This window comes from Solea solea, chromosome 12 (assembly GCF_958295425.1).
Source record: "Solea solea chromosome 12, fSolSol10.1, whole genome shotgun sequence".
NCBI lineage: Eukaryota > Metazoa > Chordata > Actinopteri > Pleuronectiformes > Soleidae > Solea > Solea solea.
In genome coordinates this window covers 14846681-15132518 of record NC_081145.1, presented here as the reverse complement: position 1 = coordinate 15132518, position 285838 = coordinate 14846681, and the positions used below count along the sequence as shown (strand labels likewise).

At 40.9% G+C, this 285838-nt stretch overlaps 17 protein-coding genes and 1 long non-coding RNA gene across 35 annotated transcripts; 9 read left to right on the top strand and 9 right to left on the bottom strand.

Moving 5' to 3' along the window:
* Positions 1-11131: 11131 nt before the first annotated feature.
* On the bottom strand, positions 11132-38658 carry fbln1 (fibulin 1). 2 transcript variants are annotated; one of them, XM_058645525.1, is made up of 17 exons: positions 38391-38658; positions 34363-34471; positions 32356-32485; positions 30827-30986; positions 30291-30353; positions 30114-30200; positions 29874-30011; positions 29276-29413; positions 29027-29170; positions 28795-28920; positions 28131-28256; positions 26749-26868; positions 26434-26565; positions 26224-26347; positions 21167-21312; positions 20027-20167; positions 11132-11719 (listed from the first exon to the last, which is right to left on the bottom strand). In XM_058645525.1, exons 1-17 carry the CDS (start codon positions 38443-38445, stop codon positions 11580-11582), a joined length of 2079 nt encoding a protein of 692 aa, XP_058501508.1. In that variant the 5' UTR covers positions 38446-38658; the 3' UTR covers positions 11132-11579. The 2 variants fall into 2 exon arrangements, with proteins under 2 accessions (XP_058501508.1, XP_058501509.1); XM_058645526.1 differs by lacking the exons at positions 11132-11719; positions 20027-20167; positions 21167-21312 and adding an exon at positions 22704-25441.
* A 2414-nt stretch (positions 38659-41072) lies between these two features.
* On the bottom strand, positions 41073-51799 carry LOC131469459 (transcription intermediary factor 1-alpha-like). Its single transcript, XM_058644404.1, has 18 exons — positions 51310-51799; positions 50305-50426; positions 49962-50109; positions 48085-48217; positions 47715-47831; positions 47406-47520; positions 47048-47194; positions 46745-46859; positions 45855-46231; positions 44658-44792; positions 44490-44574; positions 44355-44403; positions 44117-44249; positions 43360-43664; positions 43107-43242; positions 42488-42562; positions 42024-42179; positions 41073-41945 (listed from the first exon to the last, which is right to left on the bottom strand). The coding sequence occupies exons 1-18, from the start codon at positions 51581-51583 to the stop codon at positions 41721-41723; spliced, it is 2847 nt and encodes a 948-aa protein (XP_058500387.1). The 5' UTR covers positions 51584-51799; the 3' UTR covers positions 41073-41720.
* A 7935-nt stretch (positions 51800-59734) lies between these two features.
* Positions 59735-63470, top strand: LOC131470466 (aldo-keto reductase family 1 member D1-like). Its single transcript, XM_058646307.1, has 9 exons — positions 59735-59901; positions 60122-60289; positions 60403-60519; positions 60792-60869; positions 61015-61137; positions 61561-61670; positions 62048-62213; positions 62314-62396; positions 62488-63470. The coding sequence occupies exons 1-9, from the start codon at positions 59809-59811 to the stop codon at positions 62528-62530; spliced, it is 981 nt and encodes a 326-aa protein (XP_058502290.1). The 5' UTR covers positions 59735-59808; the 3' UTR covers positions 62531-63470.
* Positions 63471-64906: 1436 nt separating this feature from the next.
* slc6a13 (solute carrier family 6 member 13) lies at positions 64907-75874 on the top strand. The gene is made up of 15 exons (XM_058646306.1): positions 64907-65290; positions 68123-68323; positions 68932-69066; positions 69694-69834; positions 70138-70219; positions 70477-70609; positions 70803-70937; positions 71304-71407; positions 71544-71668; positions 72081-72193; positions 72327-72464; positions 72845-72947; positions 73251-73351; positions 73536-73706; positions 74262-75874. Exons 1-15 carry the CDS (start codon positions 65284-65286, stop codon positions 74424-74426), a joined length of 1854 nt encoding a protein of 617 aa, XP_058502289.1. The 5' UTR covers positions 64907-65283; the 3' UTR covers positions 74427-75874.
* Positions 75875-76187: 313 nt separating this feature from the next.
* Positions 76188-105725, top strand: mon2 (MON2 homolog, regulator of endosome-to-Golgi trafficking). Of its 4 annotated transcripts, none has more exons than XM_058646303.1 (35): positions 76188-76670; positions 82224-82287; positions 83345-83472; positions 86270-86401; positions 86622-86751; positions 86948-87045; positions 87379-87504; positions 87649-87843; positions 88232-88356; positions 88951-89090; positions 89516-89669; positions 90430-90620; positions 90898-90979; positions 91369-91550; positions 92338-92450; positions 92652-92756; positions 93050-93130; positions 93242-93315; positions 93417-93507; positions 94119-94220; positions 96187-96297; positions 96769-96944; positions 97081-97243; positions 97503-97796; positions 98232-98430; positions 99052-99695; positions 100329-100472; positions 101478-101495; positions 101989-102117; positions 102872-103062; positions 103157-103217; positions 103311-103434; positions 103943-104150; positions 104556-104638; positions 105025-105725. In XM_058646303.1, exons 1-35 carry the CDS (start codon positions 76563-76565, stop codon positions 105186-105188), a joined length of 5130 nt encoding a protein of 1709 aa, XP_058502286.1. In that variant the 5' UTR covers positions 76188-76562; the 3' UTR covers positions 105189-105725. The 4 variants fall into 4 exon arrangements, with proteins under 4 accessions (XP_058502286.1, XP_058502285.1, XP_058502288.1 ...); XM_058646302.1 differs by having other exon boundaries at positions 93239-93315; XM_058646305.1 differs by lacking the exon at positions 101478-101495.
* A 939-nt stretch (positions 105726-106664) lies between these two features.
* Positions 106665-109744, top strand: LOC131470669 (uncharacterized). The gene is made up of 2 exons (XR_009241911.1): positions 106665-106766; positions 106931-109744. It is a non-coding gene; the product is annotated as an uncharacterized LOC131470669 (long non-coding RNA).
* Positions 109745-111032: 1288 nt separating this feature from the next.
* ppm1h (protein phosphatase, Mg2+/Mn2+ dependent, 1H) lies at positions 111033-137165 on the bottom strand. Its single transcript, XM_058646058.1, has 10 exons — positions 136705-137165; positions 129949-130114; positions 127600-127956; positions 122476-122588; positions 122291-122375; positions 121988-122106; positions 117296-117359; positions 115390-115497; positions 113492-113643; positions 111033-112435 (listed from the first exon to the last, which is right to left on the bottom strand). The coding sequence occupies exons 1-10, from the start codon at positions 136935-136937 to the stop codon at positions 112288-112290; spliced, it is 1545 nt and encodes a 514-aa protein (XP_058502041.1). The 5' UTR covers positions 136938-137165; the 3' UTR covers positions 111033-112287.
* A 2429-nt stretch (positions 137166-139594) lies between these two features.
* ch25hl1.2 (cholesterol 25-hydroxylase like 1, tandem duplicate 2) lies at positions 139595-141891 on the top strand. The gene has a single exon (XM_058646109.1). The coding sequence runs from the start codon at positions 140706-140708 to the stop codon at positions 141537-141539; it is 834 nt and encodes a 277-aa protein (XP_058502092.1). The 5' UTR covers positions 139595-140705; the 3' UTR covers positions 141540-141891.
* A 410-nt stretch (positions 141892-142301) lies between these two features.
* LOC131470095 (tetraspanin-3-like) lies at positions 142302-146804 on the top strand. The gene is made up of 7 exons (XM_058645637.1): positions 142302-142497; positions 144416-144607; positions 144848-144922; positions 145015-145116; positions 145211-145363; positions 145451-145534; positions 146121-146804. The coding sequence occupies exons 1-7, from the start codon at positions 142420-142422 to the stop codon at positions 146211-146213; spliced, it is 777 nt and encodes a 258-aa protein (XP_058501620.1). The 5' UTR covers positions 142302-142419; the 3' UTR covers positions 146214-146804.
* A 247-nt stretch (positions 146805-147051) lies between these two features.
* On the bottom strand, positions 147052-152497 carry pstpip1a (proline-serine-threonine phosphatase interacting protein 1a). 2 transcript variants are annotated; one of them, XM_058644596.1, is made up of 15 exons: positions 152372-152497; positions 151279-151379; positions 151113-151187; positions 150948-150982; positions 150758-150864; positions 150561-150623; positions 149928-150032; positions 149658-149703; positions 149209-149288; positions 148772-148870; positions 148583-148679; positions 148320-148404; positions 148140-148219; positions 147506-147603; positions 147052-147389 (listed from the first exon to the last, which is right to left on the bottom strand). In XM_058644596.1, exons 1-15 carry the CDS (start codon positions 152399-152401, stop codon positions 147258-147260), a joined length of 1233 nt encoding a protein of 410 aa, XP_058500579.1. In that variant the 5' UTR covers positions 152402-152497; the 3' UTR covers positions 147052-147257. The 2 variants fall into 2 exon arrangements, with proteins under 2 accessions (XP_058500579.1, XP_058500580.1); XM_058644597.1 differs by having other exon boundaries at positions 148140-148216.
* rcn2 (reticulocalbin 2) lies at positions 151938-155507 on the bottom strand. Its single transcript, XM_058644598.1, has 8 exons — positions 155351-155507; positions 154395-154508; positions 154194-154296; positions 153908-154104; positions 153719-153832; positions 153541-153634; positions 153318-153457; positions 151938-153177 (listed from the first exon to the last, which is right to left on the bottom strand). Exons 2-8 carry the CDS (start codon positions 154506-154508, stop codon positions 153034-153036), a joined length of 906 nt encoding a protein of 301 aa, XP_058500581.1. The 5' UTR covers positions 155351-155507; the 3' UTR covers positions 151938-153033.
* scaper (S-phase cyclin A-associated protein in the ER) lies at positions 155180-210122 on the top strand. 5 transcript variants are annotated; one of them, XM_058644592.1, is made up of 32 exons: positions 155180-155397; positions 156400-156579; positions 161233-161350; positions 163127-163203; positions 164343-164540; positions 167102-167202; positions 167980-168096; positions 168959-169086; positions 169202-169485; positions 169969-170298; positions 171530-171697; positions 171796-171862; positions 171970-172087; positions 172423-172534; positions 172978-173118; positions 173235-173390; positions 173485-173627; positions 173741-173822; positions 173917-174069; positions 175048-175155; positions 178348-178484; positions 181756-181821; positions 182016-182130; positions 189479-189594; positions 195420-195543; positions 196918-197144; positions 198774-198929; positions 201073-201307; positions 202690-202839; positions 208136-208327; positions 209036-209084; positions 209327-210122. In XM_058644592.1, exons 2-32 carry the CDS (start codon positions 156418-156420, stop codon positions 209419-209421), a joined length of 4425 nt encoding a protein of 1474 aa, XP_058500575.1. In that variant the 5' UTR covers positions 155180-155397; positions 156400-156417; the 3' UTR covers positions 209422-210122. The 5 variants fall into 5 exon arrangements, with proteins under 5 accessions (XP_058500575.1, XP_058500573.1, XP_058500577.1 ...); XM_058644590.1 differs by lacking the exon at positions 155180-155397 and having other exon boundaries at positions 155677-156579; XM_058644593.1 differs by lacking the exons at positions 155180-155397; positions 156400-156579 and adding an exon at positions 158645-158963.
* A 1358-nt stretch (positions 210123-211480) lies between these two features.
* Positions 211481-215616, bottom strand: isl2a (ISL LIM homeobox 2a). Its single transcript, XM_058644599.1, has 6 exons — positions 215423-215616; positions 214725-214914; positions 214154-214416; positions 213529-213815; positions 212782-212949; positions 211481-212310 (listed from the first exon to the last, which is right to left on the bottom strand). Exons 1-6 carry the CDS (start codon positions 215478-215480, stop codon positions 212194-212196), a joined length of 1083 nt encoding a protein of 360 aa, XP_058500582.1. The 5' UTR covers positions 215481-215616; the 3' UTR covers positions 211481-212193.
* Positions 215617-217094: 1478 nt separating this feature from the next.
* etfa (electron transfer flavoprotein subunit alpha) lies at positions 217095-224242 on the top strand. Its single transcript, XM_058645148.1, has 12 exons — positions 217095-217226; positions 218852-219001; positions 219185-219266; positions 219557-219639; positions 219805-219904; positions 219991-220101; positions 220228-220329; positions 220746-220814; positions 220895-220977; positions 221930-221995; positions 222660-222740; positions 223820-224242. The coding sequence occupies exons 1-12, from the start codon at positions 217188-217190 to the stop codon at positions 223853-223855; spliced, it is 1002 nt and encodes a 333-aa protein (XP_058501131.1). The 5' UTR covers positions 217095-217187; the 3' UTR covers positions 223856-224242.
* Positions 224243-224257: 15 nt separating this feature from the next.
* Positions 224258-261842, bottom strand: tmem266 (transmembrane protein 266). The gene is made up of 11 exons (XM_058645144.1): positions 259130-261842; positions 257728-257836; positions 251840-252028; positions 241460-241614; positions 229709-229782; positions 228801-228857; positions 228495-228633; positions 227752-227867; positions 227076-227268; positions 226005-226067; positions 224258-225927 (listed from the first exon to the last, which is right to left on the bottom strand). The coding sequence occupies exons 2-11, from the start codon at positions 257739-257741 to the stop codon at positions 225284-225286; spliced, it is 1644 nt and encodes a 547-aa protein (XP_058501127.1). The 5' UTR covers positions 257742-257836; positions 259130-261842; the 3' UTR covers positions 224258-225283.
* LOC131469806 (pro-neuregulin-4, membrane-bound isoform-like) lies at positions 261368-262428 on the top strand. The gene is made up of 5 exons (XM_058645149.1): positions 261368-261456; positions 261623-261698; positions 261797-261890; positions 262010-262162; positions 262311-262428. The coding sequence occupies exons 2-5, from the start codon at positions 261689-261691 to the stop codon at positions 262381-262383; spliced, it is 330 nt and encodes a 109-aa protein (XP_058501132.1). The 5' UTR covers positions 261368-261456; positions 261623-261688; the 3' UTR covers positions 262384-262428.
* Positions 262429-262860: 432 nt separating this feature from the next.
* lactb (lactamase, beta) lies at positions 262861-267052 on the bottom strand. 2 transcript variants are annotated; one of them, XM_058645145.1, is made up of 6 exons: positions 266607-267052; positions 266102-266168; positions 265436-265626; positions 265016-265334; positions 264748-264913; positions 262861-264633 (listed from the first exon to the last, which is right to left on the bottom strand). In XM_058645145.1, exons 1-6 carry the CDS (start codon positions 266937-266939, stop codon positions 264108-264110), a joined length of 1602 nt encoding a protein of 533 aa, XP_058501128.1. In that variant the 5' UTR covers positions 266940-267052; the 3' UTR covers positions 262861-264107. The 2 variants fall into 2 exon arrangements, with proteins under 2 accessions (XP_058501128.1, XP_058501129.1); XM_058645146.1 differs by having other exon boundaries at positions 266619-267052.
* A 947-nt stretch (positions 267053-267999) lies between these two features.
* On the bottom strand, positions 268000-278903 carry tpm1 (tropomyosin 1 (alpha)). Of its 8 annotated transcripts, none has more exons than XM_058644763.1 (10): positions 278661-278902; positions 278142-278267; positions 277819-277944; positions 274054-274187; positions 273663-273780; positions 273358-273428; positions 272509-272584; positions 272252-272314; positions 272082-272151; positions 268000-268712 (listed from the first exon to the last, which is right to left on the bottom strand). In XM_058644763.1, the coding sequence occupies exons 1-10, from the start codon at positions 278772-278774 to the stop codon at positions 268630-268632; spliced, it is 981 nt and encodes a 326-aa protein (XP_058500746.1). In that variant the 5' UTR covers positions 278775-278902; the 3' UTR covers positions 268000-268629. The 8 variants fall into 8 exon arrangements, with proteins under 8 accessions (XP_058500746.1, XP_058500743.1, XP_058500740.1 ...); XM_058644759.1 differs by lacking the exons at positions 268000-268712; positions 277819-277944 and adding exons at positions 270399-270615; positions 271511-271589 and having other exon boundaries at positions 278661-278901; XM_058644756.1 differs by lacking the exons at positions 268000-268712; positions 278142-278267 and adding exons at positions 270399-270615; positions 271511-271589 and having other exon boundaries at positions 278661-278892.
* Positions 278904-285838: the final 6935 nt, after the last annotated feature.

Here is a 285838-nt window from a genome sequence, read left to right as displayed (position 1 = left end):
AAAGAAATTCCCAGACTTGAGTCATCTCGTTTTATAAAAGTCGTTTTATAAAGTCCTAAATGAGAAGTCGTTTGTTATCTCTTTTTTTAAGCTATATTAAAGTTAGTAGCAAGCCTCGCAATGGAAGAATTTTGGGAGACATTTCCCTCATGTCACATTCAGAGGTGACATTTCCGTGTGAATGTACTCTGTTAACCTGGAGAAAGCACAGATTCAAAATAGTTAAAGCTCACTGGGTGTAATGGTCAGCAATGGTCAGTAATGGCCAGTGGTTTGGCGAGATCTGTTCCTCGCTACACAGCTCTTCCTGTCCACACACATACTGTATAATAAAGACTTCCTCAATAGATTGGAAACCACTCCACTCTCACTCTTGTGTCTCTCATTCTCTCTCTACCCCCTCTCATTCCTACTTTCTTTCAGTCTCAGTCTTATTCTATTTCTCTATCTCACTCTTTCCTTCTACATACTGACCTTCCAAGGCTGGCCTGGGTCTTTATATTTAAGGCTTTGAGGCTACATCTGAAACAAAAGCAAAATTATGGGTCTGGTTTGGCTTGAGGAGAGCGCAGTGACCCCGGCATGTGGTTTTCTTAGGCCAGACCAGAGAGAGGTGAGGTGGGGAGAAGAATTTGTGTGAATCTAGCTGTGTATTTGAAGAAAACCCTAACCACAGCAAATTTGAATGTGTCATTAGCAGGAGGGGGTGATCTAAACTTGGGCTGGCCAGTGATGGAGTAAAATCCACACACTGCTGAAGACACCACGTGTTATTTCTTTTTTGGGAGAATTTGGGGCAGACGCTGGGGTCATATCCTTGAGAGTAAGCACACTACTTATCACCTCATAAATCTTCTCACCTCCTCATCACTTCTTCAAATCATAAAGCTGTTGTGTCTCGAAACGTCCCTGAATTATATTATTTGTTTCTCAGGGTATTCATCGTGAAGTAGACAGGTATTATTCAATTACATTTACAGTGTTGCGTCAATGAAAACACGTTTTGAAACTGGGGTTATTGTTGATGTTGCATTCAAATTACATCGCTTATAGGCATGGCGTGTTTTTAAGACAAAACAAGCAACTCCCTGGGTCAGGGAGGAACGGTGCTCCTAAGTGTAGTTCCATTGTTGCTACATGTAAAGGAGGTGAAAAAAAGGAAACAGATATAAAAAGAGAGTGGTGTTTTTGAGACCTTACGCAGATGGCTGAAGTAAAATAATCAGCGAATAAAGCTCACAGTTTCTTCCTGTGTCTCTGAGAGTTTCCTACAGTGGCCCTGCATCGTACTGTGTGGTCTTGAACCCTATTTAGACCTAGTGGGTGACCACTGTACAATTAGGTATGCCGTGTTTCACAGCAGCAGCAGAAAGTGGAATTCCTGTCAATGAAGCAGACCTTCTCATGTTTACTGCTCACATAATCTTCCTACCATTCATGGCACTGCACCCAACCTGGCTTACTGTGAGGTTGATTGTTTTAGGCAATATGAATAACACAATTATAAAACCCCAGAAGACACTCCGTGTTTATGTAACTGCAGGTCCTCCAAGGAAAGGACTTAATACATGTAATAATGAAAGTGGATACCCCAGAGATATATGTGTCTTGGCTTGGACATATTTGACGCAGCTTATTTCAGGATGACACTGCTGATATTTTACTGTTATTCTCTCATAGAAAGTAAAATAGTTGTAGAGTAAGCCTCCCATGCATAAATAAACTACACAGCTACTAACACACACATCAACAAGAAGCAGCTCGTTGAACGTGCTTACTAAGAGTCCATCCTGATTGGCTGTTTCTAATGTGCATTCATTAAGACTGACAAAGGACAGTGATGTTCCATGTCAAGGAATCTTTATCCCTTTTCACTACCTTTTCCTTTTTAACACATAGTGTAGATAAAATCAAGAGCTACCTTTTAATAGTGTGATCACACTCCTTCCTTATCAGTAAAAACTGCTTTTAAGTCTCAAATGTATTGACTTTTAATGTACTGAGTTTATATTTTGCCAAGGGATGAAACTGTGAGGCAACACTGTTCAGCAAAATCTCAAATTAATCCGTTTTGCACTTAAGTGGGGAAGTGAATTGCCAGTATGTTTATAGATTTGTGTGCCAGATGACAGCTGCAGACATCCCCAAAGACAAACCAGACAATCTTGTTTTTAAGATGCGGGTGTGGGCAACAATGGAGAGACATCACATTATGGTTTTGTTCCCTCGAGCCAAATGGTGCCATGCTTCATTCATAATGGTGGAAAGGAGACTTGAAGCATCTAAGTGCAATGGGAGATTTTACGCCCATGATGGTCTTGGGGAAAAAACAGCGAAAAGCCACAGGTCTGGCAATGATATGTTAAAATAATCATGTGAACTACTCTTGCTTCATCACTCTGTAGCCCACTTGCACATCCTTGAGATTAAGCCGTAGCAGCCGCCATGGCCGCTTAGCAAAGGCCAACCAAATGTGACGGTTTCTTAGAATCCACAGTGCAAACTGGGCTTTCTCACTCACATCTACAATTACCATATACCACACACACAGCTCATGTCTAAACACAGCCGGCATCTATATACTAGACAAACCATTGACTGATTGGCGATGAGCTTTTATTTCAAATGAAGAACTTTCTTAAATCTTCATACTTTTGCTCAAGTTTTCGATCAAAAGTGGCGACCTTGACAGACAGATGAGATCACAATGTATATACATATATATATATGATGTATTTCATACCTTATTCTTTTCTTGGATCATACACTCTACAATTCTTTACCATAAAACATCAAGAAATCTCTGAGTCTGAATTGTTCTCATGACTTTAAAAGCTGATGCTCTCAACAGCTTCCTGGCAGGTCCATCTGTTGGACCATGCTGATCCAAAGGGTGACTGGTGGTCAGTGTCAGTTCCGCCCTCTTCGCACACTTGGTGCCACAGTGAGTGGGCACTGGCCAGAACATGCTCTGGGTAAATGGCTGTGTGTGGTCCATGGAGCTCCCACGACAGTCCAGTGTTGTCCAAAAGAAAGCCCACGCCAAATCCACAATGTACGTAAAAACGTAATAACATTTCCTAAAATTCTGGAAATCCTACTTTGAGTAATATACAAAAGGACATCTACCCTCCTGGAATTTGCTGTAAATATTTTCATTGGTTTGTACATCTGTCAGGGTCCCTGTCAAAGTAATGTTGCTCTAGCTGTATAAAGGACACTTTTTCATGCCACCCAAATAGAATAATAAACTATTACAATAATTGATGTCTTTGACAACAGAATCCTATTCTAATCTAACACAGAAAAAGAGTGAGTTGCATTTTTTATGATTATTAAATCCGTAACTGGAATGATATTACAGAACAATAGAGTAGACCATTATGATGACATTTTCTGGGATGGAATTCTTTGTCCCCACAGTCATGTCTCAAAGGAGATTGTGAAGGCTGCTTCTTCATCTTGTGCGTTCCCCAGCACACAGCGGGTCTGCTCTCAATTGTGGCCGGAGAACATCGGCAAGACTCATTCTATTCTTCGTTTCATCCCACAGACACACCAGAAAATGGCTTCAGTAGTTTCTGCAAGCTACATTTTCCAGAGGGAACCAGCCACAAGCCCAAAAAGGAAAAGCAAAATGTCATCACCTAGGAATCCAAAAAATACCAAAAAGTCTGTGTTTTATTTCAAAAAATCATCTGTGAGCACAAACAAATATGGAACACAAACATGCCCTTTAATTGAAAAGGCAGATGGTCTTGTCGCAGGCGGCACAACAGTGAGCAGAGACTGTGGAATAGCATCTGCGGTGGCCATGACCCTCCATTTCTGTCACTCTGACAGGGAGACAGGCTCTGGGGTTGGAACCCACAAAATTCAAAAAGAAATCACCATTGTTGCCTCTGTGAGACACGCTGACAGACCAATTCACAGGAACAAGTTGTATTGGGTTTCTGGGGGAATTTTGTTTATCCGCTTCATCATCATTGTTATGTTTGTCTTCTGTTGTTTCCTTGATAGCTTTGGGATGTAAGCCACTACCACCCCGACCTGAAACCCCAAATGTGCAATAATAATGGTGGAACAGTTGGACATTTACAATAAAACAGCACAGCAGAGGCTCTGCAAGTAATTTCTCAGTAATTAATGTGTAAAAGCTAATTTCTTGGTAGTCACTGTAATCTGAGGAATTCCACTGGGTAAAACATTGTAAACGATTCAAAAGACATGTATAAAAATGTTTCATGTTGGCTTGGATTAGATTGAAGAATCCTTGCAAACTTAAACGCTTCCCCTCCCAGACTGCTCATAGTAACTGGATCCTCTGTTTAATAGTCGGCTGTAGCAGGGACTGACTGAGTGGTTTCCATTCCGTTGGGCTGTAACCGATTGTCCCAGTGACCACAACAAAGGATAAAAAAGGAAGGAGGGTGAGGGGATAGAGAGTATCCCCCGGCTCAGTATGGACTGAAGAACTCTAAGATCAATGACTCAATGGCTTCCAGAATCTCCCTAGGCTTAACTACATTTTAACCCTAACCTTATCTGTAGCATCTGCTTCGTCCTGACCACATAACAAGTTGAGGCTGTGTGATACAGAGTTCGTGTAACATATCATCATACACACAGGATATGTTATCTAATAACTCGGTCTGGCTTCTCTGAACTTAACACTGACAAAGACAGAATCAAGGAGGCTTGATCTTTTTAATTAATTCAGACAGGAGAGGAAACGGAGAACATCGTCACAGCCGTCGGCCAACAATGTCGGCCATATGTCCATTAAGTAGGCTTTTGTGTGTGTGTGTGCATTTTTTAAGGGTGACTGTTCAATCAATAGAAGTATGGCGCACAGAGTCACCACCGCTGTGATAAAGTGGTGTTGCACTTGAGGTGTCCATACTGCTGAGGGTAACCATTAACCAAACCCACTTTGTGTGTTTGACCTAGCACTAATACAAAGAGCATTTTGATGGATTTTCGCAAACCTCTGAAGTCACAGCGGGAGGAAACACTCTGCTGAAAAACTAAACGTGACAACACATCCATTCACGCAGAGAAGTGTCATATTAGTGTGCCTAGATTCAAAGGTTTTTCACCCATCATGATCGTAAATGCAGTCCCTGGAAATAGTCCCTGGCTTAAAATTAAGCAATGGACAGGCACACACATTACTGTCATAAAATTAAAAAGTTGTCTTTTGACAATTTAAGTCCTTTTCCCCGATGATGCTGCTGAACAATTGGATACTTAATTCTCTGAATCTCAGTTCTCAAAATTTAAGGGTATGCAGAGACAGTGGTTTAGGAACAATGACATACAGATGTGCAGTGGAAGATCAAACCCATAAACAGTGTTTCTATCTAGTAGACTTTTTTTTTTTCTCTCATTGAGCTCAGGCTAAAACAATTACAGATTTGACTTTGTCTTCGTTGCAATTTGTTTCTCAGTTGTAGTAGAACTGGTTTAGAGTGAGTATTCTAGCAGGCTCCACACATTTGCTACTTGTGATAAGATTGTGCCAATTCCGATAAGTTCATAGATTTGTTTGGTAGCAAATTGCAGTGAATGTAAACTCTAAGCTTTAAACTGTGGTACCTAACCTTTGAACATAAAGAAACAAAACCTTTTTTTTTTTTTTTCAAACCAATGTCAAATTGTTTCACACAAAGCTGATAAAACTACAGACTACTCTGTTTCTCTGTGTTTCTCAGTATAGTGTCACAGGGCAACAATTACGGGCTGCCGCACAGGTGAATTATTTTATGCAAAGAGAGATAGAGGCAAAAGCAACATTGTGCTGGTAAAGCAAGACGGCTACAAACAGGTTGGAGTATGATTGAAAACAAAGTTGTTTCAGAAGTGAATTCTACTGCTAAAAAAACTTATGCTGCTGCGTTTCTGTTCAAGGGCCCACACGGCAGATTTGAGGCTGGACACTCTAAACTGACCGTGGGTGTGAGTGTGAGGGGTTGTTTGTTTAAGTGTGTGGGCCCTGTGATGGACCGGTGACCTGTCCAGGTTATACCCCGCCTTTTGCCCTGTGTCAGATGGGATTGGCTCCAGTGGCCCCCACGACCCTCATGTGGAGGATAAAGCAGTAGACAATGAATGAATGAATTACATGTTAGCTTTTTGTTAAATCTCAGATCTACCCAAACCTGCTTGCCAAAACTGTCCCCCAGTGGAAGAAGGTCCTTCAGTGAAAAAAGTCTAGCATGCCTTTTGTCGGCATGACTTTAGTAAGTTGCCTTTGCCATGCCTTTCGACCCTGTGTCGGCTGGGATTGGCTCCAGCGGCCCTGTGGCCCTCATGTGGGAATGAAGTGGTAGACAATGAATAAATGTTTCCTTTCACAAAGACCAAAAAAGAGGCAGAACACCAACAACAACAAAACTGTTACACACTGGAGTTTGAAGCTAAATGAAAGGTCACACATTCTGTTATTCGAAACCCAAAACATACATTACGTAATTGTCTCCTTCGTAACAACATGCCAGAATCTACTGACAAATCCCTTTGTTTACATGGCAAATCTCTTTTCTCCTGATCTGGTCACTGTCTGGTCACTGCTCGGAGACCCGCAGGCATCTAACATGGTGAAAGGTGTCCGCTGAGGGGGTGACAGTTGGGTGTGTGTACTCAGCTGCAGACAAAACATCACTTAAGGAAACACGGGACACTTCCAGCTCATTTTCATGTACAACGCAAGCTCAAGCATTTCAGGTCTGAAGGCCTTGTGTCAGTGAAGCATTTGGCAGACGAAGCATGAGCTCATGGACGCCATCAGAGAGTATAGCTGTAGTCTGTGGGGACTGAGGCTCGCAACAGGAAAAGTGCAAAGGAAAGTGCAGACAGCTACTTCATGACTTAGATAGGATATGTGACAAAATCCCCTTAAAAAACGTCATGTTGTATAACGTTTGATGGGTAAACTGAACATTAACAAAACTCAGGGAAGTCAAGGGCAAGTCAGGGTTGTAGATTCCACTCTCCCAAAATATAAAAGCTTCACATTTTATGCCCTGCATTTAAGATGATCTGTTATGTTTTTCTTTTTCTACGGATTTTTTAATGCTGTTTCCCGTTATTAGATGTGTAAATCTCCACGCTAGCGTGTCAAGGAATACAGATAGTTTCACCCATAAACAATGTGTTTTTTATGCTTGTGAAAAGAACACATTGTTTTAAATGTCGTAACAGGCAATAAAAGTTGACCAACTATATAAAAAAAAAAGATGCTATGTTAAAATCAGCCATTTTATCCCATAAGAAAAGATGACTACATTCTCAGGTCACCAAACATTTTTGGTGGCCATCACAACATGGTTATATGTGGTCGGATTTGTTTCCCTTTCCTCCCTATGATATGCATCCACTTAAGCGCTATGGACGTCACAGTGTGTTCAGAGCTGCTTGTAACAACAAAGAAACTGCATGCTGAATTTTCATGAGTACACCCTTGGACTATATTCCCAAATGTGATTGATCCACTGTATACTCTGGCAAAAGACTGAGTCCAGAAGTGGTTGTTAATGTTTAAAATCTGTAAGTTATGGAGGGGCACACTTGTGTGCTTTGTGATTTTCTTTTGGTCAAGGTGGAGGCCCTGTATAATTGGTGCACTGTCTATCACCCTAAACCTGGAAAGATTTCATTGATTTAAGGCGAGGCAATAATAGGGATTTAATGTGAAGCCGATCGCTTACAGGTGAAAAGTGAACAATTTACATTAAGACTTTCACATTATTTTGTCAATCCAACACGTTTTTAGGCTTAAGTCTCATATTGTACAATTTCAAATGATAGGCATACGTTTCAGTTTTAAACTTAATTGCAAATTCTGTTCCAATGGACAGAAGTCTAGATTCATGAGGGGTTTCTTACAGAAAAGTGTATAAAAAAAGTTCATGGTTGGCTGGTTGTTCCAGTTTAATGTTAAGTGGCAGCAGTTGTATGAATACAAGTTGAATACAATACTGAAACTCTCTGCCTGTGCTGCATGCATTGTATGTGTCTGCCATCTATTGGACTTGTAAGAAACACCACTTGCCCTTAAAGGCACAATAAGAGAGCACTTTTTCACACAGGTGAATTTCTTTTCTTTTTTTTTCTTTTTTTTTAAAACATGCTCCTCATTTTTTGCCGTTTATTCAAAAATTGTATATTGCAAATAATGAATGAACCAAATGGGCATCCAGTTTTTTATCATCTCATATGTTAGGATATAAAGATTTTCAGTTACCTTTGTGAAACTCAAATGTACTGCAAAGATGAGAATCCCAGCAAGTTCTTTCACTACTAGTTGGTAATGCCCATCTAAAATGAAAAAGTTTGTGTTTATGGTAATAAGGCGCAGTGGTTTGTGAAATAGAGGAAAAAAAATGAATACCCCCAAATTTATTAAAAGAACTCACTTATATCCTATAACATGTGTTGCGGTGGGAGCCGGCGCATGGTGCCAGGAAAAAGAGGGAGTGGGTGAGTGCAGGAGTCGGCCGAGCACGTGCCTCCTGAGGTCCTCTGGTCTCTGTCTGGGACTAGCCTGCCTCACCAACCCCTGGGCTAGACTCTCATCAGCCCCATACCCTGTCTACTCTGAGGCAGACACCACCATGACCACTTGTATTGAGAGGCCTGACCGCCATTGTGCCACAGTAGAGTACACAAACAAACACTGCAGACACACACAGGTCTGATCCCCTGCCATTACGGCGACTCATCGAGCCCACTCGGCTTAGTCATACCATATACTGCAGTCTTCCTGTGCAAGCAGCTCCCTCATGGCTTTGGATGGAGAATCTGGCAGAAGACATTTGCTCATTTGTCCCCACACATGTATGTGGTTTGGTAACACTGTGAGGGACTGCTGCCCCAGCCATTCTTACAGTCCAGATTCCAGTCCAGCGTAATGTCCTCCCACACAGTCTGGCTATAAGGCTTTTTGTTGCTCATATTTCAGCTGTTTATGTTCTAACAATGTCTTTCCCGTGGATTTTGTTTTGCCGTATATGAACCGACCAAATATGTAGGCATTGTTTCATCTTGCAAAGTACTCAAACACAGTTTTACAGCATTTTTCCAACAGCAATCAAAACTGACACTGTCTGTATTTCGACAAACACTCCTGAAATAGCACACACACACACACACACACACACTGCATTTCTTATCCTCGTTTCATGTCGACCACAAAGCTGACCTGCTGGCCTCCATTTCCTTTGAAGAGGATATCTCCATTCAGTTGAGCCTTAAAATCCATCAAGCTCGCTGACTTGAGGACCTTGTGCATGCATCTCTTCCTCTATTGTCTTTGAAGCATTGGGAGACTTTGGCTGGGTCCACAGTGATGATTACAGTCTCATTGCAGGGCTGCTACTGACATGTGCTCAGCTCTCCTTCTGTCTGATGTTTCCCATGTTTGATGGAGAGAGTAGTTCTGGTTCACTGATAAGTGTAATTAGGAATGTGGTCTGCTGCCACCTTGTACACCTACCCCCCCACCCCCATAACATGTGCACGCACGTACACACACACACACACACACATACCACCACACACACCACATCATTCTGCCTAAAAGATTTACCACCAACTTCCAGCCAGACAAAGAAGACCACAAATAAAACATATCATGAGTATCATGAGGAAGTCCCAACTCTGAGGACAACCCATAATAGTGACTTAACTTCACTATACCATTTCCGTTGAGCAACAATAATTGTTCCCTGTGCTGATATGGAACTTTGAGCTTCTTGGACCAGTTGAACAAAGTAAACTAGCAAAGAAAGGTGGTTTATTGGCATGTATCTGTTTGTTAGCTGATATTTACATGATGACATTGCCGTTTTGGCTATGTTATTGCAGACAATGTTTTGATAACTAAAGTACATCGAGATACATGTCTGACTTAATGATCAGATGAAAACCTAACTCACATATTTACCTGTTCAGGACAATTTCAGTGTAAACTGTAGTGGTCAGTACACTGAGAGTAGTGTCACAGCTTAGAGGGCTGTAATTTGTCACAGCTATTGTATGTGAGGGCCTGCATTATTTTTTGAGAATTCATATATAACTAACCCATTTACAAAAAAATACATAGTTTTCATATTGTAGAGTATCAAATAACAGATAACCATGATAGTGTATGCATCAAATGTGTATATATTCCATATTGTTTTCCATTCCTGGTCCTCGGGGACTCCTTTCCTGCATGTTTTAGATGTTGCCCTGCTCCAACACACCTGATTCAAATCAGCTCGTCATCAACCTCTGCAAAAGGCTGGTAACGAGCCATTCATTTGAATCAGGTGTGCTGGAGCATGAGAAACCAAGTACATCTAGAGATCATTTTCAAATTGAACGACACCAGTAAGGTCCAACTCTGACCTTAAACTACAATTCAAACTTTAGCTTTCGACTTAACCATTTCATCAGAAATTAGGTTCTGCCTCATTAGGACCAGGTTTTGGTCTCCATGCCAGAAAAGGTTCTTACAAATACAAGTACACATGCGGGGATGCACACGCACACACACACACACACACATTCTCTAACCTATAAGGTGAGAAGACATGCTGTCACCGCTGATAACAACAGTGTTATATCCCTTTCAAGTAGATAAGGTTTAAGAACTGTTGCCATCCAACTATGGGTCTGCCAAAGCTCAAGAAGAACAAAAACTTGATTTGTGGTGTGTGGACACCCCTAATTGTTGGTTGGGGTGAGGTTGGTATAAGGAGAGTCAGTCCACATCCATAAAGGACCTTTCCATGTCAGAGTGCTGATTCTTGTCTGTGTGAAACTGATATTTGCTCCTTTTGACAGTGTTCAACAACCTTAATGGCAGGTATATGACTGCTAACCTTAATAAGATATTAATAAGACCTTAATAAAAAAACTAATTCTAACCTTAACCAAGTATTTTTTTAACACATAAACCTAAATCAGACAGTTCCACAACCTGTAAAGTATTATTTTTATCAAGTTGATGAATGTCTGATTTACCCATTCACTCATGCTTATATTGGTCATAATGTTGTTCAACTGTGAAATATGAACGTAACAACACTTGAGGTTAAAAAACTAAATCTGACTGGTTTTACAGTGTAGAAATAAAAAATACAAATTCTGTAAATAAAATAGGTTTATTCCATTAAAAATACCTCATCCAATGCATATAGAGTAAGAAAGGAGACGTGTTACATAAAAAAAGGCTTATACTGTAATGTCATGAAAGGAATATTGTTGAACTTCAATATTGTGGCCTCTCAAAATGCACGCACTTTCAATTTAAAACACTTCTGATTATCGTATTTCTTACGACGTAAAAACATTGAGTTTCTCCATATTTAGCTCCATTTTGCCAGTACATACACTTCAGGCTGAGCTTGTCATTAAAACAAAAAAAAGTGGTGCAGCTAGAAGCCGTTCGTCTCTGAAAATGTCAAATATAATCCAACGTAACATTAAAACCTCAACACTGATCTGTGTATTGATTTAAAAAAAACAAAAACGTTTTTACAGTGTTGACAATGGATGTCTTAATACTTGTGGTGGGATCTGGCAGCCACCGCTCAGAACCAGAACTCAGCGACAAAGACGTAGACATTGATGATGTTCTGGCTGGAGTCGCCCTGGTTTGTCAGGTTTTGCATAGAGAGCTTGAGTACTGTTGTCAGCGGACCAATCAGAGGCTTCACCTGGCGAACGACACCTGGAAGAGACAAGAAAGAACACCAGGATTAACAAAACAGCAAAGAAACTGCAGTATCATTGACTATATAGTATGTATAATTATTAGTATATAATATAGTATTCTAATGTCATGACAATGTTCCGGTCATTATGCATTTGGTTTATATCCATATTGCAGTATAAGCTAAAGATTTGCACTCAAACAGTATTAAATCTAACAAACAAGACAGGGCTTGTTCATTTTGACTTGACTCTTTGAATGTCTTGATATCTGTAGTGCTAGGTTCATCCAAAACATTTTCTTCTCACTTTACCCTCGTGGTATCAAGTCATGGAGATAGTTTTGGTTTTATGTGCTGAGGTTTTGACTTAGAAATTTAGCTTCAACCCCAAAACAATTGAGGCCAGTGGAATTTTGTTTGTGGTGCTCGGCACACTGAAAAATTACATTTGTCGTTCAGCATATGACGCAAAGTATCTATTCAAAAGTAATGTGGTTTATCGCAGGCTGTCTAAACCAGTCTTCTTCTTCTGTCGTCTTTTTCACGTTTGACAGTTCTGTCAAATTTGTGCAAAGTTCACTTTTATTCAGTACAGCTGTCTTTCTTCAGGACAAAACAGCACCAGTGAATACTAATGCAACCGAGAACACAACACAATTCCCCGTGGGCTTTGAGGAAAAGGATCCCCGGGTGAATCATGGTATCAGCTGATTTTAAGGCCTACATTTGGTAAAGTAAAAGCGTGACCCTGCTGAACAAAGGTCAAACAAATGTCAGGAGTGGATTGTCCTTTCCAGTGTGAATTCAGTTTGTCCTACCCCACCGTCCACCCTCTCTGTGGACAAAAGACACCATCTATCGACGCAAAATAAACGGGAAATTAAAAACACTTGAAACATAGCATTACTGAAGGCCCAAGGAATCCACTGGGAGCTCCTTTTAAGCGAACATGCGATTACAGGGGGGAAATGCCAGTGTTTATACAGGCTGTCAGCAGGCCTTTTCTCTGCAGAGGGCTGGTGACATTTCAGCTCTGGCCTGTTTGAACAGACATCACCAGATGCAGCCATGCAGCACAATCACCGCAATGTCCTCCTATAAAATCTTCCCCCATCCTCTTTGGCTGAACCCCTCTTGTGTTTCACTTACTCATTTCTGAGTCAGTAAAGCCCTAATGTTTGTTGCAGTGACTCAAGTTAATTTGACATATCAACATGTGTCACTGCCTCATCAGTCTGAATAATGAGGCTCCTCGCTGTGATACTTGTGATAAAATAATACAACCCATTTGGTCATTGTTAACCACAGGGAAAATAATGATCCATTAACCATCATCCACCACATCCATTGTATGGGACACTGGCATTGTACAATGGCAGACTACCCCTCCCACTCATTCTGCTCCTTCTCTTCTTCCCATTTCTTCACTTCCTGAGGGGGGCCTGGTGTTTGTGGCACCATCACTATGGCCCACAAGGGTAAATGAGTCCCATGTGTTTGATGGAGCGAAGCAGTCACAGTCACGCGATACAGCCACGGAGGCATTCCTCCAGGAATCCATCTTTAAGTCTGGGAGGGGCAAGCTATAGGAGCTTGAAATGCTGTCTCCCTCACTATGTCACTTTCCATTGCTCTCCCGTTCTTCTCCGAGTCAAATCTGTGGGCACACATCAGATTCCAGAAGATTCTGCCGATAAGCACTTGGAGGAGTATGGAATGGGTCCCACTTCTACCAGAGTTGCCCCCTTGTTGTGATGTTTTGGGACTCAGTTGCATAGTGACACTCGATGGAAGAGAGTGGGACTGAGATTTTATTGTTTCCAAGCCAGCCCCATCAGAAAGCACTAACCTCTGCTTAAACCTAACAATAGCCACAAGATTAAGTAAATAACTGACATGGAAAATAAAAAAAAAAGAGTGGATTTTGTGCAATACGCACTCAAATTAAGTTCAGGGGGTTTGTGATTTGTGTGTATACTCAAGTCAAATAAAATCAGTTCAAAAGCTTCTGTGCTGGGCAGAATGAAGATGAGTAAGATATCATTATGACGACCGCAAATACAGATGGATTTTCATCCACATTAAGATCTCTAACAAAAATGCAGCATACAGCAGTAGTGTACTAAACCTAAGGAGGACTAAGCATTTTATAATCAAGATCAACTGAGGGAATGTTTTCCATTTCACGACCGCATCACATAAATAAATAGCGAAAAATACGGCTACCCATTGCATCGAAACTGAAAATATATTAAGGACATATAAATATTACAATATGTGGAATGTGTCTGAGGCTAGTTAGTGTTTTGTAAATTTGTCTGTGGTCTAATTAGCACATGTGGAGGGCATGGATGTGTTCTTACTAATAGGATTTCTGATGTAATATCCAAGAGCTGAATCAATAACAAATCAATAAACTTCCTATATAAGCTCACAGACCTGGAACAATAAAAAAAATTAAAAAACGAGTAAAGAACGAGTTTTCCTCACCTTCCTCTTTTAAAAATCAGCCCATAAAATGTATCACGGTATCGGAAATGATTTGTGGCTTTTGTTTTACGCAACTTCTAAGCTTTGTTTTACTTACCTTTCTTTGCACAGTCTTGAGGGCAAAAAGGAGTAATTATGTTATTACAATGTGGGCTTGTGCGCCCATGCAGCTTGATACTAAAGTCAGTATACGTGACCTCTTGGAGGCCCCCGATGAAATCCTGACATGATGACTCTGTGTTTCCGTTAGCTCTCCATCAAAAGCACAGTGGCATCCTCAATAAGCGGGAAGCATCAACTAACAGCTGGGCCTCAACATGCTCACAGTGAACCTGAGGTGAAACCACAACCGCACATACTCATCTTTAACATTTCATCTGGCCTGTAAGGCAAAAAGCCAACAGCCACATAACAGGTTGACTTGTATTGGTTACCATACCACCTGAGATTCAAATAAATAAACACACACCCCTACAGCTGGCAATTCGCCCTATGACTGAGTTGCAAGGTCATGTCATCTGAGGCCTGTGGTACCCGAGCAGGGGTTGTAGTGTTCTAAAGGTTTGTGGTGTCTCTTTCCATCTCACTGAGGTATCTGCCGCAGGGTGCAAAGGTGAGCCCACTGGCTTAAACAGCCACCATTAAACAAGCAGCTGTACAATCTGTCCTTTATCCAAGACATTTTCCTTTACCATAAAGTAGCCCCTTTAGTAGACTATAGCCATAAATAAAAGCACACTAGTGGCAGAGACACTGCCACAAAACAAAGTCAAGCAAATGCCAAGAGGCATTTGTCATCATTCATGGCCATGAGGGCTGCAATATTGAAGGGTTACATGTAAACAGTACAATTTCTGGGTTTTCTGGTTTCTACAACTCAGCGAGGAAGTGTATGACAAAATCCAAAATGAACGGGTTTAACACCAGAGACAAATGAAAAGTATGCATTGGCCACACCACAGTATTGTATAATGACATGCTGGTTGTGGCGCTATGCATGCTCACTGCAGGGAAACCACTGGAGAGCATCCAGGTGGTGTACAAAGCTCCAGCATGCCAAGAGTGTACTAGAGGGCATTCGACATCATCATTATGACTCGAAATGTGATGTGTTTTCTATCTGACCAGGATCACTGATGTACAGCTGAGAACTAAAGTCATTCACATAAACAGGGTTCTTTTTTACCTGCTTTTACCTGTTTGTTTTTTTTGTTTGTTTTTTTAATAAATAAAAATTAAACACTGCAAGAAATGCCAAACAATGGATAAATTGCTTCTGTTTGCTACCCAGCTGTAGTAAGAGTGCACAGGTCCCTCAAGAAAGAACCAATCTTGTGTTTATGTCCAGGCCATTAGCCAGTGGTACACGGATGGCCAGTCAGGTCAGGTTGTGCAAACACACAACTGACCACTCCAAAGAGGGGCTGGATCCATGTGCTACCATGCTCTGAAAGGCCAGCCGGTGTGGCTTGATTTTTCAAGGTCAATTAACAGTGAGTCATAGTGAGAGATCTCTCAAATGGCTCATGGGTCATTGTTGGAAAGTGACACTCACTGGGTACTGACATCATCATTGAAAAGTAGCCGTAAGGAATAGGTTGGTTCTTTTCTTGGACTTTCTGTTTTAGCCGTTGTGGGCCAAAGCAGCTGAGATGACATAACATGTACCATTATCTTTACCACAACCTTTGCACTATATTACAAGTGACATTTCAAAGCAAAGAACCAGAACTGAGGAGCAGAAAATAGACTTGTCACTGTCGACTGAATGGGAAGGACATCAGATGAAAACCTGCTTTAATTGCATTTTAAATTACAGTTTTATGTCATATTCTCCAAATGGCAGCATCTTGATAAACATTTAAGCACTTTTTTTTAATTGGTTTTGACGCATCACTTGAGCATGGAAACAGCATTACTTTTTGGAACTAAGTATTGTGTAGTATAATGCAGCACAGTGTGACAGCTCACCAGATAAGGGGAGATGAGTGCATGTGATAAATTACGAGGACAGTTTTATGACAAGTCATTTTATGTGTACACACCAGTGTCTCTTTTACTCTGTACGGAGTACACTGCAGCAGCAGCAGCATCATCCTCATGTGCGATGGTGGAGGACAACGTTGGGTGTTTGACTGTGGTGTTGTTGGGTGGGGAAGATCCTGTTTTGATTAACTGTAGTAATCTTTAGTGGGACAGACACGGATTACTTGTGGGCTTGGTGCTCTCTGGTGCGCCTGCTGCTGTCGTGTTATGATTCACACAAACGACAGCCACTCAAACTTGAAGAGCTGGTCGTCTGCTTATCTCCACGGCTGTCCCCGTCTCCTCACCAGCATGGCCACAAGCCAGAGCCACAAACTCTGTCGGCTCTGAAGCAGTCATGTCTCACACAGTAGGCTTAAATTCCACCAGCCACTGTGGACGGCTCCACTGACGACCATGACTACCTGCATAGAGACAAACTGTTTACTTCTTCCTCTATTCATTTCGCTGGCTGTCTCACTGGCTGCCGGCCCCATGTCAATTTCAGCACATGAGATATTTATTCTCAGCATAGGATATTAAACGCCAAGGTGTATTTCCACCTGCATTCAAAAATGAATGGAATTCAGCTGTATAATGTGTGCCATCTGTTGCTGTTATTCCATCCTTTCACACAACAAACTGGACGACTGTTTTATTCCAAAGCTGGCTACTTACTGTATTGTACAGTCCATCTACAGTATACACCTTAATGCCCATGAATTAATGGCAGCCAACACTCTCACTTCACACATCAGGAAAAAGAAATGAGAAATGTCGCCTGAGGGCCATTCTGTGTGAGATGTCCGCATGTTCGCCCCATGTGTGCGGGGGGGTTTTCTCCTGTTCTCTACCGCAGTCCAAAAACATTCAGAGGTTACTGGACGCTCTAAATTGACTATAGATGTGAATGCGAGTTGAAGACAGATCGGACGAGCTTAGATGAATCATGAATTCTGCTCAGGTCACCAGCAGAATCAACCATCAAACTAACCAGGTTGTTGGTGGTTGTGCAAATAGTTGGGGGAAACAATCCCTCTCAAGCAAAATATATAAAATGAGTTCTTTCTTTTGGTCTTTTGACCACACATTTAGGATGGTACATTTGCAGCATGAAGCAGCAGGTGAGAAATCTGCAGAAATTACAGTAGGGTATGTGATTTGATCACGTCGACTTAGATCACAATTTTGCAGGAAATCACCCAGTCTCAACCCATGCTACCAGCAGAAGCACCAAATTCTACCAAGCACACTTACTACCAAAATCCGTTCAAACAATTTGTCATTGGTCAAAAATGGATGACAGTTCAGAGGATGGGAATTGCTTCCCTTCATTTTCTGAGTCACAAATGTTACAACTACGTACATCACTTTAGTGGCTCTGCTGTGTTTCTACATACCTGAGGGGATTTTATATGGTTTGCCACTGAGCTACTGTGGTCGTCATGGGGATTTGTTTTTCTGTTTGATTGTTTTTGGACTATTTTTTCCAAGTGTTGGTGGTCTGTTGTGTTTGCACAGATGCATAGGGCTGTCAGGGTTGTCATCCAGATGTGACAGTGCTCAGAAAGCCATGATGGATGACCAGGAAGTAGGAAAGAGTGGTGCGGCTTTTATTCGGTCTGTGTCTGTGCACTTGTCTATGCATCCAAGTGGTTTTTAAAATAGTGAGCAAGTGAGCTGAACGGAAAAGAGCAACAGCCAATCAAACCTTACAAGAATCACTTTTTCAAGTTTCGGGATTCTGAGGATTCCTAACTGCCTCTTTCGTCCCTTTCAAAAACACAGCGAGTAGCCAAAAACAATGGCCAAAGTAAGTTTGAGTTCACACGCTTGTTCATTAGTGGAGCCTCAATGTCTGCTACTCTTCACATCCCACCAAGCTGTAATACCACTGTTGGAGACACTGGAGATACTGGAAACTAAGCTTCCTTAAGTGACACGTCAGCAAGCCTCATACAATGGTTACGCAACAGCAGCATCTGTGGGCCAAAGCACCAGCAGCACAACCCACGAAATAAAACCAAGAGGACCTTCATAGCACGATGGACGCCACACTTCACAGCGAACAGTCAGTGACCAATGGCTCCAGTGCAGAGCGCCACAGTTTGGATATGTGATGGGCAACTGGTGCTAACATGCAAGAGCTGCATCCAATAAGCATCCAATGGGTTTGGGAGAGAAGTGGCTCCTCACAAACAGGCCTTTCATGTGGTCGTCTCTTTAAGTGCTCTAATGCTAGGCGAGACACTGAGGCCTAGCGTGGGGAAATGGAACAATACATTTAACCACATGAAGCAAAGCACCCAGGATTACTTCTGCACATAGTTCTCTCTCTCTCTCTCTCCCTCTCTCCCTCTCTCTCTCCTCTTTCATTGAATCAGTGTCTTATTTTGTCTTTCTTTTGCTGCATTCTCTCCCCCTTCCTTGCACACACATACTTTGCCCGGTGAATGAGCGCTGCTATAAACAGGGAATTTCTCTTAAATCCTTCTTACACACACACACAAAGATAGACACACACACACAGCAGACTTTATACTTATTATAAAATAAGGTTTATCACTCAAAATTACACTATTGCACATTCCAACAAAAACATACCATTATAAGTCTGCACGGTATAATTATAACTGCTCTCCCAGGGAATTATGTGAATTTTTGCTGGTAATAAACATTCTTCTCCCGTGTCTTTATGTGAATTTGATAAACACATCTTTTCGGGGGCACAAATGTATGAGAGGCGAGTACAGACTGCACAACCCATGCAGTCTGAACCAGCGACAGTCACACCTTCCTCCCCCTTCTCTGTCTTCCAGTCTCTAAAGACAGATCTACATACTGACAGGTCATCCCTCCATCTATCAGCAAGAAGGGGAGGACACTGTCCACGCAATGCCACCAGGCCTGCATGTACGCACACAACCAAAACAAAATCACCTAGACAAGCCTCAGGCTCACAACATTCCCTCATTCTCCCTGGGCCAAGGGAGAATGTCTGGGTCACCACCAGACTAAAGGATGGGAATGGCTTCCACCCAAACATGTGTTGTTGTTACACACCACTGGCGATGATATCTGCAGCTCTGACTTGAACAAGTTCAGGGCTCGTCTCGTCTCGTACGCCGGCGGTCAACGAACAGGTAGTTACGAAGAACTGCTTGTCAACTGCAATCCCTCATGCATGCGTGCATGTAAATACACACGTATGGATTCATACACTTGATTTCTGTACATCCAGACCGCCATAACTCATTGTGGAAAGTAATGATCTGCTTGGAATAGGCATAGTGGATAAGTGAATTAAATGGTACTTTGTTTGACCACAGGACTGTGAAAACCTGTGCCAAATATTTGGTGAGACAGAAACAAGCCTTCGTCTGTCTCAAAGAGCCACTCTGAGGACAACTCTCCGAAGACACAGACACCAAGAGCCCCCATAAAGATGATGACAGCTACATGATGCCACCACACTGTCGAAGACCAGAATGGGCTGTGTCAGATCTACTTATGTCAGGAGGTCCAGGCATTCTTTATGGAAGTTTTTTGTGCTTTTTGTCCCTTCTCAGTGTGCACATATGAGTTTGATTTGTGAAAAAAAAAAACATAAGTATATTTCAAAATGAGAAATGAGGTCAGAAAAACCACCAACTTTGTCAAAAAGAAATGCAATTTCCAGTCACTGGCTGTCGGGTGGTACAGGGTGGAAGTTAAAGCTTCTATGGTCAAATTGTACTTTGCACTACGTTGGTTCATTCTGACTTGACAGAGCACAGGTTAAAAACAATATAAATATATTGTCCACTTACCCATATAATATCCATTCTCTATCCGCTTGATGACGTCAAAGGCATTGTGTGCGTTGCCTTCCAGGATGTTAAACTTGACATCGTAATTGCCTAAGTGATAGGGTCCATAAGCTGGCACGGTGGTTTTCAGGAAAACAATCTCTGTTGGAAGATAACAATTAGACACAAAGAGCCTTTGGAGCCTAAAGCCTTATAATCACACTGGAATTGTGTCGTCAAACCTGTGCCAATCCTTGTTTTAATTACTGGGTAAAAGACAATAAAATGAGAGCTGAAAATGTCTGTGTTTATTGTACACTGAGAGGGTCACAGGAAGGTTGAGGGGTTGTTCAGCTGAAGGCCCTCATGTCCTTTACACCCAACCTGGAACTTATGCGAAATGACAAGATCTTAACTCCCTATGACACTGAGCATGAGTGTGTCAGAAACATGCGCGGTGTGCCAGCCAATACTTGTCAGCTGTCACTGTCTGCGAGTGATTATTGTGGTAACTCCTACAGTATCCGATCAGCGTGGCACTTCTCTGTCTCTGGTGTGGGCCAGCCAAGCACAGGCTGCATGGAGAACATCACTGAATAGCTCATTTGGGGGACAGAAGGATTATGGAAATATGGATGGAAATTGATTTGATAGGAGCTTAGAGATTAAACAAGATACACAGTAAAACTGTGGGTTATCGTGCAAATGAGTTGCCTCCAAAAAATAATAATTAAGTAATAAAGACTGACACATGGGCTTTTGTGGGTTACAGAGCACATATTGATACAGTTTAAATGTGTTGTGAGTTTTGCCAAATAGTTAGTTGAGAGGACCGGTGCCTTTCTCATACCTGGAAATATAGTTTACAGGTTTTTCCTTGATATAAGGAATGGAGGGATGGTGGAAACAACCTGGACTGACCTGTGAAACTGTGAAATCCCATGTTTAGTAATGAGCTTCAGAGGAGATGGTTGGTGTGTTATGATCCCTTGGAGCATGTCCGGGTTAAATGTTTAACCCGGGTTCCAGTCTTCAAGCTCCCCAACTACTCTACAAATAGTGGTGTCAATATTCTCTCATATTGTTTTAGTTTTTAAAAAAATAAAATAAATGAGTATTATTCCCATAATGTGTTGTGTAACATTTAACATGTATACCTACCTTCTGGCTTTGTGAACTCTCTGTAGGTGGGCAGTGAGATGAAGGTGTGGGACACTGAGTGTTTGGGGTCCAGAACGCAAGCAATGTCACTGGGCTGACAGGACTTTATACAGCGAACAGTGTCAGTGCGTTGAAGCCTCGCCGCACTGAAGTAGAGAACAGATATACACATCCAGAACAGAAAGACAACACAAGTACACACATGGCCTCTGACCTAAAGGTAATGTATAAATAAAGACTTCAGAGTTGAGTCTAGTTTGGTTTCTAAAGCTCCCAATAACAGGGCATCCATTGGAGCAGCCCACGGCGTAATCAAGAACTAAGTGGGACAACTCCAGAAGCCACAACACAAACAATATGTGAACAAGACAGAAAGGATACTGGATATGGTGGTCAACATCAAAAACAATCATAGTGTATGTGATTTGCAAGAAAAATAATCCAACAAATACTGGCCATAACTCATGCCAAAGCCAAACTTCGTAACTTGTGGATACTCAAGCTGCCATTGATGCTTTTCTGATGCACTACTTCAAGCTGTGTGGGAATGAATTACTGCCCTCACAAAGAATGATCCACAACCTGCTCAGGAAAAATATTTGGATTTGCTGAGCATCCCCGGGCTTCACATCAGATAATCTCTTGAGCAGGATTTATGGGGCAAGGGAGTGTTCTAAAAGACTCCTAAATTGTGGGCAACATGACTAGACAACTCCCCAGCCTCTCCCAGGGCCAGCTCTTATCCTATTATTTAGGGCTTTGTTTATTTCACTGACTAATCAGTGACAGGTTGGAGGGAATAAAGGGCCTCTGCTGGCTCCTAAAGCTAACGCCACCTGAAGTATCACTATTCACTACCTGTCTGCTACATAAGACTTTAAGAGAGGTTTGTAATGCATTAACAAGCGCATAAATCAAGAGTTTGTCTTTGGAATTATAAGAAAATTAGGCTAGCGAGGAGACTTTTGAAACAAAAAAAAAAAAGCCCTGACTTTGACATTTAAGATGTTAAATCCAAGCTTAAAACAGCCAGGTTGCCATGTATAGGTCTAGTTAATGTGCACGGCAGCCATGTAGCCACATTGTGAGTCATGGGCCGTGGATCTCTGGCACTCCTCTGGGGACCTATAGGATGTAGCTCAAAGACGAGGCCCGGCTTGGGTTGCAGGGCTTCTTTCATGAAGACCGAGAAGAGAAGCCCCTGACAAAAAGTCAAGCCACCACTGGGTAGGGGCTTGTAATTAGCAATTAGCGGGTGGGTCCAAGTTTTGCTTTAGTGCAGGCCAAACCCACAAAATGTTCTCCTAGTTTATAATACCGCGGCCTGAGCTGCAGAAAGACCGAGCAGGACTCTGGAGGATGAGGTGAAAGCTCTGTTGAGGAAGAGAGTAAATTTACAAGAAGATAATGACCCAGAGTGAACTGCCCCCCCCCCCCCCCCACCATTACACACAGATGGGCACTTCAAAGTAGAAAGCAGCAGCAAGTGGAGCTAATCAAAGCCCCATGTGTACTAACACATTCATATATCTATTAAAAAAAAAAAAGCCTTCATGTTTATTTGTGCATGTATGTACTTGTGCATGCAAACAAGCGCGTGTGTGTGTTTGTGTGTGTGTGCGGGAGCGCACGTGCCCACACGCACATGCATGTCTTCTTCATCTCCCCATGCCTCACGTGGCCCAGTCTAGGAGAAAAACCCCAATACTTTTAGACCAGAAAGAAAAACAGACTTTCTGGATGAAAGTCCTCTGGTCAAGCGTAGGGCCTTTTATTTTTTTTGGTAATTATTATTTATAGTCAGCACATTGATAACGCCCCAACAAAAACACTGCAGGGCATCATTCATTTTGCGCGCGGTGATGTTGCTGAACCACAAATTGTTCAGACCACGGCCAGAGCCCAGAGCCCCATAACTCAATGTCAAAGGGGAGGAAAAACCTCCTGCGCGCCACTATGTTCTTATTTTAAGGATATCCCCACTAGAGACCAAGTGCATCCTTACTGGCCTGACAGCTCAGGACAGGAGGAACCTAGGACATCTGAATTTACAGTTATTATAAGCCGCAGCCCTCAGGCAGCAGCCTCGCAGCATGTCAAACTATTTATACTCTCTCCTGATGGCGCGCGTTTCCCACTCCTCTGCCACTGCATCCCATCGTGTGTCACTTACTCAGCCTTCATTTGGATTATCTGTCTGCACTGGGGTTTTCGCCCACAGCATACAGTGGAAATCTGTGTGTTCTACATTAGCCCCAAAATGTAACAAGAGCAACAGAGATGTACATAAGATATCTGACAAAGAAAGATGTATTTGCGGTGCAAGGTAACTGACATTTGGAAAGTGGCATTGTTGCCTTAATAGGGCCAATCTGCCTTTTGACTGGAAATTGGATGTGTGGAATTACTGTATGGACTTGTTAAATAGTTATTACTTGAGGTGCATGCACATATAATACATACGGAGTTTGACTTATTGATGGAAAAGCTTGGATAGCCTCTATTTAAAGATAAATACTGATACAGGAGTGTTTCTTTGGGAACCTAACAGAAGAAAGGAACACAGATTTTTTTGTCACCTGTTGACAGGCCTTTTTGCAATCAGACTAAAGAATGAACCTTTCACTTTAAATACATGTAATACTAGACATCCACATGCCTCATTGGCTTTCCTCTTTACTGACACTGTTGGAATAATATGAAACTATGTGAGGAAGTAACTCCATCACTGCTGTGGCCTCACATTCCAGCTGATTTCGTTCGCTGCATTTTGATTAAAGCCCACAATGTATGACTATCAAGAAGTGGATTTGAGTTGAACATGTGTTATTTCAATTTCAATTTTAATAGAAAACTGTTCATCCAACACATAAACCATAAAATACTGCGTCAACGTCATATTCTGTCATGCAACCCTCATCAAATTTCACTTAGTTGTATGCAGACTTGGGTCGTTACCATTTTGAAAGTTACCCTGACCTAGAACGCCACCTAGCGGATATGACGATGCCTTACCCTCAAAGAATATACATTCAGTTTGGGCTTCATTCACTTAAGTCTAGTGTTCAATCTTAAATTCTGTAAAATAGTACAGTGCTAAAGAACGGTGTTCCTTTGTGATTTTCTGTGTTCATATTTTCATTATTTCTGGCCTTTAAATCCAGGCTGGATGATTGATCAGATCATTGTTTACATGTAGTTAGAAAAAAAGAAACAATGCCAAGCCATAAAATAGTCCTACAAACAAACAAATAATTAAACATTTATAAAACTGAGAGGCAACGTGTTAATAAGAGAGCCTTAGAAGTGCTGGTAGGATGGATTTTGTTAACTTGGGACAGAGCCATACAAGCTGTTTGTAGTCTTCACACTAGCCAGCTGTTAGCTTCACATACAAACCGGACATGCAGCGCTCAGTTATAAAATCAAACGTATAAATGTTGGATAATTGTATACATTTAAAATGTGACAAAAGAATGCACAGGGGTCGGCACATGACAGGAACGACGACAGGGTTCTGACTGCTGTAGTCATCACAGATTACACTTGATCTACGCGTATTTACAAACCTTTTTAAGGTAAGACTTAAATAGCAGGAATCCATGAATGAGAGTTGGTTACAGAGGCTAATTACTGATCACTGAATGAAAACCCAAATGTTTAGCTAACACTGTATATTTCTATGCAGCATGTCCTGCGATCACTTGCGCTACGTATATGTTACGATACAGTCTAGACCGCATCACTATGCTTTGCCACTAATGTACCGTATGTTCATGACTCATGCAATTTGTCTTGAGGATGAATGTGTTTTCTCCCGAGACATTTCATCTCAAAATGACACATCATTTTCCAAGTGTAGCAACTGGTGCAACGCTACATAAAAGCTGTGTCTATTCGAGAAGGGGATTGTAAACTACTCTGGGCTCCTCCTGGGTAACAAACACCAGCACTTTAGCCAGGTATGTACTGGTTGTGCCATAGCGGTGAAGCCTTAGCTCCAGAGACAGATCAAAGTCCTGTGGCTTGTAGAGGAGCTTTGCCACAGACATTACGCCGCCAGTGGGCATCTGCTCCGTCTTGAAGAAACCGTCGTCGTTGCCAGCAGTGATAGCGATCTGGATGTCATCACCAGGCACGGTGTGGGAGGGGCCCATGCGGAAGATGTTGGTGAAGACGGGAATGTTGGTGGGGAAGGTGAGGTAGTAGTAGGTTATTCTCAGGGGCATGGCCAGGCACTCGACAGACTCATTGCAAAGCAAGCGTTCACATCGACTGCAAAAGAAAAATTGAGGGGTGGGGGAGGCAGATCAGGACAAGACAGAACAACACAGGCACAGAGAGAAAGAGACAGAGAGACCGAGTGTAAGTTTAATTTGCCGTGCATGGCATGCAGTGGAGGGAACATCAGTCGCAGCAGCCTAGTGCTAAACAGGCCAGTCGTGGTGCCTTTCCGTGGGATCATGCAATAATTTGTGTCACTGGTGTCTCCAATCAAAAGGTGAATCTGTGCCAACTCTGAGGCTAACAAATATTCAAATGCATCATTCTAAAAAAACAGAACATGCTACAGCCAATACTTTTCTGGGGTGGACTAGACATGCAGAGCCTTATCCACAAATATGGATAAAGGTTGGTCTTTAAAGCCTGATATTATTCATTTATTGTACCTACACTCAGACCTACTACACTGATGGCCATTTAGACTTTGGCTGTGAGGAGCACATACTTTTCTCTGAGGGTTCATGAATGTGAGGTCTGCTGTTGACGTTTACATTATTATTATTTCCTGCCTATTATTACTTAATTCCCAGTAAAGACGTTGAGTATTATGTCCTACATTTTAATGTATTCTTTACTTTTTATGGGTTTTAGGGCACATAAACTACCATTTTTAGGGCAATATTATTTATGTCCTGCAAATTAAATGTCCGTTGGTAGCTGTTTTTTGTGCTGTGTATTGTTCAGAAAGTGTTGCAGCACTTTTCTCCAAAAAACAAGTGACCTGTGGGGGGGAAAATAAGGTATATTTGATTGGATTTCAACCAGCGACTCACGTTTCTCCAACGCGTCTGTAGTTGTTCGGACACTCAAAGGACAGGCATCGGAATCCTCCTTGTATGTTAAAACAGCTCTCGTTCTCCGAGCATGTGTGTGTTCCCGTCACGCACTCATCAATATCTGAAAGGAAAAAAGAAGAAACACAAAATCTGTATTTGAATTGTTCAAGTTAAGTTTAAGAGTAGAACCATTAGAAGACAACTTACCCTGGCAAGTGCGCCCGTTGGTTGCTAAGGTATAGCCAACAATAGGACAAGAACAGTGGAAGCTCCCAGGTGTGTTGTGACAGCGATAGGAGCAAATATGACCTCCAGTGGGCAGGGCGCACTCGTCTATGTCTACAAAGGTCACGCGAAAGGTCAATGGGCAATATGACCTATAATAAGCTACAGTACATATTACATTCCATGTGGTCACAGTGTACATATACACACACAGTAGAAGCTGGGTCAAAACTTGATCAGCCGGAAATGTAAGGATATCATTTATCTACCAGTGTCTGTGAAAACGGCTCAGTTTACCTTCACAAGTTATGCCGTCGATGTCGCTGAGCTGGTATCCACGGCGACAGTAACACTGGTAGGAGCCGTACACGTTGGCACACTCTTGACTGCATGGGTTAGTCTCACATTCGTTCAGATCTAGGGAGAGAAGAGTGTCACAGAACATGAAGACACTCCCCCGCCCATATTAATGAAAACATGTACAGTTGTAGATGTGTAAGCATGTGATGGTCTTTAACTGAAGGGATGATGATGATGATGATGATGATAATAATAATAAGGTTAACAAACCAATGGTAACAAATGTGTTACTATTGGTGCCATTAGAGAAACTCTGGTGACATCTGGTCATGCCCCGCCTTGCCTCCTCCTTCGTCTCCTCCCTTCTCTCCTGCTTTCACCTCCAGCATGCAATCAGTGCACCTGCAGCGGGAGCACACCTGCTCCCAATTCACTCATCAACTCAGCCTACATATCTCCTGGTCCTGCAGTCACTCATTGCCACGTCGTAACAGATGACTCAGTGGTAACGCCGCGGCTTTCCTGAAAAACCTTGTTTACTTAGGGCTTGCTCTCTGCTTGTTGTTTTGGCCTTTTTTGCTAATTCCTCCTGTGCTCTCCTGTGCGGTGTGCTCTCTCCCATGTGCATGTTGCTTTCTGACTCTGATCCTCACTGCTGTTTGGAGCAGATTGTCACTTCCACTCTTATAAAATCTTGAATAAATGGATATAATCTTCTGGTTTGATGCCTGAGGACAAACCCCAAGTGAGAATATAATGAATAGCCACCAGGAGGCGACTCCACTGGTTGTCCACTGGACTCTAATTCTTACTTAAGTCATTTAACATGTCCTTGATAACTTGAAGGTATCAATTGCTAGTTTCAGGTCCTCTTCAATAAACATGATGTAAATGTTGGTCTTATTGAGAGGTAAATACAAGATACAGCAGGACACATAGGAGTGGACACCAGAGTGATTGACTGTGAAAGCTGGCTATCAGATGGCAGCGCTGTACCATTATGGCAGACTCCTGATATAAACTAAAAGAATCATCTACTCAACATCATGCAGTAGATGAAGGTGATTATAATTTACCTTTTTCTCCCAAAACCAGAGACTAGAATTATAGTATAATTATTATACCACCATGTGTGATCTATATTTCTATATGGGCTACACCACCTTTATTTGCTGCAACTGATATACACTGTGTCCATTAACACATCTAAATTAGCTGTATTTCTGAAGTAAAACCTTGTTGATACAGCAGAAAGATGTGCCCAAAACAAAAGTAAAAAGCATTTGTTTTGTTATGTATTGATATGCAAGTACACATACTGTATAGTATATGCATATTATGTAAACATCTGCAGTCATCCTAATTTGGTTATGACTTACCATCACAATTCCTGCCATCACTGGCAAGCTTGAACCCTATCGTGCAGCTGCACTTGTAGGATCCAGGAGTGTTCTCACACTTATGAGCACACAAGCGACCGGGGTAGTGTCGGCATTCATTACTATCTGAAACGCAGAGTGAAAAACATGCCACACGGGCTTATGATTAAATAATCCGTTCACAAAACAGACATTTTTAGAAGAAGAGCACAGCATGAGGATGTCAATATAGCATCGCTGTAGGCCACAGTGAACCTCTGCATAATACCTTTTCCTGTAGTTGAGCCAAAGAGGAGCAAAAACCTTAAAATAATGAGCAATTTACTTTGTCGGATGACACATACCAAACTTAGGAAGCTTTTTGACATTGTATTTGGTGTTCTAGTCAATATTTTATTGAACACACCTTCAGCAACTGCTGCCCTAACCCTAACCCAGCACCACATGGGAGTTTCCAACAACACAACCTGTTTTACCATTACATGAAATGGGGCACATACAACATTGCCCCATTTGACCTGCATACTTTGAAACACCTCTAGTAAACAATTTCTGAAATAATTGTTCACGACTGATCCTGTCAAAGGTCTTGAATGCATCAATAACACACATGAACACAGTAGAATTGTGTCTACCATATAGAGCAGAGCTACTAGCTTCTTACCTTCACAAGTCCGGCTGATGCTGTTGAACATGTAGCCGGTCTGACACTCGCAGCGGTAGGTGCCGACCAGGTTGATACATCCATGACCTGCACAAACCTGCTCAGTGCTCTTACACTCATCAATATCTGTGGACAGGAATGCACAGTAAGCAACAGAGGAGACAGTGGTATGCTCCTCGGGTGGGTCATCATGATGCTCTGTACCCAGGAAAGGCAAGTGGTGCGCCCGTACCAACACAGCGTGTGCCCTCCTCGTTCAGGTGGTATCCTCGACCACAGTTGACGGAGTTCCTCTGACAGGTGAAGGAGCCCTCCGTGTTGATACAGATTTGCCCTCTGTGGCATGGGCCGGTGTGGCTCACACATTCATTGATGTCTGAAAACAGAAACGTGGATGAATATTGTTTAATTTTGAAAAGAGAATTTTCTATTCCATTATGATTTACTAAATTTCAAATCTAACCAAATTGCAGAGTTTTACCAATGCAGTTGCCCAGGGCGTCCTGGATGTAACCCGTCCCACACTTGACCGTGGTAACACAACGGAATGAGCCCTGGGTGTTCTGGCACTCAAACTTTGGGCCACAGTTATGGATACCAGTCTCACACTCGTCAATATCTAGATGAAGATATCACAGCAGTCAGGCCATTGAGGTGTGAACAACCTGCCAACACAGCTCAATACAGATCTTTATCAGTGTCATAGTGTCTCTCCAAAACATTGTTGTGATATTATTCATATTCATGCTGCTACTTCTGGACTTCACCACCTAGGCCCACATATATCTTGGTTTGCTGGCCTTAAGGAGACAGTTTTATAGGTATACTTTTATTTACATGGCCATACTGTGCAAACTTCCTTCATAAACAAAAAAAAAACTCTGATAAGTTTTCCTCCCTAGAAGAAGTCAACCCTTTGATGCAAAGGTCAGCAGTGTTATTGAAGCATGCAGATGCTCTTCCTGAATGATTTATGCTCTCTAATGCTAAATCACTACCTGTTCGCCCTTTTTGATCTCAAGGGACTTCTCTGTTTAATACTATTTAAATATGTTGAAAGGTAAATAAATTCAACAAACCCTTGCAGTTGTTGCTGTCAGTGAGCTCATAGCCAGTCCCACAGCTGACCTCTCTCTGGCAACGAAACGAGCCCTCTGTGTTGATGCAGCGCTCTCCTGCGCGACAGTTGCTTGATCCCAACAGACATTCGTTGATATCTGACAAAAAAAAGGAGAGGAGATATAATGATACTGATATTGATCTTGACATTCACATATTAATCTTGAAAGAGGATGATGGGGGGGGGGTGGAAGTCTAACCGTCACAACTCTTTCCATCTGGTTTGAGTTTGTAGCCTTTCAAACAGGCACAGGTGTCATTGCCAACGCATAAATGAGCACATTTGCCTGGAGGAGCAACACAAACAAGCAAATAATTGATTACTGCATTTATATCGGTTACAGTAAAAGCTTATTAGTTGGATTATTATACTTTACCTTTGCACTGGTCAGTTAACACTGAATTATCTCCCTTGTCATTGGTTGTAGTCTTGTTCTGAACTGTGTGAGAGAAAATTGAACCACACTCATATGCACACATATAAACATCTTGAGTATTAAAATGCAAATGTATTTAAAAAAAATAAAGTGTTGTGTTGACAATAATGACAGTTTTCAAAATCAAAATTGTACCTTCTTTTTTTTACCTTTTTGAAATTAATTTCTTACGATGATTATTATTGTTTATGACAAGACTCTTATTTACAAATTGGATCACCACCACAATTCCACCCTAAAATGACAAATGAGTTTGGAAACAGGTCCTGTTCTCTCCAATGAAAGCTAAAGGTAATGATCGTTTACATCCACCAGGGGGAAGCAACGACTTTAGTTTGACAGCACCAACACTGATCTGTTTTCTCAACCTCATTTCTTTCCATTGTTTTTTGGAGAAATTGGAGCAGGTTTTCTCTGACAGTATTTTGTTTTTCCAACACAGCAGATGAGAAAAAAAATGTTTGCTTTTCACCCACATTGAGCTTGTGCTGTGGGTGCTGTCTGGTTATCTTGGACTCCATCTACACAGCAGGCCCGGGAAACTAAGCCGCACTGGTAGCCCACAGCGACGGTGTGATCACAAGGTAGGCCTCGCTCCTGGATCGCCTTCCCCAGGAGACAACAGTCACAACACATCTGCAGAAAAACGACATCCGACATCATGGAAGCATACGTCAGCACAGAGGAGAAAACAAACACGTGGTTCCAAAACTGGTAGGATGCTGTAGGCAGACATTTGGACTGACAGATGAGGATGAGGTGATACAGACAGACAGACAGACATACACTCAAGCTCTCTGTTAACCACATGGACATAACAAAGAAGATGAAGTGACAAGACACAGCAACTGACAGGCTTCAGACAGATGGACAAATGGTCAAGAACGACAGTGAGTTAGTAGCAACCGAACAGTAATGAGATGCTCATCATCCCCTGTGGCTGTAGCACGCTCAGTCAATCATTACAGCAGCTCAGTGCCTTGACTTGACTGAAACTTTTGCTTTATTCACCTTCTCTGGGCATTTTAATAGGCCACCAGCTACATTTTACAGATCAAGTGAAGACAAGCCACTGACAATTATCTTGTCCTGTCAAGAAAATGCACCAACTTGCATCCTCTCCCTTCCACATTTTGTCAAGCGCCTATCTTCGAGACGTGTCGATGTGCGATGTGTTGTGAAAATAAAAGGAGCACAAAAGTTTTACTGAGAGGGAATAAAAGGGCAAAAATAGGACTTGGTTGAGCCTGAGGAGGATTTGAGACTCAAAACGTATGATGTGTCTGACAGAAAAATACCCTGCGTGACAGAGGAGATGACGGTGCTCACGGCAATGTTACACACTTATATCGAACACATGCACCAACACTTGAGTGTGGCGGTTGCTGGTCTTTGAAACAGGGGAAGCTCAATTCAGGCCCAGTTATTTATACATAAATTCTGCAAACGAACAACTAGAACGCAATAATTGTGTACAGCTGAATATATGAGTATATGTTCAAACAAAAATGGGCTACATCACCGAGCAAATAACACACAACGACCAGCTATTTGTCTACAGACTTCCCTCACAAAATCCACAACAGCACTGAGGCAGGAAAGGCTCTGCTGTCATCTAAGTGTCTGCAACGCTGTCAATCACAAGAACTGGTTCCGCCTTTCAGACAGTTCCTCCAATCATCATGCAGAAGCCCAGCGTCCATGCCCGCCCACTGCTCCATTGACTCTAAAGTGAAGCTGAGCTTCCGTGGAAGTGACATTTTGGCCCCCTTTGTCCAATCACCGTTGGGCTCACCACAGTGAAAAAAACCTACTCTGTGTCGTCCGATAGAGAACAGTTGAAGCTGAGCCTCAAATGCTTTTACATAAAAATCACGAAAGACAATCTGTCATCCGTGATAAACCGCTCATTCTGAACGAACTAGCGACACGTTCTAATCGCGTGCTAAGTACTGAAATGTAAATACAACACAGAACACAGAACAACAACTAGTGAACTACAGACCTTTGTAGTCTTGATCTCGCAGGTGTTGGCGAACAAAGAATCACAGGCTCCTTGACCTTTGGCCAAGTTGATGCCAGTGGTGCACATGTTATCCTCCAGCACTGTCACGCAGCACTGCTCCTGCACTACCCTGTCAGCAAGGAGAAGAAAACAAACACAAGACACAGGAGGACGATTAGTATGTGGAAGTAACCAAAATGCAGCGATACAATTGTGGCAATGGAATGAATGAGGATTTGATGAAAACAGCCCCTTATTTTCTTCCTTTAATAAAAAACAAAACTGCATTTATCATTTCAGGAGAGTGGCCACAAGGGAGCGCGTAACGAAATGGAGGAAATAAAAATGCTGATTAATCAGTACAAGAAGAATGAAAATCAGCATAAAGATTGGACAATTGATGGATTGTCAATTCATTAGATAAACTTAACTTGACATTTTCTTTGAAACTCTTTTGTAATTTTGAATATTTACAACCCTGTAGCATTTTTTTATCACTTAGTGTCATAGTTGTTAGTTAGTTTTTTAAGACACATGTCTTTACATCACCTTGATATTTATTATAACTTGAGATTTTACAACTTTAAAACCGTAAGTTCCTCCCATCTCGAAGTGAAATACAACTCGGAGTGCAGACCATTAAAATCAGCATGAGGTGAACTTGCTGGGGGATCTCGAAACATGTCACAGTAACAGCCTCTGCATGGATGTTTATTTTGCTGACATCACTGTCATGTAAACTAGATTGTGCAAAGCTTCACGAGGCCTTCGTTCTGTTGTTTCAGACCTGAGTGAGATCAACACTTTCCTTCCAAGGTTAACATGTGTCCTCCGCTGTGTCTCTCCATTTGAAGACATTGCTCCCTCATAATAATAATAATACCACTAAACCAAATCACTCCCTAAACACAACCCTGCTGTGTCATGTGAGAATGAAGAAATAAGTGATAACATGTTACAGATGGGACATTAAAACATTTCTATTAGCAAGAAGTGAGTGGAAAAAAGAAGAGATCAAATATTATATGTAATATACTGTATTTCTAAAGCAATCAGTGAAACACTGCCATATCCAGAAGAGACACAGCCCTCTACATTAAAGGAGTATTGTCAAAATAGATTATCGGTATTGAGATGACATCATTTGCTATCTGTCATCAGTTAAGAGTGTTTTTTTATTGTCTCTGTCTTACTGCAGTTTTACAAGACAGTAAGGATAAGATGTCCCCACTCCCAAATCTCCCCTCTTATTTCCCAAAAACCTCTTTATCAATCTCTTTCCACATAAACCGCTGTGGATCTCAATTTCACATCAATGCGCACACCTCCTCCACAGGACCTTTTAAGGGCACAGTCATACTTTGTGTTTTTCTTTTCTCTTCTCTCTCTTTTCTTACGTTTTTGTTTTTTTTCCCCCCCCTTTGGTGTCTGAAGTAGTCATTCAGATTTCCTGTTATTGCATTTCTTCATCCTCCCTCCATGTTGCGTTTCACCTCTGAGGTATTTCCTGGGTTTTGAAACAACCCCTCCACTGACCCGCCGCTTTCCACCCCCCCCTCCATTACACCCTGCTCCCCCACAAACCTCTGCTCCCCTCACACTATAATTTAGACAAATTTGGGATCAGTGTGGGTGGCTCTGGTAAATGTGTTTGCCATCAGTGTTCATGGTGGCAGATCTCTCTGAACCTGTGGCAGCGCAACATCTAATGTTACTGGCAGACCTGTTATTATGCCATCACTATTAGTGTTTGCCGCTCTCGCGTGAAGTGAATAATGTGCCTGGAGATTCATGAGCGTCAGGTAAAACAATCTCACATTAAGAGCCAGACATTTCCCCCTCCATACAATCTAAATACCACAGGAGCCCCTGTGATACTGACAGGAAATGTAATAAAGGGATGCAGCAGTTAATGAGGTTCAGGCAGGTTTTGATTACAGCCCTCAGCTTTATAACGTGTGGATGTGTGATCGCGAGTAGCAAAAGTAGCACAAAGCACCTGCTTACCTGCATGTGGTTGACTCAGAGATAAGAGGGAGGGATGCGCAGTCTTCGTTGTCAAAGCCTCGCTTCTGTCCATCCTTGCAACAGTCCTCTATGGAGATCTGCTCTGTTCCTACACACAACAGAAGCAACGCAGAGTTCAGGTTCTTCACTGCACATGGGTTTGCTAAAAATCGGTACATTTGTGCACAATCTCATTCACTGCCAGGAGATTTTTATATCTCAGATTGTCTCATTTGCCACAATGAGTGGTCGCCCATTGCATATTGATTGCTGGGCACAGATTACAGACACTTAACACAACTGCGCGCACACACAAGGTGATGCATACTAGATTTGAGACCGATACCGATATCGCAAACTTCCGATGCCGATATTAGTCCGATACAATCATTTTAGACCATTTATGAATGATGTAGCTGTTATTAACACATTCGTGCACCTTCATTTCAAAGGCATAATTATCCAACTGTGTAACAAATATTGGTCTCCCAAAAATTACTCTACGCAAAGGTGTTTTACTGATATTTATTTACATTTTTACAGTCTGTGCATGGTGAAGCATGTGACATATAGGATTTTTTTTTAGATGGAGCTTACATTTTTTTTCCGTCTGAAATCCTATCCAGTGATCATTGCCTTACGTGTCAGTTCTTTAAGTTGTACATTTTATTTTTCGGGCAAATCTGCGGGTTCTTCCCACAATCCAAAGACGTGCATATCGGTGTTTGTTAGTGGTTGCTTTTCTAGGATAGAGTCTAAGGATAAATGTTGGATGGATGGATGGATGGATGGATTTGATTCTGGCAAAGATTAAACATGCTCTTTAAACTCGAACTTTCTTTGTACAAAATCAAAAATGTGTTTGGCAATTTAAAATGTTAAAAGCCACTTTTTTGCCAATGACAATGAATAATGGACGTGTTGTTGCAGACACGAGAAAGTATTTTTGGGTTTGTTTTATTTACTGGAGCAAAACCAACTCTGCGGTGATCGTGTTGTTTATTCGTGTGCATTAGGGAGCATGGAATTCTTTGACTCTGTAAACAATCAGCCGACGCAATCAAATCAAATACATTTATTTGACTGTGGTTTTTGTGATGTGCCAAACATGAAATAGCTTTGGCAGATCAGACGCCTGGACTAGTTTTTGCCTTTGGCTCAATCCGGGACTGGTGCGCCAAATGGTTATTAACAATTATTCCCAGTCAGGGGGGAAAAAAAGAGAAAACAAACTCACCGTGAAATAAATTCTGTTCATCCACCGTAATAGAATATGAAATGTAGCTGGTTGGTGACGTAATGTTTTGAATTATTAGGAACAGAGGTTGTGAAATGCACTGAACAAATCCATCTGTTTGAGACGCAACTTCTGCCGTGACATGTCTGGCATGACTAAGCAACTTCACAAACTTGGTTAGAAAAGTTAGGGAGGACAAGTGTCTGGAATAGCTGATTTCTCTCAAAGGGACCAGAGGAATTTTATTACAAGCATTAAATCAAAACTGAGGCACAAGTAGGAACAGTAACGCAGATAAACTCTCTAGAAAGTCTCTATAAAGGCAGTCGTGAATACAGTATGATCAAAATAGAAAAAATAGACAAATATTGAGAAACACTAAGTGTCACTACTACACAAAGGATGATGAACCTGGCAGAATGGAGAGAATATGGACCAAGGATTTATTACTAGGCAGCCACATTAGCTGACTCACTACCGACTACTGGAAGTCTGGCACATCCCAGAATCTCCGGGGCCAATAAACCTCGTAGCAGCTGGATGAAATGAGATGGCATTTGAAATGCTTTTCACATGGGCCTACCAAGTAGGTTCTCACTGATACTCTGATGTCTCTGTCTGGGAGAGATCAAGACCTCTATTCTCAACATGACTCTGTGATGATCCATTAAGACTATAATAATAAAAAACAATGCTTTGTTTTCAGAAGCTGATTATTTAATATTTAACTCACACTCCTCCTCCATTTAAAGGTGTTAATGACCAACTTTTGATTAGTAATTCCCCACACTCTACATATAATGGGGAAGCTGTGTGTGTGTGTGTGTGTGTGTTCTTTCAGATTACCAGCACTTGGCTTTCTCTTGCCAAAACAGCCAATTTGTATTGAAACTGGAAAGCCTTCCAAGGAGCAACTTTCCAAATTCTACAAAATAACTCATTCCCATATCTTTCTAGGTCGAGGCACGGTAAGAACAGTTTAACTGACGTACAGGGTTTGTCACATGATGACTACAGTACTGTAGAAATGTGCTCTGGACATTTCTCCACACAAGGTCTCCGCTGATAACAAACTCTGACCCACTAAACATCACATAGTCATTCCAACGCCACCACTGTCTGCTGCTTTGCAAACCCAAATTCGAAATCCAGAAGTGCCTCAGAATTTTGTGGTGTTCTTTTTATCAAAGGAAGAAGGAAAACCCAGACGCAGCCACCCTTTAGTCTAGATGCAGTTTTTGCCACAGCGCTGGGTCTCTGCTGATTCCCGTCTTGGATGGCAGTGCTGGTTGTGAGGGCCACTCTGCCTCGTCAGAGCTGTGCATGGCAGACGCCTCATGTAAACAAGGTTTAATGAGCCCCTGGTGGAGCTCCACAGCAGAAGGGAGCATTGGCTGCACTTTGGAGTTTTCCCATTCAGTTTAAATGATATAAACAGCTGTGTTTTACTATCTATCTATCTATCTATCTAGCTTGAACATCAAAATACAAGTTTCATATTCCTTCCTTCTTGTTGCTTGACAGCTGACTCAATTTTACCTCAAGGTGACCTGTGAAGCAACACCCCCCTACATGGAAGGCAGCTTAGGAAAAGTGGCCCTGCTGACTGTGAACATTGCCCCATGTGTGACTGGGGGTGGGGGGGCGGACCATTTTGGTGTTTGGATGTGCTTCATCCAACGCTTTAGTGACCCTGCTGTGGCACTTGCGTATAAATCATTCCCGTCTGCCTCGACCACCGTGTCCTGGTGAGAAGACCGGTCGTTCTGATAGAGCATCACATTACCAAGGTACTTGGCCTTTGGCCTGCAGAGCAGGAAGTACAGAACCCAGGACGGTGGGAACGCTTTACAACTGATGTGTGAAGCTGTGTTTTAACACTACATTGTGTCACTGTGTAAGGCAAATTTAATCTAGGCTATCACATAATTCAAATTCAGTCCCGATTTCTTGTCATTTTGCTATGCACACAACAGTAGTGCAGACAGGAGACAGATTTTTCTTTATATATATACTTTATTAATCCCCTAGGGGTAATTCTCATCTACTAGGAACCTTCCTAGAAGTAGCAGTGGCAGTGCCCGGGGAGCAATACCCCAGCCTTTTGACCTGGTGGGGACTCGAACTGGCAACCCTTGGCCATGGGGCTTCCTTAATAGATAAATATTACGACACAAAACACTAACAACGTAGAAACACACATCCCTTGTAATAACAACACAGATATTCACATGTGTATAAAGTGGCAGTTGCATGTTGAAAGTGCAAAGTGTGTGTGTACAAAATCCTATTTTGTATTTAAATACAAGTGCAAACAGAAAAAAAAAAAAACAGATTCAACCTTGGTTACAACAATTTCTGATTTGTTTCTTCACATGATAAACACATTACTGGCCTGTCGCTGACTACTGTGTCAGTTGTGTGAGTTGTTGAGGTAAAAACAACGGAAACAGACACTGAGTTCGAAATTATGGGAAAGTTCAGTCCAGACCTGCAACACTTTGAAGCAGCCAGCTTTCAAGTGTGCTCTCATCACATGTCCCAACTAGTCCTGTGCCAACTTCATCACCTCCCTCTGACTCACTCTTTGTCTGATATCACTTTGATACTTACTGTGTTTGAAAAAAAACAAAAAAAACAACAAAAAAAACAACTTAAGACCAATTCATGTGGTAAAAATGAATGCATGGCCATATTATGAGCACCACGTGACTGTGTTTATCGACTCGGCCAAACACTAATTAAAAGTGATCACGTAGTAGTTACAGTGTCTTTCAGAAAGGTAACTTACCTTGGCCAAGGAGAAGTCCGAACATAGAGCAGAGCAGCACAACGCGCGGATCCATTGAAAGAAGAGAGGGATTCAAACCAAAAGTAATGCTGATTTAAAGTGCGCCTCCAAAAGCTCTCAGCCTCCCGATCCTGCTGCTTTGTTTTCCCTGCAGGTTGTGTGTATGGTTAGCTGTGATACCTTGAGGGAGGAAAAAAAAACCTCAGGCACAGAGAGAGTGGACGTGATAGAGTTGGTGAGTCGCGTTTGCAGCGTGACTGGAGGAACGAGCGTCTAATTATGGCACGCTAAAGTAAAGGGGGCGGGGCTGCAGGCACCACAGACGCCGACTTTTATTTCTAATCAATCCAGGAATATTTTCCTTTTCCTGGAGCAACTCCAGAACAATTCACTCTGATCGCATTTATAGGATAAAACTATTTAAAAAATAAATAAATAAAATGTTTATACATGCATTATATGCAGGTTAGTTACACTGTAATAATTCACTATAATCTCACAAAAAAAGATAAAGATATTGATATGATTGATAGTTATTGGAAAGTACTAAACCTGAGGGAGCAAGTGTCTTCAGGCTACTGTGCTGCAAAGTATGCATGTGCACACATGGAAGATTTTTCTTCCCATCATTAGAAAAAGTCGACCTTTTTCTGTGTGTGATTAATGATTGTACTGATTGCTCACATCTGGAGCCGGTTTTCAGGTATTTAAAAAAATATGTTGTGGCTATGCCCAGACTGTGAGCTTTGAAACCAATTGGGGCACCTAAAATAATAAATACTTTCACTGCAGTGTCAACAACGACGATTCGTCACTACTACATTTGGGTTTGTTGCTCTGTAAACGTGATTCATTGCAACCTGCCTTCTGTCCCTCACGGTTTAATCCCCACTGGAGTCTGCACAGCAGTAGACCTACAGTATAACTGTCAAGATCATTTTACTCTGTTGTTACTTAACTTTTCACAATTAAAACACAATTTTTTTTAAACTATCACACACTTTATAAGGAGCTGGATATAAACAGGCCACAAACACACATGCTTACACACTTCCACAAGAATTGGCAAGGGGCAGAGAAGTAATTGCTAGACTGTATTATAAACATTTTGTACCAACCAAAGCCCTCTGCAAATTCAATCAGTCTACCGATTCTGGGCATGGTGACAGAGAGAGGTTAAATGATCTTCTAATCAGAGCCACATGTCTCCACCACCAGTCTAGCCATTCGAGAAACATCACCAAAGACTTGATATTGGGACACCGCAGGCATACAGGGGAGCCCACAAGTCTATGGCAGTTATAAATGGGTAACTGCGCTGCAAAAGTCTTGTGTGTGTGTGTGTGTATGTGCGATGAGTTGTGTCTCCATATCCTTCAGACCACCACATCTTTCCTGTAACAGAACCCTAGCAAAACAGTAAATATATCACTTACACAAGGACAATATTGTTTTGCAAGATTCAGCCCATTCGCCAAAAAAATGACGTGAGCCACAGAAAGAATCCATGAAGGAATGGTGTTTGTGTGACCTCCGCGAAATCACTTGTCTTCCTTTATTTCACAATATGAGAGTAGAACCACCTTTTAATACTTGTCTCATAGGCTACAGTCTACCAACACATCCCCTTGATCTCTCCATGGTGTAAAAAAATAAGCTTACAGGGATAATGCATCCATAGTTGGGTCATCCATCACAGTCAACAAGTCTGCTTTCACTTTGCCACTTGGTAAAGCAGGAGATACAGTACTGTATGTGCCACAATGGTATACAATATATACAATAACCTTGATGGTTAATACGCGTAGATGTGAGGTTTATATATGTAACCTATAGCAGATCTTCTACAAATGAATCAATACCATTACAAATGTGTATGATGCACAATTAGAAGAGTAGTAACTGTAGACTTTTGCCAAAGATGTGGTAATTACCCCCCTCCAATGTAACAACTACCAACCAACTGTTGAGCAGCTGTTAATCTTATCTTTGTCAAAGTGAAATGCAGATAAAGCCCACGCCCCACTACAAGTCATATCAGGAATTAAGAATGCCCAAAGTGAGAGTTTGGCCGTTACCAGGCCCCGAACCACATGCCAGTCTCCCAGACCCAGCCATGCCTCACTTCACCCCTTCACCCCTTCACCCTCTGCCTCCAATCAACATGAAGGCTTAGACAAGAAGCAGCAGCATGAGCTGCCCCCCTCGCTCGGAACAGTAGGAAATTGGACTGACCAAGGTCGCATTCAGACAGTGCTAATCTTGTTGTGGGGGATGTGGTACACTTCCTTTGAAGCTCAACAAAGCTTGTCTTGCCACATCTGCGTCAATCAACAGAGAGCTTCTAACACAGCCGGGCAGTCTGAGGGCCCCAAACGTCTCATACACTTTAATAAATACAACCACAACACGTGTTAAAGGAGCAACTAACTGTCCCCAAGAGAGTTGTTAAAAGGTTTATAATACTTTACAGTTTCCAAGGGGGATATTGAGACTCCATTACCTTGTAGTCTTCAGGTAATGAACTTGTACAAAGTTAGTAAACACCTGTATATGGACATGGCTTGTAAAAAAAAAAAAAGTTTTTAAATAAAAGTATTCTTGGAAGTATATTTGCCCATATTGAACCATAGTTTGCCAGAATAAAATATAAAAAAATCTGTTGCATTTGACCTGTTTTAATATAAATTCATACACAGATAACATACTGTATATAGAGGACCTAAAGACATTTCACATTTATAACATTAGATGTGCAGTTCTGCTCCACGTTAAGAAAAGAGATATATTGCATGACGTGTGTGACATTTGAAATGGTCTGTGGTTTCATAAAAACTGTTTCGGCATGTTCCCTTTATGTTGCCATTTGACTTGCCTCTGGGGTAAGCGGGGGCGGGTTATAACCCATTTTAGTCCCCATTAAATACACCGCAAACAATAAGGCTTGTAATTATCACCCTTTTCTAATCACTGCTTTATTCACACATGGTGCACACAACAGGAAAACCTACCAGACGGGACCAAAGCAGCGGTCGGTTCACTGTAATAAGACATAAGGTAAGAATGAATGAATGATTTTCATGTACAAAAACTAGACTGGATTCAGTTGTATCCAGGAAGTACCTCATGTGCGTCCAACTATAAATCCTGTTTTGATTAAATGGTCTTTCCTGTGTTATACCAGAAGTTTTTGGTGACCTGGTTCCAATTTTGTCATCATGTAACGACTTCAAATATGTGTCATAAATGTCTGTAATAAAAGTTCCACACACCGCATAATAGCTGGTGCTGGTAGTTTTCGTATTAAAAGCATTAGGAGCATTTGTGCTTTTATACTACTGCCTCGTCTCCATTGAAACCGTTTGGCGTATCCTGGGAGTATGAACATGTGCGCTGGGACATTTTGTCAGGAGATGAAACTTGAGAGTCTGAGTGGTCAGCAGGTTTTATCTCCAGTTTTATTTCTGGGAAGCTTTGGTCAGAAAAGAGCATCATCAGGCGCTCCTCAAAGAACTCCATAAGCTTCCGGCCTGCCGTGGTGTCCTCTGTGTTTGCCTGACATGAAAAGAGAAGAAAGAGTTGTCACCAAGAGTCAGGATTTGTATAATAGTGAATAAAATGCCAACGCTGTACCTCGTTGAGGACTCCACCATTCCTGAAGATGAGCCTGATGTCGGATACAAACTCTGCAGTGCTTTGGTAGTACAGACTGTGTTTAGCATCCAGTCGTCTCCTCACAGTTAAAAGACTCATCTGCCCATTTATAGTCGGACTGTTATTAGCACATGCCTACAGTATTTAGAAAGGGAGAGATAATAAAAGACTACAACTTCATGGGCAGATGGTGAAGTTAAATCTCATATTTCTAAGCTATGATGTGAGGTATTGGACTGAAATTTAAGTTTATAATAAATAGACTCTTCAAAGACCATAAGCTCTGTGTATCCACAGTTCATGATTTACGTTGACGCTCCTGCTTCATAAATGTGTCTTATAGTGGTGAATATAGCATATTACATAAATGAATCAGAACAACAATGTGACACTAATGTGGTAAACTTTGAAGTCTCTGACGTCAGACCTGCTTCCAGACTCACCGAGGGGGGTCCAGTCTCTCGCAGGTTTGAACTCTGGTGATTGCAAAGTAAGTGCAGCAACAGCCTCTCACACTTCTGCAGAGGTAGAAAAAGACACCAGATGTAAGTAAGTAAGTAAGTAAGTAAAGCTTTATTTGTATAGCACCTTTTAAAACAGCAATTTACAAAGTGCTTTCACATATGTAATAAAAAATACACAGAAAGGGAAGAAAGCATAAACAGATAAAAAGACAAAAAGAGATAAAAAGAAAAAAAAAAGACGGCATCACATAAAAGCAAGTCTATAAAAATGAGTTTTAAGAAGAGATTTAAAAGATGACACTGAGTTCGCAAGCCTTATCTCCACGGGCAGGCCGTTCCAATGTCGAGTAAGCGCAGTCTAATTACTATAAAACACATCAAAACTGTACAACCTCGACCTTTCAAAGACACTGTTTAACACACATTCAGTAACCTTGCTTAATTTATTAACAAACATTTCTGTGAATATGAATAATAAAAAAAAGAGGCTGCAAACAAAATACTCCTAAACTTGACAGATGACTTGTCACTGGAGCACACTATGCGTAGTAAAACTTTATTTTAACCAGACTCCAGTAACATCTTAAAAGATACTGACTCGTCTGTCCTCAGTAGGGAATTCTCCTTCCGAGTCAAATTCCTGTTTTACTGTTTTCGTCTCGGGTCTGCTGTCACAATCGTACTCCATCTCGGGCGTCGACGGATCGCGGCAGAAAGAGCAAAACCACTTCCCACTGAAAGCAGACGGTCATGGAAAGGGGATGAACATTAACAAGTGATTATTGCGCTGCTGTGGGAAGAAAACCTCACGTGAACTTGTCAAAAAATGCATTCAGTGTGGCCAAAGTTACCTGGGAGATTTGAGGAGAGACGGAACATGGCACACGGGGTGAAACACTCTGAGACACCTTCCGCAGCACACCAGGTCGCCTCCACTCTGACACACAGCACACAAGACTTCATTAGAGTCTTCTGCTTGTGCTTTCTTTAGGTCTACTTGCTGTTCTCTCGCCCTCCTCTGGTCCCATGGTCCGCTTGGAGGCTTTGACAGGCTTTGGAGTTTGTCGTCTGAACTCTGAGGAGGACCTTGTGCACTGACTTGTGGGTGTTGTTCACCAGTGCTGTCGGGAAGACTGGCTCTTTGTTTGTTTTGCACCTGGAGCCACAAAAAACAAAGTTAATCTATGACAACATATTTTGCATTGAGCTCAATCCTTGTACCTTAAAGGTCAAGAGTACATTCTGGGAAATTCTGGTTTTATATCAACACGATTTCAGTTTTAATGATTTCGATCATCTTTGATGTGGTTAAAGAAAACCGAGGGGACAAGAAACATGAGCAGTCCTAAGACCATAGGGGTTTTAAATGAACCACAAGGAAAACATTAAAACTGTTATTACAGTTGTGCCCATATGCAGATGTTATGGAAAACAGTGGATTATTATTAACGATATTATTAACTATAAATCCTATGTGGCAACGATTTTGCCTTGTTTACAAACTGTTTCTCCACCAATCTCCATTTCCTAATATCGCCACTACTTTGAAGTGTGTTTTGTTATGATAACCGACTTTCTAAAAACACAAACAACAAATGAACTCCACACATAGTTACTGTCATCTTCTGGCTCATCTTTGATGACAATGGCAGGCCCTGGCGACGACCTTCGTCTCTTCTTGACAGCTGAGCCCGTCACTCCACTCGCCTGTTGTGTTTCTGGAGGTTTCCAAGAAACAGTCCTTGGAAACAACACGAGAGCCAATTACAAAAAAGCAAAACACACACGCGAGACCAAGGACAAGGGGACTGAGGTTGTAAGATAGTACTTTTGAGATTGTCCTTACCATGACTTCTCCACTTGAAAGTACTCTGGCGAAGTCTGTCGCCCTCGCACTTGAAAGAAATGTAAAGTCTGTTTGCTGCTGCATGTCACTAGTATATACAAATGTTTAATACAGTTAAAAATTACACAGCCATACCATTTCTGTGTGTCAAGGAAGGCGGGAGGCTCTGGGGACAGTTTGGCTGCAGCATATCGCTCTTGTTCAGATACGTGGGCTCAATCTAAACACATAACATAATAATAATGAACTTCACAGTAACACAAAAACATCAGGTGTTGTATGTCAATAGGGGGAGTAACTCACCGTCTGTCCTGACTGAGATGAACTCACGCCGCCAATGACGGGCAATGGTGTGACTTGTGAATACAACGGTGAAGAGGAAGCTACATCCACAGGGTTATCTTGGTACCTGGAGCTGCTAACCACGGTCCTCAGAGGCTACAGAGGAATGAGGGGGGGAAACGGAGAGAAGTGCGTCAGTCATTGTGAACTTCCATGTTAATTACAAGTTACATGTTTATCTGAAACCAGGGCGGTGTTCTTAAATCCGCCTAAGACGTTATTCGGGTATTCAGTCATGTGTGTCTGCTCATGAGTTTGTCTTTTTACTCAAATAGTACAGGACAGATTTGGTGAAATCTTCTACAAAGGTCTGTATGGCCCAAGGAGGAAATTATAGGGTTTTAACAGTGATCCACACAAAGACCTGGATTAAGGATATTTTCAAATAAATAGTTACCCAAGCAAGATAGGAAATGTATACTGTGGGAATCTGAGCAGCCTTGGCAGAGGTTTGTTCTCTTTGAGTGCCTCCTTTAGTTTTATTATATTGTTCGCTCTTTCTCTAATATGCTGCAGATACTCTGTGACTTGCCTTACTATGTTGGCTTTTACGTTCATTAACATTACAACAACAAAACGGGGTTATTTTTAATAAATAAAACAAGACCGCAGATGTCCTTCATAGAAAGTCATAGACTTCTGAATGCTACATCAATTTCAAACTGATCAAATGTAAAACCAACAGCTCACCACAACACAATGTCGAACCCAGTTAAGAACGCTGACAAAAAAAATCAATCGGGTATATTTATTTACCGCAGAGCACAGTTGAGAGCTCATCATGCAGCTGTAACAGCTTGTTCACATCACTACGTCACAACTTATGTGTGCACTTTGCAAGCCAGTATTGTCCTGTGACTGACTTTGAAACCAAAACACACTGCAAACTAGACTAAACAACACGGATGAGATATTATCAACGCTTTCACACAGAAACGTGGGCTTGTCCTCCATTGTTTTTTTGCTGTTTTATTCGATGTCTCATGCCGTCTCATGCCGGACTAAAATTCATCATGACAAGAAAAGACATAGATTGCCCAGGATGTGAAGGCTGTCGGCTCTATTTAGGACAACGCCATCTGCTGTCAGTGCTGGTTAAGAGGGGTTGTCCATCAAACAGTCACAAACACACATGCGCTCATAGGAAGGCGCACTAACCCGGGGTGTAAACCCAGGACTCGGTGCAGAGCTTGTTGGACTGGTGTGGTTGGGGGGAGGCGCCGTAAACCTACGGCCTGGTTGAGGCGGCCCAATGTGGGAGGGAGAGCCTCCCTGCAGAGGCCCTGGTACTGTACGTTGAAGTCGAACACTCTGGTACCACGACCACGGTGAAGGAGGAGCCTGTGGCTGCCAGAGGGCCTGTGGGTTCAGCTTGTCCACCTGTAACTGGAGCTGAGCTAGAGTATTAACTGGAGCTCCGAGAGCAAAGCTGCGGGGTGAGCCTGAGGGCGCGTGCCCATGGTGGGACAGCTGATGAGGGATACCCTGAAAACCAACCAGCTGGTGGCCTGGTATGCTCTCTATCACTAAAGAGCCTGAGGGGACAGACAGAGAGAGACTGGATAAGCATAACAATAATACAGACAAAACTCAGCCAGAGAACTCAAGGAAAAGAAAAGGTTTGGGCAAGTAATACAAAAAAGTTTGGTCAGTATTAATGCAGAAAATCCATGCCATACTGCATGCAACTTTTTTTTGGTTTTAATCTATTTATTTATCAATTATTTCGTCAAGTGAGCCACAATGTGTTCATCAATATTTTTAATTTATGGTGACCTCTATGCACTGCATGTGTAACATTCAGTAGTCCCTGTTACACTATAGCTGTTGAATGTAAAATGGAATACTCAATAGGCAGATGCTCATGAGGACAGAGGAATACACCAAGGTAAAAATCTGGTTCAGGTTTAAAGGTTTACAAACAACTACGAATGAAAATATTTCACAATAATAATAAGAAATCCACTTTATTTGACATTTATAGCTCTCATATTGTACATAGTGTGATATTAGTGTACATATGTCATATGTAGTAACATTTTTCTTACCCAGATCAATATTTGAGGCCCAATACAAGGATCGACACTGGAAGTGAACAGTGCTCTGTGGTATAAATGAGGTACTGCATTTTGCCCGAAGGAGGTTTTCAATCTGAAACAGAATCTGCAACAGAAGGGATGTTATTAATAATTTTTTTTGAAGGCTGTTGACTGTTACAAAGGCATATGTTCCAATTTCTTTGCGTGCAAGACACAGGCTCCAAACAAGCTCTCACTGTGTTGTTTTCACTTTGGGCAAACAACACCATGACATGATAATGTGCAGTACATTAATATTCAGGCAGGTCTTACCAGCCGCTTAGTGTACAAAAAGCCCGTGCCCCCGTTCTTGGCTGTGGCCCATTTGGTAAATTTGATGACATGATCCAGGTGTCTGGACAGATAGCCAACGTCTTCTTGTTGTTTTCGCAAAACACTCTCGTGATCCTTTGTTACAGCCTGGGAGAAACATGAATAAATGAATATCTGCAGGCTAATGTTCAGACAGCTTGAGGGAATGTGCTCTGGGCCTCGGGGTAAGACAGCCGCGACTGAGTTTGCAAGGAAGTAATGTTCTGGAATCAACACCATAGCAAACTACAACTCCATTTTTAAATCTTAAAACTAACTCTGTACATTGGCATGTAGTTGCTTTATTTTTTTAACATACCTCGAGCTGATTAATTAGCATATTGCCCTTCTTGTTTATCTCGACAATCAAACTGCAGATGGACTTTTGTATTTCATCGTGAACAGATGTACGGTTCTGATCAACCCGAAGAAGCCTGCAAGACATGAACATCACCACTGTCAATAGATCCAGATGTTACACGTCACATGCAGAACTGTATTTCAAAACACATTTTGCATTATTTATTATGTTTTTTAACAATATTTTTCCCAGTTCCCAGTTCATTTCCCACTTCTTGCTTATGAAACACTAAAGACAAAATCCTGCAGTATGAGTGGACATACGTACCCATTGTTTATGGAGTTTGACACGTCTTCAATTAGTTTCTTTTTCTCCTGCAGCTGAAGGGTCGCTCTCTCCATGTGCTGTCTGTGGTTTTTATAAGCGTCTTCGAGAAACTGGTAACTGATCCAAAAGAACATTGTGTCACTGATTACCTGATATCAGTGCTCTGCTCTGCTATACATGCAGTATACACTATAAGTACAAATATTCCTGGGTTATTGGTGGAAAATTCAAGTAGTTACAAATATGTTAACCGCATCCAGCTGTGTAATACCGTGTAACAGTGTATTGTCAAACCTAACTTGGAATGTATACACACAGGTGTATGCAATAACATGGCGATATCACATTGTAGTGTAGTTTGTGTCTGTACTTGTGGTCCTTGTGCTTCACCAGTTGGCAGTCACGGCAGGTTAGCTGATCACAGGTCTCGCAGAACAGCTTCAGCGGCTCTTGTTTGTGGATGTCACAGAACACGGGCCTCTGAGTCGACATGACGTGGACCTCTGGAAAACAACAGCAGGCTCATAATAAGGAGATACATACGACGGAGTACTAGGGCCACATTGAGAAAAATTTGACAGACTTTATTGCTTCTGTGGAGGGGGAAATAGGTGGAACTGGTCGACTGCAGGGTTATCGGTGGACGCATCAGCGGGCCATTCAGAGGGGTTTCGTGGTTTCTCTAGTTTATCATATGAATCCATATGCCATAAGGCATTGGGGCCTCAGGCACACTCGCCGGACCTCGATTCCCTCTGGATCTAAAATCGTAATTGTCAGTCGGATTGTTTCTTGAGAAACCACAAAACCCCTCCGAATGGCCCGCTGATGCATCCACCGATAACAGTCGACCAGTTCCAGCTATTTCCCCCTCCAGAAAAGCAGTGATTTCCTCCAAGTCCGCCTGGTTCATTCTGCGGGGAAAATTGCATATGCTTTTTAAAGTCCTCATACTTATGACAATGTGATGCTGATGTGCCAAAAGATTAAGTATCTCCTTGTTTGTGGAACCTATTCTAAAGTACTATTCCACAAAACGCTCCACAGGCCTCATTTTAACAACTCTCCTCTTCTAAAACAGACTGGAATATTTCGACTTTATTCTCGTAAATTTATGACTTTAATCTCGTAAATTTACGACTTTAATCTCGTAAATGTATGACTTTTTTTCTCATAAATTTATGACTTTAATCTCGTAAATTTACGACTTTGATCTTGTCAATTTACAACTTTATTCTCGTAAATTAAGACTTTATTCTTAAAGTCTGTGATTGTGGCCCCATTACTCCATCGTAGATACACAACAGTAATGCTGCGTATTCAATCCACTATCTTTGTCTTAAATTGCAGTTTAAAAAGAATAGGTAAGGTCAGTCAGTCAGTCAGTCATCATCTACCGCTTTATCCTCTACCAGAGGGTCGCGGGGGGTGCTGTGCCAATCTCAGCTACATCGGGCGATAGGCGGGGTACACCCTGGACAGTTCGCCAGTCCATCGCAGGGCCACACACAGATAGAGACAAACAACCATTCACTCTCACACTCACTCCTATGGTCAATTTAGAGTGTTCAATTTACCTATCCCCACATTGCATGTTTTTGGACTGTGGGAGGAAGCCGGAGAACCCGGAGAGAACCCACGCACACACGGGGAGAACATGCAAACTCCATGCAGAAAGACACTTGTTCCAACCGGGCTCGAGCCCGGGTCTTCTCGCTGCAAGGCGAGAGTGCTAACCACTACACCACCGTGTGGCCCACTTTAAGGTTGTAATTATGTTTATTTAACTATTAATAATTGAAGAGTAGTAGTCCTTGTACGGATCAAAACCTGGTCCTAATGAGACAGATCCTCATTTCTGGGGAATTGGTTGAGTTTAGGGCTAAGACTTGAATTGCAATTAGGTTAAGGTTAGGGTTAAGCATTAAATGGTTATGGTTAAAGTTAGGGATAATTCTTTGTTTATACTACCCAAATGAATTAACCTCTGTGTCCTAAGATGGATAGCTGCACACACCTGTGTGTGTGTGAGAGAGAGAGATGCCAAATTATTTCATTTATGACAAATTGTTTGAATGATCATGTGACATGGACTGCCCAAGAAGAAAAGGGCATTAAATCCTGATGTATTCACCTCATAAATCAGTTACATTGGCTTACAACAACAATAACAACAAACTGACATCTGCAGAACAGTTCTAATAACATATTTTGCGATTGCCATGGAAGTATCTCACAGGCAAATACCTTGTGATACTTCTGTCTTGTGTCTGATGTTGTGGTCTTTGGTGAATTTGACCCTCTGGTGGGCCTCCACACATGTGGCACAGAGGTACTCGACACAGTCCACACAAAACCCAGCAGACTCCGTGTTGTCTTCACAGGTCATGCAGAGCTACAGACAAACAAATACGAGCATCGTGAATCTGCAGAGTGGAAAAATCTGACAATGTCTGCCATGTGTGATATGAACAGGCAGGACACAAGTCTGCTGTCAAACATGCTAATGATCATCTTATGGACATCGTCCTAAAAGAAGCAACAACAGGAACTAGGCTGCCCACACGCGGTAATGCATTTTGTCACTAACTTGGAGCGTCCTCTCCGCTGCTGTGCTGCTGGGAGCCTCAGCCGAGTCCTTCACAAAGACGTTTTCCACCACATCCGTCTCCATACACTCCTGCCTGCACACCGGACAGCGGATCACATTCACTGCAATCAAACGCACACGGTGATCAAAACAAGTTTAATCGGATATTTGAGGAAAAAAACAACTTACAACCAAAAGACAATCCATGCACACGAGGAAAATCTACGTCTCCCAAACTTGTCCGAAGCTGAGATTTGTTCTTCAGCAACAATGTAGCACGCCTTTAAAGTAAAGGGATACTATTTTTGCCCCAATTTGAAATAAATGAATAATAAATAAATATGTGTAATAATTAGGATGGTTTATTGGCAGAAATTACATATACTGCGGTATGATCACTATATGATAAAAGCGTCACTACTTCTTACACATGCTGTAAAATGTGTAACAAAGTAAAATCCTATTATATAATAACTTTTTACATACAGTGTACAGATTTAAAGTCGGAGATTTAGAGCCAAACAACAAAGAAAAAAAATCTTTCCAGAAGAGAGTCGTAATAATATGAGAATAAAGTCGCAATATTGTTTTTACGATTTTGTGTCATTATTTAATTTAATTTTAAAATGTAATTACTCCGCGTTTCTCATCTTGACGCAGGTTGCAGCTGATCGTCTTTGCATGATTAATAATGACTTTTCTCATAGTATTACAACTTTATTGTCGGAATATTACGATTTTTTTTATTTTCAGTTTGGCTCTAATACTCCATTGTTATCGTCCTTTTTTTACCAGAACAAAAATATATGTTTATATAAATTTGGAAAATATATATGTTTTTTATATCCCAGTCTGAGAAAAACTTACAATCCTGCCCAGGTCCACCAATGGGCCGCGGACCACACTTTGAGCAACCCTCATCAACGCTTACGGACCAATAAATTCCGTCTATTACTCTGCCGCCATTCAAAGTCCCCACACACATTTGTAAACAGATGTACTCACGTGGTTTGGTGTCGGAGTTTTGCAGCGCTGTGATGGCCAAGACTCTGGAGGGAGAAGGTAAACATCTGTGACAGAAAGAGTGCAGACACGGCAGGAGTCTGGGTTCACGGCTGTGGAACTTCAGGTGGCAAACTGGGCAAGAGTCCATGTCAACGTGTTCGCTGGCGCTTCCTGACTTCTCCTGCACGCGCATGATTTCAGAAGCACCCGCGGACTCCTGTTGGTCCGCTCTTCCATCCATTTGCTGCACTTGTTCCTGACCAAAGATCCTCATCAGTGAACGCACACGGGTGACTTCACTGTCCACGAAGAGAACATCCTTCTTCCTCTTTTTCTTTAGCGTCTTATCAAGGTCTGTAAACGCTTCTTTGCACCGACTAAAAAAAAGTGGCGCTGGGGATAAAATACACAATACGCCCGCGTGAGGGTGTCGCACGCCCACCGTGTGCCGCAGATACTGCAACTGTCTGCACAGTGCACACACCGCACGCACGAGAGGGGTGGGGTCAAATCAGTGCGCGTGCTGATGAGATAGTGACGATCAGGACAAACTCCACAGGTCAGGGGCTCATGTTGTCACTTGTATCTGTAACAAATGTGTGACAAGCTGCCTGGCTAGATAAAATGTATGTCAAATGTAAAACATACATTTGTGGTTCTCATGTTATATTTAAAAGTCTTCTTGCAAACAAGTGTGCATTTCACATGTGTTCATGGCCAGAAAATGCAACCAATGTTTATTTTATTTTGTTGTGTAGGATAAAATGGTGGTTCCTGTGTTACATTTGGGTGCATTTCACCTGAACGATGGGTATTTCATACATGCCACTTTCATTGAGGTAATAAAATACAATAAAAACAGGGACTGCACATCTACACAAATGTTCGTAAGAAGAACGATGCTAGTTGCTTGGTTACTCAGAACATAATCTACTGTCCTCAGATAACGTTCTAACTGTCATCATTAATCATTAATAAACTTCAATCAAAATCGAAGTGAATGTAAACCTGTACCACACATTTTCTGACTTTGTTCACATCACAAAACAAAATCTGACAAGACTTCAGCAGATTCGTCATTGTTCATGTATACATGTGTACATATATATATATATATATTATATATATATATAAGACTGGGAGGAAGGACTACCGTGGCTCTTGATGGGAGGTAGTGCAGGAAAGCACCGGTTTTAGCCCGAATGAACTTGTTTTTGGCCATAGAGTTCACAGGCCACTTGCAGAGCGTTGTGTGTTTTGTCCAGGAGATCAGGTTCTGGCTCTGTTGCCCTTGGTTGGTTCACCACTTCAAGCACGATTTTCTGGTCCTTTTACGGTGCTGCGTCAGGGGTCTGACCAATATTATCTACTGTCCACGCCAAGTGGTAAAAAGTCAACTCAGTTGTGTCATGTCAATCTGCTCAAGCCATATTATGCTCTGGATTTTAAATCTTCCTCAGCAGTGGCAGCGGTGGTGAGTCAACTCTCTACAGGAGAGGATGATGGTGTTGGACCACCTGATGAAAGCGCGTTGGGTGGTAGACTTAAAAACACGGAAACACTGAATAATTTAGCGTCATTACTTGGTCATCTATCTGCTGAAAGAAGTGCTGAGTTGTCTGCTCTCATTCATAGTTATCCATCTTTATTTGGCAATATACCTAGTCAAACTCATGTTATAGAGCGTGATATAGATGTGGGTGATGGGCAGGCCATTCGCCAGCGTTTCTATCGCGTTTCTGAGGGCAAACGTAAATTAATGGACGTTGAAATCAAGTACATGCTTGACAATGGAATTGCAGAACCCTCATTCTCGAGTTGGGCATCACCCTGTTTGCTGGTCGAAAAACTGATTATCGGAAGGTAAATTCAGTAACTAAACTTGATGCTTACCCCCTGCCTCGAATGGAGGATTGTATTGATCAAGTTGGGTCTTCTATGTTTGTCAGTAAATTTGACCCCTTAAAAGGATACTGGATACTGGATCAACCCATTACTTTGCATGTGGATGCAAGTGTTGCTCCAGACAGATGTGTGTGGTGTAGATCATCCTGTGAGTTTTTACTCAAAGAAGTTTAATTCCTTTCAGTTGAACTATTCGGTCATTGAGAAAGAGACCCTTGCTCTTATCTGGGCATTACAACATTTTAATGGTTATGTAGGTTCCAGTGTTCCTCTGGTTGTTTATACGGATCACAACCCCATAACTTTTCTTAACTCGGTCCATTGTCCAAATCGCAGGTTGATGCGTTGGATGTTGTTTTTACGGTCCTATTGTATGGACATCCGTGTTAAAATACGGTACTGAATATATTCTGGCCAATGTGTTCACCCCCTCTGGCCTTCCACATCCTTTGTTGTCTCTCTTAATTTGCTTCTTCAGGCACTGAGGTTGCTGAGAGGACCTGGTTGGTGTTGGTTGGCTGGATGGGGTCATCAAATGGTCAGTATTATGGATTTTTCTTTTTTTTTGGGGGGGGGGGGGCAAATGAAGTAAGTTTCTGCTGTCAGTGTTCCTGATTGGAACCCTTTTTTGATGGGGGGGGGGGGGGGGGGGGGTGGTGTGACGACCCCTTATTTGTGGGAGTGTTGTGCTGGGCTTCTTTGTTTTGTTTCAGGCCTGGAGGCGGGGTTATCATCACAGGGATGAGCTACACCTGGACACCACTTGTTTTAAGAGGCCTTCCTTCCTTTCTCTGCATCTCTCTCAGACTCTGGCTGGCCTCTCTCGCACAGACACCGACACCATTGGCATGGGCCTTTGCACGGCTGTTTGCTTGTTTTAGTTTAGTTTAGTTTAGTTTTATGCATCCACACACATGCATACCTGCCTACATGTGAGGACAATAACTTCAGATTGTTATAAAAAGGGACACCCATATATTTTTGTTATTTAATATTTCATGTTATTAATATTTTCTGTTTTATCTAAGTTAAATCATTGCGCTCTAGTTTCTGCAATCAGGCAACACAGGGGTGTAGTGGCGCCTTTTACGCCACAAGAGAGAGTATCCCGAAAATGAGCAACTCTGTCAAGGGAAAACACAGCCGATGCACACAGGGTCATACAGGGACTCCTGTTGGTCCGCTCTTCCATCCATTTGCTGCACTTGTTCCTGACCAAAGATCCTCATCAGTGAACGCACACGGGTGACTTCACTGTCCACGAAGAGAACATCCTCCTTCCTCTTTTTCTTTAGCGTCTTATCAAGGTCTGTAAACGCTTCTTTGCACCGACACAAAAAAGGGGCGCTGGGGATAAAATACACAATACGCCCGCGTGAGGGTGTCGCACGCCCACCGTGTGCCGCAGATACTGCAACTGTCTGCACAGTGCACACACCGCACGCACGAGAGGGCTGGGGTCAAATCAGTGCGCGTGCTGATGAGATAGTGACGATCAGGACAAACTCCACAGGTCAGGGGCTCATGTTGTCACTTGTTGTATCTGTAACAAATGTGTGACAAGCTGCCTGGCTAGATAAAATGTATGTCAAATGTAAAACATACATTTGTGGTTCTCATGTTATATTTAAAAGTCTTCTTGCATGCAAGTGTGCATTTCACATGTGTTCATGGCCAGAAAATGCAACCAATGTTTATTTTATTTTGTAGTGTAGGATAAAATGGTGGTTCCTGTGTTACATTTGGGTGCATTTCACCTGAACGATGGGTATTTCATACATGCCACTTTCATTGAGGTAATAAAATACAATAAAAACAGGGACTGCACATCTACACAAATGTTCGTAAGAAGAACGATGCTAGTTGCTTGGTTACTCAGAACATAATCTACTGTCCTCAGATAACGTTCTAACTGTCATCATTAATCATTAATAAACTTCAATCAAAATCGAAGTGAATGTAAACCTGTACCACACATTTTCTGACTTTGTTCACATCACAAAACAAAATCTGACAAGACTTCAGCAGATTCGTCATTGTTCATGTATACATGTGTACATATATATATATATATATATATATATTATATATATATATAAGACTGGGAGGAAGGACTACCGTGGCTCTTGATGGGAGGTAGTGCAGGAAAGCACCGGTTTTAGCCCGAATGAACTTGTTTTTGGCCATAGAGTTCACAGGCCACTTGCAGAGCGTTGTGTGTTTTGTCCAGGAGATCAGGTTCTGGCTCTGTTGCCCTTGGTTGGTTCACCGCTTCAAGCACGATTTTCTGGTCCTTTTACGGTGCTGCGTCAGGGGTCTGACCAATATTATCTACTGTCCACGCCAAGTGGTAAAAAGTCAACTCAGTTGTGTCATGTCAATCTGCTCAAGCCATATTATGCTCTGGATTTTAAATCTTCCTCAGCAGTGGCAGCGGTGGTGAGTCAACTCTCTACAGGAGAGGATGATGGTGTTAGAGCACCTGATGAAAGCACGTTGGGTGGTAGACTTAAAAACACGGAAACACTGAATAATTTAGCGTCATTACTTGGTCATCTATCTGCTGAAAGAAGTGCTGAGTTGTCTGCTCTCATTCATAGTTATCCATCTTTATTTGGCAATATACCTAGTCAAACTCATGTTATAGAGCGTGATATAGATGTGGGTGATGGGCAGCCCATTCGCCAGCGTTTCTATCGCGTTTCTGAGGGCAAACGTAAAGTAATGGACGTTGAAATCAAGTACATGCTTGACAATGGAATTGCAGAACCCTCATTCTCGAGTTGGGCATCACCCTGTTTGCTGGTCGAAAAACTGATTATCGGAAGGTAAATTCAGTAACTAAACTTGATGCTTACCCCCTGCCTCGAATGGAGGATTGTATTGATCAAGTTGGGTCTTGTCAGTAAATTTGACCCCTTAAAAGGATACTGGATACTGGATCAACCCTTTACTTTGCATGTGGATGCAAGTGTTGCTCCAGACAGATGTGTGTGGTGTAGATCATCCTGTTAGTTTTGTACTCAAAGAAGTTTAATTCCTTTCAGTTGAACTATTCGGTCATTGAGAAAGAGACCCTTGCTCTTATCTGGGCATAACAACATTTTAATGGTTATGTAGGTTCCAGTGTTCCTCTGGTTGTTTATACAGATCACAACCCCATAACTTTTCTTAACTCGGTCCATTGTCCAAATCGCAGGTTGATGCGTTGGATGTTGTTTTTACGGTCCTATTGTATGGACATCCATGTTAAAATACGGTACTGAATATATTCTGGCCAATGTGTTCACCCCCTCTGGCCTTCCACATCCTTTGTTGTCTCTCTTAATTTGCTTCTTCAGGCACTGAGGTTGCTGAGAGGACCTGGTTGGTGTTGGTTGGCTGGATGGGGTCATCAAATGGTCAGTATTATGGATTTTTCTTTTTTTTGTAATAACATGAAATATTAAATAACAAAAATATATGGGTGTCCCTTTTTATAACAATCTGAAGTTATTGTCCTCACATGTAGGCAGGTATGCATGTGTGTGGATGCATAAAACTAAACTAAACTAAACTAAAACAAGCAAACAGCCGTGCAAAGGCCCATGCCAATGGTGTCGGTGTCTGTGCGAGAGAGGCCAGCCAGAGTCTGAGAGAGATGCAGAGAAAGGAAGGAAGGCCTCTTAAAACAAGTGATGTCCAGGTGTAGCTCATCCCTGTGATGATAACCCCGCCTCCAGGCCTGAAACAAAACAAAGAAGGCCAGCACAACACTCCCACAAATAAGGGGTCGTCACCCCCCCCCATCAAAAAAGGGTTCCAATCAGGAACACTGACAGCAGAAACTTACTTCATTTGCCCCCCCCCATAAACATAACTATGTGTATTGCCATGTGTATTTTCAGGTAAGCAGAAGGGAAACGGGTAAAATAGACATATACAAGTGTAACGCCACAGAGTTATAAAGGTGGCGAGGAATTTGGCCGAGTAGTCCTGTCATCTCAAATTATGTGTTGTTGTAAGTTATCCCTGTAACTCTGAAGCTGACGCTAATGCTAAAGCTAATGCTAACTGTATGATGAGTATGACTGTATGATGTATGATGAGCCACGTTAGCCGCTAAGCCAAGTTACTGGGATAGGTATAGAGGGTGTTCGGTGTTTATATGTTTATACCAAACCATAGATATGGTGCCAATGTAACAGCCAGTGATATGTGTCTGTATATATGTTCAAATCAACATGGAAAACACAGCCGATACACACAGGGTATAACCTGCATCCGGCTGGACAGAAACGTAACGATGTGTATTTTCAGACTGTCCAGTAAAGAATGTGAATGAAGCCACACTGCGTCTTTATTGAAGTGTGCAATATGCACCTACTGATTACTGACACTGATATTTAATCCTCAATTTGTAAATAAATCATTGTTTTGTACTAGTCCTCGTCTTCTCTCCCTATTTTTGTTGCAGCCTAAGAGCCGTGTTGTATGTATATCTATCTATGTATATCTATCTATCTATCTGTGTGTGTGTGTGTGTGTGTATATATATATATGTGTGTATGTGTATATATATATATGTATATATGTGTGTGTATATATGTGTATATGTGTGTGTATGTATGTATGTATGTATGTATATATATATATACACAGTGCTCAGCGTAAATGAGTACACCCCCTTCGAAAGGTACCATTTTAAACAATATCTCAATGAAAACAAAAACTATTTCCAAAATGTTGACAAGACTAATTTTATTCAATATCTGTTTAACTTATAACATGAAAGTAAGGTTAATAATATAACTTAGAGAACAAAATTTTATAGTTTTACTCAAATTGGGGTGACGCAAAAATGAGTACACCACACTGAAAGTCTCTGGAGCAAGGCTAAATTTTAGACTACAAATAAACAATTTAACAATAATCATCCACAGGTGAGTCTAATTATTCATCACACAGGTGTCCAGCAGACAGTTGACTATAAACCCCTTCCCATTTCATGTTGTTAGCTATGGCACCACATGGAAGAGAAATGTCTCAAGACCTGAGAAAGAAAGTCATTTCTTTACACCGCAAAGGTGAAGGCTACAAAAAGATCAGCAAAGCTTTACTTATCAGTCAGAATACTGTAGCAAAAGTGCTACAAAAATTTAAAAAAGATGGAACTGCAACCATCTCACAGAGACGTCCAGGTCGTCCACGGAAGTTAACACCTCGACAGGAGCGTCTCCTGATGAGAAGGGTCAAAGAAAATCGGCATGCAAGTTCACTGCAGTTATCCAAGGAAGTAGAAAGCCAAACTGGTGTGACTATTTCCCGTGACACAATATAGCATACACTGCCGAGGAATGGTATGCATGGGTGCTGTCCCAACGGAAGCCTCTCCTAAAGCCCAGGCACATAAAAGCCTGCCTAGAGTTTGCCAGGGCCCATGCTGACAAAGATGAAGACTACTGGGACTCTGTACTTTGGAGTGATGAGACAAAGATAAATGTTTTTGGAACTGATGGCCTACAGTGTAACATGGTGGTGGCAGTGTCCTTATGTGGGGCTGCATGAGTGCTGCTGGTGTCTTGGAGCTGTGTTTCATTGATGGCATCATGAATTCACAGATGTTTTGCTCTATACTGAAAGAAAAGATGCTACCATCACTCCGTGCCTTTGGTCGTCGTCCACTTTTCCAACATGACAATGATCCTAAACACACATCTAAGGCCACTGTTGGATTTCTGAAGAAGAACAGGGTAAAAGTGATTCAGTGGCCAAGTATGTCTCCTGATCTGAACCCAATTGAACACCTATGGGGAATTCTGAAGAGTTGAGGATTACTCTCCATCCAGCATCCAGTCTCTAAAAGAGATAATTCTTGAATGGAAAAAGATTGATGTAGCAAAATGTTTCCAACTTGTTCATTCCATGCCTAGAAGACTTGGTGCTGTCATTAAAAATCATGGAGGCCAAACAAAGTACTAGATTTAGTAATTTTTGTTGTGGGGTGTACTCATTTTTGCATCGCCCTTATTTCAGTAAAACTGAAAAATGTGTAATCTAAGTTATGTTATTGACCATACTTTCATGTTATAAGTTTAACAGATGTTATATAAACTTATATATATATTCAACATTTTGAAAATAGTTTTTGTGTTCATTGAGATATTGTTTAAAATGTTACTTTTCAAAGGGGGTGTACTCATTTATGCTGAGCACTATATATATATATATATATATATATATATATATATATATATATATATATATATATATATATATATGCGTGTTTGTTCTGGTTTTTGTTTTTTTTAGATCAGAGAAAAGATAAATGTTTCTTATTATAAATCTATCAGTCTTATTGTCAAGTTTTGCATTTCATATTCTAATCTAACAACAAAAAGGTGTATTCAACCAGGTTGGTTGAATACACAACCAACCTGCCTAACCAGTTGTTACTGAGCGCAGCTTGTCACATTAAAGAGAGGAGACGTGAATGCTTTCACAGAGAAGCTACTATCAGGATTGCATGGGAGGTTTACACATAAGGTTCAAGGTTCACTGTCCTGCTCTGCATTATCTGTTGAGCAAGCTCGAGAACAGTTCACTTTGTTCGCGATGAGTCTGACTGTGAAGAGCCACAGTGTCTGCCTCAGTGATGGAAACCACATTCCACTGCTGGGACTGGGCACATATGGAGACCCTCGAACGGTGAGAAATACACAGAATAATATCCGTGTTTCTAGAATTTAACTTAATTTGTCATGTACTGAATAATGCAAGAGGGCTCGTGCGTGGTTTAGGCACATGAGCTGTTATTGCTTGCAGTGACTGGATCAACCTTGACCTTTTTATCATTTGCACAAACTGCAGCATAACTAAATCCAAACATGGTCAAGTAATGTTTCAATTTTCTCTGGGTTTTCTAAAGACACCCAAAGGCACCCCGCTTGAGTGTGTCAAGCATGCCATAGATGTGGGTTACAGGCACTTTGATGGGGCGCTGGTCTATTTCAATGAGCATGAAGTGGGTCAAGCCATTCGAGAGAAGATTGCTGATGGAACCGTTCGAAGAGAGGACATTTTCTACTGTGGGAAGGTAATACTGCTCTGGTATTTGGGATTCAGGATTCCTCAGTGATATGTCTGAATGACTGAGAACACTCAAGTGTGTGTTGTGTATTACTTTAAAGTCTGTATTGTCTTCCTCAGCTCTGGAATACCTTCCACCCTCCGGAGTTGGTGAGACCGGCCTTGGAAAGGACACTGGAAACCCTAAAATTAGACTATGTGGATCTCTACGTCATTGAGCTTCCAATGGCCTTCAAGGTTTCTGGATAGCACTCAGCAGTTATCTTATCAGTCCTATTTGAGTCTGAAAGTCATCATTACATGGAATGACTGTTTGGTTTGGGAATAATGTGTTGGGTTTAAAACAAGACAGTCAGAGTTTTGCTAATTTTGTGGTTTTGTTGTCATTGTTTATATTTGCTTTAAATATAATATTTGCTATATGAGCTGGAAAATCATAGAGAATTATGTGAGAGCCAAATGTATTTCACCATTGCTGTAATACTTTTTAATTACTGCTTAAATTTTAGCCTGGAGACGAGTTTTATCCAAAAGACAAAGATGGAAAACACATCTACCACCACACAGACCTTTGTGCAACATGGGAGGTGAGTTCTAATGAGAACACAGTGTACAATGCTGCAAATGCTCATCCCTTCTTTGGCTATAATGTCTGCATGCCTTCAGTGATCTGATGTACTGCACATGTTGTTTTTAAAATAACAAACATGATCTATCATTGGCTTTTAAAAGGCATTAGAGGCTTGCAAGGATGCTGGACTTGTGAAATCTCTCGGAGTCTCCAACTTCAACCGCAGACAGCTGGAGCTGCTGCTGAATAAACCTGGTCTCAAACACAGACCTGTATCAAACCAGGTGAGTGTACCTTTTCCACTGACTTTGCCATGTACTGTATGCAGTGTGGTGGTTTATTGCAGTATACTGCGGTTTCATGCTTTCCATTTAACGTTTAATGTTAAAGAAATCATTTGACATGTTGGCAGTAAATCTGTCAGCTACAGTCTCAGCCTAATCGGTCCTTGGTTTATATGTTAATATATTTATTACTCATTTCATTGGCTTGGTTAAATGTCGACTGGACATTATGTACTGTGGCTCTGTATATTTAAAGTTAAACAACAGAAACCGATGATACTCATTGTTCATTAGATTGTTTACTCGCCATTTCTCTTGAAATGCACTTCTTCAGTGAAGAGTGCTCATGTAATATCACACCACTTTAAGCCATTTTCCTTGAAAATGATGCATTGTCTTATTTCACGCTGTACCTTTTTATAGGTTGAGTGCAATCCATATTTCACACAACCCAAGCTTCTGGAGTACTGCCGTCAAAATGACATCGTGATTGTTGGCTATTGCCCAATTGGCTCCTCCAGAGATGCCTCGTGGTATGTAGCCGCTTCAGGCCTCAGGAAATATGCAATATTCCAGTGTCAGAGTGATATTTGCAAAAGAGACTTGCTCATAGCTATTATTTAGCAATGCTTGGTTTACTCAGGAACTGGAACTGTGCTGAAGGCACAGGACAGGAACTGCATGCACAGGGATGGAAATGTGTTCGTTTGTTAGGCTTAAGGGTGAATGATTCCGGACATAACATAAAACTAGCATTTATACACTTTTACATGTATGTGGAGATCATTGAGCAATGTCCAAAGTTATACAGTGTGTGCATTATTGTTACAAACATTCAGTGTAAGGATGGGGTGCTAAAAACATTATTAAAGTCTGAGATCATGGGCTTTGTCTTCTTTCTCTGGATTAGGGTGAATTTGAAATGTCCTCCCATGTTGGAGGATGAGCTGCTTGTTTCCATTGGGAAAAACTACAACAAGAGTAGCGCTCAGGTGGCTTTGCGCTTCAACGTCCAGAGAGGAGTTGTCGTGATCCCTAAAAGCTTCAATCCAGAGAGGATCAAACACAACCTCCAGGTGGCTTTCCCAAACTATTTTGTTTCCTTTTCTTTATATGCAACTACTTAATAGCAGTCACAGATATATGATTTTAATGAAACCGTACATTTTTACGCAGATATTTGATTTTTCACTCACGGAAGACGAAATGAAAGCCATTGAGGGACTGAACAAAAATGTTCGTTTTGTGGAGCTGCTGATGTAAGTATGTGGTAAAGTTCAAACTCGGTGAACATTATCTGCTGCCATAAAAGTCAGCCTTCATAATCACACCTTTTTTGTTGTGATGCAGGTGGAGTGACCATCCGGAATACCCTTTTCATGATGAATACTGAAGTCGTCCATGGTTTCTCTGCTTTTTGGGCAAATAATTACAACAAAACCCGGACTCTGAATGTGTTTCAATGTTGTTTTGTTCTGGTACTTTTTCACACTAAACACTAGAGGGCTCCAGTTCAAAGGGAATCCATCCAGCAATGATTGTCGATGCTTTTGTCCTCATGAGGGTCCACTGGAGCAAATCCCAGCTGACACAGGGTGAAAGGTGGCGTACAAACACACACAAAAAAAGGAAAAAATCATTACAATTCTAGGATTTCTAGGAACGTACTTTTAATGTGAAATGAATTGGATTGTGCTGTTTATATTTACCTTTCACAATCAAACAGACACATTAGTTTGTGTCTCACATGAAGCTTTTGTAACACTAAACACTGATTGCTGCTGGAAGTTTCATCTGAAATAAATGTGCTAAAAGTTTCACATTATCTGAATGTGCAGTGGCAGATTTGCTCTCGGCAGTTCTACTGTTGTTAATTTGTTTGGTTGACCGAAGTCCTGTATCATGTGCAGTAAATCAGCTGTGTTTGAACTACAACTCGTGGAGCAGCAATGAGGTTATGCATGTCCACGTGTCCACAAAATATACACTTTTAAGGGGAATGGAAAGGATTCACTGGCGAGGAGTTTCGCAAAACTATAGAATAGCTCTCATTGTGAGCTGTAGCTGAAAATGAATACATGGGAAATGTTTAACTATAATAAATCCTTAATAACAATAATAAAAAGGTCAGTCAAACAAAAGGATAAACCAGAGAGAAGAAAGCTTAAAGGCTACTATACCTGAGATTGTAAAATGTATGAACCAGACAACCAAAGACGTGTAGCAATTAACCAAATTAAAGTGACAGTATAGGTTTATTGAGAACACTTGCCTGAGCATCTTGTTTGTTTAAAGAGGATACACTGCAAAAAAATAAAATGATTGAAACCATTGTTAAGTTTGTTAACTATTGTCTTTTTTTGCATTGCATATACATTTGGTCAGATCCAATAGTTATCACAGTGTTGACATATTGTGTAATCTGTGTGTACTCACCTACTACCCACTTTAAACATCATGGCCTTAGCAGAAATGGTCCACCACAACATGAAAGTACGAGCTGGATCCAGCATTGTCCCAATATCATTTTGTTTTTGTTGGTTCAAACTTGTAGTTAAAACACCTACTTCTTCCATTAATCTCAGCTAAACTAATGTTGTGATGCAGCCTCTTGGATCCATGTGATCTAATATTAATTATTAATTAAGTCTACACATGGAGGTCTGCAGGCGGTCTGATCTGTTGTGGACAAAATTTAAGATTTTGTCCACAACAGATCAATTTTGTGGACAAAATTTAAGATTTTGTCCACATGTAATTTTTAATTTAATAAGCACATTTGAGTTTAATCTGAAGAGGCACGGGCCCTCGAAAACAAACTCCAATCTGAGCAGTGACCCGTGACTGTAAAGTCAAAGAACCACAGGAAACTCTGGAGAGAATTAAGACATAAAAGATTGTGGATGAGCTCCCTGCAGGTCGCAATAATCTGGTTGTAGAGCTTTAGTCTCCTGGAGGGCACAGAGGCCTGTGTCAGGATGGTAGCTAAACCATGAAGCGCTGATTGGGAACTTGTTTTTGAGTATTTGTAACAACCAAGCAACTGCTTTTGGACCAGCTGAGGACGAGATGTTTTTGTTTATTTTGGCATCCAAGAGAGGGATCTGTTGTTCTGTTGTAACATTACATTTGTTAGCAGGAGCAATAATCATGCAGATATTAACCAAGGTATTTGGATTTGCAGAAGGTTTTATGTTTGGTCCTGCAAATGCTCAGTGTCACAGCAGCAACATAACTGCAGTCAGGCGCACAGCTATACAAAACGAATGTTTCCGTGTCTTGAATTAGAATCCAATCTGAGGTTGGGGTTGGGGGGGGGGGGGATTAGAGACTTCACCCTGAAGGATCTCAGAAAGGAAAAGCAGATACACTTCATCCCTTCCCCAATCCCCACGTCCATAAAGGCCCTCAGGATTGTGACCTTCGTATAAATGCCTTGAACCGGGCCACTTTGCACCCCTGTGGTGGAAAATTGTTCTGAATAGACGAATGAGTGTGTGAGGGAAGAATCTGGTTGAAGGCATAAAGGCTCTCTTCCTGAAGTTGAATTCAGGATGCAAAAGCAATGTTTTCATTCAAATTGATCAGAAAAAAAAAGTTTATTGGATGCTCTTATATTGAATGTAATTATGCACAAGTTTATGAACCATTAATTTTTACATATTTTTAATAACCTTTTTTATATCCAAATTCAGTATTATTTAATATGGTTACAAACCAGTGAAATACAATAAATAATAGGACATGTACATACTCTACAATTTCCAACTAAATATAAATGTGAGCAGGCTCTCCTCAATACTTACTGGGTGTCCTCTGGAAAGAAAGGCCCTGGGAGAATGTGTGTGTCAAAAGGTTACGCAATCGGCCCCACCAGACAGCACAGACCTCTAGTGTGCTGTGGAGAGTGTGTGTGTGTGTGTGTGTGTGTTGGTGTGTGGGGGTATCTGAATGGAGCTGGATGGGGTGGGTGGTGAGTGGTTGGGGGGTTAGAGAAGAGCAAAGCAGAGAGAAAAACTCATTGCAGGCTTCACTTAAGTTTTCACTTCCTCAGATCTCCGCCCCTCCATGTAGTGAAACCTGGCATAGCAGCAGGCCTGTATTTGGTGGCCCGCATTCTTCCAGGAACGGTCTTTGCACACCATTATGAAAGGTGAGTACCTGTTTATTGAAGATCAAGTGTTAAGATTATTATTATTTTTTTTTGATTTTTTTAAAGCTCAACTGTTTAAAATCCTTTTTGGCAACCAAACTGTGTGTTTTATGTGGCTAATGAAAGGCTTGCAGTACAAAAGAACACAGCTAATTAACATGCTCTAGTGCAAAGATTGTGCATCTAGAATGCTAAATTTCATTTTTCCAGGACTTGGTGGTTACATTCGGCAGATCTTAGAGCAGCATGGTGCACGCTACTCATGCTGTAATTACAAAAATGACTTAACGCAATGAATGAATTATAATTTTTTTTTAAAAAACACCTGATTTTTCATTTATAATTCACAATCTTCCACCAGACCATTCTAAATATGTACTGTGTACAAATAAGCATGTGATGCGGATGTCCTTACCCTTAGTGATCCAGTTAGAGACAGTATTAGTGTCCAATAAGCTGCAGAGCAACATCATGGATGTGTAACTCTGAGCTGCACATGTTTATTATTGCCATTGTCACTGAGATGCCATGATGATCCACACGACCGAGTCCATTATTCCCGTCAATTGGTTTTTGTTCTTATTGTATGTTGATATTATGAAGAAGACAGAGAACCATGCAAACGTCCCACAGGCAGCCACTGTGTGCCTGAGTGTGTTTTCTTCTCACGTGTCCTCGATTTCACAATGTGGACTCTACTACTCTCAAGTTGGGTACTAACACTAATCATGTCCAAACGAACTACTGATATAGGAAACACTAACACAACAGACTGAGGAAAGCTGTTATCAGATTTATAAACAACGTGACAATTTGTACGTAATATGCTTGTCAAACATGCACAAATCCATAACTTTGCCACTTTGGTTTACTTTTGCTGTAATCATCAACCTTGAGTATAACCACAAATGGCAACCAGAAGAAGAAAAAGAAGCAAAAAAAGAAGAAGAAGCTGATTATCTCACAATTTGAAAGACTGCCAAAGTTAACTTGAGCACAGTGGAGTAGTTGCGGCTAAAAGCCAGAGTTGTTTTTACTCCAGGAGTTGGTGGTCAGAACAAAAGATAACTTTTCATTATGATTACTCTCTAAAACCATGTCCAAATGTGGCATATTTACATTTCAGATTATTCCAACAAGCAATGTCTAGCCCATATTTTGACAGTGATCGTGCGTTTCTGGCAGGTCTCATTGTTGGTAATTCAACACAAAACACAAGGCGGACACTCGCCAGAAATGCAGTCAGATCTTCTCAGACAATTAGAAACATAATTTAGACTTTTGCTGAACTTTTGCCGAACTCTTCCTGAAGTGCACGGGTTCAGTCACTCCACCGTGAGGTTGCCAGACAACCATTAAAACCCCCAGAATGGTGGTTTTTGTTGTCTTTGCTGATCCCTAAGCTCGTCTAATGCGGAGCACTACAGACATGACCAACATGCTTATTTCCTAAAATGTTGAATTATTCATTTTAGGACCTAAGGTCAATAAGGAGTTAAACATTACAGAAACTGCACTTCATGTCCAGCCAGTCCTTCATATGGTCAGATGCACATGCATAAGTTAATTTTGTCAGTTTGTGAGGTTTGAGCTGTGTCCAGGGATAATGCTCGACTTTACCAGGATAAGTTTGGTCTCTGTCTTGGCTAATTTTCTCTGTTATTCCTCTCTTCTGATGTTCTATGAGAACTATTTAACCTCAATTTCCCCGGTATTAAAGCTCACCTATTTAAAGTTGGGCTTTTAGCTTTCTCCACAGCATCCACAAACTAGAAAAAAGAAATGTGGTTATAAGTGGAATCTGGTTGCAAGACCAGCACAGTAGAAAGGGGGTCCTTTGCTTTTTTTTTGCAACAAACCTTCATTCCCACCAAGTACCTTTTTCGAAAACAAAGGGCACTATGTTTATATCGAGCTGCTTTTGGCTTCTAAAATAGATTGGACCTCCATCACCTTGCGTGAACTAGAGCTAAACTAAATTAAAAGCAGACTGCTCCATTAGTCACATTAGACCAAATCACACAACGTGTAACATGGGTTTCTGTAAAGGTGCGGTAAAAGAGCGGAGTGACAGGAGTCGGCACAGTCAGTGAGCCAACTGTTTCTTCCACAGAGAGAGATTCTCTCAGTCAGCTTTGATCCACACACAAAGTCTGGCTGAGGGCTTGACTGACATGTGATGTAGTCAGACGACCACAGGCTAGGTCTCACCACACGTTTGCCACACGGAAGAAAAACAAGTGATTTGCATTTCTCTTTGAGAACTAGCCAAGGTCCTGAATTGTTTTCATCCACCTCCTGATCTGAAGCACTTTGCAACATTCAATCTTCTACCGCGATCCTTTCACTTACCATGGTGTTATTTGGGGCATTTTTTCACAATTAAAATAAACACACTTTGCATAAATCTAGCATGTTCAGAGTGTGAGTGTCCCTGTAGGTGTACAAATGTAAAAAAGCTCTCTATTCTTAAAGTTGCCATGACATGTGCCGAATCCTAGTATTATACTGCTCGTGTTCAACCAACAAGTGCTCTTTTCATAATGCTACCATAACCTGACGGTGGGTGCCTGATGCCTGGTGCTGAAGGCAGCAATTAGGAGTTATCAGAGCTGTGTCTGATATGGTCAATTTCATAGTAAGAGTTGCTATTGGCAATGTGATGTCCGCCGTTGGAACAAGCAACTATCTCCTTGACTTTGTGAGTATTCCACAATACCTGGTTCAACCAGAAGCAAGAACTCCACACAGAGCTCGTCCTCGATTGTTGAAGTGCTATTGCAAAACCTGTCAATTTAGTTTTTAATTTTATGCTCTAACCCTTTTTCACAGACGAAAGGGTGAGCCCAGTGAAGGTGGAAGCCTCCAATGGGCACAGCAGGCCCCTGGACGTTGTACCCAGTACGGAGGAGAAGATGACTGACCGGGGTCAGTGGGGCAACAAGGTTGAGTTTGTTCTGTCAGTGGCTGGAGAAATTATAGGCCTGGGAAATGTCTGGCGTTTTCCCTACCTTTGTTACAAGAACGGAGGAGGTGAGTGCAGGATTTATTTATTTTAGGTTTGTTATCTTGTTTCCTGCTTGACACAAAAGGTTCAAGAGTTTCAGAGTGCGGTCTTGCATGTTAAACATCAGGGTGTGGCAGCGAGTAGAAAGGAGTACTTAGTTCAAACCCATGGTGATGGGTTAATGTGTAATCTATTCTGAGGAGATCTATTGCTTTAAGCGCAATCCTTTATCAAGGCTTAGTTTCCCACAGTGCCAACGCACCCCCATCATAGGAGTTAGGTTTAAAAACAGCTTTTTAAAAAAAATGGGTGTTCATTTTTTGATCCCCACCTAAATCTAACCATCTCTTCCTTAGGCCACAGCCTATATCCCCAGAAATCAGGATCATTCTTTTACTTTTTGAATGATGTTGTTCACTATCAGACAGACAATCAGAAAAATGTCTCCATTTGGTCAGGTTTACTAAAATAAAGGAACATGAATAACATTAGTAACATGAATAACATGAAAACCAGCAAACATAAAATCCTAGATTATGTTTGATGCTCAATGGAAGGTAAAATATTATTTGGTTCATGGGATGATTATATTAGATGTGTTTGATTTGTTCTATTTAATCTGTGTTTATGTTAGGTGCCTTCTTTATCCCGTACCTCATCTTCTTGTTTGCTTGTGGGATCCCGGTTTTCTTCCTGGAGACGGCTCTGGGTCAGTACACCACTGAGGGTGGAATCACCTCCTGGAGGAAGATGTGCCCTTTGCTTGAAGGTGAAAATCTCAGGTTAAGGTTGGTGAGGATCAAACTGACCAACCTTTATTTTCTGTCCATTGTTTTGATAATGTAGAAATATAATGATTGCTCACAGAAAAAAAAAATAAAAAAGGGTTGCTGTTCACGAGGTAGGATACAGAGTGTGTGTTTGTGTGCATCCTATTACAGATGAGGAAGGCTGATGCCTAATGGATGGACACCAATTTCTTTTTTGAGAATTTTGCAAATTATAATTTTGCCTAAATGTAGTTTACATTATAGTTCACATCAAAAACTAGTAGAAGCACCGTAAGAAACACCAAAGTTCAATCATACTTCTATTTCTGTGGTGAATGTGACTGTCGGTGAGCTCTTGTCACTGACTCAATGCAATTTTCGGTGAGTTGCTTTGGAAAAACTAAGATTAAGTTATTGTTGAATATTCCTCATCACGTGGCTCACAAATAAAACTCTACACCTCTATCTCAAAAGTTAGTAATGTCCAGTTCAAACAGGCTTTTTAAGCTCTTTGTTGCATAGCCCCCACCTAAAATCCCCTTTTTTGTTTTGCCAACAGTGAGCAATAAGGACTGCTTTTTAATGACCCAGTAAATGTCTTAATCCTGAGGTTTTTTCTGTTGCAGGAGTGGGCTATGCCACCCAGGTGATTGTTGCTCTGCTGAACATCTACTACGTCATTGTGCTAGCGTGGGCCATCTTCTACCTGTCTCACTCCTTCACGTGGGACCTGCCCTGGGCCTCTTGCAACAACTCCTGGAACACTGGTACAATATACGTGTAACCATACACAGATATGTCACATATGGGAACTAATAACAGAGCCCATTGCTGGTGTTCATTCATAGACTCACAATGTCAAATTTCCGTGTGGCTTGTTGATTTTTTTATTTTCTGGTTTTCCCCTCAGAATTCTATTAATTAACTTTCTTTAGCGAGTGAGTGCTCCATTGCACCTCCGCCTCAGTGTTGGCATTGTTGCACTAGTCTGTGTGTAACTTGGAAACCTCAGCGCAAGCTTGGATTTCTTCACAGGATTGAATGTCTTTTTTGTCTTTCCTTCATTCAAGATTCCTGTATGGTATTTCAGAAGGGGAATAGCTCCATCAATCACCATGAGAACGCCACCTCTCCTGTCATTGAGTTCTGGGAGTAAGTGCCTTTTTGTCTGCCATGTCCCCAAATGGCCTAATGTGCCAGTGAGTTCACCAAATATTCATCTCACCAAACCAAGACCAAAATGTGTAGCTGTTTATTTTTTTCTACTGGTTTAAAGGTTTTAAACCTACATAGTCTTTTGAATTTTACAGACCCTTTGCTTTTAAACTCCTGAAGAAAGTTGTGAACATAAATACACCGAATGTACCCCATTGACTGTTTTATTTGTTGTGTGTGTGCGTGTGACCCAGACGCAGAGTTCTAAGAATTTCCTCAGGTATTGATCACATTGGTTCTCTGAACTGGGACCTGGTGCTTTGTCTGGCCATTGCCTGGGTCATCTGCTATTTCTGCATTTGGAAGGGAGTCAAGTCCACTGGCAAGGTAAAAACCTGTCCTCCCGTCATGGCATTCACTTCCTCCATTCAAGACCTGCTGTATTATTAATGACATATTTCAAATTATTGTCAAACAAAGATGTTTTTAAGCGGTTTTAGTAGTAGGACTGTAGTTGATAAATATTTGCTGTTTATTAACTTTTATTATTTTCCCAGCTCAACTAACTGTTTTTCTGCAGGTGGTTTACTTCACAGCCACCTTTCCATATATTATGCTAATAGTCCTGCTGATCAGAGGGGTGACACTGCCAGGAGCCTCCATAGGAATCCACTTCTACCTTTACCCTGACCTGGGACGGCTGGCTGACCCACAGGTACTGCAGGCTTGATATCTTTTGACACACTGGAGCACGTCTGGACCTATGGCCTGTTACTGTTTTTGAATCTGCTTTGCTACAAGAAACAGGAACCACCAAACTGCCAACCTACATATTGAAAATGATACATTTTTAATGTAAATGTGTCTTTGATTGCCCCTCCACATTTTAATCTTACACCAAAACAGGTTTAGAAAGATAAGAAAGACCAATATGACCAAAGACCAAAAGGCCAAAGTAGATGAAGACCAATAAAGGCCACTTGTTAACTTGTTATCTATATATGAAAAAGCCCTGACAATGAAGTTATTGGAAAAGGTGGGTTTTACTGCAATATGTTAAATCTAAACTTTGTCAACTAAGGTTTGGATGGACGCTGGAACTCAAATCTTCTTCTCCTATGCCATCTGCCTGGGCTGCCTCACTGCCTTGGGAAGCTACAACAAATACAACAACAACTGCTACAGGTGTGGACCAAAACATAATGCAGTGAAAACAACAGTCCTGTTGTGTGTTATTTAGTGCTTCTATGTGTGTAATTCATTTGTGGATATGCATGTGAGGTTTCGATTCATTATAGCCTCCTCTCTGTTTTGTTTCCAGGGATTGTCTGTGCCTTTGTTTCCTGAACAGTGGCACTAGTTTTATCGCAGGCTTCGCCATCTTCTCCATTCTTGGCTTCATGTCTTATGAGCAAAATGTACCCATCTCAGAAGTGGCTGAATCTGGTTGGTGCTTTTTTTTTTTTTAATGACAGCTATCATACCTCTACTTCTGTTTCCTCTTATTTACTCTGTTGAAAAAGTAATTATGATTTTGCTTTTTCAAAATAAGCCTGTCAAAAACAAATAACGGGTTGTGCCTAGAAATTATTGGATCAAGAACAAGGTTCAACACTGATGCAAATATTCAAATATTCTACTATCTACTCACAGTAACTTTGTTCCAGCTGACATTGCACAATTACACACTTTTTTTTTTTGTAGTTTTATTCTTGCAATATTTATTTATTAATTTTAATATTGGTCCAATGGTCCTGAAAAAAGATATTTTGACAAAGGATGCTTCTAATTTAAAACTGCAAACTCTACCCCCGGATACGAGTAAAGTGAATTGACATTTGAACTCTGTCTAACCCAGGTCCAGGTTTAGCCTTCATAGCATACCCTCGAGCTGTGTCCATGATGCCTTTCTCCCCACTGTGGGCCGTCTTCTTCTTCATTATGATTGTCTTTCTGGGACTGGACAGTCAAGTGAGACCATTATATGCACCTCTACACAATCACACGCTCAGAGACAACATAGATAAATACTACATACAGTGCAAATGTCACTTTAATTGAAAAAGGCGACAAAATATATCATATGTGTTTCTTTCATGGTCAGTTTGTGTGTGTGGAGAGCCTGGTCACAGCCATGGTGGACATGTATCCCTCCACCTTCCGCCGTAAAAACCGTAGGGAGCTCTTCATCCTGGCAGTGGCGGTGGTGTCCTTCCTCTTGGGACTCATTATGCTGACAGAGGTTAGTGTCAGCATAACTTACCAACTTCTTTGTGTTTCATATCATAGACTTTACATGCGTAAACATTAACAAAGGCAAATTAACTGGCTGTGTAAATAGGAAAATAAAGGTTGAACTGCAATGAAACTTTTCCTTTTTGCTTTGCTGTGAAATAGCAGTCTACCAAAATGACCACTTTGGTGAAACTGCACACTTAGCACAGCTTTACTTCCTCATGTCCAGTGAATCGTCTTTGTGATCAGAGTTGCCCTTTGCAAAATAATCTAAAGAAGAAGAAAATATGGATCAGTGACTGTCACTGTAAACATCGTTTTAGCTTTTACTTTTGTTTGATTGTATGCAGTTTTTTATTTTTGAAAGTTATCTGTTTTTTCCCACAGGGAGGAATGTATGTCTTCCAGCTCTTTGACTACTATGCAGCTAGTGGGATGTGCCTGCTCTTTGTGGCTGTTTTTGAGACTGTTTGCATTGCTTGGATTTATGGTGAGTGTGTAATCCAGGCTATTCAGGAACCCCTGAAGGGGGTGTAACAAAGGCCTCAGTCTTACTTGGCACCACTCTTCATTGTCAAACACTGCTCTCTCAATCAGCCCATTAAACATTTTAGTTTCCCTTTTGGTGTTTTTGCCTCTGCAAAATTCTTCATATGCAAATACATTACTTGGCCAGATATCACAATGACCTTTTAAGGTTATGAGCAGTCATTTGTTTCATGAATGAAGACTATTTATGTGATGCTTTTCTTTAGATTCCTCATGTGTTTCAATCATCCCTTCCTGACTACAGGTGCTGACCGTTTCTATGACAACATAGAGGACATGATTGGCTATCGGCCCAGCCCTGTTATCAAGTACTGCTGGCTCTTCTTCACCCCTGCAACTTGCTTTGTGGGTTTGACATGGTCCTCCACAGGTTTCTTAAAAGAAGAGCAGCCTCTAGTGTCCATTGTAGAAAATACATTTTAATATTCAAGTGAACACAAATAATGCATTTTCCTATTTATATGAATTATGTTGCACACATTTTTGTATTGCATTTCACAGTAACATCAATAACGGTTTCTGTTTTCAGGGAACCTTTTTCTTCGCTTTGATCAAGTACTCACCTCTCAAGTACAATAATGAATACATATACCCATGGTGGGGTGATGGAATAGGCTGGCTGCTGGCCCTGTCGTCTATGATGTGTATCCCGTTTTGGGTGGCAGTGAAACTATACACCACCCCTGGAACACTGAGAGAGGTACCATTTATCAAAATCATCCTATGTAGGGCAAAATCTTGGCTCTCTTTCAAGATTTTTTCAACTTGTTTTCTGGAGCAGTTCACTTCTTAACGTAAACCAGAGCCAATTCCTCTTTCACCGTCAGTATAAAAAAAGCAGGCAGTTGTCAAATCTATGATAACCCCATGTACACTACCTGCTCAATGCACAATGGCAGACACATTTCCTGAATGTAGCTGACCAGCACTGTTTCAACCAGTGCTTAAATCAAAGGTCAGTAACAGGACACCAAATTAAAGCTGTTGTTGCCAGTATATCATCTTTATAAGGTCTTAATATGTCAGTGTTTCTGCACATCTCATTTGAGTGCCGCAGCAACAATTTATAAATGATGAAAGAGTCATTAAAGTCTATATATTGCTGTTATTTATTCTTTTGATAACAAACATGATGTAGCCCTGTTAATCCAGTGGTTATGATGTTCTCCACACTGTATAATCTCAAAATCCAAGATAAGATTGTGGCTGATGTCTGTTAGACATAATATGTCTGTTTCCGTCACTGTGTTCACAGCGTTTTGTTCTTCTGACCACGCCATCCTCTGATTTACCAAAGACCAAGAAGGAGCAAGAAAAGCTGCTTGCTGTCTTTACAGCGGATGGTGAAAACCTCCATCAGAAGGCAGCTCCTACTAAGGACGGTTATTTACCTGTTGATGAAAAAGAGTCCAATTGTTAAAGACCTAACGGGTTTAAATCACAGCCTCTAGGGTTTGGGAGTCAAAGGTCACTTCTCAGTTTCGATACTCTGTCTGAACTTTTCTCTGTTCTCTCTGCACAACAAAGTGTAGAGCAAGTGCAGGGAACATGCAGACAAAGTGATGAAACATGCACAGAGGCAGGCCACACCTGTAACTGCTAATCTGCTGCTAGAGTCTTTGCCTTTGTATGCTTCCTAGTGTGTTGGCATCACAATTCTTACTTAATTATTTACACTATACATTCTTTTGTTTTGTGTTGCCTATAATCTAATTTGCCAGTGGCAGAGTCTCATGTACATTAGAAAGATGTGACCATTGTTGTTATACAGTGGCTCAGGATTTACATTTGATCATGTCTGCTTTCTGAGGAAGCTTTGTTATGGACATCTCTAATGTTCACTTACTCTGACGTGACAGTTCATTTACTTGGCTTTAAAGGAACTTTAAAAGCTGTCTGCTACAGATGGAGCATAAAAGGTTATTTGTATACAATTTATGGATGTTTACATGCACCTCTGTACAGCTATCTTGCAGCTCTTTTACTGCATAGTGGTGAATTGTCATGTCAAAATCTACAATATCCCAACTAACAGTACAAACACACTAATAAACAATTATTGAGAATGTAAGAATTTTAAGTGTACACTGAGAGGTTCTGAATCATTGATTTTATGTAGGTATTTCATAACATTTCTGTGGTCTTTTTCTTTTTATTAGTATTTGTGTGAGCCCTGTAGATAGATGGATATTTTTAAATGCTTTTTGTGATGCTTCTGAATGTTGTCATAATTTACTGTTGTTTCGGTTTTGTCAAATGGACGGGGATGGCTGAAATGTTTGAAGGTATTCATTTCAAATTGAACATCTCTGTTGTCTTCTCGTTTGTTGTAAATTAACTCCAACCTTAGTTTCTTTAGCCGTAATGCTACAATTAGTATGTTGTAATTGTATGCTGATAGCAATTACTTTCTTTCCTGTAACTCTTATGTTCTATAAATGTTTTGTAATGGTTTGTGTCTAACCAATGTTAACTACAGTCCACCTACAGTACACAAAGTATTTGACAGAAATCAAAATGATCTGATGTCTGAATCCCAAAGATATAATTTTGGATTGTCACTTAAATTTCAGTTTCTATTTAGTGTTCTGCTTGTTTGCTGAATTCATGAAGCACATTTTTCTCTATATGGAAAAATCTACAGGCTTGTACATTCCTGCAGTTTTGCCAGAATCTGAATGTTTTTTGTTTTGTTTTTTACATCAGGTTTCTATTATCTATTCAGTAAATTCTATGACTAATATGAATTGGCTTTATGAATTCTGGCAAATATTGAATTTGGTTTTGAAGTTTTATTTCACAATCAATTATTGAATGAAGTAATAAAAGCAGGGTCATTTAAATATATATATACATATACATATATTGTTAAAATACAAGATATTTGATTAAAGGTAGCCAACTAATACAAAAGAACTCCAATTTACCTGCTTTAAACTGTTTTGCAATTGTTTTTCGCTACTATCTTTGCTGCTCTTCATGTTTAGATAGATAGATAGATAGATAGATAGATAGATAGATAGATAGATAGATAGATAGATAGATAGATAGACAGACAGACAGACTCCAATATGAATGTGCAAATTAACTCGTGGTTAAATATCAACCTTAGGCTTTGACAGCAGGGGTCGCTGTAGTCATTATTTTGAACTGTTTACGGAAGTCCTAGTGACGTGTCACTGTCCGCCGAAGCATTGTGGGAAGGGAAGTGGAGCTGCTGACGGCAGCTGATGGCTGACTGCTCATTTTGACAGATATCTTTGATTAGTGAGCAATTTTATTGAAGAATAACTCAGAGAAACGATGCTGTTCCATGACGCCGATGTTGACGGGCATTGAAGGAGGAGAACATATGCCGGTGTCATCGCGGCTCTGCTGCGCCCAAAGCAGAGAGGCTGGATACGACTGTGTCAATGGACCGCGGCGTTTTTATTTTATTTTCCAAGGCAGGCGAATAAAGTAGCAACGGATCATATCCCCGCTGTGGATGGGCGGCGGGAACGACTCTTTATCGTTTAAAGTTTCCTGAGGTTTTCCGTCGAAGCTGCCGTTGAAGATGTCGACCAGCAGCCCCGAGGCGGTGAAGAAATTGCTGGAGAACATGCAGACGGACCTGCGGTCTCTGTCCATGGAGTGCAAGAAGAAATTCCCTCCAGTCAAAGAGGTTAGCCGGCTAGTTAGCTTAACTCAGCCGTTACCCTGGTGTCACACAGCTGCTCTGAAATCGTCTGTTTCTGTCGTAATGCTTGGTGTTTTGCATATTAGTCAATTTGGACCTGTTTGTACACTCGTCGCTAGGCCTCTGCTCTGGTGTAGGACGTGGACACTGAGTTGTCCTCTTAATGAACGGGTGTATTAAAAGTTGTGTCGACGACAGCGCCTTCTCACCTACAAGGCTTCCCTGTGACACAGTGTACAGTTAATTGTTCTTTAACTAGCATTACATAATAGCTAGATTTATTATATTACACACATCAGTCTGTTGAAAATGACTTTGATGTACAGTAATTTAAAGGGTCTGTGTCAAAGTTTCCATCAACAAAATGTCGCCATTAGAAACTAGAAATTGCTATTTTTGAGAGGCCATAATTTAATATGCAAATTCATGTTTATTTTCTAATTTATATCATTAAACCCTCAGAGTTGGACCTGGATAATGCGTCTTTATAACTTAATAAATTATGGAGTTCATACTTACTTTTGAATAGCAGTAGCTTGAGTCTTTTATAGCAAACCAGTTTCATTTCCCAGTTTTCACACAACTTTTCTCACAGAATAATTGGCTCAGACTCAGCTCTGCAAATGTTGTAAATATTTACTGTTTCTTTGCCTACGTGTCTGTATATAAGACCTCAGTCAAATTTTCATTTAATAGTTCACTTGTTAATATTGTGGAAAATCTCCCCAAGCTACCGCCACAATTGTCAACTTGGTTATTTGTGAGAAAAACAAACCATTGAAGTTTAATACTGTGGCAGTATTGCTTTAAATTTTCAAAACAGAATTCAAATAAGTGATTGCAGAAATGTACTATATTTGTAAAGAAAATAGTTTGTCCAGTATCTCTTGTCGCAATTTAATTTTGCAGTTATGCCTTTGTTGTTGACGCGGCCATTTCATACCGAGTCACTAACAGTGTTAGTTTTGAGTTTAATTTGAGTTTACTGGAGTCACCTACTGTTTATGGTTACTGACTGGTTTCACTGTGCAGCAGTGTTGGTGACATCGTTGCTTAGTGAGTTCAGAGAAGACAATGGTATAAGGGGACGTCAGGACTTTTGACTACATAATATGCGTATGTGCTATGTTTGAGTCACACAAAGAAGACAGACTGGGTAAAGAGTTAATTTGCATATGTTATATTTTCTTTTACCATTCAGTTGACTGCTGTAAGATAAATAGTGCTGCTTTCCCTAATTGTGTGTCTACTTTTCACAGTTTTCTTGTCAATAAATTGCATAAAGTGACCAAAGTTATATAATTTACGTGACGCCATCTCGGTCAGGGTTTCTTTAACTTAATTCCCTGTAATTCCCTGGTATAACCAGCTTACTGTTTGCTTGCAAGTGATCACACGGGTCTCAAGATCAAGAGTTCTACTATATATGGGATTTGTTCTTGTGGAAATATGCATCAGTTGTCTCAGTGGGAAGCTGCATATCAGGCTATTCCAGCAGAGTTTGTTTTACCCCAGGTATCCCCTCTGTTAAAGACAACATTGAAGTACGAAGGAAAATAATAAGTTCCTTTCTGGAACTTTTCTGGAATTCAATCACTTTCACTAACTTTGGTGTGCAATATTTCAAAATGAAGTGTATGGCAGACTCACAGGGCCACCAAAAAGCTTACAGCTGGTCTAATGTCAGAAGACCTTTTGCTGCCCCTTGCCTAAGGCCCTTATGAAGCATCTCCTTCAAATATTGATTTATCATCACTCAGGTTTCCTGGCCTTAACAAGCCTTTTACCCTCGGGGATCACAGCAGTGCAGAGAGCCACTTTGATGTCTGTCACCACAACCTGAGCTCATGAGTTGAAATCGTTGTGATTAGAACAACCTTTTCCAATAAAGTATTTTAGCTGCAATGTTGCCACGACAAACAAGCTGAGGACTCGCAGCCATTCTTGAATTTCTTTGAAATTAATCGTCAACTATTTTGATATTATTTTTATAATTATTTTGATAATGCTTCTTAAGTGTAAATATTATGACTATGCCTATTGTTAAAAAAAAAAGGAGCCCTGTCTTCATTTCCAAGTTCTTCTCCAATAGTGATTGTGTTTTCCATGGAAAATAAAGGGCAACAAAGAATCTCATTGTATCATAACTTCACACTCAGAATCTCCTTATCATTTAGTAGCAGTCAGTGAAACCATCAGGGCATTTCTGTTTGCAGTGTGGCTGTTGCTTTTGCCAAGTTGGGGAAAAAACATCAGGCATCTGTTCGCTCTGTGGATTAGTCAGTTGCTGTCAACTGGCTGTAATGTACAGTGAAATATAATGACTGCCTATCTGACGAAAACCTGCAGAATCAATCAAAGTACAATGACTAACATTTTCACAGCTTACTTGACTCATCTCGTTTGTTAGAAAAGTAATTTAGGGCTATTAAGAGACAAAACAACAAGCAATGTGTAGCATGAAAGCTCCCAGTCTTTTTTTTCTCATAGTGTGCTAAGTCAATTCCAAGAACTGCTGAATTTAGAGAGTCTCACAATGATTCTGAGGAAGTCGTTGTGTGATGGGCTTCACTAATGTTGATTTGCAAAGAAATGAGTTGACATCCACACATGGTTCAGTTCTGCTTTGAGCATCTCCAGTCTGGAGAAGAAGTGAATCTGTTGAGCACTTCCTGATAACATCCTGGGGGGCTCTCGATCTCCTAAATGCTCAGTACAGTTTTATTATCCCGTCGATGCTTTTTTTAATATATATAAATATATATATAAACATACGCACAAGAATTTGAAGGGGGCTTGAAATACTATTTATAACATTTATGAGAACATGTCTTTCTCAACACTGCCTTTGGAAACCAGGCTGCTGAATCTTTCACTTAACTAGAGTGACATCTGAAAACCGGCTGTTCCTCGAACAGCATAGGAGCCATAAGATAATGTATTTCCCATTAATGAAACATTAACAAAGACATTAAATCTTACATAGACTGTCAGAAAATGTAAATGTTTGTACTTTTACTAGATAAATTACTTTTATTTTGACAGTCAAATAAAACTAAATCAGAATTTATATCACCATTGCAAAGTCAGAGAAAGCATTTCCCAGGCTTTTATATGGAAGCATAATTTAAATATATTTTGTTCTAGACTTTGAAGTTCAGGCACTTGGCTTTTCATTTGTCCTTCAGTATATTCCTGTCATAACCCGTGGGAGTATCAGAAGTAGTCACTGTGGGGTTGTAGTTGTAGTTATTAAAGAGCTCTCTATGTTCCCATCATTGCCCTGCAATGAACTCTGTCTCTGTGTGGGGATTGGGAACAGTGCAGAGGAGAGAGCCTTGCATTTTTTCCCCAAGATTATCTTTTTAAGGAGCTGTATGGTACTAGGCCAGTTCACTGTGTGTAAGACAGCCGAAGGCACGGACCAGTGATTGTTGCAGTTGCTTGTTACCATGGGATTCAGCAGGTTATGAATGGTTGACTTCCACAAGCTGACTGATATGTTCTAGTGAAAAATAAGGCTGGGCAATATGGCTTTTAGTAATATCTCAATATGTGTAGGGTATATCCAGATATATGAGATATATCAGGATATAAAGCTACACATAGGTTGTTTCTCTGGGCTCATGAAAAGTTTTCTTTTGAGATGTTTGCGCTTCTCAACTCGAAAATAAAATATCTAATGTTTACAATCTGATCTGTATTACCTTTAATGTCTTTGGCTTTTAATGTTAAATGAAGGACGTTTACATGTGCTAGAAACGATGAAATTGTCTATAAAGATGGTAATATTTTGCTATGACACAAATAATTAGGGTTTAAATTAAAGAAGTGACTTTTTTAAATATAATTTTGTCGATTACATGCATTTTTTGAATCAATGTAATCTAAGTCTATTTATCAAATTAATTCAATGTAATAATGATGATAATTATTAATGCAACAGCCTTTAAAACCATCATGATATAATGATATCCAAGATGATATCTTGCCTCATGTCACAGTATAGATATAATAATAAGGATATATTGCTGAGCCCTAGTAAAAAATTACTATCAGTTTGGTGGCCAATATTTCAGCTACTTTCATTTCAAGGGCAAATGCAGTTTTTCTTCCTATTAGGCTATTAATATTTTCATCTTGTAGTGAATGTGGTTGAAAGGCTGTGGTTGTTGCTGACTGGAAATTGTCATAGTGGTAATGGTTACTTTGTATTAGAGTTGAGATTCCACTAATGTATACAGTAAATACACTAAGATGACACAGTGGCTGCATTACCAAAACACGGCCTGAAGTTGTTTGCTTGTTTGGGCAGATTAGCTAGAAATGTACCTGATTTTGCGACGACATGCTGTATTTGCAGAATTTTCCCCAGAATAAAATTGTAAATAGATTAAGTTTTGCGAGGAAGTCATATCTTCCATTTCTTAACCCCAAATTGCTCCAGGCGGCTGTACCAGCAGTGTGTGAATGGGTATGAAAGATGCGTGATAGAAAAAGTATGAATGTCTAAATACAGACATCATTTATACTTTGGTGATAAACTTCACATGAAAGATTAGATTTTTCTGATGTGATGTGTCAATCACGTAATCATGAATAATGATTAATTACCTTGAGATTATTCCAGTTCACTGTGCTTCATCAGATTAGATGCCAGGAAAAATGCTTATCAAGAGATCAGTCTTGCAGGTGTGGTCTCAAGTAGGGGTGGGCAATATGGGCAAAATATTATATCTCAAAGTAAGATTTAGATTGTCTGAGTTATATCTCATTAATTGTTTCTTACAGATTATATCAATGGACACAAGAATTACAGTGTAGAAACTCTGGATAAACATTCAGATGCTCTGCTGTAAGGTAAATGAAGTGAAGCTTGCAAACGACTAACCTTTGAGGCAGGGTGGATGCTCGCGAGAGGTCATGTGATCATGCAGGCCCACTAGTGGTCATGTGACACTGAATCACGCTCAATGCGTCTTTCATCGGTTTCTGTTAAGTAATTCAAATACTCCGTTATGTCAGTTTGTACATCTTTAAAACAACATCCATGATATTATCTTAAAAAACAGCTTTTTTACACAATTGGAGTCAGAATAGAAGACTGTTTTGGAGTCGTGATGGTGAGGAACTCTGGGAAGAGAGGGGGAGGTTGAAGACCCCTGACAGGCTTGCAGAGATTGTTGTAGGACGATAAGAACATCTTATATTTTGACTGGCAAATACTCTGTTTCTGTCACATAAACTGACTCACATTTTAGTCTGTCTCCTTATCATCCCCTCCCCCGCCCCCCTCTCTTGACAGTCCTCCTTCCCCCTTTCCATTTCTCACTTTTTACTAGCACATTCCTCTCAAGTTGAAGAGCAATTTCTAGCAGATTTACCATCCCTGTTTCTGTCCTGTTTCCCTTGTGGCCATGTATTACCATAAACTGTCTACCACCATGAGCATAGTGGCGCTACACCAGTGTACCACCTTTTGTTACATGTCACATCCAGTGTTAACCTAAAGGTCTCCTCTGTCTCTCCCTCTCTCAGGCTGCAGAGTCTGGTATTGTGAAGATTAAGACCATCGCAGCCAGGAATACAGACATACTGGCAGGTAAGTGTGGAAGGTGGTGACGTGTTGCATATCTGTGTGCCAATTTTTCACTTCTTCAGTCTAAATTGAAATTGATGAATCACCCTCAATATTGTACATTCGGTGTACAGTGAGTTTTAGTAGGTCAAATGATAATAAAGTGTCATTTGATCACATGATTGACACACAAGAGAGCCCTTGTATTCAAATGTTTTTCAATTAATCTCTGGAGCCACATGTGACCATATAAATTATTTCAGTAACAATGCAATGTTAATGGTTGCACTGTTGGAGGAAAAGGACATACGCATAATTAAATGTATGGATGAGCCCTGTTTGAGAGCAAATTGCCTTGATTGGTTTAATCTTTCTGGCTGGATTTAAGTATTTTCTGAATTCACTACAAAGCAATTTCACATGACCGGTCTCTTGTCACTTGAATAATAGGATTTTTTGTCCATTCTTGATAAACAAACTCCTGCTTTTTGTGGCATTTGCAGAGTTGACGCATTGTCGACATTTCCTGAATTCTATTAACGACTATCCAGCTCCATCTGCTCCACTGTAACTGTATTGCAATTCACTGCTGAGTTCAATTCTGTCTTTGTGTCCAGAAAGGGAAATTGCTAGTTCTTACAGCAGACAGAGACAGAGATTGTTCAGACTAGTTCTGCATATCTAAATAATTTAGTAAATCAAATCCATCGCAATGAATGTGAATGTGTTACGGGTAGTTGGATCCAATTCACTGGGTTCTAAGTCAACTCAGTATGTATGAGCTCACACTCATGATATTGTGAATAACCACTTTCTTTCCTCAATTCCTTATTTCAGAGCATTTTATCCTTTTGTTTTCCATCATGTTCTCAGAAAAGCTTTTGAACTTGAGTTCTGAGAATGACGCATTGTGTTTTGCACACACGTTTTTTAATTTCTTTTTCTATTTTATTTCAATGACATGACAATGTTTTCCCATCGCACACAGAAATTACATTTTCTTTATCTCCCAAACATATCCATATCAGATATCCAGGTTTATATGACATTTAACCTTATCTGTGTCCTTTTTTTCCTGCAGCTCTGAAAGAGAACAGCTCAGAGGTTGTACAGCCTTTTCTGATGGGCTGTGGCACCAAAGAGCCTAAGATCACCCAGCTGTGTCTGGCTGCCATCCAGAGACTCATGTCCCATGAGGTGGTATCTGAGGTGAGGACGGGGAGCTCATATGGTGTTAGAAATACATGCATATTTATACAGTTCTTCAAGAGCTCGGGGTTGTACGTGCGTGCAAGAAATAGAAATTGAGCTCACTCTAGACCACATAATACAAGAGGGTGCTAAAAGAAAAACACTGACATGGCGTAGTGCTATTGGAAATGTAAAAGACTTAAGATTTAATTGATGATGTTCTTAATCCTAAAACAAAATATGTGGTGAGTGTAAATATCACTATTTGTGTAACCTGTTGATTATAATCTTTAAGAAAACTAAGTCAATACCTGTGTCCTTGGTGCACTGTTTTTCCAATGTAGTCGTTAAGAAAACAAATTTCTCGTTTGTGGCTCTCTGGTGGATTGAGCTGTCAGAGCTGAAAAGTCCTTCACTCTCATTAAGAACTGTGAATACTCGCATACTTATCGAGCATCTTAGGGCTGCAAAAATAATCAATTATGGATCGATTTTTAAATAAATAGTCAACTATTTTGATAATCAATTGATCGGTTTGTCTCTTTTATTTTATAATAACAACAAGAGGAAACGTTGATTAATATTTTCTTAACATGTACCTGACATTTTTGACCGAAGAACATAATTGATTAATATAGAAAGCAACTGACAGATTAAGTTTCTATAGCATTTACTTCAGTGCACTTTATGTGATCTCTTACAGTTTCATATTTAACAGATTTATCTGTTAGGTTGTACTTATTTCAAGGTCTTCTACCCATTAACACAAATCAGAAGGGCAATCGTGCAGATACATGTTCTTTATTCCAGTTATATTCAACTTAATCTATAGTAAAGGTTGTCAGAGTTAATGCTTAAAGGGCTGCTTTTTTTTAAAAAAAACAACAACTTTTAATGCTGCTGTTCCTGCCATTTGCATATTGATGGTGACCTGAGTGTTTCTTGAGATATTTTACATTCAGTTCACACATACTTGCAAATCCAAGATGGCCTACCACCTCAGGCTGATTCATTTAGGTCAAGTCAAGTCAACTCTGTGTCTATGGCACATTTAAAAACAACCAGGGTTGACCAAAGTGCCTTACAAAACACGGTCAGTCACGATAAAAAAAGTAAAAGGGTAAAATAGTAAAGTGGTAAAAAACATCAAATCTAGTAAGATTTGTGTTATCATCCCGAAGTGAAGGCCAGAGACAAAAGGTGGTGGGTCTCTAAAAGTGATTTAACATGTTCAATAGCGGGGGTGCATTTAATTTGAAACTGCTCCATAGCTTGGGGGCAGCTATAGAAAAGGCCTGATTGCCATGGGTTTTTAATGGAGTTTCTAACTAGAGAGACGGTGCCAGTCCATTAAAAGCTATAAAACCCAACGTCAAAATTCTAAAACGAACAAGAAGCCAGTGCAGGGATTTCAGGTGTGATGTGGTCCCTTTTCTTATTACCAGTCAGACGCGATCTGCAACATTCTGAAAAAGCTGCAGGCATTGACTCGATGACTGGTCTAAGCCCACATACAAAGAATTGCAGTAATTCAATACAAGAATCAATGCAACTCATCAATACCCAATCAGGCAAAGTAAATATTAGAATGGTAATTTATTTTTGTCACTGGTGGCTGCCTCCTGTCATCCTTACCTACCCGTTCTATCTGTAACGGTTTTTGTCCATCTTGTAGTCATTTAGAGCTTCATGAGGTCGACTGCAGAGTTTCTGTACTCCACAAATTTATTGGCCAACAAAAAAGTGTCATTAGGATCCGCCAGTAGTTTCATGCTATCTGTTCAGTGGCAGTTTAACAGTCCTGAAGGACGAGATAATAAGGTATTCTTGCCCTTCAAATAACCCAGTTGGAAATAGACCTGCGATTGTGTGTATAAACAAAAAGGTCAGCTCTGATCCCTATGACATTACAGTAATAGTTGAACAATGTTCAGAAAATATGTGTTTGAGAAGCTGCTACCAGCTGTTTTTAAGCATTCTAAATGAATGTTTAACAGAGTTGTTTATGTTAATTGTCAGCTAATAGTTTTACATTTTACACCTTTATAAACTGACTATGGTAGTTGTATGTTGATGTTATTTGAGAGGTTGGCTGTTGGTTGCAATGTTTTGCTTTTCTTTGAGTAAATGTTCTGTAATTGTCACACCCAATATTTACCTAGAGCCTATTTTATAACACAGATGCATTTGAAGTTTTTTCCTTTCTACTCCTCTGTTACCTCATGAGCAACACTGAACTACAGGTTTTTAAAGCCACCTAAGCTTTTCAACTAGGGTCACAAGACCATACCACTTAGTATTACTACTGGTTGATAGTTGTCCTTTTGCATGTGTTCAAATTTGTTTTGAAAAAATAAACATGTCAAATTACAGAACTGAGAACAATGACAACACCAGTAGAGAAGTTTGTAGAAATGCTAGGTAATGTTTTTCAACACATTGTTTTATAAATATAGCTGAAAATAATATCTAATTTATTTTTTTTATTAAATAAAGATTCCTTCTCAGAGTCCAGTCTGTCAGAGACGAGTTGTTTATTTTGGACAGCTTGACCCAAGAAATGACGCACAGTTTCACTTAGTGTCAGCATCAAGTGACATCAATATTAATGTAATATTTGGTGTTTTGTTTTGTTTTATTTTTATCTCAATCCTCAGCAGATAGCGTCAGCTGATCCCACAAGTCTGTGTGACCTCGGGGTCTCTCTTTGCATTTTGTTTGTTACCAGCAAGTGACTCTGACAATGCCCCCTGAAGTTCATCTCTAAGAATGGATCTGTGTGCTGTAATTGACTGTGTTTCTGTGTACTTAACAGGCAGCAGCTGGGAACATCATAAACATGCTGTGGCAGCTGATGGAAAATGGTTTGGAGGAGCTGAAACTTCTACAGACCGTCCTTGTCCTGCTTACCACCAACACAGTTGTGCATGATGAAGTGCTTTCCAAGGTACAAGGTCAACATGTGCCCAAATCACACCAGCAGCTTTCATGTGTTCTCCCTTATATGTATACAGATACACTGTACACTTATGTTCCTTACTGTCTCTTTTTTTAATATAACTTGTGTGTAGCATCATAACACAGTGCCACATTAAACTTTCAACTGTCCTACTCTATAATTTTCTTTTTCTTTTCTTTTCTTTTCTTTTTTTTTTATCTCTGACCAGGCCATCGTGCTGTGTTTCCGTCTTCACTTCACAAAGGACAACATCACCAACAACACAGCAGCCGCCACTGTCAGACAGGTCGTCACTGTGGTGTTTGAAAGGATGGTGGCTGAAGATGAGCGTTTCAAAGGTCAGACCGTGCTGCTGCTATTTGAGTGCAATTTTTTCTACCATTAAGATTCATGTCCTGTTCAAGGACCACCTGTGAGTCAGTCAACATAGAAGAAAAAAGTGGCAGTTATTTCCTTGTCTACATCAAAGTAACATCCCTTCTCTGATCTATGGTTTACCCTGCTGATAAACTTGTTTTACTGTTGCATTTTCAGGCATTGCGGAGCAGCCTCCTCCCGTCCAGGGAAACACCAACAGACGAACTGTTAGTACTCTGAGGCCCAGTGCTAAAGATGCATACATGCTCTTCCAGGTATGTCCATCAGGGGGCAGCAACCTTCTACACAGTGATGTCAAATAAACCCCCTTGAACAGTTATTGACGACAGAGAGAAATTTAGAATAATCCCCATAACTACAGGTTGATGATAATATCAAAACAAGTTTACCATTGCTTTAATTTCTGCTGTTAAAGTCGATTTGTCTTAAAGAATCTTGTCATTCATTCATCACCCATGTGTTATGTGAAGATGCTTGTCCTCCCAGCACAGCTCAGTGATTGCACTGTTTCAACCACTGTGACGAGATTAGGACATAAGACTCTATTGTATTGAACACTGTTCGTACACTGTATACCCCTACTGTAGGACTTGTGCCAACTGGTCAATGCAGATGCCCCCTACTGGCTAGTGGGTATGACAGAGATGACACGGACATTTGGCCTGGAGCTGCTGGAATCTGTTCTCAATGATTTCCCTGGCGTATTCCTACAGGTATATGTAGTCGTAGTCGTCGACATGTTGTTGCAACAGATGCAAAAAACGAAATAATTAATATTGCCCAGTGTTGAATATCCATATTAGTTGTGTGTCTCCTTTGTTTCTCACACCCACTCCCTCTCTCTGTTCCTCCTCCAGCACCAGGAGTTCAGTTTCCTGCTGAAGGAACGCGTGTGTCCACTTGTCATCAAGCTCTTCTCCCCCAACATCAAGTTTCGGCAGGGCAGCAGCAGCTCTGCTTCACCAGCACCTGTGGAGAAACCTTATTTCCCGATCTGCATGAGGCTGCTGCGTGTTGTGTCGGTCCTCATCAAGCACTTCTACAGCTTACTGGTGAGGAACTGATCCACCTAACGGTAGACTGGTCAGAACTGTTGCCTGATGGATGTATTAAGATCGGGGGATTTTCTTAAACACAACTGATACACTTAATTAATCTGGTCTGATTAGCATTGGATTAGTGCCGTTGTACTTTTGTCTTAGTTCTGCTTCAGATGCTTTAATGAGCTTAGTTCCATTTGAGGAATTTGGAATTGCAGCTGTGTGGTCGTCTTATTGCCAACATTCATCAAGACGTGTGTGAAGTTACAGAAATTTCATCAGATTCAGTGATTTTTTTCATTTTTTTTTTGCCAGAGGCAATCATCCAGGTATCACCCAGTGTCTTTCTGTTAAGCAGTCCAAAATTTAATCTCAGTCCAATATGTGCTTATTTTTGCAGGTGACTGAGTGTGAGATTTTCTTGTCTCTCTTGGTGAAGTTTCTGGATGGGGAGAAGCCACAGTGGCTGAGAGCAGTAGCTGTAGAATCAGTCCATAGGCTATGTGTGCAGCCACATTTACTGCGGTAAGAAATACAACTCTAATTAAATAAAACACCCATTTTATTTGATGAGTCCATGATTGGACATTTTCTTCTGTCTTTGTTAAATATTACCTCATATTCTGCTGCTTCATCAAGTGGAAAAAAATAAGACTGGGGGTGTTTTGTTTTGTTGTGATGTGGGATGTGATTGTTGGTAATAATTCTAAAGTAATTCTTCACTGAGGATCCAAACGGTGCAATATATCTGGTCCTGACAGCTAAAGGTTTCTGTAATTGCCTCATTCATTTACCTCAAGGTAATGCAACAGAGGTCAAGCTAAGCAGGGAAACAAACTTGGGTGCATCAGATCTCCACTACATGTCATCTGAATTACAATCTTAACTTCAAGCATATATAATGTGCTGTTAATTGACTACAAGATGGTTATAATGGTATAAATGTTTTTTCAGCGATATGACCCACATTGTTCCTGAGTGTTGGTCTATGACTCGCATGATCCGCTGATCATTTTTCCTTAGAGTGAAATGCCCTGGCACTTTTTTCAGCTGCCAAATGGCTAATCTTTTTTGTGTCAAACCCGTCTTTAAAATATTCTTTGTTGATTTCCTTTTCAGTTCATTCTGCCAGTCATACGACATGAAGCAGCACTCCACAAAGGTATTCCGAGACATCGTCAATGCACTGGGATCCTTCATCCAGTCCCTCTTCATTGTCCCCAATGCAGGGAGCACTCCAGCTGTCAGCGCACCTGCTGGTCAGTTTACTTTTAGGTTGTTTAAAGTGATGATGTTCTCTTTTTGATCTCTAAGGCACGACCGATTTTGAGCTGTAGTGCTTTAATAAATGTGTTATTAATACATTGTTTTGTCTTTCACAGTTTTTTTCTTTTCACATGTTGAAAAGCTGCCCATTAAGTTTTGTAGATCTCAAAGAAATGAGTTCAGATGCACCTGAATTATAAAAATGAATTGTTGTATACAGTGTTTAACAGATGCAATTTATATGTACAAATTATAGTAGTCATTGAACCGTTTTGCATATTTGACTGCAAATGTGCTTCCTTAATAATGTATTTTATTTTTTATATGCATTTGTGTTTCATTTTGTTTGTTTCACTGGGTTTTTGGCACATTTCATTAGGTTTTTGCTCACCTTACTCCTCTCTTACCCAATGTTTAGGTGCCTCAGGCTCAGGCGTGCAGGGCACAGCACAGGGCGGCCCAGGGGCAGGAGGAGTCGGTAGCAACCTGACCACCCAGGCTGCATTTGAATACCGTGGCACCTGGATCCCCCTCATGACTGTTAGCATCCAGGGCAGTGCTAAGGCTACCTAGTAAGTCCTGCTGTTACCTCACAGACTTAAATAATTGACTGATCTTATTCAATTTTCACTCGTGTATAATCCGACCTTTTGTACAAATATAAGTGACCATTGTATTGAAGAACATTGAACTTGTGCAAATTACCATCTCCATGGTGGTAATGAGTGTAAATATAACCTTACAATTAGGGATACAGAAACACTGTACTTTTTATTTAAAGGGCTGATCACAGTAAGCAATCGAGACTTTAAACCTGCTTGAGAAGTAAAAATGCTGTTGTGAAGTGTCTTTGATATGTCACAGGAATGCAAGGTTTAAAATTCAGAAAATGTAATTTTCTGTAACAACGAGAGGTTTTGTCTAAGTTGTCTTCTCCGACAGTAATGGAATTAAGATTTTCATGACTATAATTAGCACAGAAGAGTTGGATGCATGATGCAGCTAGCTGTCAGGTGTGACGAGTTATAAAGCTTGTGTCCTTTATTTGTTACTTAAACACATTTATTCTACTACCAATCTTTTAATTTGAATCAAATGGATTGGCTCACTGGTGTACCTGTTACTAACTGACCTGCCTACTTATGTGATTCATTCGTTTGTTCAATAATGTTAAGTGTTGTAAATTGTTTGAATACCTTTGGTAAAAGATCTGTATGAAGTCTGGATACTTCAGTGTCGAGCTATAGATACACATACATTTCGTTTTTCTTCTAACATTTTCTCAGTTTAATCAGTTTATTCTTGTGCACTTTGCTCTTTTTCATCCACCAGTCTAGAGATGCTGGACAAGGTCGAGCCCCCATCCATCCCAGAGGGTTATGCCATGTCTGTGGCCTTTAGTGGTCTGTTAGACCTGGTCAGGGGCATTACTTCCATGATAGAAAGAGAGCTGTCTATGGAGGAGGAGCTGGCTGCTGAATTCAGGGAGGCTCACCCGGACCAGGAGTGGCAGCCACAACCTGGTAAGAACAGGCCAGAGCCACACTGTTAGATAAGCAAGCTCTCATGAGGCAGTGAGATAAACAAAGTGGAAGAATATACACGCATACTGTTAAATAAGATGATGTAGGCTTAAAAGCAAATCATTCAGGGGAACAAAACTACTGGTTTGTTCCTGTGCATGATAATAAATCTATTAGGGTTCTGGGTGGTTTTCATGACCCCTGGTGGCAATTCAGTGCTTCTATTTACTTTACCTTTTCAAATAGGATATTAATGCATTTGTTTTTCTAATCCCAGGAGCCCACCTCGTGTGGGAGGAGATGGTCAGTGCCTGTTGGTGTGGTCTACTGGCTGCGCTCTCTCTGCTGTTAGATGCAAGGTAAATACGATTCCTGCCTTCTTATTAACATTTGCTCTGTGGTTAGCAGTCATTTACATTAGTGACTCAAGATGATAAAAATAGTTTTGTGTACTGTGTGTTAGTCTATACAGTAAATTCACTTTTAACACATTAAAAGACATTTTTGAAATGCCCAAATGTTCTTGCACATGTTTGTTGTTATGATCTTATTTCTCTCCAAACGAAGGATCAAATCAGCCTTGATTGAATTAGTTGAGGTGTCACAACTTAGGTTATTGTCAGTTAGATGTTGATACATGGTGACCTATTTAATTTGTGCTTGAAAAAAAATAATACTGCAGATGTAATATAAACATGGAGAATAAATTGCTCTCTTTTCTTTTCCCTCTCGTTTTGTCCTCACTCAGCACTGATGAGACAGCGACTGAGAACATCCTGAAGGCAGAGCTGACCATGGCGTCACTGTGTGGTCGTCTAGGACTGGTGACACCCCGAGATGCCTTCATCACAGCCATCTGCAAAGCTTCTCTGCCGCCACACTATGCACTGACTGTTCTGAACAGCAACACCGCCAACTTCTCCAGCAAAGGTAATGTAGGTGCCACCTCCAAACAGCATAGATGCAGTGCTGTATAATTGGTATTGGTAGCTCTTTTTTGTGTATCACTGCAAAATAGTTTTGTTTTATTGAAATTTCAAATGATGTTTTGATATAAAGGCAGTGGATTAAGTCAGGCTTGCAGATTAAGGGATCTCTTTCCAGATCAAACAGTTTGGGTAATAAATACCAACAGCCTAGTAATCTCTAGGGAGAAATGAAAAAAAACCTATGCATTAGTATGCATGTCTCCTCTCATCTTTTTATGTTTGATTAATGAAATCCCTAAAATAACACCACATGCACCTGAAAATCCCTCTCTAACCCAGAGATTGGCCTCTGGTCATGTATATTTATGTTAAATTAATGAGCACCTCTAATCTCCCATATGGTTAGATGTCTGTTAAACTGAGTTGAGCGTGTAAACTGTTGGCAGTCTGCCTCTTGCTATTGCCCTACAGTTTTTGATTTAATCCATTACTTTTCACTGTGGCTTCTAATTAGGAACACCGAGAAGAGTATGTCTGGGGAATGTAGACGCACAGCTTCTCTTAAGTCAACCACCCAGACATTCACTATTTGCATATTAGCTTGTAAGAGATACATTTGGCAAATTGGGTCTCAACTTGCACTGGACGTATAATTAGGAGAGGTTTTCTTGCATGTCACAAACTTGTTAGAAAACCAGTTTACATGTGTTACTGGCTGTCATTGAAAGATGTGAGTCTTGCATGTGAGAGTGGAGGTGGGGTTGCTCATGCGGCTTTGTTCTTTACAGCTTACTCCATCCAGGGCCAGACTGTGCAGATTATCAGCCCCTCCAGTGAATCTCATCAGCAGGTGGTGGCTGTGGGGCAGCCACTCTCTGCCCAGCCCCAAGGCACAGTGGTGGTGAGGACACGCGCACACACAATGTGCATATGACGAAACTCTGGTTTCGCTTAACATTTAATTATTACATTTATGGAGCAGTTTCCTACAATTTATTAGTTACTTTTACGCTTTTGTAATTTTTTTTCGGGAGAAGCGTATTAGCTCACTTCCCGATTGCTTATACAAGATGGTAATTGTAAGTGTTTGTCCCTCTTTCAGCTGACAGCAAAGAATATCCAGTGTATGCGAACCCTGTTGAACCTGGCACACTGCCATGGGGCTGTGCTGGGCACATCCTGGCAGCTGGTACTGGCTACACTGCAGGTACGACTATCACCACACGCATGAATTCACACAGGAATACCACATTCTCTCTGTCACACTCTCACACATATACACTTCTACTTCTAATATGGCAAAATTACATTCTTGAACTGATGATCTGGAAAGAAATGATCTGCTAAATAGAAACCCTACCTTTACAAACAAAAATATATTTTTCTTTTTACAGTTTCTGTGAGAGAAAATTTTGAATGTTCTACTTTTATTTATGTCTTTTAAGGTAGAGAACTTGCATCACCCACCAGTATGTTAAGTTTCTCATTTGTCTCTTCCAGCATTTAGTCTGGATACTGGGGCTGAAGCCGGGGCTTGGCGGTGCCCTGAAGCCAGGCCGAGCTGTGGAGGGACCCAGTACTGTGAGTGTTTTTCTTAGACATGGTGTACTGAACATTGCACTGTTAGTTTCTCACTTGAGTGTTGACGATTGGCTAACTGGCTGTACTTTATTGTTAATTTTACTGAAGCAGGTGCTGACCACAGCAGTGATGACAGACCTGCCCGTCATCTCCAACATCCTGTCCAGACTTTTTGAGAGCTCCCAGTAAGGACCACTGTAAAAAAGAAAAAAAAAGTACAAGCATTAGCATCACTGTTACTCTGGACCTGCATTGTTCAACATGCATTATTGTTTGTGTAATCTAGGTACCTAGATGATGTATCCCTCCATCACCTGATCAATGCTCTGTGCTCACTCTCCGTGGAAGCCATGGAAATGGCTTATGGAAACAACAAGGTGAAGACTTTGTGTTTTTGGCCTGGGTGAAACTGCTGGTGTTGTGGATATTTCATAATCTTGTTTTCTAAAATGATCTGAAGTAGAGCTGAAACAATGAATTGATCGATTATTAATCGATTACTAAATTAATCGACAACTATTTTGATAATCGATTAATCGGTTTGAAGTTTTTTTCATGATTAAAACAGGATTTCCGATTGTTTAAGCTTCTTAAAAATTAGTAATATCTTTGCTCTGGATAACAAATAAATCAAAATAAGACATTTGAGAACATCATCATTTCCAGGTTTGCGGACCACCGATCAACATTTTTTAAGGTTTTCTGATATTTTGCGGACCAAACGGTTAATCGAGAAAATAATCAACAGATGAATCGATTATGAAAATAATCATGAGCTGCAGCTCTAATATGAAGTATTGCTTTAAATAGCTTATTGTCTTAAATATTTTGTCTTGTTTTCTCGACTACAGCCCTATAATGGTACTTAAAGCAGCATGTTTGTAAACTTGTACACATTAGTGCCACTACATACAGTATGTATTTATCTATCGAGGTCAGAATGCAGGGTACTCAGTACTAACCTGTTATTTTCTTGTCTTGGTTTCAGGAGCCATCTCTTTTTGCAGTGGCCAAGCTCCTGGAGACTGGCCTAGTTAACATGGATCGCATAGAGATCCTTTGGAGGCCTCTGACTGGCCACCTACTTGAGGTAACTTTTTATTGCAAATCTTAAGTAATTTCATACTTGAAGACAGGATACAGACAATTTTCAGTAATATAATTGCTAACATTTTAAAAAGATCAAATACTCTGAGATCAAATTTAATATTTCTTTCACTTACCCATGTACAGTAGTTTAACAAGAAATTTGACTTGTTAAATAGGCATTAGAAGAGTGGATTTTAGTGTGAATGAGTATGAATGAATAAGCTTTTTTTATGAGTGGTAGCAGTAATTGTCACTTACCATATTCAAAGATAATATATCTTTATATATATAATATATAAAAATATCCAAATAATTGCTTTTTTTCCCCTCTTAAACCTGTTACTCTGAACAGTGCTGGAGTTCTCATAATGACATCTTTTAAATGGAATCTGAAGCAGATGAGCCCCAAAGAACCAAATAACTAAAACTTAGATGTACTATATTGATCCCAGACTGGGAGTTTAACAGTTAAATCAAGGAGAACCAAACAGTTGAACAAGCTAGTGAAAGTTGGTTCTGGATTCAAATCAGAGCAAACTTCCAGAGCATATAATGTTTCATTTGTACCTACATGTTGGTGATGGTTTGACTTTAATAATATGTACAACTGACTTTTTGGTGCCCTGGTACAAACAGCAGTTACCGATACTGCCCTCTGTATTAGGGATGCACAATATCAGTATTGGCAGATATTGGCTTTTTAATATATTATCCGATATTGGTAAAGACACCAAGATCTGCCGATATGACTAATGACTATTTTACGATATTGTGCATCCCTACTCTGTATTTGTGGGCAGTCTTGTCTTCCTTATTTAAATGGGTTCTCCTTTTGTATCTTGTATGTGTGTAATGTGTATCACTGGGGTTTCCCTTCATATTTTCTTTGTCTGTCTCCCCCTCTCTTTTGCAATCCTCTCGGTTTTGCAGAAGGTAAGTTCAGATGTCTTAATCACTGGCTTTCTTATCTCTTTCTTGATTCAAGTCGTTGTCCCTCTCTTGCAAACTGGCAACATGTTGGAGTTGGAGAAGGCCGCTGTGTCAAAATGTGTCCACAGTGCTCTGCTATCAGTGTTTGATTCTTGTGTTCTTGTGCACAATTAGCAATGTGAAGCTTGATGTGATTTGTCACAGAGTCATAATCTAAAGCTGCACCTGCAAAGTCTACTTTATGCTTCCTCTCATCTGTGGCAGTCTTGTTAAAAATCACTTCAGCAGTGTTGCAATAAAATCACCAGATGACGATTATGACAAGGATTTAGATTAAAATCAGAATGGTTAATACACACTGACGATCTCTTTCCTGAATGAGAACAGATACAGTATCTACTTTGCACTTCAACTTTGTGCTTGCAAGCAATGCATTTGTTTCACCTCTCAGCCTTTTTAAGATCTGAATATCATAACATTGATTCAGGGTTCAAAAGGCTTTATTTGCCATTTGTGCACACACAGTTACAATCCAAGTGCCTAGGAATGTTTGTGCTGGCCTCTTGAGTAAGCACTGTAAGAAACACAATAAATAATAATGAAACAAAGAAAAAAAAAAGGAAATCTGTACACATAATAAAAAGTGCAATTAAATACTGTAATAATACTGTAAGTATATTACACATTCCACAGCTGTATTGCTATTAGACATTACATCGCACTTATCAGCCTAACGTATGATGAATTATGATTGCAGCTAAAGTATTAACTATATACTGAGATTGTTATTTTGTACCACATCAGTCAACCTTCTTCCTGCTGAGCCTAGCCTTTCTGTGCAAATGTATAGTAGCAGTCATGATTACATGGTCTGTCACAACATATGCCAACATATGCCGGGTCTCTATCTCACAGTCTGTGGTTGGTTTATTTCACCCATTTGTTACATACACACCCACCCAATCACTACTCTGCATAATAGTATTTCTGTTATCCCTTGCATGTGTATGCATTTGTGTGTGTGATTTGTCCTGCAGGTCTGCCAGCACCCAAACTCCAGGATGAGAGAGTGGGGAGCTGAGGCATTGACTGCTCTCATCAAAGCCGGATTGGCCTTCAAACATGACCCTCCACTGGCCCAGAATCAGGTTGGTTACACCATAAATGTATGTACTGAAAAATATTTCAAAAAATCCATTGCTTCCAATTTCATATATTCAGGAAGTAATCTATGAAATAGCCAATAGGGGGCGACGACTGTGGTTGCAAATATAATTGTATAACATTTAACTCTTCTATAAAACATGATGGGAATTTTATAAATTATGTTCAAATTATGTTAAATTATGTTTATAAATTTGTTCCCATTTAAGAGGAAAATAGATAGATTAAAGATAAAGTGCGGCATATGAGTCGACACTGGTTGCTGTGAATTTCATGCTGCCAACCCTCAAAATGGCGCTGGTCAAATTGTGAATCTTGAGGCTTCAAAACAGGAGTTTGTGATGTCATAGCTGGTTGCCAGTTGCTCCAAACCATTGTCAAATTTTTTCATGACCTTAGACAAAAAGGACACACCTATTTTTAATAATAATTACTCTTTCCGTCTTATTCTCCAGCGGCTGCAGCTTCTGTTGCTGAACCCCTTGAAAGAGTTGTCCAATGTCCTGCACGCCGACATTCGTCAGAAACAGCTGGAGAGTGTCCTGCAGATACTCCAGAGTCAGGGTGACAGCCTGGGGCCCGGCTGGCCCCTTGTGTTGGGTGTAATTGGAGCCATCCGCAATGATCAAGGGTGAGAACATGAACAAAGCGGGTCAGATATTTGCTTATTTTAACATCCCTTTAATTGCTCTTGTTCTATACTAAATGCAAAGGTTCATGAAACCTAACCCAGCTTAAGTGTGTTGTCTCATTTTATTGTCCTTCAGCGAGTCACTGATCCGAACAGCCTTCCAGTGCCTGCAGTTGGTAGTGACAGACTTTCTGCCCACCATGCCTTGCACATGCCTCCAGATTGTAGTGGATGTGGCCGGCAGCTTTGGTCTGCAGAACCAGGAGCTCAACATCAGCCTCACCTCCATCGGCCTACTGGTGAGATAACTGTGTGTTGTTGTGGCCTGTGAGCAATGTGACTTATCTGTGTATTTAGAGTGAGTGACCATTTAAAAAGCTACAACATAAGATCTTATTTAACTGTAGGTATTGTTTTTATTTGTTATATTTGACATTTTATAGATACCATACATTGAGAACTGAGTGCATTAGAAATTGTATCATTATGACATTTTAACAACCCTCTTCTTCAACGCATGCCACTCCATTCCACCCCCTCTTCCCCTTTTACCCACAGTGGAACATTTCGGACTACTTCTTCCAAAGAGGTGAAGCCATCACACAGGAGTTGGGAAAGGAGGAAGAAGCTCTACAGAAACAGGCCCGGGAGAAAGGAGAGAAACTGAACAGACCATTCCACCCGGCCCCTCCCTTTGACTGCCTGTGGTTGTGCCTTTATGCCAAGCTGGGCGAGCTGTGTGTTGATCCACGGCCCGCTGTGCGAAAAAGCGCTGGACAGACATTGTTTTCCACCATTGCCGCTCACGGGACCCTGCTGCAACAGCCAACGTGGCATATTGTAGTCTGGAAGGTAGCACGCAGTTTTTATTCACATAAGATTTGATTTTGTTGGAGGAGGTCAGGATCTATGTTAGTTATAAAAGCAAAAAAAGCATGTTCACTAATTTTCTGTAATATGTGAAATGACAGAAAATACTACTATAAATCTATACCTTTTTAAATTGTTTTGAGATTGATCGAGGCCACACAGTGGAGCATGTGGCTAGCACTGCTGCCTCACAGCAAGAAGGTTGCTGGTTTATGTCCTGGTCCAGGCCTTTCTATGTGGAGATGATATGTTCTCCCTGTGTGTGCATGGGTTTTATCAGGGTTTCCTCCCACATGTCCAAAAGCATGCTGAGGTTAATTGAACACTCTAAATAGCCTGTAGGTGTGAATGATCTGAACATGTTTTCTTTGAAGATCTATTGTGCTGCAGATTTCACTTTTTTGGTGTCACCACTAGGTGCTTTTCCATCTGCTCAACTGCGTGAGGACGTCGTCCACCACCGCGGACAAGGAGAAGATTGAGTCCGGCGGCGGGAACATCCTCATCCATCACTCGCGTGACACAGCGGAAAAACAGTGGGCAGAGACGTGGGTGCTGACACTAGCTGGGGTGGCACGCATTTTCAATACAAGGCGATATCTACTCCAGCAATTAGGTGAGACACTGTAGACTTCAGTGATGTTTAACCACAGCCACTGATACTGTTGCACATGAGGTAGACTATGACATAATAGTAAACAAATAGAATGTTTAAATGTATTCATGAAACTATGCCTAGTGTTTAACAAGTCCAGAAACAACCTGGCTGTTTGTACTGCTGTATTAACACCTATTTAGTCACTATAACATCATGCGGACAGGATTAATATTGCAGGGAGGTAGCAGTGATAGAACTTCGGGCTCTCATTAATTACTCCCATCTCCCTGAACAGCATTTTAGCCAGTGCAAAATTACAACAGGTGATTCATTACCAGCACATTTCTAGCCCACTATGCATAATATCACTGAAGGGAGTAGGGAAACATCCTACACGCAACTTAGGTAATATAAATAACACGCTGGCAATAAAATATCAATGTATCGGTCTCCTAGTGTGATTGTAAATGAGTCTCTTTTTCATACGAACATTTCCACACTCTTTGTTCTATGTGGTCTCTTAGTCTTTTAGTCCGGTCGTGTAGCTTGGAAACCTCAGATTTAATGTGCTAATTGTCCCACTTACTTTACAGCTGTCACCTATCATCGTCTCATTGTGCTGTTTTGTTTTGTCTGCAGGTGATTTCTTTGAGGCCTGGGAGGTGCTGCTGAACCACATTCAGTCAGCTGCTCTTAGCAAAAACAACGAGGTCTCCCTCGCTGCGCTCAAGAGCTTTCAAGAGATCCTACAGATCGTTACACCTGTGAAAGACTGGGACAAACCAGGGGACGCGCTCGCTGCTATGGGTGTCCCCCCAGTGCTAATCGACCCTCTCTCAGCGTCTGGTCCCGGCAGACCTTTGGTGCGTTCAGATTCACTAGTCGAGCGTCTGACGCGATACAACGGCGCTGAACTGCAGGCCCCTCCCCCGGGGGAGGAGTCAGCCTTAGAGGACTCAGCATTGTGGTGGTCAGCGTGGAACACCTGGTATAGAACAGGAATTGACTGCACAAAGCCGCCTAGTGGCCCAACAGATAAGTTCTCCTTTATCCCGAGCCAGCCCTTCCTCACAGCGTTGATCCAGATTTTCCCAGCGCTCTACCAGCACATCAAGGCCAACTTCAGCATGGATGATCTGAAGAAGCTGGGGGTCATTCTTCATGGAGCGGTGTCTGTGCCCATCAGCAGTGATGCCTCACCTTTTATCCTCCCCTCCTACACTGAGGCAGTTCTCACCAGCCTACAGGAAACTGTACTCACAGCCCTTGATGTGTTGCAGAAGGTGGGCAAAAAGCCTTTTATATATTTAGTGCACTATCAAAATTGGCATTAAGATGAGTCCAGTGAGGTATCTCTGTGGCCTAGGGAACTAAGAGACATTCCACAATATGTCAGCTATGTTTAACTTCAGGTTTCACATTTATTTCCCAGTTAAAAATTAAACAGGAAAGCAGCAGATTCTCCAGTCTGGGAGGGTGGATCTTGGCATATCTTGGAAAACAGTCCATTATCATTTTCTCTGTAAAATAATAGCTTATTAATGTTGCTGGGGGTTTTTTCATTTGATAATAGCAATACATTTTATTTGTATAATGTTTTTCATATATGCTCACAAGCAATAGATAAAAAAAATACAGGTAAAGTTCCAATGGGACGGGGCTGTCGCACCAGGACCAGTGCTTCTATTTGACCATTAATATAATTATATAAGCCCTAGCTTGTAGCTATAATTGAGCCATTGAATTGCAATTGCGACTCCATAACATGTCTTTATAAAATACAAACCTCTTACTTTGAAGTTATTTCCTTCCATTTTGTGTTAACCCGGCCCACAAGTCGTTGTATCAGTGTTTTAAATTATTCAGTACGCAGTCATGTGGTGGATGTCAGCAGTGTTCGTTCCTCCCTGCTGCAGGCCATCTGTGTGGGCCCTGAGAACCTGCAGGTCATGTACCCTGCCATCTTTGAACAGCTGCTACTCTTCGTGGAGTTCTCCTGCAAGCCGCCTCAGTACGGCAGGATGGAAACCAAACACGTGGCCAATGCCAAATACAACCAGGTAAGGACGGGGGGAGGGCATAGACGTGGGCTGTTAACAACTTGGTTTTCATTTCATAGATTTCTTTTTACAGTTCATTGAAGTGTTGGATGGTGTACTGTGTTTGTTGCCATTCTAAACAATGTCATCCGTTTTCTTTGATGTACATGAAGCACCGCTCCCACCCTCCGCTTTTACTGTCTAGCCCTTACAAAGCCCCTTATCATGACCCTCCATGAGATTGACGGGTTTGTCTCAACCCCCATTAGCTGCCCTGGGCAGTAACTTCCTCATATTCCTTCTCTCATTCTTCATCTTGCTGGCAACGTGCCAGAGAAATGTCTCTCTGCTTTACAGCTAAAAAAAACAAAACGGTTTTAATTTGAAGGAAATCAGTGACGTCGCTCAAAAATTAGGTTTATAAAAGCAAACATTCTAAATTACAGGAGTGATTTTGACAACGTTGTTCTGATATCGGTGTCTGCTTTGTGTTGCTATGTGCTCTGCCTTTGGGGGGAATTTTGAGTTGTCTTCATCTCACTGGCAGGCTGGAGCAGTCATGCTGAGAACTATGATTACGACATACATGACAAATCCCAATTGTCAGTCTCGCATGCTGGGGGCCCAGATTTAACCTCACGTACTGGACATTTTTGTTGATCTGCATCTGCTTCGATTGTTAAGTGAGAAAGAAAGAAACCAATTCCTAATCGGCAAAATATGCATCATACTTGTGTGTGTGTGTTTACAACCTCTTTGCCTTAAGTCCATTTCTTGCTAGATCGTCTCAAATGTCCTTGGTGCGAGGAGTAAGTGTATTGGTATAATCTCCACCAAGGAGGTTATGTTTGTGGCCGCCTTTGTCTGTCTGTGAGCAGCATAACTCAAAAAAGCAAAGGATGGGGTTTGGCTTTAGTCAAACGTGCCACTGCAAATTTAATGCGATTTTTTAAAAAAGAACATCAGATTAATTGCAATCTTCTCTCATTCTGTTTCTTGGAACTACTCACTGGATAACCATTTTAGATCCAGCTGTTTGCACCGGTGAGTTTCATGTTCTACTTCAGCCCCCTGTATAGTTGTACTAAACTGTGATGACCTACCCTCTGAGGTAGTGGTAGGCTGTCATTTGTCATCTACATCTCTCACCCACTCCATGCCTCCCCACCCCTCTGCCTGCTTAACTGGTGGTTATGCCTCTTTTGTGCACAGTGCCTGTGCAGCTCCATTTTCAGTTGATTTGTCTTTGTGGTGATGTTCAAATCCTTATGTCTGGTTTTGATTTATATTTCTTTAAGAGAAGACACACTTTGTAGTATCAAGCTTTTTGTTTGGATGCAATCTACTCATAAGCCTCGCACAACCTAATGCAGACTAATGATTGCAGTAACTTGAATTGAATGTTTGTTTTTTTTGTACAAAGTGTGCCTTCCAAAACTGCTTTCAATGTGGCTCTGCCCCTAAAGGTATGGATAGATAATAGTTGTAATGGTTTTCGTTGGCTAATGTCAGTTCCTCTTCTGAAATCGGCTTGCAGGCAGAGTGGGTTGCCTTAAACTACGTGCCCTTTGCTGAGCGCTCTTTGGAGGTAGTGGTGGACCTGTACCACAAAACGGCGTGCCACAAAGCTGTCATCAATGAGAAAGTTCTGCAGAACGTCATCAAGGTATGTTTTATTAAGCGGGAATGTTCGGTTTCAGGGTTGGACAGATTGACAGTTCCATTGTCTCTCATGAAGTGAAGAGTGAACGTCATTAATCTCTTCATAGTTTCCCCAGTTATAAAACGCCTAACATGATCAATAAAGCATAACACAAAATGTGAACAAATCGTCAAATATAGTTTGAATTATTCTTGCTGTCAGCCTCTGACCTGACAGCAATCATCACAGATGTGCCTAATGAGTTTATGAGATATTTTCAAATCTGTCTAATTCAGTCTGTAAAAATAAAAACTAAAGTTTTTGTTAGTGCAGGTGACGCTCAGTCTTCCCCCGATTGATTACGTTCCTGACACCTGCATTCAAACGCTCTTTTCCCACAGTTTATTTATACAAAAACCTTAACTAAGGAGAATTAATTTGCCTTGTGTGTCTATAGGGACAGTTTCTACGTGGAAACACTCCCAGCCTTGGGGAACCCAGCTGTTCTCTGAAAAGAAGACTTGTTTAGAGAGAAATTTTTTTGTAGCATAAAAAACTTAACTTGACAACTGCCCGTTGTTTAAATGCCTTCAAATACTGCTTTTAATGTTAACTCGATTGATTCTAGTGTCTTTACATTTCAGTATAAAATAGAAGGTGAATAATGTTCAAGCTTACTCAAATGTGTTTTATAGATTTAACCCTGAGGTCCTGCTCTGTGATTTAGCCTCACTGGTATCATTTTCCCTCTTCTCTTCTTTATCGATTCATTCTCAAGACGTTAAGAATGCCGTTGGGTTTGAAGTATGCCTGTCCGTCAGAGACCACCTGGAAGCTCGCTGTTTCGTCCCTGCTCAAAGTGCTGCTGATCGGGTTGCCCGTAGCACGTCAGCACGCCTCATCTGGGAAGTTTGACACTATGTGGCCGGAGCTGGCCAATGCCTTTGACGATTTTCTTTTTACCAAAAGGTACACATTTAAACATTAAGTCTGCATGTCTGTCTGTGTTAGGAATTTCTAAGCAGCAGGCGGCTTACTGTTGTTGGTTGTTCTGCTTTTATAGCACACCTCCAGATAACCTTTCTATCCAGGAATTTCAGAAGAATGAAGCCATTGATGTAGAGGTACGTACTTGTTCTCAACAACAATCCGTATGTCAGCATGGTTGTGATGGATTTGCCCGCCTTGACTGTGAGATTATGTCTTCTTCCATTTAGGTAGTCCAGCTGATCAGCACGGAGATTTTACCCTTTGCCAATTTCATTCCCAAAGACTTTGTTGGCCAGATCATGACTATGCTCAACAAAGGTTCCATTCACTCGCAGTCTCCCTCGTTCACAGGTAATCTGTGACTTTGTCGTCTTAGGTTATAACAGCTGTGTTGTTTACATATATTTCTACCATTAATTGGTGGCAAAGGGCTGGCTAAAAATTCAACAATGGCTTTTGACTTTCTGCAACTGTCCTCTGCTAGCCCCACTTCTCCCCCCTCTTTAGCCAGAGCCATCTGGAAGCTTGAAATGTATCTGAGAATTTAGCCACATTTTCAAAGATTTGGTAAAAGAAAATGGGCTTTTATCTGTGTTTCCATCAACTGCCGCAAAGCAAATATTGGGAATCAGTCCACCAAGCATTAGGACACATGAGGATAACAAGACAATGCACTCATTCACATCTACTTCATGTTGATGCGTCAACTTTTCCACCTCCCTCAAATGTAAAAGCTTTATTGTTATATTTCACAATATTTTTTTACCATTCAGTCGTTTTTCACACTTAAAGCACATGAAAACAGTTGTGATGGTCTCTGTAGACTGAGTTGCATCTGTAAATGTTTTCTCCTCGACAGAGGCAGAGATTGATGTGCGGATGAGGGAAGAGTTTTCCAAAGTGTGCTTTGAGACACTGTTGCAGTTTTCCTTCAGCAACAAGGTCTCCACCCCGCAGGAGGGCTACATCTCTCGCATGGCACTTTCTGTGCTCCTGAAGAGGTCCCAGGACGTCCTCCGACGCTACGTAGAGGATGAGAGGTTGAGCGGACGCTGCCCCCTGCCCAGGTACACCTGACTGCTAGCGCTATGTAAACCCCGCTTTATTAATTTATCCATCATTGTCATCCAAAAAAGTAGCAACTGGACATGACATGTTTCTCCTCTCATCCAAGAGGCTTCCTCAGTTCCAAGTGGAAACATAAAACCACTTACCCAGTTCAGCACGCTGCTCCTTAGTGTCGGGTGTAACTCTTTACTCTAAGAGACAATGGAAGTAAAATGATGCCCATGGGGAAATTGCACCATTAGGGCTGAAAATGACATCATTAGAATGTGAACAGTAAATGAAAAGTTAGTGACGTCCATGTAACCTATATGACAAAAACATGCCCTGAGAGCAAACGACTAAAAATCTGTACACACTGTCTTTGAAACTGATGAAGATATTTGTATTTTTTATTTTTATTTCAGGCAACAAGTGACAGAGATTATCTTTGTCTTGAAAGCTATCAGCACTTTGATGGACTCGCTTAAAAAGACACAGCCAGAAAATGGTGAGTATTCAAAGTGTGTCAAGGATTAATAAGGAATCTCAGAAAGGACACGCAGTGAAAACACGTGTGATAATGATGTGGAGTAATCCCATCGTATCCTATCATCTACTCATTTCAGATAAATGTGTCAGAGAACAGTTGGGACCAATGTGTCCACATTCATACTTATCTCCAATCTGGGTAGAACTGTTTATGTTTTCAGCAAGGTCAATTACGAGGACTGAACAAAACTCATTTGCAAATGCCTGTGGGAATTTTATAAAGGAAATGATTTCTTTGATTGCCTTCTGCCACAGTTTATATTCTCTTTCTTCATCTCCCCCCCCCATGCCCACTTTTATCTTGTCATTCTCTTGTTCTGTTCTTCTTTTGCTGTCCTCTTGCAGTGGATGGCAACACTTGGGCTCAGGTGATCGCCCTGTATCCCACACTGGTCGAGTGTATTACATGTTCCTCATCCGAAGTGAGCTCCGCTCTGAAAGAGGCCCTCGGGCCCTTTAAAGACTTTATGCAGCCGCCTGTCTCCAGAGTCCAGAATGGAGAGTCGTGACCAGGCTGCCACTGAGCTCTTTGTGTTTTGTTTTTTATTATGAAGAAGTCTTTGAATGTGTCTTCTCGACCCATGTGCTTTTCAAGTGCACAGACATAAACTCGACGTGAGACCCATCTACGGTGACATGAAGTTCCAAGGCCGGCCGAGGCCACGTCAACAACCCTGCCCTTCATACGAATCATCGTATGCTTCTCATGTGAGCTGAAAGCGCCTTCGCCCCTTCCACTCTCATACAGACTGGCTGCATTCTTGTGTTAACCACAAAGATTAAAAAAAAAAAAAAAAAGAAAGAAGAAGAATTTGATGTGTTGCCTCTGGGTGTGTGGTGATGTTGATTTAAAAAAAAAAAAAATTAAAAAAAAGAGACATCTTGATTGATCTTAAAAATAAATAGACTTTTGCAACATTTTCAACAGTGAGGATTTTATGCAAGAAAAAACAAATCTTACTGTAACATTCCATGTCACCCTTAGCCAGCCATCTGAGAAGGGATGTACTTGTCTGTATAAAATAAATGGAACAATTGTACAATTAGCTTTGGTGCTCCGAGTGTGCTCTATTACAGTATGCGCCAGGTCTTAAAGATAATATATTTATTACAAAGTTCAATCTTCTCCCTAATACTTTTCAACATTTATGGTATACTTTTGTTTATAAATGATATAATCATGAAACCCAAATAGTAAAACAACAGTGGTTCATCAGAGAAAACAAGAGGAAAAATTAAAAAGAAATACAACATTAAAAAAACATGACAGCAGTTAAATAAGACCTGCTTTCACACACCATACCCCATATTTGTTCTTGCACTCTAAACATGGCTAAAGGCGTGACAGGATTAAATGTGAAAACAAGAAACAAAGCATTTTTCTTACATACAGTATATTTTATTAAGTTTTATGTCATGTTGCTTTTAAAAAAAGCAGCTTAATATATTACAAAATGACTGAAAGTAAAATGTATTTTTATTTTATTTTTAGACATTTACGGACTTAAAGTTCCAACGTGTAATGTAGAGGAGAGTTTATTGGCAGAAAATCAAGCTTGTATAGGAGTATTAGCACTTCAAAAAAAATCCTTTGGTTTTCATAACCTTGGAATAAGTCTTTAAAATGTGCTTTAAGCAAGGGCCTTGCTTCACGGAGGCCAACAACTTGAGCCGCCATGTTTTCTACAGAGGCCCAAACAGACAAACAAGCCAAATGTAAGCCTTGCTATCCCTTTGCTATCCCCTGGTAATTATTATTTACTTATCTGAAGCAGCTCAGCTAGTGACAGCCAAAATAGGAATGAGCCAAAATGGCTGCTGTGGAAAGAACGCATTATTGTGGCGACGCTCAGTGGGTTCGGGCTCCCTATGTTGAGAATCACTGCTATAGTAGGTCATATGAGGGGAGAGGGTTGCTCTACTGAAGAAAGGGAGGAGGAGGAGGAGGAGGAGGAGGCGGGCTAAGAGCAGGTCTGCTTGGGCGGGGTTTCCCCTCTTATTTCAAGTCTGCACAGTAGAGGAGTGAAACGGGAGCGAGGACGGAGAGAAGCAGCGCCGGACTCTGCTGGAATGTCGCGGCAAAGGAGGTAGTGAATTTCTTCACCTTTACTCGTCTACACATACATTCTCTGTATGTATATATTTAAAAAATAATAATAATAATAATAATAATAATTCACCCCGCCGCCGTCGCCCTCCCGCGTTTGCGTGCCGTCCCTCGCTGATTCGGACCACGCACTGGCTGAGGTAGTAGTTTGTGCTGTTGGTTGGGTTGTGACTCTGCCCGCAATGGAGATGACTGCGCAAGCTACTGCCTTGCCAGTGCTGGTGTCTGCGCTGCAGCCGAGGAGAGGAGCTGTTCACGCGGTCTGTCCAGGTAACACACACCACTGGGCTTAGTCTAGCTACTATTTGTTTTGTATTAATTTTTGTACTAATTATCTACGGTGTTGTATTTTGAAGTTGTGCGGCCACTGGGAACTGTCTCGTGTGGCCGCTTTGTTGCGTCCTGATGTGTGCAACTGTCTCAGAGCCTCTGTATCATGTGTCATCCAATAAAACAGTGAGTGGCCGTGGAGGAGAAAAGACACTTTGTTGTTTTCAGTTGTGTATAGTAAAATTCATACATATGCATATATGTGTATGTTTTACATTGGTGCCATGATGCCTTTTTAAAATATGTATAAATTTCTCTTGCAGGATGAAGGAGGAGTCTTGCATGTGCCGGGTCTAATAATTTGGTGTGTACAGGAAAAAGTCGATATCCAGTGTGGATTTGCATAGTTTTTGACCACCCCGAGCACAGTGGGCTGTGTAGAAAGCATGTAGGTCAACTGTGCTGTTGCTATGAGGAGAGGAGTGACGTGGCTCCTGCTGCCCACAGAGGTATCCTACTAAATATCGGGTCTGATACATACACACACACACACACTGGCTTTATGGCTCTCCTCTGACTTCCTTTGTTGATAATGCTGCATACGAGAGCATATGCTCCTCCTGCACCCAAACGCCTCGTCCGTGCTGAGTTTGGAGTGTGAATGTGTGTCAATGCTGTTCACCTGATTATCTGATAATCATTATTATTATTATTATTATTATTATCATTATGCCAAACGTGGACACTGAGACTCAGAAACGTTACACGCCGCATGACTGAACCTCCACAGCTGTGGTGTTGGTGATGAGGCTCACGCATTGTTGCGAGTTAACCTCTGAAATCCTCTCTCCACTGCTCAGCAGCAGCTGGCTGCTCTGTGTTTTACACTATTATGGCCAGTCAAGGGTTTCATGATGGGGTGGCAACTGTAACGCATAATGGTGCTTTGATTGGCTGTCGGTGCCAGCCAGTGTTAGGCTGATGAAAGGCTGCAGACTCATGTTCAGACCCCCAGCCCCAGATGAGAGCGCGTCGCTCGCTGAGTGACTGACTGAAGATTTAATCCTGTATTTGACCTTCCAAGGATACTCCCGTTAAATATTTATGACTTCACACTTGACAGCACGTTAGGCAGAGTTCAGTCTGAGCCACGATTCTGTCCACAAGCGATTGTCCTGGTGTTACACAATAAATTCTACTCTGGCTACTCACTGTAGCGGAAAGCGTAGGCTGAAAGGAGTGAGTTGTTCTTGTTTGCAGAAGCAGCTGACTGGTAAACAAACCACAGAGAGGACTTTTAGTGATACCGTCAAGTCTGTTCAGGTCTGTGTTAAATCTATTCAAATGTGTGGTAAGAAAGACACGTTACCCGGCCGATGGAGCAGCGAGCAGAGGTAGCTCACATCCTCCTCATCCATCTTGTGTCAAAGGTCTTATTTGAGCCGAGCCACAGATAAATCATACTTGAAGCAGCCAAAGCCCCAGAGCAGTAAATTAGAGCCCTCTGTGGAAAAATATGTCCACTCATGTGGGCATCACATCTGCTCTGAGGCAGCCGCACCTTCACCAGGACAGATACACCTGTGTGTGTGTGTGTGTGTGTGTGTGTGTGCGTGTGTGTGTGTGTGTCTCCGGAGAATAAAACACCACAATTTAACATCAAATATGAAAGTAAACACTAGTGGGTGACAATGATTTTCATTATTGATGAATATGCCAATGACTTAATGATTTAATTGATACAGAATGATTGTGCCTCCATCCACAAGCCACTGAGCGATGGATTAGATTAGGACTAGATTAGATTCCTTTATTGTCACTGTACCATGAGATGTCATTTTGGAACAGTCAACATCAGCAGATGCTGAGTTTAAAGTTTAAGATAAATACAATATAACGTAAATACTATGCACTCTATAAATACTATAAAACCTTCACTATTGCTATATCTCAACCCCACAGAGGATTATTTTTGAGAAGAATAGTTTCTATTGCTTTATTTGAGACCACAGACTTTATAAGAGTAAGTAAAAATGTCCCTGAATCACTTCTGTGAGCACATGGTGGCGTGGCACCCGTAAGACACATAATGCTAGTCTTTATTTTACTTCTTCACGCGTCTGTAGTTTCTTACAGAGTGACATGGAATTCTTCTACAGCTGTTAGAATTAGTCGTTTATCCTATCTATCAATCAATCAATCAATCAATGTTGGCCTCAGCTCTCCCATGATGCACTGCGATAACACAGCGTCACCCTTACAAGTAAAAAAAAAAGAAAGAGATGAGCATCTTGCGGCGAGCCCACTCAGCATCTCCCACAGATCTCTCCTCAGGTCGGGTGGGAGTGTTGCAACCCTTGAAAAAACAAGCCGCCACCTACAGGAACGACTGAATCATCAGTGTCATCGTCCAATCTGAACCGCACACACACACACACGCACGCATGTACGTGGAGAGGAGGGGTGTTGTGCCAGATCAGGACACACACAGTCCTGGCCTTTGGGGACCAGATGTCCCTTCAGCCCCTGTAGAGGATCCCGGGTGGGAGACTCCTACAATAACATAACAATATGCTCCTCTGAGTATGTGTTAAGGAATGTAGTCATAGGATTGTGTGTTTATGTGTTTTACATATGTAAAACCTAATCTGTTCATGGGATTATAAGAATAAAATGTCATTATTCACAGTTGTAGATGTTTCTTGTCTTTCTTTGCAGTTATTCCTCAGAGATGTGTTTTAAGTTAAAAACCACATAAGGTCTTAATCAAGACATAAAAGGTCAGCGTATGACGAAAATAACAACATATATACAGATAGAGGGGTACAATATGATATAAATTAATCTAAATAATATGTTGTTATTCACGTTCAGTTTAGTTCTGAATCATATTTTCAAGATAAGACTCACAAAGTGGTCATGTTGGGGATAAAGGAAATAAACTGACCTTCTACCGTACAGACTTTTTCCCTGCAGAAGATAGAAGTCCATACAAGAATATCAAGCCTTCACAATGGCTGCATTCCATTTAAGATCACACTCAACTTTAAGGATCCATTAGTGATGTTTGATACCAACATGTCTGCTGGGAAAAAAACATTAATTTCGCCTCCTACAGCCATAAATCTGAGCTCATGGGTATTTGTGTGTATAACGTAAAGTGCGAGGCAGTGGAAAGTGTTTGACACATAACTTCACTAGTGCAGCTTTCACATATTCGGTATTTTAATTTGGCTTTTACTGACACTTTCCCAAGAAACATGATGTTTTATCAGAGGCGTGCGTGTTATATGTGAATGCAGAACTCTTTACTTTTACTTATCTGATGTTTTCTTATGTAAAACATGAAAGTCGTAACCTTCTTTCTTTGGACATCTTGTGATTTGTTGTTCCTAAAGTTCAGACTGAACTGAGAAAGAAAGCTGTTAGGGTTTTTGCCAGATCTCCTTTATGTAAAAAAAAAAGTCCAGTTCATAAAAAGCTGTGGGTGAGAAGCCAAAAAACACTCACTTTAACAGGAGAAAATAAATATCTACATGACATTGCAGCAACGAGCACTGAATCATGTCCAAAGATCACTTTTCACAATCCTCGTTGTTCCACACCCAATCTCACTGAGTTAAAGTGACAGAGCAGCTGAGATGTGGATGAACTGGCGTTCATCAGTACTGCAGCGTTGAATTACAGCAGCAGCAGCAGCAGCAGCCTCCTCGAAGAAATCTCCTCTCAGGCTTTTCTATGAAGTGATACCCTTCATTCTTTGCCCACATAAAGCTTTGGGACTCACTTGACACACATTAGTGATGGTCTTATTCTGCCGGAGTGAAAAGGATTGGCTTTGCCGCCTCATTCGTGCAAAGAATTCCTAAACATACCTGTTCAAGCTGTTGTTGGCCCGGTCAGTGTTTGTTTGTTTTCCCGGGTGTACAGGTGTTTTTTTTTAAAGTATGACACAGCACAGTAACATGGAAGAAAATGTGATTGTGCCTCCTTTTTTTTTTAATACAGCAGGAAAATGGGCATTTAAACCTTGGTTTACACTGGTGTCAGGTTTCCAAAAAACGGTACAAATGACTTTGTTTTGCTTCGATAGGAAGAAAAACTAACTTACAGCAAAAGGAAAACAAAGAAAAAGAGAAGTGTCCAATGAAAAGAGTTATTTACATTTTTTACACATTGAAGTTACTCACGTTTCGACAGCTTACTCCGAGATACGACATTTGTAACCGAGAAACTAAAACAGTACAGCAAAACCCCAACGAACGGAAACCACTGGATCAGACACTCACATCAGGATAATCTTCTATTATTATGTACATTGTGTTAGATCAGACCAGGTCTAACTGTCAGAGGCACCTGCTACTCATGAAGATGAGTTTATCTTAAAATGTAAGAACCAGTACTGAAGAAAAGGGGGAAATGAGACTATGATCATAGGAGTGGAGTTGTTGTTTTTTTTCTACACATACTTTACACTGCACAAATATGGGGAATGTAATTAAACGATGGCACAGGCGGCAGCTGAGGACGCGGCAAAACCGAGCATGCAAACAGCCACTTAAGAAGGAACATCATGAGGTAGATGACCGAGGGAGGGGAAGGTACAACACAATCTGAAAACGTGCGACAGCTCGATTTAAAACAGTATAATAAGACGGAGCACAAACGAGTGTTTTCTTCATAAAATTAAGCTGCTGTCCTTGATCGACGAGTATAGTATTGGAATGTGGGAGGTACAAACGAACAAAAAGAATGTGAGAAAACAGATGAATCAGTCTGGCTACATTAAAAGTTGACATGGAACAGAGGAGGTGTGATTCATATGTACAGTACATGACGTCAGTCCTCTGTTTTGTTTGTTTGTTTGTTTGTTTTTTTTACACTGTACAGAAATTCAACCAAATACACATTTTTATCAAATGTGTGTATGTCTTGTGTATATACATTTTTCACATTTATAAATATTGTGCATTAGCGAGTAATAGCAATCCTGAGACGCATATTACCATCTCCGTCCATGAGAGGACACGCTCCCGCCCCCTTTGCTTCGCTTTTGTTTACTTTCTATCGGACAGGAATCCCACTTCTTGTCTCCACTCCCTCGGCGAGAGAGGACGTCCACACGAAAGCACTTTTAAATATGGAGCACGAGGGATGTGGGGGTGGGGGGGGGGAGGGTCGGGGTCAAGGCAGGGTCACGTTTTTGTGTTGGACGCACTTATGTCACCGGGTTAATTCTGCTTGGTGCCATACATGAGAGGGATGATGTAGACGGAGATGTCGTCTCCGGAGCCCAGTCTGTCGTTGGATATTCTCCAGCCACGATCCTTCAGCACTCCTCGTGCTCTCATTATGAGGTCTTGCGCTGCCATCGTGTACCTGCGCAAAACGCACAAGTGACAAATGATTAATGGCGATGCACATTAAGATAAATGGCGGTAATAACTACGCACGGTGGTATGCATCCAGAACTGTATCTGCCCGCAGCAACAAGAAATAAAAATCACATTAAAAGTCCAGTGTGAAACATCTAGACTTTTGAACTTTTTAACTAGACTTTTCAATTTAACTTCATGTTATTTAATACATTTTAAAGCTGTAGTGCCTGACATTTAAATACAAACAAATGCCTGTAACATTCAAACTATTGTCAGTTAGTTCACCCAATGCTGATTAAGCCTCATGACTCTCTCTGCATTCCTCATTATAGCAGTTTTTTTTGTGTCTGTTGTGACTTTCCCGCTGATGTATTTAATGTTATGACAGAGCAGGTGAGGGGGGGGAGAAGAACACAGCAGGAGTAAAGCAGGACAGCTTTGTACAGCAGCAAGAAGTGTCCACATTAAGTTTTAGAAGTGGATTCCACTACAGAAATTAAAACTGGACATTCGGCAGAACTTTACGATCGTATTTTAAAATCCATTTTGGCTTCCGAGGAATATGATGCATGCTCCACCAACAGCAACCAATCGCTCGCTGAACAGCTGCCTGACGAGGTCCTGCTGCTGTTTCCTTCACCATGCAGCTCCAATTAAGTCTCTCTGGATGCAGTCAAAACAATTAATGCTACAATGATGTACAACACATAACTCAAAGTACCATAGAAAAAAGACTGCACATAAAAGCAGCCATTGGGTAGAAAATGACTGGTTCAGACAAGGGCCTTGTTTTATGAGGCAGCCATCTTGTGCCACCATGTTTGAAGTCTAACTGGACAAACACAGCTCACTACAGTCTGTGATACATCACTTCATTCTCACACACTGGACCATTAAGGTGGACAAAGAGTCTTGCTCGTGTTTCCTTGGCATGGGAGGAAAGAAAGACCTTTGTGCATAATCACAAGATAAAAACACACATCCTGTCTAAGCGCAGCAGGGGTGAGGAGAAGTTCAGCGTGAGTGATGGCCGCAGCTGTGCGACGGGTGAACCTGCCTGTGCTGGTCGTCGGGGTCACAGTTGGACAGGAAAGACGTGACCGCTTCAGCTACTTCCTGGTTGGCGAGGACGTCCCACAAACCGTCCGTTCCCAGCACGAGGACGTCGTCAGCGCCGTGCTCGTGCTGCGCCAGAGGGTAGACTTTGACCTGAGGGTGAGGCAGAGGGAGATAGAGAGAGAATAACATTCATGGTTTGTAGAGAATCGTTTGGATCCAAGACTGAGACATGGCCAACAACAACTTAATACTCATTCTAAACGGGCTGTGAGTATATATGCGAGTATGTAAGCAAAAAAAATGGCATTTTTTAATCTGACTGACCATTTATTCCTAATTTTCTGATAAAGTGAATCTTTAAAATCCTTCAGTAAAGAGGTGTCATGTTGTTGTGGCAGCTCTTCTGAGGCACATGCATGACAAATAAAGTTCTCTGGCTCCTCATCATCAACAACAACAACAACAAATAAGCCTCAGTTTGGATGTTTTATGAAAGATAATTCCTCTGAGACGATGAAAATGATTGCATCAAACTAAAGTCAGCCAGTGAAAGCACTTGCACGGGAATCAGAAGGTCCTCTACGTGGCTTCATGAGCCTCTCTTCAGAGGTAAACCTTGTGATTTAAGTCACGCTTCGCAAGAAAAGAAAAGGAATGAGGCAATCAATCCATGGACAAGAGAGCTTCCCAGAATCCATTAGAAAACGCAGATTTCAGCGGCAACAAAATATCCCTGCAAGACTCGACAGGTCATGGCTGCAGCATTTGATTTTTGACCCGGCGCCCACATTTGATCTCATGAGTATGAGCTGATGAATCTAAAAGTCCGTTTTTTTATTTATAACATGAGAGCACTCAGTATTCTTTTACTTGACGGGGATTTTTTTCCCCCCCCAAAACCCTTCAATGCATGATTTGTTTGGTTTTTTTTAATCTAGAGAACGCAAAAATGTTTTCCTGTCTTTAATCTGTGTGCGACCCTCAAACGCACAGATTTGCAAATGTCAGACTCTTGTTTATATTCCAATGGTGTGTGTTTATGTTCTGTATGAATCAACAATAGCTACAACAACAACGACCCCATGTAGAAGACACTGGGGTTTGAGCACATCCTTTCTGGGTGTGCGAAGGCCACCGTACTTTCCTGGCACGCTTAGGAAATCCTTACACACTGGGCCTTTGTATGTAGGCAGGACAATTATAAAGACAAGGTTTTTGTCCCTTCACATCGATATCCCATAACTTTACCGCTGTAACCGCGTTATCCTCCACATGAGGGATGCAGGGGACGCTGTTGCCAATCCCAGCTGACATAGGAAAGGCGAGGTACACCCCGGACAGGTCGCCAGTCCATCACAGGGACACATAGAGACAAACAACCATTCACTCTCACACCTACGGTCAATTTAGGGTGCCTTATCTCCAAATGTGCATGTTTTTTGACTGTGGGAGGAAGAACCCGGATAAAACCGTCTCACACACGGGGGGGAAACATGCAAACTCCATGCAGACAGGCCCTTGTTCCAACCGGGTCGCAAACCTCGGTCTTCTTTTAAAGAGAGACTTTCAAATTTCCTTTTTTTAAATGGAACATTCAACAGTCCAACGTGGTTCAGAGGAGAGGAGGGTGTGCAATTCTTCACCAAATTACATTTCGACAGCGGTATCCCCAGATGCGGGATGCGTTTTGTTTTCTTCTTTGTTTACCCATTTATTTTTTTGAGAAGCAAAACCAAACGGATCTTCTTCAAGAAAGCAGACTCCTGCTCAGTAAGTTTCACAAGAGTAGGGTTGGACAAAAATGTGTTCAGTTGTATTATAACGATTAACATTTCATAGACTTGAGTCATTTTATTATGTGTGTACACACACACACACACAGTAAAGGAAGCCTACCTCTGGACAGCAGGACAAGAACGGTTTGATGTAGATGTTGGAGTCGTGCACTTTGAGGTTGTGGTCCCCGAGACCTCTCGTGACCCCGATGGTCGCCAGCACACGAGCCTGTAAAAGATCGTATCATAAGCATTTGTTCGAGTCAGACTGAGATTGATGACTGTGTAAATATTTGTGCAGATCTGTAAAAAAAACAAAGATGTTCTCTTCAGTCTGTAGAATCAGAAGTGTATAGATCGTCTATACTGTTGGTATTTTCACCTCTTTAAAGGACTCGCTTTCTACTTTCTCACAGTTCCAGCAGAATAGATCTGAAGTATCTCATTCAGAATAGATGACTTTTTTATACCCTGAACAGACGAGAGGGACACAGTGAATATGTTTGAGTTATATAAGTATAAGAGTTACGAGTTAAGAGTTTAGTCGTTGTTTCTACTGGATATGCAACGATGTTCTGAGATTTGGAAACATGGCCTCATTGCTTCAACGAATAAGTGAATCACTGTAGGGCGACTGCAGCCTGGTAAGAGTGAGTCTGGATCAGTGTGTAGCACAGATAAGAGGAGGAAAATGAGCCAGAAACATGGAGAGTGTGTTTCAAAGAGGTGGCGAAGCTCCTCCGACAGAGAAGGGAAAACATCCTGGAATTAATTGTTGAGTGCTGGCGTCCAGCAGGCTGCGCGCCGGCTTTGAAGTGCTTTACGCGATCAAGCCGTTCATCTCGACTCACATCAAAGGTAGAGGACACAACATGGGCATGGCCGACCGTGTAGGGAGGGCTCAATCCCAGTGTGGTTGCAGGCACAGAGAGAACTGTGGAGTGACATCTGCCTCGGGCATCAGTCAAACATAGGCTGTGTTCAGATTAACAGGCTGAAGTGACTCAGATCCATTTAGTTTTCTTCCAGTAGTCTATTCTGATTTCCAAAATCAATCACTTCACGTATCCCTGTATCAGACGTACAGTGCTTCACAAATGTGTTAGCCCACCTGACATAAAACGAGCAAACAAAAAAAATGTTTAAAAGTAAAAAAAATGTTATTTATTTGGCACATAACAAACTGCATTTGCAATTGTTATATCCAAATTTGACTTCTGTTCAGGAATGTAAATAGTAAAGTAAATAACTTTAACTTGACATTTTCAATCAATAATTAAGAATTTTTTCTTCAGTACATTTGACAATTCATAGATAATAATAATAATAATGATATTTTATCATTAAACACATTATTTTGGTTAAAGAGCTTCGACATACTGGTGTATTAACCATTACAGAAATAGTATATCCAATCAAAACAACAATGGACTTAGATGCAATAAAGTGAACTGTCAAATATGATGTGTAACGCACCCTAACCCTGGTAATCTGAGCATAAGCATAGATCTACTCACTCTCTGCCCAATTGGATATAAAAGTTACATATTCAGATCTATCAGGTTTCTTCTCTGACCTTTTCAACGAACAAGAACGAGACACAAAAAAACCCACTAGATATTGTGCTGCACTCTCGACCTTTGCGTTTGCATTCCGTGTCAAAGCGCTGACGAGACTCTACTGCAAGTCAGAGTTTCAGCGACGTCATCTTCCAATGACCATGTTCTTCACCTGTCTCAGCTGCTGCGTGTTTTCATCCCACCACTGAGCCTGTACCGCTACCGTTAATCTGCTGCATGACCCTAAAAGAACAAAGTCCATTACGGGAGAGAGCCTTTCTGTGCCATAGGTTGGTGAACCCTTGTGAAAACAGAGGCCGGGATTGCTTTGGCTCCTCCACACGGCGCTGGGGGTTGAGTGGGGGGGGGCTGACGAATGCTGCCCTCACAAGCTTTGATTACAGGCCAGGCGCACAAGGCTGCTGAGGGAATAACTTGGTCAGGGAGCAGCCCTCGAGCACTTCTTACCTTCTTTCCTTCGCCGTATATCAGGGGAAACTTGAGGTCATCGTCCTCGATGGTTTTATACGCCCTGTGCAGAGGAGAAAGGATACTGGGGTTAGTTTGTTGTTTTTTTTTTTTTTTGGTTTATGGCAGACAGTGCACACATGCCCGATAGATACACCGTCTCCCCACCCCCCACAGGCTCTGCTGCTGAGACGACTGGCACACAGACAAAGAGTACGCTAGGAGGGAAAAGAGAGGCAGTGAAGGGAAGAAAAAAAACGAAAAAAAACAGCCAGACATCACCCACAGGCATAATTCCCTCTTCATCTTTGTCTCCCTATTGGCGAAAAGTGAGAAATCTATTGATGCGTGAGGTTTGCTGGTGGTTTTTTGTGACTGTGTATGTGTGTGTGTGTGTGAAAATCTGGATGTAAAACAGCTGAATGATGCAAGAGTATCCACATTCGCATTCCCCCGCTCTCAGAGCGGTGTTTAAACTTCCCCTAAATAATGAATAATTTACCATCTTCAGACTTGGACCAGACAGAGCTGCAATACGAGGGAAAAACACTGGATAATATATTCATGCCAGATCTTAAGATACACTTTTCACCTTTGCAGCTCAGCACTACTTTTTTTTTTTTTCTTCTTCTCATCCATTCCCACCCAACAGTTCCACTTCAAAAGAAGCAGCTGTGTCTGCGTGTGGAACCAGGAACATTACACATTTGAGCCAATTCCCTGTCGAGCTGCCAGGACAAAGTTTTCCATTCACAACTCACACCAGGTGCTCTGAAAAGGAGTCCTGATCTGGATCTAAACTGATAAACGCCGTGTATTTATCTTAACCTTTAGACTGGAGGGAATAAAGGTAAAAAAAAAGATTGCAAAAATAATATTGCAAATATCATGCGACTCGTGCCTGGCCCCGCACACCTTTATCCAATGAATTTCAGCTGCTGTGAAGCAGATTAGCAACGACTGGGATGGTTTTTACATTATTCCTGGTTCCACTCCGTGAGACCATATGTTTCCACCTTAGGCGTGCGCCATATACTGCTGCTTTCAGCACTTTTCTTTTTTCTTTTTTTTTACACAGTGTGCAGAGTGAGGAGTATCACAAACACAGAAATACAGGCTGCTGAAATGTTCCCTCACGAGCGTCTGCAGTGTTAATGGTGTGGAAAAACATATAAAACCGCAGTGAGATGACATGAGACTTAAAATAAAGCATTAAGAGAGACATTAATTGAACTGGGGCCGGTCCACCGCTGTCCATTTGCAGGGAAGCGAAAGCATTTCTGCTGCAGAAGCACTCCAAACTTAGTATTTAAAAAAAAAAAAATAATAAATAAAAATGACTACAAGATAGAGACACATGTCTGTCAATATTTTAGTGTTATCCTGGATGAGATCCCCAGAGGCTGCTGTCGGGGACAATGTCCCTCTTGGGACGTGAGTTTACAGCCTATGCAGCCTGTCATACTCGGCGAGGAGCGTTGCTGAAGGGCTGAACTGTTTGACCAGAATATCAGTGCAATGCCTTCACATTTAAGGGCTGCTTCGTGACACAAATCATTGCAGAGTGTGACTGAGTGCAGGCGGAGAGGGTGCGGAGGAAAAGGAGGGTGGTGGTGGTGGTGGAGGTTGTACCATCATCTCTGCGGGTGATGAGATGCAGGCAGGAGAGGAGTGATGTCATTTCCTCACGGTGCAAAAAGGGGTCGCAGGGCTATTGGCAGCGTGTGTGTGTGTGTGTGTGTGTGTGTGTGTGTGTGCAACACTGCCTGATCTGCGCACACACACACGCGCGCACCTACGTAACAGTGTCGTGACGACAGACGTTGAGGGGACATTGTACCGGGATTGCATCAGCAGCGAATGAGTGAGTCAAATTGGTGCAATTGGGATCTGTATTTCAGTAAACCTTTCCGTGAACCTTAACGCTCTTAAAGCAACCGGTGAATTCAGGGGCAAAGCCCCTGTAGAATAAATTGCCACGACCCAACGACTCTCCACGCGTACAGTGAGCCAAAGGCATCGGTCATGCTAGTACAAAGGCACAGTGGAAAAAGAAAAGGGGGAGGAGGGGCTGGACAGGAAAAAGAAAGAGAGGGGATGAAAATGGTATGACAGTGATGAAGGTGTGCCTTTCTCTCTCATTTATTGTCCATAGGAAGAGGGGGAGGACAGTTTCTCCAGTGGGCACAGGCATTGAAAAGAGGCAGGCGTGAATGCCGCCCATTGCCATTTATCACTGGCCTCCTATGTGGCCAACACACCATTAGTTTTTTTGTTTCTTTGCAGCTTACAAATCATTTTCCGACTGGACTTTTCCTCATTTCCTCCACTTTTATCTCCGTTTCTTATCTTGCACCTTACATTTCTCTCAATTTCCTTCTCATCTGTGCAGCCCCCTCCCTTCATTTCTCTCTATACTCTCTAGCCAGCCACCTTCCTTCCCTCCTCCTAGCCGGCAGTGTTGCTATGGCATTTGGATCATGTCGTACATGACTGACTGCTCAACCTCCATCACCGCAGGAGGCCTCGCAAAACAAACCGCCCTCCATCCTGGACCACGACACTTATTACAGTTCCCAATGCTCAGACTTCTGGTCCAACTGTCTGAGGGATGGGAGGTAAAGAATGCCATAAAGGGAGACAGAAAGAGGTGGGCTGCGTCGTTGCATGTATGCATGTATGCCTTCATTAGAGCACGGCCTTGATCATGGATGCCAGAGAACACCCACACGCGCACAGCATGTGGGCAAGCCGGATACCAGCAGCCTGTGCACATGCGCGTGGACAGAAAGCTGCGGAAAACAATGTCCGTCGTACCTACAGAGCATCCCAAGTGCGGCTGAAAAAGGACACACCGCTAAGTCACACCAACCCAAATCGGAGCAATGCGCCACGCCGACTGGCGCGGTGCTAATTTTAAGGCTCAGACTTAAAAGTCCGGGTAAGGCCAACGCAAAAACGGGGTCATCAGTGTAACATGATTAAAAATACATCACAGGCCGTCACAGTGCTGCTGCTGCTGAGGCACTAGGCCGGCAGACCAGTGAGGAATGCAGCCACTGACCCACATCTGCTGAAGTGAGTGGAACTGTAAAAACACCCACAGGGAGGTGGCGTCAGAAAACATACTGCTCATCTCTCCTCAGTTACCTGCCATGTCCTCAGGCTGCTCACCTTCTTTCCTTCTATAATTATATGCATGTAGATCCACACACATCACATTCTACAAGTGCTAGATGTCATTAAAACCCCTTTATTTTTGGTTAAGTTCATGATAGAAGCAGAATTGGCGACACCTAATGGTGAGACTTAGTACTACTTACTACACCGCGGTGAAAGGATGTCGTTCTTCTGCACGAGGAGCTGAAGGCTACTCCAGATGACACAGGTCACATGGGTCACCCTCCTTCTTATGTACAAAGCAACGAGATATAAATAAAGATAACACAGAGTTTGAAACTCTTCGGTTCCTCATGTTAATTTGGAGTCATTTCCGTCACTGACCTGTCTGTGCACAGTGCTTTCACGTGACGTACATTGGGATTCTGTGCCATACGAGTAAAAGTGAATTGAAGTCATTAATTAGTGCACGTTAAAGCTGCACAAAGTCAATGTATGATCGCCCTGCTTAGCAGGTATAATATTGGCAAAAGATGAAATTACAGGAGCATCTGAACTACTTAGAACTCCACGCGAACCATAAAACACTTTGCTTACGCTTGAATGCCTTCGGTAATCAGTAATAATAGCCCAGCACTGACAGAGCCGTATTAAACTGCTGACTGCAAGCACATAACTTGATTAAATACTCTTAATTACTCCGCTGGTTTTGGCCTACATGTCGTGATTATGAAACACTTTGGAAAAGTAGTTGTCATATTTGAGGTGTGGACCACTTTGATCAGTTTTTTGTTTTGTTTGGCACTCGGCGAGGATGTGATCTTATGGCAAGTGTAACAGTGACTGTGTAAAATCATTTACCTCCTTTTCTGCCAAGAAGATAGTTTACAAGTCCTTGAATCTACTTCATTCGCTCACTTTTACGTGTCCACACATCCGTCTGTTCTCCCCTTTCTTCCGCGTTGATTCTCACGTCATCGCCCTCCGTCTCTTTGACCTTTTTCTCCAGAGCAGGATAAAGTGCCCACAGATTCCTTTAAGCATTCCTCTCATGCACGGAGGCAGAAATGTCAAGGCCATTTCGTGACTGTGAGGCTTTGAATGACTTCTTGTCATTATGGTTGTATTTTTCATATTCAGTGCATTATACACGGTTTTAAATTACTTGAATAAATTCCTCTCTGAGGGCAAACACGACTCAGAATTTGTTTTTTTTTTGAAGGAAAAATGTGACAGGAAGCCACACAGGGGAGACAGGAGCAAGTTGTCTTTCAACTCAGAAGGTCGTGGGTTTGATTCGTGGCTCCACTCGTCTACATGCAGACGTGTCCTTGGGCAAGACACTTGACGGCCGTGCTGGCAGTGTGTGAATGGGTAGAAATGGGTGAACAGAAAACTGTAGTGTAAAGCAGCTTTAAGCGGTCAATCAAGACTAGAAAAGCGCTATATCAGATCAGACGTCGGCTCTATCTTCTGATTTGGCATGATGTGGAACGTGTGCATTTTTCCATTTTGTGGTGAATTACATACTTAACAGGTCTATAAATATAAAAAAAAAAGCAATCAACCCACCATCCCGACATGGTGAAGTCACGGTACAGCATCCTCTTGCCAACCTCTTTTCTCTGCACTCTCCTGGGGAATTCCAGATGTGTAAACTCGTTGCCTAATAAGTGGGGCTGCATGTATGCCTTTGATATGAAAAGAGAGAAGAAAAAAAAAAAACACACACAAACGTAAGATTGACACGCCTGAGGGATAGGAAAAAACTATTCCATTGTCTCTTAGGCTGGCAGGCAGGAGAGGAGGTCAGTTCTGCTAATATCTGACAGCTGTGCTCGTAAGAAAAGGAGCTGAAAGAGGTTATTTTCTTACAAGGAACTGCAGTCGCTGTCTCTCAGACTCCGGTGTAAACTCTGTTGACATGGGGATCACCTGCCCAGCACGGATAATAATCGCTCTGAGGACGAGAGGAGCAGACATAACAGACCTGTGAGCTCGGACACTGTCGCTTCTGCAGGCTGCAGTACATTGAGGAGCATGGCGGGAGGAAGTCTCACCTGCTGTCCCCTGCGTTGCCAACGTAGAGCTTCCCGAGTAAATAGAGAACCACCAGAGCAGTGCAGCCACCCGAGACGTTGTAGGCCGCCTTCTCCTTCTCTATCTGTGCGTCCTGAACAGCAAACACAAACCCTTTTAGTTAGATCACGTAATACACACGTCCTCTGGAAATAATCATGTTTGTAATCATCTTAGTCTTTTAAAACGCTTTTCCCAACAGCACATAACATTTAAATAACAACCTGATACCGAGTCAAATATCTCCTTTATACGTGAAACCTGCCATGATGTCATGATTAATTATAGCAACATAATGAATTCATTTATTATTAAAAAAACAAAAAGTGCCAAGGAGCAATAAAACAAAATGGAAACCAAAAGGACAGAAGAGAAAGTTTGGAGGGACTGTTGGTTATTACACCAGTTAATTAGCCCAGATTAATTTAGTGCTAATTAAACCAAAAGAAAAAAAATGAGGAGTAAAAAGAAACTGTGCCATTAGTTCATTAATTAGATGAAAAATTAACCTGTCAATGAATTAATCACATGAAAGAAACTGCTCACACAAAGGGTTTAACCCTTCCTTGCTCTCACTCACTCTCTTGCTGTTGCTGGTCGGCTTATGATCACAGAACAGAAGACGGCGGCAATAGCAGCAAAATGAATGACCGGTCAAGTATGTCCATCAATCACTCTCAACAAACTAGAAAAGTATGAAAAACGTTGCTAACATTTACATCCAGTCCGTCCTTGAGGTGTTATCCCATGATGAATGCATCGGCGCCTGCGCTGTACTTGATAATAACCTCCATTTAATTACAAAATCAAATGTGCACACACAAAATTACTTTCATTTGGTAGAAATTGAAGGAGGAGAAAATTGAGGAGAAAATTGATTTTTCGGTTGTGCACGCTTGACTCCGCCTCTGTAGGTGGCGCTGTATCTCTCTATAAGTTACTGCGTATTGAATCAGTTTCCTGTTGACCTTTACATCACAGAAAAACAAGCAAAAGGCGAAATTGGATCGTGCTGTGGTTCTGTACGTTTTTTTCCTGCTGTACATGTTAATCGTGATACAAATTAGATGGAACATGGCTCTTGTGGTTGTTGTGTTGTCGTGACGCCGCCGTCATATGATTTCCGGGCAACAGTATTGGCGTTAATTCGCCGCCTCCTTCAACTTCCGCGGAGGAAATTTTGGTGCATGCACAGAACGCCAAGTCCGACTCCAGTCCTACTCCAGTCCGACTAAGTGTATACATGTAGGAGTAATCGGACTATACTTGCATTAACGATTTTAGTCGGACTAACGCGCTCACATGACATTAAGAAAACCAAATTGTTGTCTTAGTCTGACTAAAGTCGGACTTTTAACACGCATGTAAATGCACTGACCGTTTCTCCAACACACTTGGATGGAAAGGGTGTGGTGAGGGACATTCAGCTGTGTGTGCCTTGTGATATGCTTGTGTGTGATTTTGTATGAACAGAAAGTCTGGGTATATGTGCGATGCTTTTAACACAAACACACAATGAAATGATGCAGCAGTCTGACGAGGGCATGACGGGGCACGGAGGACTGATATACAGTGTGTATGTGTGGGTGAGTTGAGTCGGAGGAAGGTGAAGAAATGTGTCCTTCATACTGGATTAATTATGAATCCATAGTGAGCCACACATATTTATCCTCACTGTACCTCTTGCTGCAGGCAAAAGTCTTTAATAATGAAAATGTCTGCATGAACGTCTGCACCTCTCTCCCTGACTGCAAGGAAGAATCCAACAACTGGGCCAAGTAACAGAGGCACAGAGAAAGAGGGACTGAGACACACAGTGGTCAGTCCAACAGCAGTCAACCTAACTCACAACTCATGCTATGAAACTGTCCCAATGGGACTTTTGCACGGCAGCCATTTTGACAGGTCACAGAGGGAAAATCACAGGTGAACGATGGCCGAGTTCCATTTCGCTTTCTCAGTTCCAAGATGCACACACGGTCACATTGTCCACACTGTTAAGGTGATCAGTAACACCTGTATAGTAACACCTATAATATAATATAATATAACATAACATAACATAACATAATATAATATAATATAATATAATATAATATAATATAATATAATATAATATAATATAATATAATACAATACAATACAATATAACATAATCAGAGAATAAAGTGAAGGACCCTGAGCTACACATTTTTTTTAATTATAAACATCAAATTGAATAGTGTGTTTTATTTTAACTGACATCAGTACCTTTTTTTTCACAACTTTACCTTCTTATAATAACAAAAATGTCAACCTTATACCTTCAGACACCAAAATTCAGCACCATCCGATGTAACATTGAATCAGAACTTGGCGGTACCAACGTAATTCAGCGAGTTCCATCAAAAGTGTTGAATTCTGTACCAACCAGATTGTAATCAGGGATAAACACTACGTTGTCCATTAAAATGAGTGTCCTCGCCTAAATTTCTTGGCCAGAAACAGCGATTATTACCATTTTTGTACAGATTATATAAATGATATAACATAGTAAATACTGAGCATTGATTGCTGATGACACACATTATATATGTAGGTCTAAAATACTCACTCAGTGAGGACATTTTAAAGTCTGGAGCTGGATTTACTCACTCAAACAGATATACACAGCACTGGGAACAGGGCTCAGGGACTTGCACTGAGCAGGGTCATCTGAGGCCAATGATCTCATCCACTCACATTTCTGTCCTGGCCCAATAAACTCTCAGTGTGATAAGACTCTGTCTCGCATTTTTTTTTAATGTTTACACATCCCTGAGTGTTTATCGGGCCAAAGCAGCCACTTGACACACACTGACCACTTTTATATGGAATGCAGTGAGTCGTGTCAGAGGAGAATTAAAGCTGGAGACTGAGAACAAGAATTACAGCAACAAACCTGCCAGAGATTCTGTCACATTTCACGTTTTCTTAGGTGATACGTTACTTTTTTTTTTTTTTTTTTTTTTTTTTCAAAAGTAACGTGTTCCAAGCAGAAATGTGTATCATTTGAACCAGATTGCATTTAATTTTACAACAGTGATTACTCAAAATTTAAATAAATGACAGATGTGGAGGAAAGTAGGTGATCTAATCAGGGGCCGCAGGTGGGAAAAAGACACCTGGAAAAACAAAGTAGTAAAACAGTGATCCCTCTATATGCTTTAAAATACTGGTACTCTGAAAAAAAACCCACCATCATACAGGTTTGTATCTTTAGGTTTGAGGTCAAAGCTGCTGTGACGTCAGCTGCACTTGTTTGAATGGTTATGAGTGCATTGCACCTTTAAGAAGTAGAGGAAGCACGGGGTTAAATGTGCAGATTCGGAGCTGGTGAAGCATAGGAGTATTTAAATTGGAATAAATAACGTTAGTGAGAGGTGGGACATCATTTTAATATCACAAGATCTGAATTCCTGCTGATTACTGTCATGTTTTGTAAATGTTTACAGATTGTATTTAGTGCAACACTAATAGTAACATCATCATGCTCAGTTACTTAAAAACACAATCCTCGTGACTCAAGAACAAACTAAATGCCATGAACCAAGATTCCACACAATTTCATAAACTCACCCAGACAAACACAAATACTTAACTGCACACCTCCACCTAGTGGTTACAAAGTGTAAGCACCAGGATTAGTCACCACTTTTTAGCAACTCACCTGTTGATATGACACTTACCCAGGATACATAACCAGCCCTTTCAAAAACATAAAGCTTTAACTGCATCTGCAGCCCTTACACTCACAACCTGGTCACATGACGGTGGTGGGGGACATCTGTCTTTACAACATGTCGCTTGTATTTAGTGAAGCATTTAGATTAGAATAAGGGATTAGCGAGCATATCGGATTTTCCTCACATCTAATGCAGTGATTTAGGCCAGTTTTGGACCAACACCAATACAGAGTATGGTATCATCTCATCCCTAACGTCATGTTTTCATTGTCACGTATCCCACAGTGCCTCGGGATTCGCCGTATTGCTTCAGTATCTTTGAAATTAAGGATTGAAAGGAAACAATATTTTCAATGAAATGGCCATTACTATTTCAAATCCCTGCTCTGGAGAGAAAAATAGCAAAGTGTCTGTTGATCCAAACCCTCACGCACACTGAAACTGAGGCCAGTGGAGTTTGACCTGTCCCCCTTAAAGCCTGTCAGGAAGTCCTGCACTGTTTTGATTGGCTCTGGTTTTCAACTATTGGCCTCTGCATGAGTTAATTCTCTTTCATCCACTTACAACACAGCCAGAGGGTGTTTGTGTTTGTGTGTGTGTGTGTGTGTGAGAGTGTGTGCCTGTGCTGTTACTTCTCCATGATCTTTTCTGGTATAAACACTGATCTTGTGATCTTGTCAGGACCAGTTGTCCTCCTGTGGCGTGTTTCCACCGAGTGGGACAGTTATTTTTTGCATTTACTGTACATTGGGAAGAGTACCAAAATAACCAGTGCCAGCTGTTCCATGTTTCAGTAACCTTCCCCTTGGGGGTACCAGAGTCATGGTACGGTACGGATGGAGCTAGACCCACGACAGTCAGCTGATTGGGCGACAGAAAAGCGCCACTCGTTTGCGAACGGTGTTTCTTCGACGCCTGCAAGCCTGACCAAGAGTTTTACTGTTCCAAACCATACCATACTGCACCAAACCGAACTGTACCATGATGGAAAGACCAAAACTTGGTCCTAATAAGGCAGAACCTCATTTCTGAGCAAGTGGTTAGGTTAAGGCTGGGGTTAGACATTAACTTGTTATAGATAATGCTTTTTAAAGGCTGTCCAAAGTAAAGGAAGACAATGCAGTGTTCTATTTTAAAATAATTCAGAAAGATTCTTTGTAATTTATGAAACTCAAATGAAAGCTTTGAGTTTCAAAAGAGTCTTTCCCAGATGTGGGGGCAGAATGACAGACAAAGAATCAGATATCAGAGTTTTTAAGAATTATCTGAGATGAAATTGTCTTTTTTTTCTCTTCCTGCAGGACGACTAGCAGCGCCAATTAAATGTACTTTATGTTCTCCTATTTAAATGTCATATATAGTTGTAAGTTAAGGGTTTAAATAAAAACACGACTCTCTTACCATGTCTTTGAAGGCATTCTCAATGGCGCCAACCACCAGACTCTCGTGTGAAACTTTCTTCTCGGTGAAGAAGCGGGTGGGTGGCGTGCTGGGTGAACCCGGAGCCCCTGCAGCTCCCCGCAGGGAGGCGGCCCTGGTGAGGGCGCGCTGGGACGTCGGGGTGAGATGGTGACTGATTGGTTCCTCACCGAGGCATGTGGGTGGCAGCAGGTTGGGAGTGCAGAGGATCTCCGTCACTTCCTGGAGGTGCAGAGCGATGTGGTGATGAAGAAGGCGGGCAGCCACTACAGCTGCCCCAGAGCCTGCGTGGCCATCAAACAACGCCCAGTAGTGGAAGGTTAGGTCTTCAGAGCCATCCTATATCAGACACAAGTTAAAAAAAGCTTTAGTTAACATTTAGTTTACTTTTTTTTAAATTGAAAATACTGTCCCTGTAGTACAGACATTACATCTAGATTAGAGAGACTCTATGGATATTGTAATCAAATGTTTAATGCAGGTGTTAATCAGGAGTGGGACTGCAGCGGCCACTTTAATTATGTCTTCTGATGAGGACATTTAACTCGCTTTTGGTGGTGCAATTAAACAGATGAATGTGTTCTTGTGTTCCCTCTGACGTTGATACTTCAATCCACAGGCTTTATCCGACACAGCGCGGAGCAAAAACAGACGGCGTCCCGCGTGTCCCTTTGCAAAGTTCCTCCTCCCACAGAACATGTCTCTGTCTTCTTGTGTTGATCTGGTTCATTCATCATCACACACCTTTGTGGCCGACGCCTTCAAAAACTGCAGTTGCTTTCTGATCTTCCACCCTCTCCTGGATCATGTGATTATGCTTTTATGCATGTGATAGCAAAATGCAGACAGAAGGTGGAGCTTTGCATATTATTTGTGGCACACACAGGATGTAAAAGGGATAAAAGGAGGGGTTTATGTACTGCTTTTGTTTCTTCGTTGAGTATGGGTCATTACTTACTTGTTTTTCTGCACATTGTGGCTCTTATTTTCTAAATATAGAGGCATGTGTGTGCTTCAACATGAGCCCGGGCAGGAAGCAAAGAACACTCAGAGGCTCTACATAACTGTTTATTGGTCCAGTACCACTGCAGAAGTGAGTCATGAGGCACTTGCATGGGTTTACTGTCGACTCTCTGTGGGCCTGTATGAAGAGTACTGGTGGGCTGACAGGACACATTAGCAGCAGTGATGCCTTTATATAGGTACACTGTATATTGCCTTGGGTAATTAAATTGCAGAGTGCTTCTCAAGTTGTTTTTTAATCAGTGCTAAAGACTCTCCTTTTTTTTTTTACCACAGCCATTTATTAAATTTAATTTACTTTGTACTTCTTACTTTCTAGTAAGAGTCTATTTTCTTTGCATTTCTCTTTATTGTTTTATATTTACCGTTCAGCAAAATGAAGTGCCTTACAGGTGTAGTCATGTCCTATACAAATAGTTTTGTTGTTGGTGTTTGTGGTGAAGTAATGTTTTAGTTATGTCCTCATATTGCTATAGCAACCAGTGTGTGGTAGATTCAGGAGAATACATCTCAACCTTATACCAAGATTAAAATGATCAGTTGTTATACAATCAATTATTAATTATCAAGTTTGTTTTACAAACATTTTTATGTAACGGTATTACAAGGATAATAGCCTATAGTAAGTGTCAATACTAGGGTATTACCTGGATATTACTTTGGAAAAAATGCCATTACTGAAATATTATCTCCTTATGATAACACTATTACATTGTTATTACCAAGTTGGATATGGCACAGAAAACAAGATGGTATTACTATAATATTTCCTCCCGATTACAATCTTATTACCATGTTGTTACTGTACTGTAATGTAAAATGTTGTCTCGTTGGCATCCATAACGCTGCATTATTGCCTGCTCCTTCCTTAGCCTCTTATTCTTCTTCTGAATGCCCACGGCTATTGTAAATCTGCAGTGCCTGCTTTACAAGAACGGTATGATGAGTAAACACACCAGAATCACAATAGGCTTGTCAAATCAGAGAGACAAAGTAGTAAAAAAAAATACTTAACTTTAAATCGTCTTTGTGTGTTTCTAGCGTAAATGCACTCACACGGTGTCAAGTGTGACTGTCAAGTGCTATGTGTGTAAAGGACAGTGTACGCCCCAATAAGCTGTTGATGGGACGGGATGAGGGGACAGCGAGTGTCGACGACAGGCCCCGAGGACATTTCAAGGACTACATTCACTCTGATCATTACCTGGATTTCATCCAGTGTAGAAGCTCCCAGTATGTGAGTTTAATAAAATTCTTGTTGGGTCTAAAACTCTACCTAATTAAATAATACTTGCTGTTTTGACTCACCGTGTTCTCCTGTAGGCCCGCGTCCTCCCCATTGGGCAGGGAAGACCTCCTGCGGGCCAAGGGGGTCCGGTTGGGTGTGGAGCTTCCAGCCGGTCTCCTTTTGACCACCAGCACTTCGCAGCAGGCCTGGTCCTCGTTCAATGTGCTCTTTCCTGCATTGATCACTCTAGATAAGAGAGAAGATAACAGAGGGGACCTTAGGCCATGCTTCATCACAACATGTCATTGAGATAAGAGATAGGGCGTATACTATTAGGACTTTTAAAAGCCATAAACCTTCAGCATCATCAGCTAACGAGGATCAGATCAGAAACAACCACTGATGAATAAGAACTGTGTTTCAGGAGGTGGTTAAGTCTCTTTGCCTTTATGATTACTGAGACTTTAATCTCCTGCATCTCCGCGCATACACAGGCGCCGTACACATTTCAATTCGAGTGCCACACATATAGGGCAAAGGACAGAAAGACACTTTACTGCATTATACAACACCTGGCAGATGGTGCACTGCTGCTGCGAGCTGCTGTAGTCATGGACAAGCACACACTGTTTGACAATACTCCAGGCATTCTTAATTTAGCCACGCCACAGGAGAAGTTTCGTCAACAGTGGCCCCGTTTGAACTGTACGTGTAGTGAGTTGACAATTTGAAGTACAAAAGGTTACTAAATCAGTTGTTCTTCTGTCACAAAGGGGCCATTTAAAATTCCATTGTGCGCATTATTACAGGATTTACAACAAGTCCATAATTTCAATCATCTCTGCGGTGAGAGGCGGTCATAATAAAGTCCATATGTGGCACTCTTATATAAATAATCCTAATTGGTCACAGGGATGAAAATGCAGAGCGGAGATCCTCGGTCTCAAGCTAAGACAACACAAGTGAAGAAGGCTCCGCTCAGTAGGAGTCATTTTAACTGTCTTGCGAAATGTGCTCACAACTTCCCCTTTGTAAAACCTAATAATAACAAACTCCCTACAGTGTGTCAGTATGACAGATTTAAAAGAAACATATCCCAGAGAATGCAACCCACATATTGTAATGTAAAGTCTAGTACATGTAAACATCATGGGACTGACATGGGAACTATTATCTAATATCGACAATACTTATCATCGCAATCATATTTCAAGTGTATGAGGAGATATTAAGAGGACTTAAACGTCATACTCTACTTTTCCCAGGACTAATTTTATGGTTGATAAAACCTGTTGTACATTAACATCAGAACTCAGTCAATCAACCCTTTTAACCCTTTTGTTATTGAATGGAACAGGAACCAGAGTCACTAACAACATTAGTAGCTACTGCATGGCAGAGAACCCCATTATTATCACTTCTATCTGTGCTTACTTCTGTGGTGAAGAAGAAGAAGAAGAAGAAGCGTAAATGGCATGTGAAGAAATATGACATGTGAGCATTTTTTTTTATTAAAACAGAAGATCCAGGGAAACAAAAACACTGAATAAGGATTCTTTCTGACTCATTGCTTTGTCCAAGGTCAGCAATAAAAAACTGTCCTACACAATCTGTTGTGATGTTACCCTCACTGTTAACCAACACTTAACAAAACCACATTTTTATGATTACTCATTTTAATTACAGTGTTAGTTTTGTTTTGGCTTTCATGAAGTTAGCGAAACACTAAACGTTGACACCATTTATCTGGAGTGATGAAAGGAAAACGCTGACCTAAAACGGCCTTTACAACCATTCCAAGAAATCACGGGGGTGCGTTTGTGAGATCTTAAACTCTCGAACAGTCGAGCTTTCAAACGTTTCATCCATCTCTGATGGGAGGACGAGCCATCCCACACCCCGAGGCACGAGCTGTATCTGAGAGCGGGGCTGTCATATCCAGTTACCTCATTTCACTCCTTCGCATTTGAGACAATCACATGACCTCTATTACCCTGTCAGAGCTCTAATCTACAGTGTGCCGTCTCACTTTTGTCGTCTCAGATGGAAACTTGTGTTTCAAAGACATTATCGTGAACCTCCAGGTCATTTGGGGGGAATTGCAATGGTATAGATGTTTCCTTTAGCTTTATTTGTCCATTATAATAACATAATATACTTTAAAACAATGAAGGGTTTGAACCAAAAGTCAATTGGGATTCTGATCATGTTAAGCATTCTTTTAATAACACTTTACAATGAATGATTTATATTTGCAAAAGTAACACGTCTGCACATATAGACATTTGGTCCTCTCCTTGCCATTTCCTTCATTTATTCACCCAAAAAAAAGACAGATCATTTCAAATACTGATGAAGTTAAATCTAAAAAAGGTGATTATAATGGTGCATTTATCGAGCGCTGTGTTGATGTAGCAGAATCAGCCCGGGAACATGTGCTACATCATGTGACTGAGCACTGGGAAGCTTTGTACGTACAGTATGAAGTGCTGCTTGTGTGCTTCCACTTCACGTTTGAGTATCACACTTTTATCCTCTTTTACAAGGACAAAAAAAATACTGAATCTATGCAGAAAAAAACCTGGAGAAAAGCCCCGACATTAAAACAGGAGGAACACGTACATATTTCAGACATGTTCGCCGTGTCTGCAGCTTGCGTCGGCCCCTGAAAAACCATTCTTGAACATGCACACCCCTGAATTCTTTTAAGCAGCTCTCCCTTCACCCTGGAGATGCCCCCAAATTGTCTCTGTTCCCTGAACACAAACTCTGTCACCGCCTGTGCCAACTGGCTGCCTTGTATCCAACAGCCAAAACATACAGCGCACAGTGGTGGAAAGAGCGTTGAGCTCTCAGACACACATATTGATTAAGTATTGATCAGAATGCTGCTGAGGTTGCAAGAGTGTGTGTTATTGGTCCTGGGTGAGCCGGTCGGAAAGGTTTGTCCCCCCCCCCCCCCATCTGCTAACCCCAAACACCATACCCAGAGTGAGACAAGTGAGAGTGAGCAATAGTCACTGATCCATTCAAATGATCATGCTCAGTGGACCTGACAGTGTGCCCACTCAGAGAGACGGCGCATCGGAATCCTCCTCGTGAGGCAGAGCTGCTCGTCCTTTCTCCAAAGAGAGCAGCACAACAAGCCTGGGTGACCCTCAAAGGTCAGTGAAGCCTGCTCATAGACACGCAGGATGAAAACGCCGCATGGACTTACACAATTTCGAGCACAGATTAAATACGCAAGCAGGTTCTCATAAATAAGCGGGAGTGATTATACTGTGGGTCCCTTAATGCAAATTCAAAAACATCCATTTTGTAATTTATAAATTCTCTATGTTGTAAATAAACTATAAAGTCATGGCGATGATTTGCCGATATTAGGGATGTGCAATATTATCGGCATCGGCAGATATCGGCAAAGACACCAAGATCTTCCTGATAATTATATGACTAATGACTACAAGTAGGCTAAATAAGCTGCTACCTCCGTGACTTCTATGCTGGCGCCCTCTACAACTATTGCCTTTATAACATTTATTTATTTTGCTCAATGAAGTCAATTTATAGCTACATCTGCTGTGACATGAGTAGACAAAATATGTGTTTATATACGTGTTTATTTCACTACAGAAGAGACTACATGACTTCTGCAGTTGGGCGCAGGGAAAACATGTATATCAGTATCGTTATTGGCGTACATATCGGCAAAAAGTCCAATATCGTTGTTGAGATAGTGTCACAGAAGTAACATGGCAGCGGTCAACAAACTAATATGGGTGTGACTGTCGTTATCATGCATATGCCTTGTTATTGATTCACTTAAACCTTGTTTTCATCTGTGCAAAGACTCCTGTTAGCCAGAGCCAGCCATACATAAATGACGTCTGTGCCAATCTACTGTGTACGTAGAAATGAAATGGAAAAAAACTGGAAAACTTTTGCACTCTTCACTTGCTCACCAAACAGAAGAGCCCCTCCAGCCAACCACAAAATGTTCAGATGCACTATCACTTTGCCTCAGAGTGAGCCATTGTTATCTGACCATGTGAACCATCCTGAGTGGATTTGTATGGATCACATAATCTCATACAGGCTCAGGTTTACTCCGCTGGCAGAGAGATTTCTCAGCAACAAAGCAGGCTGTGCCCTCTGGTACAAAATCACCCCGAAATGATTGAGTCCTATGCTACGCCAAGATGGCACTCACTCCCACACACTGAATCACACTGATTCATGGAGTGGGGCTGTTCCAGTGATCCCATGTAGAATTGTGCGTCTCACTTTAACAACTTGAGGTTTTTTCTTCTTATATGTACATTTTGTTTTTTGAAAATGAATATACAGCTCTTTTTCAAATTATAAATTAACCCACTTTACAAGAGTGGGTGATGGGTTTTTCTTTTTATAAACACAGAAGAAAATAAAATCCTTTCTTTTCCATCTTCAGATTAAAATATCTTCAAGGATTAGCATGAGGAAACATGGGGGAGGACACGTATATATAAGGAATATCAAAGGATTTCTTCAGTATATAGGACATCACTGAATTGAATCAATTAGCTGATCAAAAAATAAACTGACAACCATTTTCTGAATAGGATTTAAACCAAGATTTCAAATGTTCTTTAGTTATCTAGCATCTGAAATGTGACTATTTGCTGTTTTTGCTAGTTTTGATTAACTGTACATTGACCACCATTCATTTTCCAATCAACACAGATCAGTCAAAACAAGCAGTTTGAAGACATCGCCCTGATCCCACTATTCTGCAAGCTTTTACGGACAAAACCACTGATAAATACTGTTACTTTGAGCCCTAATATCTCTGTATCATCACTCTGAACCGAAGAACAAACGCCAGCGGGAGTGAGACTGTACTGGGTCAATGGTGTCAAAGCATACTAGCAAAATAAGACGTTGAAACATTAGATGCAAAAAAAGAAAGAGGCAAAGTTCCAGTACGGTGCTTTCACTCAACAGTTAAGCTTAAGAAAACAGGCTGCTTATGAAAACAGCCTGTCAATAGTGTGAAGACGTCATGTCGAGGGGAAAAACACAGGACAAGGTTAACCTTATTTGTGAAATTATGAATTAATGGCACTACCATGTCTCAAGAACTCAACTGTGACCTTTATAATTCTCAGTCACAACCCAGATGGTTCATGTGGGACAACGCGAGTAAAGTGATTGTGCTCTTGAACGGGGACTGGGACAAGTTGTGTCCTGTAAAAGGTAAACATACACGATACCTCAAGTAAAGGTGTGTAGTGTCTTTACACTCCTACGTCCACATTTCCCTCTTTTGTATTACAACATGGGCTTGAAATTAGTTACTTAAGCAGCTTATATAAACAATTATACCATATGTCCTATTTATTGTGCAGCGTTACCGCCTTGGCATGAAGATCCTGTACAGTTATAGACAATATGTGAAGTACAACAACAGGCGAGTTCAGGTCCGGGTTGCAGTTATTAGGTAGGAGGAGGAAGAAAGACAATGTGTGATAAAGCAAACACAAACTGAGCAAACACTGGGAAATGTGTTTTACTGGCTTGCACACACATCAAAGATAAAAAGATGAATATTAAACTCTGCACACAAGTGTCAAGTAACCGCTCTCTTGACTCACATTGTGGGTAAAGAAGCATTTTTATTTATTTTATTATTTAGATCTTTAATAATAATAAAAAAAGACACCCTACTTATGAGTCAACATTGGTTGTAAGCTTTCAGTGACCTAATTAGGGCCTACTTTATATTTGCATCCATTATGCCATCATGATTATAATGCCCTCCTTTATCTCTTTAGAAGCTATTGTGTGGCAGCCTGATTATCCATTACACTAAAACCAGTTGTAGCTGTATATATATTCATATCTGTGGCCGATGCCAATCTTTGGAAATCAGGGCACCCGACGAAGACCTACGTATATACAGCATATGATGCCAGTTTTCCTCCTTCCTGCGACTGCTTAAAAATTAACTCATTTATTTTAATGTTTATTTAATAGGGACAGGTACAGTCACACAGTGAACCGCACAGCAATCGATCACAACATTAGCAGTGTGAATCTATGCACAAGATGACTTCATGTAAACACACATTTAATGCACTGTCTATCCAGTTTGCATTTTGTGTCAACGTTACAGTGCACTTGTATGTTTTAAAGAAAACCAAAGGGCATAAAAATGCTTCTGAGAACATAACTGTGTAAACTGACTGATATAAATATATAAAGAATAATAGCCCTTGTTAAGCAGTCTTCCTCTAAAAAAAAAAGCTGTTATCAATCATTATCGTTTATTTCTGTATGAGACAATTTTGCAATGCCATTCTTGTTTGTCTCTAGTTGTAAAATATGTAAACAAAAATGTATTAACTGAATATCAAAACTGTAAGAAAGATAAACATGGCCACATAAATAAAAGAGATAACCAGTTTTACTGTTGCGATGGGTGTATATTTGTATGTGTGTGTATATATATACACACATATATATATATATACATATATATATACATATATATATATATATATATATATATATATATATATATATATATGTGTATATATATATATATATATATATATATATGTGTGTGTATATAGGTCAGCTGCTGCACTTATGCATATTTCAATTTCAGTAAGGCCACACATGAAGCTCGCTGTGTTAATATAAAGACTTAAAACAGCGGCTGGAGATGTTTTTGTTTACGCCCTGGTCAGAGAAGTGATCTCGGTGTGTTCACTAAAGGATGCAGCCTCTGCCTCTGCTGCTGCTGCTGCTTCTGCTTCTGAGAGAGGAAAGATGGACGCATACAGGTTACTCACTCCGCGTAGCCAGTGGACCAGGGCAGCCGCTTGGTCTCCTTCAGGATGAGGATCGGTCTCGCTATGTGATCCGCCGAGCACTCGATCTCGTCGGGCGACAGTCCCAGAAACTCTGGTCTACTGTAGGGGAATTTCAGCGGCAGCTCTGAGCCGCTGTGGTGCTCTCCGTTGGAGCCTCCTGCCATCATGCCTCCCATTAAACTGGCCACCGCCGACTTCACACGCGTGAGCATGGCGCTGCTGCGGCGTAGATCGAGGAGATGCGATTGCGTGAGAGGTTGCCCTACGCTCCACAGATCCCCGCACGGCGACGTAGTTTCGCGGCGTGAAATGCAGACACGCAGCGACTCTCATCCAGCTCAGCTGCTGCTGCTGCTGCTGCCGCCTGTGTGAAGTGAACACGGAACTGTGGCTGCAACCTCCAGCGCTGCACGACAGTCATGTGACAAACCGGCTGCTGCTGGTGGATTTGGTCGCACTAGTGGATAGAGTGAGCCGCTTATTAGTGCTGGAGGTCAAAGGTGAGTAATCCCGGTGTGGAGACTACTACTCCTGGTAATGCAGCAGATTACGTCGATTTTCCAGAAGAATCTCTCACTTTGTGATACAAGCACCACATTTGCCATGAATAATGAATATCTAATGTCTGCCGGCACTAGGATAATCCTGGGGGGCTTCCGATTTTAGGCTGATTGAGGGGTTAACAGACACCATTTTAACATCATCAGTCTTCCCAATTTCAAGTTTTAAGCATTAAACATGCTTAAAGAGTTGACCGGGAAACGGACGTTGCATACTTTAAGTTAGAACCGTAACTTGTACTCGCCAAGTTGATTCCGACTTCTCAGCCATGACTTCAATCCACCGCTTCTTTGCGTTTTCTCAGCACAAAACATTGCACACACAACAGCTATTAACTGACGACAGCCTCCATGTTTGTTAATGTTCTTAAGTCACGTTTTTCACAAATTTTAATCTTAGGTGAAATTTCCATTTAAAAAAGTGGTACAAAGGTCATCTTGTAATCGATTTCAGATTTGTGGGAACATTCCATGGACAAAGTCAGAGATGCTAGTCTGCTGTCATGACAGGGACCTGATCTGGATTCAGATGTACAATAGTCAGTCTATGCACTATCCCAACAAGTGCAATGGCGAAGGCCTGAACTGTATGGTGAGCATACGTTTGTCTGGCTGTGTTTGTGGTCTCTTGAGTGGACAGGTGGAGGCTGGGGTGGCTTCCTCTGTAACAGCAGAGTTGTTTCTATATTTTGTTTTTTTTGTAGTCCACAAGACCCACGGGGAGTCCTGTAGCTTAGCCCTTGACCAAGTCCATGAACAGGATTCTCAGAAATCCTTTCACAGGCAAGGTCAAGAAGGTTATGAAGGACCTGGGCAACCTTTTTCAGGAGAACAGAAACCTTCTCACTTTAGACACGAAAAATCTGTTACACATCCTACTGCTGCAGAGCTTGTCAGAACTCATCTTGAGAAAGGTAAGGTTGTCTTCAGAGACTTGTCCAATGATTTGGGTAATTAAAAAGAATAAGGCTGACTTCTTTCATCAAGTTAGGTAGGTGACAGGATGGAGCAAGTGCTTCAAAATGACTGCCGCACAGCTCGCCACATCCTGTCAATCACATCATTGTGATCTGCTTGAGTTCTTTCAGCATGAAAAACAGTCGTTCCCTGCAGCATTTAGCGACTTTTGAAAATTCCACACTGGTCAGAGGTCTACGCTTGTCAACATTCTGGAAACTCTTATTTCTCCTCCAGACAAAAAACGAAATATGATGCCATCATTGTCTTCTCTCAGTCTAAAGGCTGAAACACAGTCACCACGAGGCAAAGGGAGAAGATGTAGAGTGACTAACACAACCACAAGTAGGTTACCAACTAACTGGATAAGCTTTCTACGACACAGTGATTTCTAGCTTACAGAATTGTGATGTTGTGCCCAGACAATTTGATGATTGTTATTGTGCAGTTGAGCAAGAGAACACATCTGTGTTGCTTAAGGACAAAAACACTGCTAACAAAAGCAAAAATATCTGCCCAGATATTTTTGCTTTTGTTAGCAGTGTTTTTGTGCAGTGTTTCAGAATATGGCTTATGCATGGTCCCAGAGTAATGACTTTGGTTTTTAATACTTACAACAGATGTGCAAATTTGGACTAAATGGACAACCGCCAACCACAAAGTAAAACCAAATAACTTAAGCTCAACACTATTTAGAGATCTAAATATACAGTATCTAAAGATATCTAGATTTCTTTAATATTTTTCACCATACTCTATTGGGGTGCCACTTGTGATCAAGCAGCTGCTGAGTTCACTCTGCCTATAAGCCTTTATCACCAATGTCAACCATTTACTGCCGTGGATGTGATGAGATAGTGGTTGACAAATATTAAAACTATTTTTCAACATTTTCATCACCTCAGTCTCCAAATAAAGAGGTGTTTCCAGGTACAAGGAACCACTGCAGAGGGGCTGAAGAGCTACATGTGGCTCCAGAGCCACAGGTGCACACCTCTGGTCTAACCAGTCCTCATGAATGATGGCACGATGTTTTAACACTTAACAGCTAGTCTGGATATGAATTTATATTCATATTCAGAGGTTTATGTACATTGTTTTGTGCAAGATGCAGACCAATTAAGTCAAAAGATAACTATGAAATCAAAATAATGCCCATATTAATGATTAATAATCATGATCAAATAATGACCAAAAGTAAATAATGCTCATGTAGACCTGTATGATTTTTTCCTCACATTTTACTGCATATAATGCAAATAAACATTTCCAACATGTGGCTTTTTTACATTACAAACCCATTACAGCTGTGAGCTAAATCATTATACAGAGTGTCTCCAGTGGAAGTTAATGAACTCCAGTTGCCAGAGTGGCAGACTACATCAATAATTCACAAATTTGCCAGCAAATAGCTCCACTGACCTAATTACACAGACAACAGGCCAGTCTGGTCTATGCAGGTTAGGTTACATTCTATCGTGTATATTTCTTTGAAATGGTAAATGAATAGTTCACTGAAATAGTGTGAAGTTTAATTACACCCTGTTTTAATTTTAATTAAGGATATATAGGTGTATGTTCTTTAACCTCTTTAACTTTCACATCATGTTTTGCTAAAATACTTGATCAACTGATATGTGATAGATTTTTATTGTGTGCGTGCTAATCTGTATGTAAGAGAGATTAAGGACTACTTATACCCCTCTCTTACTCCAGTTTTCAAAGCAGGGGGTTGCTGACTTGTATGTGCATGTTGCAATAATTTAAAACTTTACTTTGAAAAAGACCACCCATTCATGTGATGTCACCACAGAGTCTATTACATAATTATTGAACATTTCACATTTGTATTCATTGTCCTTTAATATTCTCATTTCACGGTGACAGTGTCAAATCACACATTAGCCTGTAAGACCTGATGTCTGTTACTGTCTTATTCTTGTTAAGTCCATTGTGAAATTTAAATCTGAAACTAAAAATAAATAAACAGACATTTTATTTGGTCAAATTTTGAGGCAGGAACTTTCAAAATACAACAGCAACAAACGTGCACTACTATCTTCCAGCAGAGGGCGGTGTTCCCATAAAAATCATATTTACATATTGCCTTTTGGAACCCTGTTCTCCTTGGTTCTTTCTCCCTTAATAATTGAGTGAGACAGCACTACCAGTATGCTAATTCCTCATTAAATGGAAAATAAAGTCACTAGGAACTTTAATATGAACAGAAATATACTAAAGTTTCTTCAGAAAGTTTGACCATATAGAGGGAATAATCATAATAAACACTTTATCTTGCGTGGGGGGTTTATGAATAATTTGTTCCACCTGGCCGTCACCTGATGCCACACAGAGAGCAAAGCACAAGCAGACACGCATGGGATAGAGTCTCTTTTATAGGCGCTGTTTCTGGCTGGAACATTCCACACTCATCAGACATTAGGTAGAGATATTGACTTTGGGATGAATTTCATAGATATCAGTGTAGATTTGTGGATAAGATGCTCGGGGAATTACTCCTTGCTGCAGCCTGTGTGGGATAACCTGAGGCTCAACTACACAGACTACATGAGATCTCCACTCTTCCCCATCATTCTGACCGTGTCCTCCTACTTTGTTCTGTGCATACCTTTTCTTGCTTGTGACATCATGGGGGACAGGTGGGCATGGGTCCAACAGTTCAAGATCCAACCCAGCCGACGGCCAACAGCAGCCACGGTTCTGCACTGTTCAGGTGTTACTTTGTACAACCATGTGTTCCTTGTGCTCCCAGCATCAGTGGCCCAGTGGGTATGGAGGCCACCTGTCGACCTTCCGGTCCAGGCTCCACTCCTGATGGAGTTGATCGCTGGAGTGATAGGCAACCTCCTGCTCTTTGACTTCCAGTACTTCATCTGGCACCTGCTCCATCACAGGATCCGCTGGCTCTATGTCACTTTCCACGCCATCCATCATAATTATTCCGCTCCCTTTGCTCTTGCCACGCAGTGTCTCAGTGGCTGGGAGCTGGTCACTGTTGGGTTTTGGACGACCCTGAACCCTGTGATGCTGCAAAGCCATTTTCTCACCACGTGGGCCTTCATGGTGCTGCATGTCTATGTTTCTATAGAGGATCACTGCGGCTATGATTTCCCCTGGTCAACAAACCGTCTGGTTCCGTTTGGCATCTACGGAGGATCCAGCAGCCACGATATGCACCATCAGAAACCTAACACCAACTTTGCACCACATTTCAGCCACTGGGACAAAATATTTGGCACACATGCAGATGTCAGTACCTCCTCCGATAGAAAATAGAAAATTAAACACTAATGGAGACCTGCCTTTTTTCATGTCTGTGTGTTCATCTAAATTTTTATGAAGAGGGAGGATTTAAAGGGCAAAATGCTATATTTATTTTCCTTTTCATGTAAATTGAGACAATTTACTGTAACTTTATTTGAAAAATAACATTGTTACAAGGTTATCTGCAAATCAGTTGATAAGGTTTCATAAAATAACTGATGCATAATCAAAAGTAATACCTAAAATGCCAGGTTCTTTACACTGAAAGTGATCCTGACCTTTGACCTGTCCTTACATTACCTTCTCCTTCATGGAATTGTCATGTGATTGTGTTTTTGATGCAGACAAAAATAAACTTGATCTTAATTTTGTCGATGGCATTATGTGTTATATATATATGCATGCATTACAATAAAGCTTATTAAAAACAGCAATAAAATCGATGTTGTTTTCTTCTTTATTATATAGCAATTAATGACACGAAATATGTATTAATGTAAGCTTATCTGTGTTGTTTATCTCACATGTTTGTAAACAGCTTTTGGCAGTGGCAGGCAGGACATATGACCATCAATAAATAAATGAATGAATACATAAATAAGCAAATAAATACCTACAAAAACAGAAAAAGCGCATAAAACACACTATTATCGTTACTAATGAACATGGCTTCTCATTAAACGTGGTAACTGTGGTCTCCAGTTGCTGCTGTTGTTGGTGTTGTGCTGACTGTTGGTGGCGCACCGTCACCGTCACCGCAGCCGCCGCAGCAGGAGGAGCAGGAGCAGGAGCAGGGCAGTCGTCAGTGAGGAATATGGAGTGTGAGTGGTGGAGTTGGCCGGGACATGTCTGACTGCAAAGCTGCGCTATTTTCTCACACCTACACCTTTTAATGTCCGCGTTGAAGATGGCACAGTGCGGCATCACCTCGTCGAAGACTGTCCTCGTCTTCCTGAACCTCATTTTCTGGGTGAGTCTGGAGGTTTTTATACTTGATTTCAGTGCGCGTCACAGCTGCTAACTAGCAGCTAGCGACTAAGTCCCCCTTCTCCTCCTTCCCCCGGTCAGCTGCTACGCTACTAAGCTAGGCTAACTGACGCAGCCAACCTTTGTTTTTTTTTTTTACGGATAGACGTTATTAGTGTCAGATAAACACTTCGTGTCAATTCTAATTTATTACAGACCCATAGTCCTGTTACAGATATATATAAGCAATGCATTAACTCCAGTAACAAGATCTATAAGCACAAAGAAAGGCATTCTAGTATTTATAAGGATATTTAAATAGGAATAATTCAGGTATAGCTTCATTTAATGGATATTATTACCAATAATAACAATAATAAGCTTATATTGTCCACTGACATTGGGTATTTGGATGAATATTTGTCTTTGGCTTTACACGTTAGTTTAAAATCACACCAAATATGTTTTGAATCAACCAAAAATAATGATTAAATGGCAACACAGAGATCAAGTCACACTGAAACTGTCTCGTTAGGTGACTGGCGGTAAATAATTGAGGGTAGCTTTTGCATGAGATATGGAGGACTTTGTTGCTATGCTGAAGTAACTAATAGCGCCTTCCTGAGGGCAGTTAGGAATATTATTTCAAATAGAGGATAAACAGGACTGCACACATTTCCTCCACATACCTTTTGTATTTGCACTTCAGATGCTTCTGCTCTTTCTCTCACTTTACCATCCATACTATTACACTATCCATACACACTCTGTTTAGGTTCTTATGTGGCCACATCATGTGTACATATTAGAAGTTGACATTTTTTTAAAAAACGACTTTCCTGTTTACCATTTCTAAAATATTCTGTTATGTGAGTGCTGCAGCCTGTGTTGGCTGTAAAGCTTGATTTGCAGTCGGTAAGGTTCTGAAATATTTAAACTCCTGGCTGTCCTCGCACCACCCAGTGAGATCACCAATGTCATGGTGAGCCACTCTGAACATCTGCAGACGAAAATACTGATGAATTTTTGTGGTAAATTTGTGTCTACGGGAAGTCTACATCTCTGCATAGCGTGATATACATCTTAAACACCCGGAGACTATTTATATCAGCTATTTTTAATTTGAAGATGAGAATCATTTTGATGACAATGAGGCCCTCAGTGCACAAAAAAGCCTACACTGTGAAAATCAAATCAAGTGCATTTTCGGTAAACAACTGAAGCCATGAAATGAAGTAACAGATATGATCGAGGCACTGAAATTACTCCAGAGATAATTGCGCTGTATATGCAAAAGCACATGATAACAGACTCCAAATTCATATAGATACAATATACTGAAGGAAGTGTGTCGAGTGACCGCATACCATAATCTAGAAGGAACAAAAACTTGTTTTAAGAATGCAGTACATAGAGAGTACATAGAGAGTACATAAAGTCGGACTCCCCCCATGCGTATCATTCTTAAAACAGCCAGGTATTTTTGCAAAGTGCATTCAAATATGAAACACTGTCTCTGAAGTAAGGACACGTATATCAAAAAAGGCACAAAAAAGCTTTGGGTTTCCTAAATTAAGCATACACAATGTACCATTACAGTATAGTATTCTCGGGACAGGCTGGAATACGTTTTAATCATAATAAATGAGATAAATGACTAGTTCTTGATATAATTCTGGTAGGTTGTCAGTCCAGTTATTCTGAATATCAGGGAGGTGCTTGATCGTTATAAATAATGAGCATAATGACTGTTATTATATTGATATGTCATATTCTCTTATTTGTCCCTGCAGTTTAAGTTGGAGATACCTTTTCTATGTAAAAAAACAAACAAAAAAAACGTATGCAGCTACATTTATATTGTTTTTCTACATGTGAAGACTTGATTTTCAAACAAATGTTGATGTTTCTGTCATCCACAGGCGGCTGCGGGTATCCTGTGCTATGTCGGAGCCTACGTCTTCATTACATACGATGACTACGATCATTTCTTTGAAGACGTGTATACTCTCATCCCAGCAGTGATCATCATCGCAGTTGGAGCGCTTCTCTTCATCATCGGGCTCATTGGATGCTGCGCTACAGTCAGAGAGAGCTACTGTGGACTTGCAACAGTCAGTAAAACCAGTTTTAAGATTTAACTTGACAGAGAAACATATCCCACTCAAAATAGGATTTTGTAACTAATCAGAGATTAACTTGATATTTAAAAGTTACAAGTTTTAGGATGCATTAGAAAAAGATTCAAACATTTTTTATCCCTTTTATCACTTTTTACTCGGACCAAAAATGTAATGCATGAAGTGTCTGTGGTTTTTGTTAATATGTTTGTGTGTCTGAAATTCATTCTACAGTTTGTGATTATTCTCTTACTGGTGTTCATGACTGAAGTGGCAGTGGTGGTTCTTGGATACATTTACAGAGCAAAAGTAAGAAAGTCAAACACGTGCCAGAGAATATTTGTTTTTAATGGCCTTGTTTGTTTCTTCTAACAAATGACGTTTGTTCTTGATGTTGACAGGTTGAAAATGAAGTTAATCATTCAATAAATAAAGTCTATGACGAGTACAATGGCACCAATAGCAACGCCCAGAGCCGTGCCATTGACTATGTTCAGAGACAGGTGAGGACAGAAATCCTGTTTCCATTGTTATGGAGCTGTTATAACCACATGACTGTTCAAACTTAAGAGTTTTTAATTTTTGTCATTCGAATAGCTTCAGTGCTGTGGGATCCACAATTACTCAGACTGGCAGTCTACACACTGGTATGAAGAATCCAAAAACAACAGTGTGCCCATCAGCTGCTGCAAAACTAACACTGGAAGCTGCACTGGGTCACTGACACATCCTGAAGATCTCTACCAGGAGGTAAAACAATACTTTTGAATTATATTCATTATTCTTTTCATAGCAATGACAACTGAATGGGGGGTTGAACATGTCCTGTGTGTATAGGGCTGTGAGGCTCTGGTTGTGAAGAAGTTGAAGGAGATCATGATGTACATCATCTGGACTGCTCTGACATTTGCTTCCATCCAGGTCTGTACAATATCTACTTCTATATTTTACTGAACCATCTCCAGCATTGATGATAAAACTATAGTATCTATTACCTTTGAATATAGCCACTCTTTGTATGTGGATGCTCCGTTGTAGAGTAAAGTTAACCATCAGCAGTAACATAGGTGTATAATGGGGCTGAGTAATAAAACAGTAACCTTAATTGTAGGAATATCATTTTTGAAAAGTAACAATTTAACTCTGTATAATACTGTATATATTGATTTAATGTTGTGTGTTTAACATATTGTTTCCTGCTATAAAAGAACCACAAACAACTATCACACACAAAAAGCAGCTATAGCCACAGCCTCACAATGTGTGTTTAGACTTTAAATAGGACACCTGCAAAGGTGCTGTTGGCAGATTTTTTAGAGTATGTCTAAATATTTTCCATTGCCAAGCTAATCTAGTTACTATTGACTGTCAAAATGTCAAGCTCCTCAGTGTAAGGAACGTAATGCTGATGTGATGGGTCCGAAAACAAAGTAGCTCCAGTAACACCTGCAGTAAAATTTGAAGAAAAAAAAAAAAAAAACACTAATATGATGTGTTTTTCCCACAGATGCTGGGGATGCTGTGTGCATGTGTCGTGTTGTGCCGCAGAGTCAGAGATCCTGCTTACGAGCTTCTGATCACGGGAGGCACACAGGCATAAATGAGAACGCTTTTGTTTCCATAACATACACAGTGAGTCATCGGTGAGAGCATGAAATGAAAATAATCTATCATGACAACAGCAACCTGAACACACTAACCACACTGACGTTCTATGTTTTGTCTTGCCTGTTATTCCACATGAAAAAAGAACAAAGTCTGCTGTGGTCAACCAGAATGAGAAGTGATAAGCATTATTTTTACTCTGAGACTTAACCTACCTTACCTATCCTGTGTGTCACATGTGAACTAAATTATGGACGGGGGTTTTTTCTTGTGTGGCTTTGAAATATTGTATATTTAAACCTCTCATTTACTTGAAAGAATGTTTAAGTTCACTCTATACCTCCTACACTATTGCTACTGCTACTATTCTACTTTCACTACTGCTATAACGGTTCACTTTTGGTTAAAAACACTAGCTAGGATTATTCTGTCGAGGAGTAGTAGAAATGTCACTACAGCCAGTTGAGTGTAAACCATTATAACTTAACCTGATTTTTTCATTTAAGAGTCAACCCATGTAATCCCCTTCAGGGTGTGAATTATTTTGTGGTGTAAAAGTGGACATGTCTCAACAGTCCACTGATTGTAGTTTGATTTGTATTTGTATTTGGATTTGATTTGCTGAAATTAAAAAAAAAATAAATCTCAAGAGTGTAAATAAAACAAGGTGAAGGTTTAAAATGTGCATTTTCTGAATTATTTTTTTTAACAGAAATATGGCAGATGTCCCTCAACCAAAGAGAACACGGCATTGGGTGCGTTTCAGTTTCTGTTTGCTTTTGTGTGGTTGTATGTATGTGTTTTTGCAGAAACAACAGATCACACAATATCAATCACAATTAAGGACCTTTAATCCACAATAGCTGAATAAACTAGATGTAGTGACCTTTTGTATCACATCAGTTGGCAGCTGACATGTCAACACAACAGCCACAAAGGTAAAGTCATGTGAATATGTGCCATAGCAATAAATAACAGTGATAATAGCAGTTTTAAAGGATAATGTTTGCATAGTTTTGTATATGACTGTCACGTAAACTCATTCTTTAGCAAGGTAAGAACCAGGAACCAATCCTGAATGGCCGTTCCTTTGTACCATCCACCAACCATCCTGACCTTGATCTATGGCAATCACTGTGTCCCCAACAGATAAAGACAGCTCATCTTCCCCCTGAACAAAAATGGAAACATGGTTCACTGTATATTTCTTTAAAAATGAAAAAAACTGGAGAACCTCTGAATGTTTCTCATGTAGAGAGCTGGACATGAAGAAGGGAAGAAGCTGACCTGTGCCACATAGTCGTACATGGCCTTATACTCCTCACTGCTCAGTCGGGATACCTGAGACCCGGGAATGGAAGCATATACTCCGTCTGATGTTCCTGCTGTGGAGATACGATAGAATCAGCATCAGATCACTTACTCTGTGAAGCCACTTGGAAACTTTAAACTTAAACAGAAAGCTACAGCAGAGAGCTACAGCATTTTAAATAGATGTTATTGAACGTTAACATAAGTAATGTTAAGGTGGGTGATGTTGCATCCTGTGATCCTGCATTTGCTAATTAGTATAAGTAGTTATTTTTGCACATACACCAATTAGTGATTAGTGCTTTGCTCAGGGGCATCCCAGGATTGAACCAGCCACCTTCCAGTTAAAAGCCCAATTCCTTTCGTCTTGGCCATACACTTTTTTTCTCATATCTTTGTCCAAGTAAAGTTTTTTTTAAGTTTAATATTTAGGACAAAATACTACTTTTTAACTGGTACACTTGCCATTGGTTGGCAAACAGTGGGGTTAAGAATGACACTACATTAACAACTTGCTTCACACCCTGTGCTGAAAGAACAAAGTGGCTTTCATAGCCGTAGCTGTCATCATTTTGGAAAGTGAAGTGTTGCTTGAGTAACGGCACTATACCAGTAGGTTGCTCAACCGGCTCATTGATGTTCATCTTGGAGCCAGAGGAACAGTTTCCCTGCAGAAGACTCGAGAACCTACTAGTAATATTCAGCAGACACAACACAGACATCAAGATTTAAGAAGCATTCACGTCATCTTTTGTTATTATTATGATTTATTATCTTCACATTGGGTGACCTTTTAATGACTCCAACAAATCCAGCACTGCCGTTTCCCTCATGTGCAGCATCACTGTTGTAGTAATTCTGGTATTCAATTGGAGCTATTACAAACAAACAAAAAAAAACAAAAACAAACACTTGGTTCAATGTGTTGCACACAATGTATCATCTGCTTCCAAATGTGCCACACATTCTGCTTCAACCGTGAGATAATATTAAAATTTCTAACTTGGAATATATTCAAATCCAAACGAGGAAGGCTGCATGACAGGTGCTCACCTGGGGGGGTCGAGCCACTTCCTCTCGTCTCCACAAAGTAGTTATTGTCTTCGATGATGTCACATTTTTCCAGCGTATTTCTCACCTCCTCGTAGCACTGAGCGAAATGTGAAGGTACAGTTAAGCTGAGGGGAAGATGTGTCACAAAAAAAGAAAAAAAAAAGAAAGGTGACAGCAACTTCGCCCCACCTCGTCATCGCTCACACACTGCATTGATAACTGGTTGCAGTGCACCCACAGAGCATTCCTCAGGACGCTGAGGCGGTCTTCTTCCTGCTGCTGAAACATCTGCACAGACAGCACAAAACAGAGGGAAACGCTGAAACACGACACGTTCACTGTGCAGTACTGTGATAACAGTTGCTATGAAGTGGCATCACCTTGCACGACATATGCAACAAGCACAACTTCTGTCATATTACGACGTGATTGACTGATATAAAATAAAAGTGCTCAACGGCTGCTTCAGTTTTGTCAGTGGTATCATGTGTAGGAAAGTTTTGTTTTTTTGGTAGATGAGTGACTCATTCTGAATATAGGAAGTGTTACACAGCCTCATTGGTGGGTATTACCATTCTGACTAAGTCTGTACATTTTAAGATGTGTTCATTTTGTGTATACATTACCTCACATGTGTTAATGTGCGTTGATTCCCATTCTTGACGGGCCTTGTCAAGCTGTTCAATGTTTGATATGTATTGTTTCTCTGAAGACAAATTTGAAAAAAAAAAAAAAAAAAAAAATTAAAGCAAATTTGTGTCCAACAGATAGAGTACATTTAATCTCATATGTCACACTCAAGCATTTTATATGAGGACACACTTTTCTACCCACTATCCACTATCATGACAAACATAATACATATTTTTAATGCCATTTCTATAATATAATAAATATGTGAACCAGCCGTTTTCAAGAGATATATGATTTAAAACTTCTCCATATGCTTGTGTTATTTAATAAATCTCAAGTAAAGACTGGAAAAAAACAAGCACATTTATTTGGCAACCCCCCCAAAAAAACTAATCCCATTTCTAGCAGTAAAAATGAAAATGTAATTGCCCAACTTCCTTACCAGCCTCCTCTGCTACTTCTCTGCACTGTTTAGATTTGCAGCTCATCTGAAGGAGAGACATTTCAAAATGACATATTGTGTCATTTCTATTGATGAAACATAAATGTTTGCATCCTTTACAGGTTCTAGAATTTTTATTTTTGAAGTTTTAGCCACGACACAGAGTACACGAGCTGAGATGATGCACTTGATGCACACACACTGGAGGCCTTAAAATCAACACATGTCATTGCACTTAACCTTTCAACCATACACTACCATAGTGTTTACCTTCTCAATCTGTTTAGGAGTGGCTGCGGGAGCCATGCCCAGCTTCTCAGCAGATTGCTCCGCGTCATCTGCCTCCCTGCACCGCTGCTCATATAACTTTTTAGACTGTGAAAGATACAGAGTGGAAACCAAATGAAACCGTTATACCCATACTTTGTTCACCCACCAGCACTTTACTCTATGAAGCCTTGGGGGTTAAAGTGGTGGCAGAATGGGGGAAAAAGAAATGCATCAACTGAGCTCACTTCCTTCTTCTGAGAAAAATAGCACAACCTTGGGCTTCTGAATATGTCTGTTAGTGTTAATAATTTGCGACACTGTCTTCCTCTTACACATCTCACATTCCTTTATCTTACACTTAATGTACTTGTGTGATGGATCGTACTGTAGAAACATTTGCAGAAACGTAAGTAAGTTGAGTTAAGGCTTCCACAAACCCAAGGTCTAATTGTACAGATCATCATTTAAAAAGAGGAGTAAATCCGACTGTGATGGAGGTTGGAAAGTTGTAGCTGGCTTCCCTGGTTTGCAATCGCGTAGTGTGTGTCTGTTAGAACACAGTCTATAATGTTCCCCCAAGACTTGTATAAGAATGAAGCAGGAAACGTTGATTAAAATGTGATAAACGCTTACTTCGGCTGTTTTCTTGTAGAGTGAGACTTTTGTTTTCTGAACCCTCTCCATGATGACTTCAAACTGAAAAAGCGAAAGACCATAACGAGACAAAAATGGAAAAAATAGTCGCTGTCATCTTCAGAAAACCACACTGAGATGTGTGCTTTTTTTTAGATTTCCTCTGCATGCAAATGAGAAGATATTCTGTGTATTACCTTTTTCCTCTGTTCTTTTTGTCTCTCTCTGAACTGCTCCATTCTCTTCACCTCCTCCTTGATGAGACTAGAGAGTTGAATGTGCAGGCTTCCTATATTCTCAAGTTCTGAAAAATATTGACACACACAACTAAAAACCTGACCTGACAGCGACATGTGATATAACGCATGAAGCATATCCTGTCCTTACGTGTTTTCATATCATCTATAGATGTTCTTAAAGTGCTGTGGAAATAAAAACAAACACAGGATATCCATTAAAAATGATACCATTTCATTGCATTGAGACATTTTTTTATGTGTCTTTGGGGTATGAAATCCTGATGAGCACCGACTAACACACATAGACACTTACTTGAATTCTTGAAAACCTCCTGCCTTACGGGCAATGGTGACCAGATCCTTCCCATATTTCTCCTCTGCTAATGCCCTATAAATGACCAATAATACAGTTATATATATATATATATATATATATATATATATTTGTGTACAGTTTATTACTTTTTTTTTTAGCCCACCTCATTTTCATGAGCTCCTCCATGTCTTTACATGTCCTCCGGCCTTGATTAAGTTTCTCAATAATAGTCTCATATCCGACATTACTGATGAAGTCCACTCCCTGTGGTGACACAAAATACTCTCATAGTGAAAAACGTTCAAGAAACCCAGGATGTTAAGACCCATGTGATCATCCTCGTGCCAGCTGATTATTTGAAATAATAGAGCAGATGTTATGTCAAATATGATAATGCAGTATCATTGTGTACTACTATGTCTATGTCTTTACTGGTTCTCTTTTCCTCACACATGACGGTTTTTTTGTTCCTCACTATCTCATCTATAAATCGAGAGTGTTACATGCTTGTGTCTAAGTTATGTGTAGTTGCATTTGCAATACCCTTGATTGACTGTATATTTTACATGAGTGCACAGATCAGGTTGAGATTAATGAGGGAAAAGGAAGCACACGCGATCACACAGTAATCTGAAACCTCAGTAGAGTTCAGCTGATTATTCTTTCTGAATGGCAGGTTCCTCGTAAATGCTGTGGTGGTAAAAGGGGTTTGAGGTCTCACATACACTAAAACATGCTCTGTAATTGTATAAAATGACAAACTTAGCCTCATCATTGAGAACCACAAGCAATCATAAAGGTTACACTTTTACGGCCACAACATAAACTGTATTACGCTTTTTATTTGAGCTTTTATAAAACTAAAGTTTCACACACCGGCCTTTGATACAAACTGATAAATATGTACAACAACGGTCCAACCTCCAACAATGAGAGATTAAAGGTGTAACTGCTTATTTAATTACAAGAAGTTACCGATTTAGGGAAAAGTCAAGGGATAGCCAAGAGGATGAGAAGTCTACATGTAGGGAAGTTAAGACGACTGAACTGAAGTCACAGATAATCAAACAGGAATGTGATACAATTAATGTTTTCCAGGCAAAATACAAAAAAGGAACATAAATGCAATTTACAGAAATGCAAAGTTACAGAATTGCACACAACACTGACTTCACACTTCAACCAAAAACTTAAGCTTAAGCTGTAAACATACTCCGCAAATATTTGTATCATTGCAGAATTAGAAACTGACTCACCCAAAATGCATCTTTAAACTCTAATTTCATCTTGGCAGTGTAGGAATAACAGTCCTCGTCTCAGAATCCACTCGGTCACTTCACAAAATGCAGTAGCAGTGTCACAGGCTGCCGCTCAGTGCAAGTGAAAAGAAAAAATCATGACGCTTTCAGGAAACCAGCATTAGAAGAGCAACACACACAAACTTGTTTGATTTGAATGAGGAAGCGCTGCAGTGTGTCACGCTTCATGTCATTTCACCTCTTTGCGAGGGGAACGACCACAAATGACACACGGCTACAATTCTTCAAATACAGATCAGTAAATGAAATCAAATGAACTGCGTTTGTTAATAATTCACAGGGCGGTTAACAGAGCATTTAAATATTTAAATGAAGTGGCTGTGTTGTATTATGACATCTCTGCTACACATACCGTTATTTTAAACCTCAGACATTCACCTATTTTGCTGTCTCTGTTACAGCAACACGCAAACACCAGCATGCACATTTTGCAATAAATGTTTCCTGTTATTTTGTTCATTTGCTACTGCAATTTGACATGAACATCTCCCTCCAGGAAGTGACATGAACTCGGTCCCCAAGTGTTCGAGACACAAGACAGGAAATAAACCACATAACAACTACATGAAAACAAAAAGTGAAAACTTCACAACACCCAGTTATAATTCATCGTGTGAAACGTGCAGATGTCTGCCAAAGTCTGTCACTTCACTGTTCATGAATGTTTCTTGATTTTTTAAAACTTCATCCAGTGAGAGCTGTCCATCTCCATCGATGTCCATTTCCTTGATGAGGTGTAGGGCCTGTGGACAACAGAGAATCACAACACAGGAAATAAATCAGTGAATCAGAACATGTTGCCACAAAATGAGGAAGGAGATATAATTCTGACAGATGGGGCTTCAATTTTTAATGAGATTTGACCACTTAAGATAAAGTTTACCTCTTCTCTTGCTGAACCGTGACTATTAGGTGCGACCCAGCGGAGCTGCTCCTCTCGATTCAGCTTCCCGTCCTTATCTTGGTCATAGAGCTCTTTAAACCGCACTGTTTCTTCAATCTCCCACTGTGAAGGTGTATTATCTAATAAAAAAATAAACTCCTAACATTAGATGGATTAAAAACACAAGTCTATCTTTTTCAAAAAAAAATTGCTGTTGTCTTACCATCGCCACGGACATCTCCAATAAATTCACTGAGACTAATAAATCCGTCTTTGTCCGTGTCATATTCACTCAGGACATCTTCAATGACAAAATCCTGTCAGAAAAGAAGGCAAATCATTAAACAGTGGGACAAAAACATTGTCAGGTTTTGCAGAAGTGGAGGACAAACTTGTCTTACAGACATGTGATCCACTTCTGATGGATGAATGAAGGCGAGAAACTCATCAACATGAAGGCCAGGTATGCCGTCCACGTCAGCAAAGTCAAAGCGCCTCCTCTCCTTCAGATAGAGCTAATGGGGGATAAGAGCCTATGTTATGGTATTTTCCACATATGAGTGTCAACATTACAGTAACTGTGAGCACACCTGTCTGAGAGACTCTTGCTCTGGATCCTCCATCACCGTGCTGTCATCAAAATTTACAAGTTGCCCGTGAGTAATTGTGTTGTACTCCTGCCATGTTACGAAGCCATCTTTGTCAAGATCAAACTCCGAGAATCTCTCCACTGCATCATCCAGAGCATATTTTCTGTAGACATGCTGAATCCATAGAGTGATCTCCTCTGCGGGGAGAAAACAGAGCAGAGAGACTAAGTTGAATCTTTTTCTTTCTTTTTGTTCTTTTTTGTTACTGAGGGAAAAACTAATTTACCAACACTCAGCAGGTTGTCAGCATTTGTGTCAATTTTCTTCACAATTTCTATCAGTTTTTCTTTTTGCTCTGCTGGGCTTAGTTTCTTGATCTTCTCTGTGTCCTACAGGTGAATGAAATGAGTAAAGAAAATAGTGAACAGGTGACAAGGATGGAAAAACTGATTGAGGAGTGTGTGAATAATGGGAAATACTGAGCCACCAGCAGGACATTCATGTCATGTTCAGACAGGTGCTCCTGGTGAAGATGGTTATGTGAACTTTGTCCAAGTCCAAACTGGAGCATCAGCAATACCAGCAATGCAGTGGATGCCATCTGTTGATTAAAACAAGAACAACAACTTAAATTGTCTTTGTATAAAATTTTAAATTGTACCTTGAATGGGCTAGATGACAAATAAGCTCAAGTCAACAGCTCTTTTAGGTTTAAAATAATAATAATAATACTAATAATGATGATAATATTAATACTAATAATAATAATAATACAAATCTGGTAGAAACAATTGTCATTGTGATGTCAATATGTACAATCTACAAATGACAACAAACACATTGTACAGGCTGTTTGAATTGCGATAAATGTAGATTGTGCTAGTTTTGTTAGGCCAAAAACTTTCCATAAAAGTATGTCATTGTTTTTGCTTTGTTTTGTTGTATACTAATCGTCCACAATGGTGGTTGGCCTCCTATACAACTATATCCCCTCACTCATACTACAACACCTAGAAATGAGAAGTGAAGTAGTAGTAGACAGTGGATTTAACTTCATGTATTTTTACATTTACTTATCGATTTTTACTATTCTTTCAACTATGGAGGAAGTAAGTGAAGTTTTAGGATGGCAGAAAGTGTGTTAAGGGGGCAATATCACTGTTTTACGCTGATGGAATAGAAATAACACATTTCGTGTGGGGATGGTGGGGCGCAAATCATATCGTCATCGCAATATTCAACAACGTCATCGCATATCGGTCGTTTGCTAGTCATATACCCTCGCCTGTCTCGTTATGACCGGTTCCTGTTTAAAGTTGAATATAATAGAGATAACGGAACAAGTGACATGTACAGGCACACTTGAGACACGAAAAGCTTAAGTCAGTGGTAAAGTAAGTGCAACAAAGACGTCGCTAAGTGTAAGTAGAACGTTGTTATTACCGTAGGAAGTTCTCCACACAAGCGTTGACGAGTCGTTCACCCAGGCGGTAAGCACTTCCGGTTTGAAATTTCAAACTAAATTACCTAACCCTCTGACTACATGTCTGCTTTTATTTACGTTTTGTCAGTACACATGTGAACAGAAGTGAAGAAAATGCAACGATCTGTGTGAACAAGTGTATAGTCTGCAGAACAAGTGAACTGGTTTATTTAATGTATTTGACTTTCTTAAAAATGTCTTGTTCCGTACATTCACATTACCACTCTATATTTTTGAGACTGGTATATATTTATGCAACTTTTCTCCCACTGAAAATGAACTGCCAGGGCAGATCAAAGGCATGCAAGGTAGATCAATCATGCTCAATCAGATGTAAGGCAACATCATGTGTACTCATTACTGAATGTGAATAAATTATTATAAATACACAGACGGAAGGCAAGAGGACAAAGAAAAAACATTTCACCATTTATTCGATCTTGATCTGAGTTTTTTAAGGATTTGTGCACAAAAAAAGATTAAAATCTGATATTGATGGTAAGAATTCTTACTGACTATTAATGTATTATTAGGAATCGGATCACATACAAAGGTAATGGTCATAGAGGAGTGGTGGACAAACTAATGGCTCCATAAAATTAAAATGAGACAAATGTGGCGATAACGTACGTCTACAATTCCAAAAGCTTTTATTTTGAATGCTGTCTCACTGCTTGGCATGTTCATAGTCGACTTTACGTTCTCTGAATAAATCAACCAAACGTCCCGCCCGGTCATCATGGTTGCTACGGTGACTACACGAAGCCCCGCCCCGTAGAAACATGTCCCACCCATTGGCCTAAATTCTCTCAAATCTGATTGGTCCGTCTCGATGTTGTGTCCATGTTACGGCGAATTTATTGGACAATTTCAACGACAGTCAAAAATATAAACCTAAAACACTTCCTGCTTCGGTTGCCCTCTCACATCCTGGCATGTTTTTTCCTTCCCGACAGTGACAACATTTTTTCCTTTGTTTGTACACTTTTATTTGTCACCGACTGAGCAGTGAACATACCGCTGCTCGATGTCTAAAGATAGCCGCCATGATGGTCGACGGCGGGGTGCTGGGCAGAACCGCATCGGCCCGAGGGTTAGCCAAGGTGGGGACGGGAGGGAGAGGTCCGGGTGCAACAACTCCAGCTCTTCGCATGGAGCAGGCAAAAGCAAGAGTGTCACAACTTTGAAGGTAAGAAATGAAACCAAAAGACTAATATGATGATGCACACATAGCTACCTGAAGCTAAGTGACTGGATAATAGAGAATGGGCTCTCCCAGCGAACAGTTACTGCAGTGAACGGGACCGTAACCTTCTGTAGGTGTGATCCTATTCCACACTTTTCTCCCTCCACTGGCATCTGTGTGAGAATGTATTATCTTATCATAAAAGGGACAGAGTTGGAAACTAGCAATAGCTATAGTCGCTGTATGCAAACCATGAGTTTATACAGCACGTGTCTAGCTGGTTGGAGTGGTACTATGGGTATTTGCAATCTTCCTGTCAAATAAACCATACAAATATGAAATAAAGCAACAATCTGACAACTGGATGTAGTCTAACATCAGAGTGAAGAGACGTCTGCAGCAGATTATGAGGTGTCTGTTCTCTCATAGATGGATAAATAGTACCAACACATACACAAATAGCACATCAACTATAAAATACACACAGACTTGGAAAGTCATTGGGGGTACAACAACAGGGTTAAGAATCACAGAGCAGACACAGAATCACAAAAAGCAGGGGTCATGTATAAATAAAGAACTGAATTCATACACTCACTGACCTCTTTATCAGATAGAGAAGAAACAAAGTGACAGGAGTGTCAACCAGTGTGATCTAATGCTGCTGTCGTCCATCTTTAAGGTTCTGCATGTTTTCCATTGAGAGATGCTCGTCTGCGTTCCTCTCGTTTCAAACCAGACAGTCTGTCCTCTTCTGACCTTTTGCGACTTCTCTAAGAGAAATCCTGCTGTAATTATAGATTTGCTGTTTTGAAACTGTTGTTTGTCAAAATCCCAGTAGATCAGAAATACTCAGACCAGCCTGAGACAACATCCTGATTCTGGTCACATTCAAAAGCTTGATTTGAATGTTCAGGAGGTTTGTGTTGACGGGCTGAACACTCACTCACGCACGCTTTATCCTCCACATGAGGGTTGCGGGGGTCGCTGGTCCCAGTTAACACAGGGCTAAAGGCGGGGTACACCCTGAGCAGGTCACCACGAAGAGAAACAGCCATCTACTTTCATACTCAGAAAGGCAGAAAGGCCCTAGTTCGGATCGGGTTGCAAACTTGAGTCTTCTGGCACTTCTGTGTAGAGATTGATAAAATTGGTAACCAAGTAGCAACCGGTAGTGACTTCACCAATAAGAATATGAACTCCTTTTTTGAAGCATCGAGATTTACAATTTGGCCAGTACCTTGTTGAGGTTTTTGTGACTGGAAATTCACAGATGTTACTCACAGTCAGTCACACTCATGTCCCCTCATGTTTCATGCCTTATTGTCTATTAAAATTGTCGTCATGTGCTATTGAAGAAGACCTGATAATAGTGATGGAAACCTTTAACTCCTCAGCTAATAGTTTACTGATGCTATTAATGAAGTGAAGTGCAACCAGCAGAGTTGGTGGCTATTAATTCTCTTACTCTTGGTTAACCTCATGCAGCAAATTAAAAACACTATGACCAGTTTTTATACATACGGTCTGTGGTGGTGACAGAGGAGGTGTCATGATGGTCTCCTGAAGTGTTCAGCCTGCAACACAGTAAAGATGAGCCCCCCACTGCAGATCAGCAAGGATGCTGCACAAGGTATCCTGTTGTCCCAGCTTGTCACAGGTTCCTGCAGTTTGTAAAATTGGTAGCCACTTAAACCATGGGTTTTGTCTCCCAGCGTTGTATGAATTTTCAAATGCAGAGTCCAATCACATCCAGAGCTTCAGTCAGTATGGCAAATGCACACGCAGGGGTGTGTTGGCACTCCCCGGTTCTGATTATTCAGCTATACTCCTCACTGGCAACACTGGATGAGGGGGGCAGAGTAGCAGCCTTGCTGTGTGCACATGACTATGCTGTGCATTGTTGTGGCAGAAGGAGAGTGAGAGATGAGAAACAGAGTGAGAGTGGGGGCTTGGATGCAGAGTGCTGGGAGCAGAGGAGAGAGGCTGCAAATGTAAGACGCTGAGAGCAGTGTAGAGCAGAAAAGAGAGGAAGGCAGATGGACAGCAGCAGGCAGTGAGGTGGGCCTAAGAAGTGGCTGCTAACTCAGCAGAGAACTGCAGGCTCAGGCTGGATTACAGACGGAATAGTCAATGTTCCCGGGCTACTGACCACTTGTCTCTCACTCAGTTGCTACTGTTAGAGGAGTTGACACAGCTGGGCAAGTTGCCATAGCAGTGTGGACTACACAGTGGGAGTCTATTTTGGTCCCGCTGTCAGATGACGATGTCACCTTGTACAAGAGGCAGTGCTGGTGTCGGGGAACAGGTTGCCTGAAGTTGGTTGCAAAAGTATGTCAGGAGTGGATGAGGAAGAGGAATCTGCTCACAGGCTCTACTTCATTTCTGTATGTATTCACTAATCTCTTGCTTTTCTCTGTCTCATAACTAGTTCTCACTCACTGTCTTGCTGTGCCTGCATCTGTTTGTAGAGCTTGCCAAGGGGAAACCTTACACTTGCCCCTTACTCAGCACAGTCTAGAAAACAAGCACGGTCTCTGTTGCATGGGGAATGACTGCCAGTCCGGAGAATACAGCACGAGTTATGCTTCACAGCTTATCGTCCCCCTTTTTTACAGTACAGCAGCCGAGTTAATGGCTTGTTTTGCAGCAGATTGAGTGAACCAATGCGAATGTTGCAGTGAGTCTTTTTTGCCTTCAGGCTAGTGCACACAGATAGCCATCTCATAACACCCACCTGTCATACGAGGACCGTCAAGTGTTTGGATTACAAGAAACCCAGCATAAATATCTACCGTCCACAGATTAGTGATGGTGCACCGACCGAGTTGTTTGATGTTCTTTATCTTTTTTTTGCAGTGTTTTTGTGCTTTCCGGAATGAAGCACAGGCCAGGCAACATGTAAAGAATTTTACATGTTGCTGCCAAAAGTAGGTCAGCTGGATATCTCCCTGAGGGACATTAAATAGCATCAGACCAGTCCACGCATGCTGTTTCTACATGTGTAATATCTAATTAGCCATGTTCTTATTATTATTATTATTATTATTATTATTATTATTATGTTAGCCTTGAATTGCAGTTTGAAGATGTTGTCATATAATATCTATTGTCTACATGTATGGCTACTTAAAAAGAACCGTCATATGTTCAAAAGCAAGTGTCGTATAGAAATGATTTAGCTATAGCTGTTTTGTCTGGATAATGTTGCCTGAGAGAGACTGACCGGCAACGAGAATGGTTTGTTCCCCATGACTCATTTGCTTTCAACAGAAAAACTAGCTCTCAGTCTTTGATGTTGCATTCAGGTCACAATGGTTTTGTTTGTTTGTTTTATCTGAGACTGCATTTTGTAGTTTTATGATCAAAGTTTGGTGTGCATTTTCATCACCATCAGATTAAATCTTCTTTGCTGGAAGTGAATGGGAGATCCACATTGATACACTTTTTGGTAGCTTCTGTGTTGTTGTGTAACCACATTCCCAAAAGTCAGAATATTCAGTGATGTAAGGTTTAAAAACACAAATGATTGCAAAGATGCTTTTGTGCATGTGTATTTTTCCTTTGTTATTGTGTCGTAAAATTGAGTTGTTGCTTTTTTTGTACTCTGGGATGGGAAGGCAGATGCCTTCACATTAGTAGATGCTGCGATGCAGGACTTCTGCAGCTTTTGGTTTACAGTATCTGCTTCACCCGAGGTTAAAGTCAAGTCCATTGATGCGTAGTTATTGTGTAGGTCAACCATGATGCTTGCTGATTTAGCGGTTCTCCCTGTAGCTGTTACTTGTCATCGCTTACTGTACGTACTGTATACTTTGTATTTGCTGTGTTATGGCATCGACCCGGGTTTACATCCTCACATGAAAGGTTGGACAAAGAAACAGCATGTTAGTACTCTCTTTGGAAACTATTCACTGTAACCAGGTATATCTTAATAGAGTAGGTTAATTAAATAACTAGCAGTACTTTTACTGTAACTGAGTTGAAATGATTTGGGTTATTAAGACCTTTTCACAGCCCTTTTTTGAGTGTTAAAATGGATTTAGCCAAAGCAAAAAATACTTTTGTTTAATGAACAGTAGCTTTGTTTAAAAAAATGTCCAGCAATTTTTTTAATCAAACATTAAAAGGTGTTAATGAAGGGACTATTTTTAGCGGTCGGTTTGCTGCCCTTGTTAATATTTATTGGTGAAATACTGCAGTGTGGGTGGGACTGACTCAAAATATAATTCCATTACCCAGAACAAGGGACTTACATCACCCCGAGCAATGGTGTCACTCACTGGTTTTATCTATTTATTTACTAATTAATCACAATTGAACTATGTGCCACACCGGAAATACATACATTTTATTTTAGGGTTTGTTGTCAATAATGAAAGCTGACCACAAAAAAGTTTTTTTCAGTGACTTCTTATCTGTCTGTGTGCAGCTGTTGTTTTAGTGCCATAATGTATTCCGGTGTGTGACTGTCACAACTTCATGTCCACTATTCCACAGAGGTTGTGGCACTTAATGAATGTCGAGACACTTTGTGTTTGTCTTCTAATAAATCACATTCCTCTGTGATGCTAGCTTTGCTTTTGGCAGCACGTCGTGTTCAAAAGTCGCCTCATCTACTGTATCATCCAATATCTGTTTCCATCTCTCCTGCAGGCATCTTTTCAGCGCTCCAACAGCCATGACAAAGTGCGGAAGATAGTTGCCGAAGAGGGCCGTGCTGCTCGAAACCTCATTGCTTGGAGTGTACCTCTAGAGAACAAAGAGGAGGAAGGTTTGTGGTTGCATATTCTGTCCATGCTAATATGATGATTGTCACATTGTTAATAGTGCAGTCACACTATAAAGTTTAATAGTTAATCACATTCAGCCACATTTTAAGATAAGATAAGATAAGATAAGATAGCTTTATTTATCTCACAGTGGAGAGAAAATGGCGTTTTTCATCACATGTTTATAATTCCATCTTTTCAAGTCCATATTAACAATATAAAACAACTCCTACCAGTGCAGACTTATTGATTTATTTTGAAAATAAACAATCTCTACTTCAGAAATTTGAACGCAACACCAATTGCAGTTTTTCGGGAGTTCTTGTTCAGTTGCCTTCTCTGTTTCATACAGACTATGATTTAGAGTTGGCTGCTATGGCCAGATAAATGAACTGGGCTACAGCATTATCATGTACAAATAGTACACAATAATAATAATAATAATGATAATAATGTGGACCCTTAATCATGATTAATGCTTTAGATTCATATAAACATCACAAGAGTACATGAGGAATTGGGAGTGGTATATATTCTGCAGGTCTTCATTGTCCTGTGGCAGGTGTCCCTCTTCGTGTTCTGCTCTGTTCAGGTGTGTTGTCTATGGGGTCAGTCGAGCATGCCTAGTCATTTATCTTGCATTACACTGGCCACAGTTTGATCTCTCTCTCTCTCTGAGAGACGGTGCTGTCAGATGTAATACAATATCAGCTGGAACACAATGATCTGAGACCAGGGATGATCGTGCTAAGGGATTTTTGTTAAACATATTATGTTATAAAGGGGCTTTTGGCATGAAGTTTGCATGTATTCCCTGTGTGTGCATAGGTTTTCTCCGGGCTCCCCGGCTTCCTCCCACAGTCCAAAAACATGCAATATGGGGATTAGGTAAATTCTGGTCACTCCAAATTGACCATAGGTGTGAATGTGAGAGTAAATGGTTGTTTGTCTCTATATGTGGCCCTGCGATGGACTGGCGAACTATCCAGGGTGTGACCCCGTCTATCGCCCCACGTCAGCTGAGATTGGCACAGCACCCCCTTCGACCCTCCTCTCTAGGATAAAGCAGTAGAAAATGGATGGATAGATATTATGTTATACTCTACATATTGTTTTGATGATTCTTGTGGTGTAATTTCTTACACCCTGTAATTTGAGAGATCTGTGGCAAGATGGTAATGTTTAGCTGACCTTGTTGACGTTGTCGTTTCCCATGCTCTCTCACAAGATTTAGGCATTCGAGTAGTGACAATATTATTGCTTATGTTGACTAAAAGCACTTACAATAAGTTAACCGTGGCGAATGTCTATTATTGTGCTAATCGTGAATGAAGAAATATATCTATTTTTCACGTGGGTGACTTGAAAATCCTGTCTAAATCGCAATTATTTTGGTCAGGATAATGGCAATGTAAACTTTTAAAAATCGTCCGATGCCTACATTCAACAAAGCCAACCTGTTCAGAACCCCCACCCGGGGCCTTCTACACAGTCCCTCTCGTTGTGGGTCAGTCCAGTATATAAATTTAGTTTCTTTTCTACTTTTGAGTCCAAACCATTGAAGCAAGAAGTCTTACAACTGCCATACTTCAATTTTCAACTGAATATGTTGTCTCGTCCACCTCTGTTGCTCTACATTTCTTAACAAGGAAGTCAGTCAATGATAAACCCTAAAACTTGTGCTTGTCTGGAGTCTGTTGATTGTTATCTTGATTGTGATCTATCTTGTGGTTTTAATCTTTCCCTGTATATCTGTTTTTTTCTCTCTTCTACCATAGCAAAGTCAAAAAACAACTCTAGTGGCAGTTCCAAAGTTCAGAAAAGCAACTCTGGTCAGCAAAAGAATAAGAAACAGGTTGGGGAATCATCTTTTGTCACTAGAGGGCACTATGCACCAAGCTTGCTCAGTAGCTGCAACGGTTCTGTCCTGTGTCTTATCTATCCAATACATTTTCATACCATTACTCTGTTTACAGTTGCTCTTGAGTATTGCAAAATTTGCTGAAAAATGTATTTTAATTGATAGTTTTCATAATTCATCTCATAAAATGTCAGAAATAATGTTAAAAAATGTCGATCAGTGTTTCCCAAAAATCAAAATGAAAAACACCAAAGACTTGTTTTGTCGTAATTATTTTTTTGTAATATGAAGCAAAGTAACCTGAACCAATGAATCGATTATTATTAAGTATTTGGCAATTCATTTAGTTAATAATCAATTAATTGTAACAGCCCTAGTATGAAGTACTGACATAAGCTGACGTTTTGTATAGTTGCTCACTGTCATGCACCAAAGTACATGCAGAAAATCAGCCTTTTTAGCTCACAGTCACTGGAGCTGCTGGTCTACTGTGGCCTCATTTGTGCAACTTTTGTGTTTGAAATTCTTTGTTTGATTTTATCGGAGTCACACAATAACACTTTTAAACTTGCCAATGGAGGCAGCAGTGGATCAACAACCCATGTGGTATGATGTTAAATTGCTGACTTTTTATATGGACGTTGGTGCTGAGATATAGCCACATTCACTTCAATGTCCAGGCAGAAAAGGCTGTCTAATAGTATATTCTCGAGATATAATAGATTTGAGCAGGTTTGTTTTTATTATTAGATTTTATTAGGTGAGTCTATAGCAAGCTACACATCTGCATTTTCAATTTCATATTGTTTAAATTCATTTTCTAAACCAAGACAAATTTTTATTGCATTGATAATGTACGACAAAATCGCCCATATCGGTGTGTCAACATGCACCCTCTGTACACGTTTTGTTACTTGTTGAAGCTAACAAGTGAATGTGTGACATCAATATTGAGCGGTTGAATTATCCTGAATGTGTGGTTGGTAATCTAAGACACGTATTTGTTGCATCGCCATTCTCCAGCCAGTAGAGAAACTTTCTGTGGCAGATGTAAACGGTCAAATATTAACATGACTCCCTAATAACTCTGTCATTGTTATGCTCTTGTTTACTCCATGCTCTCTTCTGAACAGAATGTGGGTGTGGAAAGTAAAAGCACAGCTGGTGCCTTGCTGGACAAGGGGCCAGAGAAGAGCCCCACTAAAGCCAAACAGCCCCGTAAGGTGGATCTGCGAGCACACTACTGGGCTTTCCTTTTCGACAACTTGCGTCGAGCTGTTGACCAGATTTACGTCACCTGTGAATCTGATCAGAGCGTTGTAGAATGCAAGGTGAGTGCACATTCAAGTCTCTGCATCAGTGGGTTCAAGGTCTGACCTCACTCAAGAGGGTTTATTTGGGAGATTTAAATGATGGTCTGAGTTGTGAACACTAGAGGGGGACATTGAGATCCGAATGAATTTTCTCACACACAGCTCACATGCCTCTACATTTCTGCTTCATGTCAGAGGGGCTCTGTGAAATGCTGGCAAGAGAATTATCACAGGCCTGACTGAATATCGATGATGGACTGTAAACAGATTGTCTATTATGTTTGTTTGTTGTGAGGCATTTTGCTGAAATTGTGCTCGGCCTTTAAGGCTTGTTTTAGTCTACAACTTGCACGTGTAAGCAGTCTCGTACTTGACCCGATGACTATCTTCTTTTGTGGAATTGCGTGCTTTGACTCGGTTTAGCTTTGCACCCGCACTGCGTGGTTGTTCCAAGGTACACTGGCATGATACTGCCAGCCCTGTGTTTTATTGATTCGTCTGCCATGCTGCATTATGCTGAGCATGGTTCTGGTGACGGCCTGCGGTCAGTACCGTGGCCCAGTTCCCTGCGGTGTGGTCGACTTGCTGTCAGTGCCACAGCGCAGCTCCCTGTGGTCTGATCAGCATTTTGTCAGTTGGCCTGTGTGTCAGACATCTTGCTGCGAGGTGTTTTTTTTCCTCAAACCACTGTTTGTCTCTACCCCCTAATGCCGTCTAATGGCCAAGAAGCTGGTTGCTGTTCATAATCCCCCCCCCCCCCTCCAACCCACCCAAATGGGGCTTAATGGACACTGATAGATGGAGTCATCTTGAGGGGAAGCAGAGTGCTCTGATAGCCCTCAGCCACAATACCCCAGTGTAGCTGTGGGCAATCTGAGCAGTGAACATCGAAAAACAAAAGTACATAAACATAGTGTCCAGTTCTTTTGTAAGGCAATGTTACTGCAATCCTGTGTGAGATTCATTTGCACTTATCATTATTATTATTATTATTATTATTATTATTATTATTATTATTATTATTATTGTTGTTGTTGTCTACACAATCGTACCTCATGTCCTCCAGGCTTTATTAGCTCCGATAAATTGTTTCTTTATACCAGTCGTTTCTCAATCCTGGTCCTCGGGACCCGCTGCCCTGCATGTTTTCTGATTCAAATGAATGGGTCATTATCAGGCTTCTGCATTGCTTGTTAAGGCGTTGAATCAGGTGTGTGGAAGCAGGGAAATGCCGAAAACATGCGGGACAGTGAGTCCCGAGGCCCAGGATTGAGAATCACTGCTTTCTACCAACACCTGACTTATTAGACACAAAAGTTGCCTTTGTTCATGTTTGCTTGGAATCACTTCAGAGTTGTTGTTTTTGTCGTGTTTTATGTATGAGCTTTAACGTCAATATAAATAGTACATTCTGGTTTTTACATTGTTTAAGTAAAAACAGAACATGATAAACTGTTAATTATTAACCCAGTGTTAGTAACGGTGACCTAGGCTGTACCCATTCATTCTTGTTGCTGTGTCAGGACCACAGGTTTTTTACTGCCCATCCTACTTTATGGCAATGCCTCCAGAAGGTTAAACATTTTGTCAGTCCTCATGAAATGTTATGTGGGGGTTGTATTTAAGGTAAGTGTGCCAGTTAACATGCTGAAAGCCACTTTATGGTGCCTTCACTCACTGTTGGTTTGTCCGTCAGAGGGGCAGCAAATGTCTCTTCATCTCAGCCTTCATTACCAAATGAACACTGGGCCACAGCAGTGGTCTTTGCCTGTTAACCAGCTCTAATCAGGAGACCTGCTGCTGGACACATCTTTCACTGGCCTGACTTGTCTATTAACTAAAAGCACTGTGAAGCTTTACTCTCAATTACCACTCCCTTCACGCTCCCCATCAATCAGCTGTGTCCGTTTCATTCGAGCTCTGGGGGAAAAAAAAGTGCCACACAGCCCGCCAACTCTGCGAAACCACCGCTATGTGTGCGACTCGCAGACATTTGATATTTGAAATTTCCCATCTCTGAGAACATATGTTTTCAACAACACACTTGACCACCCTTAATTTTTAGTCCCATGTGTATGACAGATTTTTTTTTTTAATGTATCGCATGCTTTTGTTTCGATCGTCGGATGCCGAGGCATATTTTTACCTCACGGACAGACCCTACACGGCAAATAAAACAAGAGATACTAAAAACCTTGCATTATACCATGGTTTCAACATGGCTGTCGTCCAGTAGAGGTCTTTCTGTGTGGAGTCTCCCAGTTCTGTGTGGCTGAATTGGCTGCAGGTGGGAATGTGAATGTGTATAGTTTTCTCTGGACATTTTGCCAGTCCATCACATGGTGGACAGAGTATACCGTGCCTCTTGTCTGCTGATATTGTCTCTGGCCCCAACAAGAACCACAGAGGATAAGCAAAATGTTCCTAGAATGCATTTTTCTCCTTTATGAAACGTTGTTGTGTTCGTCAATTGAATGGCTTAACACCTTGTGTCACATGTAGGTATTTTCTCTTTTTCAAACCTGTCTGTACAATGTATTGTGATGTAATCAGTCTGCTATTGTAACTGTTGTGTTTAGGAGGTTCTGATGATGCTGAACAACTACGTACGGGATTTCAAAGCCCTCATAGACTGGATCCAGCTTCAGGAGAAGTTGGAGAAAACGGATGCCCAGAACAGGTAACCCTCCGTTTCTCTCTTTGTCTCACTTTCATTCGCTCTCCACGTTGTATTGCTCCCTGAGGTCAAAGTGGAAGTGCTGGTTTCTCATTCTGTTTCTGAGTCACAAACAGAATGGATCAATAACCTGGGCTTCAATTCAAACTGAAACACAGGAGTTTATTGGCTTCTTATTTAACACAGTGACCACTGTAACTGTTTTAAGGAATGAAATTCCCCGTCTTGTTTCTTAAGTAGTTTATTTAAAGCATATGTGTGGGTGCAGCTCAGCTGACTCACTAGCTTAGGACCTCAAAGTTTTTTGCACTCAACACACGAACGCCAGAAAGCAAAAGTCCTGAATCCAAAATTCTTCTTTGTTGTATTTTTAATTGTGTTAATTGACTTTTCTATATAAAGCTAACTGAAAATGGTGTAGGTCAAAAGACTGTGTTGCTTCAAGCTTTTATATCAGTCTCGTAGTGAATCAAAATGAGTTATTTTAAATTCATCAGTCACTGGTCACTATTGCCTTTTCTATATCACATTTGCAACACAGCATGAATTTAGAAAATAGCTCTCACATAACAAATTATTATAATACATTATGTTCATAGAAAATGGCTGCAACAATACGTTTAATGAAAAAGATGCTCTATTTCTTGCATAAATTGCTGAGAATAAAATAAATTGTCTGAGTTTTTTTGTGCTAAAGTGTGAACATTACTTTTTTACTGGCACAGGAATTGTAATTTATGTTGGACAATTAATATAAAGAAATATTCTCACTTTCTTCAGGCCCACCTCTTTAGCCTGGGAGCTACGTAAGATGTCTCCGGGTCGTCACGTGATACCAAGCTCCTCAGCAGACAGAATGGTTCCCTCGCCAAGTGCTCGCCATAGCCTCAACTTTAGGTAAGCTCGGTGTCACTCAATCGTTATTTTTAAAGCCAGGTTGATCTGGTTTCTGTCACAATTAGGCATTTAATTAGATTTGAAACACTAAAACTTGGCATCCGATTTAACATTGTATCATAAGGCATCCTGTTACTAACCAATCCATAACTGTAATGCTGCTCTGTGTTTTTAAAGGGCTTTAAAGTGCAAACTATGATATCTAGCAATACAGTTATTGATTGCTAATGGTAGCAGCATTTGTTTAATGCAATTTGTTGAGTCTCACACTCTCTTTGGCCATATAATCAGTTATAGGTGTAGATGGAAGTGTCAGTCAAAGGCTGCTGAAGCATAGGTTCAGTACTGCTCTGTAATTGGATGCTGCAGGAAATGGATATTGATTATGACAGAAGCCTGTTCCACAAGTTCCAGGCTATTTCTGAATGGAGAGTGCTGTTTGGATGACAACATCTTGAGGCTGCTGTTTTTCCTTTAACTGGTGGAGCACTGTATAAGCTGCTCAGAGAGGGATCTAATAAACAGGGGTGTTAAAGATAATCATTTCTAAGTTGCACTGTGATGCGGATATGGAAAATTCTGTATTGATGGTATATAATCAGTCTTGGTTAGTTTTTTTTCAGTAGCTAGAGACTGAAGCAATAATTTTGTTTTGTGGGATGGAATTTTGAACCAAATGTTTACTTTCGTATTTAAGTTCATATCAATCTCACCGCTCATATTGACTGATTGATGAAAAAGTAGCCGATACATTGTGACGCTAATAAAAAAAGCTGTTAGACATATCTGTTGACACTTTATACTGCTCTATGTTACACTTGCGTGTTCTTGTGCATTATGTGTGTATGTGTCTCCTATTCAGTGGTCCAGCATCTACACTGGCTGCAGCCCGGCTCTCCCACTCGGGTCCCAGCTGGGCAGACCGAGTGAAGTCCACTCAGTCCATTCCTACATCCGGTCAAACGACCACATGTCCAGCAGAAAAACGCGGTAGGAATTTCTGCCCTCATTTACTCCAGACTGTACTAAAATAGAGCGCTGTTGTTTCCAAAATAACACCGTAACGTATAGTACTCTTCTTGACTGACTGTGGGACTATCCTCAGGCACAAAAGATGCCGAGGGCTGGGAGACTGTCCAGCGAGGACGCACGGCAAAGCCTCGTTCTGCGACCATGATTGCCAAGGTCAGTCCAGTGCTATCCCATGTCCCCCCAAAGCAGAACAGCACCAAGGATAAACAACCACATCTGCTCCCACGGGGAGAACAACAGCTCCAGCCTCAGTGTCCCCAGGACAAGAACTCGACCCAGACGGCCACTGAGCAGCAAGTCCCGGATGCTGACCCCCCGGAGATCGTTGGAAGTCCAGAGAAAAAGCATATGATGGAGGTACTGAGGTTCAGTCCATTGTGACGTCTTCCGCTCTGAGCAGTCCCTGGGCATCAATTATTCACAAGCAGCACAGTAACAGTAGACTATATTGTCAGCCACATTTGTTTTTGTTTTGGGCTCCATGGTATTCATAGACACTGTCCAGACAGACATATCAGCTTTAAGGCGATTGATTGTACACTGACATTTTAGAGGCAGAAATCCCATTTTCCCTCTCATGAAATAAATACTCTGTCAATGCATCAAGACACACTTGGTGTGTTGTAGCCGTCAGCTAATATTGAAACCTCATTTTGATTATAATTTGATGTACAGGGCATGTCTCTACCAGCTTCCTTGCATGAGTTGTGTTCTCAGCTGTGTGTTAACTGGTCTGATATTTTTCCCCTTTTTGTTTTTATTGCTCTCTTGAATTGCTTGAAATATGCATGTCTTTAATTGAGTTTGCGTGTGTTTATGTGTGTGTGACTGTCGGTGCAGCCCCCAGCAGAGAGTGTACAAGACACAGGGCAGTGTGAAGACGCGCCTCCCCCCAAAGCTGCTCATAGCCCGTCCCAAGCACCAGAGCCCACCTCACCCTCAGCCCCGGTCCCTTCTCAGTCCCTATCAGTCCCAGTCCCTTCTCTGGCCTGCTGCTCATCCCCAGATCCTCCCCAGATGGATGCGCCTGTTGCACCGTTGGTCTTGGGGGACAACGGAGCAGAGGGGGCCGCGTCACAGGGCACGGCCACATCTGCTCCAGGACAGGCTGAGACTCCCATTGCAGTGGTGAAACTGGAGAGAGTGCTGGACCCCACAGAGCTTTCTACTGTGAGTGCTGAGAGATGGAGGAGCAGGGGGAGGGGAGGGTGGGGTGGAGGGGGTTGGGATTCCCAAGGGTCCTTCACCGCCTAAACAAATTCAATCTTATGAAACCGCTAGACCAAAATGTGCAGGCAAGACTGCATAGCTCTGTGCAGTGTTGTTATAGCACCATTCACTGTGAAGAATAGCTGTGTGTAGATGGCGTTTATAGTCAAGCAAGTGCTCCCAGGTTGTTGCCCCCCCATTTTAAAAAAATAATAATAATCAAAATTTGTTGTAGTTATTCTAGCCACAAACCTGACTGAATTTCCATTTGAACCCACGGTCAAATGTTAAGCACACTTCTTACTTCTAAGCATTGTGTTGTGAATAAAAACAGATCTTCAAACATTTTAATTAAAGATACCTAAAATGTACTGTCAGATTTTGAAAGGTGGTGAGTAAAATCATGTTTAAAAACTTCAGCTCAAGGCTATACTGTATGACCTCTACCTATTAAACAGGATGCAAGTTACGCCCAGAATGGTTTAATTTTATAGCCCTCATCTAAAAGATGCATATACCTGCAAAGTATCTTTACCCAAATAGCAGATTTGGAGTAGTTTCTGTGATTCCATACCCTCATTACTATTATTAACGCCATGCCATGTCATCACAAAACATTGACTTCTGTAACATTTGAAAAATTTCGTGATAACAGCCTCTTCTATGATGCAAAACCAACCAGTTGCCTCCTCCGCCATCTCTTCATCCTCACAGTAAACATGCCCTGCATGACTATGGAATGCCTTCTCACTTGTGATTCTTGTGGTGATCGTGTGGTTATAGAAACTGTGATTGGGTTGCTATGGTGTTCCCTTAATCTTTGCGTCATGCACCCAAGTGTGAATCAAACCTGCACTAAAACCAAGGTGTGTTATTACACAGTCATGCTCCACATTGTTCAACCAGAAATATGTATCACCTTTCCCTGTTTTGATTGTTTCTAATCCAAACAGAGAACCTAATATAACCTAATATTCTCGAACAATAATAGAAACAATTATCTGACACATTTATCAATAATGAAATTAGAGTTTAACAAATGGAGTATTTCTCACTGGACTATTTTACCGGTTTCCATTACGATAACACGGTTTCCCATCTATCTTGGAATTCAGTCTATGTTGGGTTTGAACGACGTAATACTATGAAGTGAGAAATGTTTTAAGGTGGTATTTGTGCCATGTGTGTTCAGCCACAATCCATGGCAGAGGTCCTGGCCAAGAAAGAAGAGCTCGCCGACCGACTGGAGAAGGCTAACGAGGAGGCAATTGCCAGTGCCATCGCTGAGGAAGAACAACTGACGAGAGAGATACTGGCCGAGAACAGTAACCTGGAGACGGACAATGAGAGTGACTTTTCTGTAAGATTCATTTGTTTGTACTGTAAATGTTCAGCACATTCTGCCAGTTATACTTTTGAAGCTGGTGTTTCAATTTATTTGTTGGCAACACTTGACAGGCTACCATTGGCAATGGAGTTTGTGGACTCCCTTTGGATTGGAGTGACATGCTGGCAGATTATGATGGTACGAAATTCAATATCTAAGTGAACGCTAAACTTTGGGTCCTTAAAAAAACCAAAAAAAAAACAAACGTTACATGATTCTTTTTTTTATGCTTGCCTTCCCTGCAGCTCGGGAGCTGTGGCGTCAGAACACCTCATGGGGGGACATGGTGGAAGAGGAACCTGCTCGTCCCCCTGGACATGGGATCCACATGCATGAGAAATTGTCCTCACCCTCTCGTAAAAGGTGCAAAAAAAAAAAGTTTTACGTCACCTTTTTCATCTAACTGTGTGGTTTATGACACGCTCACAGTATCTTTGCCATACAATCAGGCTTTCTGTTTGTTCAGTGCCTCCTTAAACAGCACTACAATGTACTCCATCTGAAATGGTTTCATCTTAATTTGACAAGGATTTAACCCAGCAGCCCTGGAGTCAAACACCCACTTACTACGACTGACCCCTTTCATTTTAGGTTACCTCCCAGAATGTCTAAACAGATTGTAGTGTCCATCAAATGTCTGCCTTATGCTTTGTTGATGAGGACACTGAAAGAGACGAACGATGCCGTGTTTTTGACAGAACGATTGCAGAGTCAAAGAAGATACATGAGGAGAAACAGCTGAAGGCGCAGCTGCTTAGGGACAAACTACGGGAAGAAAAGACCTTCAAAATGCAGAAGCTCCTGGAGAGGGTGAGTAAGCTTTGCCGAGTTGACGGAAAGCACCTTAAAAAAAAAAACTCTGTGCAAGTTAAGGCCAGTCTGGCTCACAACGAAAGGTTCTGTCAGCACACTGCCTGATAAAATTGCTAAATATTATAACCCCCTCCAGTCGCATCCAGGCCAGCTGGCCGCAGACAGTCATGAGCGAGACCCCCAGCCAAAATCAACAGGCTTTCATTAAGTTTGTTTTTGTTCTCCAGGCCATAGTGAGATGAGTGAACCCTAGAATAAATCAGGATTAACCACATAAACGTATGAAGCTGTGTATATTCACATTTATCCCCAGGAGGACACGGTGGAGAGGGTAGTAACTGATAGATCAAGAATCTCTTGTCTGTGATGTTCTGAAAAAAAAAAAGAAGAAGTTCTGTGCATTTTTTTAACACACGCACTTCGTACCCTCTTTCGTGTAGGAGAGGGAGGTGAGGAAATGGAAGGAGGAGCTGCTGGAGCAGCGTCGGAGGATGATGGAGGAAAAGCTGTTACATGCCGAGTTTAAGCGAGAACTGCAGCTCCAGGCAATTGTGAAGAAGGCTCAAGAGGAAGAGGCCAAGGTAAAGGAGGCAATTCACTGGGAAGCGTGACAGCTAAGAGACTTCTATTTGCAGTTACACGCAAACACACAGACACAAGTTTATAATCATCCGTCATTTTTATTTTGTCTGTCCAGGTGAATGAAATTGCATTCATTAACACCCTTGAAGCCCAAAACAAGAGACACGACGCCCTGGCCAAGTTAAATGAGTACGAGCAACGTCTCAATGAGCTGCAGGAGGAGAGACAGAGGAGACAGGAGGAGAAGCAGGCCAGAGATGAAGCTGTGCAGGTAATTCAACAAATTCAATTCAAGTTTTAAGTAGTGCACCAGAAAGTTTGATATAAAGTTTTAGCCCCAACCATCTCATGTACTCTTTTGGCAGGAGCGCAAACGGGTCTTAGAAGCAGAACGGCAGGCGAGAGTGGAAGAGCTGCTGATGCGGAGGAAGGAGCAGGACGCTCGCATCGAACAGCAGAGGCAAGATAAAGAGAAGGCTAGAGAAGATGCAGCACGGGAAAGGGCCAGGTTTGTAACTCCAAATCTTGTCAATGTGAGAGTAAATAACGCACATGTGTACACGTTTAATTTGAACTGTAATTCAGATGTTAGAAAAACACTGTTGTGCATTCTATCCGAAGGGACCGAGAGGAGCGTCTGGCTGCTCTGAGTGCTGCTCAACAAGAGGCCATGGAGGAGCTGCAGAAGAAAATTCAGATGAAGGTAACGTGCCTCGTCTCTCCAATAATGGACAGCGTCTAGGAATCTTCTTTTCTCCATATGACCCCTGGTTTCTGCTTTACGATTCCCTCCATAGCATGATGAGAGCAGCCGTCGGCATATGGAGCAGATTGAGCAGAGGAAGGAGAAAGCTGCCGAGCTCAGCAGTGGTCGACATGCAAACACGGACTACGCCCCCAAACTGACACCATATGAGCGCAAGAAACATTGCTCCCTATGTGCCGTTGTGGTATGTACAGTTTAATCTAAACAGTTTTAGGATTCCTTTCTGTCGCTCTTGACTTCTTTACTATTGTGTTGAATATAACGGTACAACCTTACATTGTTTCTGCCATCGTACAAAAATGAAGATGGTCAAAAATAGATTTCCATTAGTTTCAAATGAGACGTAATTGTCATTCATTATTTTTACTGCGTGCATGAAAAAGAAACACGCAATTATTGCAGCAAATCAGCTTCGCTCCACTCCTCTTTGCTTTTTGGCAGACTATATATAACATAAAAAGCAAGGTGATTCAAAGGATTTTTGGATGAGGCTACATTTAAATGAGGATTTAACAGCGTTGATTAAAGATGGACCCTTAAAATGGAGATCTATGACTGGGCGTGATTATGCGTTTGCAAGTATCAGGCAACAAATCCAATAAGCAGACATATTTATCTCGTGGACTGACTGCAGCAGTCGAGAGGGCGGAACACCTCGAGTCCTCAAACCACCATCAGATAAAGAAGGGATTGGGGGGTGAATGAGGAAATCTTGTTAAAACGTTCGATGACCTTGGCCAGCATCTGACACCAGAGATCATGGATGGGTCAGCGGGAAGCACTTTATTTAATGATGTTGAACACAATGCATTCAAAATGGGCTTAAGCAGACCCAGCCTCATGCCTTGTTGTGGTCATTTCTCACACCTGCACTACATTTATTTATTAGTACGATCCACTGCATGGTAGGACACGCATATTTTAAAGATGTAGTATCTCTTTATTTTTTAATTACCATAATTCTAAGTATTACATGTTGTACACAATGTGGCCTATATTCAAAAATAAATCACATTTTCTATCTTTTGGTTTAAAGTGCAGTTGAAGCCCATGTTGTATATCATTTTCCCAGCATCCCATGGAGCCCTGTTGACCCTTTCTCTCCTTTTATCTCCATTGTGTCCTCAGCAGTGACCTCTGACCACTGTGTTTGTGTTTGCAGATCACCTCAGAGGTGCACCTGTTCAGCCACATCAAGGGCAAAAGGCACCAACAGGCTGTGCGAGACAGTAGCAGCATCCAGGGACGGGAGCTCTCTGATGAGGAAGTGGTGCGTATCACCCACACCCTGCCATGAGCAAACACCCACTTATCCTGCCAAAAAGACACCACTGCACTGGTGCTTGTGTCACGGAAAAGGACAAAGACACAGCGGCTGTCTTTTATGACGTGGTCATTATTTTTTGTTTATGCCTCCCCTTGTATATTGCCGTGGCTCTGTTGTTGGCATTGTGAGATTACAAATGGGCCTTGAAATGTACACAGTTAGGGGTCAGTGCTTCACTGGAGGGGTGACATCACCCCCTTGTCTCCAGGCTGTTTTTGTCATGGAGTGCTTTCCATGGGAAGGCAGCTCGTTAAGGCAAGGTAACCTCTCAGGCTGCAATATGAGATTGGCTTTTCAGCGGTGCTCATTGTGAGTCTGACAACTGTTGGTGCTATATGCAGCACCTTTGGCCCTGGCAGCTCCTCCATTCTAAGCTTTTTTCAGTGGGAAATAATTGATGCGCCCTCTTTGCTTTCCTTTCCTCTGAATGATTTCCTTTCCAAATGCAGGTCATTTCTTTCGGTTTGACAGTATGATAAACAAGGCAACAGTGAGTGAACCCCTTCACCAGTATAGCCATATAAACCGTTCATACTGTATATGAGCACTGCTTCATATACACACGTGTATACATGAGGAGTTTAAGCCCGTGTGAGCTTATGTCGTCATTATCCTGTCCTGCATCTGACCACATTTAAATGTCATAATTGACAGTTTGTATTAAGTGATCCGTTAACAACTGTTGTGTATTTAATAGATACTGTTCTTATTATATATATGAAAGCGAATCGTGTAGTCTAGTAGCTCTATGTGTGGAGATTTTGTTTGGATAGACTTATGTGCCCTTTTGGTATTGCTATCAAAGTTCATTTTTGATGTTCACCATTTCATTCATGCTACTGCCAACTATTTTACTGACTGCAGCGCCATAACTCTTCATGCAATGAAAGACTTTTAATTAAAATGAAGATGGTTGGCTCAACTGTGCATAGGTCACTCCGTAGGTTTTTTTCCCCCTCTTGCAGAAGTCGGCCACAAATGCCTTTTGCTGTCACATTTATTCATTTTCTTCCATTCCGGGAGACTTTGGCAGTGCAATGATTCTCCACTAGACTGGAGCAGTCTGCTGGAAGACAACATGGGATCCCCTCTTTTTTTCACAGCTTGTCTTTTTCTTTAATATGATGTCGGTAATATCGAGATAATGTAAAAGAGATGCATGGCTTCTGAAATTAGCCATCATTGCCAAAGGGAAGTGGTGGTTTGTCTTACACAAGGCAGTCTTCTGTTCTGCTTATCTGCAGTGCTTGGCAAGGAGGGTATCAGAGTTGACCTAACAAATTCACTTAGTACTCCTTAAGGTCTTGTTGTTGAAGCTCTGTTGATGACAAATTGAGAACCTTGATGAAATATACAGACTGCCAGCTGAAGCCAGTCTCACCCTCCCTCCCCATGCTGTCTGGAGATCCAGCTCTCGGCCAGTAATAGCTACAAAGCTGTTGTTAAGACACAGATCCATTGAAAAGTATTCATTTTGTCTTGTTTGATGTGTTCCCTCCTTAAGTGTCACTGATAGGATGCAGCTTAATACGGACATGTCATGTAAACCACTGTGGTAATGGTAACTGAATACAGTGCAGTATCATATCTTACCTAGTAGCTAACATGAAATACAGCTGTTTGTCTCGGACCAAATGGAAAACTTACCTCTCAGGCCTTTGTATTTGACACAAGAGGCAGTGAATTCATACATCCCATAGAATTTGTGTTTCTTCAGGTTGTCTCGCAGACCTGGTATAGGTCTATTTGTGTCAGGGAAAGACGTGCAGAGTGGCGTCACATTACTCCGACCAGAGGCAATTTGTGATATTGTGGGGTAGCGCTGCCCCTAGGCCAGCATCTTTGTTGCTTTGTTACCGTGGTGTGGCAGACACCTGTCTGTTATCAAGTCTGAATGTCTCCAACGCGCACACAACATACATTTACAATTAGCCTCCTAGCAACAGTAGAAAGGATGTAAAGATTATAAACGTGTGTGTGCTAAAGGATCATAGTCTGAGTGACAGCATTAGCCCTATATGTGTGAACTTCACCTACCTTCATCGGATTTTTTTGATGTTTTGGATGCGTTACTTAGAAACATTTCCATTAAGGGAGTGGCTCCTGCACAGGATACCCTCTCAGAGAGATTACTGAACAGCTGCCTCCCAGGCAAGGGACAGCCACGGTCATGAGGCACAACTGACCTGCAGTATCAGGGAGGGGGGTGGGGGGGACAGAGGTGTGTGTATGCATGCACGTTTCTTTAGAAACTTAATATCCTCACATGCAATTCCCTTTCCAAGTTATTATCATCCCTTCTGTTTTACCTTACGTTATTGTTTGTGTCTCTTCATGCACATTATCAACTGATTCTTGCAAAGCAGTGTTAATATGGATCACATAACATCGTACTTCTTAAAGATATTGAACGGTCACTTCAAGACTGCATCAATTTGAAACTCAAACTTTCCCAATAACATCAGCTACTTTTAGCCTTTGGCAAAAGGTGTTAGAAAGATCTGTCGTGTTAATTAATCAAGACTGTTCAAAAACTGTTTATTCATGTGCGTAGTTTGGCCATAGAAGGTAATTACAAATATATTCTCAGTGCCTTGAAGTCAAAATGGGGAAGAAATATTTAGATTCTGTCGGCCAAATTCAGATTGGGAAATTTAACACCAACTTTTCCAACAGCTGTAGATGAAAATCCCTGTTCAAACAACATGCACAAACACTTCCAACCAAAGGGTATGGTATCCCACACACAGGTTTTTAGTTGTATCAGTGAATGAAAGCCCTGTAGCGATGAGGCCTTTCTATTCACTGCGGTGCTGGATGACAGCATAATTGGATAATTGCTTTGTTGCACATGCATCATGTTTTTCAAATTGGGTTCCATTCCCCCATCTGCTGGTGGAAATATCTTAATCATCGAACAGGGCCAGACAGGAAGCAAACACCTCCATGTCTGTAATCTGTAATTACCTCCAATAGTCTACAGTCTTTTGAAGCCACTCGATAAACTGTCATTATTTATGTCATTGTTATTTCGATAGTTGTGCCAAAACATCTGACACACTTAGTAATGTAATGTAATTTTCCATAAATTGTGCCAGTCATGTCTTTAATAGGTCTTGTTTTTGTCTACTTCAGGAGCATCTTTCTTTGAAAAAATACATAGTGGATATCATGACGGACAACTCGGTTACTTCAGAGCCGATGAACCACGCAGATGAAAGGCAGAAGGCAAGGAAGAAGGTGAAGAAGCTCCGCGCCAGGATGAATTCCAGGTAATGTATCAATTTTCCCTCTCTTTCTGCCTAATCAGTCTGCGTCGCTCTCCCTCTCCATCCTCTCGGAGACACAAAACTGTGCCAGGAGTTTTTTTTTATGAGTGACAAGGAGAAGGAAAGCAGATATTATGTGCATCCTGGTTGTCCATAAGATAACTGTGATGAGCTTAATTTATGACCACTTTCTGTGATTGGGAAGCAAAATTGCAAATCTATGTGTAGCCCTCAGCTTTCACCTGTAAGAGCTTTCCTCCAAATTGCTGCCAAGGCTATGCCAAACCTGCTGAAGCCTCCCTTGGTGTACAGGATGTATGTAAAAGTATGTATGAGCCATGCCTATTTTTCTTCTTCTGAGTTATGGATTTTTTTTTTTAATGAAGTATCAAAGAAAATCAATAGTAATCAACAAATAGGAGGCAGGGCTGCTGTGTGTCAAAACCTGGACCTGAGCTCCATCAATTTAACTGGCTGTCACAACACGGATAGGGGAGAGTGGAGACAGACACTGTTGTTGTTGATACAGATTATGCCACCTCGAGCACAATGACAATGCAATTTTTAGATCTAAAAATAAAGTAAAGTAAGTAAATGCATACATGAAAATGATAAAAAAGAAAACAACTGGTCGTTATATTTATTTTTTGTATTTAATTTTTACTGTAGACAGTGAGCTCTGCACAGTACATTCACCATACAGAACTTGAAGTCTATTTAGGATGTAATGGAAGGTCTGCTAATAATATGGGCTTTATGGTAGAAAATAAGTTTTCAATCAATTTTCTGAAGTAGTCACCAAAAAAAATCGATCATTTAAAAAAAAAAAAAAAAAAAAAAAAAAAAAATATATATATATATATATATATATATAAAGAAATTAAACATCCCTTTCAATGTAGATGTGACATGTAGATATAATATGATTTTCTCTGGATTAGTATCATTACATTATTTTTTGTAATTTTGCTTAATCCAGTGGGAGATTGGAGTCAGTCAGTACAGCTGGGCAATAAAACATAATAATTATTTTATTTCAATTCAACTATTGCAATATTAAACTTTACTATATAGCAATATGATGTTTATGTATTGTGCATAAGTCTCAGAGGTGCAACATTTCGGCTGTTTTATGAGTGTCTGTTTTATGGACTTTTACAATTTACTGGTTTTGCCAGCTTTCACTCTTGAAAAAAATCAATTGCTATAATTATCAATATATTGACTGATTTTATTTATTTGAAAATGTTTAAAAAAAAAAGTGTGCCACACAACCCTCATGTAGAGGATAAACGGTAGAAGATAACTGAATGACTGAATGAAGCCTTTGTTTAGAGCCACTTATTATCAGTGTGTACAGAAATGTAATGGGACTGAAAGTGATTCCCTCTTATCATATCAGCCAAGGGTGACATAGTTATTGAAAGAGACGTAGCCATTCTGCAAGTGCTCATTCTCAGCGCTGCCATTTTTGGCTTTGGGAGGCTCGGCAGTACTGAAAATGTGACAATATGATCTGTCTCTGTTCACCGTCACTCCTGCCAGAGCCCTGCTGAGACTAGGCACTCAAAGGCAGCAGGCTTTCAGAGGTCATAAATAACACGGAGCCCCAGTAAACATAAAGGTGAGCCGCTTCACCGTGAGGTGGAAATGAAGCGTTTTATTTGAACGCAGTATGGTGTCCGTAAAACGTGAGTGTTTCTTGCAAGAGAACACAGTAGGCCAACGTGCTGTCATAAAGCAGTTCACACACATTGTAGCCCATGCTCTTTTTTCTTTATATTGCATCTTGGCTAACCTACTCTAAAGTTAAATAAAATGCAGTTGGTAGCCTGTCAGTTTATGTTTGTATGGGTTCTGAATTTGGAGACCAAATTTCTTGACTTATGCTCTTTTACAAGCTGTAAAAAAAAGGTTCTCTCAGCAGGGAACTGTGCGTGTGTGTATGCGTGTATATAGCTTTCAGATGGTGGTGTGTATACTAAGACACTCCTGTATGTAGTATTGACTATAGTATGAGGGGTAGAAAGTGTGTCACTTCTTCAGTTTCTAAAAAATACATTGCTTCCTAAAAACTTTGATAGAAACCCAAACAAATAATTTTCACAGACCAGGAAACATAGAGGTTTCAAATAATGTAACACACCTAAAGCAGTGCTGCCAAAAATTCCCACAGGAGGGACACAGTGGATTTTAGAAAGTTTCGGTGAACTTTTAAGCAAAATGGAATGAGATTTTTTTTGTAGATTCAACTCCTCTTTATTGCCATTGAAAGTATGCATGGTGTCCTTTTTTTTTTTTTTTCTCTCCAAGGGCTGTATTGTACATTGCAGTCACCATCTCTCGCATGGACTGTCTCGTTTCCCCCTTCACTTATTGTGAAACTGTAGTGTCCCTGGGTAATGCAGGACCATATATTTCACAATTGCTATTGGTTTCATAAACGCCACATCAAGACACATTGTAAGTAAACAGTTAAAACATGGAACAACACATGAGTAATAGGATTATTGTCTTTGTGAATGCTGGAAATACAAAGTGAGCAGTTGGAAGGTTCTTGTTATCTCATTGTTCTGGTCCAGCGGTGAAGTGAGTTGTCTGTTGCTATTGGAAGACTGCCCTTGGATACAAGTGATTGTAAACTGTAGATCAGGCTTTGGTTGGTCCACAGCCGGTCTGCTGGGACAAATTCTCTCATCATCTTCCAGGAAGTGTTTGATTGTATCAGTGAAGAGATGGGAAACTGGAAGACACTCTAACTCTGATCAATAGTTACTTATCATGTCTGGGAATACCTGGTTGACTGACAAACATACAGATAGAATCCCCCACAACACACACTCACACACACTCTTGGACTATTGCCACAGAGATGCCAGTCCCCTACTGACCATGACCTTTCAGGAGGTCACATATTCAAAACAATGGCTGTGTTGTTTGAAATATCCCATAACTGTTTATTTGGCAATAAGCAAAGTTAAAAAAAAAAAAATTGAGCCTCCCTTGCTGAATAAGACTGGAAGGCAGAATTACTTAAACGTAGAATTGGGTCTCCGGTGATATGAGTTTATGGCAGCAGAAACACTCGTCCCTACAGAGCCAGTGTCTGATTATTTTAAGTTAAGTTACTTCGTAAACGGCTGACAGGCCAAATAAACACACTCAGTTTGAACTTTTTCTTTCCTCTTCACACTATCATCTGATGTGTTCTTTACTGACTGGCCAAACAATTTTTCTGGGATTCAAAGACTTTTTCCTATGTCTTCATCTGCAGGGGAAAGGAATATGAGACGTCAGTGGAGGCAAAGACACTGTTTCCCGACTCCCCATATAAGGCCAAGTAAGTATCTCGCTTTTCAGAGCTTCATATTTGCTATTTGACTTGATAATTAATGTCCAGTGATTATAAAGCTGTGGGTAAGGACAACAACGAATTATTTTTCACAAGTTTATGTTTAAAATGAAATATTGTTTCAAAGTGGCAAATCTTGTTTTCTGTGGAAATATAATGGCAAATTGCTCTTGTATGTTTAGGTTGCAGCGTCTACTGAAGCAGCTGCAGAGCCAAGACAGCGGCCAGTGGGTCACCAACAAAGTCTCAAGTCTGGAAAGAACTCTGGGAGAGATCGCTCGCATCTTGGAGAAACAGGTAGAGCAACAACTGGGTCCCGTACACGGAGGAAGTGGTGTGATTGAGTTCTACTTTTCTCTTTTTTTATTGCATGTATACACAACCATTTATTTCATGTAGCGGGCTCTTTCAATCGTTCAAATTTGTACCTCACTCAGTCACGAAAAACCTTAACAAAATCAATTGGGTTGTGAGTGTGTGAGTGTTTTTGTTTCTGTTTTTTTTAATAAAGAAGAGACTCCTGGCCACAGGGTGATGCAGTGGCTAGCGACCGGACTGGCGACCTGTCTGGGTTGTACCCAGCCTTTTGCCCTATGTCAGCTGGGATTGGCTCCAGCTCCTAATGCCACCCTCATGTGTAGAATAAAGTGTAGGAAAATGGATGGAAGGAGTAACCTCATTTGGAAGAGCAGGGGCTAGGCCTGACTGACAGTTAAAACCACCTTACATCCACCCACGCTTGCAACTATGCACCTCTTGAACAGTACTTGCTGTCAATCACACTGTGTTCATGCTTCAATCCATGTTGTGCTTTTTTTTGGCTATTTTACTTTCAATTGGACCATAATTTACAAAACGGACAACATTTTGCATTGGAGAAATTCTGAAACTAGGGATTGAGACGTTTAAACTCAGCAGGAAAAAGTTTTGTAATTGTATACATCAAGTGAGAGGTACAGTAATGTTCTCTAAGACTTATTTACAGACTGCAAGCATTGAAGTCTCCCTCTGATGGGCAGTCACAATTATGCACATTGGCTTCACTCTCCAGACCCGTTGACTAAATCCATTTTTATTTACAGTCCTTGGGTACAACATCACCTCTTTGGTCCCGCTTTGTTGCTTTGCTGTTGACTCAACAGTCTGCAGCAGTGCGCAGGCCATGCCAGCCCTTTAACATGCCTCGGGTGAGAGTTGTGTTTGGCTGTGGTTCCCTCTGTCTCACCCTCCCAACGTAGAGTATCACTTACTCCAAACCAACTTTGCCGTTGGTTATTGGCTAACAAGGACCAGATTAACTGTGTTTTCATTGTCCACATGGTACCAATAGAGGAGCTTCCTTGCTCAAGAGCGTGCGTTGTCTCATGTCTGTGTCTTGCATGACTCAGATGTCACTAGTTTAGATAATGGTAAATTGGATTTTCAGACAAATGCACAAGACTTGATTAAACAAAGGCAGAGAATTCACTTTTTCCGAAATTAGATTTCTATCACACACACCGTACAGCCGTACTATAAATGTATAGAATTTTCCCGATATTTTGGCGAACGTTTATACTGTATCTGTTGTTAATTTGAAACATTTGGCCAGATGTTTATTTCTATTATGCTGTTTTTTTTTTTTTTTTACAATTCATCACATCAATTTGAGTGGGGGGGAGGGGGATTAAAACACCTGCCACAGTGTTTATGATGAGAGAATATATAGAGAGCCAATATACAGCCCACTTCCTGTAATGAGGCATAAATTTCCTGTCACGTTGTGGTTTGAAACATCATAATATCCCTCTGTGCATGCCTCTGGGTGTGAGGATAGAGGGATTATGGTGTCCCATCAGTGACAAGGGGGGCGGCTGGAGAGGCTATTATGGTATTTCCCCAGAGAGGCAAAGAAAGAAGTGGCTGAGGTGGGTGGCACAGCATCCTGTAAGGAGAGAGGAGGACACCAGTGTGATGCGAGTAGCTCACAAGCTGTCACTACATGAGGGCTCCTCCCCCTAGTTCCACATACTCCCAGTGCGAGGTTGGAGGTCAGCAGGCCTCAGTAGATGTGCCGTTACAGGCAAAGAAGAAAATTGTTTGTTTGGGAGCTTTTTTATTTCATTTAAAACATACGTGTAAATTGTTGTTTTTTTCCCCCCTCCAAGTTCTACTTTAGCAGTTTTTTTTTTTTATTTAAACAACCCACCAAAGCTGAGTTAAGCAATGTGACTGACTAATGAGGCGGTTGGTAGAACACCCTCCCTCTCTAATCCCTGCTCAAAGTCAAATAAATAGAGTCTCCGTCAGCATGGCTGTCTGGCCCCAGAGTCACTTCAAGTCAGGAGCGTTTGTATTATTTGACCTAACAAGCATCTCTCATGTCATTGACTCACCTAAAGATTTGTTTTCCTCCCCCATATCTGATTCAGTCTCCACTTTCTTTGCTAATTTCTTGGACAACACCCTCTTGCACTGCTGCTTGCCCCCCCCCAACTCCTCCCCTGCTTTCTAGGCTACGTCTAGACTACTCTGACCCAAGTGTGTTTCTCCCTCTGTGGCCTCTAATGGTTTATTTTGTGTCAAACCAGATTTTTGTCTTTACTTTGGGTGATTGAGAGGAGCAATTTTTTCCCAGTGAGCCATTCTTTTCTTTTTGCTGCACACTTACAAGATTAATCACTTGTATTTATGTATTGCCAGGAGTGTTTACCACTGCTTTCAATTAAAGCCTGCTTGGAAAAAGGCCAGTGTGTATGACAGGTCACTAACCTGGTCCTCTGTTTGAGAACCAAACACCACAGACTGTATTGCAGACTGTGTTACAGTACGTGTCCTGTAGTGCAGGAGCTTTGAATGGTCAACAACACAAGAAGAGTGCTATTCAACTTTTGCTTTGCCAGCTGTCAGATTTTGGTTCGGGTGACTGGCAGAGTGGCAGGATATCACTTTCTGGGTCGTGCCTTCAGCAAAATGATAGATACAGCTCATAACAGCAGAAAATCTAATGAAGCGCCATAAATACACCACTGTTGCCTTTACTTTCTTTGTACATCTGTCCCCACCTGCCTTCTTCTGCTGCTTGTTGACCACCATGATGTCCGGTTGGTTAACCGTCGTTATTTTATAGTCTGGATCGAGGCTACCATTCTCAAGCACAATTGGAGGTGCCTTCCTTGAAATTGGGACCTCCAGTCCATGCTCTTAAAGAGAAATTCCTGTATACTATGCCGTTCACTTGCTTATAGCATTTAGGGATCGCTCAATACCACTTTACCAATATGACCAAAATTGTAGCCTTGAGCATCTGCCAATATCAGTCTTTATACGAGATTACACTTGGCTGTTTTGGTTTTTTCTTCTTTTATCTTAAAATAGGTCCACATAGTTCACTTTTACTGTTTTTGGATTGTATTGGATTTAGCATTCTTTTCTTTTGCAAACATCTGATATCTGATCTAGTGATTTTGACCTGTATCAGACTGGTACCGATAATGAATATCATATTTGCTTGTATCTGTGCCTGCCTGCATCTCACATCCTTTATTGCGTGCTGAAATGTATCGAGTGCAATCTTGCCCAGCCTGCACCAAGGGTTCTCTTTGGCGTGGCAGACCCTGGTGTTTATCAATATTGTGCTTCGCGCCTGTTCGTGTGCTGCAATAATTAGTTCTGCTGTTCCTGCTCTCAGACCAGCCTTTTCCAGGGAGTCCCTCAGTGGATTCCTCCCCTTTTCATTAGTGTTTCTGAGTGTACACAGACAAGTGTGTGAGATCAGCTGATTACAAACACATTTTTTTAGCTGTCCCTGTGGGGACATTTTTTTGGGGGGGGAACAACCCACAGACACACACATTTTAAGCACAAACACATTTGACAGAATTTTGTGACAATGGACAGTATTGTTTAAAAACTCTCAGTAGATAAATGCATAACAACAAGCTTCCACTTTTCAAAACATCCCCAGAAACCTTCCAGATATAGTTTTTCATTCTTTTCCCCCCAAACAGTTCTCGTGTTTTTCTTCACTACCTGGTGTCCAATGGGAAGTGAAATGGTTCTATACTTCTTGGTGTATTAGTTTACAACTAGAGGCTGCCTGTGGTTTCTGTGGCAAGTTTGGTTTTGTACCTCACTTTCCTTTGATTAATCTTGGCCCATTTCTTAGAATAAACAGAAGTTTGTAGATTTCCATGTTCACCGTGCACTCACACATTGCACTAAATCATATGCTTGTATGTCTTGTAAACACACAAGTTTATACTCAACCCTAAAGTGTTTACTCCAGCGGCCTTGTTGTGGTTTACAGTCGACTCAGCCCACAGAGCTTTGTTTACCACTTTCGGGCTTTTCTCTACGACTGTATAATGATGAAATTCATGCGTCACACTCGACTCCACCATTGTTGGGTTGTAGTTCTGAATGAGTGAACTTGTGACTTGATGGTGCAGACCAAAGTTGAAGCCAGACCTTAATGACCTATGACAGTTGTTGCCCATCTGTTTGTGGGGCAGGACAACTCGGGCTGTGCCCTCCTTCTCTGCTTTAATTAGAGTGTCTAGAAGGAGGAGTCTACGAAGTGCAATCTGTCTGGTCCGCTGGTCTGCGGCCACTGTCACAGGAATCACCAGCTGCTTCAGGCTTCCTATCAGCTGGTGTAACAATGGTCACCCTGGACAATAATTGGATAAGATTCACCCCTTTTGTATAATTCAGCAGCCATCTATCTCACTTGTGTCTTAATGCCCGACCCTTTCTTCCTGTCTGTCTTTCTTTCTTTCCGTCTGTCTTTCTTTGTAGTGTAGCTGTTGACTAAGAATCATGAGCCTGTACTTTGGCTACATTAATGTTTATTAGCATTTTTACAAGAAAAACATAAGAAATGAATAGGTAATGGTGTAAAAACCTTATTAAACAACTACTCGGAAAAATGCAAATACTGACTTTTCTCTAATTATAAATATCAATTTATAATCACATTTTTTTTTTTTACATTATTTACAAAACAAGATATTTTGGATGATTTTAGTTTTATATCTATATTATGAATATAGTGTGCAAGTTTTCCATGATATTATGGAAATAAACACGTTGTTTTCATCCCGTTCAGTTTTATGCAAATTCAGCTTTTGGTGTATACATACGCTGTTGTGATAATTATATGCAAACATGATTCCTGTTGTGTGTAGGATGTTTCATCACTAGATGCTTTTTTCCGTTTGCTTAGACAGTCGGCTGCTTTACCTAACACTAAGATCAACATTCCCGAAGCACCAAGCTATAAACGTACGGAACAAACTTTTTATTTTAAACAGAATATTCCTGGTGAAATGTGTTTGCCATGGTGTGTTGCATTCGTAGACCACCTAATGATAGTATGTCAGGGAAGTTGACTGTAATCCTTTTCGTCATCGTTGTTCTATCATAACAGATGCATCTGTCAGCAGAGGGGAAGAAAAGGCAGTGATGAGCAGAGCGACTCTTGTCTGGTTTTCTTAGGCGGCCAGGACTGGGCAGGTCCCACTTACGCTCTTTAATACCATTTGATAAGCCGCTATGAAAGAGCTGCATTTTTTTTTTCATTTAGCCCAGAAGCTTTTAGGTAGGTGTGTTGATGGGAGGGTTAAGAGAGGGGTTAAGCCAAGCTCACTGACTCAGACCCAGTTCATTAGCCATGGAAACTGTTAGCAACGTACAAAAAGGAAGTCACAACGAGGATCTTTATACAAACAGTGCTTCAACAGGCATTTTTCATTATGCTGAAGGTAAACGTTTTTTTTAACGTCAAACATGAAATGATTGTTCAGTGCGTCGTCGTGTGTGTGTGCGTCTAACACCGGAATCAAGGAGCAGTTCCCTCCGCAGCGAGCATGAATGACAGATGAAGAGCTTATCTGTAATTTGGTGAAGCGCTTCAATGTGTTCAGGCTTGTTGGCAACTTCCCATCTGCAGAACAAAAGCACTGCTAAGAGGCTGGATTTTCGTGTTGTCACAGCAGTGTGGAGCCTGTAGCCGCTGAAGGTGCAGGAGTGACCTGCAGTGCGCAACACGTACCTCTGCAGTTGTGTGAAGAAAACCCTTCATCATCAGCTCCCCTCCAGCTCCTTTCCTCCCGGTCGACCCAGGCACAAACATGCCCGATAGTCAATGCACACTCCTGGCTTTATATTTGTTGATTTTATAAGACTCTATAGCAACAGCATCTGACCTCCTGCCAATTATTCTATCATCACAGGACACAGGACCTAACTATTTACACGTGTCCATAAATCTCATGTATGTGTATCATGCATTATTCCACAATTTCAGGGGTTTATTAAAGTAAAAAAAAAAAGTGCTAGGACCAAGTTGAAGTGAGAAATAGAAAAAATATTCTATTTCCTTTTCAGGATCAGAACAGAAGAATATCGTATGAAAATGGTAATGCATTTTCAATAATACTATAATAATGATAATGATGAATTTATTGCTGATGTATTATGGTATAAGTTTCAATATGGGGATTTTGCAGTGTGAGAGAGATATGGTAAAAAAATAAAATAATAGTATGCGTGCACTAAAAACACCATTAAATCTAAGAAATAAAAATATTACACCATTATTTGAAAACATTTGGCTTGTCAAAATTATACAGTAGTTTACTTTTCCCTCTTCAAAAAGCTCCCCAGTCTGTTTTTATTAAAATACCTTTTTTACATGAGAAAACCTTTTTAAGAAGCTTAAAAATCTGAACATGTTTTAATTACACTCAATTAATTGATTATATGCATAAAAATTATATTGATTTAGTTATCAATGAATAGCTGATGAATTGTTGCAGCCCTAGAAATGAGTAACTTTGTGTAATTATTGAAGACGTGTATTTTAAAATCTACAGCTCTGTTCTATCATTTATTTGTGTGCTTTTAACCTTCAGTAGGTTGCCCTCTCAATGGTATAACGGACAACCTTTTATCCAACACTGCAGTCTTGAGTAAAAAGACAATTGAAAGAAATTATAATTTGAACAAACTAAGTATAGGCTAAGTACCACTTAGGCTGTAATTTAAGGCTGCTATTAGCTCCAAACTTTCACATCTTAAGTGCGAGATGGGCTCCTCTGCGAGTAAGTGTGTCTTGATAGTGCTAAAGGTCAAAGAAAGATCTCTGAACAGGATTACATGGTTCTTAAATCTGTGTAAATGCTGACACAACAGGTGAAGTGATGCAAGTGGAAACTTAATGCTTTATTATTTTAAGACCGCTCTGAATCATTTCCTGTCCTCTCCCGAATATTTAAATTATTATTATTTTTTTTAAATTTTAAAGTACGTTTCTCTATTGCTTTGTTCTTTGTTTAACCAAGTGGCATTTTCTCGGTTTCACTTACTCTGTGGTCCTCCGTCGAGACCACCCTGGTGCTAAGTGGAGCCTGCAGAGCTTTTGCCTTTCACTGAAACTTGACTGTGGAGGGGCGGAGTTGGGTTGTGCACTTTTGAGATTAAACAGGAATACTTCAGGGATCACTTTGTTTCAGGTTTCAACCCCTTGCAACCCCCCCCACCCCACCCCATAGGAGAAAGAGAGGTTCTCTCCTTGGTGAGAGCCATGTAATCCCCTGTCCAGCCGGTGGCTCGTCGTCACCTAACTGTACCTCTGTTTCTCTGTCTGCCCTTGCCTCAACAGAACAATGCGGACCAAGTTGCCTTCAGAGTGGGCGGCGGCCTGTTGGCGCTGGAACAAATTCTGCATGTCATCACCACCGCTTCCACACCCACTGCTGTTCCTCGTATTCCTCTCAAGTGAGTATTAGCACCAAATTGAAATATTCAATTACTTGTAAATAAAGCAGACAGCTTGAATTTAAGTATTTTCCTATGATTTCATACACAACACAAGACAGTTGCTATGCACTTTTTTTTCACTATCATGTCTTTTGACTTCAAGCTTGCATGGGTGAGCCATTGTATTAGCTGATAACAATTTGATTTTGGACGTGCAGCTTGTTTAATCGGCTTAAATCTAAATTTAGGTTGACTGTCAGAACTCTGTGATTTTATTGTATTGAATTGGGCTTCCATGCATGATCTTTTAATCTATAATGATCCTTAAATAAAAGTTTTTTTTGTCACCTTGTCCTACAATGTAACTCCATAGTGTTAATCTAATGAACACTGGTGCTGTAAAGCTTTTTGTGTCTTTTTCGGATGCGTATGAATTTTTTGATCGATTTAGGGATTAGGAGTTAAGAAATATCCTATTTATTTCAGATTATTTCAGATAATCTAATTTGAGGTTGGATTAAAATTGTACTGTCACAAAGCTGAAAATTAGATGTATTTTTATCTCATCAAGCTGGTGTTTTGCAGAGCTACATCATTTTGTGGGGCAAAAATATCAAAATGACGCTTAATGAAATTAATCGGTACTTTTTCAGTTTGCTTTTCTTTGGTAATGAAATTAATAAAATTATACTAGCTGTTTTTAATTGGACTGAGCTGTATATTCACAAGGCCGTAACTCCTCTTTAAGTGCATCCTTTATCTAACCTCACTGACAACACACTGTATTCCCAATTTGTAGTTGTTTATGCACTCGCAAAACAACTGCCCGTACTTACTTCATCTCAATAAATATTATGAAAATGCATCGATGAGTCGCAGTGTTGCCCGACTTGTAATGGAAAGCCTTTTTATTTCCATAATCAATTTGGGTTCGTTCTTTTTCTCTGGAAACACAAAAAATGCACACGTGTCCCATTTGTCATTTATAGTGCAGAATATTTTTGAGTTGTGTGTCTGACGTTTGCGTGTCCTGCCTGGTAGATAACCTTAAAGAGGCTGCCTTACTCACTAGTGGGACTCTGTAATGGACTTGAATGGCCTTGCTCCCCCATTCATTAGCATTTTCTGGTCTTTGAATCCCCCGCTAATGGACAAATGCATCTTATATTTATAAGGCTTTTAAAGGTCATCACATGTATATTGATTTTCTCGTATTCCATCTTCCTCAGTCATTGTAGTCTGAGAGAATTTTAAGCAGACTTCTAAACTGGGAGACATTTATTTCTTTAAATGGACACACTCTTCTTTTTGAACATTTGTTTACTTGTTTTGCTTTTTGGGGGTTGGGGGTTGCACAATCATACGCAACATTGTGTTATCTTAAGTAAAGAATACATCATTGGCCTTTAAGACACCATGACATGCTGTGGCGATGGAACAGGAAGTGAAGACTGAGCTTACATGTTTATTTTTTACCCTCCGCACACTAGGCCAGTCCAACACTGGAGTCAGTTATGACTAGTTGCTCTTGCGTCACAACAAAACCTGTCATGTGGTAAAAAGGGGTTTCTCTGCACAAGAGTTTTTCACAAACATTAAAATAAAATAGTCACACAGACACACCACTGGTTTTGCTTCAGTGGCAGGTTTCAGTTAGTCCTGTGCTGCAAATACTGCAGGACCCTCAGCTAAGAACTGAACTCATTCTTATTCAAAACATATACAGTGTATGTACTAAAGTGCAAACCAGTTAATCCAATAGCTTGTAGAACGCACCTCAGTAAATGAATATAGTTATTACTTTCACAGTATTGTAGGCTGCACATCAAACCATGTAAAATAAAAGAGAGGTCCAACTCAAACCGTGTGATGTGGCTCTGTGAGATTGGCAGAGTCAGTGGCTGGTGACGATATGCAACACAAGGACACAGCCAGCTGTCCACTTATCACTATCCGTCATCTGGATGGCTGTGTGGCCTAATGGGCGGCTATACTGACGCTAGCCCCAGAGTGCGCTACATTATCTGTTTACAGTGATGCTGCCGTATTGATCACCTCCTCCCCCGCCAGATAAGTAGAGTGATTTACAAAAAAAGGCAGCTGCGGAGATGCTCCTGCCATATCTCTCCCCAGGGAGGCTGATTCCATCTTGTTACCATTATATTAATGAGCTAATTCCTCTACAAGGCTCTGCTGATGTCCTAGTGTAACCCTATGGTCACTCGGATGTCTACTCCAGCATCCACCGTCATTTACTTTAGCTGGAAAGAATGTAGATTAAACATTTCTGTTATGAGTCGGATGTAATGATGTTTTTTGTTTGTTTGTTTTGTCTTGTGGCTTTTGTCATCCAATAGAGAAAAAGAAGAACTTAGTGAATGAGCTCAGTTCATAGAGCATTATGCACTCACTTCTTATATTTTGCATGGAAAACTCTAAATTCAAAAGTTTAGATTCTTATCTCTTCGTGGCGTGTTGACAATTCTCATTGGTTAAAACAGTGGCAGAGCTAAGAAGGGAACATGGTGTTAACTTCACATGTTAACCCAATTTGTATTTCCACCTCTGTCTCACATGACCTGGTGCATCCTGTGAAATTGGATCCGCTACCTGTGGTTTTATTTCAGGATGTTTTCCGCCATTTGTGTGTGTGTGTGAGAGTGCACACACACACACATGCTCCTGTGCATGATGCTGTGTGACGGCTCATCAGATTTCTGCCCCTTCATACCTGGCCAGAGTAGATGTCTTGGACGCACTCAGGGTATCAGAGAGATCAACAGCAGAATCAAATTAAATGTCATTTAGATAGCAGTGAATGAGGGAATTGTTTGACAGCACAGGGAGATGGATTTGCTCCTCACCTTTTATTTTGGCTTAGGATTCTTTTTCTTCCCCTGAACACAAATTTACCCTGTTTAAGAGGCAGGGACTCAACCTGATCTAGAGGTTGTTCAGATTTCTCCAGCGTTGCTCCAGTCAGGCTTGACTGTGCACATAGGAAAGGCACAGAGAGGGCGAGAAATGTGAAACTTGGGTTGAGGTGCACCGATCTCCGGGCTGATAACTTGAGAAAACGACAAAAAGCATAAAGAGCCTTGTATGTGTTTATCTTGTTGTCAGCTGAAAGGAGAGTTGGCTATTTCCTATAATAAATGGCTTTTGTTGAATGATTGACAAAACCCATAACCCCCTCGTTTATGAACCCAAGATTATGTTTTTAACCAAACTGCATATAAACCTTAAATAAAGTCATATTTTAGTAAAAGGTTAAATGTAGATTTATTGTTGAACTCCACTCATAGTCTTAGCCTTATCGAGTGTGGACCTGTAGGCCACCCAGGCAGAGACCCAGAGGGCTGCAGGGTGGCGAGACAGGATCAGGTGTGATCAGGTGTGCTTCATCCTTCTACCTATTGGGCTCATTTCTCTTTGGACCTGATTAAGTTTACTTTCAAAATGGTTTTCACTGGCTGTGGGAGTTTTTTTTTTTTTTTGTCTGCATCAGTGCCCAACACCTAAAACTTGTGACGATATTTAAATGCTTCAATTTTCACGGCATCAGCACTCTAAAAGTGACAGTGCAGTACGTGGGTGAAGATGGATAGCAGCTGTGGTCATCTTGCGGCCCTTTTTTGTAATACAATAAGAAGAACGCAATGGTGTAGGTGGGGGAATGTTGCCTCTTTAGATGGGGCAGGGCACATCAGTCCCTGCAACAAAAAAACAAAAAAAAAGGAATTGTGCAACACGAGACTGGCTGGCATGGCACTTCACTAAATTGTTCCACAAAATCTTTGACTGGAGCTGTCATTGAGGGGCATTGAGACAGAGAGATTCCCAGAGAGGGCGGACTATCAGGTGTCATGCTCATCAAGCTCAATTAGGTGGGAGGAAACCAAAGACAGATCACTGTGATGGTTCATTGTACAGGCTGGTGTAAGGGCATAACTCAGACATGTCTTTTACAGGCTTCGCATTTGTTCAAAGTCATCCAAAGACAAGCCTGATTAGCTGTGTTACAAAGCAATTGCATGCTCATTACATGAGTGGTTGAGTGAGTCGATTTGGGAAGCCTGAGGGTCGGATCTGTCCTGCATGGAGTAAAGTGATTTAATTAAAATATGATATGAGTGAGGTTGAGGGAAATAAATGCCATGCTAATACTTTTTTTTATTTTTACGACTTACATTACCCTATTTATAGAATCAAGTATTAATTGTTAAATGAAAGAAAAAACATTTCTTTGTTGTACTTTGGATGGTCAACAGGTTTTGCGTGGCAGAGCGACGCTGCTCTGAATGCAGCTCTGACTCTTTTGATTTTGAGATTTCATCATTATTATTGTTATTATTATTATTATTATTATTATTATCATTATGTGTCTTATTTTTTTAATTTATTTTTTTATCCAAGTTGTCAGCAGGTGTGATCAACAGGGACATGAGCCTAGAAACCACAATAGTGACTTCAGGCCTCTGAAGTAACTCTTGTCCTTTGCAGGAATGTACATGACAGCCATGACAGTTTGAATTTTATAAGCTGTGTGAAGCATATAATTATACAATTGTATTTGAGAGCTGGCATTTGAGTTGTTGTTTTAGTATTTGCTGAGCTTTGTCTCATGTTCGCTGGAGAGTCCTGATTCTGCATGGCTGCACACAAAGTATAGTTTTGGTGGGATCTTGTGTTACCTCACCTCTTCAGTGCACTCACCCATTATGGGTACCGGGTAGACTTTTTATACAGTCTTTATGCTTTAATATAATTACTGTCACTATAGCTGGCATGCTAGTTGGCAGTTTTCAGGAAAGCTGATTTTCTGAGAGTGCTGTGTTGCTTTTTTTTTTTTTTTCCCCAAGTGGACAGAGGTAAGATTCCGTGTTAGATTTGGACACAATCCCATTGGACTAAAAATAATGTTTCTCACATTAACACCACATTCCATGTCTGACAGCTTTACACTTACAACGCCAGTAATGTTTCGACAAAACAACTAATCTGCCCACTAGCGGATCCAAAGCACAGGAAAGAGAGGGTTGAGGATATATATTATATGAGAGCGAAAGAGAGAGAGATCTATATAGAGGATAGAGGACGTTATTGACAGACCTGGGTCTGCCCCAGGCTAATCTATTTTCCTTCACCATGCCATTGCCAGCATGGTTTAACTGAAAATGCACAGCAGATGTGAAGGTTTCGGTAGATATCAAAATGTTTACCATTTGAAATAAACATGGCCTACTTTAGGCACTGGAGAGACAGATTTCTCTCTTCCACTGAGCAGATAGGACATGCCATTCTGCCAATGGAAAAAATATACAGTTGTCAGAAAATATTAACTGATGAAACCAGGGTTAGGGGGAGTAGCAGTCACAGCAGAATGATTGGTCAGTTATCTGAAGCATTAATCTTCTCTGGGACTTGTTTTGAGCAGACATAATACAGAGGCTGGCTCGGCCCTGCTTGCTGCCTGGCGGCTGTGAAGAGCTGCTGAGAGGAATAGTTTTATCTCTCCAGCGGAAATGCTGCACCATCTCAGCCAAGATGGGGCTGAGATTGTGTTCAGCTTCTCCGAAGGTGGCTCTCGTGAGGGGAGTCAACACATAAGCAGCTGATATGATTCCCCAAATCGGCTTCCTTACTTGCACTGACGGTGAGATACGCTTTTGACTTGAGAAGACAAACTACACCCTCTTAAGAGGCGTGTGTTTGGTTTCCTGGTGACTGCCGATAGTCTTGTCCGTGCCACGGGGAAGACATTTAAATGAGAGTACTGTTATCATTGTGCCTTGTGCTGTTTCTAACTTGTGATTAATAATGGTTTGTTATCTTTTTGTCAGATCTCTCTGTGCTGCTGTAAACACCTACTACCTGGCGTGTTCCTGTTGCCCCATCAACTGTGCCTATGTGCTGCTTAGCAACAAGATAGCGCTTCTCATTGACCTGCTGATGCATCAGCTAACAGTAAGTGTTTGCACCCCCCAAAAGCAAATTATTATTATATATATCTGCAGGTAGTTTTTGTAGGTAAAGTACTGTCAGAATCAGAATTCTGTCACATAAATGTATAAATCCTGTGTTTTCTTGACATGTTGTGCACAGTGCTATGATCACAGAGAAAGTCCTGTCTTTGATGGCGGTTGTTCCTGCTGTAGTGTTAATAAAAGACAGAGCAAGGCAAGCTAGTGGGTAACAAACCATTGCTCTAGTCTGCTACAGATGCGTCCTGACTGACGACGCAGGCAGGCAGGCAGGCAGGCAGGCAGGCTGCACTGTGGCGACATGTCGGCCCGTATCCTTCAGCACTCTCTAAGAACGACTGTAAACATCAGCCCACTCCAAACTTCTAAAGGTGGCGGCTCGCTGGGGCTGCCTAAACTCACAACACAGACAGGACAAGGCTCAGGCACAGGGTTGTGGTACATACATGAACTCTACTGGGGCTTCCTTCTCCAGTGCCGAGTTCCAATCCAAAGCAGTCATATTTCCTTAGGGCGAGCAGGGAAAGGTTAGCCCGTATGTTTCAGTTTATATAAAACATATCCCTGCAGCTGCTCTGCTGACTGACATATCCAACAGCACTGCAGGAGACAAACTAACTGTTGTCCAAGTGAGCGATGCAGATTAAGAATTGGACTCGACAAACTTGTGCTCCTGCACGCCCCCCCTCTTTGATGAGTTGCAATTTAACTATTACTTGTACGTGTGCATGTCTATGTTCTGTGTTATGTTCTGGTATGTGTGTGCATGAGCAATAGAGTAAAGCAGTGGGGGTAGTGCTGCCATGTGAGCATGTCCACTTTTAATTAGATTTGTGGAGAATGTCGGTGGATTTACCTTTGCTGTCAGCATTCACCCCAACCATTAGACCGAATGAGAATGGGTTTAAACTTCTTAGCAGCACTATATTTTTAAAAACAGACTTCACTTCTGCACATGTATCTCATGAAGTTTGTCTGAAAATGTGAAACGGCAAAAATGCTCCTCTAATTTAGTGTCTTGTACAGCATTTTTTTAAGGACTAGAGTACATCTTTTCTTGTTTACGCCAGCTTTCTTGCTGTGTTTGTGTGCCTCCATAAATATATTACGATTGTTGTTGTTTAATATTAAAACGATTCTAAACTAAAAAGTGGAATATAGCTAAAATTATATGGAAAGATAAAACGAAGGCTGAGTGTCAATTGAATTACAATTGTATGCATGTTGGAAATTAAAGTACTCTGTCTACTCTGTTGTTACTTTGTCTTTGAGGTTTAAGCATTAGGGTTTGTTAAAGAAGCTGTCCCAATAGTTTCCCCCCCAGTTTATTAATTCTTGAGTTTTTCTTTTCTTGCAGCTCTATGTCCCAGATGAGGACAAGCCCATTTTTGGGCGCACTGTGAACAAACAAGTATTTGAGGGTTTGACAACATGCCTGCTACAGACCACGGCTACTATCTTTGGGTCCCTGTGGCTACATCTCATAGAGTTCGGACAAGGCGAAAACACACAGATTCCCTCCCCAGATGACAAGGTTAAGCCTTCCACTGAGTCCTTCAACAACCGCACACAAGACCTCATCAGGTATTTTCCTTCCAGTGCTACTGTCACGCTGCTTCTCTTCCTCCACGTCTTTTTCTCCTCTCACAACCCTTTCCCTCTTGTAGTACATTCCCCTCCCCTCCATTTCCCTTCGCTGGGTTGAGAGTTGACCCACCTCTGATTTCCTCAGCAGTATGCCTCGTGTAAAGAATAGGCCGACAAAAAAAGAAATTCAGATCTCTTGGAAGTGGTCCAACTGGTGTCTTAGATTGGGAGAATGGAAGAATGACGATGTATTCTGGCATGCTTCCAGCTTGTGCTTTTTCACATTTAGTGCCACATTTCAAGTAAAATCGGTTCTTGGGGGTGGTGGACAAAGTAGCGTAAACAAAGAGCACTTCCAACGCTTTGAAAGGTCCTCTTGAATCTGGTGTTTGAGTTAGCCATGTGGGTACAGGCTGTAGGGGTCTGGGCAGTGTTGCAGTAATGTACGCTGTGAGGAAAGGCAGGCCCAGCCTGATGAAGCCTTATGGAAGAGTGCAGTCTTTTTTTACCATCCCTCCCACAAGCTATGATTCATCTGGACAGAGCAGCTGCACAGGCCCGCCACTCTCATCCACTGACCCAGTCGTAACCCTGGAGACAGGGGAGGGCCTGAGAAAAATGGTATCTCCAGGCTGGTAATCCCAAGTACGAGCTCAAGATTTACCTCAACTGCCTCGTATAATGTATATGTTAGTGAGGAAGGACAAAAGATCAAAACATTTTTAGCTTTTGCAACACTCTCCCATTATACTGGCCCATATATCACATAGAAAGGAGTTTACCATTTCCTTCCCTCTTATTATTCGTTTCTCAGTTTGGCTTTCAGTCCTTTTAGTCCCTTTCCTTGTTATTAATGTTTGCAATCCATGCTCAGAGTTGGAGGATAAACGGAATAGGTTCGACCACCAAGCCGGTTGACATTCGAGAGAGCAGTCACTGTGACGAAAGATTCTTTCAACCCAAGTAAAGCTGTGGAAAAGGATCAAGTCAAAACAATGGGACTTGGTTCAAGTGTCACATGACCTGCAGTGGCAGTTGAAAATTGTCATAATCACCTGTTACTGAGGGCGAGGACCCGGTGAGTGACGGCTCGAACAAAAAAGGTATGTGAAGGCAGCAAAGAGTCAAGACCGTGATAAAATGAGGAGCAGTGGCACAGATCATATCAGTGACTTGAAAGCTTTGATTGGCAGCTGTGGCACTCGCTAGATTTTCATAGATTGTCGGGGCCCCGAGCCTGAAGGTGCAGCTACACTGGAGCTGTGAGATGACGCGCCCAGGTCAGCAGACTGTCAAGGGCCTGGAGCTGGGCTGGCACAGGGGCCAGAACAGCCCTCTAATGACACTATTAGTGGTGATTTGTGGCTGAAAGAGTACAGGGAACATGATCATGAGACCTGTCATTGGCAAAGACAAATTGGAGATATCACAGTAATAGCAGGGGGTGGAGGGCCCAGGTGAGGTATCCACTTTCAGCTACAGTGCTGTGGAAGTATGCACAGTAAAGGCCTTTGTTTGCCTGTGTGAGATGAGCTTTTTGCAAAGGAACTCATTCATGGTAAATTTGCTTTTAAGTTTTCAGGGAAATTTAATCCATGCATGTTTTTTCTCCCGTGTGTCTTACAGCTATGTCGTAAACATTGGTCTGATTGACAAGCTGTACGGATGCTTCCTGTCCGTCCAAAGTCCTGTGGACGAGCACCCCAAGATGTCGGCTTTTCTCCAGCAAGCCTCCGCTCTGCTGCACCACATGTGCAAGATTTGTTTTGTCGTAACTGGACGGTGAGCATGTGTCTTACACTATACACCTCTTCAAATACGTCCGTGATCTCCTGATCTTCACAAACAAAAAACCCTTCTCCAAGCATCTAACGGCAGAGACTCGGTCACTGTCGGTTCTTAAATGTCTGAAGGATCCATAAAGACAGGCTCATGGTTACTCAAACAAAGACTGGTTCCTCTGCAATCAGCCAGCAGGTCGTTTCCTCCAGCCAGCTCGCTGGTTAAGCTGTCGTTACTGCAGACAGAGATAGGTATCTACTTGACCCAGCGCCCTGTCACTCACCATAAACCTTAGCCTGCAGTGCGGGGGGAGCCCACCCATGTGCGTTTCAGTGACCTCCACTAAGAGAGGTTTAGTGGCACTGCTGACAGAGGCTAAGCACACAGACGCGCTGAGCGACATCAGCACCACAATTCCTCACCTAAAACGAAAAATAAATGTTGACCGTGGTAGCAGGTCCAGATATGCTTTTGTATAATGTTTTACCACAAATGTTAAACCAGAATAACCTTTTATGCGTTTAATTGTTATATCAGTCGAAACAATCTCACCTCTTAATAGTGCATCACTCCCAAGACATCACTTGTCGTTCTTTCAACCACTGAGCTTCTGTATTGTGCCAGCTGCAAGGTAGCAATGACCAGTCACCGTTTGTCACTGAATATCTGAAAGAAAACATTGTGTCTGGTCTTGCAGGTCTCGTCGAAGCATGGTCAACAAGCTACGTTCTGTCTGTCATGTAGGAGAATGCTTGATGTGCTTGTCGAATATTTTGGCCATGCCAGTTGCTCTGTCAGGGGATTATAGTGGCATTAGGAGGCTGTGTTCTTGCCTAGCAGCATATTTCACACAGAGGCTGTTGGCTACCATCAAGTATCGGCATGCACTGTAGCTTCTACCCAGAGGTCACACGCCCTCTATTCTAAATCATAGCTGGTGCTGGTGCAGTTAGTCTTGACTCATCAGTCTGTAGCCCCAGTGTTCTCAACTGGAGGTGTCTACACCGTGACCCAAAAGACCCAATAGAATGATTGAATTATTAATTAATTACATTTTCTCTGATCTTTCATCTATTTTTTTTTTTAGGTGGTATAACATTAAAAACAATCTTACTTTGTTATTGTTTTATAATTTCCAAGAAAATCTAATATCAATAAGTATTTTTACAAAATGATTGGCAAGTTGTAGCATCTTGTTTGTTTTTTTAATTTTCAAACAACAATTCTGAATGTTTTTAAGTCCCTCATTGGTTAGACACATTGGTTAGATCTTTGACTTAAATGCCTAGTCTCTGTACTGTCGAGCCTGTACCTCCTCTTCTTAAACCAGCATTATCCTCGGCTTTGTTATTAAATGTCATTTACAATGAAAGGATGATGTTACCAATCCCTTTAACCAATTGGGTCGCTTGTTGTTCCAGTGAGGCAAGCACCTTTTTATCCTTGAATCCTCTCATGTGGGCTTTGATTTAATGTGCCAAGGCTCTCTGCACCCTGCCAGACGAGCTCAGTTCAATCTGCCAGCGCTGAGCCTCTGAACTTAACGTCATGGCGTTACTATGTTTACTGTTGCTGGAGCGGGAGCGGAAGAGACTATTTTGACGGCTCCACTCTTCATCTGCAAACTAACTGGCTTGCAGTGGCTAATCCAAGGCATTTACATTAACAAGTGAGATGTACTGGAAGCTCCTTACAACACAAAGAACAGTCGTTCCATACGTTAAAGCGAAGCACACAAAGAGCAGAAAATGAACATAAAGAGCAGCTGTGATCCAGCACGTCAATGAGCAACAGATTTTATACTTGGTACTCGTCCACCCGCAGCACTCAGTGGAGTCAGGATATACAGCAGTGCTAACGGCATAGTATCCCGTATATATGGGAGATAACTTTCCCATTATCTCTAAGGTCTTGACTGGTGAATAAATCCAGAAGCTGCTGAAGTTCAGACTGTTTTTTGTGTCCTTCCTTAGCCTCTAGATAACAGTGAAGGAGCAACAACAGCAGAAAGGCACATAATGAAAACACTAATGCTGCTCCTACTGCCATAGCATTGTGTGTGTGTGTGTGTGTGCTTTATTGAATTTTTGTTTTTATTTTCTTTGTTTTGCTGACAAATCATGTCCGCCATCTTACTCTCCAGAGCTCCCTACGTATTTGACAATAAACATCAGGACCCGACTGGACTGACGCCCTTGTTGCAGTCCACAGACCTGGTGGGAGTGGTGCACACTCTGTATTGTATCCTGCTACACAGCTTCTTGCCAGAGTCTGCTTCCCAGAGTCAGGAACCCTACGGCCCCGGGGTCATCCAGGTGGCTCTGCAAGGCATCCGCTTCCTCAACAGTTTTGCCCTGCTCGACATATCTGCATTCCAGGTATTCATGACAAATGCAGAATATATGCTATTTGTTTGTGTGTGTGTGTGTGTTTCAAAGCTTGCAATCAGCGGAGTCGTTTTGTCTGCTTTGCCGTTCACAGTGAATGGTTACGATTTGAGCTGAGACGGTAGAAGGAGCAATTACAGGGACTCGTCTTTTACCACAAATGGCAGACGATTGTAAAAATGGCTGCAAATATTTAAACAGTCCTCCCTGGATTTAATAAATGTGTATACATGATCAAATTGATGCTGGCTCCTTTGTTAAGAGCAATTAGAAGAGGAGTTACTCTCCTCGGGAAAAAACTGACCCGTGGACATAAACACATGTGCCCTCTGACCCCGGGTCATAAGGTCTGGTGGGTCAGCCGTTGGGACGGAGCGCGGGTGATTAGCACTGTACGCCGGGCTGTACATTACCCACTGTGAGAAGGAGAGGGTGACAGCTTCACTGTGTTAAGTCATCACATAGACAGAGAGGCACAAGAACAAACGTTAATTATTTTAATGTCTTGCGGTTATTACTTTGAAGCGGTTCCCTCTCGCTGACCTGCCACACTCGGGCAACTCAAAACAGCTGCGAATGAAAGAGTTCCACGGCAGAGGTTTTATGAACATTTTAAATAACTTTTTTTTTGGGGTTGATTTTAGTTTTTTTGGCTTTGAGTTGTAATCACCTTGTATTTCACTTTACCCAACAGCGCAGACTAAAACTCATTGTAGTGGATGGACAAGCAGAATTCAAGCCATTTATTTTTCTCTTCTTTTGCCACACCAGCTCCTAATAATATGTTTAGCAGATCATTTTTACAGGGACATAATTGTTTTCCATGTTGACAAAATATACAACGACCTCAAAATTAACATTAGTGTTGTCCGTACATCCTTAGCGTTTTTCCTGTTTCTCTTTTTTTTTCTGTAATATGACTTTTTTTTAATATATTAATTGTTAAATAACACTTCACTTTTTCAGTTTAACAGCTGCTTAAATGCTTGTAGCTCAGTGAGGATTATGTGAGGTCATTTCCATGCTTGACCACCACGTGTAGCTTCTCAGGTGTTTACGGATGTGACACTTAGAACACACCCAAACTTCCCAGTGGTACCATTTGATCTTACGGTGCTTTGTCACACTGACGTGTTTAATAAACACTGTCTCTGAGCTGCTTGTAGTATCTCATCTCTGAGCAGTTTTATGGTAGAACAGCGCTTGAATTGCTTACACTCATACACCATGTATGTTCCCCACCAGCAAAACATAAAACCCTTTATTGCTTTATATTAGCATGGTATTCAGCTCTTTGTAATTACAATCGTAGACAATTTATGGTTCGTTTTTACTGTGAAACGCACTAATATGCTTTGTCTGTGGCTTGCCAGTCCATTCTAGGAGCTGAGGGCCTTTCTTTAGCTTTCCGCCACATTGTCAGCTCCCTGCTCTGGTACTGCTCTCAGCATTCCTCTGAAGAGCTGCTACATGCAGTCATCACCTGCGTGGGATTCTTCACCGTCAACCACCCTGGCAACCAGGTAAACCAAACCTGAACCTGCTATGACTGCATAACAAAAAACCTTTATTTTCCATTTGGTAAACACCAAAATATAGATTTTTTTTTTGTGAGTGTGTGTGTGCGTATGTGTAAGAGGTTTAGGATTTCATTTATGACAGTCGTGTTGTATGGCGGTTAACTGTTAAAAAAAATAAATAAATAACAGAAATTATACATCTTGATAAATAACTTGGCTGCAAATATTCCTTTTTCAACATTTTGTCATATAAATTATATTTAAAATCTTCCATAAAAAAACATTAGAATGTTTTCTCATTCTAATGATCCAAATTCAAAGAATATTAAATTCATTATCATACAACCAGGAACAGCTTCTGAAAACCCATATATTTTCAGAGGCTGAGATGGAAAATACTCTATGGAACGATCACATAATGTCATTTCAGTCCAGTTTGACACAGTCCAGTAATTGCTACCGTTGTTGTCACTTTGCTGATTGTGAGCTGCATTCAATTGCATTGTATTATGAAAAAGGTGTCTGTTGTATCAACAAGGCCGGCTCGTATCACCTTACTTGTGTTATGCTCATGTATTATTTGTCAGAAAAGGGGTGTAGTTTTGTAATTGTAACAAAAAGCACCTGTTCAAAGATTCATGTCGTGGCACCTTCCTTTGCTTCTGGTCCCTGTGTCGTCTTTTGTCCCACAGAGTGACCCATTGTTCCTCCATGGTAAAGCAGGGCCGCATGCCGGCCGCAGTGTACAAACGACAGAGGAGGCTCAATTGAAGTGAGCGCGATGTGATGGAGCAGACCTGGCTGCTGTGTAATTGGCTGTCATGCATGGCCCGACTACCGGGCCCCTGATTAGCCATGCTACAGTTGGCTGGGCTTTGATTATGTTAAACCTGACCCACACAGGCAGCAGCCACAGCTTCATTCACAAACCTCTGTTACATTGTTTAAATCTGCACCGTCGCAGTCGACCTCTATCACATTAATTAATGGACTGATTACTTATTCTAATTTGCTGGATTTTTTTTTTGTTTGTCCCCTTCAAATTAAAGGTTCTTCCTCTAGTCTTTGGCACTTAAGTCCCCCTCTGTGCTCCTATCCAATTTAATTACGTTGTACAGAATTAGCATTTGTTGGTCATTGTGGGTCCAATTTGCATATTACATTGAATAATTAAATGAAGCCTGATTATTAAATTACATGGATGACATATGATACGTCTCTGTACACCCACAGCGCCCGATGGTGGACTAAAATATTTGCTTGTTGCTAATTTGATGCAAAATCTGTCATTCCTCCACAGCCTGAGCACTGCCGTGCCAAGACGAATGTTTAGAGAAAAGGCACCAAAAAAAAAATCACTTACCTTGCTTCTTGGTTTTAGAATTTAATTTAGACGGGGAGGGAGGGGGGGGGAAGAAAAATCATATTTGAGTCTACATTGTCAGGAAACTAGATCCTACACAACCTCCACACAGAGTTGATCTTTGCCAGTGGTCCACTTCCTGGAATGCATGCATTCACTTCTGCACCAAGATGGACGGCGTTAAGAAGAATATTTAGAGCAGCTTGAGCTTTTCGAGACTTAATGTAAGCATTGGCAGAACAAAAAAGCCGCCCGACCCGAGCCCTCTTGCAGTCGTGAGACTGCTGATTCACAGTCGGCACTGCGGCTTTTATGTTACACATATATGTGTGCGTGCTCGCGCATGTGTGTGTGTGTGTGCGCGTGTGTGTATAAAAGTAGAACTTTGAAGCAGCACCATATGTAGTGATATATTCCCTCTGCTCTGGGGGGGCATGAATAATTCACCTTGTGACACAAAAAGCCACTGGGAGTGTGACACATGTAGGCTTGTGTGTGTTTTCAAGTGTTTCTGCTCATGGGGGCCACTGAGCCATACGTTTTGTTGTGCGTTGGCTGCACCAGTCGAGACATTTTCACAAAATAAAGCAGAACAAATGCACCCTTACCCTGTGACTGACGTTTAGCAGCATCTTATTCTTTGAAGAGACGTGTTCCAGTAATCTCCTTGTCTTCAAAAGACACTGATTCATTTGTTGTTCTTGCACAGTGATGATCTGGTAAATCTTTCAACTGATGGAAGTGTAATTTCAGACTGCTGACATCTTGACTCGCATGATTCAGGCAATTTCAATGTGTGAAAATGTTGAGATGTAATTTCCTATGAGTGTGTCAAATGCCCACACACACGCCAGCTGAGTGAGTGACACACACACACACACACTCTCCTGGTATTCCCAGACTTCCCAGATTGTTTTTCACACTTTTCTTTATACCAGTAAGCTTTGTCTATAGGCTGAACATCCCACACACGTCTCCAGAGCTCAGCCTTATCTGCGGAGGTCATTCTTCTTCTTCCCCTTCTCGACGAGGGCGTTTCCTCCGCCCTGCAGGCCCGAGTCGAGCTTTAGGCCTGTAATTCCTTGTTAACCTGATGTTGAAACGCTCCCTTCAGCAGTCCATTACATCCGAGACAACCAAGCGCTCACTGCCTGCAGGGTAAGTGCAGCTCATGCAGACCATAGGGAGCCAGCGTTGGGGAATGCACACTCTGTATCACCCAGCAGAGTAAACAGAAGTAGAGAGACACAGACAGGCCCACTCTATGCTGACTGACAGGAGTGGGCTTGATTGTTCGCTTGGTAGATGATCTACACTCTGCTTCAAGGGTTAATTCAGGTCCAACACACTCAAACTGAAGCTGAGGACGCTTGTATCCATGCAGACCTTTCAGTGAGATGTTACCGTTTGTCCGCAACGGGTGTCAGGTTAGATTGAGGGCAGAATTATCTGCAGCATGATCAGAGATGGAATGACAGTGTCGGCTCACGGAGATAAATCAAGAGTAATTGAGCTTTATTGTGTAAACAGCGGGTTTTTATTGGTGTTTAAAGACGGCTGGCGGGTACCTTTTTAAAAAGTCAAGTTGGAGCGCCTAAGTCAATGTCTGTTTCCGTGGAATCCAGTCGTCCAAAGGCAGTTTACACATCTCCCCGTGCACGTCTCAATAAATCAGGTTGTAAACGTTGTAAAGAGGCACTAAACTGTTATTTGACCAACTTTGCTTTGTGGGGCCTGTCGTTCTGTTTGTCTTATCAGTCAGGCACTTCTACTGGGATGGACCTGGTTTGTATTCTAGACGGATGGAGTGTCTGGCTCTGCTGTGATGCTGGTTCTTCCTGAGCTGTCAAGACAATATATATATAATTAGACTTGTGCAGTAATTCTAATTTCTTTGGCTAATCCGGGCAGCACTTAATCCGCATGCGTACTAGCTAATGAGAGTGAGTAACCCTTCTCCTTTCTGCACTTAAGTCCGCTTTAACTTTCTACTTGTTTCCTACGTGGACGCTGGGTTTTCCCAGGGATTTGTTTTCGTTTCAGGACATAAACTTTGCACACTCTTTGTTGTAATTGTGGACAGTGAGGATGTTATGTAATGTAAGCATCATAAAACTCGGAGCGGTTTAAAAAAAGCCAGATCTGTGAACTTAAGAAAGAGCAGAGCAGTTGAGACACTTGAGTTTTTACAGGACCTGCGCTATACCTGCGCCAGATGTACGAGTTCAGATGCTTGTTGTTAGTTTTATGATGTCAGGCTTTGAACTGCAAGATACTTCAGCTGGAATGGGAGAAATAGCGCTCCGCCATAATCTCTAGTTTCAGGCTCTGGTGTTTCTGTTCACCTAGTAGAGGTGTGGAAAGTTGGCGTGGGACTCTTGGTCTTTGTTACCACCAGGCTCTTATGTCCTTCATGCGTCAGGCACTTGTAAGTGGACAACTTGTTTAGGCAGCCGGAGATGGAACTGTTCATAGAGAGGATTATGAGATGGCTGGTGATTTATTTGTAGGTTGGATCCCCTCATCCAACACTGGCTATAGTGTTTAAATTATGACACCTGAACCGTTAATGTTCTGCATTAAAACACAAGAACGACTCTTAAGCTTTTGCAGAATCAGGATTTTTGGCTCTCTAATCAGTTCAGCTTCATAAATTTATAAATTTATGACCACTAACACCCGCCGCCCCCCCCCCCATCACCAGTTCTTCTTCTTCTGGGCAGGGTTGCGACAGACGAGATAAGTATGATATCACAGGATGGGAAGTAACGTGAAAATTTGCACAAAAAAAACACATGCACTGAAAATAAGCCGCTCTACTTTGAAAATAGCTAGAGCTTTCCTTTTGTCACACATACCCCATATTCACTGCATCAGGTTGACAAATGCAGAGAATTTGTCTTATAAACAAAAGTGTACGTGGTAGTATTATTATTATTATTGTTATCATCATTGAAGTGGTATTATAAATAGGTGCTACGTCGATTCTTTTAACGATTGTGTCCCTTTTGAACGGCGCTGTAGAGGGCAGCAGCTCCGAGAGGCTTCACCTTGAACTGATAAAAGCAAAGAATTATTGCTTTGTTTATCCGGCTGATCAAACTTGGAATGCACTATCAAAGGAGAACCCAATGGGAAAGTATTAGAGAGCATGTTTTTAAAATTTTGTGAATTTATGTCGCCATGACTTGGGGACCTCACCTTGCCCTCCTGGTTTTTTTATTGGCACTAAGATTCCAGGCTTGTAGTCTTTACCTGTAAAGCAACATGTGATCTGGGGTTTTGGTTCTCCATTGCTCAGGAGAGATGACCCCTTCTCTCGCAGCAGTCCCCTTTCTAATCAAACAAGGCTGGGAGTGATGTGGTTTTAATAATGGTGGCCCGGATGTGATGGCTTGTGATTGATGGGCTGTGATTGAGAGCAGGATGTCAGTCGAGTGAGAATACCAGTAATGGTATTGCTCATTTCTTAAAGTGGGGGTGGCCACATCCCCCCCCCCCCCCCCCCCCCCCCCATCTGTGCCCCTGTCACACTACGAATGCCCTCTCAACCTGAGCTTCACTCCTGCTCTGCCTCTGCGACAACCGAGTGTTGCTTGAAAAGCTTAATGAAAAACTTGAAAGTGAAGTTTTAAACCACTGATAATGACATTAGCTCAACTTTTTTCTCCTTATGTTACAGCAGCTCCGCCATTGCTGTTGGTACAAAGGCAGAAAGAAAAAAAAAACTGTCCCATCACTGTGTTTTATAGCCTGTAATTGTGTAGTGGGAGGCTGTGCCCTCCAGGTCTACTCCTAATGGCTTTCTGTTTGTTGTTTTAGTGGCAGATTTACATGTGGGAGGGGCCTGAGATAGTGATTTACAACTCGCAGTGCCACTGACTGGCCACTTGACTGGCTTAGTGACTGACTGGCTCTGCTTCTTGTGTGTTCCAGGTGATAGTGCAGTCTGGCCGCCAGCCCAGCGTGCTGCAGAAACTGTGTCAGCTGCCCTTCCCGTACTTCAGCCAGCGGCACCTTGTCAAAGTGCTCTTCCCCTCCCTCATCGCCGCGTGCTACAACAACTCTCAGAACAAGGTCATCCTGCAGCAGGAGATGAGCTGCGTGCTGCTGGCTACATTCATTCAGGTAAACCCCATGTGAATGCATATAACAAAGTATTTTTAGGAGCACAGGCCTTAATGTGACGCTTTCATGGCGACTGTTAAAAAATGTCATTTAGATTCATGCATCATAAGAATTGAATGCCTCTAAATAAAGCTCTGTGACACCTGATAAACAATTGTTCCTCTGGTGCGCGGGTGAATCTGTAACAGGTCTTTACAAACATAAACAGCTTCCTTCACAGTGGATTTACCTGCAAGTGCTTCTTCACCCGCCCCCCCCAGTAAATAGTTTGTCTCCTTCATCTTCCTCCAACAACACGGCCCCTCGCCGCTCCGCAACCACCACCACTGTTTAGACACGGATTAACTTCCATTCACAGGGAGACAAGCTATTGTCATTTCTTTCAAACAAAGCAGTAAAGCATGGCGTCCTGCTCCACCACCCTCATTGTTGAATTCACCTCGACGGCATTCCTGAGAGGGAAGGCTCCTAAATCAGTCATTACACTGAAAATCTTTAGTTCTGATTTGTGAGCGATTTTAATTAACGTTAAATGCAGGTTTAAAATTTCAAATTTAACTTTTGTTTTTTTCCTGAGAGCTAATCTTGACTTAGACGAATCAAATTGTACTCGGCACCACAAGTAAATGCAGTGTCCTGTTAGTGCTGGCATAAGTTTTGTAACTATTTATTTTTGTTTAATTCAATTTTTATCATTAATGTTCTTAGGACTGTGCTACAGATGAGAAAATATCCGACAACAAAACAAAGCAAACAGGTAGGATTTTCTGTTGAATTAATCAAATAAATCTGATTGATTGTATCGATTTCATGTGATTTTAATAACTTTTTAAAAACATGCTGAATCATAAAGAGAGATACTTTTGACATGTCATTTTTCCAGTCTATTCCAGTATTATTTTTTAATTCAGGTTTTTCCCTGTTTTACATGTTTGTATCCAACACGGTATAATCTAAATGTCCTTTTTTTGTTTCTTTTTTTTTTTTTGTCTTTTGAAGTTTCCCAGCTGCACGATTACAACGAGATGTCCTACCGCTTTCCACGTGACCAGTGGGACTCGGCGCTGCAGTTTTTCCTGAAGGAACAGGAGTGATGGAGTGATTCGCTCACTGTCCTCAGATCATCCAAGAACAGTTTAAAAAAAAAAAAAAAAAACACCACTACAAACAAGGTGGATGGACGTGTTATTTTTCTGAAATTAACTCGTCATGTGGGTTATTTATTCTGAAGACTGTGAAGCGTTTTTTTTTTTTTTTTTTTTGTTTGTTCTTAATGTCCATTCAACAGTTTTGATTTCTTGGAAACTGGTTCATTAGGGACTTAATGGAATTTGCACAAAATGTCTTATTTGTTCAGTGCAGTCAAAGCACACGCACAAATGTTCCATTTCATGTTTAAAAACAAGCCAAGTGTTTTCTTTTATAGGTACAAAGTGATGCGTTTTAAAGCGGCGACAACTTAACTCTGAAGCATATTTTCTTCTTTTTTTTTTTGCCAAACGTTTTCATCATTAATGTTTGGGTTAATTTATTGCATGTGTTTTCCATTTGGAATGTTAACCAGAATGTTTTCTCCACTTCACACTATGCCAGGTGTAAGTTATATGACCTGCCTTGATCTCCAAACGTGTTCAATTATATTTGGCCTTTTTTTTTCTTTTCTTTTTTTTCATTCTCTGTTGAGACGCACTTAAAGCTGTCCTAATTTATTGAGTTATTTACTATGTAAAATGGTTATGTATTGTTCTTCCTCAGTTTGTTTGTTTTACTTAAGTAAAATCAAACATTAACTCTTCTGCTCTGGTTTGGATTTATTGTGACTCCTGTTAAATCCTCACTAACATGGCTACTGAAGACTTGTTTATTTGACGTACGAGCTGCTGGATATTTATTAAGTGTAGAGAACAAATGCCGTTATTGAATTTCAGTTGAGTGCAAACTTCATTTAAACCACGTTGACTGAAGGCTAGGATGGTTTTACGAATACTGGAAGAACTTTTAAATCTTCTTTCTTTCTTTTTTTATGTCAATCAATGTACTGTATAAGGCAATCCTCTAATGTGCCTGATAATTGGAAATATACTGATTGCTTTATGTACTATGTTAAAAAAAAAATAAAAGCAGTTAAGTTATTGGGGGAATGGTCCACCAGTGAGCATCAACGCTGCCTCTTGTTCTGCACATTTAGAAACAGGATACCACACAATCTCTGTTCAAACTTGAGCCAAGTACTCTCTGTTTATCTAGGTTAATTAATTTACTGTGAAGTCTTAGAGTCACTTGTTTATTAGACAGCACTGTCTAATCTGGGTTTTCTTTTTAGTAATTGTCTTCATGAATATCTTGTTGCCACAGCGTTTCGCCTCTTGTCCACGCTTTAAAGATTTAGCACGTCGGCATGTCTTCAAGACTGAACAGGATTTTGATTTCAGCGAGACTCCTTTTGCTTCACTGATAGAAGCCGATCCTCCCCAACAAATTGTTGAGGTGTAGAGTGTCAGTCCCGGCTTGACCCGTGTGCTCTTTTGTCCAGGGGCTATTTGCCATTCAGGATTTCTACTGGAATGAAAATAAACTTCAGGATGCGTCTCCTCTGCGCTGCAGCGTGGCTGCTCTTTTTTTTTTTGCTCTTGTTGTGGGTCCACTCTGTGTATCCTTTGCAGGTGATGCCAGCTGCAGATAAGGGGGTCGCCTCTGCCTGTCCTCTGTCTAGACTTGTGACCGTGGGCCTCGGGTTCGTATGGCATTAGGACATTTGTTTAGGTAACATCAGTCTTATCATTTTCTCACTCTAATAGGAACCAAAACAGGCTGTAAATTTGTTCGAACCGTACGAGACCAGTCAGAGGCTACAATAATAAGAATAATGGGCTTGTGGTAATCACATGAGGGGATGAACTGAAAAGGGCCTGAGCCTATTGTTTCTCATCCTGTGACCTTTGACTCGCAGGGTAAATGGTTACTAATATCTTGTCAGTCATCAGTCACTGATCCACTTGGTGCAGATAAAGGGTTTAAATAAATGTTTCAATGAGTGGGTTTTGCAGCTTAAGAGCAACTGAACAAAAGGTAACAGTGAAATATTCAGTATCTGACTCCTCCTCTTTGTGGGCCTATATTAATTAATTAATTAATTTATATTCAGTAAATGATTAAACTGTATTGTACACCTCCAGCTTCAACCTTACATTATATTAAATGTTTGCAAGCAGCACATTTCACCTGAACACTGATTTATTTTGCAGGCTGTTATTAAAAATCCCTGAAGGCAACAGATGTTTTTTTTACATGTAATAATCCGTTAGAACCGTGATTTCTTTTTATTTATTTATTGATCAGATAGTATGTCTGTCCTCATAATAAATAATAATAACTTATTTTCGGGAGAAAACGCGACCAATGCGCATCTCATCATCATCTGCTTCGTTAATTTACAAGAGTCGATATTGAAACTTTAAAAAAACAAAAAAACAACAAACATGCTCATATACACAGTTTCTATTTTCCTGATAAACATACTGTACGACGTCCAGAACACGCGCATCGTGTTTGAATCCCACAATAATCCCCACGTCATGTGTCCACTTCGCCCAATGGCATTGTGGTAAAATGGCATGGGTGTCCCGTCACACAGCTGTGTCCTGCCCACGTGTCCTTGAGCAAGACGGATGTAAAGCAAGAGTTTGAAAATCTCCAGTTTGGACCTGAATGCATCCTCTGACATAATCCACCCTGGTCCTTAAATGTTTTTTTTTTGTTGTTTTTTTCCCCCTTTGAGTGGATGTCACTGAGGTCTTTGCGCCTCTCAGCTCGAGAGGACACGCGTGGGGAAAAGGATGGGTTGGTGTGATCCAGCTGTGACCTCATCACGTGTCCACGGGACTCGGCACCATACTGTTCGGTGTGTCCGGTAACTGCGACGACAGAGAGGTCACATCGCTGCCGGACGAGTTTCCCAGAGAGCCAGACTCGGAGAAAGACACCTGTCACAGACACAGACACCAAAACAATAGTCTGTCATTTCATTTTTCTTAAATCCCCAAAAAGAAATCCAGATTAATCCAATGCAGTTTGGATTACTGTGTCAGATTAATTAATTTTAACTGGATGAAGGCCACTTTTATTATCATCATTATTATTGTTATTATTATTATCATCATAAATAAATAACTTTTTGATTAAATCATCAATATAGACTGTATTCATTATAAATAAAAGCATATTTAACACATTTTTTCTTACTCTCTTGTTGCGTCTTTTCTAAGGATAGGCCACTATTTTCCTTAATGTATGCGTTTATGTTTATTATTATCATTATTGTTATTATTATTATTATATTTATTGTTATTATTATTATCATTATTATCATCATCGTTATTATTATTATTATTATTGTTATTATTATTGTTGTTGTTGTTGTTGTTATTATATATACTGAATGTAGTCCTCCTCACCAGCTGTTGGAAGGCGGGCTGGTCCAGGTCGCTCTGCAGGGCGAAGTCGCTGAGGCTTTTCCACGGAGGCTGGTATGTTTGCACCTCCACTGGATTCCCCTGCACCGTGTTGTCGTGTCGGATGGGGCTCCCGGCCACCAGAGGTGTGCCTGTCATTCCCTGTAGGTTCTATACAGGAGCAAAAAAAAATTAACACACTTATTACTTTTAAATAAGAAGATTATTAAATCGTTAATAATATGTGCGGTTGCAGCTGTAATTCTGCGTAAACTGTCTTCTATTTGGTGTCTCAAAAGAAAAAGGATTAAATAATAATAAATGATAAAGCAATTTTAATTGATCAATCATTTCCTGATTTGTAAAACCATATTCTGATGTCTACATGAATGGAAATAATCTGAAAGAGTGGAGATTTGAAGATTGTATGTCTTTATTTTATTTTATTATTTTTCTTTTATCTCACAGTGACTTCTTAAGCAATTTAATTTTTATTTCGAAAATCTTATTACATTCAGTGTTGCCATGTGGTAGAGATGGTCCTCAATATCTTTATCTTATCACAAACACAACAGTGATTATTTGGTTATGAGCTTGTTGACCTCTATGTGTCCAAAAGATCAATTTTGGGATGAGATTATTATTATAAAAATAATATTAATAATAAGCATAATCATAATTATCACAATAATAATCAGAATTATTGTTGTAATAATAATAATAATAAGAAGAAGAATAAATCACACTCACTGTCTTGTCGCTGTGTTGCTGCTGCTGCAGTTGCTTCATCAGGATGGTCCTCTTCTTGTCTTTGCAGCGCTTGTTCTGAAACCAGACGCGGATCACCCGCGGGCTCAGGCCGGTCATCTCCACCAGCTGTTCCTTCATCAGAGCGTCCGGTCTCGGGTTGGCGTTGTAGCAGGTCCGCAGGGTGTGGAGCTGCTTCTCGTTCAGCACCGTCCGGATACGCGTGGGCTTCTCCGTCTGCTTGTGGCCGTGGTTCCGGTGATGAGGAGGGTGTCGCACTGAAATCGGCTCTGGAGAAGAAGGAAAACGTGAATATCTTACATATATATTATAATAAACTTAAATATATACTCACCGAGGCCCTAAACAGGCCTACTCTATTATAGTATAGTATAGTATAGTATAGTATAGTATAGTATAGGTTAAAGTCATATGTCAATAATATTTAGGTTTATAGAAAAACTTCAAACTTCATAGATATAAAAATTATATTCTGCTCAGGCGTACACATGCACTAAAAACTAAATTATTATTAATATTTATATTATATTACTTAATATAATAATAACAACAAAAATAAAAAAAACACACATTATTATTGTTATAATTATAATAAGTCAGTATATACCAGAGATGTGCAGCGGTCTGCTGCTGTGTATGTTCCCCGGGCTGAGTGGACTCCCTGCGGAGGCCCGCTCCTCCAGCAGACCGTGATCCGCCCGGCACAGCAGCTCGTCGTCCCGCAGGGAGAACTCGTCTCCGGGCAGGAGGTGTCGACTGCACACCGAGCACCGAAAACACTCCATGTGGTAGACGTGGTCCCGGGCTCTCATCACCAGGTCGCTGCTGCAGAAGCCCATGTTGCACTTTGCACATTTGATGCCAAATAACCTGGAATTACGCACGTTGTTCCATGTGCATTACTGCCCTCGTTAGAGAGTTAGAATTTGTATTAACGCTGGTTTGGACATTTAACATTAACACAAGGATTTAATAATTATATATAAAAAAAATAGGCCTGGTGCACATTCTTGCGCACTTTTATTTGCACTTCAGTGCGCTTTTAACATATAAATGAAATGACAGTGTTACACAGTGTTTCATTAATATCTTATCAATGAAGCGCACTATGTGTTGCGTCTAAAATAATTTAGGAGAGTAAACAAGAACATGTTTGAGCTCACGTGTTGAGATCCTACCTCGCATAATCTCGTTTACAGTAAGTCTTTCCGTCTCGGACGAAGCACGTGCAGGTCTCGTCCAGGTACTGGCTGCACTCTGCGCACTTGAGACAGGCTGCGTGCCACTCCAGGTCCGGGGACACTCTCAGGATGTACTGGTCGTGTATCTGACTTCCACAGCCCACACACATTGCGATTCCCGACTTCTCTGCGAGAGTGAGTGAGTGAGTGAGTGTGAGTGGGTGAGTGAGTGAGTGGGGGACGACGATGCATTAATGCAACACAGTGTGTGTGCGTATGTGTATGTGTGCACACACTATTTTTAATCCCCGTGACATCCCCGTTAAACCTCCTTCACCCTTTCACCTCAAGTTGAGAAATAGTTGCGCGCGTATCACAACAAATACACATTGTCATAATTCCACGAAAAGGACTGAATAATCACGATAAGGACACGGGACATGAAATGTCTCCAGTGACAGGCGGCACTTGAAACTACAACAGCAAAGTAAATGTACACATTGTACAGATATATACTCTCGGGATTAGAGGCTGCTGCATGGCCACGTCCTGTTTTGCTTGTGTTTTATTCTGCAAACTTTGAAATTAATCGGGCTCAAGACGCCGGTTAAAGGACAAACAGGAAGAAAACGACCTCACATAATAAACACTGTGAATGTTCATATAAAGGTACAAAAACAAGAGGCTTGTCTTACTTTTTGAATGATCCCCCATATCATCCAAGAAAGAAGTGTTGAGCAGTATATCCACCATACAGGAGAAACGGCCCAGTGCAAGTCGACAGATGAAGAAGAAGGAGGAGAAGGAAGAGGAGGAGGAGGAGGAGGAGGAAGAAGAGAGAGCGGCAGAGCAGAGGAGACCAGTCCCGTCCCTGGCTGGATGATAAACTTGTATTCCTCCACCGAGAGAGAGGTGGAGAGAAAACAAAGATCCTCGACCAGTGACGTCTATAAACCTGGACCTCTCTGAGTCCGGGAAGAGAGGGTGTCATGCAAATCCTCTCCTGCCTGCAGGACCCTTGCTGTTTTTTTTTTTTTGTTTTTTTTTGCTTGGCTGTGAGTGCAGTTTCTTTTTATCTTTATTTCTTCCTCCACAGTTTTCCCCCTTTAACTCGCTGTACTTATTTTTAAACTACAGTGACATGAAGAGAGTCTCATTTTTATTTGTTTTGATTTGCCACAATATTTAAAAAAAAAAAATGTTTCATCAAACCATGGTATGTTATGATATGCATTTATTGTATACATTGTAAACAACAAAGCACGATTTATGTGATTATGCAACTGACAGAAAGAAAAAAAATAGAAACACGTTTACACATTATTTTCACACACAATCACTAACCAAAACAAAAAGAGAAAAGAATAGGCCCAGGCTTATATTTCTCTTTACTCCATTGTATTTAATTATTCATTATTATGCTTATTCTAGATTCTAGATTTGTTTTATTGCAGTGGTTTTTTTTCAAGCATAAAACATATTAGGTGTGGAAATTACAAAAAAGTTTAATAATAACTGGTTATTTGATTATCTATAATTATTGCCATATTGTTATTATTATCACATATCATTATTATTATTGTTGTCATTATTATTCTGGTTAAAATCTGGTTGTTAATCGTAAATTAGACGTTAATTCTGTAGGCTACGTGACTCCTGTGAGCTCCGTGACTCCTGTGAGCTCATACTGCATTCTCGCAGTGGAGCGCCCTCTACTGGATGAAGTGTCCTATAGATATCAAGGATCTACAGAGAGATCCATTTAAACGTTTCTCTGATATTCGGGTCATAATAAATAGATTTGTAGAATGAAGAATAAATTATATATATATGAATTAAAAAAGACTCTATAAAGACTGAATTGATTCCACTTAAAATGTAGTCTTTTTAATGGGAAAATCAAACATAAACAAGTCAGCAAGAAAAACATCTGACATGGATTTTGATTTCAGGTTCATTTCAAGTTCATATCAGATAATCATTCCATTAATCTTTCCATCAGAGGGTCGGGGTAATTTATTATTAATATTATTATTATTATTATTATTATTATCATTCTTATCATTATTATAATCATAATATATTTTTAATAAACGTATTCTTATTTAATAACAATGTGTAGCCCACTCACTGTTAATGAAACTGTGGAAACAATTGGATAGTAGATAGTAGGAGGGAAATAAACTACACATTGTATTAACAGATGTGTCAAGTTTTAATATTTCTTACATTATATTATTTATAAGTTAATATACTATGGAACTATTTTGCTATTCAAAGTCATTGGATGTCTAGTATCAGTGGATATTGATATAAATCATCCATAGACCAGGGTGACCCTAACTTACCACGCTGTCCTCGCTTTGTCTCGCGAGAAGAGCGCACACGTCAGGTGACCTTTGGCACAGTTGTGTGTCTTTAGCAGCAGCATTGATTGCAGACCAGACACACGAACCCAACATGAACAGAGCGTTGAACAAAACTAGTCTGAAACGTTTGGTAAGTGCGAGACATTATAGCTTTGTAATATACTGTACGTATACTTCATTATGTGTCTGTTTTTGCTGACCTAGAGCACGACACACGTCAGTTAGCTCGCTTGTTGCAGCTGCTAGCCATAGACATGTACGTGTCTGTTGCTGTCAGCTAGCTGCTTTTCAAACGTATGTCCTGTTCATGTCCATGTCCTGCTGCTGTTTTGACTTAGTATGTAAGGGACAAGATAGCTTGGCTTATTGTGAGTGTGTTTTACTCATTTGTCCCGATATAACTAGAATACATTACACATTAGCAAATTCTGAGTGCTATTAGCATGCCTAGCCGAAGGGGTTATGAAACCTCTAAACGTCAGTTACGAAAGACCAGTTTTTAAAAACACACATTGTCTCATAAGACACAAGATACGAATATATGATAGAACACAAGTATAGGATGAGGTATGTTTTTTGTTTTCTCAGTTTTCCCTACTCTTATCTGAATGACCTTTTTATTACTAACCATGGTCAGTCATTTCCAGATGAGGCTGGTATTAACCTGACTTACTTTTGAGTCTGATATGCAGCTGTTTACACACCAGCCTGCCTTTATTCCCAAGTTCATTTATAAAATACTTTTAATTCATGTGCACTTTTAAGAACCTTGAGCCGATATAAGTAAAAGTAATTTCCTACCAACAGTGGAGCATTAACATTAAAATGCATGTCCAGAAAATCTTTGTTCTAGGGATGAGCCGGTATGATACTTAATATCATGACTACTCTGATTCTGATTAAATTTACTGCACTGGATTGGATATCAGTAAAATAAAAAGGTAAATTCTGGTATGATCCAAATCTTATCCTTATATCCCTTTACCAAGCACTGATTTTAAACATTTAAATAAAACTCAACAACAACATTTCAGCTGATTCATTGTTGCTGTTTTCTTTCTTCATAGGATAAGGAATTATGATTATGTTTTTGAAATAGTTGGTTAGCACTTATTTGTTGTTAACACCCCCATTAACTGATGCACTTGGGAGTAACAGGCTGGTGGGTGAACAACCTTTGATAGAGGGGCTTCAGACTGGGAGGAAGTCAGGAAAATACTGGTCTGGTCTGGAAATGAGTGAACATGTATGAAAAGATAAATAGTTGTAACATGAATTTGTCTTTGTAGGGCTGGGCAACAATAACATTATATTGTGAGACAACATTCTTCAGTATCAGTATAACAAAGTTTTGAATATATATTGAAATAATGTTCATCTGACATTTTATTGCAATAATTATTGATATCAACTGATTTGAAACCTGATTCTGTGTTAAAATAGTTAAATTGTTGTATTGTTTTGGCCTTATTGCCCACACTTTTAATGGACTATCTTTATTGGTAGATGCAGTTTTTGCTATAGGTATCAGCTGATATAAAGGATTTCTTGAAGTAGTAGTCATTTACTGCCTTGTAACAACACATCAAGATGACTTAAAGTTTTAAATGCTTCCCAGCTCAAATCTTGTCCAAGTTTATTAACTTTGAATGCTGTAAGCAATCCTGTAAACTCACTTAGAGGCAAGCCATTCAAAAGGCAGCTCTACTCGATCTGTGTGTGTTGTTTCCTAAATGTTGATATTTTCTCTGGCAGACTGGTTTCCTGCAAAGGTTTCAAAGCACCTTGGTGGTTGTAGAGCACAACAATGACAACCTGACGCCTATTACACTGAACGCCATCGCTGCTGCCAGTAAACTGGGTGGAGAGGTGTCTTGTCTGGTTGCGGGAACAAACTGTGCAAAGGTAAGTGAATCTTTTGCATGTTTGTGACAGTAGTTTTATATTAATTATGCTTCAACATTATGATGTTAGACAAAAGAGAGCAAAAAAATAAAATAAGTGTAAAACTGACGTGTATTTGAGAGATAAAACAATAGAAAATCACCAGGAAACCAAGAAATCTCAATTGTCTTTGTGTGTTTTCAGGTTGCAGAGCAAATTAGCAAAGTACAGGGTGTGAAGAAGGTTCTGGTGGCTCAACATGATTCCTATAAAGGTGCCCTACCAGGTATGTAACACCAACGATTCTTAGAGCTTCATATTTATTTAAACTTTTTGCACAGAGGAAAGCTTACTGATCTCTACAGGTCTTTATTTAAGCAAAACCCTGCTTCATATTTACACAGCCCCACATATTCTTACATGAGGGGGATCTTGACTGTAGTAACTGAAGGGGTGGGTGGGTTTGTATTTTAATTGATTTCCCTGCTTGTATGGTAATGTTTGCTAGAATTGGCACATTCTCATCTGTAGTTTGTGCTTGATAAATAAACAACTGCTTATAACATTTTTCCTCAGAGGAGTTGACTCCACTTATCTTGGCAACACAGAAACAATTCACTTTCACCCACATCTGTGCCGGTGCATCAGCCTTTGGAAAGGTAAATCACACACAGCAGCAGTGCTTGTATAATCACTTTTGCAGTACATTAGTTTTTTTGGTTATGCCTGCACCATTTCCTCAGAGTCCAAATACTTTCTGCTCCTTCCACTTAAAAAGTATGAGCTGTTAATATTTGTCGGCTTCTTCAACTTCTTGTTTGCAGAACTTGCTTCCAAGAGTAGCTGCCAAGTTGGATGTAGCGCCAATTTCAGATATTATCGATATCAAGTCTCCAGACACTTTTGTCAGAACCATTTATGCAGGTAAGCTTGTAGTCATGGTAAATACATTTGATCTGATGATTATTTTGTACCTATTTAGAGATTTTTAATAAAACGTTGTTTTATAGGAAATGCTCTCAGCACTGTGAAATGTAATGAACCAGTCAAGGTCTTCACTGTCAGGGGGACGTCCTTTGAGGCAGCTTCCACAGAGGGAGGGAGTGCCACATCAGAAGACGGTAAAATAGCTTACTGATTCATTAAAAGCTCAGAAAGTTTTATGATTTTATAACTTTAATGCCATTACATATATTTGTTTATTATTTAACATGTATAAATATAACGTATTGATCTTTGATCGGCAGTGGCTGGTACTTCACCCGCTGGAGTTTCTGAGTGGCTGGAGCAGAGTTTGTCAAAGAGTGATCGTCCAGAGCTGACAAGTGCTAAAGTTGTGGTGTCAGGAGGTAAGGAAAAGTTATGTATAAACAGTGGGACCATGACATAATCAGAGAGTCGTTTTTTTTGCCCAATTTTATAGATTTTAAACACATTTCTGCATTTACACAGGAATAGTAAATTGTTGGAATTGTCATGAAAACTGCCCCAAATTTGATTAGGAGGAAATGTGATGACTGACATATGCATCATGTAAAGGTCTCTGATGGGATATGAGATTTTGGTCCCATTGAATCACCGTAATGGTGCGTCGTCCAATCACTGCCACACCACTATTGTCACGTCCTTTTATGGTATCAGCTCAGTCAAACTCGGCTTTATTAACCCAATTTTGTTGACCCGGAGTCTGGTGATGGAACATCAGTGGCTTGTGTTCTTGTTCATTTTTTCCACATGTTCTGAAACTATATATTTTTCCCCCCAGGAAGAGGCCTGAAGAGTGGTGACAACTTCAAGCTGCTTTATGACCTTGCTGACAAACTTAACGCTGCAGGTGAAAAGCCTTTTTATGCTCTAAATGATCATTCTTTTTATCAAGGCTGTTTTTAAATGGCAAAATATTCTCATTTCCAGTTGGTGCATCCAGAGCTGCTGTGGATGCTGGTTATGTCCCAAACGACATGCAGGTTGGACAGACTGGCAAAATTGTAGCACCGGTAAGTTAATCCTCTCTCCGTGGTGTTTTTTTGTTGGGGTGGTGGTGGTGGTGTGGTGGGGATAACACATCTGAAAGTAACAGGAAGGACATTTATCATTTAAAATGTGACTTGCTGCCAATGTAAATATGTTTAAAGGCAGGAACCTTTTGAACTCAGTCATCAGTCTTTATAAACCGACTGCACGGGATAAATGGCTGTTAGCTGTTGGCATACTTGCAGTCTAGTATCATCAGGATGTCTGCGCTGCCCTTTTAAAAAGGTTAAGTTCCCATTATGTGATTCAGCAGGGTTAGCTCAGCTGTGATTATCCACACATTAGGCCCTGCAAAATGCTCTTGATGGCACATTTAGTGCGCTAAATGATTTAGCTGTTCCATTAAGGCAGAGAGTGCATTGATGTCTGGTCAGAGTCTCAGACCAGGGCTGACCGTCCGAACTGGATTTTCAAAATGTTATGACAGGCCTGTAGAAGTTTTTTTTTTGTGATTTCAATTTTTTGTTTGTTTATTCCCACCCCACCAATTTAGTAAATTCAGTGAGATAAGTTTTTGCATTGTATATTTAGTTGAATGCTAAATGCTAGATAGTATTTACTCTCTGCTTATTAAAGTGCAATTTATAAAAGTACAAATGTATATTTTTCTGTGATAAATACCTTTACACTATTACATTTCCTGGACCTTTAAGACAGACTTATCATATTTGCTCTGCTGCACCGACGAATTAAAATACTCACTGGAGGTGGTTTTCCCAGCAGTTTTCATCATTTACACACACACACACACACACACACACACACACACACACACACACACACACACTGTCCCAGCATTCTCTTATAGTTTACATAACAGTGTTCATTGTACCATCAGTCAGAAAACCCTGTGATTACACTTCACGTCAACAAGGAAGAAAAACTTGTCTGGTTGTTTTCTCTTCATGTCCACAGGACCTGTACATTGCTGTTGGTATCTCTGGAGCCATTCAACACTTGGCAGGAATGAAAGACAGCAAGGTAATGTAAATGTGGCCAAGGAACCCCCTGTCCTGTACAATAGTAGATTTAATAAAAACTAATTAAATTGAGCAGCCTCAGCTCTTTTGAGGCAGTACAAGTTTATATAATATGCAAAATTTTTAAGCCTGTCCTTATTTATATTGAAGGTAATGGACCTTCATCTGCTGCAGTGTTTTATCTAGGGTTCGCCTTTAAAAATGGCCATGAATAGCAAACGTTTAAATGCTCTCAATGCTTTTCTGCTCTATTGTAAATTTGAAACTGGGTACAGAAAGTGTCTTTTGTGACGCGTGACGGATGGAGACATTAACACCGTTTAGCTGATTCTTCAGTTGTAGTGAGGCGTCTCATTATGCAATTCCACTTTTTTTTTTGAAAGCCAATTGTTAAGCGGCATATGCAAATTAAAAAAAGGTGGCATATAAAGTATCTTAATCAAGAAGAGGAATTAAGCTTGTGATCCCACCCTCCTTCCCAGTGTCATCCATCTAGGTCTTTTCTTATTGGTTTGATTGAGAGAGACCCCTAGTGGCAGAAATTACAAACTGTGCAGAGCCAATTTTAGACTGAAGCCAAAAATAAAAAAAAACATTTGTGTGCTTTAGGCTGGTATTTAATGTGAATGCTAAACATGTTTTTTTTTTTTTCTTCTTATACTCAGACTATTGTTGCTATCAACAAAGACCCCGAGGCTCCCATTTTCCAGGTGGCTGACTATGGCTTGGTTGCTGATCTTTTCAAGGTGAGCATCTGGGACTGATAATGCTGCAGTTATGCCAAGCAGTGAGGCGGAAACACCACTCTTGTGTACTTATGTCTGGACTTTTAATACATGTTTTGACTGTGCACAGTCGAAAGCAACTGTCGGAATACGAAATTGCTTTCTCGCTGACAAATGTTGCACACCGACTTGTTCCACCTCATGGAAAAATTCTTGTGTTGAATTATTAAGCTCTTGATTTAATTAAAGGAACTTGCTGCTTAGCATTCATTAACATCTCATTAGATATAATAAAAAGTTAATATTCTGCTTTAACTCGTGTGGCCTTTTACACACTTTGCAGTTTGCTTGTATCAGCAGAGCCAGGAGTGTCGGCACATTCGGAGCAGGATTTCAGTGCCGCTTGTTAAATGCTAGTCGGTTATATTTTCATGTCCTGTCCGTCATGTTTTATTCAGCCCCACAGCAGAGCATGAGCTGCACAGGTGTCCTGACAAACTCTGTGGAAGTGATTAGCAATCATAGCTAGTGGCAGTAGAGTTGTGACCCACTGGGTGAGATCACCTTACATGTGATCACTCCTCAGATAGCTGATTAAAATGAATGGGCTTGTTCTTCAAAAGGACAGTTGATACCTTAGATCAGCCTGGGCAGTGACTGATGATTCAGCTGCAAAGTATCTTCCCTTACAAGAAGAGCCATTTAAAGAACCTCGTCCTCTTATTTACCACAAAATGCTTTTTGGCTTTGATTTCTTTTATTCTGCACTGTGCAACACTGGCGTGTTTGTTAATGGTCCAGACGCCTCCCAACTATAAAATAAATGTTTGCTACGGTCTGGATAAATCTCAGCCATTTATACTGTGAGCAGCACCAGCATGCTTGACTGTTTCTGTAATACACTCATAAATCTTTATTATATGATCTACTTGGAGTGCTGGGGATTAAAATCATACATGGCGGGCCACATGTAAAGCCTTGGAAGTATTTGCTGGACGTAGGCTTTAACAAAGTCCCGCAGTTTGATCCTGCCATAATGCCGGTGTAAGATGTGGATTAAGTATTATTTTTTTTTTAATTCTGTACGTTTTCTCTTTCAGGCTGTTCCCGAGATGATTGAATCTCTGAGCAAGTGAGAGAAACAACGTGAAGCTCCACTGCACGTCGGTAAGAGCGACCTCAGTAAACTGTGAGAGCCCGTGTGGAGAAATAATTGCGTCACCATCTTGTGGACAGCAGAAGGCTCTCACAATTGAAATAAATGCCAGTTTTTATGAATAGTGTACGAGCATTAATCGTCGGTGAACATCTTTGTACATACCTTTGTGCCTCCTGTAGCACACAGGGTTGTAATTTTTATTTTATATCAAGGTACAGCAAAAGACATCTTTGGGAAAAGCTTACCTTGTCTTCAGACTTGTGACTCTTATGTACAGTAGTTGGCTGTGAGATGGAGCTGTTCATGTAACCCAAGAGGATGTAATTATTGAGGTGCTCTTGAAATAAAACCATTAAATCCACAACTAATAACTATCATGTCATTTTTGCCACATTGTTCCTTTTATTGGGTTCATTTTATAATGCCCTCCTTCCATGGTCAAGATAAAAAAAGCCTGTTGACAGTACAATGAACTAGGTTAGTTTGCAATATTTAAAAGGCAAATCTTGAAGGTTTCATGCTTTATAATTTTCTTTTTCCAACTTGGTGTTTTAGTGCTAGTCCCTCTTTATTTTAAATGTGACATCGTCAAACCCAACCTGAAATATTTACATAGCCTCAGAATTCATAAAAAGGTAATACTTAAGACCTGAATGATACGAAATCTATCATATGCAGGTAGCTCTTTTTTATTGTTTTGGTTTTGTGAGGGACATGCTGTGGTTTTCAAGATTCACGTAAACGCTGACTTGGCCGGGTTGGGTCAGTTTCCAATCATGGCACCTGGATAGAAAACTCCAGTCAAAAGATTTTTGCGCTCCTCCCACTTATATAATTTCGATAAAAATGTCAACACTGATAATATAGAAAGACAAAGATTAGAAAGACGTTGAGACTGATCTGATGTACCCTGCAGCAGTCCAACAAGGAGGACTGTTCGTGGTGAGTTTGGAGACACTCGACTGAAGAACTAAACAGCTCACACACCTGCACTTGTAATGACTCCACGCCTTGAAGCTCAGAGTAACTGACCACAGTTTGTAGCTCTCCAGTGGATCAGTCCAGCATCTCCAATTCATGTATGAGAGGAAATCTACATATCAAAAGCCAGATTTTCTGTTGCTGGTTTCTTTTGGTAAAACTTTTATCATAAAACTCAAGTGTTTTTTTTTTTTTTTGTGAGTTTCAATTCCTGAAAGGTGGTTCCTGATAACAAGTCTGCCTCCTTCTGTCCTCTGTGCCCTGTGTGTGCTGCTGTGGTAAGTTCATCCACTATGCTCCCAATAGTACAAAGAGGATGACAGATGTACAGTTTGTGTGCCACTGACTTGTGACACAGCATGGTAGTTAAGTAAAGCATACATTTTTGCTGTTGACCTAAGAGCACTCCACATGTCGGACAGTCCTATGTCTCGGACAGACGGTTGACTGGAGCGTCAACTGGCTCCATCATCCTGTACTTCTCCTCCAGGAGAGGCTCGTTGCCCTGCAGATGGATGAGTGGCTTAGAGTGGAGCCCCACTCGGCTGTCCTGGTTCCTCTTATTGTAGATATTGACCCTGTGCTCCAGCTCGGGGCTGGTTTTGGTGGAGCCTGCTGGGCTGGGCGGCTTCAGGTTGACAGGGTCCAGCCCCTTCTGTGTGAGACAGGAGTTCTCAGACAGAGAGGAGAGCAGCTCCTGCACCACTGCGCTGGGACTCCCTCGTAGCTGAGAGCCCAGGGCCAGAGGGCTGCTGTAGGGTGGAGGGTAGCAGCGTTGGTCGCTGTAGTTCGTGGAGGTGGAGGTGGAGGCTTCCCGCACTGTGGAGCTGCAGTCTGTGGTGGAGCCGAGCGTATGGCTGCTAAAGCTGTGCTGGCGGGCACTAAAGCTGGTGCGGGACACTGTGGTGGTGGAGGCCTCACTGACCAAGCTGCCTGTTCTCTGCAAATGGCTGGACGGCACCGCGTCGGCACTCACCAAAGTGGAGGGAAGCTGGCTAGGGTTGTTTGGCAGGTGCACGTCTATGGCTGCAGTGGTGATGATGCGGGCAGGGTCTGGGATCCCCATATCTGTAAGAACAACACGTGTAGTGTAAGAGGCCTTTTTAAATGTTGTGATGCAAGAAATGAATCGTATTGATGCTCACCACTGCTTGGCTCACTGTAGTACTGGCTAATGTAGTTGTTCATGTCATCTTGGCCATGGAGATCTGAAGAAGAGAAATATTGTGTGTAAGTAAGGGTGAGTTGAGAGATATTTAGCTGCAGTGCACCGCAACTTCACCTATGTTGCAAAATCCTACATACAAAATTTTGTATGAGGCGCAGGAAGTGTACACACATTTTTAAGTGGCAACACTTGTGCAAGTTACTTTGAAACCACACAAAAAAACACTCTTCCTATAAATGATTACAATTTTTCAACACAATTTTGAAAAGTAGTGCAGTCATTTTGCATCATATAAAAACGGAAAAGCAACAAATCTTCAGGAGATAAAGGTGAAATTAATGAATTAAGGCACTCAAATAGTGCAAACCTGTTAACAGTTGTTTTAAATTGCTGAATCCTTATCCATATCCAGATCACCATTAATATCTACCAAAAGTTATATTTTCCTTTTTGAGATCACCTTTCCCAAATCTGAAATGAGTGAATTTAATATTATTATATCATATTCAGTGATTACACCCACTGTTTGGGTCTGAAGTGTGATGGAAGTCGTCTCCAGGTGATCTGTGCCACATGAGCACAGGAGAAGCGGCCCTACATTATAGGACCTGTGGCTCAGATAGATGACAGGTCGTATTATGATATATAGCTCTGATAAAGGAAAAGCCTCACTGGTCTGAGCCCTGACAGCATTTTGCTGCTGTTAATCCTGTAAGTTATGACCTGTCACTGTGTGAAAGGTTTATGGTCTCTATCGAGATGTGGCACAAGATGAGATGACTGATTTTGACCGTTTTGCATCGCCAGAAAATGTCAAATAGCAGCTCGAGATTTGTTATTAATATGTTGTTTTTTTTTTAACAGTTTAAAGTTTCTGCAGAGGATAAATATGCTTTTTTAAAAACTAAAACTTTCCAGTCAACATCACCACGGTGAACCCTTTTTTCCCTTTAACCAGTCACTTGTGTGAATGTGGACTTGGATTAAGATTAAAAACACAGCCAGGATCTCTTTGAAAGACAATACTGCTGCTGCTGCAGACATTTACCTGCAGGCCCCCCAGGCTCTCGAGCTTTAGTAGGACCGTGATGCTCAGAAACTCGAGGTGACAGTCCGTCCACTTCCTGGAAAGTGCTGCTTTGTTTACCCCACATATGGTGGATCTGCATCGCCGCTTCACGTTCTGCCACGAGATCCAGGTCCTGCTGGGCCAGGTGGGCCCTCAGCTGCCTGATTTCAAACTTAAAGCAAAGAGGAGACAATGGGAGACTAAGTGATGTTTTCCTTTATGTTATTCAGTTGGAAATACTTAAAGATAATTCATCTCAAACTGTTTATTTGACCTCATAGATCATCCACTTATGTTAAAACATTTTATTTGCATTCAGGGTGTCAGCTGGCTGTCAAGTGTGCTTATGGCAAACAACACACCATAAAAACACTTGTTTTTTTCCACCAATGCAAAGTAAGAAATAGAGTTGAATTTGAAATTTGTGACATTTTGAAGGTGTCAGTCGATGTTAATGCCCAGTGATGAGTATCTGATCTGCCATAAGACTGTTGGAAAAATAGTTTATCTTGTGATAATGATAGGAGGGACTAATCTGGTACACATTATTTTAAGACTGTATGAGTGGATAATAGATCTTGGTTTGTCCTCTGCTGCCCTCTGTTGGTTGAATTCAGATTTTCTGTTAACTTATGTGAGAGATGAAAGGACATACTGCCTGTTCCTGACAGATCTGAGTGATACGGTCGAGCTGTTCATCCCTCACGGCCTTGGCCTTCTCGTATTGTTGGATCTCCAGCTCCATCTCCACCTTCACTTGCAGCACATAGGCTAGAATGACAGGACGTGATATTGTCAGTTCAGTCGCAAAACACACATTCAATCTTGTAGTTGTTTCTTCTCCTTTGAAATAAATACTACACTGACTCATTTATAGAGATCACCGAGTGGACCTTCTAGGTTATTCTACACACAGTTATCCATATAACTAGGTGTGATACTAACATACTGTAACACCAGGTGAACACAATGGCATTGCTGTGGTTCCGTTTTGAGCTGAAAGTCTCTTTGAAAGGATGAAGTCACTATTTTGCAGTGGTGTACTAGCTGGTGTTTTAATGTGTCAACATATTTGGGGCAGCTTCTGCAGAGGCGCTGTGTTATACTGAAAAATAAACACCAGGGGGAGCAACAATGCTACATAGGCATTTTTATTTTCTTACAGTGAATAAAATGTTTTCTTAAATGTGCACCTGTGCTTTAAAACAAATCAAGTTGAAGCTATTGTGTGAAATCCACAGGTTTATTACAACACATATTGTCCTACTCTTGTTTCTTAATGAGCATGAATCAAGCTCAAGACCACAAAGTACCACAAAGAGCAGACTGCAGTATCCATCTCTGTGACCTGACAGTAAAGGACAGGACACAGGGGACAGCGGCCCCTCCCACTCTCACCATCAATGATCCTCTTCACCCTCCAGATGCGCAGTGTGATGATGAGACCAATAGCATCCCAGGGGCTGCTGGGGCCGTTGGCCACAGTGGAGGCCACCATGGGGGCCAGAGAGAGGACGATGACAGCTCCATCAAACACCTGAGCAAAATGCACACGTACCAGATTACCGGTGTGTCTGCAGCTTGCACTGTTCCCACATCGAGGCATGACATTGAGTGAATGACACTGCAGTGAGAGTCAGGACTAATGGGACCCATGGGAGCTTACCTCTACTTTGAGGACTAATGGGACCCATGGGAGCTTACCTCTACTTTGTTCTCGATGTAATCCCATATCCCCAGCACCACGATCCTGAACACAGTCTGATCCAGACCAGGGGGATAGAGATGGAGACAGAGTACGTTACTCTCAAGGCAAGATTGAATAAAACAAGGGCATTTTAAAACCAGGAGACACTGGATGATGGAGGCAGGGGAGCAGAGGGGAGTAAATGCCATTTGCAGTTGTGATTCAGATCTCTTTTGTCCCTCCACTGGTAATTAATCAATGACACCGAATTCAAACACAACACAGATGGTAAGATATGTGTTATATTACAGACACCACATTTGGTTCCTCATGCTGACTCAGCAGGGGCTGCAGAGGGCAAACAACTGTCTCCCTTTCTCTCGGTTACTCTGCTGCTATTCCCTAACCCCCATTCTCATTTCAGACCGTCAAGGTTGCAGTAGCCAGCCCATTGCTGTTTCCACTGTTTCAATTTAACACAGAGAACTTGCTTTTATTGATAAGTGAAGATGGGAGAAAAAAAGTTAGCGGTGTTTTGATCCGAGTGCTGGCAACGAACGCAGACAAATGTGGCTGGCAGAAAAGAAAATGGTAATCAATACAGCACACCTGAGGCTCCAAAATAATTTAAAACTAGTGGCACAGAACAGCTTCATCTGCATCTGAGTATTTTTGTTGTGGATCAATGGAATAACCCAAGGAGGACCAACCGTGCCAACAATCACACAGCAGTATACAGTTTATTATGCTATTCCCCCCCCCCCAAAAATACTGATCTCATTGGAGCTGTGTATAAGTTCACCTTCACTAAAGAAAATCAACAGGGTCATAAGTGTATTAATGAGAGCCTGTTGTACGGCATATTTCACAATAATGCACAAAGTAGCATTAACGGAACGGCAGCTTCATCATCTGTTAGACTCACCTCGGTGAAGAAGACGGACAGGATAGCCAGGCTGATCCAGTGGATGATGCTGGCAAACTGGAATGCATTATTAACTGTGGGGATGAAACAGATTCACTAGTTAGTTAATTTATGTCACAGAAAAAGACAGATGCTGTACACTGGTGTTGATATGCCAGAATATTGTGAGGCACACTTTGTGTATAATGTCAGCAAATGCTGTGATAGTAGTCTGAGACACACATCACCTAAGGTGTGGTGTGGAGTACAGCCAGTGGGGGGCAACAGAGGTCAATTTACACGATGCAGCACATCTCTAATTACTTCAATATCTAATTACTTGACCCCAAAATGACCAAATGAGGCCGACATGGGCTTGTTGCGTGAATGGGGTGAAGTCTGCCATCTCTGATTGTCTTTCAGTAAGATATATAGTCATAGGTTAGTATGTCGTCCAAAATGTGACAAAAAAGTCAATGGTTAGTATGTCGTCCGAAATGTGGCAACAAAGTCATAGTTTAGCGTGTCGTCCAAAATGTGACAAAAAAGTCAATGGTTAGTATATCGTCCAAAATGTGACAAAAAAGTCATAGGTTAGTATGTCGTCCGAAATATGACAAAAAAGTCAATGGTTAGTATGTCGTCCGAAATATGACAAAAAAGTCATAGTTTAGTATGCTGACAAAAAAGTCAATGGTTTGTATGTTGTCCAAAATGTGACAAAAAAGTCATAGGTTAGTATGTCGTCCGAAATGTGACAAATAAGTCAATGGTTTGTATGTTGTCCAAAATGTGACAAAAAAGTCATAGGTTAGTATGTCGTCCGAAATGTGACAAATAAGTCAATGGTTAGTATGTCGTCCGAAATGTGACAAAAAAGTCAATGGTTAGGATGTCGTCCGAAATATGACAAAAAAGTCAATGGTTAGTAAGTCATCCAAAATATGACAAAAAAGTCATAGTTTAGTATGCTGACAAAAAAGTCAATTGTTAGTATGTCGTCGAAACTGTGACAAAAAAGTCAATGGTTAGTATGTCGTCCAAAATGTGACAAAAAAGTTAATGGTTAGTATGTCGTCCAAAATGTGACAAAAAAGTCATAGGTTAGTATGTCGTCCGAAATGTGACAAAAAAGTCAATGGTTAGTATGTCGTCCAAAATGTGACAAAAAAGTCATAGGTTAGTATGTCGTCCGAAATATGACAAAAAAGTCAATGGTTAGTATGTCGTACGAAATATGACAAAAAAGTCATAGTTTAGTATGCTGACAAAAAAGTCAATGGTTTGAATGTTGTCCAAAATGTGACAAAAAAGTCATAGGTTAGTATGTCGTCTAAAAAGTGACAAAAAAGTCATAGGTTAGTAAGTCTTCCAAAATGTGACAAAAAAGTCATAGGTTAGTATGTCGCCCGAAATGTGGCAAAAAAGTCAATGGTTAGTATGTCTTCCAAAATGTGACAAAAAAGTCAATGGTTAGGATGTCGTCCGAAATATGACAAAAAAGTCAATGGTTATCAGTCGCCCGAAATGTGGCAAAAAAGTCGTATGTCGTCCAAAATGTGACAAAAAAGTCAATGGTTAGTATGTCGTCCAAAATGTGACAAAAAAGTCAATGGTTAGTATGTCGTCCAAAATGTGACAAAAAAGTCATAGGTTAGTATGTCGTCCAAAATGTGACAAAAAAGTCAATGGTTAGTATGTCGTCCAAAATGTGACAAAAAAGTCATAGGTTAGTATGTCGTCCGAAATATGACAAAAAAGTCAATGGTTAGTATGTCGTCCGAAATATGACAAAAAAGTCATAGTTAGGTATGCTGACAAAAAAGTCAATGGTTTGAATGTTGTCCAAAATGTGACAAAAAAGTCATAGGTTAGTATGTCGTCTAAAAAGTGACAAAAAAGTCATAGGTTAGTAAGTCTTCCAAAATGTGACAAAAAAGTCAATGGTTAGTACGTTGTCCAAAATGTGACAAAAAAGTCATAGGTTAGTATGTCGTCCAAAATATGACAAAAAAGTCAATGGTTAGTATGTCGTCCGAAATGTGACAAAAAAGTCATAGATTAGTATGTCGTCCGAAATGTGACAAAAAAGTCAATGGTTAGTATGTCGTCCAAAATGTGACAAAAAAGTCAATGGTTAGTATGTTGTCCCAAATGTGACAAAAAAGTCATAGGTTAGTATGTCGTCCGAAATGTGACAAAAAAGTCAATGGTTAGTATGTCGTCCGAAATGTGACAAAAAAGTCAGATCTCATCCATGAAGCCACTGAGGCTCTTTGCCTTTTTCTTGTCTCATCTTGGACATCTGAGTAAACAATGATTTTTAGTGTGTCGTCCAAAGAGTCATCGTGTACCAAAGCATGAACTTCAGTCTAAGATGAGACTCTTGTCTTCATGCTCTCACTCTTAAGTTCTTGGTTTCTCATCGTGAGATTTTCAAAATTTCAACCGTTGAATTACGAGGACAAACAGTCTGATCCTTCATCAGTTCACTTGTTTCATCTGTCACTGTCGGAAAAATTATCATCACTGAAGATGGTCCAGTGGACTAGGATGATACATCATGGGTTCGAATCCTACTGGAGGTATGTGAGTGTCTTTGTGTCTGTCTGGGTCTTTCAAAAAAAATAAAACCAAAACAAAACTGATTCCTAAACCTGTGTTGCATTATTTCACTTTCAACAAGAATTTCAACTTCGTCATCAACGTCTCTGCAATAATGGGAGGTAAGAGCTAGCATTGAAGAGGCTTGAAAAAGCCTCAAAGATGCTAGATGGCATTTTTGTTTGTTTGGTTTGTATGTTGTCCAAAATGTGACAAAAAAGTCATAGGTTAGTATGTCGTCCGAAATGTGACAAATAAGTCAATGGTTAGTATGTCGTCCGAAATGTGACAAATAAGTCATAGGTTAGTAAGTCATCCAAAATATGACAAAAAAGTCAATGGTTAGTATGTCGTCCGAAATGTGACAAAAAAGTCATAGGTTAGTATGTCGTCCAAAATGTGATAAAAAAGTCAATGGTTAGTAAGTCATCCAAAATATGACAAAAAAGTCAATGGTTAGTATGTCGTCCGAAATGTGACAAAAAAGTCATAGGTTAGTAAGTTGTCCAAAATGTGACGAAAAAGTCAATGGTTAGTATGTCGTCCAAAATGTGACAGAAAAGTCAATGGTTAGTATGTCGTCCGAAATGTGACAAAAAAGTCAATGGTTAGTATGTCGTCCAAAATGTGACAAAAAAGTCATAGGTTAGTATGTCGTCCGAAATGTGACAAAAAAGTCATAGGTTAGTATGTCGTCGAAAATGTGACAAAAAAGTCAATGGTTAGTATGTCGTCCAAAATGTGACAAAAAAGTCATAGGTTAGTATGTCGTCTGAAATGTGACAAAAAATCATAGGTTAGTATGTCGTCCAAAATGTGACAAAAAAGTCAATGGTTAGTAAGTCATCCAAAATATGACAAAAAAGTCAATGGTTAGTATGTCGTCCGAAATGTGACAAAAAAGTCATAGGTTAGTATGTCGTCCAAAATGTGATAAAAAAGTCAATGGTTAGTAAGTCATCCAAAATATGACAAAAAAGTCAATGGTTAGTATGTCGTCCGAAATGTGACAAAAAAGTCATAGGTTAGTAAGTTGTCCAAAATGTGACGAAAAAGTCAATGGTTAGTATGTCGTCCAAAATGTGACAAAAAAGTCAATGGTTAGTATGTCGTCCGAAATGTGACAAAAAAGTCAATGGTTAGTATGTCGTCCAAAATGTGACAAAAAAGTCATAGGTTAGTATGTCGTCCGAAATGTGACAAAAAAGTCATAGGTTAGTATGTCGTCGAAAATGTGACAAAAAAGTCAATGGTTAGTATGTCGTCCAAAATGTGACAAAAAAGTCATAGGTTAGTATGTCGTCTGAAATGTGACAAAAAATCATAGGTTAGTATGTCGTCCAAAATGTGACAAAAAAGTCAATGGTTAGTAAGTCATCCAAAATATGACAAAAAAGTCAATGGTTAGTATGTCGTCCGAAATGTGACAAAAAAGTCAATGGTTAGTATGTCGTCCGAAATGTGACAAAAAAGTCATAGGTTAGTATGTTGTCCAAAATGGGACAAAAAAGTCAATGGTTAGTATGTCGTCCGAAATGTGACAAAAAAGTCAATGGTTAGGATGTCATCCAAAATATGACAAAAAAGTCAATGGTTAGTATGTCGTCCGAAATGTGACAAAAAAGTCAATGGTTAGGATGTCATCCAAAATATGACAAAAAAGTCAATGGTTAGTATGTCGTCGAAAATGTGACAAAATAGTCAATGGTTAGTATGTCGTCCAAAATGTGACAAAAAAGTCAATGGTTAGTATGTCGTCCAAAATGTGACAAAAAAGTCATAGGTTAGTATGTCGTCCGAAATGTGACAAAAAAGTCATAGGTTAGTATGTCGTTTGAAATGTGACAAAAAAGTCATAGGTTAGTATGTCGTCCGAAATGTGACAAAAAAGTCATAGGTTAGTATGTCGTCCGAAATGTGACAAAAAAGTCATAGGTTAGTTTGTCGTCCGAAATGTGACAAAAAAGTCATAGGTTAGTATGTCGTCCGAATGTGACAAAAAAGTCAATGGTTAGTATGTCGTCCGAAATGTTACAAAAAAGTCGTCCAAAATGTGACAAAAAAGTCAATGGTTAGTATGTCGTCCGAAATGTGACAAATAAGTCAATGGTTAGTATGTCGTCCGAAATGTGACAAATAAGTCATAGGTTAGTAAGTCATCCAAAATATGACAAAAAAGTCAATGGTTAGTATGTCGTCCGAAATATGACAAAAAAGTCAATGGTTAGTATGTCGTCCAAAATGTGACAAAAAAGTCATAGGTTAGTATGTCGTCCAAAATGTGACAAAAAAGTCATAGGTTAGTATGTCGTCCAAAATGTGATAAAAAAGTCAATGGTTAGTAAGTCATCCGAAATGTGACAAATAAGTCAATGGTTAGTATGTCGTTCAAAATGTGATAAAAAAGTCAATGGTTAGTATGTCGCCCGAAATGTGGCAAAAAAGTCATAGGTTAGTATGTCGTCCAAAATGTGACAAAAAAGTCATTGGTTAGTATGTCGTCCAAAATGTGACAAAAAAGTCAATGGTTAGTATGTCGTCCAAAATGTGACAAAAAAGTCATAGGTTAGTATGTCGTCCGAAATGTGACAAAAAAGTCAATGGTTAGTATGTCGTCCAAAATGTGACAAAAAAGTCATAGGTTAGTATGTCGTCCAAAATGTGACAAAAAAGTCATTGTTTAGTATGTCGTCCGAAATGTGGCAACAAAGTCATAGTTTAGCGTGTCGTCCAAAATGTGACAAAAAAGTCAATGGTTAGTATGTTGTCCAAAATGTGACAAAACAGTCATAGGTTAGTATGTCATCCGAAATGTGACGAAAAAGTCATAGGTTAGTATGTCGTCCAAAATGTGACAAAAAAGTCATAGGTTAGTATGTCGTCCGAAATGTGACAAAAAAGTCATAGGTTAGTATGTCGTCCGAAATGTGACAAATAAGTCATAGGTTAGTATGTCGTCCAAAATGTGACAAAAAAGTCAATGGTTAGTATGTCGTCCAAAATGTGACAAAAAAGTCAATGGTTAGTATGTCGTCCAAAATGTGACAAAAAAGTCATAGGTTAGTATGTCGTCCGAAATGTGACAAAAAAGTCATAGGTTAGTATGTCGTCCGAAATGTGACAAATAAGTCATAGGTTAGTATGTCGTCCAAAATGTGACAAAAAAGTCAATGGTTAGTATGTCGTCCAAAATGTGACAAAAAAGTCAATGGTTAGTATGTCGTCCAAAATGTGACAAAAAAGTCAATGGTTAGTATGTCGTCCAAAATGTGACAAGAAAGTCATAGGTTAGTATGTCGTCCGAAATGTGACAAAAAAGTCATAGGTTAGTATGTCGTCCGAAATGTGACAAATAAGTCATAGGTTAGTACGTCGTCATAAATGTGACAAAAAAGTCAATGGTTAGTATGTCGTCCAAAATATGACAAAAAATCATAGGTTAGTATGTCGTCCAAAATGTGACAAAAAAGTCATAGGTTAGTATGTCGTCCGAAATGTGACAAAAAAGTCATAGGTTAGTATGTCGTTTGAAATGTGACAAAAAAGTCATAGGTTAGTATGTCGTCCGAAATGTGACAAAAAAGTCATAGGTTAGTATGTCGTCCGAAATGTGACAAAAAAGTCATAGGTTAGTATGTCGTCCGAAATGTGACAAAAAAGTCAATGGTTAGTATGTCGTCCGAAATGTGACAAAAAAGTCGTCCAAAATGTGACAAAAAAGTCAATGGTTAGTATGTCGTCCAAAATGTGACAAAAAAGTCATAGGTTATTATGTCATCCGAAATGTGACGAAAAAGTCATAGGTTAGTATGTCGTCCAAAATGTGACAAAAAAGTCAATGGTTAGTATGTCGTCCAAAATGTGACAAAAAAGTCAATGGTTAGTATGTCGTCCGAAATGTGACAAAAAAGTCATAGGTTAGTATGTCGTCCGAAATGTGACAAATAAGTCATAGGTTAGTACGTCGTCATAAATGTGACAAATAAGTCATATTTTAGTATGTCGTCCAAAATATGACAAAAAATCATAGGTTAGTATGTCGTCCAAAATGTGACAAAAAAGTCAATGGTTAGTAAGTCATCCAAAATATGACAAAAAAGTCAATGGTTAGTATGTCGTCCGAAATGTGACAAAAAAGTCATAGGTTAGTATGTCGTCCGAAATATGACAAAAAAGTCAATGGTTAGTAAGTCATCCAAAATGTGACAAAAAAGTCATAGGTTAGTATGTCGTCCGAAATGTGACGAAAAAGTCATAGGTTAGTATGTCGTCCGAAATGTGACAAAAAAGTCATAGGTTAGTATGTCGTCCGAAATGTGACAATAAAGTCATAGCTTAGTATGTCGTCCGAAATGTGACAAAAAAGTCATAGGTTAGTATGTCGTCCGAAATGTGACAAAAAAGTCATAGGTTAGTATGTCGTCCAAAATGGGACAAAAAAGTCAATGGTTAGTATGTCGTCCGAAATGGGACAAAAAAGTCAATGGTTAGTATGTCGTCCGAAATGTGACAAAAAAGTCAATGGTTAGGATGTCATCCAAAATATGACAAAAAAGTCAATGGTTAGTATGTCGTCCGAAATGTGACAAAAAAGTCAATGGTTAGGATGTCATCCAAAATATGACAAAAAAGTCAATGGTTAGTATGTCGTCGAAAATGTGACAAAAAAGTCAATGGTTAGTATGTCGTCCAAAATGTGACAAAAAAGTCATAGGTTAGTATGTCGTCCGAAATGTGACAAAAAAGTCAATGGTTAGTATGTCGTCCAAAATGTGACAAAAAAGTCATAGGTTAGTATGTCGTCCGAAATGTGACAAAAAAGTCATAGGTTAGTATGTCGTTTGAAATGTGACAAAAAAGTCATAGGTTAGTATGTCGTCCGAAATGTGACAAAAAAGTCATAGGTTAGTATGTCGTCCAAAATGTGACAAAAAAGTCAATGGTTAGTATGTCGTCCAAAATGTGACAAAAAAGTCAACGGTTAGTATGTCGTCCAAAATGTGACAAAAAAGTCAATGGTTAGTATGTCGTCCAAAATGTGACAAAAAAGTCATAGGTTAGTATGTCGTCCGAAATGTGACAAAAAAGTCATAGGTTAGTATGTCGTCCGAAATGTGACAAATAAGTCATAGGTTAGTATGTCGTCCAAAATGTGACAAAAAAGTCAATGGTTAGTATGTCGTCCAAAATGTGACAAAAAAGTCAATGGTTAGTATGTCGTCCGAAATGTGACAAAAAAGTCATAGGTTAGTATGTCGTCCGAAATGTGACAAATAAGTCATAGGTTAGTATGTCATCCAAAATGTGACAAAAAAGTCAATGGTTAGTATGTCGTCCAAAATGTGACAAAAAAGTCAATGGTTAGTATGTCGTCCAAAATGTGACAAGAAAGTCATAGGTTAGTATGTCGTCCGAAATGTGACAAAAAAGTCATAGGTTAGTATGTCGTCCGAAATGTGACAAATAAGTCATAGGTTAGTACGTCGTCATAAATGTGACAAAAAAGTCAATGGTTAGTATGTCGTCCAAAATATGACAAAAAATCATAGGTTAGTATGTCGTCCAAAATGTGACAAAAAAGTCAATGGTTAGTAAGTCATCCAAAATATGACAAAAAAGTCAGTGGTTAGTATGTCGTCCGAAATGTGACAAAAAAGTCATAGGTTAGTATGTCGTCCGAAATATGACAAAAAAGTCAATGGTTAGTAAGTCATCCAAAATGTGACAAAAAAGTCATAGGTTAGTATGTCGTCCGAAATGTGACGAAAAAGTCATAGGTTAGTATGTCGTCCAAAATGTGACAAAAAAGTCATAGGTTAGTATGTCGTCCAAAATGTGACAATAAAGTCATAGCTTAGTATGTCGTCCGAAATGTGACAAAAAAGTCATAGGTTAGTATGTCGTCCGAAATGTGACAAAAAAGTCAATGGTTAGTAAGTCATCCAAAATGTGACAAAAAAGTCATAGGTTAGTATGTCGTCCGAAATGTGACGAAAAAGTCATAGGTTAGTATGTCGTCCAAAATGTGACAAAAAAGTCATAGGTTAGTATGTCGTCCGAAATGTGACAATAAAGTCATAGCTTAGTATGTCGTCCGAAATGTGACAAAAAAGTCATAGCTTAGTATGTCGTCCGAAATGTGACAAAAAAGTCATAGGTTAGTATGTCGTCCGAAATGTGACAAAAAAAGTCAATGGTTAGTATGTCGTCCGAAATGGGACAAAAAAGTCAATGGTTAGTATGTCGTCCGAAATGTGACAAAAAAGTCAATGGTTAGGATGTCATCCAAAATATGACAAAAAAGTCAATGGTTAGTATGTCGTCCGAAATGTGACAAAAAAGTCAATGGTTAGGATGTCATCCAAAATATGACAAAAAAGTCAATGGTTAGTATGTCGTCGAAAATGTGACAAAATAGTCAATGGTTAGTATGTCGTCCAAAATGTGACAAAAAAGTCAATGGTTAGTATGTCGTCCAAAATGTGACAAAAAAGTCATAGGTTAGTATGTCGTCCGAAATGTGACAAAAAAGTCATAGGTTAGTATGTCGTTTGAAATGTGACAAAAAAGTCATAGGTTAGTATGTCGTCCGAAATGTGACAAAAAAGTCATAGGTTAGTATGTCGTCCGAAATGTGACAAAAAAGTCATAGGTTAGTTTGTCGTCCGAAATGTGACAAAAAAGTCATAGGTTAGTATGTCGTCTGAAATGTGACAAAAAAGTCAATGGTTAGTATGTCGTCCGAAATGTGACAAAAAAGTCGTCCAAAATGTGACAAAAAAGTCAATGGTTAGTATGTCGTCCAAAATGTGACAAAAAAGTCATAGGTTATTATGTCATCTGAAATGTGACGAAAAAGTCATAGGTTAGTATGTCGTCAAAGTCAAAGGCTATTATGTTGACAAACTGACAAAGATTGGCCTAGTGGCCGAATGGATAAGGCTCTGGCCTTATAAACTGAGGATTGTGGGTTCAAATTCCATACTGAGTGCAGTTCTTTAAAATGTGACAAAAAAGTCATAGTTTAGTATGTGGTTAAAAACTTGACATAAAAAGTTTTAGTTTAGTATGTGGTTAAAAACTTGACAAAAAAAGGCATAGTTTAGTATGTGGTCCAAAATGTGACAAAAAAGTCATAGGTTAGTATGTCGTCCAAAATGTGACAAAATATTCATAGGTTAGTATGTCGTCCAAAATGTGACAAAAAGGTTACTGTTAAAACTATTAGACAATATAGAGTGTCTAATATCCTTCTTTTCACCACAACCTATAGGCAATCTGATTATTGTATTTCATTTTTAATAACTTTGTGAACACATTTAAACAAAAATTAAATTTTTTTTCTTAAAAATGGGATTTAATTTGTGAAATTTTGAAATACTGCTCAGTTTAAAGTTCACTTGGCTCATTTTTATGAATAAAAACAAAATAAAAATGGTCTAATTTGTGACTTATGCACAATTAACACTGCTCCCAGTTTAAAATAAAAAGAAAGGATCATAACTTTTACTCAACAACACATAAGACGATGAAAAACGCATTTTGTAAAGCCTGAAAGTGTGACCTGTGAGGATGTCCATATAAGGAGTTGTGTATCATTCGCACAGCAGTTTACCAAGGGTAATAGTTAATTCTGTGTAGGATATGATCATTATTCAAAATACCTACTCATAAATCCCTGCTGTGCATAGTGTTGGAAAAATATATAACAGGCATGAAGCGACATCACTAAAAGTATGAATTTGTCAAATACTACATGTATCTGAATCTTCCCGTCTATTCCTCAAGCTAATTGTTAGCAGCCTCAAACAGCACTTGGCTGTCAGATGAGTACATTTCTCGTCACACACCACCTCTCCCTGCCATCTGTCTTTGTTTGCCATGTTCACTGATCTGTCCATCAGTCCATTCATCTTCCTCCCATCGTCCCCACACTCATGCACCGGCCAACTCTGCATTGCCCAATTTCTTTGTCCACTAATCTCCCTTCACAGTCTCAGTTTGTCCCAGAGGAACGGGCGAGGACTCAAAAGCATTCAGATACTGTAGGAGTGACATTGTTCTTCATTCAGCTCTCTGACATCGCACATGTCACAACCCCTGGACTTCAGACATATGATAGATGAGGATGTTTCCACCGAGCCTGCGCTGGGGTGACATGGGGTCACACCGGTGTTGCGACCACCGGAGGTTTTGTGTTCGCTGAGGAATACTAATGAGAGGGTTATATTCCCCCGGCCCATGACTGATCCCAGTCTCAAGATGATCAGTGATACGAACACATTATACAGCAGATGTATAGACGGGGTTAACAAGATAGTGTTTACAATCATGTTACTATTTAAAGTCAAGTCACTGTAAATATAACATACACAGACTGCTAATACTATGAAATTAAAAGGAATATGTGGTAGATGTATTGATAGCAGATCAGGGAACCCAGTTCACTGGAGAGGATGTTGTGCTTCTTAGTGCATAGTAAACTTTCCTTCATAACATAAAATGCACATTCGGGCTGCTGTTGAACTATGATGGCACAAGATGACAAAACCTGTGTTCACTAAAGTACATGTAAACGGCTTATCGTGATCTGCAAACACACACATTTTTGTGATTAGACTCTGACACAAACATACTTATGCGAAGCATATTGAATTTCTGCCAATAAACACATCTAAAATTGTTGCACATTGAACCTTTAAAAGGTAAAAAAAAACAACAATAAGCCAAATGGGTCAATTATTGATATTTTGGAGAACTGTGACCTCATTCTCAGATGCTGTACTTCACACATTAACTTGATTGTGTTGTTGTCGGGGGACAAATGAATGTAGGAGAGACATTTTCTCAAATTTTGGGTGAGAAAAGCATTACCAAGTGCAGTTAAATGTTACTTTCTTATCCATTTTTACATTGTGAAAAAAAGATGTAATCCACTTTACTGCTGTAAAAAATAGCTCTTGTGCTAATTAAGAGTCTTGAGAACGTGTTCCTTTGTGTCCGTACACTGACCCAGTGCCTTTGTGTCATAATTAGTAAACAACTGTGCTGAGCGTTCTACTTTCCTCCATCGCCAAGAACTGCAAACGAGTGGAACAAACTCCCAAAACCACAACTGTATCATTCTTTGATTGTTTCACGAGACATTACTTTGTTACTGTAACTCACATTGCAACAGCTTGGTGTCTATGAGCAGCTCCAGCATCAGCAGCAGCACCACCAGGATGACACAAGCCACCAGGAAACAGTTGAAGCCCGCTGACAGCAAACACACCTGCCACAGCGCCGCTCTTCTCCCACAGCATGGCTTCAGCCAGTTCGACCTGAGTGTTGGGAAGAGGTAAGCGAGGGGGGGGGGGGGGGGGGTTAGAAGAGCTGTGGGTATGAAGATAAATGGTAGGCCGTGTTGTGGTGTTACTTTAATATGTAATGCTGTTACATAGAGCACATCTGACAGCCGGCCAACAAGGGCAAATCAATAAAACACAAGACATCGTATACGACATATTCAACCTTGACTTGGCTCGCTTTTCAGTCAGCGGTCTTGTAAATTCTTTTTTACAGCAGAGGGCAATTATTCTGCACGCAAATGACACAAATGTGGAGCAAACGTGATACAAATGACACGTAACTTTAACACATAGATACCCATTATCCTGGCGCTGAGATGTATGGGGCAATTATGTGCATGTGATTTTTACCCTTCCCTCATCTCATTTCAAAACTAATGACTCATGCCTTTATTTGCCTTTAACTGTCATTTGAACACAGCAGCTCTCTCCTTACAATATCACCACCAGGTTGTGTAATCGACTACAACAAGCCGTTCCTTTTGTTTGTGCCTATTTTTGGATGCAGATTACATGACATGTGTTTTAATCCACGTTCAAGCATGAAAGAAAATCATCAGGACATAATAATACACTGTATATGGCGCCAAAAGATTAAACAATATCCCCCCCCCACATATTCTTAAAGTCAATGAAGTGTTAAGGAATTGGAGTGTCACTTGCTTGATTCTCCTTGCTGCTGCTGGACTGGGTGACAGGACAAGTCTTTGTTTGGAACTGGTTAGCTGACTGCCTGGTTGAAAGCCAACATTGTAGCTGACAGTTGCTTTCCTCATGTTTGAACCTGAATTTTTTATTTTTATTTTTTTTACTGGAGTGACTAGTTACTGCAAGACACTGGGATTCAGTCACGTCCCTTTAATGAGAAGAATGCCGTGTGACAATACCTTCACTGATTTACGGCAACTCTCGTGTAGGGCTGGTTGTTTAGAGACCGTGAGAGTGAAGCAATGACTTGGTGCCTTATTCATTCTGTCCTTCCTGATAGTGGTTAAGCAGCCAATACCTATACATCTCTCTCCACATTGCAATATATATTCCATTAGTTTGGAGTGTGCCCGTGTCCCAGTGTGCTTGCTCTTTGTCCAGGTGCAATGTGCCTTAAAATGAAAGTGCCAAACCTGCCTTAAATCCATTCCTACTCTCTGCAGCAAATTCCACTTATCAGAAACGGTGACTGCCAATGACTCCTGGGGATTTATGGTCAATAAATAATGACAACTTTCCAGATGCAAAAAACGGTGTGTGTGTGTGAGAGAGATATGGAGTGTTACTCATGTTGTGGGGACCTACAGTTGTTTACAGTCTTATTATGGGGACACAAAGCAAGTCCTCAAAATGTAAATGATTAAATGATTTTAAGGTGAAGACATGTTGTAAGTCACTGTAATGTCCTCTGAAGTCATGGAAACCAGGCTCTGTGTGTGTGTGTGTGTGTGTGTGTGTGTGTGTGTGTTTGGAGAGTAAAGGTGCTTTCTCTGAGGCAACACAGAGAAAAGGCAGTATGTTCCTTAGAAAATAGCAGCTATCCGTTGTCATCTGTCCCCCAAAGGAGGAACGCTACAGGCAAACTTTGTCAGATGACAAGAGCGGACGCAATTTATACGACTCTCTCCTCTTGCTCAGGCTCAGCATGAAGGTGACAAACGCTGAAAGAAGAGTAGAGTGCAGTCGGTTCAAAGGCACTGGAACTCGTCCAACATCCAACACTGGAGCCAAGGAGAGGAAGGATGGAGAGTTGGAGGAAGAGGAATGAAAAAAGATAGAACAGGGGACGATGCTGATTGAGTTTAATAATGTTTCCGCCTTGTTATAAGGCCCTAAACACTGTCCAGTGCAAGGAGCCTATTATTTTTCAATGCTCTATTTGTTATTCTTATTATTATTTGGTGTAGTTGCGGAGCCACATGAATGAATAATCAGGGGATGGAGCAGATCTGTGATCGACTATACTTATGACAAAATGTGAGAATTCCATTAACATTTATTTCTAAAAAAAAAAGTTTTTCTTGTTTATAACTTGTCTAAGAGTCTCTTGACTGGTTTCAGTTGGATAGCACAATCAAACATTTAATGAGAACCATTTTCAGCAGAAATCATGGCAAAACTAGACTGCCAGTCCTAAAAAAAAAGGCACTTTATTACTGTGCACATTTGCCGTGGCATTGTTTTGAGGCAATGTCACACTTATTTCAATTAGTTGCACTGTTTGTTTTTTTTGGCAGGATCTTGTATTGAGGATGGGAGAGTTGGACAAATGTGTTCAGGACATCTCAAATATCCTCAATGGGGTTAAGATTTGGACGCTGTGATGGCCAAATCAGAACCCCCTTCCTTACCTATCCCACCTGTGCTGGAGAACACTCATAGCTTTCAGTTAGAATCAAATCTCAAAAGGTATTTTGTTTGTCCATTGTGGGCTATAGTAAAACATAAAATAAAACCTTATTCTGAGGATATAATAAAACAGTCAGGTGAATGTACACTTATAAAAATGTATGTATAAATGTTTTATCTTCAATTTCTGCCAAATGAAAATAACTTAATCTCAATGTAATAAAATGTAATAAACTTGAGTTATCCTCCGAGGTGAAAGAAGAGAGTGGTGATTCTGCTGAGTGGTGTCATTCTGCGGGAGTAGCTGGACCTTTCCATCTTTCATCAAGGTCAGCAGAGAGGCTGGAGCGCTGCCATGCTGTGTCGATGCTCTCCCAGAGGCTAACTGGTGCATTCAGTCCTCTGTACCAGCCAATACCAACAGATTAGGGAGCTCAACACCTGGGGTGGCAAAGAGGCAGTGGAGGGTAAAGGTATCATTAGCAGTTACCATAGAGACTTTCCTCCCAGCATTGATTTATTCCCAAGGAGCAAAGTCAAACCCCATCTGCCTGTGTAGGGGAGCCAAGGAAAAGAAACAGTTACCTAATGGTACGCCTAACACGCAGTTCCCACACATTTGTGGACCATTATTTAAAAGATGGAATGAGCTGTGGACACACTCCAAGAGACACTATACTTACCTTCGACACTGAAACGCGTTATTTGACTCATACTGTGTGGAATCACAATACATTTAGAAAATGTGTTCATTTAATAAAAGTGTAAGAAAAAAAAAAAAAAAAACCTGTCCAGAAGCAGAGTTAATGGCAGTGATGGATTACTCCAAGCTCAGGAAATTTGGTGGAAATCACTTTAAACCTGAAGTATTTATGAGGAAAGTGAGGCCGCTTCGGTGGAGAAGGAAGTCAAGGAGGAAAAGAGCTGGTTAGAATTCAATAGGCAATACCTCACGGGTTAATGCGCACACAACCAATCCCCCACACCCACACATACATATGCTGTGGACAGGTTCATAAAGACATCAACAGGCCGCTACAGCGGAAACGCACTGAAGGAAGATCGAAATTTAGCCAACAGCACAGCAGAGCGAGGGATTAGATCAATAGTGGCCTGAGATGGAAGTGATGGCATGCTATACATGACACCAGCTTCCCGCCTGCGGCAGAATGACCAGAAATCAGGCGGAGTGACTGGCACAGACGAAAGTGTATCTGCTCGCTTTGTTGGGGCCCCATTCACACACTGCAGACGGGACACCGTTCTGGCTCCAGCCCCAGATAAGTAACTCACTGAAGTGGGGTGCCTATCACCGCAGAGCATCTCTTTCATTATAGTGTCTCCTGTAATTGAAAGAGGACAGAGTACAATGTAAACCCATTAGGTCCAAGTTAAAAGGAAATTAATTCAGAGGCGTGGTGCGCTTGTTTTTTGTTGTTTGTGAAAGGGTGAGCCGGAAACAGGGTGATATTTTATTCAGAAGTAATAAGTCCGAAAGACTTGTCAGGGGTATTGATTGTAACAGTCATGCGAGTAAACAACTACAAACACTGACCTCTAACTGAAATCGTCTCGCAACGGAAAACATAAAATAATGTCTCTCTGAATGACTCGTGCTGCCGTGCTAGACCTCTAAATAATTGAGTGGAACTTTTGATTTACGTCTCGGTTTCGATAAAAAAAAAACTACAGCACATTAAAGGTGTTGCGTTTTACATCACCACTGACGGTTGGAACAATTATGGTTTCTTAGTGGGGTGGGGAAACTCTGATGTCACGGCCCGCCTCATTGGCTGAAAACGCCAAGTTGCATCCACTTGTGACAACACACCCAGGAGGTGCGTGTCTGAAGAAAATGTCCTTAATATGTTTCATTTTCATTTAATGATCAGTTTAAGATGCTATGTTCTATTCCCAGTATCAGACATCGCATGGATTTCAGTAAGAAATGTGTTTTCAACTGAATGTACAATATGTTCTTTGATGGGATAAAAGGCTAAGTCAGATACAAATCCTGCAGAATTTTAAAACCACTTTACTTGACTCAGGTTTTCTGTCTCTCTCTCTCTCTCTCTCTCTCTTCTCAGGTTTTCTCTCTGTAGTGATAACTATGTAGCTCTGTGGTTCCACTCACTGGTGTAAACTTCAGCCAATTCACGACAATCTGCTGTACTCAGCAGGTTTGGGCAGGGGGGAAAATGGACCACAACCGTGAGCCTGCAGGCTACTGAACAGCAAAGGTGTGGAAGACTCCATCTCATTCAGGCTGTTCAAGGATACTATTGCACCTTAACTTACTTTGTAAAGTCAAAGAGACATTTCCTGCATTGGAATATGCACATTTTTCACTCGACAGCTTCCGTTTCTTTGGAACACACACGCGCACCGTCCTCTTGGATCACATGACAATTGAGACAAACACCAGTTAAATTTCTTCCAGACGCCTCTCCTGCGGCACTCGTTTGTTATCACAGCCAATAAAGTAAAAGAAGCCCTTAGAGAGGAGAACCAGCTAAGCAATATTTATGCTGAATAAAGTCAAATTATCATAGATAATCAATGGCACGTTTCAGCGCTTCCATGTCTCATCGCAATTAATCTTTACTGGTCTCACACATGGGAAATTAGCAAACACTTTCCTGCACTAAATGAAGGGGTCAAGTGAAAAGGGGTAATCAGTTATGGTACCAGTATATCTGACCACATTCTTATATCCCATCAGGTTAAAAGTCTTTCATGACCAGCTATTATGACAACAACTATAGCCTCCTACACCATGGTTGCATCCAGCTCTGAAGAGATTCAGAGCCGGTCTTTGCCAGAGAAATGGGCCACAGATACTCAGCAAATGGAGATGGATGGGGCTCCATGTGCAGAGCTGCAGACAAGCTGTCCCTGATAAATGGGTTTTCACCAGGACACTTGATCTCTCTCGCTCTCAGCCTAAAAAGCAATCTCGCACTTTGCATGTCTGTGAATATTAACAAACCCTCAAACCCGGCACTCAAATGTCATCTATTGTGTCGCACATGGTGCCAGGCAAGAGAGCCAATTTGATGGAGAGGACTGTTCCTCTGTGTGTTTGAAATAGAGTGTGTGTGTGTGTGTGGGGGGGGGTCCTCTTTTCACACACGCATCAACAGAGAGCAGGTATGGTATGGCTCTGGTTCTAAATCCCCATGAAATATTGCTGCTGCAAAGATTTGTTGCTGGAGTCTGACAAGGTTCTTCAGATTCAAATTGAGCCGTCTAGATTTTTCTAATTATTCCATCTTGCTTCAACCTTGAGCATTCCCAACCCTGGGGTTTGATTATGTGCCTTATGACATGCTGCTATATTAATGTGCTGTGGAGAATGAAAAGTGGTGCGATAACTTCTTTCCACTGGGGACGTCTGAGCGCTACGTTGAGTAATGTAATCAATCCAGGTTGGTGTTGGCAAATCTAATATTATCTTTATGTGCTAGATTCCACCCAGCATTGGAATCGGCAAGCAACTGCGGCTGTTGCCATGCAACACGGCCCAAGGTTAATCCCGTACTACTGTCCAACATGGACAGATACAGGTATGACATCCGTCGAATGGAGCCATTTCCTTGTGATCTGCAGCTGGCGGCTTTGTGAATGAAAGCCCGGACGACGCTTGGCTGCTCCATTTGTCCATCCATCCTTCTCTTTATCCCCTCTTACTCCACTCTCCTCCAGTCAAAGTGGCAGGTTGACCCATATGAACCATCTGTCATTCCTGCAGTGCCTCATACCTCTCAGTGAGGCAGACGGAGATCAACAGCATATGCTGCTGCGGCAGCTGTGGACGGCGCAGCGGGCTGATATGGGGATGATAACCTATGACAAGTGTTGGGTGTGAAGCCCAGGGTCTACAGACTGTATCTGCACCATTATTAAAACCTGTAAATCATGGTTTCATTAATGTCTTTATTACTTCAACTGTCCTCTGATCCAAAAGATCATCTGAAATGTGTGACAACTGAATTCTGGAATGACTTTAGATGAGTGATCATGGCATACGTGCAGATTGTATTGTCGAAAAACAGTCAACTTGCTTATCCCGCCTTCCACCCTATGTCAGTGACCCTCATGTGGAGCATAAAGTGGTAGAAGATGAGTGACTGAGTGCACTTATAGCTTCTACTGTACAACAATCACACACAGACAGATATTGTTTGAAACACGTCTGTTTTCCTGCAGTACGCAATGTCTGCCACTAGGGGTCTCTCAATTCAAATAATAAGAAGATACCTAGGTTAGAGCAGCGTGTTTTATGGGAATTGCTGTCTTTTTGAATCATTTGCTCTCTTGAGCTTCAGCAGCGGAACGTGCAGCAAAAAGCAATAAGTAGTTGTCACGTATTAGTGACAATTACACACAATAAGTTATCGCAGAGAGTAGTGGATGACATCATTAAAGTGGGACCAAAATGAAATGGTCTGTTACCTTAAATAGACATACACATGTGTAGTGTAGTGTTTGGCAAATGTAAGTACACCACTCAACAAAAATGCACCTAATCCAGAAATGTTACATATTATGTCTTTAAATATCTGACTAATAGGACTAAGGAAAATGTCCAGGTTGTACTGGCCCTAACAACATATGTGGTATAGGTACAAGGTGGACGAACGTTAACATAGAAACATGACAGAGTATGTACTTTTTAATTTAAAAGACAATCTGGGGTCTTGGTGAACAGTTTTCAAGTGACAACACGGGTAAGTCCTCAGTTTGACTTCCAGCTCGACTGTCTGCTGCACACTTACTATCTGTCTTCTTCTCCTTTAGTGTTTTATGGTGTGTTTCCTCTGAAGGGAACTCTGCAACCTGAAAGATTTAAGGATTTAAGGATGATGTCCCCTTATTATTTGTCTCCACTGCAGCTTTTAGGAGATGAAGAAAGAAAAAAAAAAGAAAAAAAGACAAAAACTGAGAGAAGACAGAAAATGTTCTCTGCACCATGGATATTTGGAAGGAGAAGAAATGACGCAAAGGAATGAGAAGAACAGTGCAACATTACAGGTGCCAACTACCATGAAACACCACTATTAAAAAACTAAGAAGCTCTCCAACAAAGACGATCACTCCAGAATAAAACAAATATAAATACAAGTACAATAAATATACACATAACGTCAAATTACACCTTCCTTACTGTAGACTTTTCAGCAAGCTCTGGAGAAGATGGTAAAATCTATAAATAATTTCACCCAGCTCACCTCTGAACAGAATCTGCATGTGCTGTGTGTGCCCCTTGTAGTCCACAAGAACATCCACCTCCTACATAATTGCCCACGTCTCCTCTAAAAAAGCCACGAGAAGCTGCCGTGGAAGACCAAATGTGCATCTCTGCTGCGCATTCTTCTCTTTTTTAAAGCAGTAAAACAAAACCAAGGCACTCGTCATCAAATATTTAGACTCAGTTCACAAGTTCAAGCCTTTCATTTTTTCAAATCTCTGACCATTAAATCAACTGACCTTCATGCTTATTCTCACACCACATCCCAATAAAAACCATAGTGACTGACCAGAATATGTACGACAAAACTCCCACAAGCAGTGAAAGACAATCGTTTCATCAGGAACTGGGCACAATCACATGTAGGAAAGCGCATGACACAAACGCGTAGGAATTTCAGGCATTTAAATGATAGTAGTTTCCACCGAAATCCACTCACATGCCACTGCAACCTCCGCAGCGAGGCGATGAATGTGGGTTTACATTCTTCTGCACAGCTATTTACAAAGTGCTAAAATTATCCTACAGTATGCATCCATAGTCTCCGTGAACATACACTTTGACAAACAAGGTAAAAAACGGTTTACACAGCCGACAGAACGATGCAGATAAGTCATTTCCCTGCTCTGTTCTTAGGGCCTTTGATAGTTTCGATTAATCCAAACTTCTTACTGCATCTCACCTTGGCGTCATTCCTCTGATTGTATACACATGAGTCACAGAAGGACTGTGACAATAAACAATGTGAGAAAGCCCATGATGGGAAATCAGGAATTCTAATCTACAACACTCACTGAGCATACTGTAACACTGCATGGATGACAGATCGTGCTTTGTTAAATCATTATTATGCTAAATGTTTCGAAGCTTCATTGGCTCTTGGTGGAAGAAAGTTTCTCTGATGGCAATGAATTACTTTTTAGTTTGTAAATTGTGGTGTGTGTAATTATTCTGCCTCTGTTTAGTCTTTGTGAACACAACAGCTGTGTCCTTCATCTGAAAACGGGCTTCGTCAAGCAATACTATCAGACCTGACTGAGGGAGTCTGTGTCGTGGTAGGTGTGGGTAACACTTCTTTGTGTTTTCAGTCGTACTACATCCTGTTTGCAGCCATCTACCTTTACGGGGCTCAATATTGCTGTTGCCTCCAAATGTCGCCAGGCAACACTAGATCTAAACACCACTCTACTGAGAAACATGGCGAGCAGTGTGGAGTTGATAAAGTCAGCATTTTGTGAAATCAGAAGACCCAGGTTGGCGTTTGCATGTGTTCATGGATGTTTGTTTGTGTCTATGTGTCCCTGTGATGGACTGGTGATCTGTCCAGGTTGTATCTCGCCTTTGGCCCTATGTCAGCTGGGATTGGCAGCAGTGCCTTCCTCAACCTTCATGTGGGGGGTAAAGCGGTAGAAGATGGATGCATTTGTCAATTATTTGAATGCAAAGACATTTGTTATTACTTAAAATGTACGCATCACAGCTTTAAATTGAACTGCCCGAGACGTATCTTGGCAGTGCGTGACTTTTCCACTACACAATGCCAAATCCCGGTGGACCAGGGTGTCGCACGGTGCCATATGAGTGCACCCACTGTGATGATAATATTTGCGGGGCTGCCAGACCCTGCTGTCTGCTGCGACATTGTTACGTGTATGTTTCCTGTCCTTTTTCTTGAGCAAAAGAGAGAGAGGGGGTGTTTGGGACATGGACCGATCTGTCCCTGCCCTCTGTCCAACAGAGACATCGGTTGGACTGGGCCAGACCAAGCAAAGTCCAGCCGGACATTGTCAGCTGACACACCGGGGCATGGATGGCAAAATGCCGGACTTTCGATGTCGACTTTCTAAGTATGATGCCCAGCGCCTTGGCCAAGCCGAGGGGATGTGAGTCATGCTTGCTGAGCTGCGAGCCGTGGACTCTAGGTGCATGAGGCAGGGGTGTGTCCTGTCCTGAGAGTCACGGGCCTGCAGCACGCAGATATGATGATAAGACAACAACACAAACACAGGACAGGCAGACCTCATGACTAGATACGACACTGCCACGAGGCCCTGAATCAGACCAACATTATGAACAGAAGCCTGTCTGGTGGCGAGAAATTGCCGTCCTTGACCTGAAATGGACACATCATTAGAGGCATCGTCCATTTAAAATGGTGACACTGATACATGTATCACCAAATATCCCCGAGTCCCAGACTTTACTATAAAACGAGGAGCGATTTAATACATCAAGTGTAATTACCATGTGCAATAACGGGGAAATACAGAGAGCGACAGCAGAGCTATTCTCTGCCAGGGTAGATTATAGATTGTACTAATTGCAATTCTGCCTTAATTATGGACGTAGTGCTTTCAAGCAACATGTCTCAGACACCACATCTCTTATATCTTTGTTGCTGTGGTGGCCAACGTAAGCCAATATCTAATTACATCCCTGCCTTTGTAGTTTACGAATTATTCCAAGAAATGTCATTGATTACCTTTCAACTAACTTGTTTCCAGCTTCCTAAAAACGCACACGTCTTTAAATGTTTATGTTGTGGCCAAATTGTCACATGAACACATGAAGTATATAGTGAAGCCATGGAGTGAATTTGACGTGACTCACCCATCTCTGTTGTCCTCCTCATCTGGGTTCGAGATGAGCTGGGAACCAGCAAGGGATATATCCAGGGCAGCCAAAGGCAAGTCTCTGTAGGCAAAGCTGACCAGTTGGACGGGGGCCACGCACTGGTTGTCCTCCTCCACCTGCTGGGAGATGACCTCCAGCTCTGAGATGCCAGCGTGGGGAGGAACCCTGTGACAAACAGACAGAATTACAGCGAGCTCTTTATGTGTGTTTTAGGCAAAGTGTTTGCGTTACTGAGGGGCGCCATCTTGTGCCGTCATGTTTGTGCAGTCAACAGTCCAAAGAGACAAACTGGCCAAGGCGGAAGCTTAGTATGCAAATGAAGATGAAGGGCTCGGCCCAAATAAACCTGACGCATAAACCAAGTAGGAAGAAGCAGGAAATGACAGAGAGAGTGGAGCTTTGCAAAGGCTCCTGTTGTTTCCTGACATGCTTGGGAAAGAGAGGGGTGAGTGGAAGTGAAGGAGTGTGTTTATTGCTATCTGTTGTCCCACTATTAAATGTCACTAATCTTTACACACATTTTTGGACTTTTACCAATATGTGAATATCTTCTTTGCCTGAGCAATAAAAATTATTACCAGTTTGAATTATTGGCATTATACAAAGTAGTTTTTTGTTTTGTATATTTAAGCTACAAGCCATTTGTGCATTCTATAATAAGTATTCATTTACAAATATGAAGTATTTAATAAATGAATACTTCAACCATTCATCACTACAGACTGAAAAATCTAAATTAAAACTTGCTCAAGGAAAGGCAATCTTGTTTATTTTAAAAAGTCTGCTCAAACACCTGAAATGTCAGAGTCAGCTGGAAAAAAATTAGAAATTGTATAAACTAAATTTGAGCCGGCTCACTGGGCTTCTGCTCTGAGATGACTATTTTTTTTGTTAAGGAATGCAAGAAGATAACTATAATTTGACATCTTGATCGAGAAATAATAATGTGTTTTACTATTTTTTTTTCAGTTTTTTGTAAAACAGTAAACACCAATAATAATAATTACATAGATTAGTATTAAAAATATAATTTCAGTTAAAGAGCTTCTACATACTGGTTTATTAACCATTACAGAAACAAATTATTTTGCTGTGGCACAAACTGTACATTGGGTGGTGGTCTAATAAATCAATTTATAAATCTATTGCATACCACAAATACAATATAGTTACTGATATACAGTACAAGTAGCAATTACTGAAACACAAGCACATTTTTGCAAAATACGATAAAGGACACTGTCAAAAAAATGTTGGCTGTTTTTCCCACGTTTTATTGGTCAACTGTGTTTCCCCTCTGTGATTACATTATTTAAGAGACCCGGACAAAGTGCCATTGTCCCTGCCAACAGGGTCTTAAAATTCAAATATTCAGTCAGGACTGTGATCCTTTGAGCTCAGCCAATGGCGGACAAGGAGAAGTCACCCTGAAACAGGAGCCTCACACAGCTTGGCAGCCGTCCCAGTGCAGCCAGTGTGGAGACATCAATAACCCCAGTGCTTAACGGTGGAGGAAGGAATTGATTACAAGATACAGGGAACAAAAGCCACTGGGTTGGTAAATCCTACAACCTCTGTGCTGGAGGTGAAACAGAGTGGGAGGAAACCGTTGGTGGAGATCACTGAGCAGACCAACCTTCTTGTTAAACGTTAAGTGGGCAGTCATGGAAAGGAAAATAGGTCTTTCTTTTTACCTGACTTACTGCACGAGTAAGTCTTGATTCTTGCCGAAAATGAAGAAACACCAAAGTAAATTTTCTCAATATTTAACAACAGAATATGCAAAACAAACTCTTTCTCACGCCATAAAATACTTGTTTTTCCACACCGTGTTGTTAAGCTTCAGGGTCAAACTCTCATATATTAACTTCCACCACAACACACACCTGTCAATAGCGGTGTTATCTGTGGACCTGGCACACTCCACCGACCACAACAAGGACGCTAATCATTCATGACAGCCACAAACTGTTTTGTGCATCAAAATCACATTTCCAGATAATCACAGCGCAGGCCAGGAGCCATTATGTGCAGAGCCCAGTGGAGTGGCTGGTTGCCATCCAGGGGAGGGTGAGGAGAAGGAGGAGGAGGAGGAGGAGGAGGAGGAGGAGGAGGAGGAGGCTTCACGTCTGAATATTGCACCGTCCGATGATGCAGGCAAGGGCAGCCAGTAGCACACTAAAGGCTGGGATCTTTTCAGAGGCATGCGATATGAGCAAACTCCAGGAGGAAGCAAAAAAAAGCTTGACACAATGCATGTATGGCTGGAGGGGGGGAAATATCACTCTCATTCAGACAGAGTAAGAGCTATAAGGCTGACAAAAAGTACTAACAGTGCATTTTCGATGTTGCTGCAAAGACGCACATTGAGACTGCATAAAGCCATTGGTTGCATCTAATGTACACAGAATGTTATTATATGATAAATAAAAGGGGACAATGTGAACTGTTCATTCTATTCGACTTTGTATATAACGTGTTTTATAAGCAATATTTGTAGCATGTTTGATTATAAATTTGTATTTTTAAAATGTGACTTGTGTTTTATATACATATTAATCGCCTTTCTGCAAGGAGTTTGCATGTTCTCCCTGTGTGTCTGTATGTCCAAAAAACATGCATTACAGGAATTAGGTCAATTGGACACTCTAAATTAACCATAGGTGCGAGTGTGAGAGTGAATGGTTGTGAACTGTCCAGGGGGTGACCCCGCCTATCGCCCTGTGTAAAATGAGATTGGCACAGCACACCCCTCGTGTGGAGGATAAAGGCGGTAGAAAATGGATAGATGGATGGATGAATATTAATCTTCCAGCGCAACAGCAATCCATATTATTCCCCCAGCATTGCCACACATCTCACTAAATAACTGTGTAGTGAACAATAGAAAGGTAAAAAAAATAACTATAGCAGGTATACACGATATTGGACTTTTTGCCGGGAGTGCTTGGGTCGATAATCAATATCGATATCAATAATAACTTAGTCATCAGCCATGTCGATATATGTCAGGATATCTGATAATGCATTTTAAAGCAAATATCAACCAATAACTACTATATCCCTAATAATTCATAGTATGTCCAGCTCATTTCACTTTGTAAGGACATAAAAACCAAAACTAAGAAAACAGTGATCGCACTTTTATACGTTTCTCGTATTCTTCCTTTCTTTTTTTCTCATTTACACACAGACAACACCCTCCATGCGGTCATGCTCCGCTTCCGTATCACATTTCTGGGAAAAACATCTTTTTTTTCCCACTTACATATTGTCAATTGGAAATTCTTGGCAATACTCAGTGGTTCCATGGATTAAGAGTTTAAATGAATCTCACTTGTAATCTATTCCATCCTCAATTTTCCATCGCCATCTGTGAAAGGTACTCAAATACCACTGAAGTCCAATACTGCTGAACTCAACAGAAAATAAAACTCATTTATATCTTTCTTTTTTTCTTTTCCTTTTTTTACTCTGAATACGAGGAACTGTGCACAGGAAGAAGATTAAAACGCTGACGTGAGATACATATGAAGGGAGTATTCAAACTTCCAGTGCTGGAGCTGAGGTGGTGACTCCAGTGAGATTATGAAACGAAGTAAAACACCTAAGACGATGGGATTGTTCATTGTTTATCATGCTATATTATTCAGTGCGTTATAAAGTTGGAGGTGACTGACATATGCATCCAAATTTCTTAAAAAAAAAGTGGACTACATGTGCAACTTTTCACTGATAAACAACAGCCTATTTTTGTACAAAGTGCATAACACTTAGTGATTCCCACTCCGGACAACAACAATGACCGAGTGGAGAATATTTTCTGAAGGTGATAACTGGGGTTAGACTGATGTCTGTCGCTTCAGATTTTAAAATTGCCTATGCAGAGCGATACATTCTCAGCAGGTCATTTCAGTGGAGTTTAAAGTGCTGCCTCGGCATGAACTGATGGTTTTCAGAGGGCATTGGTATCATTGTCATTCTCAGTGCTCACTGCCATGGTATTTCTGGCCAGCTTGTCTGCCACCCACCCTCTCTGTCTCACAGACACTTGGCTACTCTTTGGTGCACAGCAATTCACCCTCTGATATCATCAGGTAAGTGGGATCAATGTGCCAAATTGCTAAAATTGGCACAAGCCAGATTTTCCAGTGGCAGCAGCAGCCCGGTCACAAGCACCTGAAACAATGGCACATTGATAAAATCCGATCTTTAAGACAATGCCTGCTGTTTTGTGGAACTTACAGCAGAAGAAAATCCCAGTGAATTAGACAGTCTTTGACATTTAATCAACATTTCCTCTGCAGACATCTCAACGGAAGCCGCTTGATGTATTAAAAAGGTACCAATAACGAATGTAAAAAAAAAATATGATGATCCATCTATTAGCACTTTCAAACTGCATGTCACTAAAAAAGTAATTCATTCTATTTAGACATTTCAATTATGCATTGAAACAGTAAGTAACACACTCACCTTCATATCTAATGTTGCCAGATTCACCATTTTGTAATTGGACGCACAACTTTAGAAAAGGATGTACATTAAATAAATATATTGCAAGAGCAGGTGATTTTAGAAAGTCATATATATCCTAAATACTTCATCATATTTGGCTGTAAAATGAGCACTGGGGATATAGTGGAGGACATTCAAGAACTCTGCTTAAATTTTGCATTTCAGCAAAAAAAAAAGGACATTTACAATAAACACCTTGTGCACACACAAATCTGAATGTGGAGGACAGTGAATTGCTATCACCGGGAGATTTCTCTGCAATTATTGTGCTGAGAATTTAAGGGCAGCGCGGCACTCGATCATGTGACACTGAGGTTAGTTACAGTAAATGTTAGCTGACCTGTTTCAAAGGCAATGGGCTCCTCCGGGTGTGTGATGTTTGCTCTCTGTGCACTGAGTTAGGAAAGATGTATAAAAATGTAGATGGCAAATAGGAAGAGCTCTGCCTCATCTGTAGTGTTCCTTTCTCTTTGCACGTGCCACTATTTAAAAGGGAACTACAATTAGAAACTGGTTTGTATTCCTGCACTGAGCTGTGTGAAATATGGAAGAAAAGTCTCTTTGAACATCTAATACACAGAGAGCGAGAGAGATGATTTAAGGCGGCATCAACTCTCGCAGTGTAAGGGTGAAAATAACTCCCAGGACCTTTCTCTGCACGAGAGTTTCCCCATCTGTCACTACACACAGTCCCAGCAGCATTCAGCAGCATTAAATCATGTCATTGTACTACTAACCAGTCAACATTATACACATTCTCTCTGGTTACAAATGTTTTGCATCAACGTTCCTGCTCTAATATCCTTGCCACCATCGTGCACTAATCTGCCGTTCTCAAGCCGTGGACAAACTGTGCCTTTAACCAGAAGATGCAGCTGAATTAACCCATTTGGCATTCACCCTTCACTCCCCTCCTCTCCACTCCACTCCATTCCACCTCCTTCCACTCCACTCCATTGCCCTCTTCCCTCCCTTTTCCCTTCTTTTAGCCCCAACCCTGGCTGTCATCAGAATGCAGGGCCTGTCTGGAGGACCTCACACAGAGTAATTATTAATAAAAGAAGATGACAAGTGAACATCCCTCCTGAATGCTAAGACATGCCAACAGGGGCTGGAGAAGGCTGTGCTCTCACTCTCAGTGACGCTGGACCGGGCTGAGTGCCGCTTTCCCACCTAATCCCTGTTCAAAGTCATTCACAGGAGGAGCCTGGGAATATGGAGGTCACGTTCTGATCATCATATCCTACCACGGTGAGATGCCCCCTTTTGATAAGACACTGTGTTCATAAATAGAGATTTAAGATTTCACGCTCTCACAGACACGGTGAGAAACATGTGGTACTCACTGGGAATGGCTCATGTTGAGGTCTTTTTGCCGCAAATGGATGTCCACAATAACCAACCTCAAGTGTGAAATGTGATTTCACCACCACAGAGACCTGGCTCCTACCACACCTATAGAAAATACAACAGAACAATGTCACAACAGGGAAGAAAAAAAAAAAAAAACACAATGCAGCAAATCATGTGGTAAAATGCTGAGGAATACAGGAGCTGCAGAATAACAATAAACCCTTCTATTTCAAACTTCCAATATAAATATGTGAAATATTTTTTTTTGAATTACATTTTAGAACACAAATACATACATGCACAATTACAAGTGTAGTATCAGTTCTTACACTTCACTCCAAAAAGCCCCATCTCCAGCTACTTCAGCTCTGTTCAACTATTTTCCTGGGGAGCACTAAACTGTATATGGATTTTAAATCTCCTCCAATATACGCTCCGCTCCGTGATTCAGGGACCGAGGAACATCACACCTCTTGCATAGCAAGTGCAGCAGGATGCTCGCTCTTTGTGCCACAGGATAGAGAGCCATTGATGTCAAAGTCTGCTCAATTAAAGGCCATACTCCAGCTGCTTTGCAGGGAACAGACATGACACGACCACACAGGAAAAGCCACAAGCACTAAGCTCTGACATGACATGTCCACAAGCCCAGTTCTCTCTGCTGTGATGTCGACAAGTAACAATGACAGAAATGAAACTTCCGCCGGGTTTGCTTTGCTGTGGAAACTTTGCAATTGACAAAAACTCACAGATTTGAAAAGTAAAGTATAAGTGACACCGAAAACCTGCAGACAGGTGTGGAGTCGGCGTTCACGTGCCACAAACGTGTCATGTAATAAATCACAGCAGGTAAAGTTTTACTTGGAAAAAATCAGGCTATTAAATGTGGCAAGAGAAAAAAAGAGAAAGACATTTCTGATGGCCACAAGATGTGCAGAAACTCAAAGAGAATAAGGAACGACCCACTAACAAACATTTTTACATACTTATTTTCAATTTTTATTGTGTATGTATAACCATAATACTACTATTATTGCACTGAACAGAAGGGCGAGTGTTTCTTCACTACACAGCCAGTAGTTTTGGACTAAAGTAATTCACTATTAGCACCTTGATTTGACACTTATCACTATATTGTATGTACAGTCATTTGTAAATGTTGTATTAACGTGCAGAATTCTTTTCTATGTCATTTCACCCCCCCCAACAAAACTCTTATTTCTGTCCAATCCAGGCTTCTGCATTTGTATACATTGTCCACCATAGCTTTAAATAACAGTTATGATGCCGTTAACATCACCCCCACTATGATCAGAGGCCACACAGTTGTTTAAATCCAACTAAAATGCATCCATTTGAGTACAAGGATTGGAGCGAGAATAAAGACACACTAACCTTTTTTTGTGTTTGTTTTATTGCTCTACATTGTGTGACGCGTGGTCGTGACTCCTTTGCCCTCGCGCAGATGATGGTTATATCTCCCTCCTCGCTGCTGCTGCTGCTGCTGATGATGATGATGATGCTGATGATCAGAGTGAGGGGAGCTCGGATGTTGCTGTGTGCAGGCTGCACCGATGCCGCTTAAATTTGCGTTGGCCAAGCAGCCGTATCGCCTGACAGAAGACAGCGCACGACGAAGACACTTACACGGGAGTGAAAGCACCATCCTTCAGACGCTGACGACGGGGCTGTCACTGGATCAGGGGGATAATAATGAAGACATCTCGGGCGGGATGCATAATGTGCTCGCAAGGTTTTTCTTCTTTTCTCCTCCCCGTCCCCTCCACCAAGCGCCCACCCACCCCCCAACCACACGACCACAAACAGACTCGATCACTCCATACGAGCCCCGATGATCAGAGGAGGAGAGGTGCAGGAGCGGGAGCTGTCCAGGTGCTGAATCCGGGATTCCAGCGGCGACAGATGTGTCACTCGCAGCGAGGAGGAAACCTAGACTCGATTTACGAAAAACGCACCAATACTAGTATCAGATGAGGCAAACATGTAGTCGTGTGTTTAGCGGCTCAGATGTGACAAATCCTGCAGACGTCCACGCTCTCTCTCTTTCTGTGCCACTCTGGAAGCATCGACGAAGAAAAACACTCTCGCTTCACTTCACCTCTTCAGCTTCAGTGTTCCTCGCGATAACAACCCACGAGCACGAAAGGAGAGAAAAAAAAAAGAAAGAAAAATCTCTAATACTCTGACTGTGACTTCAAGTGCAGTTTGTGGAAACTGGCTGCAGCGTCACTGTAGTATCAGCACTGTAGATTGGCTGAGATTTGAAATTCAACGCTGAATGCGCTGCGCACCAGAGGAATGATGTCCCATAAAAGACAAAAATAGTTCGGGGAGGGAAATAATTTTGCCTTGTCATTGGTGTAACAAATACTATGGCCTGTACCACACAATGAGAAACCAGTAAAAGCCAACAATAATAAGGACCTTTTGTTTGAATTACTGATACCAAAAGGGTTTGCAGTCCTCATTTATTTCTTATAAGAAGAGATACATTTGGGTTCCAAACGGTTCTGGCTGGAGCCAACTGACAAAAATGGTTTTCACTCTCTGCTGCAGCTGTAATAATAATACCAAAATGTGAATAGATGTGGTAAATAACACAGTGGTAACACTTAACAATACAGTATTTGTGATATTTTTGTGATAGGGAGGTATGGTTATATAATCTCTATCTCTAACACAATTACCAATTTGGTAATAACCTCGTTTTGGTATTAAGGAGATACTGTTACAGCAACAACTAGGTATAAACAAGTATTAGATAAAGGCTTTGTAAAGGTACATTTCCACTCATCCATCAGTCCAGTGCAGGGCTTGTGAAAGAGGAATAATATTATACATTCATAAAAACTTGGCTAAAGAAAATTGTGGTATTGGTTAAAAAAAAGTAATGCCATAAATAGAGTCAGTGGACACTATTTAGAAATACATCATAAAGTATGCCTCATGTCCAAATTATTAGACACATGACATATGCGGCCTATATTTACCAACAGGCTTTCAAATGTTTCGACACTGAGCAGAGAAAAACTTAAGTTTACCATCTCCTCTGTGTTGCCAGGGTGTGGTCCGAGTCTTATGAGCATCATCACCACACGTCCTGGACACATTTTCATGCAAAAACCAAGCAGCAAACAATTGAACAAACTCAACGAGATGACCCGACAATGAGTCACCTAACGGTTCGGAGAATTAAGCACTGGCGATTTGTTTGAAGAAGTGGTGCGACGTGTTCTCAGGTGTCCAAAAAATGTTCCCACGATTCCATTCATGCCTCGGTTGCATACCTGACATTCAGTCGTTTCTCACCAACCCCAGACACGTTGCGCTGACAGTCACAACAGGTGATTTCCTCACCCAGCCTCTGCAGGCAGTCTGACGAAGGTTTCAACACTTTCCCAGAGGCTTTACATGGTTTTCGACCTGTAATAGCTATTTGTGAATTACTCACGCAGCCGCAGCAGATGGAACTATTAATGACACACTCCAAACAATTGCCTGCAATCAATGGTGCAGTGGTATCCTGACGTTTGGGCTGCCGTTTACAATGTGGACAAACTGCAATCACAACATTTTTGTAGGCCAAGGGAGGAACACGCCCACGACAGTTTCTTCACAGGTCCAACAAAAAGCAGTGGAGAGTGACAGATTATAATGACTCACCTTCACCAACTACCAAAAGCTGGGATATTCAAGAGCTGGTAAGGAAAGACTTCTGCTTTATTCTTTTATACAGACAGGGTATCGACATCCTGTGATGACTTAAACGATTCACCCTTCACATTTAAAGCTGCTCATGTATGTGGGTTTGTTTTCATTGCTGGCATCTGAAACTTCTTGTTATGTCATTCTTTCCTCGTCGGTAAGAGATTCTTTCCAGGCAGTGGCAGACATTCTTGTAGTCCTAGGAAAACAACACAGACCACTTTCTAAATGATGGCAGGTAAAACCAACACAATATCCAAACTAAGCAGCTTTGTTAAAACGTGAATATTTACTCGTGTTACAGCTCTTCTTCTTCATGTTGCTATGTTTGTGTAGAACATGGAGCCCCCTGTGACGGGCAGGAAGTTACTTATTGCATGAATGGAGGGACGTGCTACAGAATATCTTCTATGAACACTCTCTCCTGCGTGTAAGTTCAACACATACAGTAAATGCCCACAACTGTAGGATGAATCTTTAGGGAACGCCTTTATATGAGGAAGGAAATCTCTCAGTGCCGACAGTGTTTTATATCATATCTTACTTCAGGTGCAATGAGGATTACAAAGGCAGCAGATGTGAAGAGTACCAGCTCCAGGTCAAGCACACCAATGTTCAGGAGGCAGGTTTAATTGCTGCTGTGGTCATTATCGCCCTCCTCGTCTTAGCGTTGCTTGGACTTGTCATCTTCTACGTACGCAGGTAAGAGCATTAATTCATTATTCTTACAACATCTAATAATAATAATAGTACTTCATGTGTTATTTAGCGTTATTATGTCAGTATTATTGAACTTAAGCCAGGACATATCATGTTGAAAGTAATGACCATCACTTGCGTCCACACACAGGATGATGAAAGCCAAGCAGCAGAGCCAGCAGAAAAATCAGCACGAGTACTGGAAAGTCAAACCACGTGTGTAATTCTGTACATATTGGCTTTCTCTTGTGTTCGGGACGGGATGAGGAAATAATTATATGATGTGACAATGAAAAATGAACGGACGGAGGAAAAACTGCTGCGCTGACCATAACTTAAGTTGAGACAAGTGAAGGGCTGATAGCTGATTAATAGTCTCATGCGATTTTGGATTCCATCCAGTTTGCTACAGGAAGGTGTCATCCATTAAAAAGGCGCTCACAAACAGGGTGTGAAACAAGTGCGAGTGGGTGGGAATTGAATCACACCTTTGTAACACATTGGGAACTGGTGTTACTCCTGTAAAATCACATTTCAATCAATGTGCTTTGTCGAGAGAGATTTTACCTAGCACAGTTGGACTATGAAAAATATTATATAATATCTATATTAATAACATTTATATGGAATTTTGAAACTATTGTATTAGTTAACTTATTGTATTGTTTTTTTTGTAATTGTGTAATTAAATCATTTGACTCTGATCTTTATTTTTATTTATTTTTTGGAGGAGGCTGCACTTACACACATGTACAGTCAAGTTCCTGATTGACAAGTCATTCCTTAGCTTCTAAACTTAACCAACAACTCATCATTCCTCAGCCTGTAACCTATTCTTAACCTAATCCTGCATCCAACCTTAAGCCTTAACCATAATTGCCTCTTGAAAAAGTCAAGACTGGTCGGAATGACCTCACTTTTTAAAAACGTCTCTACTTGGCGGTTTTAAACACACACACACACACCAAACTTAAAGATGTAATGTGTGGAGGAGTGCGTATAATTATCTTATCCCAAGCCATTCATCAGTCCCCTTCCATCTAAAAACAGGGGCACATGCGATCCCAGGGGTTTTCTAATGAGAATGGTGGCATGAAATCATCTACAATTCAACTCCAAGAGGAGTTACGACTCATCGGGCTTCATTGACATTACTTTTGTTGCTCTCCCTTTTGAAGTTGTTCAGTATTCTCACACAATTGCAGCCAACTATGGAAGGACCTTTGCAAATAAGTAAACCGTATCTGTCAGCTGAGTCACAGCTGAAAAGTTACATAAATTAAAATGTAGCACTTCCCTTTAGGCATTTAATGTTTGTTAAATTCAAAGAAAAGTCAGGATTGTACTTGTGGCTGAAGTCAGTTTTTACAGAGGTACAGATGTGATCTCAAAATTGAAAAAAACAACAACCTCGAGTTGACAGAGCAAAAATATTTGGCCACTAGACAATAGGGTTTTTCCAAAGGCATGTCAAGATGCTATGAGGAAATATCCGAGGAGGGTGGTAAGATCATTGCATGGGACATCATGAGAGACTCTCACATTTCCTGCTGCTTTGCACAGAAACTACGTTAGTTCCATTATGTATGAAATACTTTATGAAATGTATGAAATACTTTTATTTCTATGAAATACATATATTAAAAAAGTACTGGATTGTATTGTTGGCTTTTAAAGGTACTACTACTGTATAAAGCCAGCTGATGTAGGTCAGTGGCAGTTTTTTTTGTGTATAAAATGCAGTGCACTGCTTCCACCTAGTGGCACAATGACCTCACTGCCATGGGTTGGATTTGAAAAAGACTGAATATACTTTGCAATCTGTAAAATATCTATAAAATACATGATTTTTAACATCTCTTAAAACCTCCTCTGGACACATTTATCAAAATTACACCTGATCACAAGGTCAATCTAAAATGCTTCTCAGTAAAATGTAAAGTTTGTTTTAGAGGCATCTGGCTTTGTCGAACTCATGTGCAATTTTCAGTGCCGTGCCATTGAGTCCCACAGACTGCATGTTAGTGATGATAGTGACCACCACTCCCTGTGGCAGGTGAGAGCTTTGTCCTTGGCACTGCTCTGTCTCCTCACTGGGCAACACCAGGAGGACACTGCTGGCCCCTACAGCGCCGCCTGTGTGTGATACGTAGTGTCTGCGCCTCCTGCACTGACCATATTTCTGCAGTTTCTCCACAACCAGCCAGCCCTGAGCATACAATCCATCTTTATCCCAGCTGGCCTCGGTCTTGTCAGCCGGTGACCACAGATCTATGGCAGTTTTGGGTTGAAGGAAGCCTGGCAGTAAGTCATCAGAGTCCTGTAGGTGCGCCACCTGGTAGCTGTAAAGCAGAGCATTACCAAACAGCAGCAGGTCTCCCGCAGTGGAAAGGAAGCCACCTCCTGCCCACTTGTAGGAGTTGTCCACATATGGGCAGTTAACAACACGACCTCTCTTGTTGTAATGATAATATCTGTGAAGAGACATTGGATTCATGTAATTATAAACACAATCAAAACAACTCAAAATAAAGAACAATTACACTCTGATAATTTAGACATAGTTTGACACGAGTTATTCCTGTTACCTGGAGCGGTGATAAATGATGGGGTCATTCTCATCAGGCACAGTATGGAGCATTCCCAGTTCCCGAAACATGTTCATCATGACATCCAGGAAGCACTGGCCAGCAGCTCGCTCCACAGCAGCACTAAGCAGGGTAAAGGCGTGGGTGGAGTACAAAAAAGTGGTGCCTGCATGTAGCAAAACATCAATCTAATGTATACTGTTTATAGATTGACACTGAAAATGTGTCATTATTTTATTCATGTCTAGTAAGGAAATATGATATTTACCAGGTTTATAAATGAGGGGGTCGTCCTTGAAGAGGTCCAAGGCCTGAGTAACACTTTCAAAGTTGTCCTTCAGGTAATACTCCTCATGCTCAAACTCTTTCTTCTTCTGAGCCGGAGTGGCCTCTTTGTTTTTAGAGTTCTGTTCCGTTGTAGGTTTATCTTTGTTTTCAGATAAGCTCTTTTCAGCCTCTTTCTTTTTAGCTGGTGGCTTTAACAGTCTCTTAGCTTTCTCCTTGTCCTCTCTCACTTTTTTGGCATCCTTCTCGTAATGTCGTATACCACTCAGGTGGGAAAGAATCATACGAGGGGTTATAGTGACCTGAAAAATCACAACAAATAATGTGTATGACAACTGAACACAAGATAGAGCTGTTAAGAAGAAAAAACAAATACATTTATGCATTAGTTCAAATGACTTACATCTTGTCCATCAAACTGTTTTTGGGGAAATTCTGGGACATATTTCTGGACTGGAACATCCAGATCCAGTTTCCCTTCCTCACATAGTCGAGCAGCAGCTGCAGCTGTGAGGGGTTTACTGATGCTGGCAATTCGCATTACTGTCTCGGGGCTGCACGGCACACGGTTCTCCAAATCAGCAAAACCGATCCCTGAAAAACACGAAACAGCTTGATTCATGAAACATACATGGAAATGCAAAAGAAACCCACAACCTACTGTACTTTACTGAACTGTTCCACTCGGTGGAAACAGGGCTTTATAAATAGCATCAGCATCACCAGTACTTGACTGCATGTTTACAACTGTTTCCTGAAATATTGTGATGCCGAAAGTTGCACATTGCACCTTTTACATTAATCAAATGATCAGTTTGTTTGAGTGTCTGTGTGTGCATATATAGTACACATCATAATGTTGGTTTTCATTTTACTGAGTCACTGAAAAGAAATATTAATGATTTTCCCAATACATGAGTACTCCAATAATTCACCACAATCAAATTATTGTGAGTGCCTATAAAACTGTACATTGTCTCATCCCATGTTGTCTTGAGAGACACAGTTGGACAGATGAGACTATTTACATTGGTTCTGCAGTCTACAAATGTCCAAATGTGGCACAAACCTTCACACCAGACCTGAGCACCATCCACAGAGACTCCAACCACCATCCCAGGAGCTGCGACCTCAGCCTGGCAACAGATAGGAAAGACATTGAGCAGTGAGCACACACGGGCAAGAGTGTAGGTTTGCATATGGATGGTTGGAGAAAGCCAGATTGTCCCTACAAATATTGGAGACAGGGAAATGTGTATGTGTGCGTGAATGCTGTGAGAGGAGAGCAAGAATGAGCAGGCGGATTTTACAGGCAAATCATTTTGTCTTCCCCTTTCTCTCTGGCTTGCACTACTTAATACACATATCATTGTGTCCATGCCTACTCGTTTTCTCTTTTGAAGTGTCTTTTTTTGGTGGCAAAAAAGACAGGCTCAAGGTAGGCTTTAGACAAGGACCTTGGAGATTTTACAGAATTTTAGGAGCCTCAAGCCTCTTAAGTTTGGGAGGTTCTAGCACAAGGGAGAGACCACATGCGGGTCAACAATGGGACAGTCAGTGGGTGACAGGCCTACCTCTGAGCCTACCTTTATCCGCTCCAGCAGGTCTCTGCTCTCTCTGACAGCAGCGCTGTATCGATCAGTCCTCTCTGCTCCTGCAGCTTCATCATCACACCAGCTGTATTTCAGTCCCACAGCTAAAGCGACCCCCAAACCAACGCCACACATCCATAGCTGGCTCCTCGCTCTGTATTTATATCCGTTTGGACTAGGACGCGGAATGTAAACACTCCGTTGCTGCTGTTGTTGCTGCTTCACGCGCAGTCGTAGCTTCACCAGAGACTCTCGCGGTGAAAACAGAGGCCACGGGGCAGCACACATGCGGTTTAGCAAAAACAACCGCGACATTTTTGTTAAACGTGACTGTTAAATGGTGGCGAAAGCTCGTGAGCGACAGTTACAGACACTTGACTGAACTAACGGTAGCACCTTGTTTACTTCCTGTATGCATCATTGATCTAGGCCGGATAAATCGAGAGACGATAGAGGTCAACATCGAGCTGGCTATGACGAGTTACATGTCATTGAGGGATTTGTGTCATGATATTTAATATAGATACAGACGGAAAGGAGTAAAATATTGTACTCAAGCAAGATCTCAATTATATAATTTAACTTAAGTACAAATACAATTACAAGTCTAAAAATGTTAACAAATAAATCCAGTAAAAATAAGTAAATATTTGCTCATATAAATATACTTTCCTTGGATTTTAAACCAAGGCCCCTACTAGACCAGACTGATATTGCACCTCAGTGTTGTCATTTTGTAAGGAAATTTGCAATTATTCAAAGTAACCAACTGACTTATAGTGAATGTGGGGCACTGGAGGTCTTGGCAGGGTAGGCCTCTGCCTCTCTCTCACTCACAGATACACACACCCTTATCTCTGCTGCTGTAATATGCAGACTTTGACAAGAGTATGTGACAACTGTGAACTGTTAGCACAATGGAAGCACATGTTTTGACCACAACAGCTGCTGTGTTAAAGTGTATTTGCATATTGTTTATCTTGTATACTGTAGGTGCTGTCCTCTTAGATTAAAACTTCATAAAGGAGAAAAATGTGTGTTTAACTGTGGTTACTTCACAGTTCACAGACAATAAATCAGTAAATAAACTTCCATTGGAACCTATTAAGCATGGAAGTTGATACTCATACCGAGTTGATTTGGTTCAGCTGTGCTTTGTTTAAACAAAACAGTGTTTTTCCCATGAAGTGAAAGTCAAGCTGAGGGTCAAATGAAAGTGAGCGTTGTTTGTACTGAAAATAACATATCTATACATCGGTTTTCATTTACTTTGCATTACCTTAGGTGTTATTCAATCACTCTAAAGTAAAAATCTCATGGTAAGAGCAAACTGGACAAATAAACGACAAATGCACTTCAAACAAAGTTACAAAAAAACTTTCAAAACGTGATTTTATTTTAAAGTTATAATTTGTACATTTCAAATATGATAAACACTTGAAACATCTACATAAAAATATTGCTAAAACAATGCAGAACCAGATGACTGTAATCATATTTAACAGAAAAAAATGCACAAATTTTGAACAATGTTTTTACAGAAAAGTAAGACTATACTGAAATGCATTAGCATTTTAAGTCATCGCTTAAGAATACAGTAGCACCAGTATACATACAGACAGGAAGAGCCATTGTATACCTATGTTTGAGGGGAATTTTTTTGAATTTAAAAAATACAGGACGCAAAATGTGCATGATGTTGAACTTTATATTGAGTGCAACATTTCTTTGCTTTATCCTTTGCATGTGCATAATTGTTAGGGTTTCCCTTTGGTTTTGCCCCTTGTTCGAGTTCTACTGAAGGCAGAGTGGTGCAAAAGAAAAAGCATCTGGCTGTTTGTTCTCCTCCATAGACGGGGTACAAAGAGAGGGGTTCATGGTAAGCAAGGTGCAAGTACAAAAAGCAAAACCCCAGTATATGTGTGTGTGTGTGTGTGTGTGTGTGTGTGTGTGTGTGTGTGTGTGTGGTTGTGTGTGCAGGCAGGTATGGGGTCAGACCATGGTTTCACAAATTATTCAGTTCCATTAGAGTCTGGTCCAGCATCTGGTGCATATCGAGGTTTTCTTCTTTAGCATGTGCGAGTTTCTCTGTTAGAAGAGCAAATTTCAGAAGTTTTAATCTCACACAAGCAAGCACAGAACACTCAGTTAGTGAGGTTACATTGATTATGAAGCTGACTACATCATTCATTAGGTTAAATGCTTTTCTTTCCACACAGCACTGACAGAACACAGCAGAAACACACTGGAGTAATTAACAACCATGCGGCAAATTACTCAAGCAAATTTCACACAAAGAATAAGTGACAAACTAGTATTATACCACAAATTTATATTGCAAAATTAGATTTTAAAGATAATTCCTGATGTGCTGGAATATATACAATGACAAGTTAAACTCAAGAGGTTTGGATTGCACACTGAATCACACTCACATTAACAAAACCTCAACAAAAAGGTGAGTCACACAATTTAGTCCTAATTCAAGGCTACTCGTACTTCATTAGTCACAGGCGTTTTTTATTACGTTGCTGGTAGAGGTAATTTTTGCAGTCAGAGAGCAAGTTAAAAAACGAGAGCAGGTGGAAAGGAAATCAGAGGGAAAACAGGGAAAGAGAAAGAGAAAGAGCGATGCCTGTGGACACCTACCTTCTTTAGAATGATTCACCTAAGACTTTTTACAGCTTTGTCAAAACACACTGAAAATGTATGAACCGACCCGATCAAGAATGTTTCGATGTTCTTGTTTTTAGGAGGAAGTTTTGCAATTCCATTTTTTTTTCTCTTTCTGGAACATGTAATGTAAGGTAAGAGGGTGTGTAAATAAAAACATGGCAAAACTATTTAATTAAAGTAAAAATCTTTATATTTGAGTACTATGGGTAGTAATAAAAAAATGTAGCTTATGTGAAGGCTGTGTCGGTCAGTTTAATACACTCAATTAAAAGTAGCATATGCTTAAATACAAATTAAATGAAATATACTATAGCCTAGTCCAGACATACATGTCTGATCAGTAAACTGCTCCAGAGAAAAAAAACTGTCTCCAGTCTAAGTTTGTTTGGACAGTTTTAAGTTTCTAAAAGCTTATATTCCTATACTCTCACTAATAATTTAAAACCTCAAAATACACAGAACTGCTTTCTGCCCATCTTTCTGTACCTGACTTCATGGAAATAAATGTAATAAAACGACTCAGAATGTGTGACTGTATATTTATTCAAATATATGACAGGATACTGTGTATCATACATAGCCCATGTGTCATAATCACCGATATAATTTTCATCCTTTCTTCCAGCAACCAGTTGAGACTCAACAAATCTCACATACTGTTCTGTCTCCCGCTATTACACCCAGTAATTTACTTCACCACAATCTTCCTCATAACAATCCAACACTAACTCCCTCTCAAATCTCTCCAGTCAGCTCATCCTGCCACAGCACCAAGTAATAAAAAGTTCTTGCATGCATCAATCTCAAATGCTAAGGGAGAAGACAACTTGACTCAGCTTTCAGTCAAGTACCTGTAAATGCTTTAGTTTTATGTGCATACAGCACTAATGTGATATTCCTATTATCTTGCCTTCACAGAACAATACCTGAAGAAAATACAAAGAACACCTATTGAATCTATGAAACTACACCGAGGAAATCCAGGTGAAGCTCGACTCATGGTTTGTTGGGATGCAGAAACAAAAACAAAACTTTGCGGACTTATCACAGCCACTTGAAAATAAATTAGAATGATAGATTAAAGAGATACAGCTTACATAGAAGGAAGGATGTTTATTTTTTACACAACGCAGAAAGATTCTAGGATTCTGTACAAGAGATGGGATGCAGTTTACGTTGACATGAGGATGAAAACAAGAGGAAGGAAGGAAAGCCAAGACAGAGAGGGAAGGGAAAATGGAGAGAAGGCTGAGGATAGCAGACAGATGCTGCTCAGCCGGCAGGAGGCGTCTTTGATGAGGTGTAAACAATTTATCTGTGTGGGAGAGAAGAAGTACAGTGAACCAGGAGGTTGTGTGGGACCTGGGGAAACTTGAGATGCGCACCACAATACACCAGAACCACAAGAGTAACGGCACTGCACCACAATACCACAATGCACAATGGGAACGCATTGTGAAACCGAACATGCCGGCGAGCACAAACAAACACCCTCTGATGGGAGACTTGTATGCTAAAAACACTGCGAGCAACGCCGGACGGGACAAACGTGGTGCACTCTGACAGTCTCAAACTCATGACCAAAGGTTGAGGGACAACATTTGATTTAGTAGAACAGGGATCTCAACCACAGTCATGCATAAATATGACAGTTAAGACTGATATGGTGACAGAAGGGGGGGGGGGCTCACAAAGGCCTTTCTTCTTTATATGAACAGGCCATATTAGTAGTACAACAGGAAACACAACACTTATCATTAATTGAAATGCTTCATCAACACTCTACATTTCAATTCTCAACCTGTTGCATTCATTGCCTCAGACGTCAAAATATCATGTGCATAAACTCCAGGTAGAAAAAGCTTTTACTTTATACATAAAAAGGTAACACAACTCAGGGCTCAAAACACAAACAGACCCATGCTCTGTTTGTTCATGCACTGGATCACTTCAGCCCTGTTTATTGTATTCTCTAACAACGACGACGACACTGATACAAGGGCAATTCAGCTTAAATTACACAGACACAGAATAACATGATGTCTGTTTTAAGACCTTCTCAAAGACTATAGAGGGAAAAAAACACCTCGCCATTGTAAGTCTAGAGGCAGATGCAAGAGTTGGATGCACTACATAATGTCGGTGAAACGAGGTAGGGCGGTACAGAGAGGGAGGGAAGAAATGAGCAGGCACAGCAGGTTGAAAATTACATGGAAGTCATGTCGTTGAGGGCGTGGTCCAGCTCCTCGCTGATGGCCTTGTACTTCAGTTTCTGGGAATACAACTCATCTATTGGTGGGCCAGGGGAGTAGTGGGAGGGTAGTGCAGTGAAAGAGACCAAAGGTGGAGGGGGCACATGATAAGGAGGTGAAGGGTGAAGCATCCAGACCAGTGACAAGAGAGGGAAGAAGACGTGAAGGAGTGATATGAAAAGAAAGAAAAAAAATGGGGAAAAAAGAGGAAAACACAGTTACACCACAAATAATAGAATGGAAGTGCAGAACAGGGGCGAACTCCTCAGCAGCACTATGTCAACATCAAAACCATTGTTTTCTGCCATAAAACTTGAAGAATATCAACTAGGATTTAAGAGAAATGCTAAGGGTCCCCACAACAATAATGTGGCTGAAAAAGAGCCACGATGAAATTAAGATGAAAGTGGAAATAGATATAAAGAGGACAGCAAAGAAGGCTGTTTAAAAAAAATAAAAATAATAATAAGTACTTACTCAAGCAGAATGATCATAGTAACATTTAAAGAAAAAAAAAAAAAAATCATACCTTCCAAGTCATCAATGGTCTTCTCAAGCTTGGCTACTGATCTCTCAGCGAACTCAGCACGAGTCTCAGCCTGTGGAGGGGAGACAGATTTATGAGTCAGGCCAACACTGGTGATGTGATTCAGCATCTGTGACTTCTGTTTAAGCGCCCGTGGAATTAGGAAACTTTACCTCCTTCAGCTTGTCGGTGAGGACCTTGATCTCCTCCTCGTACTTGTCCTCCTTCTGTGAGTACTGTGGGACAAAAACAGGCACAGAAGTCAAATATGAATCTGTGGAGTCAAATATATTCAAAATGATACCACGCTCATCTTTTAAGACATTAATATTTATATTAAAGAGATCGGGCTCTTTTGTTGCCGATCACCAAACCTACAGAGGATCTGTGGAGTTTGACAGCATGCACTTGGCAAAGGGGTCACACTTACCTTCTCAGCCTGGGCCTCCAGTGACTTCAGGTTGTTGGTCACAGTTTTCAACTCTTCCTCAAGCTCAGAGCATTTGCTGACATTTTAAATGAGGGGTAAAGTAGTGAAAGAGAGGGGGAGGAAATGGAGAGAGGCAAGGACGGATAGAAGCAGAGGAAGACAAACGGGTGGAGGGAATGTAGGACAGAGAGGGAGAAGACACAAGATAAAAAATAAGAACTACAGGGTGTAAACAAAGGAGGGAACCCCAAGAACCATAACATAGCAGGAATGTGGCTGTTGTCGTCACACAAAAATTAGTTGTGTTAAAAGGTGTATTTTGCAAACGCTCTCAGAGCTAAATATCATGCTTTCTTAAAAAAAATGGTGTTATTCTTGTACAGTCCCTGCCATGTTAGAGGCGTGAAAGAGTCTAATACTCAGAATAAAAAAAAAAAAAAAATTAAAAGTGAGGGGAAAAGTGAGTGAAGCGGAGACTTCATTCAGCAGGATGAATGAAAGTGAAAAGAGCCACTCATCAATATGTTAGTTTTTCTTAGTAGTACCTGTACAACTGCGGAGTTTAGGGATTTCATGCTTTGCTCCACAACCCTTAGCTCTTCCTCCAATCTCCGAGCTCGTCTGTTAGTGGGTGTGGCGCGCGTGTGCAAGCCAAAACCATTCAAACCATGGGGAAGCATGCAAATGGTCAGCACAAACAGTGAGAACACAGGCCACACTGTTGAACTGGATACATGGTCTATACTGAATGTATTAGTGCCAAAGGCTTCGACTGTTCCTAGTGCCAGGGCTCATGCAAATAAGAATGCAGATTTAAGTTGCAGGCTGTGTTAAGGTGAAACAACTTACCCTTCTGACAGCTCAGCGCGCTCCTCTGTTCTCTCCAGGTCTCCCTCAATGATGACCAGTTTACGGGCCACCTTTAAGTGCAGCACAACAAAGTGTCACAACACATCTAACACTGGAGAAAAGAATGTGAACGTGTACCACTCTAATATGATGAAATCTATGGTAAACAAAAGTGTTGCAATATTTTCCACAAAGTTTGATGTTTAAATGTTTCGATTAAGATTCATTACATGAAAAGGTTTCCATGACGTCAATAACTGTCACAGTTGAGTATTGATTGCAGTATCACTGGCTGAAAAGCTCACCTCCTCATACTTGCGGTCAGCCTCCTCAGCGATGTGTTTGGCCTCTTTGAGCTGGATCTCCTGGATCTCCATCTTCTCCTCATCCTTCATGGCCCTGTTCTCAATGACCTTCATGCCTCTGTGGGAAGGAACAAATGATGCAAATGTCATGTTAAGATTCAGGAGTGAAGATCCTGATTAATAGTCTGCAGTCACCCTGAGGAGACACATGTGATGCACTGTATTGTAAATATACCTTTGAAGGTAAATTACTGATTAGTTATCAAAAAAATGGCTGCATGATCTGTCTCCCATGGAGCTCTGCAGCCCAACAGGATCTATACAGTCTGCCACCTCATCTTTTTACTGCAAGAAACTGGGAGCAAAGATCCAAAGCATCTGAGAAACACACCTCTCGCTCTCATCTGCAGCCTTCTCAGCCTCCTCCAGCTTGGTCAGGGCAGTAGCCAGACGCTCCTGAGCGCGATCCAACTCCTCCTCAACCAGCTGGATACGCCTGTTAAGGGAAGCGACATCTGCCTCAGCCTGGGAAGAGAAGAACATCATGTCAAAATGCCATCTTTAACAGAAAACCTGAAAATGACACATCAAGTGCATACTTACAGATCAGCCCATACAATGTGTGCTTGTTGTAGTGGAGTGTGTGTGTAGTGTATGTTAATGCGTGTATGTGTGTGTGTAGTTACTCTAAAGGGTTTCTGTGTAACACCTGTTAAGAAAACCACTCCCAGGAGGCTCCTCACTAACAATGTCCCAAGCTGACAAATATGAATACCCTGCCTCATTACTGGCCCCGAGAGAGAACTTTAACAAGACTCAAGTCAAAGGGCCTGAGACAGTTACACAGGAAATGACTGCTCACATGGAAGGCTACACCTGCTCTCTGCATGGTGCACGTGCAAGTGTCTAAAACATACATCTGGTCACATTTGTGACATAAAAGCCTACTTTGCATTCATACTGAACATATGAAGAATATTAATACGTGAGCAGGCCTTTTGTGTGATCATTCAAAGCCATATCTACTTCTGCTTTCTGGTGTCTGCAGACAATGAGACCTGCGTTTGAGAACAGGATACAGCTGCCGTAAGTCTGCTCCGCTCACAAGCGCTTTTCAGCCAGCTTTAGCCTGTGCAGCTAAAAGTCTGCAGCACTATCCAAAGTACAACTCGAGGTGTGAAGTATGACGAGGAAGTTAGTCATTATCTATAAACTAAACCAATGTCCTTAGTTTGAGGTTGAACCGTTTGGGGTTTGTTTTTTTTCAATGGCTGATGCCAATCTTAAGAAACATGGCAGTTGATGGTTGATATGATATATTTGACAGGCTCTCTTTATTTAGTTATTTATCTATCTATGCATCTAGAACTTAAAAATAACAAGAAATATTTCGGAAATTGCTTAAATTGATCATTCATCTGCATTTTTTGTTTGCAACGCAATGCACTTTTGTATTTTAAATAAAAAAATTTACACATTAAATTCATGAAACCGGAAGTAGAAAAACGTAACTTTTCCAAATTAACTTGATTGGTTTGGGGGATATGATGATGAGTAATTGGTCGAACTCTACTTTGTTTTATTTCCAAAATCTAAGACTAAGCCTGAGATAGATTGCATGTCTCTTTGGTGAGTTTTTTCCCTCTCTTTTCCCACCATCTAACTGATGTTCACAGAGTGAAATCACTCTGCAGCTGAGACAACCTGTTGGCCTTATATGGGCAAGTCAACGAGCATAAGCTCACAGAAGGGCAATATTGCCACAGTTTTAAATTGTCACTTCCTGGTTTCTGAAAACGTAATTTTTCAAATGTGTGACCTCGCGCCTGCAGCACAAAATAAGCGGAACTTACAGCAAGTGGGACCGTTATATAGTGAAGTGCGTCTCAGGCGACTGAAATAAAGTAGGAACAGATTAGGCCAACGCAGTGTGACACACACACACACTGACTGGTGTTGAGCTCCTGAGAACCTGAAGGCACCAGAGGCCTTTACGTTACAAATGATATGAGTTTATAAACCCTCACACACCGACTACTTTGAGAAAGAAAAGCTCATGTTACAGCAGTGCGGCGTATCAAAGAGAGTATCAAAAAGCCCGCTATTTCACAGACAAACTGGCTACATTATTACATGACGATGTGTTGTAAAAAGCTGCCTTCTGTTTGTTCTTTTTAAACACGCTTACTTGTTCCCTGGCTTTCTTCTGCGCCAGCAACTCCTTCTGTAATCTTTCAGCTCTGTCCTCAGCACCGTCTACCTGCTCTTGCAAAGATTTGATTCTTCGTTTCACCGCATCCAGCGTGACTCCGGCCATTCTTTACTCCACAACCGAGTCTAAAAAAACATTAAACGCTACAGTGTGCTGCAGCACCGTTTCCGAGAAACTGATAAGCGGCGGCGCGGTGACGTCTATGGTTTTCTGCTAAAACGCTGCGTGAAGACACACAGGCGTGCAGACAGACAGACGGACAGACAGGACAGGAGTGTGCGCAAGCTTTCTGGAGACGCACTCACTACTGTTTTTCTCCAGGAAGTGCTACTAACATCAATAATGGTATTTTTTTTTACATGTGTTGAACAAAGCGTCCCGCAGTGGAAATGTGTTGTTTCGCCTTCATAACAAGAGATAATGTGAAATTTAATTGATATAAAGTCGTAAGAAAGTCAATTTTGATGACAAGAAAAGAAAACACCCCGGTCATTATCATGCTTGTGGTGGTGACTAATGGGGCTACAGCGCCCTCTGCCGGTCAACTCTCCACAATGCATGTGGTAATGAAGTATTACAGAAGTCACTATTAAATACATATATAATACTAATAATTGTAAAAGCATATGCTGCTTCTCGTTATATGTTGATGTTCTTATTTTTCTCATGTAATAAACTTAATTTATTCTTGATTTCTTGATTTTGATTTATTTAGTGTATGTACTTTTTCTTTTCTGTCTGTCTTTTTTACAGCAACCTACCTACAGACTACATGTTCCAATGGCTATAATTTGTGGAATGTCACTTTTAAATATGGACAAAATACTAACATTACTACTACTTATACTAAACTACTAAATACTACTTGTAGTTAAGGTGACTACAGCACATACCCCCAAATATCATTATGAGCAAATTAGTAGGGATGCACTGTACGACAGTATCTACTCCTGCGAGCGATAAAAGGTAGCATCAAGTATTATAGGTTAAATTAAGCAAAGCCCAGTCACTATAGGGCCTAACTCCCTAAAGCAATCCAATTAAAGGATTACTGCAATAGGGTTTCCTCAGAGGCTACATTTCTGTCATTGGCCATTTGTGAGCCAACATCTGTCTGCTGCACTTAAACTTGACCCGTGCAAAAGGGTTATTTGTCATGAGAATGTGTTTATGGAGACCTTTACAATGCCTCAATTTAAATTCTTCACATAGTTTCACTAAGAAAAATGTATCAAAAAAAAGGGGGGGAAGTTTAAATGCAAACATATCCTAAAAGAATATTGTATTTAACATTTCCGTAGCTAAAGAGGTTTCATTTCTATAAATATGTTGCCTGTGACATGTTGATGGATAGCAGTGTGTGTGTGTGTGTTTTCCCTTTGGTAAGCAAAGAGCAGCAGCCTGTAAATGTGAGCTCTATCTTTACCATATAAAGCAGTGGGCTATATTTATCCAGCCATCCCATTGCTCATGTTTTTACTCTATAAAAAGACTTAGCCTGCCAATAAGGCTGAACACAGCTAGGTCAAAATAAAACAGACTATTATTATATGTGGATTGATAATGTTTATCTTTAAAATAATAATAATAATAATAAATGTGTTTCAGTTTAAGAGGCAAAAAATGACTTTGGGCAGACCTGTAAGTGATTGTGCATGTGATGTTTGGCAAACACATAAAGCGACCGTTCAACAGTAGTTGCGCACATGATCAATCATTTGAATTTGGAGGTTATAAGTGATTTTTTTTTTTTTAAATTAGAAAATAATCTCTGTGATGATGACAGATTAAGTCACTCTACCACAGATTGCGCTTCTCTGTGCTATTGAACTGTCGCTTCACACACTCATAGTGACGATGAGGATGATGACGGTGATGACAGAGTGAAGGTGTGAGGGAGCGTGGAGCAGGAATGGTGCCATTGTGAAGCCCTCGCTTACTTACATCTGTGGCTTTCTTCTCAGCCAGCTCAAGTTTCTCCTGGGCGTCTTTAAGAGCCTCAGAGTACTTGTCCAACTCATCCTCAGTTCCCTTCAGCTTCTTCTGCAGAGCTACCAAATCGTCCTCAAGCTGAGGCCAGTGTCAGTGCAGCACAGTTTTCAGAGGTGATCAGCGAGGGAAGACGGAGGTGCGTGAGCGCGCACGTGAGCGCAAGGGCGCAGACACATGGACGCAGGAGAGGACAGGACAGGGACAGGGACAGGACAGTGGAGAAAGACAGAGAGAGAAGAAAGTTAGGGGATATCATGCACGTCAGGATCAGATACCTTGGTGGCGGTTTCCTCCGCAGCCAGAAGCTTTTCCTCAGCTGTTTGAAATTCCTCAAACACTTTATCTCTTTCGTCTTCAGTTATGCGCAATTTCTTTTCCAACTCTCTCATATCGTCCTCTAACTACACATGCATTAGAAAAACAACACGGAGTTAAACATTATATGGGAATAAAACATTCATTATAAAGTTACATTTATCTTTATCAAAGCATTCTTTTGCCGGCTACGTTTACATCATCACTTTCCAAACACAGCGTAGAAGAGGATTTAAATCATCCAAAAGTGAAAGAAAAAAAACAAAAAGCAAAGAATAAAGGAGGATGTGTTATTCTTAATTGAATCCTCATTTGGAATTATCCACAAGAGTAATTAATCCGCATTAAGGACGCGATCCATTTAAAGGGCAGCATCTTTTATTCTGCTACTGGTAATCCTGTTTTCTTTTGTTTTTCTATGGATCTTTGAGATTTTCCACAAAAGAGAGGGAGGGGGGAAAAAAACACTATCAGCCGACCTGTTTGCTTCTGTCCTCAGCTGCTTTCTTGTCTGACTCGGCCTGCTCAGCTCTGTCCAAGGCATTCTCCTTGTCGAGCTTGAGCATCTGCATCTTCTTCTTGATGGCATCCATGGCTGCTTTTTGCTGTTCGGCGGCACCAAAACGTCCAAATGAAAACCTGGGAGAGTGGGAGAGGGGCCTGGGGCGACTGTGCCTAACTGAACGCTAAGCTGGAGTACAGAGTCTGCCTGACTGTGCCCTGTCAAATATGTACTTTCAAGGGGGGGGTGACTGGATTCCTTTGGACATCCAATCCTTTTTTTGGAGGAGGCGTGTGTGGGTGCCCGGGCGTTTTTTAAGGATCTGCTCAGTGATTCGTTGCTCCCAAACATTTGACTATTGATACGCCTTTATATGGGATGTGATGGACAAGAGGGCAGCTCCCACAGAAAGGCGCCCTACTGGTAATGTAACAGAAGCCATTTAACTAAGAAGGTGCACATGGAGACCATTCCTTTAAACGCCATTAAATCTCTGCTTGGCACTTAAATTGTTGTTTTTTTTTCCCCCCCAGCAAATGTGACAGCCCGTTTAAAGTGCTAGTTTATACTTTTTGTCCAAATCTGGGACATGTTTTTTTTTTAATATTGTTTATTCGAACAGTTGTCAGTGTCCTCCTTTCCCCCCCCCCCACACTTTGTGACAGGGGAGTGGATCCACATGCAGCTGCTCAAACAGTGTGACCAGGCTTTTGCCACTGGTGTGTTTTGGGTGGATGAGTGATTACAAGTTCCTCTGGGATAGATTGTAGTGGGCTGTCTGATAAGAGATACTTTTGGTAAGCCGTGCAAGCCCTAGAGGCATTGTTCACAGGCTGAAGGGCTCAAGACAGGGAAGTGTTTACCTGATAATGTGTCGGATATCCTCCCTGTAAACAGTGTCATTTGAATGTGACACGAGCAACACCGTCCAGCAGGGATTATGACTTTTATACTTAAATTACGGCTGCAAAGCCACTGATTTACTTGGCACTAGAGGCATTTTAATTGCTTTACAAACCACAAAAGATGAGTATTTTAATTGATGTGTCCTAGTAGATTCAGAAAAAGAACGCTACGTTGCTTTTTTGTTATACAATTCCAGGCTGTTTTACACTGTTATTATTACCACACACAGGTTTTTACATTTACATTTTAAATAATAATTTCATTATGTATAATCCCCTTAAAATGTTATAAACATTTTTTTAAAAATACAGAGCAAATAAGAAGCCAACACACTGGCTGTGGTAACCGAGGACACACCAAGTGTCTACTGGTCTTCTCTAAGATTCTCAAGGATATTTTTAGCAGCTCCTTCTCTTTCATGCACCTGCCTTGGTCTGTAAAATGGATACAAGAGTCTCTGCCAAGAGTCCAAGGTCCAAGGCTATTAGATATGTCCCCTAAAATAAGCCTGGACTTGCTCTGGTCTGTTTGATACATTATTGTTGCCATGCCTGTCAGAAACACCACTTCACGCAGAATCGAATATTCCACAAGGTGTAAAATATACAATATGGCAATAGGAGATAGTTGTGAAATGCTAACTATTTAGACACTAAACAGCATGACAGTTAAGCTAAGTTAAGTCAAATGTGCTATATTCCTATAGCATATTCAACAACTTCAGTAGCAACAGTAAACAAAAATGTCCGCATGAGGAGATGTCTTTTTCTTTTAAAAATGATTATCATTATTTTTATGATTCTTATTATTAATAATAACAATCATCCAGGCTGAACAGGCTGTATAATACTACTCACATGTCCTGCTTTATTGTTTCTTGTTTCCTTACTAAAATAAAAAAAAGTCTTCCAAGACATTGTCTCTCTAGATTACAGAGTTTAAACTTTAGCAACATTCACTGGTTTCAAGTTACAAGTTTCATGTTGCAGCTGAATACCTCACCTCACCCTCCCTCACAAACTACCTTCCAGTTTACATCCAAACATGAAAGAGGTTTACTTTGTCCAACGTGGACTATTTCATAAAAAATAGGCAGCCTACAGTCCAAAATGCCTGATATGAAGATAAAAGGCTTATTCTGGCTCATGAAAGAAAACAAAGCGACATTAATGTGATTGTACGCTACCTGCAGTCAGTGTGTTTGCATATTTTACATCTAACATGTGTATTGACGATGTGATAGTCTTTCACTGACAGTACAGCAGCGTGTGTTTTGTTGCTGTGGCACTTTTATCCAAATGGTTTTAACAAATGACAACAGAGTAATGGCTCAGCAGACCGACTGTGGCATTGCTGTAATGACAAAATGCTTCATTATGATGTTTGTCTTTGACTTAATGGCCCAGTAAAACTACCCAAGAGCCCGAATACACTTGTTTTGATTAAAGTGGTCACAAACTTCTCCCCCCGGCATAAACATTAAAAAGCTGCAGCATTCTATCTCATGCCGCACTGGAAAATGAAAAAAACATTTGCACAGTAACACAGAGATAGTTCATATAACTTTGTGGTCTTTGAGGAAATGAACGTCTGACAGTCCCTCGAAGAGGGAAAACCAGGTCTTCGCCATCGGTCATGTTAGTGTAGAATTAATAGCCTTCAGGAGGCTTCAGCTGTGTTGAAAACATTGAATGCGTTTGGCAGCCAAGAATCTTCTCACGACTCATCCTCCTAGGCGTCAAACAGCTGAGAGGATGTAGTCTTGGTTTTCTTGAATGAGGAGTGTGTTTCACTGTGAAATAAAACACAGATTGATTTTCTGGGCAGATCTAGGCTCCTCTCTGGCATGTTGTCCTGATGAAGTCGTTTAAATGAGAAATTGCACTTTCATTATATTCACTTTTACGTGTGACAACGTTGCAGGAGTCACAGTCACAGATTAAAATACTGTATGAGACAACTCTGGGGCTCTAGAAATATTAGTCCGTGTGTGTAATAAGGGCAAGATGTGAGCATGTAAGGGCTCAAATGACCCAGTCAGTGTCACGTGTGCATTCAAGAAAATTGACAACTGGCAGCGTCTGTGAACTCAGCCCAGAGCTTGTGGCCGCGAGGCAGCAGCGCAGCTCAGTCTCTGCTCATTTAAATGACACAGAGCAGCTCTGCACTGAAATGAATAGTGTAGCACTGTATTAGTTAATCTGTTAGGCCTATACTGACAACCCACTATGCATGTGGAATGTCCGGTTCTACTCAGTCGCCACTCTGGGACGTGTTGAGCTTGGCTTGGCTGTAGTGTCTGAAATCATGTTTGCATAAGGGCCCCCCCCCCCCCGGGGAGGGACAGTTACGGTTCTCTTGTTGGCGAAAAATCTGACTACATTAGAGAAAACTATGCGTTCGCCCTTTTTGCTGGGCTTCAGTCACAAAGACTGTAGGATTCAGGAAATGGCAAAATATCTTCAATGGTTTGATTTCCTGCAACAATGTGTCCGTTGTTATGAAGCTATAGAACAGCATATGTATGTATGTATGGTCATTTTCAGTGCACAGACACTGTGAGTGAAACTTTGAGAAGCACCGCGCTGGCAGGCTCCTCGTCGAATGCCATTTGAAGATTTCTGCAGACATCGTCCAGATATATATAGCGAGAGAGAGCGCCTTGGCTCTTTGGGCCGTTACCCATGGGATTAGATAGCTCCATGAAGGGACATAACCATTTAGCATAGCACAAATGGAGATGGGGAAAGGGGAGGGCACAGTTCAAGCTGTAACCCAAGCCTGCTCGGTGCTCTCCTGCTGCCGGATTTATTCACAGTAATGTTCCACTCATTTAAACTGGTAGTCGTATAAGACTCAAACCGGTATATTGGTTAGCACAGGTGGGCACAACTAGGCCTCAGAGACAGCAGGAGGGTTTTACTGTGATGGCTGTCACTTTGCCTCACACAGTTGAGCGTGGTGGTAAATCTGTCATTAAGGATGTAAATCTCACAAACTTGTCCCTCAGGAGACTTTAGTTTTAATTGATTTAATATTGAGTTTTTCACAAAGTTAGACTTATATGGTAGCAGTCGCTCACAATCCACAACTATTCCGCGTGGGCCATGCTTAGTGATGTGAAAAAAGTCAAATTCCTGGGATATGAAGGTCAAATATTTCTGCTCCAGGTGCTTCACTGGAGATGTGCAGCATCGCTCCTGTGCCAAGTTATTGCCACAGCACAAGTAGCTGCTGTTAAACGAAAGGCTCTGTCATCTCTCACACTGTACAGCGCTGTAATTGATCTCATGTCATGTGGTTTTGTAGAAATCACCGTGACGAGTGTGTTTTAAATCAGTGGAACACCAACAAATCAGCCTTTCTGAGATATGTGTTGAACTCCCAATTTCACTTTTATGCAGGATAAGGATTCATCTGTGGGTCCTGACCCAGTCTCTGGGAATGTTCAATATTTGAAGTTCATAAATTTTTTTTATTAATTGATCTATTGAAAGATTATATCCACATGTGTTTCGCAGCCTCAGTAAATAGACGAATGAACGGATAAATAAATGGAAAAAAAAACGAGTGACAGCATGAAAGTTGCTATGACTTGGTGAGAGAAAACAAGCCGAGATGTGGAGTTAAAATACCAAACATGCAAGCTTCCAGTGCTGCAAACACAAATGTGGCTAGAAGTCATAATGGAGGCATACTTGTGGCCTCACGCAGGACTCCTCCCAGGCTGTTTGTTTGCGTTCTCCCTCTACAGTTGGGGACACACAGAAAGGCAGGAATGCCAGCCATATCTGATGCTGCTCAGTCAGCTAGACTAAAAGAAGTAGGAGGAGAAAGCATTCGAGGGGAACTGTCACGATTCATTTCGAGCCCATATGGGAGGCCACGCCAGATTCCGAGTAAAACAATTTAATTCTCATGACACCCCAACATGTCACAGCAGGAGAGGTGGAACCAAAAATATGAGCCCGACATTCTGCGAATCCATCTTCGATTTAAGAAAACAACGTTTTCCGGACTTAAATCGGGTTTGTTTGTACACAGGAAAGGGCCAGAGGAACGTGGGGAATAAGTGATTGTTTACAGGCAGCTTGAATTTTCTTCATGTCCAGATAAGAAATCCTTTCAACACACACACACACACACATTACTCTGTGATATCTTCACCCTCTCACCTCGTCATTTGTTCTGTATCTCAGTTCACAGCTGCTCAGCATCTTGTTGATGGCTCTCTTTAAATATTTGCTTTCTTTCTTTTGCCCCTCATGTCACAGGGCTAGAAGTTTCCGTGTTTGCACACAGAGGGAGAATCTTTCATATGTGTGTCCATATATGGGCTCTCTCTCTCTCTCTCTCTCAGGGCTAAGTAGAGGAGACAGAGGAACAGAGAGCTAAGTTGCGGGGGCTTTTGAGAGGTCCAAAGACATACTTGATATTTCTTTCCATTCCACAGGCCTATAAAACTTCTTGGTATGCACTTCCATCTCAGCCACTGTTCTCCCTGCTACAGTCGTGACTGTAAGTCTTCTGGCAACGCACAATGAAACAATGGCAAAATGAAGAGGATGTTAAACCTCTGTGGCAGTACAGTGGTTTTTCATTGTATACTTTAGTGGCTCTTATCTAAAAAAAAAAAAAAGGTTATATAGGTTATAGTGACAAAAACATACTGTCTCATCACGAAACGGGGTAAACGTTTTTAATTAAGTTTATAATTATACATTTCAGACAGTGAAATGACCCTTGCTTGGCAGAGGGAACGCTATGATGTGAAGCGCATCTGAGAATGTGTGGTGATGAGACATTCCAGTGTGGTTCTGAGTGGCTGTTTGAAAGCTTGCTGTGTTCACCGTGACTGGGTCACAGTGGTCTCTCTCTGCAGTGAGGAATGCCACAGGAACCCACAGCTCTGTGGCACCTGCATTCTTACACCACAGCCCTGCCTGTTGTGTGTTTTATTTTGTGTGTGTGTGTGTGTGTTTTTTTTTTTTTTTCTGGTCGGGGTCGGTTCACCACACAGCTAGGGGTCTTAGATAGAAACAGTTGTAAGTCAGTCGTGAAGCATCTGTCTGAGGGCACAGGCATGAGAATAAATACCCATCCAGCTGCAGCGGTCTGGGTACTTCCTGTCCTGAAGCCCTGGATGTCTGAGATAACAATATAGAGAACGATAAGAGGATAATTATGCTCAAAGGCTCTCATCAGAAGAGTGGGGAAGACCAGTGGATGAAGAATCACTCATCTTTGTTAAAGCTGCGGTGTGTCAGATTTGGTGTTTGTTTTGTTGTTATTATTCGGCCTCTGTTTAGAACTGAAATGATCTGAACTTTATCATTTATCTAAAAACAAGCAATATTGTTGGACCTGATTGAGATAGCGTTTGTGTGTGTACAGCGGCTCCTCAAGGGTGGAAGGGGGGGGGGGGGTGTGTTTATCCTGTCGACGACCTGTTTTTCTGAGCAGTAGAATTAACTTCTGGGACTTTTCGTGGGTGTTTCTTTGTGTCGGTCACATGCAAACCTGCACGTGTCTCATTTTACCATCTGTCTTGACACAAAAAAAATCAGTCACTTCACGCGCAGCACGAGAAGGAAAAAAACGAGAAGATCCAAACACTGCTAACCTGAGAAAGAGGGGTTTGAATGTAACATTTCTTCATATTGGAAAAATTACGCACTACAGTTTGAAAGTATAAAACTGAAAAATACATCACAACACTAAAAAAGTCCCTGCATTTAAAATGCAGCTTAAGTTAATGTACATACGTATTATAAGCGACATTTACAGAAAGTTAAAAAAAAAGTTCTACACAAATCAAAGTATAAAGTAGCCTAAAATGGTATCTCAAAATCATACTTTAGAACAACACATTCTGATACACCATCGCTGGACGAGACTTCCTGGATCCAGATTATAATCACCTGAGTTTATGTGTGAGTGAAAACAGTACAGTAGGAGACAGAAGGTCCATGTAAGACACAGCAGTACGGAAAAGGTCACGCTAGTTAATCATGTCTTCTGTCCCCGCACTGATCACCAGCAGCACTGAGGAAAATCTGCTGAGCACTGAGCGACTGTTTATTAAGGTTTAATTAAGGGCGGGGAGGCCACAGGACCGAGAGAAGAAAAGGAACCGTGGAGGTTTTTTTTTTTTTTTTTTTCCCTCTGTAGAAATGTGGCCTGTCATCCGGCAAGTGTTGAGCAAAGTTTCCTTATTAAGACAGAAGGGTTTGGATGGACCAGTGTTAT

Bases quoted from the DNA above. Each gene is read 5' to 3' on its own strand.
- tmem266 (XM_058645144.1), bottom strand. The intron at 228,634-228,800 runs GTAAGCTCCCAT...CATTTTGCTCAG, and splicing joins ACATCGAGAACAAAGTAGAG to GTGTTTGATGGAGCTGTCAT. The intron at 225,928-226,004 runs GTGAGCATCAAT...TTGTTCTTACAG, and splicing joins CTACAGTGAGCCAAGCAGTG to ATATGGGGATCCCAGACCCT.
- pstpip1a (XM_058644596.1), bottom strand. From the start codon at position 152,401: ATGAAATTAGAGTTTAAAGATGCATTTTGG. The intron at 150,033-150,560 runs GTAAGCGTTTAT...TATCTTTCACAG, and splicing joins TCTACAAGAAAACAGCCGAA to TCTAAAAAGTTATATGAGCA. The intron at 149,704-149,927 runs GTAAACACTATG...TCTCTCCTTCAG, and splicing joins CTCCTAAACAGATTGAGAAG to ATGAGCTGCAAATCTAAACA.
- LOC131470095 (XM_058645637.1), top strand. From the start codon at position 142,420: ATGTCCGCGTTGAAGATGGCACAGTGCGGCATCACCTCGTCGAAGACT. The intron at 144,608-144,847 runs GTCAGTAAAACC...TTCATTCTACAG, and splicing joins GCTACTGTGGACTTGCAACA to TTTGTGATTATTCTCTTACT. The intron at 145,535-146,120 runs GTCTGTACAATA...TTTTTCCCACAG, and splicing joins TGACATTTGCTTCCATCCAG to ATGCTGGGGATGCTGTGTGC.
- lactb (XM_058645145.1), bottom strand. From the start codon at position 266,939: ATGTCGCGGTTGTTTTTGCTAAACCGCATGTGTGCTGCCCCGTGGCCT. The intron at 265,627-266,101 runs GTTTGTGCCACA...CGTGTTTTTCAG, and splicing joins TGCTCAGGTCTGGTGTGAAG to GGATCGGTTTTGCTGATTTG. The intron at 264,634-264,747 runs GTAACAGGAATA...GTCTCTTCACAG, and splicing joins ATCATTTATCACCGCTCCAG to ATATTATCATTACAACAAGA.
- slc6a13 (XM_058646306.1), top strand. The intron at 69,067-69,693 runs GTGAAAATCTCA...TTTCTGTTGCAG, and splicing joins GATGTGCCCTTTGCTTGAAG to GAGTGGGCTATGCCACCCAG. The intron at 71,408-71,543 runs GTGTGGACCAAA...TTTTGTTTCCAG, and splicing joins TACAACAACAACTGCTACAG to GGATTGTCTGTGCCTTTGTT.
- rcn2 (XM_058644598.1), bottom strand. From the start codon at position 154,508: ATGGCATCCACTGCATTGCTGGTATTGCTGATGCTCCAGTTTGGACTT. The intron at 154,297-154,394 runs GTGGCTCAGTAT...ATTCACCTGTAG, and splicing joins ATGACATGAATGTCCTGCTG to GACACAGAGAAGATCAAGAA. The intron at 153,178-153,317 runs GTAAACTTTATC...TGTTGTCCACAG, and splicing joins ACGGTTCAGCAAGAGAAGAG to GCCCTACACCTCATCAAGGA.
- scaper (XM_058644592.1), top strand. From the start codon at position 156,418: ATGTCTAAAGATAGCCGCCATGATGGTCGACGGCGGGGTGCTGGGCAG. The intron at 163,204-164,342 runs GTTGGGGAATCA...TCTTCTGAACAG, and splicing joins AGCAAAAGAATAAGAAACAG to AATGTGGGTGTGGAAAGTAA. The intron at 174,070-175,047 runs GTATGTACAGTT...TTGTGTTTGCAG, and splicing joins GCTCCCTATGTGCCGTTGTG to ATCACCTCAGAGGTGCACCT.
- LOC131469459 (XM_058644404.1), bottom strand. From the start codon at position 51,583: ATGAGGATCTTTGGTCAGGAACAAGTGCAGCAAATGGATGGAAGAGCG. The intron at 46,232-46,744 runs GTAAGAAAAATG...CTGTCCCCTCAG, and splicing joins GGCCTCAAATATTGATCTGG to GCTCTTTAGTGATAGAGAGC. The intron at 43,243-43,359 runs GTAACTTTGGCC...GTCTGCTTTCAG, and splicing joins TCTCTCCTCAAATCTCCCAG to TGGGAAGTGGTTTTGCTCTT.
- fbln1 (XM_058645525.1), bottom strand. From the start codon at position 38,445: ATGGATCCGCGCGTTGTGCTGCTCTGCTCTATGTTCGGACTTCTCCTT. The intron at 29,414-29,873 runs GTTTGTTGAATT...ATCTTCATCTAG, and splicing joins TGACAGCAACAACTGCAAGG to ATATTGACGAGTGTGAGACT. The intron at 29,171-29,275 runs GTAAAACTCTGC...TTCTGTTTTCAG, and splicing joins CGCCCTGGGCAACTGCATTG to ACATCAATGAATGTGTGAGC.
- isl2a (XM_058644599.1), bottom strand. From the start codon at position 215,480: ATGGTGGATATACTGCTCAACACTTCTTTCTTGGATGATATGGGGGAT. The intron at 214,915-215,422 runs GTAAGACAAGCC...TCACTCTCGCAG, and splicing joins TATGGGGGATCATTCAAAAA to AGAAGTCGGGAATCGCAATG. The intron at 214,417-214,724 runs GTAGGATCTCAA...GCGTAATTCCAG, and splicing joins TGTAAACGAGATTATGCGAG to GTTATTTGGCATCAAATGTG.
- tpm1 (XM_058644763.1), bottom strand. From the start codon at position 278,774: ATGGATGCCATCAAGAAGAAGATGCAGATGCTCAAGCTCGACAAGGAG. The intron at 273,781-274,053 runs GTGTGTTTCTCA...TCCTTCCCACAG, and splicing joins GCTGCAGATGAGAGCGAGAG to AGGCATGAAGGTCATTGAGA. The intron at 273,429-273,662 runs GTGAGCTTTTCA...CTGCACTTAAAG, and splicing joins CTGACCGCAAGTATGAGGAG to GTGGCCCGTAAACTGGTCAT.
- mon2 (XM_058646302.1), top strand. From the start codon at position 76,563: ATGTCGACCAGCAGCCCCGAGGCGGTGAAGAAATTGCTGGAGAACATG. The intron at 76,671-82,223 runs GTTAGCCGGCTA...TCCCTCTCTCAG, and splicing joins AATTCCCTCCAGTCAAAGAG to GCTGCAGAGTCTGGTATTGT. The intron at 87,046-87,378 runs GTATGTCCATCA...CCCCTACTGTAG, and splicing joins ATGCATACATGCTCTTCCAG to GACTTGTGCCAACTGGTCAA.
- LOC131469806 (XM_058645149.1), top strand. The intron at 261,891-262,009 runs GTAAGTTCAACA...ATCTTACTTCAG, and splicing joins ATGAACACTCTCTCCTGCGT to GTGCAATGAGGATTACAAAG. The intron at 262,163-262,310 runs GTAAGAGCATTA...GTCCACACACAG, and splicing joins GTCATCTTCTACGTACGCAG to GATGATGAAAGCCAAGCAGC.
- ppm1h (XM_058646058.1), bottom strand. From the start codon at position 136,937: ATGCTCACGCGTGTGAAGTCGGCGGTGGCCAGTTTAATGGGAGGCATG. The intron at 130,115-136,704 runs GTGAGTAACCTG...TCTCTTATCTAG, and splicing joins TGGTCCACTGGCTACGCGGA to AGTGATCAATGCAGGAAAGA. The intron at 127,957-129,948 runs GTGAGTCAAAAC...TGTCTGATATAG, and splicing joins CGGGCCTACAGGAGAACACG to GATGGCTCTGAAGACCTAAC.
- etfa (XM_058645148.1), top strand. From the start codon at position 217,188: ATGAACAGAGCGTTGAACAAAACTAGTCTGAAACGTTTG. The intron at 217,227-218,851 runs GTAAGTGCGAGA...TTTCTCTGGCAG, and splicing joins AAACTAGTCTGAAACGTTTG to ACTGGTTTCCTGCAAAGGTT. The intron at 222,741-223,819 runs GTGAGCATCTGG...TTTCTCTTTCAG, and splicing joins TGGTTGCTGATCTTTTCAAG to GCTGTTCCCGAGATGATTGA.
- LOC131470466 (XM_058646307.1), top strand. From the start codon at position 59,809: ATGAGTCTGACTGTGAAGAGCCACAGTGTCTGCCTCAGTGATGGAAAC. The intron at 59,902-60,121 runs GTGAGAAATACA...GGTTTTCTAAAG, and splicing joins CATATGGAGACCCTCGAACG to ACACCCAAAGGCACCCCGCT. The intron at 60,520-60,791 runs GTTTCTGGATAG...CTTAAATTTTAG, and splicing joins AGCTTCCAATGGCCTTCAAG to CCTGGAGACGAGTTTTATCC.
- ch25hl1.2 (XM_058646109.1), top strand. From the start codon at position 140,706: ATGAATTTCATAGATATCAGTGTAGATTTGTGGATAAGATGCTCGGGG.